General features: G+C 39.6%; 1 protein-coding gene across 3 annotated transcripts; it reads left to right on the forward strand.

Annotated features, from left to right (window-relative positions):
* Positions 1-65,559: 65,559 nt before the first annotated feature.
* PLA2G4A (phospholipase A2 group IVA) lies at positions 65,560-231,466 on the forward strand. Of its 3 annotated transcripts, XM_044267307.1 has the most exons (19): positions 65,560-65,666; positions 65,759-65,838; positions 100,488-100,589; positions 115,583-115,664; positions 136,999-137,147; positions 137,836-137,949; positions 150,559-150,596; positions 155,838-155,979; positions 168,918-169,054; positions 176,907-177,129; positions 177,874-177,988; positions 184,244-184,381; positions 184,468-184,560; positions 188,956-189,027; positions 200,451-200,693; positions 208,577-208,761; positions 220,445-220,640; positions 222,205-222,362; positions 230,876-231,466. In XM_044267307.1, exons 3-19 carry the CDS (start codon positions 100,557-100,559, stop codon positions 231,005-231,007), a joined length of 2,250 nt encoding a protein of 749 aa, XP_044123242.1. In that variant the 5' UTR covers positions 65,560-65,666; positions 65,759-65,838; positions 100,488-100,556; the 3' UTR covers positions 231,008-231,466. The 3 variants fall into 3 exon arrangements, with proteins under 3 accessions (XP_044123242.1, XP_044123243.1, XP_044123244.1); XM_044267308.1 differs by lacking the exons at positions 65,560-65,666; positions 65,759-65,838 and adding an exon at positions 66,261-66,281; XM_044267309.1 differs by lacking the exons at positions 65,560-65,666; positions 65,759-65,838; positions 100,488-100,589 and adding an exon at positions 115,250-115,461.
* Positions 231,467-286,380: the final 54,914 nt, after the last annotated feature.

Genomic DNA, 286,380 nt, shown 5'->3' on the forward strand with positions numbered 1-286,380 from the left:
CCTCACTTTACCTTGAAATATCAGTGTTATGCATTGCCCTTCCATTTTATCAAATCTCTCAAAATCAGTAGAAAGTCCCATGTAAGGCTAAATCTCAGGATAATAACATTAAACATTAACTTTCTTGGTTGGACACTTTTCCTTCCATACTATCTACCAAAAAAAAAAAAAAATCCACATTAAAAATAAAGTTTTTTGGGAAGCCTGGGTGGCTCAGTTGGTTAAGTGTCTGCCTTCAGCTCAGGTCATGATTCCAGGGTCCTAGGGGTGAGTCCTGCATCAGGCTCCGTGCTTTGCAGGGAGCCTGTTTCTCCCTCTTCCTCTGCCGCTCCCCCTGCTTGTGCTCATTCTCTCTGTCTCTCTCTCTGTCTCTGACAAATAAATAAAATCTTTTAAAAAAATTGTTTTATTGTTATTAAATTTGTTTTATTGTTACTAAAGTAACAATAAATATTGTTACTAAATAAATACTAATTTTTTTAAAGATTTTATTTATTTATTTGACAGAGAGAAATCACAAGTAGGCAGAGAGGCAGGCAGAGAGAGAGGGGGAAGCAGGCTCCCTGCTGAGCAGAGAGCCTGATGCGGGACTCGATCCCAGGACCCTGAGATCATGACCCGAGCCAAAGGCAGCAGCCCAACCCACTGAGCCACCCAGGCACCCAATAAATACTAAATTTATTGTTACTAAATTGTTACTAAATTTATTGTTACTAAATCTTATTGTTACTAAAAATGAACTCTGAACTTAAAAGCTGAAATCAAGAGTTGGACACTTGGGGTGTCTGGGTGACTCAGTGGGTTAAGCATCTGCCTTCTGCTCAGATCATGATCCCAGAGACCTGGAACTGAGCCCCACATTGGGCTCTCTGCTCGGCAGGGGGCCTGCTTCCTCCCCCCTCTCTGTCTACTTGTTATCTCTGTCTCTCTCTGTCAAATAAATAAATACAATCTTTATTAAAAAAGAGAGAGAGAGTGTGTGAGTGGAACACTTAACCCATTGAGTCAGCCAGGTGCCCAAGGGACAATACCCTTCAAAGCTGACAGAGGTGATATTAAACATTCCAAGGCAAGAGTGATTCAGGTCCTAGCAGGTGCACAGGGAGAAGCGAGTGCAGCACCGTAGTTTTGGAAATGGAAAAGACAAATAAGACTTATCTTTTCCACCTTTCTTTCTTTCTTTTTGTTTTTTTAATTATTTATTCATTTGACAGAGAGAGACACAGCGAGAGAAGGAACACAAGCAGGAGGAGTGGGAGAAGGGAGAGACAGGCTCCCCACTGAGCAGGGAGCCTGATGGCAGGCTCAATCCCAGGATCCTGGGATCCTGACCTGAGCTGAAAGCAGACACTTAACCACTGAGCCACCCAGGTGTCCCTCTTTTCCATTTTTCAAAAGTAGTGGCAGGATGTTTCATTAGGCTAAGTTCACAACTCTGATTTCATACAATTTCATGAAATTAGTGTCTCCTCCATAAGCTTTCCTTTGATTCTAATTTTTCTATTTGATTAGAATCACCCCATTCATGTTAATGAACACTCCACACCTTCATAAAAAGGAGCTCTGGAAGCATTGCTCTCTTGGAACAACAGGTTGCAACATTGTTGGGGGTAAGGTTTTGTTTTAATAATAGGAAAAGATGCCAAGGCATTGATGCTCCCAACTGAGGCGAGGGACAATCAGTTGCAGAAAGTTCATTGAATTTTCTTCTGCAAGGCACCCTTGACTTCGGGTGCCAAGTTACCTCGCTGCTAAGGGAAGGACTGTGCTAGGCAAGAATTCAAAGTGCTAAGGACACGGAAACTATCACCAGAGGTTTTGGAGAGGTATCAGTACAGGTGTCTTGGTTTTGAAATTTCCTTTTGATGCAGCCCTCTACTGTGTGAGAAGGCGATCACTGATTGATTTCTCTGTCGATTCTCCTGCTTGAACTGCAACAGAATGAGGTTGGCAATTCATGCTCCTTGTGCCCTTCCTGAGTCTCCTGGACACACTCCACTCCATTTTTATCCATATCTGTTCTTTCTACAGCTTCAATAAACTCCGCTTTCCCTTAAAAAGAGAAGAATGAGACGGATCTGAGAACTTCAGATTTCATTTTGACTACTTACTTAAAAGAACTTTACCTATATGAAAGCTTGTTCACTTTTATTTTTTAAGATTTTATTTATTTGTTTGAGAGAGAGAGAGAGAAAGAACAAGTGGAGCAGAGGCAGAGGGAGAAATAGACTCCCTGCGGAGCAGGGAGCCCGATATGGAGCTTCATTCCAAGACCCTGGGATCATAATCTGAGGGGAAGGCTGCCACTTAACTGCCACCCAGGGGCCAAGCTTGTTCACTTTTTTATTTCGTTTGTAAAAACATCTCATTCCCATTCCCAGTGACCATACTCTGGAGTTTGCCACCTTGTAGAACTGCTATCTTAAAGTCTGCAGTTTAGTCATCCTATTTTCTGGCCATGTGGTTACATCCTCACCATCTGTCCTATGAAGTCCTGACAACCTATAATTTCAGGGTCCTTTTCCTTTATCTGCACCTATCAGTTTTTTCAATAACTCACATCGTTCCCCTCCAGCCATGATTCCGTGGTTCACATTCTAATCTCTCCTCTCACCAATCATCTAGATTCTAATCTGTTGCCAACAGTGCCTCATAAAAACCCAAACACAGAAGAATCCAGTGTTTCCAGCACTACAACAACAAAGTAAACTTCTCCCTCATCCTTAAAAAAGCAAAATACTTAGTCTTTAGGGAAAACATAGTTATTAGCTATGTATTAGCCCTCTCCATGTCCGTCTCTCAATCTAAAGATTCACCTGCTTCCAAACTCACTATTCTCTTATTTCTTCTCTATTAAAAGAAGCAGTATTCCTCCCCCTCATCTCTGCCTGGGCTCTCTGCCTTTCTATCTCAGCCACTCTCTCAAGGACTTTGCCTGTTAGTGAGCCTGTCTCCCTCCTGTATTCTCAAAGCCATATTCTTTCTTCTTTTCTCCTTCCCAGCAGCATTAAGCTTCCTTAATCTCTCTTAAGAACAGCAGAAACATCCCTCAACCCCACGTTGGCCTCCATCTACCATCACCTTCCTTTCCCATGAAGGACATCTCTTGAAATGGGTTATCTGCTCTCAGTTCACCATTTCCCAACAGCCCCTCACTCCTCATATTTTTCTGTATGGTTTCTGCCTTTACAAGTCTATTATAATAGACTTGTTCCCACTAATGATTACAGTGATTTCTTAGAGTTAAATCCAATGGATCATTATTAGTCTTTGTTACTGTAGCACTTAACATCATTCTTCTATTCCTTTCTCCCAGAATCTTTCTTTCCTTGGCTTCTGTGACACCACGCTCCTTTGCCTTCTTTTGGTTCGTTCTCTACTTTTCCTTGCTAACCCCTTTCACTCAGATTTTTCTTGCTAGCTTGTTTCTTTTGTCTGTTTCTTCAGTGTTGATGTCTCTATGGGCTTGATTCATTCTCAGCCCTCTTCTCTTTGTTACAGACACTCTTGCCAGTCAATCTCATTAAGTTCCATGGTTCAACTTTCTACCCATAGGCCGTTGACTCCCCAGTGTATATTTCCAATCCAGTTGCTCTTCTGAGTAACAGATTCATTCTCGCAACTCCTCTTGGACTTCCAACAGGTATATGTCTGCTTTAGTCTGCAAGGCTCTTGCAAACTATTTTATAGTTGTTACAGTGGTGGTAGAAAGGAATTGTGGAGATCATGGTGCTGGTGTGGTAATCTGTAATGGAGAACATCTGGTACATTAGAGCTTTCAAGCTAATGTGCCCTAATGTGCTGGGTTGTGAGTTGCAGACATATTTAAATCTTGATCTCCTACCCCTGGGGAGGTTAGGTGTAATCTCAGGCGAATTTCTCTAGACATAACAAAATACTATAAACTGAGTGGTTCAAACTATAGAATTTATGTTCTCTTGGTTGTGGAGGCTAGAAGTAGGGAGGCTAGAGATCAGAGTGCCTGCAGGGATGGGTCCTGGTGAGTCCCTCTTGTTGACTTGCTGACCTTCTGGTCACGTATGTGTCCTCTGCACATACGTGGGCGGGTGGAGAGAGAAAGAGGTTTTTTCTTTTTCTTCCTGTTCCTATGAGGCCACAGTCTATCAGATAGGGCCCTATCCTTTGATCTCATTCAACTTTCAATATCGTCACAAAAGCTCTATTTCCAAAAACAGCCCTGTTGGAGGTTAGAGCTTCAACAGATAAATGATGGGGACATAATTCATCCGAGGTTGCATTCAATCAGCTTCATACTAAAACCTACTCCATTTTCTGTGCTCCCAATTTTAATGAATGGTATGAGATGATATAATGCACCTGAATAGTACTAAAGCACCAGTATAGTGAAGAAAATAAGTGCTAGAGCCAATCTTTTTGGGCTTGATTCCAGGTTCTAATTTCTCAGTAATAATTTGTCCTTAGGCTCCAGCTTTGTCATCTGTAAGTGGGTTTATTATATAGTATCTATCTCATAAGAATGTTGTTAGAATGAAATGAGTCTATACAATTCCTGAGACAGTGGCAGGCACATACATAAAATTATTAAAACAGTGTTTCATAAACATCAGCTATTTCTATTACCATCCACCTAATTGATTAAACCAAATGCCTGCAAGTCATCCTTGACCCTTACCTTTTGTCCTCCTCTGGTCATTTACTTAATTTCCAGGTTCTACAGTTTCTCCATTGCCTTAGCTTTTCCCCCAGGCCAGTAACTATAACTCTGGATTACGACAATATGTTAACTAGTCTCCCTTGCTGCTTGGCTGACTTCCTTCTCATTTATTAATTTATTCTTATTTATTTATTTATTTATTCTCATTTATTAATGGCCTATGAATGCCATTTTGGGCCGGGGGTTTTCTTTTTAACATGGTGCCTAGGGCCAGTTGGTCTGGGATTACACGTAACCCTCTCCCCCACCAAAGGTCGGGAGATCAAGATTCAAATATATTTGTAACTCTTTGAAATCATGGCGACATTACTAGGGCATGTTAGCTTGAAACCTCTGTCTAATATACCAGATGTTCTCTATGACCAGTTACCACACCAGTACTATACTCTCAACCGCCCATTTCTACAGTCACCATAACCTCTACCAAAGCTCCTTTAAAATGCAAACTAATCCTTCACATCCCAGTTTCTCCATCACTTACTCTAGAAGATTTCTTGTAATTACTCTCATGTCCGGGTCAATGTTTTTCTTCTGCGTTCCAAATAGCACCTTGTAACTCTCCTTTTGTAGCTTATATAAAATATGCTCCCAGGGAACATTCTGCATATATTGATAATACAATAATAGATACACACCTAGGATCTAGTGGGAGCATAGACATATCTTCAGAGACCTTATAAGAACCCAGTGTTAACGTAACGTTAACTCTCAATAGTGCCCCAAAATTCTGACCAGTATTGTCATTTCCTGTACATAATTAAATATATTTTTTTAAGATTTTATTTGTTTATTAGAGTGAGACACAGCGAGAAAGGGAATACAAGCAAGAGGAGTGGGTGAGGGAGAAGCAGGCTTCCCGCAGAGCAGGGAGCCCAATGCGGATCTCAATCCCAGGACCCTGGGATCATGACCTGAACCACCCAAGTGCCCCTAATTAGATAGATTCTTCACTGACATACTTAAACAAGCACTTTTTACATAGTAAACCAACTTCCTTTTTAGCTAATGTAGATGCCTACCTTAGGTACCAGTATAAACCAGCAAGATAATTGCTTCCCTTTAATAATATGAAGATGTAGCTTTGGGTATGTGTGACTTTTTGTAGTAGCACCAGAGTAAATCTAATTAAATGATAGATATTTATATACAGGTTCATTTTGGGGGGGAAATCTTTAAATGCCCTCCAGCATCAGAATCTCCACATATAAATTGAAATTCCACTAAACCCTCCAGAAACAATATGTATTAAATGCATGATTAATTTACCCTTTCGGATTCTTGACTCAAGTCTATTTACAACTGTTTCAGTAACTGAGAATTAACTTGACATTTTAATATCTCTATTCCCGGAAATAACAATGGTTCCTCTATTTCCAAAGTGCTTGTTAAAGATAAGCTCAGTTTATTTCACGTTTAACATCTTTGGGACTGATTATACATACACAAACATAAATTAATCCCTGTTCTTTCCTTAAGCTCTTTTATCTGATTTTGAATTACCACATATTTTTAAGTAAAACTTTTACATAAGAACATAATAGATATGAGAAAAGTGATTAGGAGTTTTGGGGTTTTCTACTAATATAAATTAAAACCTTATCATTAACTGACCTACTCACTACATAAATAATGCAAAGGGAAATTTAAGAAAATTAATTAGGTGGGGCGCCTGGGTGGTTCAGTTGTTAAAAGTCTGCCCTTGGCTCAGGTCAAGATTCCAGGGTCCTGGGATCAAGTCCCACATTGTGGTCCCTGCTCTGTGGAAAGCCTGCTTCTCCCTCTCCCACTCTCTCTCTTTTTTTTTTTTTTTTTAAGATTTTATTTATTTATTTAACAGAGAGAGATCACAAGTAGGCAGAGAGGCAGGCAGAGAGAGAGAGAGGAGAGGAGGAAGCAGGCTCCCTGCTGAGCAGAGAGCCCGATGAGGGACTCGATCCCGGGACGCGAGATCACGAGCCGAAGGCAGCGGCTTAACCCACTGAGCCACCCAGGTGCCCCTCTCCCACTCTCCATGTTTGTGTTCCCTCTCCCACTGTGTCTCTCCTTGTCAAATAAGTAAATAAAATATTAAAAAAAAGAAAGAAAATTTATTAGGTAAGAAATTAAAGCCAGCCAACTAATTAACAAAGCAGGTTTGAAACCTAGTATTATTTGGTTGTTATCCTTAAAAAAAGAAGGGATTGACCACATGAGATTTTGAGGTTTTCCCCAAGTTGTATTCTTGCTGTTCATCTCCCTTTAGCAGCCTTTTCCACCCACCTCTTCTTTAGTCCACTGTATTTGCCTCCTTTTTGACATTTTCCCCCTTAGCTGCTAACACACTCATAGAACCCAGTCATCAAGTAAAAACAATATCCCTTGACTCTACTTCCTTCTCTGGCCACCAGCCTCTTTCCTTTTCCTCCTCGGTCAACCTTATTTAAATGCCAACATTTCCTTTCCTTGTATATCTTCTCAACTTCTCTTTCCTCTTCCATATTGTAGTCTGCCTTCTGCTTACCTTTCTGCTGAAACTATGTCAGTGATGTCACTGATTACCTTTGATTAGTGTCTCAGCTCTCCATGTGCTCTCAGCAGTACTTGGTACTACTGACAACATTTCTACTCCTCTGCTCCTTTAAAGAATTTTTAAAAAAATTTATTTGAGAGACAGAGGAAGAGAATGAGCACAAGCAGGAGGGGCAGAGGGAGAAGCAGGAGAAGGGGAAGAGGGAGAAGCAGGGGAAGGGGAAGAGGGAGAAGCAGGCTCCCCGCTGAGCACCACGCCCTACTCACCTTGATCCCAGCATTCTGGGGTTGTGACCTGAGCCAAAGGCCACCGCTTGACCAACTGGGCCACGCAGATGCCCTTCTCCTTCACTCTTTTGCTCATGAAATGGTAAAACCAAGACGGCACAGCTGCTGGCTAGACATCACAGTAGAACGGACCAAGGACTGCAGGGTGGCCCGTGGGCCATGCAGCGGAGCCATCATCCCTCTCTCCAACTGATCTTAAGTTCCCAAAGAGAGCTGAGGAAAAAGAAAGAAGGAGAACTTTCCAGAGGGGAAGGAATTGAGAAAACTGAGCACCTATGTGTGATTTGTGAGGTCATTCTCTGTTCCATTTGCAAGAGGAGCCTATGAGCCGAGGGTTTGCTCCTACATCTATCGAATGCCCCGGAGTGCAGTAGAAGTCCCCATGGTAGCCGACACAAAAGCACAGGAATCATCTAGAAGTTGTTCTGACTACGGCTGAAAACATCTATAATCCTGTGCTTCAGAAGCAGTAATGAAACTTGATCCACGAAGAGCCTGGAAAAGATGTTGAAGGAGTATCAGGACGGCAGCCAGTGGTCAGGTTTCCACAATCGACCTTTATCTTGTTGGCCTCTCTTCAAGAGAAAGGTCTCTTTCCCTCCCCAGTCTACATGGTGTTCCCTATCTTAGTGCTGCAATCGTATATAGTTGCTTTCCCTCCAGTATGATATCATTCATAGATAGCTTGGGCATATAAATATTTTCTTTTATTTTCATTTTAATTCCAGTACAGTTAACAGAAGTGTTACATTACTTTCAGGTGTCCAATATAGTGATTCAGCCCTTCCCGACAGCACCCAACTGCTCCATCAGTGTCCTCCTGAATTCCCATCACCTGTTTCCGCCCCACCCCCGTTCCCCTCCGGTACCATCAGTGTGCTCCCTAGAGTGACATATCTGTGTCTTGGTTTGTCTCTTTCTCTCTCTTTCTTTGCTCATTTGTTTTATTTCTGAAGTTCCCCAAGTGGTAAACCCACGATGCCATTGGAAAGGGGGTATAGAGCCCAGTTCTGGACCCATGACACTAGGGTTCGAAACCCAGCTCAACCTCTTATTGTCTGTGCGTACTTGGGCAGGTTACTCAAATTCTTGGTGCTTCTGTTTCCTCGTCTATTTAAAATGAGGACCTTAGAGGGGTGCCTTGGTGGCTCAGCCGGTTGAGCGTCTGCTCTTAATCTCAGGGTCATGAGGTCAAGCTCTGCATTGGGTATTGTATTCTGGGCATGGAGCCTACTTAAAAATAAATAACTAAAATTAGGACCATTGAATTGTTGTGTAGAATAAATAAGCTAATGCTCAGAGAACACCAGGAGAGATGTTAATTAAAAATTGCTCCCTGTGGGGGCAATTAGGGAGCAATGGGGGACTCTTAAGAGTCTTTCCAGCATAGAATACTTTGCATAGTTAGGCCTGACTAATTTTACTCTAAGCAAAGAGAAGTAGCAGAAGAAAACCACTTATTGATTGAACTAGCGTTGCCTGTGTATCTACTCACCCACTTACTAGGAGGTGAGTCTTTGATTCTAGCAATTTTCCTCTTCTCGACATTTTGGTCTTTGCGGAATTGGATACATGTAGCTTCCCGCTTTCCAGTTCCATTCAAACTGCTCCAGATCTGGTGGTTTTGTTGTTTTACAATCTTCTCCAGTGTGCCAGGTAGGTGAACAGGTCTCTGTTGCCTTGAGGGATTGAAAGATAGATAGATAGATTGATTGATTGATTTTCAGCTCTATTATGGAACTAAGCTATTTATGACTGTTAAATGCACTTCCTCTTCCCCACTAGATTTCCAACCTAAAATAAAAACTTCAATTTTTTTTTAAGATTTTATTTATTTATTTGACAGAGAGAGATCACAAGTAGGCAGAGAGGCAGGCAGAGAGAGAGAGAGGGAAGCAGGCTCCCCTCTGAGCAGAGAGCCCCCAAAAAACTTCAAATTTTTATTTGATCCAATGTTACATTTATCTGGAGTACTGGAATACTGTAGAACATGTCTGTTTGGCACCTGGGTGGCTCAGTGGGTTAAGCCTCTGCCTTCGGCTCAGGTCATAATCTCAGGGTCCTGGGATCGAGCCCTGCATCAGGCTCTCTGCTCCACAGGGAGCCTGCTTCCCCCCCCCCATCTCTCTGCCTGCCTCTCTGCCTACTTGTGAGCTCTCTCTCTGTCAAATAAATAAATAAAATCTTAAAAAAAAAAAAGAACATGTCTGATTATGTATAAATACTACTTTGGGGATAGTAATCTTTATGGATATTTAGGTGAATATAAATTACATATTCAGTGTGTAAATTACTTTTTTTTTTTTAAAAGATTTTATTTAGGGGTGCCTGGTTGGCTCAGTCCATTAAACGTCTGCCTTCAGCTCAGGTGTTCTGGGATTGAGCCCCACAAAGGGGTGGGGGGAAGGGGGGTCCTTGCTCAGCGGGAAGCCTGCTGCTCCCTCTCCCTCTCCCCTGGCTTGTGTTCCCTCTCTTGCTGTCTCTCTTTATGTCAAATACATAAATAAAATCTTTAAAAATAAATAAATAAAGATTTTATCTATTTGAGAAAGAGCGACCTGAGGGGAAGGCGAGAGCCACACAGGTGCTCCTGTAAATTTCTTTTGCTTGTTGTTTTGAGTAAAGTGATAGAAGTTTATTAAGTAAAGATACAGAAAAAGCTCTCAAAAGTGAGAGGGATCCCATCAGGGTTGCCCTGTAAATCACTTTTGAAAGAATATCTCTTCTCTTACTCTTCTTACCTCTTTTTTCCCTCCCTGCTTCTCTCCTTCTCCACTCCAGTCACACTGGCCTCCTTTCTGTTCCTAGAACACACCAGACATGCCCCTTCCATGTGTGCTTGGCTAACTCCCTCAACTCTTCAATCTTCAGATCTTTATAGTTAAGTGGACTTGAGATTACCTTGAAGATTACTTTTTAGGTCATACTCCCCAGCATCACACTCTAGATTCTCTTATCCCTCTCCATTCTATACTTTTTTCCCATAGCAAATTACCTTCTAAAATTTAAATACTAAAAAAATACTAAATTTAAATACTAAGAACATACTAAAAAGAATTTATGTCTGTGATTATTGTGTATATTTCCCCACTCAAATGTCCAAGCTCTACAAGAGCAAGGATCTCGGTCTGTTTTGCCCACTGCTGTCCCAAGCCGTAAGAACAGTGCCTGGCGTGTAGGAAGCACTCAAAATACTTGAGGTATAAATCAGTAGAAAAAAGCACAGAAAGAGCAGGCACCATTCTGTTAGTCTCAGCTCGTGAAATGTCTGTCTGTATGTTCACAAATGAATTAAAGAAGATTACTGCGCTTTCTTGTAAAATATTAAAGTATGTATATGCATCATTCATTTTTTTTTCCTATTCAAAAAGAGGTGTCATTTCATTATCAGGGAAGCTAAAATCTGTTACAATACTGTTGCCTTTTTAAAAAGTAGATACACATGGGGCGCCTGGGTGGCTCAGTGGTTTAAGCCTCTGCCTTCAGCTCAGGTCATGATCTCAGGGTCCTGGGATCGAGCCCCACGTCAGGCTCTCTGCTCAGCAGGAAGCCTGCTTCCCCCTCTCTCTCTGCCTGCCTCTCTGCCTGCTTGTGATCTCTCTCTATCAAATAAATAAATAAAGAATCTATTAAAAAATCATTTAAAAAAAATAAAAAAAAAAGTAGATACACAGAGGAACTTTCATCAAATGTATTACATTCTAAGTTATAAAGATAAAATGGATCCTTTCAAAATTAAAAAATTATAAACCAGGTGAAAGTTTTGTGAGTTTTGTTTTGTTTTTGTTTTTGTTTTAAAGAGTGTTAGAGGCGGAGTCTGGTATTTCTTGTGCCACTTAATTTCTTGGCATCTTGCTCTAACCTTGTATCTCCACTGCAGTCTGGTTTTCGGCTTTCTGGGCCGCTCTCCACAGAGCTGAAACTTGGTTAAACAATGTCATCCTTGCAGGCAGGGAGTGTTAATGAATTGGACCACCCTTCTCCAGCTCAGCAGCAAGTCACCCTTTCCACCGGCTTCCTCTGGCCCCTTGCTGCCCGTGCTAACCTCATGGGCTTCGACATACTTTCTGTGAGCTGGCCCCACTGGATTTCCCAATTCTGACAGCTTCCTGAGTATTGAAATCACTTTGTGGCCAAGAAGCTTCTTTGTTCTTTCCAATTCTCCCTAGACTGGTGCCTTTCGTCTGAATCTGAAAAAATAAATACAGTACATCTGTCTCCCTCCCTGAGCTTCCAGATTGAGTCATCGGTGGATATCCAGCTCTGCCGGATATTGAAATTATAGTCTCTTCTCCCATAAATGACGCCGTAGTCTGTCCTTCTCATGCTTCCCTTTCCGTTGCCTCTGATATTTCTTTTGCCATATATTTCAGTATTATTTTCTGCCTATGTAGGTAGACTTCCTATCTGCTGCCTGCCTCTCTAGGATGTAGGCAGAACTGCAAGTCCTCAGCCGTTCCCGGAACGCTGTATCCCCCTTACAGCTCTCCATACGAGCGCTGGCCACGTTTGTAAGGTAATGAGTCATACCGTATTTAAAAAGTCAGAATACGCTAGACAATTTTCCATCCTTTTCTGCTCAGGGTTTATTATGTGAACGTGTAAAAATCAGCAGCCAAGCATGGCACAGACTTCCTTAATGTAATGCACAGATAGAGGTTTCCAGCAGCCCCTAAGCCAAGTGCAAGCCTGAACCAGGGACACAAATGCCATTGTCCTGATCTGAGTGATACACGAAGTCCAACAGCTTCTGTCTACAAGGTTTCTCTTCTTTGAAAACCCTTTATTGTATTATTCAATATCAGGAGAAACCGTAAGTGTTGGAAAATTATTATTGTAATACATGGAAATTTGAGCTAAACATATCTAGGAGAAACCAAGGACATTGGGCTACACATTGGGAAAAGAGGAAGGAAGTATTTCCTCTCTGAAGAACCAAAGCGATAAAAATGTCTCTGTCTTGGGAGGCGATTCTGCTCCCACAATGTCCATGGCTGATCCCAGCCCTTGGTCTTCTGTGTGGACCTCTTCCTCTGTATGGACGTTGCTGTGGCCGACCCCTGCACATAGGTACAAGCAGAGTTTCTGGGGGTCATCTGGGAGTGCAGTGAAGACCTCGCCTCACCTGGGAGAGCTGTGAATGAGGTGATCCGTTGTCATTTCCACCTTTGATGATCTCATGTAAGGGTTCATCTAAGGCCCATGATGCATGGGTTCTTTAAAGCTTCTGAATGTGTTTTGGAACACAACACTTTAATATATATTTTATAACTGCTTTATGAATCCAAAACTATGTGATTTACATTACAGTCTCACAGGAGAACTGCCACAAAACACATAATCAAAAACAGAATAGAGGCTACGCAATGACATTCCCTTTACATGAAAAAGGGAGTGCTCGCTAGCCAATGACATTCCTCACTCGGAGAGGCAGCCAGAAGTTGGTGCTGAGGGATTTCTTACTGATTACTTCAGGCTGGTTGCAGCCAGAACTCCGACCTGAAGGACTGCATCTTGGCCTGTCTTGCTTTCTGTGGCTATGGAGAAACGTTCTATCCCAAAGACTCTTATAAACCACATAAGGTGCTGGAAAGCAGTCTGAGCCTTCAAGGTAGAAAGCAGACACAGTGAGGTCCTACATTTTAGAGGTAGAAAGGAATCTTATGGGCCCTTTGATTAAAGTTCCCATTTTTTCAGGTATAGATACTGAGATCCAGAGAAGATGAAGAGTAGCCTAGGAAAAGTATGTTGTTAGCTGGGGACTAGAGGCCTGCTTTCTTCCCTGGAAGCTAGAACTTCTCCCTCTTTGCCATTTTTCTTCCCCCATCTTCTTCTTCTTCTTCTTCTTCTTTTTTTTAAGATTTATTTATTTATTTATTTGACAGAGATCACAAGTAGGCAGAGAGGCTTTAACCCACTGAGCCACCCAGGCACCCCTCTTCCGCCGTCTTCTGTAAGGATTCGTTAGCTGGCTTCACAATTCTGGGCGGCTGAGCTCCAGGATCAGCAGTCAGGAAATTCAGATTTGTAGCCAGGCTGGATTAGTATAAACTGCACATGTTCTAGAGTAAAAATCTAGCGCTGCTCCCACGTGAGCTTGGCCAAAGAACTTAATCACTTTGGGTTTAGTGTCATCACATACCAAATATAAACATCAGAGAGCTACTATATTACACCGAGCACGGAATACTAAGTATATCTTTTGGCTCCTTCCCTCCCCTTGTTTTCCAACGAAGGTTCCATGTCTTTGTCACAGCATCTTGAAAGTAGACAGGGAGAGAGAGAGAGAGAGAGAAAGTAAGTCTGTTAAATATTGTGAATACATTAGTTTAAATGGTTACTCTTGGATGTAAATCTCAGGAGCATTACTTAAAAAAATATTTAATAATTAATGCCCATTGCCATTTTAGTCTGGCAGGGCTGAAGGAAAGCATTTCTGCTTTATCTTTTACTCAAGATTATAGTATTAGTAACCCTGAGTCTATTTACAAAAGGCCGCTGGAATGGTGCTATTATTGAGATAAGAAAAAAGATAAAGACTAAGTTGTTGTTGTAGTTTTTTCCTAATTTTCTTAACTAGGGCCTTTCTGTTGGAAGACCCTGTTTCTGTTCTCAGAAAAAAAGCAAAGAGTGAGCAGGTTGAAACTAGTCTTCCCTGCCTCTCACTTGCAAGCACCAAACACTGGTCTTACTATTTCTGGCTTTGAAAGGAACTTCCAGAATGCAACCTTTACCTTTTCCTGCCCAGTTTCTGCTTTTTTTAGAAGCCCAACCCACTACCTGTGCCCTTGAGGCCTTCCTCTGTATTACTCAAAGAACTGACCTTTCTGTTTTCATCTTCCATGTTGTCCTTCACCCATAAACATGTTAATCTTTCTCTTAATCTAAAAATAAAATAAAATTAGACCCTGACTTTTCAGTTACACATCCTTTATACATTATCCTTCTCATGTCCTTCACAGCCAATTAAAACAAATGATTTGTTTTTCCCACTTGAAGTCCATGATATTCTAATTTCAGCTTCAAACCCTCTACTGAAACTATTCTTGTTAAAGATACTGGAGACATTACTACAGGCCAAGTCAGTGATTCTTCCCAGTCCAAAGATAACTTGGTTTATCTTTATGCATTTGGTGCTGTTCCCTTTTCCTTAATATTTTTTAAAAAGCTTAAAAAACAGGGGCGCCTGGGTGGCTCAGTGGGTTAAAGCCTCTGCCTTTGGCTCCGGTCATGATCCTGGGATCGAGCCCCACGTTGGGCTCTCTGCTCAGCAGGGAGCCTGCTTCCTCCTCTCTCTCTGCCTGCCTCTCTGCCTACTTGTGATCTCTGTCAAATAAAATCTTTAAAAAAAAAAAAAAAGCTTAAAAAACAGAAATAGACTCTCATTTTGGAAAATTAGAAACTACAAAGAAGCAAAAGGGTTTGGAGCAAAAGTCACCAACATTCCATTACCTAGGAGGAACTACTTAAAACAGCGGGGTGTGTATCTTCACACTAATAGGTATGCTTGCTGAGAGTGCGTGTGCACACACACCAAGAATATGCTATTTATTATATTTGATATTGTTTATTCATTAATGTAGAGTGAACTTTGTTTCCTTTATTTGAGAGAAAGAAAGAGCACACCAGCAGGAGAGTGGCAGAGGGAGAGGGAGAAGCAGATATCCCCCTGGGCAGAGAGCCCAATGTGGAACTCCATCAGACAACCCTGAGATCATGACCTGAGCCGAAGGCAGCTGCCTAATGGACTAAGCCACCCAGGTGCCCCTCTGAGGAATATTCCTTACCAATCTTTTCTAACCAGTTGAGTATTATGCAAACAACAGACAAAATAAAGCACATATAGCTATATTAACATCACAGTAGGTAAAATGTTAAGCAAAAACATGACTAGAGATTTAAAAACTTCTTTTTTTTTTTTTGAAGATTTTATTTATTTATTTGAGAGAGAGGATGAGAGAGAGAGAATGAGAAGAGGGAGGGTCTGAAGGAGAAGCAGACTCCCCAGCAAGAGGGAGCTAGCTGAATGCGGGACTTGATCCGGGGACTCCAGGATCACCGACTGAGCCACCAAGGCACCTTAAAGAACTTCATCTTATAATGATTACAGTGAATTTCCTGGCTTACTTCACCAGAAAAACTTAACAATTCTTTATCTGACTGCAAGTAAAATTATAGCCTTAAAACAGATGAAGCAAGCAAGCACTGCCAGCTCCTAGGACAGAGACATTTTCATTGCTTCAGTTCTCCAAAGAAAAATATTTCCTTCTTCTTCTCCAAATATGCTCCCCAGAATTTCATGGTTTCTCCTAGATATGTTTAGTTTAAATTTCCATGCATCACAGTAATGATTTCCAACATCTATATTTTCCACTGATAATTGAATAATGTAATTAAGAGTTTTCAAGTCCTTTATTACATCAGCCAAGGTAAATTTCAAAAGCAAGGCTCTTCAACAATCCAGTGTGTGTGTATGATTGCTATTATATTTGTAGAAGTATGTAGAATTTCACCAAAATATGAAATACACGCACACACCCCTCAAATAAAACAGAAACACATTCCTTTTAAAAACATGTGGTAAAACAGGTTTTTTTAAAAATTTTTTTTCAATTTATTTATTTTCAGAAAAACAGTATTCATTATTTTTTTCACCACACCCAGTGCTCCATGCAATCCGTGTCCTCTATAATACCCACCACCTGGTACCCCAACCTCCCACCCCCCCGCCACTTCAAACCCCTCAGATTGTTTTTCAGAGTCCATAGTCTCCCATGATTCACCTCCCCTTCCAATTTACCCCAACTCCCTTCTCCTCTCTAACACCCCTTGTCCTCCATGATATTTGTTATGCTCCACAAATAAGTGAAACCGTATGATAATTGACTCTCTCTGCTTGACTTATTTCACTCAGCATAATCTCTTCCAGTCCCGTCCATGTTTTTTGTTCCTTCTTACAGCTCAAAGACTCATCACCCAGAGCTAAAGTTCTTAGTTGCAGAAGTAGGGGGCTTGGGGCACCTGGATGGCTCAGTGGATTAAAGCCTCTGCCTTAGGCTCAGGTCATAATCCCAGGGTCCTGGGATTGAGCCCCGCTTCAGGCTCCCTGCCTGCTTCCCTTCCGCTCTCTCTGCCTGCCTCTGCCTACTTGTGATCGCTGTCTGTCAAATAAAAATTTGAGGGGCACCTGGGTGGCTCAGCGGGTTAAAGCCTCCGCCTTCGGCTCAGGTCACGGTCCCAGGATCCTGGGATCCAGCCCCGCATCGGGCTCTCTGCTCAGTGCAGAGCCTGCTTCTGTCTCTCTCTGCCTGCCTCTCTGCTACTTGTGTTCTCTGTCAAGTAAATAAATTAAAAGTCTTAAAAAATAATAATAATAAAAAATAAAAATTTGAGAGTTAATATCATTCTTACTAGTAAAATATTGAATTCTCTTCCTCAAAGATAGGGAAAAAGCATGGATTTCCACATTTTTTAAAAGCTTTACTTTTAAGAACAGTTTCAGGGGTAGAGCAGCATTGAGGAAAGTTAAGTTCCCACACATTCCTGACTCTCGGGTACACTGCTTCTTCCTCAGCAACATAAGCTGGTATATTTGCCATAATCCATGAACCTACATGGATGTATCATCATCTCCCAAAGTCCAAAACTGATCTTAGGGTTCAGTCTTTTTTTTTTTTTTTTTAAAGATTTATTTATTTATTTATTTGACAGAGAGAGAGATCACAAGTAGACAGAGAGGCAGGCAGAGAGAGAGAGAGGGAAGCAGGCTCCCTGCTGAGCAGAGAGCCCGATGCGGGACTCTGAGATCATGACCTGAGCCGAAGGCAGCGGCTTAACCCACTGAGCCACCCAGTCTTGGCATTGTACGTTCCATGGGTTATGACAAAAGTGTCATGTAGCCACAACTGTAGCATTGTCCAGAAGAGTTACATTACCTTAAAATCCTTTGTGTTCCACCTATTCTTCCTTTCCTCCTCACAGCTCTGGCGACCACTGGTACTTTTACTGTTCATATATGCTCTTTCCAGAATGTCATGTAGTTGGAATCATAAAGCCTTTTCAGATTGGCCTCTTTCATTTAATAATATGCACTTACAGTTTTTACATGTCTTTTCATGGTTTAATAGCTTATTTCTTTTTGCATTGAATAATATCTGATTGCCTGGAAGTAGTATAGTATATACTACTATATAGTATACTATATAGTATACTAGAGATTTACACTATATATATATAGTTTTACACTATATATATATAGTTATATATAGATTATATATAGTTATATATATAGTTATATATATATATATATATATATAGATTATATATAGATTATATATAGTTATATATAGATTTACACTATATATATATAGATTTACACTATATATATATAGTTATACTATATATACTATACTAATATATATATAGTATATATATATATATACTATATTTCTTTTTGCATTGAATAATATCTGATTGCCTGGAAGTAGTATAGTATATACTACTATATAGTATACTATATAGTATACTAGAGATTTACACTATATATATATAGTTTTACACTATATATATATAGTTATATATAGATTATATATAGTTATATATATAGTTATATATATATATATATATATATATATAGATTATATATAGATTATATATAGTTATATATAGATTTACACTATATATATATAGATTTACACTATATATATATAGTTATACTATATATACTATACTAATATATATATAGTATATATACTATATATATATTAGTATAGTATATATAGTATAACTATATATAGTATATATATATATATTAGTATAGTATATATATATTAGTATAGTATATATAGTACTATATATAGTACTATATATATATTAGTATAGTATATATAGTATTAGTATAGTATAGTATATATAGTATAACTATATACTATATATAGTATATATAGTATAACTATATAACTATACTACTATAACTATATACTACTATATATATATATATATATAGTATATATATATATATATATATACTACTATATATATATATATATACTATATACTACTATAACTATACTACTATATATAGTATAACTATATAAGTATAACTATACTATATATAAGTATAGAACTATACTATAACTATACTACTATATATAGTAGTATATATAGTAAGTATATATATAGTAAGTAACTATATATTATAGTAAGTATAACTATACTACTATATATATACTACTATGATAATATAACTATAACTATACTACTATGTATATATATACACTACTAACTATATATATATAGTATATATACTACTATGTATAGTAGTATAGTTATAGTATAGTTATACTTACGCATCTACCAAAGGATATTTTGGTTGCTTCCAAGTTTTGGGGAAAATGAATAAAGCTGCCATAAACATTCTTGTGCCAATCTTCACATGGACTTAAGTTTTCAGTTATTTTGGTATATACCAAAGAGAGTGATTGCTGGATCGTGTTCTTTTTTTTTTTTTTTTTTAAGATTTTATTTATTTGACAGAGAGAAATCACAAGTAGGCAGAGAGGCAGGCAGAGAGAGAGGAGGAAGCAAGCTCCCTGCTGAGCAGAGAGCCCGACATGGGGCTCGATCCCAGGACCCTGGGATCATGACCTGAGCCGAAGGCAGAGGCTTTAACCCACTGAGCCACCCAGGCACCCCTCATGTTCTTTTTTTAAGAACCTCCCAAACCATCTTCCAAAGTGGTTATACCATTTTGCATTTCCACCAGCAATGAATGAGAGTTCCTCTTATTTCACATTCTCAAAAACATTGGAGTTAACAATATCGTATATTTTGGCCTTTCTTATATGTATGTAGTGACATCGCATTGCAGTTCTCTAATGACATTTGACATTGAACATCTTTTTATATGCTAATTTTCCATCTGTGTATCTTAATTTGGTAAGATATCTGTTTGGGTCTTTTGCCTATTTTTAAATCAGGTTGTTTATTTTCTTATTGAGTTTTAAGAGTTCTTTGCATATTTTGGATAACAGTCCTTTATCAGACATGTCTTCTGCAAATATTTTCTCCCAGTCTGTGGCTTATCTCCTCATTCTCTCGTAGAATGACCACTTTTATAGCTTCTATTCAGAATCGTAGTAGAGATCCTATCTAGCACAATGAAATAGGAAAAAGAAATAAAAGGGGAACCTGGGTGGCTTAGTCAGTTTAAGCATCTGACTCTTGGTTTCAGCTGAGGTCATGGTCCCAGAGTCTTGAGCTCAAGCCCAGCCTCCTCAGGCTCCATGCTTGGGGGGAGTCTGTTGAAGATTCTCTCTCCTCTCTCTGCCCCTCCCCCAACTCAATCACTCTCTCTCTGTCTCAAATATATAAACAAATCTAAAAAAAAAAGATAAAAAAGCAAATAATAATGCTGCCTTTCTTTGCAGATGACATAATTATACTTGTAAAAGTTCCTAAGTAACCAATATAAAATCTACTAGAACTTATAGGTAAATTTAGTCATGTTATAGTATCAAAGCCAATTTGCAAAAATAAATTGCTTTTTTATTTCCCCAAATTCAAATAGGAGAGTAAAAGCATTTATAATAATACCTAAAACATAAAATAGTTAGGAATGGATTTAATAGATTTGTGTTAAAAACTCTACCTTTAAAAATAGTAAATATTATGAGAGAAATTAAGACCTTGAATATGTGGAGAGACATATCATAGTTGTGAATTATAAGACTCAGCATTGTTAAATGTTCAGTTGTCCCCAAATTGGGCTATTGATTCTTTGTAATCATAATCTTAGCAAATGATGTTTTTAAGTAAAATTTTTCCCCAATGAATGGTGCTAGAACAGTTGACATCCATATGGAAAAATAAACAGATCCTGACCTCTACCTCAAGTCATACACAAGTACTAATTTGAGAAGAATTATACACTGAAATGCAAAAGCCAAAACTATGAAATTTCTAGAAGAAAATATAGAAGATTATATTTGCAAGTTTGTGCTGGGCAAATGTTTATTAGAAATAACAGAACTGGGGAGGCCTGGGTGGCTCAGTCAGTTAAGAGTCTGCCTTCAGCTCAGGTCATGATCCCAGAGTCCTGGGATCAAGTCCTGCATTGGGCCCCTTGCTCTGCAAAGAGTCTGCTTCTCCTTCTGCCTCTCCCTGCTACTAGTTCTCTTACTCTCTCTCTCAAATTAAAAAAGAAAGAAAGAAAGAAAGAAAGAAAGAAAGAAAGAAAGAAAGAAAGAAAGAAGTGACACACAAGTAAAGGTAAACTTAATAAATTGAATGTTAAAATTTAAAACCACTCATCAAGAAATATTACTAAGAAAATGAATACACAGCCATAGATGGAGAAAAACCCTTACAACACATAAATTTGAGACTACAAGTGGTATTCAGAATATAGAAACAATTCCTACATTTCAAAAATAAAAAGATAACCAGCCCAGTATGAAAAAAGATAAAAGACTTGGACAGATAATTCACAAAAAAAGATATATGCATGGCCAACAGGCATATGAAACTACTCAATTTTTTTTAAGATTTATATATTTATTTGATAGAGAGAGTGTGCATGCGTGGGAGGGGCAGAAGAGGGGGAGGGAATTTCAAGCAGACTGCACTAAACTCAACGAAGCCCCACATGGGGCTTGATCTCACAACCATGAGGTCACAACCTGAGCGGAAACCAAGAGTTGGATGCTTAAGTGACTGAGCCACCCAGGCACCCCTCAATGCTCTTAATCATCAGAAGAATGCAAATTAAAACTACCACGCAAAATAATTACACAGACCCTAGAAAGGGTGAAATAAAAGCATAATCAAATATTGATGAAGTTGTAATGCACAAAAAACTCTCAAACATTGTTGACGGGTGTGTAAAATCTGCATCTATTTTGGACAACTTGTAATATTTGAAAGATGTAAATGTATTTCTACCCTATGACCCAGAAAGTACAATTTTTCTACCCTATGACCCAGAAAGTACAATTTTAGGTTTTTATTTTATGTATTTCTACCCTATGACCCAGAAAGTACAATTTTAGGTTTTTATTCAAGAGAAATGAAAATATATATAAAAATTACTTTTAGAGGAACATTCACAGGCAGCTTTATTTATAATAGACTGAACATGGAAATAGTCTGGGTGAAAGACTACTTAAAAAATATACAGTGGTCGGGGCGCCTGGGTGGCTCAGGGGGTTAAGCCTCTGCCTTCGGCTCAGGTCATGATCTCAGGGTCCTGGGATTGAGCCCTGCATCAGGCTCTCTGCTCAGTGGGGAGCCTGCTTCCCTCTCTCTCTACCTGCCTCTCTGCCGTCTTGTGATCTCTCTCTCTCTGTGTCAAATAAATAAATAAATATATATATATATATATATATATATACAGTGGAATGACATTCAGCTATAAAATGGAATAAACTACAGATGCATACTATAGATACATACAGATGCACTATACAGAGTAAAAGGATCCTGACATAAAGAAATACGTGCTTATATGAAGTCATAGAACAAGAAAACCTCATTTATGATGGTGATGAAACTCAGAACTAACGCTGGGTGGGAAGAGACTAACTAGAAAGAAGCATAAGGGGCCATAAAAATGAACTATATTTTAATAGAGTATAGGAATATATATTCATTTGTCAAAATTGATGATACTGTACCTTTAAGGTCTATCTATTTTGCTGCAATAAAATAGACTTCAGTAAAATTCTTTTAAATGGCACAAAGCAAATACTGATTGGAAATTAAAAATCACAATACAAGACACTTAATTTTCTTTTCTTTTTTTTTAAATTTATTTTTTATTTTCAGCATAACAGTATTCATCATTTTTGCACCACACCCAGTGCTCCATGCAATCCGTGCCCTCTATAATACCCACCACCTGGTACCCCGACTTCCCACACCCCCCCCCCGCCCCTTCAAAACCCTCAGATTGTTTTTCAGAGTCCATAGTCTCTCATGGTAGATACTCTACCGGGGAGGCAGACTGTGATAAAGGCCTCCTCTTGCCCCTCCCCACCCCTCGCTACCCCTCCCCACCCCTAACACTTTAGGGTCTTGTTTTCCTCTTGTCTCATTCAGCAGATCTGTGTAGAGCAGAAAATGACTGAGATGCACGCTGGAGGTCGAGATACGGTCTACCTTAGTGAGTCAGTGGAAATGTGGGGACCTCCTTCTTTGTGCATGTTCTTTTGGATTCTAATGATCTACCATTACAAGTTAACCTTGACTCTGACTCAGTACACTTCTATTATATTACAAAATATGATTTCCCAATATGATCCAGAGATTGGTCACTTAGTCTGCTAAGATACATTTCTTCCTGGTCCATAGATTACCATTCTTTTCTGGGCACAGTGGTCTTTGATGTGACATTCTTTTCTCCTAGAAATCTTAAGGTCATAAGACTGATGTATAATTTGTGGTGCAGGTTTTGCTACAATTCATCCTGTCGCTTTCTCTTTGATTCCATAGTATACAGGGAGAAATGACTGACGAGCTTTTAGTTTCCTTGGTTACATTAAAAATTCTCCTTTGTATCCTATAGTGTGTTGCAAGCTATTGTTTACTCCTGGGGCAAGCTTGACGAAATAGTACTAATCAGTAACCAGTAGTATCGCAAAAGCTATGCCTGAGGCTAATGGTATATAGAAATTCTGGATGTGCAGTCTAAAACTTTTTTTTTTTTTTAACGCAGATATAGTCTATAAGAGAAAATAAAGAATTTGCAAATTTCTTTTAATAATTTCCGGGTCTATGCATCGATGAAAGAGATTTTTTTTCCTAAGAATATGGTAACAAACTGCTGACAACGATTTCCAGATGTCACTTCCTGTCTTCAGTGTGCTGCTTACTAGTGTTTAGGTTTTGGGTATGTAAGCAAATATTTGGTGACCTGAATTGTTTTGGTTACACAGGGAACAACCAGAGGAGTGATGTGAGTTCTAACGCCTACTCATTCAACATCCGGTGCGAATGAAATGTTTGAGGGGGTTCTTTCTCCTGGCAATTCTTGTACTTAGGAGTCTTTGAAGAGAGAGAGAAATACGTCACGAAATAAACTCAGGTGTAGCCAAACTGCAATCATGACCTCTATGAGCGATCCGGCCGTGTAGACTGGATTTGCCTGAAGCTTAATCTCTTGGGATTTCTGTGCTTGAGTGTTCTGGAACACATTTTCCATTCAAAACTAAATGCAATTATTATTCTTTAATATTTATGTATCTGGGCAGCCTAAGCCTGATGGAACTGACCCCCAGTGTGTTGACAGGGAAGGTTGGGTGAAAGACAAGTAATTCACAGATTTACCATTATCTAGCCTATGAAACCTTCTTTGTTCCATTCCTTTTCCCCAGTCCATGCCCCCCTTATATTTTGTGCATAGTTGCATTACTTGTGCATTATTGATACATTATATTTATTTTTGTAAACAGTTCATCAGGATATAATTCACATACCATAAAAGTTACTCCTTTAATGTGTACATGTGGGTGGTTTTTAATACATTTCCAGAGATGTGCAACCCTTGTTACAATCTAATTTCAGAACATTTTAAACACCCCTGAAAGAAACCTTGTATCCATTAGTAATTAGTCTCCATTTCCCCCCTCACTCCAGCCTTTAGAACGGCTCCGCTAATGTTGGTCTCTATGGATTTGCCTATTCTGGACATTTCTTATAAATGGAACCAAACCATATGTGGTCTTTTGACTTGGCTTCTTTCACATAACTTAGTATTTTTAAGATTTACCCATGCTGTAGCATGTGTCAGCACTGCATTTTAATGATCAAATGATAATCCATTGTATTGCTATACTCCATTTTGTTTACCCATTTATCAGTTGATGGGTTCTTTTAGCTTTTGACTATAATGAATAATAGTGCTACAGATATCTGTGTGCCAGTTTTTATGTGAACATATGTTCACATACGTTTTTATTTCTCTTGGGTAGCTACCTAGGAGCGAAATCACTGAGTAATAGGCTAACTGCATTTAACATTTTGAGGAACTGCCAAGCTGTTCTCCAAAGTCCCTGCATCATTTAAGGTTTCTACCAGCAGCGTAGGAGAGGTGTGGATTTCTGCACATCCTTGCCAGCTGTTGTTGTTGTCTGTTATTTTGATTAGAGTCATCCTATTGTGTATGAAGTAGTCTTTCATTGTCATTTTGATATGCATTTCCCTAAGGACTAAAGATTCTGAGCTTCTTTACATGAACTGATTGTCCATTTGTGTATCCTCTCTGGAGACACGTCTATTCAAATCCTTTGCCTATTTTTAAATTGTTATTTGATTTTTTGTTATTGAATTAAAACTTATACCCTTCCACAAAACCATACCATGGAGGAAAAATAGCACACATACACACACACACACTCCGTCAAAAAAAGAGGATGCCCTCTTAGGAAAGGGAAACAAATTCCATATAGCAAGTGTAACTGTAAATACGCTCTGTGTTATTCACTTCCTATTCTCTATACCATTGCATCAAATGCCATTCTCTCAGGATCTCTCTTCCTGAGAAATGATAAAACTCTACAATAAGTTGGTTTCATGACTTTCGGTATTGGGCATCCGAAGATAGGGATCTTTCAGTCATCCATCCATCGGTTCAGTCATTCACACATTCTTTCTTTCATCCCACAATACATCGAGAACCAAATACTTGCTAATCGCTGGGCTGAATGCTGAAGAAAAGGGCCAGTGAAAACAGACAGGTCCTTGCCTCATAAAGGTCATCATGTGGGAGGTAGACAGTGATCATCTAAGTAGACAAATCAAGAATAGTGATAAGTGGGGAGTGTCTGCGTGGGTTAGGCATCTACCTCTCGATTTTGGCTCAGGTCATGATCTCAGGGTCATGAGATCAAGCCCCGTGACAAGGCTTTATGCTGGGTGGGCATGGAGCCTGCAGGAGATTGTCTTTCTCTCTCCTTCTGCCCCTTCTGTCGTGCTCTGGGTGGGGGGGGGGAGAGAGGTAAGTGCAATGAAAGATATAGGGATTGGATCCAATTTTGTCAAGTCAGAGTAGTTATTTCCTGAGGAAGACATACTGCGATAATTGGAAGGAAAAGCAAAAGTCATTCAGTGAAAGTGCGTGTGAGAGGTGTTTCAGGCAGACAGAACAGTAAGTGGAATGGCCCTGCTGTGAGGGGGAAGGTATATTCAGAATTGGGAAGAAGCCAGGAAGCTTACAGGAAGAGTGAGGAAGAAAGCCGCAGTCAAAGAGGCTGGGGCTGAGGTGATCTGGGATTTGAGCAGCACCATAGGAGACCTTAAAGAGCCTCTTCTTTATCTTAGGAGCACTGTGTTATGTTTGAAGGGTTTAAGAAGAAAGAGAACAGGATGAGACTTATATTTTAGTACAGAGAGCAAGGGTTGTACAGGAAAACCAAATTAAGAAGTTACTGTGAGAGACCTTGTCATTTTATTTTATTTTATTTATTTGACAGAGAGGGGGAATGAGAGAGAGAGAGAGCACAAGCAGGGGGAGGGGCAGAGGGAAAGGGAAAAGCAGGCTCCCTGCTGAGAGGGAGCCCGATGAGGGCCTTGTTCCCAGGACCCTGGGATCATGACCTGAGCCCAGAGCAGATGCTTAATGACTGAGCCACCCAAGCACCCCAGAGACCTTGTTATTTGAATTAGGAGTGGTGACAATGGGGAGAAAGAGAGAGAGAGATGTGCCTAGATTCAAAGGTATTTTAAAGGTGATAACAAATGGATGTAGTGAGGGACCTCTATCCTTAGAAAGGGATAAGATATCAAGGATGACAATGACATGTATATGCTATTCACAGAGGTGACACCAGGAGAGGACTAGGTATGAGACAAAGGTTATGGTTTTAAGTGTTGGTCATGTCAAAACATCTAGGTGAAGATGACAGACAAAGAGAGGGACACATATCTAGAGCTTAGAATTTTAGGTAATTTGAAAAGTTGATGACAGGAAAGTCTTTCGGCCTACTACATCTCATAAAGAGAAAAGAAAATCTGTTTACTATGATCAGTGTCTTATCAACATTAAATACAAGATTAACTATAGTCATTTACATATAGTGAGTTTCCTGGACTTTCCTATAAAAATGCAAGAATAACATGATATCCTGAATTAGTATCCACCTCCTTCACAAAGCCTGGTCAGATCTGTCCCTCTGCTCTGTCCTCTCCCGCACTGCAGCAAACAATTCTCTCAGCTTCTATGCCAAGCCTACTAATCCTTTCCTTTTCTGATCATAAGGCCTTTCTATGATGTACTTCAGAGCTTTAGTTACTCATAAGTTTATACTTGGGTCAGATGTTTTTCCGTGTTTCTGTGTTTTTCTACACTTTTTCCTTATAAACTTTTTATAGAGTAGCAAAGGTTATTGTTATTTACTAAAGAAATTGCATCATCACAAATAGATAACAAACCCCTGAGTAAGAAATTAGAGTTCTTCAAGCAAAGTAAAACAAGCCAAGAAAATCCAATCAGGCATGCATCTCAAAAACCTTAATAGTCACATTACTATCAGTGTGCACTGCTAAATCTGCTTGCTCACTGGGCCGTTTGTTTTCCAGTTTCCAAAACATTAGTAAGTACTTACTTATCTTATTCATCTTTGTTAGGTTGTAAATCCCTTGGGAAGAGGAACATTCCCCTCGAAGCGATTCTTTATCAGTCCAGAGCTCCTGCGGGAGTCTGAACAGGAAAGCGTAACTCATTTTAAATAATGACATTTGGATTTACTGATGGAACTCCTGATGGTGTTCGGCAGTAGGAAGTTTTACAAAGTTAGTCTCAGGAGCCAAAACTTTAATTGAAATAAGAGGTATAAGCATGGTGGTCTGGGAAATTTTGAAATTTGCTATGTTGTCAGGAGCCTTTTACTTTATTAAACATGCTCTACCTCAGTTTCTACAGGGTTTTTTGGTTTTGTTGTCACGGTTAAAAGAACTCGCAGGTGCTATGGGAATGAAGTCATGAATGATCTGGTCTGGATCACACAAATAAGCTGAGACAGAGCTAGAAGTAGATGTCGGGTGTCCTCACTCTAAATCCAAAGCTCTTTGCACAGCACCATGCGGTTAGGTTCGATCATGAGGAAGGATGTGGTAGAAGGACTGGGGCTACGTGGGCATGTGGTAGTTGTCATCTCCGGGCAGTGCATCAGGTGACCCCATTAACTCAGTATCCTCTCTTCCCCTCTTCTCCCTGCTCCCAGACCCTTCCCCAAGTGATGCTGAAATTTCACCATTAGTATCTCAGTTCTTACTATTAAAGCTTGTATTTCTTGATGCAAATTCTTCTAGGAATGGTAATTAATAAAACATAACCCCTCAGATATACCTCAGTGAGGCTCTGTGAATCAGATAATTTCCTAATAGGCACGTCTGACCACTAGATGGTAAAAACGGGTCTATTGGGTTGGTGAGGGAGACCGATCAGAAAAGGCACCAGGAATGAGGTAAAAAGGGAAAAGTGAAAAGAGGCTCTTGGTGACTGGAGACAAGCTTTATAGCAGATACAAGTTTCATATCAAACCAGACTTCCCCTTTCTCATACAGAGCACTCCTCACTGGGTAGCTCAGTTGGTTAGGGTCCTGGGATCAAGTCCCATATCAGGCTCCCTGCTCAGCAGGGAGTCTGATTCTCCCTCTCCCTGCTTGTCTGTCCTCTCTCTCTCTCTCTGTCAAATAAGCAAATAAATAAATAAATCTTAAAACCAAAAAAAAAAAAAAAAAGAGCACTCCTCTCAAGTGTTCTCATCATTTTTTCACTTAGAGATTCCAGTATTCCAGAACCTCTGATTTCAGATAAGTGTCACTGATAAGATTGATCAAACAAATGTAGATACACTCTGTACAAACATTTCTCAGTATGACCTTGCAGATAATTCAGGAAGAAACATGTTGTTCATTTAAAAATACAGGACATTTTGAACAGATTGTTTATTATGAGGGGAAATCACAGTCAGAGAATGCAAGTTCTTACCCTTTGTTCTATTTCAGTAACTGATTTGATAATGGTAGAAATGTCTTTTAAGCTAGTGAGATTTTGTACATTTGCACTATGATTTAGCTCTGCTTCCCTAACATGACAAGCACGTTCAATTGTTAGAGAAGAAGGATGAAATAGAATAGAAAGTGGAATGAATTAAAAATAGTAATCTGGAGTCATTAATTATATTATTTTTAAATAACTAAAATAATGCCAAATGATACCAGTAATTACTGAGCTGGAAAATTCAGGAGTTGCCTAATTCCTTTTAAACTCTCAAAGTTTACCTTAGGCATTGGGTAAATAATACATTTTTGTTTATTCATAGTGTTATAATGTTAATAACATTATAATTTATACTATTATGAAGTAACTGCCCTTTTAAGATGATCTTTATTGTTTCTGAATTGTTCCATTTTTCTTTTCCTTACATGTCTTATCCTTCCCTCTCCTTCTCCTTTCTGCCTCCTGCCTCCCTTTCCTGAACTGATTTACAATCACCATGTAAGTCATTTGTCTACTCATAGACTCTTGTTCAGGTTGTCTGCCCACATTTTCCCTTCCCATATTCAGAAAGTATCATATGTGAAAGATATTAAAATAAAGACAATTTTTTCTTTTTGCATTCCAGCTTTTCCCTTTATTTAAAAAAAAAAAATCACACGGTTCAAGTCATGATCCCAGAGACCTCAGCAGGGAGCCTGCTTTCTCCTCTGCCTGCTCCCCTGCCTACTAAATAAAATCTTTTAAATAAATAAATAAACAAACAAAAAAATAAAGATTCAAAAAAATTTTTTAAATCACAAATAGTCTTTTATTTATTTATTTATTTATTTTCAATGGTTATTTATTTATTTATTTGACAGACAGAAATCCCAAGTAGGCAGAGAGAGAGCAAGGAAGCAGGCTCCCCACTGAGCAGAGAGCCAGCCTTGGGGCTGGATCCCAGAATCCTGGGATCATGACCTAAGCCGAAGGCAGAGGCTTTAACCCACCGAGCCACCCAGGCACTCTTAAAAAAAAAAAAAAAAAAAAAAAAAGGAAAGAAAAAGAGTAGTTTTTTTTTTTAAATTTTTAAAGATTTTATTTATTTATCAGAGAGAAAAAGAGCACAAGCAGGAGGAACAACAAGCAGAGGGAGACGCAGGCTTCCTGCCGAGCAAGGAGCCCAATGTGGGACTGGATCCCAGGACTCTGGGATCATGACCTGAGCGGAAGGCAGATGCTTAACCAACTGAGCTACCCGGGCATCTCCCAAAAGAGCAGATATTTTTATTAGGTGTGTCCTCAAGTTATGATGCAAGTAAGAATACTATCACCTAATGGGCTTATCATCTTTTAGCGTAACCCGTACATTTATATGTATTTTATAAATAGTAGGTGATTGATGAATATATATATTTTTAATGATAGGACTCTTGCGATCACAGTGTTATGTAGTATCGCATGGTACGTAGAGCATAGCAACATACATCATCATGCTAGACAGACCTGCCAACCTTTGTATCAAAGCATGACAAAGGCTGTTTCACTGCAATTGCTACCAGGATTCCCAAGCTACTGCTTTGAGGACAATTAGACTGGAGGAAAAGTGTAGAAATGCATTGTGCATATGAGATGCCATTGTTGTGTTGCCGTAATCCTCATTCATAGTCCCGCAGCCTTCCTTCACTTGGTTTTAGGATTGCAGACATCCACGCTGCTCACTTGTGGACTCACACATTGCCTCCAAATTCATCTGTCTAAACATGTTATCACACTGTGTTCAGTTAAACCATATTTTTTAAAAAGATTTTATTTATTTATTTATTTATTTAACACAGAGAGAGAGCACAGGAACGGTGGGGGGCGGGGTGCTGAGGGAGAGGGAAAAACAGATTCCCTGCTGAGCGGGGAGCCCCACACTGACTGATCCCAGAGATCCCAGAGTCCTGGGATTGAAAGACCCCGCGTATAGACACCCTTCCCCCAGTTGTTAATTATTTAACCGCTCTTTTGCCTTCTTGTAACCGCTTGGCTTTTAATGAGCCCCCTAATCACCCATAAACCATATATTTTTAAAACAATATCTCAAGTTTTTCTTGCACCTGCCAGACAAGAGGTTATTACTCGCTGATGTTTAACTTGTACTTTTTTGGCTGATGGTATTTTGATGTGGGGAATACTTAGGTGCTCAGCTTTAATGTGGCAGACTTACAACAAGATGTTATGTCTTACCTTCCTCCACCTCACAAACCCCCTTCCTCCTCAACTCTGGCTGCAAGCAGACACTGTTTCAGGGGAGAATTAGAATGAATTCCTAAGATTACAGTTGCATTAATTTTGGTCTTTAGAGATTTGGAAGGATATTTCATTTTTGAATTTGTTGTCTGAATACGCCAGACCTTGGAAATTATTGCATTAACTTTATTTAATTATTATTTTAAAATAAGTTATTTTCATAAACTACAAAAGTCACAGATATTTACATATTATAGTATATAAAGGGGTAATATTACACATATATGTAATAAATATATATCAGATACTTGCATCTGAGATAACCAAAGCAAAATGTGGGATAAAAAAATAACCAGTGTTATATTTTAATATAAAAATTAATACACTATAAAACATTAAAATTATTTATTGCAACTTATTCTTTGGTCACCTTTCTGGAGTTTGACCAAGCCCACTGTTGAAGAATGCCATAAAACACAGAAGACAAAACAAGTGAGAAAAATTTTAGCTAATTAATAATTAATGTTCAAAGCTAAAGTTAGATCAGTGACCAGTGAGTTTGGAGCCACACTGTCAATCAATATGTTTTCTTCCTTTTACTGTGCTACTTATATATAAAAAAAAAAATTTGAACGGAGAAGAAGTTATTATAGGCAAAACATGGAGATACTCGCAAGAAGCGCCTAAAATCAAGCAACTTCATGATCTTGATTTCAAAACGCCGAAAGACACTAATGATGTATTTTCTTTAGATTCTTTACTTGGCCTCACAGATCCAAAGAAAGCTTGTGATGTGTTCTAAACTTGCTTTTTAATGCAATATTTGACAAAAGATCAGGAGAGACTCCCATCTCTGCATTGAAACCAAGGGAATTTATTTGCTTTTTTTTTTTTTTTTTTGCTTTTTTAAGATAACAAAATTTTAAGAACACTGAGAAAAAGATAGCAAGCACAAATACTTTTCACCATGGTCTCCTTTATAATTTACTCAAGATAAAATTAAGAATAATTATCAAACATCACTCCCACTGATTGCTTAGCTCTCTGCCTGTGGGGTAGCTTGCTTTGCTGGAAAGGTTCTTTTCCAACCAGTTGTCACCAGTTACAACTCCTCCTTTGGCACTTTGGCAGGCAGGCTTCTGCTTTTCTCTAATAGAAACATTGTAACAACGAGTGGCAATGTGCAATGCTCTTCTTCATATGAAAGTCGAATTGAGAGAGAGAGCAAATGTCCAAGGCCATTGCTAATTATCTCCTAGATGGAGTTTTCTGCTGGTCTTCAGGCATATCTCCCAATTGAGAAATGTGGAGATTAGACATTCCTAAATCCCAATGCTGGGGAATATCTCTTCCATTGGGTTTTAGCCTCTGTTTACATTGCCTCCAGCTGCCCTGGCTGAGAGGGTTTCCAAGCTAACATTTCTATCTCTCTGATTGTCCTCTCTTCACCCTTAGGGAGCAGTTGCTATTCTGAGTGCCTGACAGCAAGGGCTTGGTTTGGGGCAACATTCTTTGGATAAACAGGATCCTACTGTGAAAGGCAGGTGTCCAGGATTGGCCTTTTATTCGTAATTGCTACAGCCTGGTCCAGCTCCTAACAAATTTTCGTGTGGAAAACTGTCATATTCTGTAAATCAGCAAGAATGACTATTCAGTGACCCACAGATCAGGGATGGGAGTGTTCTGAAACAAGGGCACCTTTGGGATTTCTGGAGTCCGAGTTCTCGGTGCAGAGGATAGCAGGGGTGGATAGAGAAGAGCAGGGCGTTGGCCCAGGCAAAACTTCTGGGTAGTCTTGGGCTTTTTTCTTTTTTTTTCTTTAATATTTTATTTTTATTTATTTGACAGAGAGAGAGATCACAAGCAGGCAGAGAGTCAGGCAGAGAGAGAGAGAGAGAGAAGCAGGCTCCCGCCAAGCAAAGAGCCCGATGTGGGGCTCGATCCCAGGACACTGAGATCATGACCTGAGCCAAAGGCAGCGGCTTAATCCACTGAGCCACCCAGGCGCCCCTGTCTTGGGCTTTTTTCAACCCAGTCTTTTGCATTCTGCTTTTTCTTGTCTCCAATTACTTTCAAAGAGCGGGTCGTCTGTGTATTAAACCGGTTACTCTTACAAGTTAAGAGGATGGTGTGAATGAGAGATTGTCTTATTTTCAGGGCTATGTTTGAGTGATGGGAGTGAAAACTGCGGTCCCAGTGGGCCTCAAAAGGAAGAGTGGATGCAGTTGAAGAAGAGAGGATTGCGATGAAGGAGCGGTTGTAGATCCTTACAACCAACATCTTGAGTTTCAAATTTGACAATTTTGCTTATTTTGCTCTTTGCTATTATTTCCTGGAGAAAAGATCAGTTTCTGTCTGATTCTTCTGCAACAATATGGCTTCAAGGAAAGCATGAACTCCAAGTAGCAGAACTCGCTGGTACCTTGGTGCATTACAAAATGTTCCAGAAACTAACAAGCCACATTTTTTTTTTTCAATAGAGTCTATAAATTCAAGGGCTTGTGAAAGCACACCTGAGACCCCACTCGGAACAATGCCACTGCACGCACGGCGATTATTCTGAGTGAGTGAGGCTTTAATATTCAGTATGTGTGTCAGAGGCCTGGGTCTCCATAACAGGATATTGCAATTTGGTAATTCCCTTGGGGAAAGGGAAATAATCACGTTGTTACTCTTTAACCATGGACAAGCTTTGAAATGATTGAATAGGGTATTCAGAAACCTAATGAACTATGCTGTTTCGAGGCAGGACACGGTTATTACGCATTTTCTGAAGGGCATACAAGGTTATTCATACTACTGCCTCTCGACTACCTACTTCCCTTAACCCCCCAATATTGTTTTTAACCAGTTTCCACATCAAGCACACAGAACAGGGGAACTTTCTAGTGCGATATAAATGCTTTAGAGTAACTGTGTTCCAGTGCCGTGGACATCAACGGCTTCCTCTTGGAGCCTTCTCTGACAACACAGAGTGAATCAACTCATTATTGAAATGTCACCAAGCACCTAATATTTAGACATCACTTGTCTTTCAGGTCTTGTTCTCTGTGTTAAACAGGTAGAAAATATATATTACTTATGTAGGCCATAGGCATAGAGGTGAATAATTGGATGCAGAGTTAGGTTAAACATCAGAAACCTCCACTTTTTTCCACATTTAGATTCTATTGACCTTTATTCAAAAGTTTATGAACAGTCCTAATCCGTCCCCTAGATCCAGATTGCCTGATCCACTTGAGTGAAATCACCAAGCTGATGAGAACTAATTGCATGGTCACATACAGGTCAGATCTGTGTGTTTTGTATATTTGTTTTTAAATATCTTATTTGTTTATTTGTCAGAGAGAGAGAGAGCACAGCAGAAAGAGCTGTAGGCAGAGGGAGAAGCAGACTCCCCGCTGAGCAGGGAGCCAGGTGTAGGACAGATCCCAAGATCCTGGGATCATGACCTGAGCCGAAGGCAGATAGGTGCTTTACCAACTGAGCCACCCAGGCGTCCTGGGTCAGAACCTATGTTTATCTGTTAGTGAAGAAAATATTATGTAACTAGTTTACTTTCGACAACCTCCAAAACACACGAGTTGCTAAAGTTGCAATCATCGGGGAGTCGGTAGTAGGTGAGGACACATAGCTAGATCTTAGGTGTGACAACGTAGGATGCTAAGCCCAGCTCCTAGTTTCCGTGGGTATACAAACAGAATGAGAAGAATGTAGGCTTTCCCTCTCTTACTTTCCCTCAAAGAGTGTTTGCTTGTTTGTTTACCTCCACAACAGTAGTCCTCCCTTAATCAGTGGTTTCGCTGTTCAGGTTTCAATCACCTGGGCCAATGGTCTGGAAGCAGGTGATTCTCCTTCAGATGGATAATCAGAAGGTCAATAGTAGCTTAAGGCCACATCACAAAACCTGTCATTTCCCTCACCTCATCCTATCACTTAGGCATTTTATCATCTGATGCCATCATCACAGGAAGGGTGAGTACAGTACAGTATGATAATTTGAGAGAGAACACATTCACATAACTTTTATTACAGTATACTGTTATAATTGCGCTGTTTTATTATTTATGAACAACAGTTCATTTCTTACAGTGCCTAATTTATGAAAGAAATTTTATCAGAGGCATATATGTAAAAGAAAAATAGAGCCTAAAGAGGGTTTAATACTACCCACAGTTTCAGGCATCCACTGGGGGATCTTGGAAAGTATCCCTCATGAATAAGTGGGGACTACTGTAATTTTTTCAGGTTTTAAAAAAACAAAGTGTAGGGACCCCAGGGTGGTTCACTCAGTTAAGTGTCTGCCTTCAGCTCAGGTCGTGATCCCAGGGTCCTGGGATGAAGTCTGGCATCAGCATCAGACTCCTTGCTCAGCCAGGAGCCTGCTTCTCCCTCTGCCTGCTGCTCTCCCTGCTTGAACTTTCTCTCTCTGATGAATAAATAAATAAAATATTAAAAAAAATAAAAATAATAAATAAAAATAATTTTAAAAATTGCTAATTGTTTCATCTTTTATTTGCCTCCAGCTAAGCATTTTCTTTTTTAAGATTTTATTTATTTATTTGAGATAGAGAGAGAGAGAGCACAAGCAGGGAGAGCAGAAGGCAGAGGGAGAGGGAAAAGCAGACTCCCCATGGAGCAGGGAGCCCGATGCCGGACTCAACCTGAGCCAAAGGCAGAAGATTAACCGACCAAGCCACCCAGGGGCCCCCCAGCTAAGCCTTTTGTATTTGTTCTTAATTTTGTTTTACATTTAAAATGAAAAGATTTCCCACAGCCTCAGTTTCTCAGTCTTATCTTGCCACCCATCTGTGGTCTCCACGTACCAGGCTGCCTTGGTATACTGGCCCTGATTATGTGAGCCTTTCCCAGCTTTCCATATGTCATGTCAAGATGCAGCTGTAGAGTATCATTGTACTTCTTAGTGTGTGATTTGAATTTCATTGAGGAAAATGCTGCCTATTTGTTAGTAATATAACCACTTTTCTCGAAATTCTTCTATCATTACATTCTGCAATCCTCCTCATTACACGAGGATTCTACAGTTCTTCCTGAGTTGATTTTTTTTTTGTTTATTTGTATCTTTGGAAAAAGCATAAGAAACTAGGTTCAATCATATTTTTAAAGGAGTTGATTTTTCTGGCAGTGATAAGGACGTGTTTATAAAATATAAGCTAAGAATTTTTAATATATTTATTACAATATTGTGCTTTATAAGAAATATATAGGGGCACCTGGGTGGCTCATTTGGTTAAGTGTCTGCCTTCAGCTCAAGTCATGATCTCAGGGTCCTGGGATCGAGCCCCATATAGGGCTCCCTGCTCAGCAGGGAGTCTGCTTCTCCCTCTCACTCTGCCTCTCCATGTACCCCCATTCTCTCTTTCTCAAATAAATAAAAAAAAATTTTAAAAAGATATAAATATAAACATATAAAATACATATATATAAGTATTTTATGGCTCAGAGCTCCCCAAACTCTTAGAGCGATAAGAGCAGTGGAAGCACCTTTTGTCATAATATTTGGTCTCTTGTCCTCAGTTGCTTCAGAGCCATAAAGCTAAAATGAGGGTCTCATTATTCATAACAAGTCCTTTCTACCAGAACAGTGTTTATGTTAATGAAGGTGACTTTTGCAAAGCACCGAAGCTTGGAGGCTCGTTGCCAAGAGAACCAGCTGGAATTAGAGGTTTGGAACTTCTAGTCCTACCCTCTGATTTCTGGGCGGTGAGGAAGGCTGGAGGTTGAATCAATGGCCAGTGAGTTAATTAGTCATGCCTACCACAATGAAACCTCCATTAAGAACCCAAAGGATGAGGTTGGGATGGGGGGTTTCCATGCTGGGGTACCAGAGTGATTCCACATGCCACCAGGCTGGACTCCAAGCTCCATGAGGGCAGAGGCTCCTTTGTTCTAGACCTCAACTTATCTATCTCTTTATTTGACTGTTGACTTGTATCTTTTAACATCTATTGAAATAAATCAGTAATCTAGTGAGTAAATGGGTTTTCCTGGGTTCTGTAAGCAATTCTAACAAATTAATCAACCCCCGCCCAGGGGTTGTTGGAACCTTCAATTTGTAGCCTCTAGGTCAGAAGGACTGGTAACAAGTTGGTGTGGGGGGTGATGGGTGATCTTGTGGGACTGGGCTCTTTGCGAGTAGCATCTGACTCTGTCTCCAGGTGGATAGTGTCAGAATGAAGTTGAATTCTTGGTCACCCTGCTAGTGTCTAAGAAGTGCTTGTTGGTGTGGGGAAGCCTCCACAAACACATCAGAATTGGGTCCAGGAACCCAATTTATTTATGAGGCAATGTATTCATTTTCTACAGATGTCTAGGAAAGTAGTTCTGAAAATCAAAATATTAAAAAAAATGGAAGGAAATGAAGTAACAGTTACAGCCATCAAGGATGAATTTCATTTGAATGTTTTGTTCATTGAAAGATTTCTTCTGCAACTGCAGGAGTTTACCATTAGAGCAAAAGTCTGGTGGCCTGACACCCCCTGCTGACCTGTGAGAGAATGCTGTGTCCTTACCTTTCAACATTTACCAACAGGACACATTGCCAGGCCTTTTCCCATCAGTCATGATGATAACTAATGACGCATTATATTCCGTCATCCCAGATTACAGTGAAAATTGGTAATCTTAGAAACTGGTTTGAGACAGGACACCTGGGTGGCTCAATCAGTTAAGCCTCTGCCTCAGGTCATGATCTCAGGGTCCTGGGATGGAGCCCAGCATTAGGCTCCTTGCTCAGCAGGGAGCCTGCTTCTCCCTCTCCTTTCCACTCATGCTCTCTCTCTCTCTCTCTCAATTGAATACATACAATCTTAAAAAGAAAAAAAAAAAAAGAAATTGGTTTGAGACCCTTGAACACTCTCATCCTTTACTTTTAGATTTTATGACACCAAAACTGTCTTGTAAATTAACTAGTTCTAGCCATGAACACACTATCTTGGAATTATACCATATTGCTAGCTCTGGATAATCCTAAATTATTAGGCCAATTTTACAGATACAAAAACTAAGTTTAGTAAACAAGAGAGATAAGATGATATAATGCTAAGTCAAGAGAAACTAGTGTTTCATTTCTTGGGTTTTGGTTCATTGGTTAGACCATCTAGATTAGTGTGATTGGTACACATAGATGTCTCCATAGTGTCTAAAAGTTTTTTCTATATTGCAGTGCCTATAACTTGGTACCAAAGGCCCACTTACTGGCCACATCCACAGAGGGAACATCTAACCCAACAGCCCTTCTAAATAACTCTTGGCTTAGAATTTGATCCAACTCTAAGTTTTCTTTTACTGGACACAGGCCTGAGGTCAGTTTGTACACTTTAAAATTCTTCCTTTAGTTCTCTAACTGCCTCCCCCCAAATTATTGGTTTATATTATGTAGCAACACTTAAGAAAAAATAGCAAAGCTGGAATTGGAATTTGATTCTCAACTTGTAAAACTTCTTGAAGGGAGAAATTAGGTCCTCCTAAAATTGCTATACCACTAAGTAGGCGTAATCTCCTCTAGGACTTTTTGTTAATTCCTTGCCAGTTGGAGGAATTAGTGTTAAGAATTGGGGAAATTGGGGTCCTGGGGTGGCTCAGTGGCTAAGTGTCTACCTTTGCCTGAGGTCATGATCTTGGGGTCCTGGGATCGAGCCCCTCCTTGGTCTCTCTGCTCAGAGGGAAGTTTGCTTCTCCTCTCCCTCTGTGCTTTCTCTCTCTCTCATGCAAATAGATAAAATCTTAAAAAAAAAAAAAAAAAGAAGAAGAAGAAGAATTGGGAAAATCTTATTCTATTTACAGTCCCATAAAAATGTTAGCTTTTCATAGTTTACCACTGCATATCATTTGAAATACATACAGTTGGGCTGCCTGGGTGGCTTAGTCATTTAGTGTCTGCCTTCAGCTCAGGTCATGATTCCAGAGTTCTGGAATCAAGCCCTGCATGGGGGAAGCCTGCTTCTCCATCTCCCACTATTCCTGCTTATATTCCTTTTCTCACTGTCTCTCTCTCTGTCTGTCAAATAAATAAATAAAATCTTAAAATGAAATAAAATGAAATAAAACACATACAGTTGACCTTTGTACAACACAGGTTTTCAACTGTGCAGGTCCACTTAATATGTGGATTTTTTTCAGTAAATATAGTCTAATACTGATACTTTCCTATCATTTTCTTAATAACATTTTTTTCTCTACCTCACTTTTTTTGTAAGAATACAGTATGTAATCCATATAACTTACAAAATTGGTGTTAATTGACTATGTTATCAGTAAGGCTTCCAGTCAACAGTAGGCTCTGAAAGGTTAAGTTTTTGGAGAGTCAAAAGTGATACATAGCTCAAGTTAAAAAGTGCCCCATCCAACCTGCCCTGCTCAGCGGGTGTCCCTCCAAAACAGTGTCTGGTGTGCCTCTTTCTGCAACAGTGAATAGCACCACTCCAAAGTTACTCTTGCCCTGTGGAAAGGGCAGATAACCATACAGGTTAGACTACAGCCCCAGAGGTGGGTTGGGGGCAGACATCTAATCTGACTGCTAGCTCCACCCACCATGGAAAAGCTCACAGAGGGCAGCACAGAGAGAGAGCCCTGTAGTTCAGGGTCACTGCAACCCAAAAGACAGACTGAAGACAGACATCTGGTCTGACTGCTAGCCGTACTCATGAAAGCCTCTTAGGAGGCATTGCAGGGTGAGTGCCCTACAGTTTGTGTAACCATAGTTCCATCAGATAGGCTTAAGGCAGGCATCTGGTCTGACCCAACTTCAAACACAAGGTGACTCCACACTGGCTGCTTATCAGCACAGGGATCAAACCCTCCCCACAACAGTCAAAGAGGGCCAGTGTAGCTGATTGGACTAAAGGCATGTATGGCTCAGCCACAACAGTAGGGGCCATACTATACAAATAGGGGGCACCACTGAAGTTCCAGGTTCTAGTAAACAAGGGACATTGCACCACAAGACACTGCAGGACCTCTTCTTCACAAGGCCATTATTTTCAAGATCAAGAGATATAGCTGACTTTCCTAATACAGAGAAACAGAGAGTTAGACAAAATGAGGAGACAGAGGAATATGTCCCAAATGAAAGAGCACAACAAAAATCATAGCAAAAGAGCTAAATGAAACAGATATAACCAATATGCCTGACAGAGAATTCAAAGTAATGGTCATAAAGATACTATACTTGAAATAAGAGTGGAGGATCTCAGTAAGACCTTCAGTAAGAGATAGAAAAAAAAAAAAAACAAAACCCAGAGATGAAGAAATCAGTAGCAAAAATTAAAAATAGTCAAGAGGCTGGGGTGCCTGGATAGCTCAGTTGGTTAAGCCTCTGTCTTTAGCTCTAGTCATGATCCCATGATCCTGGGATTGAGCCCCACATCGGAGCTCCTTGTTCAGTGGGGAGCCTGCTTCTCCCTCACCCTCTGCCCAACCCCCCACCGCCCAGCTCATGCTCTCTTTCTCTTTCTCAAGTAAACAAATAAAATCTTGAAAAGAAAAGAAACTGAGTGGGTAGAGAAACATTTATCATGCAAATGGATGTCAAAACTTTTATCATGCAAATGGATATCATGCAAAATGGAGTGGAAATATTTATATCCAACGAGCTAGACTTTTTTGTTCTTGTATTATTTTTGTCCTGCTTCAGTATCAGGGTAGTACTGGCTTCATGGAATGGTTTTGCATGTGTTCACTCTATTCTATTATTTGTAAGATTTTGATAAAGGTGGTCATCATCATTATTATTATTTCTTTACATTTTTGATAGAATTCACCAATGAAATCATATGGTCTTGGGCTTTTTTGTGCTGGAAGAGTTTTGATTTTTTTTTTTTAAGATTTTATTTATTTATTTTATTTATTTGACAAACATAGATCACAAGTAGGCAGAGAGGCAGGCAGAGACAGAGCAGAAAGCAGGCTCCCTGCTGAGCAGAGAGCCCGATGTGGGACTCAATGCCAGGACCCTGGGATCATGACCTGAGCCAAAGGCAGAGGCTTTAACCCACTGAGCCACTCTGCCCTAAGAGATTTGATTCTCAGTTTAACTTTCATTCTTGTTATTGGTCTAAGAAGGTTTCTTATTTCTTGGATTCAAGATTCTTGATTCAATCTTGGTAAATTGTGCATTTTTAGAAATTATCTGATTTTTTTCTTACATTATCTGATTTGTTAGTATATACTTGTTTATAATAATCTGTTATCACACTATATATTTCTATGGTTATCTGTTGTATTGTTTTCTCTCCTTTTTCTCATTTTGGTCTTTGAGTCTTCTCTCTTTTTTCCCTCAGTTAATGTAGTTAAAGCACTGCCAATTCTGTTTATTTTTTTTGGAAAAGCTGGCCATTACTTTCGATGTTAGATTATTGTTTATGCTGGGCTCTATTTTATTTATTTGTTATTTTTCTTTGTTATTTCCTTCCTCTACCAAATTTTAGCTATGTTTCTTCTTTTTCTAGTTTTTGGTAGGGTAATGTTGAGTTGTTTATTTGAACTTTTTTCTTAATATAAACATAGCTAAATTTCACTCTAACATCTTCTTTTGCTATATCCCTTATGAAATATTGTGTTTTTCTTTTGTTGCGAGGCATATTTTGATTTCCCATTTGGCCCATTGTTTGTTCAGTAGTTTGTTATTTAATATTTTATATTAAGTATTTAATATTTACATTGTAGGTTTCTTCCAGCTTTGTTTTATTATTGATTCATTCTATAAGACCAGCATTGTTCTGATACCACACAAAGTTAAAGACACTACAAAAACAGAGAACTATAGGCCAATATCCCTGATGAACATAGATGCAAAAATTCTCAACAAAATATTAGGAAACCAAATCAAACAGTACATTAAAAAATCATTCACCATGATCAAGTGGGATTTATTACAGGGCTGCAAGTGTGGCACAATACTTGCTAATCAATCAGTGTTGTACATCACATTAAAAAAAAAGCTACACACAGATTTTCAGCTATGTGGGGGGTCAGCACCCCAAACCCTTCATTGTTTAAGGATCAACTATTGACTGTCTGTCTGCCTTTCTTTCTTTTTATTTTATTTATTTATTTAAGAAAGAGAGAGAGAGAGGGAAGGAGAGGGAGAGGCAGACTCCCACTGAGCAGAGATCGATGTAGGCCTTGATCTCAAGACACTGAGACCATGACCTGAGCCAAAGGCAGATGCTTAAACAACTGAGCCATCCAGGTGCCCTCAACTGTACTTTAGATCTCAAGTTACTTAGAGTATCTATTCAATGTGTTCTGTAGAAAAGTACCACAACATTATAGCCTATCTCTTCTTCCACTCTGGGACATTTATATATCTCATTAAAGTAAAAAATATGTTAAATTTGGATTTTCTCTTACTTATTTTTTTATTCTGTTTGGTTAGCCACTGTATAGTGCATCATTAGTTCTTGATGTAGTGTTCAATGATTCATTAGTTCCATATAACACCCAGTTCTCATTACAGCATGCCCTTCTCAATACCCATCACCCGGCTACCCCATCCCATCAGCCTCCCCCCCTCTGAAACCTCAGTTTGTTTCCCAGCGTCCATAGTCTCTCATGGTTCATCTCTCTCTCTGATTTCTCCCCCTTCAGTTTTCCCTCTCTTCCACTATAGTCCGCTGTGCTATTCCTTATGTGCACATATGAGCAAAACCATATGATAATTGTTTATCTCTGCTTGACTTATTTCACTTAGCATAATCCCCTCCAGTTCCATCCATGCCAATGCAAATGGTGAGTATTCATCCTTTCTGGTGGCTGAATAATATTCCATTTTATATATGGACCACATCTTCTTAATCCATTAAAAAATCCACAAAACAGGAAACAACAAATGTTGGTGAAGATGTGGAGAAAGAGGAACCCTCTTACACTGTTGGTGGGAATGTAAGCTGGTACAGCCTCTCTGGAAAACAGTATAAAGGCTTCTCAAGATGTTATAAATAGAGCTACCCTATGACCCAGCAATTGCACTGTTAGCTATTTACTCCAAAGATACAGATGTACACATGCATACCAATGTTCATAGCAATATGAACAATAACCAAACTGTGGAAGGAGCCAAAATGCCCTTCAACACATAAGTTCAAATTTTAAATAAGTCAGTGTTTAGAAGAGGATCTGGCACATAGGAAGAGACTGCAGGCATTAGCTATTATCAGAATGCTCTAGAACAATTGTAGCTGGGATGTGATACATGGATACCCATGGTTCCCTAAAATTCCATCAGCAGGTCAACAAGACAATATACTCTTAATGGTACTTAATAGTAGTACTATTAAGTCATTGTACTCTTCACTATTAGTACTGGCACTGGCACTACTGTCATTGAATATTTTATCACCATGCAATCTGAGTTAAAAAAAAGTCAGTGTCACATAAGAATGGCCTTTATGAAATATTAAAACTTAGTAATTTTATTAACTCTTAACTATTAGGAGTCTGGTTGGCTTAGTGAGTTAAGTGTCTGCCTTTGGCTCAGGTCACGATCCCAAGGTCCTGGGTTTGAGTCCTGCATAAGGCTCCCTGCCCAGTGAGGAGTCTGCTTTTCCCTCTTCCTCTCCTGCTCCCCCTTCAAATAAATAAATAAAGTCTTTTAAAAAATAAGTAAATCTCAACTTTTGAGTATATATCTTTTTATTATTCTGCATGATGCAAAGGGAAGAATACACAAAACACTTCTACACCCTGAAGTATGACAGTGTTGAGAAAAATCACATGTGCAATTTTTTTGAGTTGTGAGTTAAACTACACACATTTTCCATGAAATACGTTTTTAATTGAAAGACCAAATTACAGTCAAGTTTTGGTTATTTAGATTTTAATATTAGACATTCATTTTCTCAAAAATGAGTGGAGTGAGCCTATCACTTCAGGGGAAATCATCAGGTGTTTGTTGCCAATAGTAGTAGCATTTGAAGATTCACATGAAAATTAGAATTTTGGAAAATATATCCAGCACTCCAACCTTGAGAACTTCCAAATACTTAAAGACTTTTCTAATGAGGTTGGTAGTAATAGTAACAAATGTGATATTTTATTTTCTGTAATGAAATATACTGGCATTTTAAAGAGTTGCACAATCTCAATGAACTTAATTTTCTGAATGACAGACATTCCAAAATCCTGCATGGCTAAAAGATCAGGGTAAGAGAGACCAATAGATTTATTTAAAGACAGAAGACTAAGTTTATTGATATTTTGTTTCAGCTTTCACATTTCAACTCACCTTAAAGCAATTAACAGTTGTTATCAATACCATGTATAGTATCAGTGGTAATTTCTGGGAAGACTATTAAAATATCCCTATTTTTCCGGTAGCATATCTGTGTGTGGTTGGATTTTCTACATAGACTTTAGCTGAAATGATATATTTCAATAGACTTAGACATAGAAGCAGTATGAGAATCCGGCTACTTCTCTTCGGCCAGACATTAAAGAAATCTGTAGAAGACTCCAATAATGTCACTCTTCTCCCTAAAATTTTTTAGCTGAGAAGTGTTATTTTTCTTTGGAATATATATTTATGGGATGCCTGGGTGGCTCAGTGGGTTAAGCCTCTGCCTTCAGCTCAGGTCATGATCTCAGGATCCTGGGATCGAGCCCCACATCGGGTTCTCTGCCCAGTGGGGAGCCTGCTTCTCTCTCTCTGCCTGCCTCTCTGCCTACTTGTGATCTCTGTCTGTCAAATAAATAAATAAAATCTTAAAAATAAATAAATAAATAAATATGTTTACATTAATTAATAATGAACTTATTATTATTATTTAATTTTTAAAAACGATTTTATCTATTTATTTTTAGAGAGAGAGAGTGCATGAGTGAGAGGGACAGAAGGAGAGGGAGAGAAAAATCCCAAGCAGACTCTGCCCCTGACATGAGGCTCAATCTCACAACCTTGAGATCACCACATGAGCCAAAACCAAAAGTCAGATGCTTAACCAACTGTGCCACCCAAGAGACTTTATTATTGCTATTTAAAAAGGTTATATAGATAATTGTTCCAAACATTTTCTATTTTGATTTCAAATGCAGTAGATACCAGTAGCTATAAGCCATATAATCAAAAACTTTCTTGGGTCCTCAGTAATTTTTAAGAATGGTAAGTGTTCCTGAGACCAAGAAGTTTAAGAACCACTGATGTAGAATAAATGCCTATTGGGTAGGTCTTTTGCACCATATAGTCCTTTCAGTCTAGGACAGTCTAGGAGACAGAATGAGGACTATAATTCTATACATAAAATAAACTGGAACAAAGGGATAATATGGTAATCAAACATGATTCTAGAAATTGCTTTACAATAAGGAGAAAGGAACACTTTATTTTGACTAAGGGTGTATGATAATTGATGAATGAAATGTTTTTGAGACGTTATTTATGAATTGATTTCAACTGGAAGGTTGTCAAGCAGCTATTTACTCTTCTTGTCAATACAAGGGAAGTTATAATCTTACAAAATGCCCAAGATAATATTCTTAGTATCTGTTGATTTGGGGATATCGACAGAGGGATAATGGATTTCAGTAAGTTTTTTGTTTTATTTTTAAGATTTTATTTGTGAGAGTGAGAGAGAGCTAGAGCACAAGCCGGGAGAGCAGCAGGCAGAGGGAGAAGCAGACTCCCTGATGAGCGAGGAGCCTGATGTGGAACTCGAGCCCAGGACCCTGGGATCATGACTGAGCTGAAGGCAAATGCTTGACTGACTGAGCCACCCAGGCATCCTGATTTCAGTGAGTTTGAACTTTTTTTTTTTTAACATGCTTGAGAACATGCCCAATTCCTGCTAGTTTATCGTTTCTTAGATTTCTTTCTTTACTCTACAAGCCTGAGTTGCTTCACCAGTCTTTCTGTGTTCTTCGCTTGAAGGCTCAATGAGGTCTTTGACTCTTTTTCCTACTTTATTTCTTTTATTTTCTTTTTTTGGTAAAGATTTTATTTATTTATTTGAGAGAGAGAGAGAGAGCATGAAAAGGGGGAGTGTCAGCAGGAGAAGCTGACTCCCTGCCAAGCAGAGAGCCCAATGCTGGACTCAATACTGGGACTCCAGGATCATGACCTGAGCCCAAGGTCGCTTAATCAACCGAGACACCCTACCTTGTTTCTAATCAGCTGCCAAATCGTACGGTCTCTTCTTTTCAGGTTTGTTTTACATTTGTTCCTTTCTTCTCCCTCGCACTGCCCTCCTCTAGTCCAGATGATTGTCACCCAAACCTGGATTGTTAGAGCAGTGTCGTAGCTGATCTCTGTGCCACTAAGTGCATCACATATCTGACTAAAGCAGGGATTTATTTGATCTTGTCACTTTCGAGCATAAAATCCTCCAGAGGCTCACTATTGCCTATGAATGAAATAGTTCCTCAGCCCAGCATTCGGGGGCATGGAATATTACTATTTGTCCCTGACTTTGTATTCAGAAGGTCATTCACTACAGCCCATCAGGTGAGGAAGGTTTCCCAATGTCCTGCATAAGACCTGCCTGTTATTGGAAGTAGAGCATTACTTTTGTAACCCTACAGACAGGAATGTCCCTTTCCCTTTCCAGTTTTAGGTCCCATTGTCCAGAGTCCAAGTCCCAACTTTTCCTTGAAATAGTCTTCCCTTTCTTATAGAGTTTAGAAATAAAAATATTAATAATACAATTAGAGTGCTTCCTCTGTACCTCAAATCCTAATGCTATATGATATGAGTGACTTGAGGCAGAGAATATTGTATTATTTCATCATCAATGGTGTGCATCCACAGTGTGGAAGCAATAATCTTCGGAGTTAGAAGATCTATTTCAAACTCTGGTTACGGTTAAGAAAACTTGGACAAGTCATATCAACTTTTTGTACTTGGTTTTCTCATGAGTAAAATGGGGATGATAATAATATCTATCTTATGGGGTCATTATACGATCAAATAAGAAAATGTCTGTTGAAAATGGCAAAGCTCCATAAGGTTGATTATTGCTAATTACTGCTACTACTACTACTACTATGATTGTTATTACTGCTATTGTTGCCCTTTTTTATGTGTCTATGTATTTTCCTTATTCTTAAAAGGATTTTATTTATTTATTTGAGAGAGAGAGAGAAAGAAAGAGTGGGGAGAAGGACAGAGGAGAAAGGAGAGGGACAAGCAGACACTGGGCTGAGCACAGAACCCCACTTGGGGCTCGATCTCATGATCCTAAGATCATGGCCCGGGCCAAAACCAAGTCAGAGGCTTAACTGAGTGAGCCATCCAGGCACCCCTCATATGTGTATGTATTTTCATGCCCTTAATTAGGACATAAGGTTTTGAAAGGGAAGTGTTGAGTCATTCTTTACTTTTTAATTCCCCCTTGTTAACAAAAAATCTGAATATAAGAATGGATGTTTACAGAAAGAGAAGTTAGAAGGGTTGCGGTAACCCACAAATAAAGTTTTGTTTTGCTAAGAAAAATAATATGGAGGGGAAGATTAGCAATGTGAAGCTTAATTCTGCTTTTATTGAGGAATTGTCTCATAGTGACGAGGATAGTCTTACTACCGAAAAATTTCGAACCACAAGTATTTTTAGAAGATTCCAAGATAAATAGTTTATAGCTCCTCAAGGGAGAATGAGGTTAAAACTCTGTAGGGAAGGACTGAACCAAAAGAGCAGAGACTTAAGGATGAATCAACATGAAAAATAAAACTAAAACAGAAAATAAGATTGGCAAATTCTGGGAAGGTGGTTCAACCTCTTACACAAAATAACTTATCACAGAGATTAAAGCTTAAGTTATCTATATAGTTAATTTTCTGATGTTCAATCAACTGAAGGGTTGGCAGCTTATATGATAAATTATGGTGCTACAAGGAAACCTATGTAAAATAATAAACTTTTGGTGCTTCCAGAATTACAAGAAATGCTATTAAACTTTTAATAACCATATGCTGACTTGAGTTTCTGCATACGGTAAGTAAAGTTAAATCTGAGCGAATGAGAATGTTCCAGGTTAGGAATAGCTGGTAGGAAGAGGACTGTAGCACCACACATGTGCATTTATGAGCAAATAGCCTCATAAACAGAAGGATCAGTGAGTATGATGAAATTAGGGGGCGATGTAAGGGATCACATCCTGCCTGTCTTCTGCTCGCTGCTTTTCTCCAACCTTTATATCTGGATGTACTTGACCCCTACGTGCAGCTTCAGACTCTGGAACCAAATCAAGGGAAGCATAATGAACCCTAGTGAGTAGTTTGCAGGCTCAGCCTCAAATAAAAGATGTTACTAATCCCTCTCTGACTTTGAGCCTTACCTAGTTCTCACCTTCTGCCTCTTACATGATCAAAGAAAGTCCCTCCTTTGTTTTCTTTGTTCCTAAGCCCTGGTTAATTTGGCATCTGTTCAGTACCACACTACTTTTCACCACTTCTCTTTGTCACAAACATCACTTGCTTTTTCTAAGTCAGGCCCTTTTTGCCTTCTACGCGATATAGGAAAATAAACTCTTTTTTTTAAGATTTTATTTATTTAATTGAGAGAGAGAGAGCACAAGTGAGGGCAGGGGTTGGGCAGAGGGAGAAGCAGCCTCCCCACGGAGCAGGGAGTCCAACCTGGAGGTCCATCCCTGGACCACCTGGACCATGGGGCCTAACCAACTGAGCCACCCAGGTGCCCTAAATTTTCAAACCATAAACCAGATACATTGAAGAAGCACCTTAAGTATGATAAATTTAATTTTCTTTCCATTGAGGAAAGAAGGGACTTTCCATAGTAACAAGTAAAAGAAAGTTAAGAGTAAAAGAAGTTAACAAGTAAAAGGTTACGTATTGGTACTGAAGCACAAACCCCATATACACAGGCCATTTGCACTCGATTCATTCAGCAAGGGCAAACTTCATGATGATTTCACAGAAGCCGAAGCAGTAGAGCCAGCATTTCAGGACCATGTTCTGAGCTGTTGGTGGAGAGAAGGATCTGAATGATGCATCACAACAAACTTTAGAAAAAAAAAAAGATCGTGGTGAGAAGATTTGGGATTTGGTGACATTGAACCACTCTGAAGAGTCACTACAAGTAAAATTGTGTAATGTCAGTAATAATTAGGGTACAATTTTATTTGAAATTCCTTACTTTTTATCTCCTGAGGAGAAATCAAGAAACTGTGACGGGAGGCACAGTTTTTTTTTTTTTTTAAAGAGAGATAAATGATAACTAGTTTAAAACACTTGGAGTGGAGCAAGTGAAAAACAAATAGAATGCTCAGTGATATAAAAAATTAAAATCAACACTAAAAATGGCAATATGGTACAGCTTAAATAAACTAACAGTACGTGATTACAGGGAGACCTCATTTGAAGATGATTAGAGAAGACTTTGAAAGCAGAGAGAGAGAATCTCAAGTAGACTCCGTGCTGAGTGCAGAGCCCAACGTAGAGCTCGATCCGAGGAGCCCAAGATCATGACTTATGCTAAAAGTAAGAGTTGGGTGCTTAACTGACTGAGCCACCCAGGCACCACCTTTGAGAGTAGTTTTTAACCAGAACCTGAAGGTAATGATAGAAATTCTTACCCCATAGTTAACTAGGTAATGACTTGTCCCAAGGCCCAAAGACAAACATTAGAAAGTCTGGTTGAAGGAGGACAAGGAAATGTTGGCCAAAGCAGAGGGTTCAAAATGCTAATTAATAGAATATGAGTTAGGGGTTGGGCTGGGAAAGATAATGGGTGACCTTGAATTAGAGACTCATGTGGACATATGTGGTTTCATTTGGATTTGTAAGATCATAAGAGTTTAGAACGAGGAATGTGCTGAAAGCAGAGGAATCTAGTGGTTCTGAGAGTCTGGGGAGCAGGAATTTGATCAACTGGCAAAGCAGAGATATTCATTCATTCATTCATTCATTTACTCATTCATTAATCTAATGTTTACTAACAACTTACTATGTTCCAAGAAATGTTCTAAGCACTTGGATAAGCCCTGAAGCCTTATGAAACTTATATCCTAGAGGAAGAAGTCAGAAACAAACAGATAAACAAATAAACAAATGAAAATATTGCCTGATAATAATTGTAATGCAGACATTAAAGGGAATCATATGGATGAGAAACTGATTGTTCTTTTATATTTGGGGGTGGGGAAGGTCTGGAGATAGGAGAAGGCTCTTTGAAGACGTGACATTTAAACAAAGACCTGAAGTCAAGAAGGAGTCACACGCACATACCCAGGGGTGTGTGGCTGGGATGAGCAGAGTCTGATGGAGCAGTTCCCAGCAGACAGACTAAATCCAAAACCCTGGGAGGCCAATGTGGTCAAGAAGGAGTAGAGAAGAAACAAATGGCTTAAGTAAGCAAGCTGGATAAGGGACAATGAGGATCTTATGAGGAAGGATCTCAGGAACTTAAACCACAATTCTGAGGTATATAGTAGTCGGGAGCTAGATCAAAGAGGAGGGGTCCAAGGGCTGGGTGTAGGCACACATGTGATTCAGTCATGGATAAACTGAGCAATGTTAGAATTCAGTACAGTTGGGGCGCCTGGGTGGCTCAGTCAGTTAAATGTCTGACTCTTGATTTTGGCTCACGTCATGTTCTCAGGGTCCTAGGATGGAGCCCAGCTTGGGGCTCTGTGCTCAACATGGCGTCTGCTTCTCCCTTTCCCTTTGCTCCTCCCCACACTCATGTTCTCTCTCTCTCTCTCTCTCTCTCTCTTAAATAAATAAATAAAATAAAATAAAAAAAGAAACAAAGAAAAGAAACAAAGAATTCAGGACAGTTTGCCATAAGTGAGGAACCAGAAATTAGCTTGGATTAGTGTGTTTTCTGGTATAGGACTTTACAATAATAATAACCACAATAATTTTTCTAGTGATCTAGCACCTACCTGTGACAGTCTTATTTCCTCTTTGCCTTCATAACTTTTACTCATTTTTGCTTGTTGGTTGAAATCAGGTGTCCCATCATCCTTGACTCAACTCCCAAGACTTGGTAGGGTTGAGGAGTCCTTACTCAGGGATCCCTGAACACACTATTGCTGTTGCCATAAGTTACAGTCCTTTATATTTTTATTTTTATAAAATATATATTTTTTATTTCTTTCTTATATTTTTATTTCTGCTACTGTGGGAGGTTTTTTTCAGAGTCAGTAATTGTATCTTATTCTTCTTCATATCCCAAGTTGCTAATATAGGGTCTGGCACCAGAATGTGTTCAAAATACATTTTTTGATTGAGTAAATGAATGAAAGAATGGGTAGATGATAGCTTATTCAAATCCTTTGTGAAATTAGGCAGGGCAAATATATAAAATAAGAGTAAAGTGCATGGGGCACCTGGGTGGCTCAGTGGGTTAAAGCCTCTGCCTTCAGCTCAGGTCATGATCCCAGGGTCCTGGGATGGAGCCCCACATCAGGATCTATGCTCAGCAGGGAGCCTGCTTCCCTTCCTCTTTCTGCCTGCCTCTCTGCCTACTTGTGATCTCTGTCTGTCAAATAAATAAATAAAATCTTAAAAAAAAAAAGAGTAAAGTGCACAGCTATATCTGATATATGCCAGGATCTTTACTTAAACCGTGTCTGTTAATTCTCCCAACAAGTCAATGTGGTAGGGAGTGAAATCATCTATCCTTTAGAGACAAATAAACTGCAGTTCGGAATCCATAAAGATCAGCAACAAGGTGGTAAACCTAGTGATGGGCAAGGCTGGGAAATGATTCTGGGTTCTTTCCAGTTTGCCTAGAATCATAGTATGGATGGTGTTGAACTCAGATATCTATGCAAGAAGGAAAATTTCCTGCCAGGGAGCACACAGCTCCTGATTGCCGTGAACTTCTTTAACTTACTAGGGCGATGGAGAATCATTTAAGCTTCTGAGTGATAGGACAAAATGTATTATGCTATGATGGACATGACCTTCAGGATAATGATTCTCACTGCTTTGGCTACTCTGTACAGGCCGAATTACAGAGAGACATGTTAGGGGTTAATCATAGTCCACCAGCTGTGGAGCTGTGAAGAATTTCAGTTGTGTGTATCCCTGGAACAAGAAAAGAAAGAAAAAAATAATTTAGGGTATATTGAGGAGGAAAGAAGAAGGCAGAACTAAAAAAGTCTCATGGGATGTGAGATAACAAGGAGAGAGTTCATTCAGCTGTAACTAGGGTTTCAAGTTCCTAGATCCTAAGGGCATCCAGGAGTTTGGGATGGCACCTAATTTAAGGCATATGCTAAATGCTGCTTAAAATTCATTACATTTTTTAGATACCCTAATGGTCCAATAAAAAAATCATGGAGTGGGTGAATGCAAATCAGTGTGCCATTCATGTCTCAGTTTCTCATCTAGAAACTAGTGAGAATTTTCTTAGATGATTTTCAGGGTCAACGACTTCAATTGGAGTTTCTTTCCTTTAGATGCCCCTCCCTTTCCTTCCCTCTTCTTATTTCAAAATGATAGCCCTGAAAGTAATCATTATCTAGATGAACAAATATGTTTAAAGCAAGTATATAATTAGAAATCTGTCCCAAGTTTTGTACACACAAAGTGCATTTTTTGGTTTGCCAGTCCTGGAAATGTTTGTGACGGCTTCTTGGCGTTTAGTAAGCATTGCTTAGAACAACCACCTGCTTTCTTTCTTTCCTTTTTTAATTGCTTGGGATTGGGCTGTTTTCTATCATGGATTTTTCCATTTGATAAAGCTTTTCTTCTGTTTACCTTACTTTCAATCATTTCACTGTAGCACACCCCAGAAATGGCTATGAAACCCTGCTGTCATCAGTCTTCTAGTTAAAGTATGTTGCAGAGTCTTAGACTTCATTCTAGAATCTCAATATGGGCAGTAGCGGCATACCAGTTTGTGTTAATCATGCCCTAGAATTCACTGTACCTTACTTAAAAAAAAAAGTTCAACCAGAATTTGAGAAGCATGATTCGGTAGCACAAAGGAGAAACATTGTAGGAAAAACACATTATTATCATCATATATTAAATCCAGAGCAGTGGGGGCCTTGGGAATTGGAATATTGATTTGTAAACTGTCTTTTGAAATAATTGGGATGTGTTGTTGAAACTAATAGCCAGAATAAAAAAAGTAACAAAAGAACTTAGAAGGCAAAGCAGAGGGAATTCATTAATTTGAAAATATTTATCAAGTACCAGTTATTAAGATATGGAAGCATCATGTTAGACATTATGTTATAGGAGAACACAAAACAGATAGTCCCTGCCCTTCCAGAGCTTACAAAATAGAGTACAAAGCTATAGGGAAGGTAGGTATTACATTATTGATTAGAAGTTTTAAAATGGAGAACTGCAAGGGAAACAGAAAGAAAAGGAACTTGACTTTGGACAGAGGAAGGGGAGATATAGTTGGCCTGGTAAGTTCTTTTAGGAAAAAGTAATCTTCAAGTTGAAAATTGAAGGTTATGTAGGTGTTAGTTAGCAAGGCAGAAATGTTGGGGAAAAAATGGGATAGGATAAGTGTGAAGGTAATTAGACAGTTAGGATCTGAGATATTCCTGGAATTGAAAGAAGTCCATTTCTTCTTTCAGGAACAGAGGAGACTTAATCAAGATATTTTGAGGTCAATTCAAAGAGAATGGGTGCATCTCAAAGGAAGAAGTGAGCCATGGAAGGGAAGTGACAAAGAATTGATCATGTAAACCACTGTTGAAAGGGAAAGAGTGAGAGTAGATGAATATGTGTGTACATGTAGCCTCACAGAAAATAATATCTACTTGCCCTAAATCGAGGCAGTAAGGACATGCTATTTGGGAGATTGCATTAACTGAAGAGGGAGCAAGGAGAAGTTTAGGATCATGTTTTGTCACATCATTAGGCAGCCTGGTGAAGTTTTCTTCCTTGATGACAACCCTTGCTATGAGATGACAAACATTTGTACAGCTGGAAGGGCTTCAAGGGCAAGCTTCTCTAACCTTTCTGGAAAATCATGATTCCTAAACTTGAATATCAGGGATCAGGAAATCACTTCACTCTCTCCTTAAAACAAAAACAAAAATAAAATCCCAACAAACCTAATAACTTAAATAAAAATTTGGAATGACATTTTAGCATCATAAATTAAGAAGAATATAATTTCTCGGTAAATGTAAGCTTTCTAATTCCCCATAAGGACCGAAACACTTTTGTGCATGCAGTTTTCCTTATTTTTCTAGTTTGTCCACGAAGCTATAACATTTTGTCGCATCTACAATTCAGTTCCAGAGACTGAATTCTGTAAACCTTAGCTCTACCTATCACAGAGACAGGACAAAAACTGGTACTGTATTTACCCTTGAACTAATTACATCCGAGGTCATTTAAGAGTTGAAATACACTTTAATTCCACAACTGTGCCTTTTAGGATGGACCAGAAGAAGGCTTAAGCTCTCTGACAAAGCATGATTATTTGCTTATTCATTGAAGGTGGACAAATGTTTCTCAGAATATTCCTTCTGCTTGATGGCTACTAGCTTTGTAAATGTACCCCTGGAAGAAAAAACCCAATTCTGATGAGTCATCCTAGTTTCATATAAGGATGCTGAAAAGTAACCTCAGAATAGGAATAGAAACTGAAAACCTATTTTAAGACTTCCCTGATTTAAGGCAATTTTTAAAGGAAGATATACACGAAATAAATTCACTGTATATATACTAATTCAAATTGAAAACATTTAGAAAAGGATGCCTGGGTGGCTCAGTTGCTTAACTGACCTCCTTTGGCTCAGGTCCTGATCCCAGGATCCTAGGAGGGAGCACCACGTCCGGCTCTCTGCTCAGCGGGGAGACTGCTTCTCTCTCTCTGCTCCTCTCTCCACTTGTACTCTCTCTATCAAATAAATAAAATCTTTTTTTTTTTTTTTTAAGATTTTTCTTTTTTTAAAAAGATTTTATTTATTTATTTATTTGGCAGGGGTGGGACACAAATGGGGATTGGGAGAGGGAGAAGCAGGCTCCCTGCTGAGAAGGAAGCCTGATGTGGCGCTCAATCCCAGGACCCTGGGGTCATGACCTGAGTCAAAGGCAGACGCTTAACTGACTGAGCCACCCAGGTGCCCCGCAAATAAATAAATTCTTTGAAAAAAAAGAAAATATTTAGAAAATAAAGATACAGTGAACATCTTTGAAAATGTTTTGTATCATAAACATTATGTTTTTAGTTTTACAATTAGGAGAGTGAAGGGACAGGGCCATGAGAAACCCTGATGAGTAATGACTTCTTTTTCATTTTATTCTGAAGTATAATAGGTCTCAGGGTGGAATAGAGCTTTAGTAACAGGAAAATATAATTTCGATCTCTATAGAGAGCAGACGTGATAGAGTTTGTGAGTATAGTCTTAACCTGGAGAGGACACCTACTAGTAACACCTACTAGCATACCAAGAAGAGTTTTTCCAAAATAAACAAATGGGAATCCGTGCAATTAAAAGCTGTACAACAAAAGAAACAATTAACAAAATGAAAAGACCACTTATGGAATAAGAAATTATTTGCAAATCACATATCTGCTAAGGACTTAATATCCAAAATATATAAAGAATTCATATAACTCAATAGCAAAAAAAAAAAATCTAATTAAAAAATGGACAAGGACCTGAATAGACAAAGAAAGCATGAAAATGACCAATATGTAGATGAAAAGTGATGAGCATTACTAGTCATTAGAGAAATGTAAGTCAAAACGACAATGAGATGTCACCTCACATCTGTTAGAATGACTGTCTTCAGAAAGATAAGCAATAACACATGTTAGCAAGAATGTGGAGGAAAGAGAGCTCTTGTGCACAGTTAGTGTGATTATAAAGTGGTGCAGCCACTATGGAAAAAGTATGGAAGTTCCTGAAAAGAATTAAAATAGAACTATCATATGATCCAGTAAATTCTAATTCTGGGTATTTATCTGAAGGAAACAGAAATACCACATCAAACAGATATCTGCGTTTCCATGTGTGTAGCGACATAATTCACAATAGTCAAGACATAGGAACAGCCTAAGTTGTCTATCAACAGATAAATGGATAAACAAGTTGTGAGTCATATATATACAATGGAATATGGTTCCGTTATAAAAAAGGAGATGCTGTTATTTGTGACAATGTGGATGGAACTTGGGAGCATTATGCTAAGTGAAATAAGTCAGAGAAAGATAAATAATGTATTTTCTCACTTATATGCGAAATAAAAAAAAACCCCAAACTCCCAAACTCAGATAAAAAGAGATCAAATTTGTGCTTATTACAGGTAGGGAGTGGAGGGTGGGAGGAATTGGATGAAAGGGGTGAAAAGGTACAAAATTCCAGCTATAAGATAAATAGTACTGGGCATGGAATGTACAACATGATGACTCTAGTTAACATAGAAAATCTAAATAAAATCTTCCCAAAAACTGAAATAAAATTAGGGACTTTAGTGCCTTCTACATAGTATGTAATACATATTACTATGGAGTAATACATAAGTGATACATGGAGATACATATTAAGTATTTAAGAATACTTATTAAGATTTAACCTTCAAAGTACCATTTATTTCAAGAATTAATACATGAAAAACAAAACCAGTCTTAAAGATTTTATTTATTTATTTATTTATTTATTTATTTATTTATTTTTGCGAGAGAGAGAGAGAGAGAGCAAGAGCAGGGGGAGGGACAGAGGGAGAAGCAGACTCCTTGCTGAGCAGGGAGCCCAATGTGGGACTTGATCCCAGGACCCTAAAGGCAAATGCTTAACCAACTGAGCCACCCAGACATCCAAAATTCCTTAATTTTAAATGGATTTTCTGAACTAGTAATCTTTTTTCCATCCATTTAGTAACTTTTTAAGAAATTGAAGTAAGTTGTCACACAATGTTGCTTTAGTTTCAGGGGTATGACATAGTGATATGAAACTCTGTATATTATGCTGTGCTCACCATGACTGTAACTACCATCTGTCACTATACAACAGTATTACAGGACCACTGACAACATTGCCAGTGCTGTACCTTTTATCCTATAACTTAGTCATTCCATAACTGAAAGCCCATACCTCCCATTCCTTTTCAACCATTTTGCCCATTTCCCCATCACTCTCCCCGCTGGCAATACCAATCTGTTCTCTATATTTATGGTCTGTTTCTAGGTTTTGTTGTTGTTTATTTACTTACTTTGTTTTTCAGATTTCACATATAAATAAAATCATACAGTATTGGTCTTTTTCTGACTACTCTCACTTAGCATAGTGCCCTCTAGGTCCCTCTGTGTTATCAAAAATGTCAAGATCCCATTCTTTTTTGTGGCTGAGTAATATTCCATTGTATAGATTTATCCCATCTTCTTTATCCTTTCATCTATTGATGGACCCTTGGGTTGTTTCCATATAGTATCTATTGTAAATAATGCTGCAATAAACATAGGGGTATATATATATCTTTTTAAGTTAGTGTTTTAATTTTCTTTGGATAAATACCCAGTAACAGAATTACTAGATTGTATGAATTATCAGTCTTATACAAATTATCTTCTACCATATAGTGGGGTATCCATTCTCTGAAAGTCTTGCCACCTGCTCTTCATCTGAGGGATGGGGGTTACCAATACTCTCAAACAGTCTAAAAACAGAGTAAAATTGTAGAGTAAAAATACTCTAAAAACAAATCACCTGGATCCTTTCTACCTTGCCTCCATGTTTGCTTTCTCTCATAATCCCCTATAAGAATCTGGGCTTTTTTTTTTTTTTAAAGATTTTATTTATTTATTTGACAGAGAGAGATCACAAGTAGGCAGAGAGGCAGGCAGAGAGAGAGGAGGAAGCAGGCTCCCTGCTGAGCAGAGAGCCGATGTGGGACTCGATCCCAGGACCCTGAGATCATGACCCCAGGGGCACCTGGGTCACTCAGTCAGTTGAATTTTGACTCTCTGACTCTGAATTTTGAATCACTGACTCTTGATTTTGGCTTGGGCCGTGATCTCAGGATTGTGGGATTGAGCCCTGCATCGGGCTCTGCACTTAGCATGGAGCTCCTCCCCCCATTTCTCTCTCTGTCTCTTAAATAAATTAAGTCTTTAAAAAAAAATCTTAAAATCTTTTTTTTTAAAGATTTTATTTATTTATTTGACAGAGAGAGATCACAAGTAGGCAGAGAGGCAGGCAGAGAGAGAGAGGAGGAAGCAGGCTCCCTGCTGAGCAGAGAGCCCGATGCGGGACTCGATCCCAGGACCCTGAGATCATGACCTGAGCCGAAGGCAGCGGCTTAACCCACTGAGCCACGCAGGTGCCCAAAAAAAATCTTAAAATCTTTAAAAAAAAAAGGAATTCGGTTTTTGCAAATATAATTGGGAGGGGAGATGAAGAGAAGTAAGGAGTTGAGGTTAGTGATCTTCTCCATGCTTTGTACTGGCTGCTTTAGTAGTCCTACAACTTAAAAAATTCTTTGTCAATGTAACACAAAGTCATGATTTGAAATGGAGAAGGAAAAAATACCCACAGCCAGGAGAACTAAATATAGTAAGATGACGTGTGCATTTTCAAAATGTTTAATGATAAGCTTGTTACCCATCTAATATGAATTTTTAAAAAAAAACAATAATTTAGCAGGAAAGAAAAAAAGCATGTGTATATAAAAACTCCAAACTTTCTCATTTCCTATTTACTTGGGAGCTTTTTCTTTGGCTCAATTAATTTATCTGTGAGTAGGCCATGGGAAATGGCTTAAAAATATACACATATTTTGAGGTCAAAGGTTTGGTTTAAACTCTGACCTTGTTCAATCATGGGTAAATCACCCACTCTCTGAGAGTCCATGGTGTTCTATTCTTCCATTGGAATGATAATGAGGTAGGCTGGGGCAATGCTGTTAGGACCCTAGTTCATCCCAGAGGTCACCAACAGCTCCCATAGGCTGGGAAGACTTCCTTAAACACTCATGTGTGCCTCTGTGAGGACTTTTCTAAGTACTACTTAGACAAAAGACATGTTTTGTAATCCCAAATTTCCTTGTTTCCTAAATTGTTGCTCACAACTTTCAGGTGGCAAAACTGATTCCAACTAAGAGAGAGAGAGAGCACGCACCAGCAGGCAGAGTCGGAGAGAGAAGCAGGCTCCCCACCAAGCAAGGAGCCCGATGCAGGACTCGATCCCAGAACCCTGGGATCATGACCTGAGCCAAAGACAGCGGCCCAACCAACTGAGCCACCCAGGCATCCCTAAATTATGGATTTTTAAAAGTATTTTTCAGTATAGATATTTAGAAATCATTGTAAGTGAGTGATAAAATGAATGAATCTTATTACTGGGTGAATGGATGCTATTTATGAAATATATATTATATCCAAAGAGAATGCTGTGTAAGGGTTGGTAGAACATTCCAAAACAATGACCACATATATAACTTAAACCATGAATTTATTACAAATATCAGAATGGGTGGTAAGTAAAATAGAAATATCTAGAGAACCAAATGAAAGGGAAATTGTTTTTTTAGAACTACTATTTAGAGTAAAATAGTTATACCCTTTGCTTTATTCCTATTTTAGTGATAAAATATTATTTGATATTATAGTGTTTTCTTTCATGGTAGCAAATTATAAACAAGAGTGGACACACAGTTGGTTAGGATACTAGTCTTTTTTTTTTTTTAATTCAGTTTTTGGGCTTGTAAAAGTATCTCGGTAGGATATTAATTAAGAAATATTTGGGGCACTTGGGTGACTCAGTTGGTTAAGCTCTGTCTTCAGTTCAGGTCATGATCCTAGAGTCCTGGGATTGAGTCGCATGTCAGTCTCCTTGCTCAGCAGGGAGCCTGCTTCTCCCTCTCCTTCTGCTCTCCCTGCTTGTGCTCTCTCTCTCCTTCTCTCTGTCAAATAAATAAATAAATAAAGCTTTTTTAAAAAAATTAATTTTGTTTGTGTCCGCAATGTTTTTTTAATGGTCCTATCTATATAAATAAAATAATTGGATCATATTGCTAATTTGGAGTGGACTTGATTATGATGAATATTTTTTTCTTTTGTAGCAGTTTTTGGAATTTTGTTATAGTTGTTGTGAATTAACCTAAATTTCGCTCTACCCTCAAAAACAGATTTGAGGTAAACTGAGATTAAAGGCTAGATGACATGTTATGAAGATGTTTAGTCACTGGTTTTATAGACATAAATAATGACATGTCGTTACTATCTTGGTCCTGTTCTGAAAACACTACTGACAGGTATCAGAGCTCAGTTACTTGAAGAACTCTGGACATTCACTTAGCAGTAATTCTTCCTACTCAGGATTACCTTCTAGCAAAGGACACGGGCTTAGATTCTATCATGGGCATCAGCACATTGAAATTCTAAGATACAGATATTTAAAAAATTCTGTCAGGTGCTGGCAAGTTGGTTTATGAGCTGTGTAATTGGACTGGTGCCCATTCTGACAGAATTGCTAAAACTAGACATGCACTTGCTTTACCAAATTTAGAGTGATCTTGGAGAGCAGAAAACAACTTGCTAAATTATTTCCACCATTAGATAAAATGAATTAACACAACACAGCTTTGTCAGAAGTTCCCAAACATGGTTTATCTATAGTCAAAATTTTCTTTTGTATATTAAGTCGTATTAATTGTTGACTGTATGACCCATTCCATTTATACAATATAAATTAACAATTTGTGATAAGATCTGAAGGGATCCTGATTTGATTTTCACTTCTACTTTGTCTACAAAAGAAAAAGAAATATTTTAAGTTATAGGAATATAAGTCGATAGGCAGTGGAGAAAACTGTGTGGTGTGAGTCTGACAATAAAATGGTCTGACTTGTAGGAAACTTTTTCTGGGAATGAAGTCTAGGATACCTTTTTTTTTTAAAGATTTTATTTATTTATTTGATAGAGAGAGAGGGAACACAAGCGGGGAGAGAGTAGGAGTGGGAGAATCAGGCGCCCTGCTGAGCAGGGAGCCCAAAGTGGGGCTCGATCTCAGGATCCTGGGATCATGACCTGAGCCAAAGGCAGATGCTTAATGACTGAGCCACCCAGGTGCCCTTAAAATATAGTTATTATTGTTCATAAATACTCTCTAGATCTGTGCTTTCATCATAACATTTAATTTTTAAATGCATTATAAATATATCTTTTTTAAACGACTTTATTTATTTATTTATTTACTTATTATTTGAGGAGAGAGCGTGTGTGTGAGTGGAGGAGAGGATCAGAGAGAGAGAATCTCAAGCAGATTCCCCACAGAGCATGGAGCCCTACGCCCAGCTCAATCTCATGACTCTGAAATCGTGACCTGAGTCTTAACCACGAATCCAGTGTTCAACCGACTGAGCCACCCAGGTGCCCCGCATTATAAATATATCTTAATTAGAGTTCATTCCACCCCTAATCTCTGATTAACTTCATATTAATTAACAGGAATTTTACCAATGTGGAGATGAAGAGTAAAAGAACTAAACTCTCTCTTTTTTAATAATGATGAAAACAGCAGCTGCAAGTAGAATGTTATCTGGATGTCAGGTTTAAGATATCTCTAAATCTGGGATGCCTGGGTGGCTCAGTTGGTTAAGCGGCTGCCTTCGGCTCAGGTCATGATCCCAGCATCCTAGGATCGAGTCCCGCATCGGGTTGTTTGCTCAGCAGGGAGCCTGCTTCTCTCTCTGCCTCTGCCTGCTTGTGCACTCTTTTTCTTTCTCTCTCTGACAAATAAATAAATAAAATCTTTAAAAAAAAAAAAGATATCTCTGAATCCACCATCATAGATAACAAATGCAACAAACATCCTTGGAGCTCCTAGTTTAATATGGACGTCAGGAGTGGGGGAGAGGGCTGACGAGAATGAAGAAGGCTTGTTTCCCATCATCATAGAACATAAAACATTTTTTTCTTTTACAGCCAAGTATAATACAAATTGATTAGTGCTCATACGAATGTTCTTTCTCAAGTGGAAAGATTATTTATGCTGGAGAACGTAGCGGGTAGAAAAATTTTCCAGACAAAGTGGTAATTGAGTTAAGCCTTTCAGGGTGAAGATTATTTCAGTGGAATTTAAGGGAAAGGTGCGCAAGAAGAATGAGTTTCTGTGTTAAGAGAAAGGTGCAGGTCAGCCAGTGGGGTGCCAAAAAATTTCACAGGCAAAAATAACTTTGATTTGCTTTGATTCGGGTGTCTTACTAATTTGATTTTTATTAATACTTCAAGAGAGGACTGACTGCAGGCACCTGGGTGGCTCAGTCAGTTAAGCGTCCAACTCTTGATTTTGGCTCCGGTTGTGGTCTCAGGGGTTGTGGGATGGGGCCCCACATCAGGCTCCACACTCGGTGCAGAGTCTGCTTCAGAATCCTTCCCTCTCCCTCTGCTCCTTCCCCACTCATGTGCGCATGCTCTCTCTACATAAATTGTGGGAAGCCACGATAAGGCTTGAGACGAGGACCAAACCAGGCCCTGACTTGTGCCTCCTTTAAAGTCCGAATAACCTCACAAAAGGTTTAGGACGGGAAAAGTTGAGTAGCACTAAGAAAGGGTCTGTGCTATGTGTCGTGCGCTCGCCTCTGTGACTTCCCACACGCTTGCTAAACAACTGAGAACAATTCGGTTGGGGTCATAAGTTCATTGCTGGTTCTTGCTGCCCTAGTACAGCCCATAAATTACTTTCAGTTTTGCTGTATCAATACAGAACAATTGTACTGGCATCAGCTATTTGGCGTCACGAGGTCTGCTTATAGTTAAATGTGAAACTTATTATGGGAACTAGTGGTTGTTTAACTAGACACAGGTGTATTGCTTCTCCTATTATCACTATATATGGCCTTAGTGCTTTGAATAAACTTAGCACTGTTGGACATCCTCCTCAGTGCTCCTCCTGCCCCCATCTCTTTGTCTCTTAACTTCTTTTCTTCATCCTCTTACCCTCACGTTCTTGGTCGATTTGTTGTGCTGGCCGTGACAATAAATAAATTATAAATAAAAAATTTATTATTATAAATATAAGATATTATTATAAATTATACTATAATTTATATAATACATAATATATCATAATATAAAATATATACTATATATCATATATCTTATATATTATATTACTATAAATAATAAATAAATCAATAAAATCTTTTAAAAAAGAGAGAACTCACATGAATGATATTCCTATACAGATAAATAGTAAGGATACCAACTTAGTGTTTTACTAGAACTATAGTCACAATATGGACCAGAATACTCAAGCACAGCAGTGCACAAGAGGGGCGTGTTTATTATCAGCAAATCAGTTACTGTTGGACATTTAGATTCTTCTCTGTGTCTGTCTGCAATCTGGATTGGATTTTCCTATTCAACTCTCTTAGTGTTCTAAGAGAGTATCACTTAGCATACCAGTGAATCATTTTCATTGAATGTATGGATTTTACTACAACAGTATCTCATTCCCCGTGCCCAAGCTCACAGCAGGCAAATCACTTTTGTGCATTTACAGTACAGGGTAAGTGAAGTAAAAGTTGTAAAAAGAGAATGGAAAACAACTTCATATAAAGGAAGAAAAATCAATCATAAGAAAATTAAGGTTTTGTTGTTGTTGTTGTTTTTAAGATTTATTTGAGAGAGAGAGAGAGAATGACAAGTAGGGAAAGGGCAGAGGGTGAGGGAAGAGCAGACTCCCTGCTGATCAGGGAGCCCAACAAGGGGCTCAATCCCAGGACCCTGGGATTATAGCCTGAGCCAAAGGCAGACACTTAACAGGCTGAGTCACCCAGGCACCTAACATCAAGTTCTTCTTTTCCATTTTTTGAGCCACACGTTTCGACAAGTAGATACTTCCTTGTTAACGTTTTTCTTTTTTTAAAAGATTTTATTTATTTTTCTGACTGAGAGAGATAGTGAGAGAGGGAGCACAAGCAGGGGGAGTGGGAGAGGAAGAAGTAGACTCCCTGAGTAGGAAGCCCAATGCAGGGCTTCATCCCAGGACCCTGGGATCATGACCCTGGGATCTTGTCCTGAGCTGAGGACACTTAACCACTGAGCCACCCAGGTGCCCCTACTTCCTTGTTAATTAATTCAGCTAGTTTTAGGACTGTTCCATTTGCTTAGTTATCCAATGCTAATTATTATTAGGGCTTATTTGTTTTCAGTCTAAAATGTTAAGATATTGATTAGTAACAAATGGTATGAGACTCAATGACTAGTAATTATGCAAAAGGAGGGACTGGATTTGAAGAGGCTGTTACCATACCACTCAGTTTCAGAGGGATTTCACATGTAATCCTTCTAAACGACCTTCACTGATCACAAGCCCAGGGAAGAGGGGTCTTCAGATCTAATTGGTCCTATAGTCTGAGGCAGGCTATGAATGCAGTGTCTCTCTTACCAAAGGTGCAAGCAGAGGTCCCTGGAGCTAATACTGGATATCATTTTGGAGAAAATATGACAAAGTAAAGATAGCAAATATGAGCTTGCACCATCCATTTAGGGGTCTGTGCGAATAGTGAAATCATAGATCGAGAGCCAAACTGGAGGTAGGCATGGAGGCCACGGAATGAGACAATGGGAGGTGGTCCTAGTCACCCTCTCTGTAACGAGAGGGTGAGACATACTTGCAGAAGCTTTTATTCACTACAAGTATGGAGATAAGTCAGTCTCATTTAGTAAGTGGAAAAAGGCAAACATCTCCCCATGTGTTTTAACCCTAGCCATAGCATAGACTGAATATTTCTTTAAAAGCCTTTAATCAAAACATTTTTCTGTTTTTAACATGTGACATTTTAGAAATCCTTCCTCTCCAAATATTGAAAGCTATTATTTTTCATTATCAAACTGACTCGAACACTAGGAAGCTAATGAAAAGAGTCTTTCTTGCCAGAGTCTTAGGAGGAACATGCCTGTAAAACATATCTTTCACTGGTTGTGTCTGGGGAAGGGGCCAAAAATAGCAGTGTGCTCTTTGCTTCCCTATTGAACACACCCCACCTTGCAAGAAATTCGGGGTCTTCTTTGAAAACCAAAAGATCTGGATCTGATGAGACACTACAGGCCTTTTTTTTTTTTTTTTTTTTTAATTTAGGAAGGAGAGATTTATAATATGCCAGGTTGAATTTACGGGGGGAAAAAAAAGGAGTTGATTCTTGGGCAACAGAAAGCAGACAACCCATCAGACTTAATGATGGAATCTGCAGAAAATACTTCCTTCGACAGTGTTATAAAAGAGCTAGGAGAATACCCCCAGCATCTAATTAAACGCAAAATTCTAAGATTCTATGTTTGAAAACAAGCTATCCTGAACGAATACATCAATCTTGAAAGACACTGATCCATTCCTGTGGCATTTGGATACATTTAGACTGTACACCTTTATTACAGTGATATGGGGTATTTGAATTTGGATTGCCAACTTGTAATTCGATGTGATTTGATGTCTGCTTCACTATCTCAGAATATGCATTACAGCCATTGGTATGCCTTTAATCTTAAATTTACAAACACTGGGTTATCAGGTGTTCTGAGTTTGGGGAGGAAATATTTGAAGAGATTAGATTTTTTTTTAAAGCGCTCTTATATCATTCATCTTCAGAATGTACAGATTTTCTATTTTGGGCTTGTTATAAACTTTGCTTTTTTAAAAGAAGGCAAAAATGCTTTAGGTTATTCATCTTTTCTATTTTGTTCTTGTGGGAGAAGGAAAGAGGAAGAAGCAGTGACAGCTTAAGGACAAGACGTGCTGCCACACATGGACAGCTCCAGGAGTATCCATGTGATTTACACCAGTTAATGCACAGATCATTTTAGGCACGTTTTGTGACTTCAGGCTGATAAGTAAACATTTACATTTAAGATATCCGCTTCTTCCTGAATACTGCTTTCCCTCGCTTCCTCTTTCATTCCACCTTAAAAATAGCAGCAAAGTCTAAAGGAAACCAGCCCACATTTTAGCCCCGCCTAGCAAGGATTAGACTTGAACTTCTCTGTAGTCCCAGCTGAAAAAAGGATCCCGACTGAAAGCTAGAGGCGAACAGGAGCCAGAAGAATCTCATGTAACTCTGGGAACAGTAAGCAATATATTTACTCTTGCCCCACTGCACTTCCCTCCCCCCACCCCCCATCCTCCTGAGCTGTTTTAAGTTTGTATCTTGCTTGGCAGGGAGAAGGGACGGAGGCACACCTGGGATTCTCTGCTTGACCAAGTCTGCGTCTTCTCTGCCTTTTGGGAACGAGACACAGGTCAGGGAATCTAATGTCTTTCTAACAAATGCCAGCTGCTTTCCGTGGTCTGACGGTGCAGGGAAGTGGGATGATCAGGGGTGTCCCTAACTTAGAGCCCCGAAAGAAAGCGAGCGGTGCCCTGAGCTGGTTCGTGAGAGCTCCACGTGATGCCACCCCGTGGTGACCCATCCCAGACTTGAGCGGCGTGTTGTGGGGCAGCCCTTGTGCCTTGTTAGCGGTGGAGTTTGTGGGTTCCGTGACGGTTTAATTAAAAAAAAAAAATAGTGGTTAACGATTACTTTTGCAAAACATTCCTGGGTGTTTCATATGCTGCGGTGCTGGGCGAAAAGAAAGACAATGTTGAAAAGAGACTGGTACAACTCCTGGTGTGCCGATTCGCCTTGCCCTCAGTTATTGGACTGCTGGGAGGACAGAGCTGCTGACTAGATGCTGAGAAAGATGTGAGCCAATAATAAAGTTAAGTTTTGAGTGTGAATGCTATTTTGGTCATTTCGTTTTAGAAAAAGAAGTTTAAAAGGGCATTTGGATTTGGAATAAGAGTGGCTTAACTTATCTGAAGTTCCTACAACTTATAGTCAAGGTAGCGTTAAAAAGAATGATTTTTCATCTCAAAAGCTAGAACAAGACATGCTCTTCACAATGGTTGATGATGTAAGCATTTATTCTGCTAAGGCAGTTGAAGATATACTAGAAGCATCTTATTTGGATGGGTATCAATTCTCATTTACGATATTTGCATATATAACCTTTGAGTTCAAGGAGAGTTTGTATTGTGTTTCATTTCTATTTGTTGCAGAAATTTGGAATTGTAGCCCAAGAGATATTTTCAGGGAATAGTAGTGAAACAAACCCTGTTAAGGATTTTTAAAATTTTACTCCAGAGGTCCCTAAACCTTGACATTGGCAGTTTGATGTTGGCATAAGAAAAAAGTATTTGCTTCTGTCATTGAGCTGAGGAAGAGTTAAATTTTAAATTAAGCAACAATTGTGAAATGCACAGAGAAGTGTGTATTCTGCATTTGTCCAAAGCAGCTTTACAAACTTCCTGAAAGGACAGCACTTTTTATGCGACAAGAAACAAAGAAATCTTTTTAAATAATTTTCCTTTTCTAGTTAACATAAATGCAAAATACTCCTGTAGTGACTAACAGTGTCAAAAAGATGCACACCTTGCAAGTATTTTGCATTTGCATTTAATTAGGAAAAGGAAAATTATTAAATAGATTTCCTAGGACTTGATAAAGTTCATTCCGTAGAGATAATTTGGCCTGTGTTTTTAACCCATCATTATCTTTCCTGGTGTTACTACTTAGAAAGCAAAATTATGAAACTAAATGATTTGCATATTAAAACATGTTCCAGGAATAAAAAAGAGGAAGACAGAGTTAGCTGTGTTTCTTTTTCCTCTCATAAGCCTTTTATTTACCTTCAGTTTGTTTCCCTCCTCTTGCTTGCAGACTTCATAGCTTTAGACCCTTTTATAAATCTTTAGACCCTTCACAAATCTTACGAAAGCTATAGACCCCTTCCCTGAATAATACGCGGATGCTGTCCAATACACGTATCTATCCACAAATTTGGATAGACCAGTAGGAAGATCGCATACCCTCTGAAACAATTCATGTCACATGAACATGTAGTATTTTTTAGAACTTTGGAGTTTTCTGCTAATATCAAATAATTAGCAAATCATGTTGCTTTTAAGAACTGTTGCATGTTGAGTATTGCAGTGCCCGTACTGTCATTTATTTATTAGTGTTCTGGAGCTCTAACCAATTTGGTGTAACAGAAAAAACTATCTGCCTGAGAGCCAAGTGACCTAGATTCTTGACTCAAGGCCTCTAATAACTAACTGCACAATATTAAGCTGCCTTTTCTGTAACATCTGATATTCTTTTTTGCTGAATGCAGTAAGTAAAACAAATAGGAGAATAAGATACAAGTTGTATTTTATTGGATTATGGGATGTCTGTATTTACTGCCTTCATTCCATAATTCCTTATAATATTTCCCAATAGGATTGTTTTAGAATATTCTTGCTTATTACAAAGATAATTCCTGGGGCGCTTGGGTGACTCAGTCAGTTAGGTGTCTGCTTCGGCTCAGGTCATGATCCCAGGGTCCTGGGATGGAGCCCCACATCGGACTCCCTGCTTAGCGGGGAACCTGCTTCTCCTTCTGCTTCTGCTGCTCTGCCTGCTGGTGTGCGTTCTCTCTCTCTCTCTGTCAAATAAATAAAATCTTAAAAAAAAAAAAAAGATAATTCCTGTTCTCTGTTTAGATTTCCTTAGATGTAGAAAATTGCAAAGGAAGAAAGGAAAAAATGACCTATAATCCCCTCAAGGGATAATTCTTGTTATGTCATTCATTGTGTCAATCATCCGTATCAACAAATATTTATTGAGTAACTGTTACGCATCAGTACAGAGACAAAGAGACACAAATTCATGTGTATACATCTGTTTATACTTAAAGGCATTTTTCTATATACATGCACCCACATGTGGATTTTACAAAACTGTGGTATTTGTTAAAAGGTAAACTGAGGCCTATCAAAAATTTTAAGAGTTTATTTGAATAAAACTCGATTGGAATGGGACAGTGGCTTCCCCTGCAGGATCTCCAAGGGGAGATTTTTGTAAAGAAAGTGGAGTCAACCTAACAAAATGATTGATTGTCTATAGTTTAAAGGCTAGTTGGCTGTTTGTGATTGGCTGTCCTTACATTTCAATTTTGGAGGGTCAGTTTTAGACTGGTTTAGAGTTTGGTTTGCCTGTGTAGACCTCCGAGACATTTGAGTCACCTTGTCAAATGGCCTCCTTGTTTCAATAGTTTCACACACCACTCTTTGCCATTTTGTAAAACGCTTACTCTCAGTCATGAAATTTTCTGTTAAAGCGTGATTTTTTATACTCGTGTATAATTTTATATTCATTCATCTCTGAAACAAATATTATTGAGTCGCTACTACATGTCCGGTGCTGTACAAGTAATGGCAGTCCATCCATGAACAAGAGTGGTTCTCACCATGATGTAATTTTTAGCCTGTGGAAATTTTACATTGGCTGATTATAAATTGTTGGATGTTTAGGTGGCTTAGTGTTCTATTGTAAGTAATGTTTCAGCTAAGACCCTTTATATAAATGTATGTACTCATCTTTGTTCTTTCTTTGGATAGATTCTTTTTTTTTTTTTTTTTTTTTTTTAAGATTTTATTTTATTTATTTGAGAGAGAGAGACAGTGAGAGAGAGAATGAGCGAGGAGAAGGTCAGAGAGCGAAGCAGACTCCCCATGGAGCTGGGAGCCTGATGTGGGACTCGATCCCGGGACTCCAGGATCACGCCCTGAGCCTGAGGCAGTCGTTTAACCAACTGCGCCACACAGGCGTCCCCGTGATTCTTAAAAGTGTATGCCCATGTTTTAAAAAAACCTCCACTACTTACATGATGTGAGATCATAAGCCATTTGTTTTTCAAAACATTCTTTTCTCAACTGTAAAATAAGAGCAATAATAATAGTAGAGTATTTGGAGGATTCTCAGAAATATTTAACAGCATGTCATGGAATTATTTTTGCCATTTTGTCCTTGAGAGAAATTGTATCAGTTTATAAGCCATACGGAAGAGGAGAATTTCCCTGCTCTAACACTGTGTGATCACGCGAACAGAACAAACAACAACAGATTCAAAAATGTAGTCAGTTGTTGTATAAGACAGTATCTTGTTTAAATTTATACTTTGTTCAGGGCGCCTGGGTGTCTCAGTGTGTTAAGCCGCTGCCTTCAGCTCAGGTCATGATCCCAGGGTCCTGGGATCGAGTCCCACATCGGGCTCTCTGCTCAGCAGGGAGCCTGCTTCCTCCTCTCTCTGCCTGCCTGCCTCTCTGCCTGCTTGTGATCTCTGTCTGTCAAATAAATAAATAAAATCTTTAAAAAAAAATAAAAATAAAATAAAATAAATTTATACTTTGTTCAGAAATAAGGTTGGGCAATTTTATAATGGCCACTGGTGTGTCTATGTTTATGAATTGCCTTTTTCGATTTTTAAATATTTTTCAGTTTTAATTTCTAATATGGTATATATCAATAGAAATAATTCACCTAATCCAAGTCCCTTTAAGGTCCTCAATAATTTTGAAGTGTTTGCAGTCTTAATAGCAAAGGCTAAATGTTAAACTGGAGGTAGAAATTCTACTACTGCTTTTCTCAATTTTGGAAGATTATTCTTATTTTGCCTGAAACCTGTTCCTTGAAGCTAGGTGAGATGCATAGATAAATTAAAGCAAGTCATTTTTGTTCTCATAGACTGTCATAGTCTGCAAAATCAGCGAAATTGAAGAGGGTTCAGAGAAGAGGCCAAAACCCTAGTAGAAGTTCCCACAGCTCCGGAGACATCCAGACTCTTGACATGTAGAGAAGACGAAGATAGGACTAAGGGTTACATGACTCCTTATAAAGCTTTCATAAGAAAGATACTGCCTAGTCTTGTCAAGAACCGACTCAGAGAAAATGAATTTAATTATCAGCATCTCTTCATCTCCTACTCCTGGACGATTAGGGCAGTGACAGTTGAGAGAACCCAAAGGTTGGTTGGTTCTGGAATCCTTTCCAAAGAAGACAGAAAATAGAGCAAATCCTGTTCTGGATTTGAATACCTTCACCTGCCTGAGAAAAAAAAAGAGATGCGCCAACCTGAGGCTGTGCTTGCTCCCTGAGTCGGTGTTTTGATCTTCTCTGACTCTTAGTTCAGCCTTACAGTTTTCTTTGAAAATACAGTTTATCTCCCCTTTGTACAAATATAAAATAAGCTGAAATAATTCAGGGCTCACCCTAAGCAGATTTGGAAGGCTGCACTACCAGTCTAATTAGTTATTTAATGAATGTAAATGACTTGAGAGAAACTCAGCAAGCTGGTATGTGATGCTTATCCACGTTTGACAGCCACTGGGATAGAGAGGAGAGGCTGCTCCCAGATTTCTTGTTTACTGTCTTCTCAGCGTCAGGTGGAGTGAAGACCTGATCCCATCCTTAATCTTCTTCCCCATTTTCTTGACTTCTGGAGTGTGCAGGGAAATTCAGGCATTTTAGGTAACAGGAGGTTCCGAATTAGAAAGCAAATATCCATCATCTGGGTAATTTCATGATCTTACAATACATAAATTCATGTATATACAGTACTTAGCTTATCTTGCTTAGTTTTGATTTTACTATTTATCTTACAATTTGTTTTTTGATTACTCAGTCAGGAAACATATTAGCAGGTCAACAAAAACTACCTTCCTTCCTTCCTTTCTTTCTTTCCTTCCTTCTTTCCGTCTATCCTCTCTTTCTTTCTTTCTTTCTTCTTTTTTTAGGATTTTATTTATTTATTTATTTGAGAGGGAGAGCAGGAGCAAGGAAAGGGACAGAGGGAGAAGCAGGCTCCCCACTGAGGATGGAGCCCAATTCAGGGCTCCATCTCAGCACTCTGGGATAGTGACCCGAGTCGAAGACAGATGCCTAACCAACTGAGCCACCCAGGTGCTTCCCCCCAAATACCTTTCATTTTCATAGTGTTTTGTGGGTTATAAAGAGGTTGCTTAAGAACTTCATTCCCCCCCCCCCAAAAAAGAACTTCATTCCCACAATAACCATGTATGTTAGCAGAGCAGGTATTTACATTCTACAGATGTTAAAAGAGAGATATTGAAAAGTGAAATGGTTTAATGCCCAAGTCTTACCATTTCCGTTTTCATGCATTTTGTATGCTTCAAGTGATTAATTGATTAAGTTATATTTTCAATTTTGGTGCATGCTATTAAGGCTGTCCACGTATTCTAATTTTTATTAACATCAGAAAAATCATAGGGGAAGAACCAGAAAATACACAACCCAATTCCATATTAACTCAATTGTTCTGCTCTTATAACTGGGCTACTGATTAACATAATAGAGGAAGTTGCACAACCATTTAAAAAATAATTGGAAAAGTAGTGTGACTTAGAATTGCTTGTCTTGGAACTATGTGGCATTTTATATGGATATATGTCACTTCAAGAAAATAAAGAATATGAAGTTTTAGCCAAAAATATAAAATAGACAACATTATGAGTTATGTAAATACTAATTTTAGTGAAGGTTTTTTCCTTTGATTTTACTTTGATTTGATTTGGTAGTAGAACGTTCTCTTAGAATATTCTAAGTATGACCCACAGAGCCTATTGCTCTTTCCCATTCTTATTAATCCTGGAAGTTGGCCTAAAGTGTTTGTCTCAAAGTGGTTACTCTTACCGCAGGTTTAAATAAATCCTTATTATTTTACCTTTCCAAACAATCCAAGAGCTTATGGTAAACCAGGTACTTGTCAGGGTTGAAAGCCAACTTGACTTACAAAATGGCTTCTTGTGCATATGCTTAAGTTGATAGTAACTAACACAGAGCAGGGCAGGTTTGACTGTGGGATGCAGCTGGGCTGCTAGAAACTCGGGTTAGCAAGGAGCTGCATTTCAGTCAGTGAACTGACACTCTTGCCGTTGGCTCCACACTTGAATGGCCACAGCTTTAACAAGGTGAGCTGGTTGAGTGTAGCATCTGGGATGTGAGACCCCTTATGGAAGGAGGTGTTCTTGCTGACTTCTGGGTGGGTCGTTGTAGAAGAGGTTATGTCTGCTTGGGATAGGCTGGAGGCAGACAGACTTATAGTATCTTTAGTTTTCTTTGGTTTCACATTTTTTAATTTATTGAAACAAGAGAGTAACCCATTTTTGTAGACTTTTTATATGTATTTGGTTCAAGTATTGGGAAAAGTAACTTAAAGCAATTCTTAAAGAACTTATAGAAAAGCAATTTGGGGAAAAGTGTCAAAAGGTACATATAGTTATGAGGACCTGCTGTGTAGACACCTGCATCTCTAATGAACATTTCTGGATATCCGTCAGTCCCTTGGTATATATGCCACAAACCTCAAACAGGTATTGAATTCCTTTCCATTCAACTGTCATGAAGAAAAGGCAGATGAATTTAAAATTGATTGAGGTCACTTAGATCTTAAAGAGATAACACTAGAGTATTTCTGTAGTTCATGACACAGTCTTCTAAAGCCCTACTTTTAATATATAATGGGAATTCATGTTCAGGTAATGGCTTCAAAGTATTGTTAGATCCTTGATCCTTAGAAGAAGATGCTAATAACATTTTAGGAAGATTCCACGTAGCAAAAGTTCTAATTTAAAGAGGTTTCTGAGTTAGTTAAAATTTAATTGCACTCTCTTCCATCCAAGTACTAACCAGGCCCGACCCTGCTTAGCTTCTGAGAGACGAGATCAGGCGTGTTCAGGCTGTAGACTAATTGCACTCTCTTAAGATGATTACTTAAAATCTACTATTTGGTAGTTTTGTGGGTTTTTTTAAAAGATTTTTATTTATTTATTTAGAGAGTGAGTGTGTGTGTGAGCAGGGGGAGGGGCAGAGAGCAAGCCCAAGCCCATTCTGTGCAAAGCCAGGTGCAGGGCTCACGCCCCTGACCCTGAGATCATGATCTAAACCAAAATCAAGAGACAAAGTCAGAAGCTTAATTGGCTGAGCCAACCAGTGCCCCTACTTGTACTTCATTTTTTTTTTTTTTTGAGGTGGTGACCACTAAGAATTTATATTTAAAATACATAAAAGTTCACAGTAGTTATATGGGATTTTTTTCCTTCTTATCCTCATCATGAACGATGCTTCTGCTGTCAGTGGAAAGCAAGAAAAGAATCCATTTTGTGAGATTCATTCAGTGTTTGCAAAAATTCTTACTGTTTACTATGTTTTAGATTGACAGATTGGTTTGGTTGAGTAATACCTTGTACACTATCATTAGAGTGAAAAGACCACTCCTAAATTACAGTTTTCCATGAGGAAAAAATAATTTCCAGTTCTTTATTAATATAGGATATAGCATGCCTAGCAAAATAGTGGAAACAATGTATTCTTTTAATACACAGAAAAAGAACAGGTATTATAGGAAGCAGTTTAGAAAATCTGTGCTCTTTAACTTAAGAATTTTACCTGTTAGGTTAAAAAAAAAAAAATCCAGACGCTAATATCAACCAGGAATTGTTGATCACTGGGCTAGGTGCATGTTTATTCCATCACCAATTCAGGAAGTTTTCATTCATACTGATGACTGGCTAGGCACTGTGCAACCTTTGGGGCATACTTGGGTGAATAAAGCAGTGATGGTTCATTCCGCTGTGGAGGAGAGAAGCAATAATGAAGCAAACAGTAAACAGATAATAAAGGAAGCAAACTGGTTTCATCAATTGGGATTAACCGGGGCATCTGGGTAGCTCAGTGGGTTGAGCCTCTGCCTTCAGCTCAGGTCATGATCTCAGGGTCCTGGGATCGAGCCCCGCATCGGGCTCTCTGCTCAACGGGAGGGCCTGCTTCCTCCTCTCTCTCTGCCTGCTTCTCTACCCACTTGTGATCTCTTTCTCTCTCTCTCTCTCTCTCTCTCAAATAAATAAATAAAATCTTTTAAAAACAAACAAACAAACAAACAATTGGGAATAACCTGGGGAGTGGAAGGATGGAAAGGGTTGGCTAAGATGAGCCAGGAGCGGCGCTGGGAGGGATGAGAGCCGTGCCTGGGAGGTGAGTGGTGTGAGCGGGCTGTGGCTCAAACTGGGGGCTCCATGCAGAGCATTTGTATCTGAGCCTATGAGAAAGCAACCAAGGGAGCTGGGTGGTTTAAAACCAGGGACTAGGGTGATGCCATGGGTGCAGAAGAGGGAAAGTGGTTCCAGGCAAATAGTGACTTCATTTGAAAACTCTGAGGTCATCAGTGATCTTGATTCAGAGCCGTTTCAGTGGAGGGCAGGGTACAGGCTGTGAAGGACGTGGAAGGGAGGTGGCAGGTGGATGGGAGGCGAGGATCTGGAGACAGGAGTACTGTGTCAGCAACAGACCCTCTAGAGAGATCTGTCGACTGGGCAGAAACATGAGAAAGGGAGGGAGAGGAATGTGGAGCGGGGGGACTCTGACAGGCTTGCCAGGCAGGTCCTCGAGGAGAAAGTTTGGTGCAGAAAAGAAAGGCATGACTATCCTGTACTTGCAGCAGAGAGAAGGATTTTGTGTCCAGAGAGCCACAGGTGGGGTCAGGTCTGTAACAGGTGGAGAAATTCTGCCTCCGGTGTGACAGGAGGGGAACCCAAAAGTACAGGGCGTTTGCGGATTGGGTGGTGGGAAGATAAGAAACTTCCCTCTGGGGCTGTTTTCTTAGTGAAGGGAGATGAGGTTGCCCCAGAGGAGGAGGGCGATGGGGAGAGATGAGCTCGAGAAGAAAGCCATTTTCTAGAACAGGAATGCAAGTTCACAAAGAAACTGGGAAAGATGCTGTGTCCCATCCAGGGCCTCTCTGAGTGTTGAGAACGTGAACCAAAAATAAAACCGTCTGCCAGGTTATGTGGTGGTTCTCCAGCTAAACTCTAGGAGCAAACTCAGAGAAGCTACAATGGCTGAGTTGTTCCAGGGTGGGGGTTCTGAAAGCAGGCGAGCAAACAAGGAAGCAAATCTGGAAATGCTCAAGAGGAACAACCAATACCCAGTACCCAGAAACACAAAACAGAAGCAAAGCACCTAAAACAAAAATGCATAGAAATTCAGGAGCTTATAGAATGCAGATCCTTTTATCTAAGGTAATTATTAACGAACAGGGAGTGGTTACAAGTTGGCCTGAGTGCCCGAGTGCAGTAGGGAAGGGATTGAGTCTTTCTTTTATGCCTATTGAATTTTTACTGTACCAGTTGCTGGAACCTGCGCCAGGAGACTTCACCGTCACGCTGGGTTTGTTTTTCTTCTTGCCTGGTTGCTAGAATTGTTGTCGCCATTTTAAATTTGGATTGACAGTTAGTGTATCTGCATTTGTGGGGTGCCTAGCTAAGTCCTGTGTCTGCGGTATGTCACCCCCCCTCCTGCTTTCCTCGGCATTTGCTTACTTCTCCAGGCTCCTGGAAGCCGTCAGTCCTCCCTCAAGGTAGTGCTTGATAGAATTTAAACCATTACAGCTCTGTAGTATAAAGATGGTGAAAACATAGAATAGTAATTGACCATCAGAAAGGTTTTTCTTTCACAGCCTTGGTATCGGGATGTTCTTTCTTCAACCTGACATAAACCTTTCATTTTGCAACTAAAAGTCATTTCTTTTTCTTTCTCAATCCTTAGAGATTTGGAGAACAGCTGGTTCCTATAATCAAAATTTTTTTTTCAGGAGTGAAAATAATATTGTAATACTGACTCGTGCATTTCTTCAAAGTTTAAAAGTAAATCTTGTGTTTTTTATTCATTATTTTTCATAAATCCTCTTTTTAAAAAACAAATTTATTTATATGAGAGGGAGAGAGCATGGGAGAGTGCACAAGTAAGGGAGAAGAGGGGCAGAGGGAGTGGGAGAAGCAGACTCCCTGCTGAGCAAGGAGCCCCAGTGCGGGACTCCTGGGATCATGACCTGAGCTGAAGGCAGACGCTTAAATGACTGAGCCACTGAGGCCCCTTGTAAATCCTCTTACCATTAGGGCCACAGGTGCTAGTGAATGAAAGCAATGAAGTCTGTGGGGGTCAAGCGGAGCAGTAAGGTAAGGAGGGGAAGCTCCTAGTGGCAGAAAAGTTTGCTCCTGACTCCAGCCTTTCCAAGATGCACGTGTTCAGAGTTCTTCTCTGTCCTCCTTTCCTCTACCCCAGTGAGACATGCCAGGAATTGGAAGGTCATTCTGTACTTTATTCCTGGTTCTACCCATATCAGTGAGGCTGTGGCTTAAATATAGTTATCTCACTTCTTTCTGTCCAAAATGAAGGACACCTGCAAACGGAAGGGGACAGTCTAGCGCTGTTTTTGTTCACATCGTATTTTTACAAACCCAACTGGGACATCTTATGTCACCAGCAGAAGAGCAACAGAGGCATTCTTGTAGATTTTATTAATGTCTTCTGTACTGTTCTCCCGCATGTTGATCAAAGGTTGAGAAAATGGAAATTTCATATTTTGAAGCCATTGACAGTGTTTCTAATTTAGTCCAACCTGTGTTTATTACATGTAATGTCTAAAAATTCATGTTGGAATTAACATGTTCATTATGGTGCTAGCAGAGGTAGACAGTAGAAAAAAAGAACTTAGATTTGAATCATTTTACCCTTTATGGTGCTGTTAATTCTTCTATCCTCAAAAATTTTACATTGAACTTAAAAAAAAAAATTTTTACATTGAACTTTAAAAGCCAAATAGGTGGACTCCACAGAGGTAGAAGGAGAAAAGTGTGCCTCCGGGCTCTAAAGTATGTATAAATACCGTCCGTATAAGGCTCTACTGGACTGCATGGTACTCTGTGTATTTCAGTATGATTGATTTCCTTCATAATCCAATTTTTTTATTTCACGAATTTCATAATGTCATACGTATCAAGGGGTCCCTTGGCTTTCCCAGGGCATAGAAAAGATTAAGAACTTCTGAGAATATTCTTTTCAAATGCACATTTACTCAGCTCTTAATCCTACAAAAGACAGGATTTCCAGTTCATTTCCAATGTGAGCTACCATTCACAGTTTCTGGAAGCACCTTTCTAAAGTTTCTTACAACCTAAGAAAAGCTCCGTGAATTTGAACTCCTGTTGCAAGTAACACAGTTCAGGGCATGCAGAATCCTCATCTCCAGGTTAGTGGTTTTAACTTCCCGGTAATGCCTGGGCTGGGTGGGTGTACAGCGCCTCTGTCCTCCACAGTCTTGCTGTATTTATTTGTCATCTCTCTCCACTCTAAAATCCTAGTCAACATCCCTGTTTTTCCTGCAGGGTCAACCTCACTAGCTTCCTGAAATGGTTATCGTGTTAGCTGAAAAGTAAAACAAACCCAAAATGTTGATAATTTCATTCAGTAATAAAATAGTTCTCATGAATTATTTAAGTCAGGATGACAGCATTCCTGGGGGTTTCCCCGGGATGGCTTCCTTTAGACGAAAAGATACGGCTTTCCCTCCTGTGGCAATCTTGAGTATGTCATGGAAAAAAGAAGGCAGCAATTAAGGAGGGAGTGGACCCCTCAACAAAACACAGATATTCCCTAGGGGAGCATTTTTGTAAGCTGTCTGGTCTGGAGAAAGAAAGCTGTAGAAGTAAATATGCTTCTCAAAACATTATCTTTTTTTTTTTTTTCCTAGCATTTTGTGTCACACTGTTAGACATATTTGAAAAGTGGTAAGAGTGCCTGGGGGGGGGGCTCAGTCTGTTAAGTGTCTGCCTTTGGTTCAGGTCATGATCCCAGGAGTCTGCATGAGGCTCCCTGCTCAGTGGGGAGGCTGCTTCTGTCTTTCCCTCTCATGCTCTCTCTGACTCTCCTCTCTCAAAGAAGTAAATAAAATCTTAAAGAAAAATAAAATAAAAAGCAGTAACACCAAGTGCAAAATTCTTACCCATTTCTCCTAAGGAAAAGATAGAACATTATTCTACATTTTCAGAAAATGAGCATAATGTACTTAACACTTGTCGGTGTGGTATTACTTCATAAATGCTTGTGTGGGAAGAGGAATTTTTAAAACAGTGCATCTAGTGTTTGCAGGCAATCATCTTATAACTATAATTCAAACCTATAAAAGTATAGAAGATGAAAATGACTCTTTTAAAGTTTTATTTGACCAAATATAAATTCAGTTTTTCATTTCTCTCTAATGTATATCTTCAGTCTACTCTGCATCACCAACTAGTAACTTCAAATTCTGGACGAGCTAAAATTTATATATATGAGTGTCCTTTTAATTTTGACTGTATTTCCTTTTTAGCCTGAGTGTAAGGGGCAGGGAAGAGGGAGAAGTGTGGTAGGGTTAGAGAAGGAGGACCTGGTTGACAGTGAAGGACTGTGTTTAGCTCTTTCTCCTACTGGGTGAACTTGACTTATATAGGAGAGGAAAAATTTTTTTCTACCCTTCAAAGTTCTTCCATCTGGTCTAAGAATTAAATTGACATGAGGCAGATTCACAGGAGAAAAAAATCCCAAAGTTGAACTACGTGTGCATAGAAGCAATACCTAAAGAAATGGCCAAGACAGGGAGTTTTTATACTTTTTAGACAGACAGTAAGTCTGTGAGGAGCTGACAGGACAAGGAAGCTTCTGTTGAGGTACATCAGTGAATAAAGAATCCTAAACTAATTTGGTGCTAAATTCATAGAAGTAACAGGGATTGTTCATACAGCCTTTTCAGCTTTGAATTCCCCATCTTTGGTGATAAGGATGTCTCCTACGTTCTGGTACAGGGAGCATACCTTTCACTTGGGAAATTTATTTCCCGCTTTCTGGAGACAAAGGTGGGGATGAGAGGGTGGGATGTGGGGATCAGAGTGTTCTTTGTGCATTGGCTCTTCCTTACATAACTTTTATTTCAAATAATCAACGTGCCAATTTTGCCAACATGCCAACATTTTTAGGCAGTCCGCTCTTGGCCGCTATACTAGGTCTGTGTACATCTTTGGGTCTCAGCCTATATATTTGTACAAGGAAGTTTTGCCTGTGGGTGGTTGTGACTATTCCTTCCAATTTTGTGAACTTAAAATATGGTGAGAACCGTGGCTTGGTTTTGGCCACCAAGAGGTAAAATGATGGAAAATAGGAGCAAACCAGATAGTCAAGGAAAGAAAACATCGAAAACTGGCTCAGGCATGAGGACACATGCTTGCTTCGTTTGTAATGCAGCGTGTGAAACTGGGCCGGCCAGTTTCCTAGCCCTTAAAATAGGTTCTCCTGGATTAGTACCTCCCAGTTGTGAAGAGGTGGAACAAACTGTTAGGTATTGTGTTTCGTTTATAGAGTGTGTGTGTCTGCATATGCATGCGCGCTTTTTTAAAATAACCAGATGAGGGAAGTTGGCCCATCTGAGAGGTGCTGCGGTCTGTCCTCTTTGTCACGGCCACAGCTCTGTTTAGGTGTATTTGCTATCCCCTCCGAACTCGCTGGCTGGTGGTGTCCCTTCCTCTCAAGCACCACATTTTTCTATTAGCAGTTGTAGGCTGCTTTATTTAACCGCTGTGTTTACGCTATTGGTGTGCTTTATTTATTTATTTTTAAGGTTTTATTTATTTGTGAGAAAGAGCATAAGCCGGGGGAGCAGCAGGCAGAGGGGGAAGCAGGCTCCCCGCTGAATAAGGAGCCCCATGTGGGACTTGATCTCAGGACCTGGGGATCATGACCTGAGCCAAAGGCAGATGCTTAACCAACTGAGCCACCCAGACACCCAATATTATTGGTGTTTTAAATGGAATTGTGCTCCCCTTCCATTGATATACTGAAGCTCGACCCTCCATATCTCAGAATACATCTGCATTCAGAAATAGAGCCATTAAAGAGGCAGGAAAGCTAAAATGATGCCCTTAGGATGGCTCTTCATCCAGTCTGACTGGGTTCTTTTTTTTTTTTTTTTAAGATTTTATTTATTTATTTGTCAGAGAGAGAGAGAGAGGGAGGGAGCACAGGCACACAGAGTGGCAGGCAGAGGCAGAGGGAGAAGCAGGCTCCCTGCCGAACAAGGAGCCCAGTGTGGGACTCAATCCCAGGACGCTGGGATCATGACCTGAGCCGAAGGCAGCTGCTCAACCAACTGAGCCACCCAGCAGTCCCCAGACTGGGTTCTCTTTAAAAAGAAATTTGGACGCACATGGAGACACCAGCGACATGTGGGCCCAGAGGAAAGACTGTGTGAGGTCACAGGGCGAAGGTGGCCATCTGTAAGCCAGTGAGAGACGCCTCAGAAAAAAGCAAGACCCGCGAACACATCCATCTTAGACTTCCAGCTTCTAGAACTGTGAGAAAATAAGTTCCTGTTTGTCTAGGCCCCCTACGCTATGGTATCTCATTACCGGAGCCCTAGCAAACTAATACAGGGCATCCCTTCCATCGTACCGTCTCCCTGCTAAGATTCTGTCATAGGCTGTTGCTGTTGTAAAAAAAATAGCTCTACCTGTCCTTCAGGGTCTTTCATGGAGTGGCAGAATGGCAGAGAAAGAAAGAATTTGATAGGAGGCAGAGTGTCAGGGTTCTAGGGCCAGCTCAGCCCCCATGACTCCAGATGACCTGGGAAAGTTTCTTAATCTTCCCCGGGGACCCGTGTTCTCTTGTAGAGCCTTGTAAGGGAAACTGTCCGCCTCCATTTAGGTTGTCAATTGCGGGGGGCGCCTGGGTGGCTCAGTGGGTTAAGCTGCTGCCTTCGGCTCAGGTCATGATCTCAGGGTCCTGGGATCGAGCCCCGCATCAGGCTCTCTGCTCAGCGGGGAGCCTGCTTCCCTCAGACTTTCTGCCTGCCTCTCTGCCTACTCATGATCTCTGTCTGTCAAATAAATAAATAAAACTTGAAAAAAAAAATAAGTTGTCAATTAGGCAAATCACTTAAGCTTTTTAAAGATTACTGTTTTTTTTTTTTTAATTTCTTAAGTGGTGATATGATCCCTCTCTTGTTATGAAGATGAAAGGAGGTAGTGTATATAAATCAGTCAGCATGGTACCTGACCCCTAGGAAGTATTTCCTGAGTGTGAACTTTTAAAAATTAAGTAAGCAAATTAGCAGTTGCTAAGACATCTTCCAGTTTGTCATTCTACGATCTATAAATAGGCTTTGCTTCCCCTTATTTCTCAACACAAGACCTCATCTGTGGTTTCCTCCCCCCATCCCCCCATACACCATACAAATTCCCAAGTTTGTTCATTCATCATTTCAGTTCATAGTAACTAAGTGATCATCTGGGTTAGACAGGAATACAGGGAGAAGGCGCTGGAACTTACCATATTGCACACAGTGAGGGCCGGCACACGCTGCGTGTGATGGAAATATAATGTACAATAGTGTGGTGAGAGAGATCAAAAAGAAATACAGGGGTCCTAACCTGGTAGATAAAGAGATGGCTTGCTTTAGAGAGTAAGTTTACGGCAGAACCTGGAAGACAGGCCAAGACTGTCCCATAGGGAAGGTGAGGGCAGGGGGCAGCACCTGGGGAGCCTGAGGTGGACAGAGCATTTCCAACGCGGGTGCGGCGCTCTGTTCACGTCCTTTTCCTAGAGGAACTGTTTCTGTTTCCCCCTTCTGTACATCGAAGCTTGATCATGAGTTCAAGTATCAGCTTAGCCAATACCTTTCCCCTCAAGCCTTTTTTCCTCTTTGAAGCCACTGACTTTTTTCCTTCTCTGAAACTCTAGCTGATATTCTCCCTATATACTCGTGTATGTACATAATGAACTTCCAATAATAGAAATTTGAGAGAGAAAGAAGCAGGGTCAGAGACCTAGGAATAAAAACAGCAGAAAAAGCCAATTCAACAGGAATAGCATGGACATTAGCCACAGAAACTGGGTGCCTCTCTGTGGGATATAGAGGCAAGTTCCATACCATTGGGTACCTGGCTTGGGAAACAGATGTAACTCATTATTCTGCATCTTTGTATCTGGTGGCACGCTTTTAGATTTCCTTGGGAATAGGGAAGTTCTCTTAACAGGTTTTCCATACTGAACTGAGAATATGGCTTGAGAGATAATTCTTTTTTTAAAAAAAAATATTTTATTTATTTATTTGACAGACAGAGATCACAAGTAGGCAGAGAGGCAGGCAGAGAGAGGAGTAAGCAGGCCCCCTGCTTAGCAGAGAGCCCAATGTGGGACTCGATCCCAGGACCCTGGGATCATGACCTGAGCCGAAGGCAGAGGCTTTAACCCACTGAGCCACCCAGGCGCCCCAAGAGACATTTCTAATACAAAACAGCTCATTTACCTATCTTAATTCCTGTTGTTTATTTCTCTGTGCCTGTTAATGAAGTAAACTCTTGCTTGGCCCAAGTTTTTAAAAAAATTCTAGCCAAATAATGCAAGAATTTAAAACTTTAGTCATGCCATTGTGACTGTATATCTATACAAGGATGAAGATGGTGGGAACGATAGTGCACTGCTCTTTTTGCCTTTGGAACCTCTTTTGGTCTCCTGCAGAAAAGCAAGTGGCCCGTGTTTTGTTTGTTTTTTTGTTTTTTGTTCTTTTTTAAAAATTTTAACAGATTGGCAACAGGAGTATTTCTTAATCTTTATTAAAACTCATTTTTGAGGAGCACCTGGGTGGCTAAGTTGGGTACATGGCTGCCTTCAGTTTGGGTCATGATCCCAGAGTCCTGGGATCTGGACCCCCGTCAGGTTCCCTGCTCAGTAGGGAGTCTTTTTCTCCCTCTCCCTCTGCCTGCTTTTCTTCTGCTTGTGCTCTCTCTTTCTCCCTGTGAAATAAATAAAATCTTTAAAAATTAAAAAAAAAATACAATTGAAAAATAAAAATCATTATTGAGTGAAAAAGTACGTAAGACATACTTAACAAATTTCCCTACTTGAATTTCTAAGAAATTTCCAACGAGCCGAATAAATCTCAGGAAATTGAAGCAATTTGGGGGAAAAGCGGCAGTTTCATAAGCAACAACAATAATAACAAAATGATAATTTTGTGCAGTTATGACACTGGGTACTGTGCTGAATGACCGACATACAGTCTCTCATTTCATCATCTGACTGCCTCTGTGAGGTGTGGGGGACATTTCCCCCATTTTACCCATAAAGAATCTGAGGATCAGGATCCTACAGTTAGAGAAGGGAGGAGACAAGCTTGAACTTAGATCGGTCTGGCTCCGGCAGGGAAGCCTGCTCCCACTTTTGTGCTGGGCCCCTTATTACCTCCTGGGTTCTGTTACACAATGAAATGACAGGGAAGAGGAGAGGATCCTTTGCTTTTCTATCCTTCTTTCCAACAGATGCCACAAACCTGGTACTATTGCCTTCACCTCCTGTTGTCCTGTCGCTCTATGCAGGAAAGAGTATTGACCAAGCACTCCAGTCTGTCTTTCCGGTTCTTGCTTACTTTCCCCAGAGAAGCCCGTCTTGCCCTGACAACATGACTAAAAGGGTTTTGGACAGACCTCATACTATTAAGCATTCATGGAAAGCCAAAAGTTGCATTGCACAGGCAAGTATGTTAAAAAACGTATCCAAATTTCCCTCTCATTAGTGTTCCAGAAAGTTTTTAATGACAGGGCAGCCAAAAAAAAAAGAAAAAAATTAAAGAAAACATGAGTTTTCTGTCTCTCACTTCAGACTTAAAAGACTGTATACTTACCCTCACCAAGACTGGTCATTCAGCTTAGTTATAAAAAACAAAACACAAAACCCCCGAAACTACTGTTTTATGAGCATTCATGATAATGGTTGTGCAACCTAGTTGCAGTAAGATTTCCAGGACTGAGCCAGTTGTGGGGAAAAAAACATTTTCCCAGTGTTTAATGTGGCTAGCTGGACAGAATGCCTTAATTTCACAAAAACCTAAAATATCTACTACTACTACTACCAGGGGGGAAAAAGGATGAAAGGATGCCTGTTGGTAACTGGAATTGAAAATGCTGTCACTGTCTTAACAATAATGACCAGTAATTTTACCCTGAAGGAAGTAGACTTTAGTCAGTTTTCCCATATGACTGTTTTGTGACTTTTTTAGAAGTTAACTTTGGAATGAAAATTGCACATATAAATTAGATCCATCCACATGTATTAGATTTTTAAATGACATTTTAATTTTGAAATCATTTAAGATAAGAAATTGCAGAAATATCACAGAGTTCCCATATACCCTTTAGCTAGATTTCCCCAGTCTAATATTTTCCATAACTAGAGTCCACTATCAAACTCAGGAAACTGACATCTGCATAAGGCTATTAACTACAAATCTTACTTGAATTCCATTGTTCTTTTGTAAGTATTCGGTTTTATCTAGGATGGCAATCTCTGCCTTTTGATTGGAGTGTTAAATCCATTTGCATTTAATGTTATAGTTATGGTTGTGTTTCCATCTACCATTTGCTTTCAGTTTTCTTTATGTCTCATTTCTTTGTTGTTCCTATATTTCCTCATGTTAAGGAGATAGTTTCCAGTGAACTCTTTCAGTTCCTTTGTTGATGTATTAACTGTATTTTTGAGTGATTTTTGTAGTGCTTTCTCTCTAGGAATTATTTCTAGATGCTCCTTAATTTATTATAATCTACTTTATGTAATAATAACTTAATTCAGGTAAAATATAGAAACTTTGGTGTGCTATAGTTCCAGTCCTCCTTTGTGCAGTTACTATCATATTATCATACCTATTAAGTCTATAAATGTATAAGCCCAATAATACAGTATTATGATTGATTGCTTTATATATTTAGTGTCTTTTAAAGAAGCTTGAGAATTAAAAGAGACAAACTATGTAGAATATTTTATATCAATTATCATCTGGTATTATATCTTTACTCCATTATAATGGCATATCCTCCCTCTTCTTTTGGACTATTATTTGCATATATATGACATCTTTTTTTTTTAATTTTTAAAAAAGATTTTATTTGTCAGAGAGAGACAGAGAGGGCACAAGTGGGTTAGCGGCAGGCAGAGGAAGAGGCAGGCTCCCCGCTGAGCAAGGAGCCTGATGTGGCATTTAATCCCAGAACCCTGGGATCATGACCTGAGCGGACACTCAATGGATGGAGCCACCGAAGCATTTCTGTATATGACATCTTCGAATAAGCCCAACAGTACAATTTTATAATTACTATTTTAATGCAGTTGACTTCAAAATCAGTAAGAGAAGAAAATAGAAAGCTGTATTTCATCATCTTGTAAAATTGTTTGTATGATTTGTAGGCTCTCCGTTTCTTTGATTTTTGACGTACTGTCTGGTGTCACTTCTTTCCAACCGAAGTTTTCCTCACTATTCCCATGAATGCATCTCTCCCAGCAAAAAATTCTTTCAGGCTTTACTAATGTGGGAATGTCTTTATTTCTCTTTATTTTGTTGGATATAGTATCTTGCTTAATAGTTTCGTGCTTTCAGCATTTCGAATATGACCTCACACTGCCTTCAAGCCTCCGTTCTGAGGAGAGTTCAGATTTTCCTCTTATCGTGGTCACCTTATACACGATGAACCTTTTTTTTTCTTGTGACTTCCAAGATTTTGTCTTGAAATCTCAATGGATTGACTATGATGTGTATCGGTTTGAATTCCTTTGTGTTTATCTGACTTGAAATTGGTTGTGCCTTTCGACATGGTTTTATTCACAGTGGGGGAATTTTCAGCTATTATTTCTTCAAATATTTTTTCTTTCCTTTTTTTTCCCCCTCTCTTCTCCACTGAGATGCCATCGGCATGCAAATTAGTACACTTGATGTTGCCCCCAGGCTTTAAGGCTTTGTTCGTTTTCCTTTTTTTTTTTAGATTTTTACTTATTTATTTGACAGAGAGAGATCCCAAGTAGGCAGAGAGGCAGGCAGAGAGAGAGGGGGAAGCAGGCTTCCCGCTGAGCAGAGCCCCTGTGCAGGGCTCAATCCCAGGACCCTGAGACCATGACTGAGCCGAAGGCAGAGGCTTGAACCCACTGAGCCACACAGGCACCCCTTTGTTCATCTTTCTTCTTTCTTTTTTTTTATTTTTCTTTCTATTCTTCAGATTAAATCATCTCTCTTCATGCATCTTTAAGTCCACTGATTTTTCTGAAAGCTTAAGTGTGCTGTTTATCCTCTGTAGTGAATTTTCATTTCAGTTATTTGTTTGTTTTAGAGATTTTTATTTATTTATTTATTTATTAATATATATATTTTTAATTTGGCAGAGAGGGATCACAAGTAGGCAGAGCAGCAGGTAGAGAGAGGTGAGGGGGAAGCAAGCTCCATGCTGAGCAGAGAACCCCATGCGGGGCTCAATCCCAGGACCCTGGGATCATGACCCAAGCCAAAGGCAGAGGCTTTAACCCACTGAGACACCCAGGCGCCCCTATTTATTTATTTGACAGAGAGAGAGACAGTGAGAGAGGGAGAGTAGGAGAGGGAAAGCAGGCTTCCTGCCGAGCAGAAAGCCCTGTGTGGGGCTCGATTCCAGGATACTGGGATCATGACCTGAGCTGAAGGCAGATGTTTAATGACTGAGCCTCCCAGGCGCTCTGCAGTTATATTTTAACACCAGAATTTCCACTTGGTTATTTTTTCTAATGTCTGTACCTCTTTATTGCTATGTTATAATGTCTTACTTTCCTTTCATTCCTTCTGGTTTCCTTTAATTCTGTGAACATATGTGTAACACATGCTGTGACATACGTTAGGTTCATAATCTGGAGTCCCTCCGGGATGGTTATTATTGGTTGCTTTTCTTTCCTGTGTCTGGCTTACATTTTCCTGGGTTGGTTTGTTTCTGTTGTTGAAAACTGAAACTTCTTGGTTAGATACTGTAGCACATAGGGAATCTCACTCTTCCTCTGGGAGGTTTGTTCTGGGAGGTTTGTGTGGCTGGTTTGTTTCAGTGACTTCTTCAGCTCTGTCCATTGAGCCTTCCCCTCCAGTGTTCAGACTCTGAATTCTGATGTGTCAGCTCAGTTTTCACTTTTCATTTGCCTGGTTTCCTAAGCACTGCCCCTGGGCCAGCGTGGTTTTGCTGTCAGCCAGTGATAGCCGAAGGTTTACTTACACATCTTGACCAAGTAAGTCTACCTTTTTCTGTTTAATCATCATGTGGCCTGGAGAATACTTTCAGAATACAGGGAAATTACGAGTTCTCCCTGTTTTTTGCTTTCTGCATTTGCAAGTTGTCACTTTTGGGGAGTATTTCCCTGAGCCCTCTTAGCTTTCTTCATAGGAGGTGCAGCCTTGCATATACACACAGCCTTCCAGACTAGGAGTAAGTGGCCTTTTCCAGGTGCTCTTTCTTTTATCTCCTCCTCCAAATCTTGTTCTGAAATTTCTGAATGGTCTGCAGTTCTGTTGCTTGCCCAGCCGGTATGGCCTGATGCTAGCATTAAACTTCCCACGTTGTTTACTACTGTATCTCTGTGGGTTTTGACAACAGCTCTGGTCATGGAACTTTCCATGCTTTGTTCGAAATACAGTTACCGCCTCTCTCCCCCAAAGAGAAAGGCAACAGAGCTATGAATCTCAGGACTGTCCTATCTTCCCAGCTAGAACTTCTATGCTGGGGAACTGTAGGATGGTAGGAGCAACTTCTTGGTAAAATGTCACAGATTCTCATTGCTTTTACTGAGACTTCTTTTTTTGTAAATGGAAGTGTGGTTGATATACAATGTTACATTAGTTTCAAGTGTATGATATAGTGATTCAGCAAGTCTGAGTGTTATGCTGTGCTCACCACAAGTGCGGCTACCAGCTGTCACCAATATAATGCTATTACCATACCATTGACTAGAGATTTCGTAGGTTTTTAAAAAATAAGTGCTTTTAACTTCTCCAGTTAGTTTCCAGAGTTGTTTATAACTGACCAGTTCTATCTGCTTTTTAGAAAGAGGATTTCCCAAGTTCCTCATTCTGCCATTTTGGAAGTTGGCACACCTACTACGTATTACACTTTAAGGTGAAACTTTAAAGTGGAAGTTTTGTTCAAGATTCTAAGGTATAAGACCTAGAATATCAAATACTAAAATAGGTTGTGATACAGCCTATCCTTTTACACTTTGAAAAAAAGCATGTGGACATGAACAGTATTTAACTTTAAAATAACATACTAACTTACTACCTACTTCACAGGTATTAAAGCTTAGAATGGTAGAGGTGTGAGGAGGACTTTGAGAGAGTTCTGTGGTGTGTTTGTTTGTTTGTTGTGGAGAGAACTGCTTGGAATAGAATTCTTTAGAATCCTTCCTTTGCTGAAGAGATCTAGGAGGAATATACCTCCTAACCCCCAGTCAAGAGAGGGGCCTTTGAAAAGACTCCTCAGAAAGTTTTTCAGAGACTTTAACATGTGTCTGTCTCCTCTGTAGGCTGGTGTCTAGTTAGACTTAAGAAACATGAAGGGTCACAGGCAATGGGATATGGAGTTTCATCTGGGAAGCAGTTGCATTCTCAGTCTGTTAAAGAAAGGAAGCAGTTATGATTATTCTCTGTGGACTGTAGAGAACCGTGGAAAAGGATCTTAAATCCTACACAGGGGTTTTGCCTGGTAGAGTGAGTGAATCTCAGAAGAAGACCTGTGGACATAGACCACAGGATGCGTGGGGACTTCGAAGAAAGCACAAGCCCCCAGCTACAACAGAGATGCATTGCCACATGCCAGCAAATACAAGGAAGAAATCTTGAAAGTAGAGTATCTCAGAAGAATTCACAAAAGCATGTATTTATGAGACAAGGAGTCAGCTTTAATATATGCCAGGCCCAGAGATCACAAAGCCTGCTTATGAGAGTAGACTGAAGTAGTAAGTTTTTTGCTCCTGTATCTTTTCCAGCCTTCTCCAGCCATGAGGGGTTAAAAACCTGTGTTTATGAGTTAGAAGGGTTAGACTGTAGACAGAAGTGGAGAGAAGCCAATGGCCTTAGCTCTAGTTTAAGGAGGAGAAAAACTTCAACTCTAAATCAAGTATAGTTTTGGATGAATACGTGGGCCTAGCATTTTAATTTCTAAATATATATATTTAGAAATTATAAATATCATGTATAAGATGCATATTATATATAAAGCTGATATATATTGACCTATCAATATATATCACATATATATGATATATAAAAACTGATATATATATAATCATATATAAAACTGATATATATATGTATTTTAAAGATTTTATTTATTTGTTTATTTGACAGAGAGAGAGAGAGAGAGAGAGAGTAGGCAGGCAGAGAGGGGGAAGCAGGCTCCCTGCTGAGCAGAGGGCCCGATGTGGGGCTCAATCCCAGGATCCTGAGATCGTGACCTGAGCCAAAGGCAGAGGCTTAACCCACTGAGCCCCCGCCCTGGTGCCCCTGTATATAAGTTTTTAACAGAAATATCCCGAGACTGACTGAGGTTTCACCAAGATTGGAGAAGACATAGCCCTGAATAGATTTAAAGTGCAAAAGCCTGTTGCTCTAGGATTAACTGCCATGAGTTATGTTTGTTTACTATCTATTTACCTTTTAATTTCTAACCTAATAGACATGGACAGTTAGCTGTCATAAACCTATTTCTTGCTTTTGGCTTTATTTTTTTTATTTTTTTTTATTTTAAGATTTTATTTATTTATTTGACAGAGAGAGATCACAAGCAGGCAGAGAGGCAGGCAGAGAGAGAGAGAGAGGGAAGCAGGCTCCCTGCTGAGCAGAGAGCCCGATGCGGGACTCGATCCCAGGACCCTGAGATCATGACCTGAGCCGAAAGCAGCGGCTTAACCCACTGAGCCACCCAGGCACCCCTTGCTTTTGGCTTTAATGTTGGGGGTGCCTCTCTCCAGATCTTGCTGCTGGATACAGTAGTAACAGTGGTGGTGAATAGCTAGGAGTTAGGTGGTAAGCCCAGTGATCATGAATGGAGTTGCTAGACATGAGAAAAGGAAATAGAGTTGCTGACTCCAAACTTTGGGCGCCACCAACACATTTCCTCTAAATATTTTGAGTACAAGTCTCTTCTCTTCTGAGGTATCAGTTCTGCTTTCTGTTTCAAACAAATAATAAAAAATAAAAAAAGATGGGAGAGAGGGAGTCATTTCACTTTTGCTTCTCCAGACATTGGAATAGTGCTTGACACACAGAATTATGTCTTAAATATTTGTTGGATAAATGGATAGGGAGAAGTGGTAAGTTACAGCCCTGAGTGGACAAGAGTATGACACCATTGAAGACACCATTGAAGAAAGGAAAGAAAACAGTGTGGCCATAGGATAGAAAGAAAAGGGGAGGGTTGGGGGGCAAGACAGAGGAAGTTGATAGAAACCATCTTGAAGTCATTAGACCACTAATTTCAAACTTCCATGAATGGGTCGTGATATCAATTTGGTGAGCTGCTATCAGATTTAAACACATGATCTTAATCAATAAAACTTAGAATATAAAGAATAAAACTTAAGATTTGTAGTTCTTTGTAAAACTGTCAAATCAAATTTGCCTCCATATTTTATTGATATATGTGTGTATATACAGTTGTGTGTTGTGCTATCAAAAGGTTTTCCCACTTTGGTTTGCCATAAATAGGTATGAAAGCCACATAATAGGTATAGAAGAGATAGAAAGGTTTCTAACTTTAGAATAAAGGAATAGGAAACCACTGGAAATATTTTTTTAGAGGAGTGAATTTCAAGAGTCCTTTCCAACTCTAGACATTAATTATAGAGAGGGGTGTAGCTTTTGCAACATGTGAGCATGAAGTACCAGGCCAGGCTGTAGTTACTGCCATCCCTGCATTACCTTATGCTTACTGTAGGCAGAAGTCATGCCTTATTCACCCTTGCATTCTCAAGCCTAGCGTAGACTAGGCAGATGATCTCTTGTGTAAAGCTACTGTTTGTGAATTGAAAGGCTATACAACTTTCTGTAGAGAAGATACTCTTCGCCATGTCACTGTCATTCATACTGCTTCCAACATGCAGATTTTGGTGAGAATAATTACTATGGTCCTGATGACCTTTCAGCATTCCACGGTGGGTAATGTAATGTAAGAAGTCTAGAGCACAAATGGTCTGTCTCACTACTTGCTTCCTAGGACAGAGTGTTTTATAGGTATATGGTAGGTACTTGTTTGTTGCTTGTTGAACAATGACTCCATCAACATGTTTTAATTTTCAACAATAATTACAAGCAAACAGTACGTCTTTCAAAGCAAAGGTATAGTTATTAGTGGTTGGTCTATGTAATCTTGATTTTATAAAGGGAACGTGCAACACAAAAGCAGTACAAATGAGTATTTCTGTAGAAAGTTCAATGAACTCACAAAAAAAGGATAGAAAATGTAATATATACCTAAAATGTGGGGATGGGAGGGAAAAAGAATGAGTTTAAACTTAAATGACCATCAACTTAATATAGACTGCTATATGCAAAAGAGGTTACATACAAACCTAATGGTAACTATGTATCAAAACCACGAATAAACATGCAAAGAATAAAGAGAAAGAAACCCAATATATCAGTAAAGAAAATCAGCAAAAATCAAAGAGAGAAAGAATCAGAGAATGTCTTCAGAAACAGCTGCAAAACCAATAATAAAATGGCAATAAATACATATCTGTCAGTAATTACTCTGAATGTAAATTGACTAAACACTCCAATTCAAGGGTATAAGTTGACAGAATGGATTAAAAAACAAGGCTTATCTATGTGTTGCCTATAAGAGACTCATTTTAGACCTAAAGACACCTGCAGATTGAAAGTAAAGGCATGGCGGGGCGCCTGGGTGGCTCAGTGGGTTAAGCCTCTGCCTTCGGCTCAGGTCATGATCTCAGGGTCCTGGGATTGAGCCCCTCTTTGGGCTCTCTGCTCAGCGGGGAGCCTGCTTCCTCCTCTCTCTCTGCCTGCCTCTCTGCCTATTTGTGATCTCTCTGTCTCTCTGTTCAATAAATAAATAAAATCTAAAAAAAAAAAAAAAAAAGTAAGGAGATGGAGAAACCTCTATCATGCACGTGGATGTCAAAAGAAACCCAGAGTAGCAATATTTGTTTTGGACACAATAGACTTTAAAACAAAGACTATAATAAGAGACAAAGAAAAACACTATATAATAACAAAGGGGGCAATCCAACAAGAAGATAAAATAACTGTAAATATTTATGCACCCAGCATAGAAGTACTCAAACACATAAAACAGTTAATAACAAACCTAAGGGAACTAATCAGTAATAATACAGTAGTAATAGGGGACTTTAATACCCTACTTACCTCAATAGACAGCTCATCTAAATGGAAAATCAAGAAGGAAACAGTGGCTTTGAATGACACACTGGACCAGATGTATTTCACAGATATTTTCAGAACATTCTGTCCAAAACCAGCAGAACACACATTTTCAAGTTCACATGGAATATTCTCCAGAATAGATCACATATTAGCCCCCAAAATCTGCCTCAACAAATTCAATAAGGTCAGAGTCCTACATACATCTTCTCTGACCACAACACAATAAAACTAGAAAACAACCACAAGAAAAAAAATCTGAAAAGACCACAGAGACATGGAGGTTAAATAACATGCTACAAACAATGAATGGGTCGACCTGGAAATAAAAGAGGAAATTTAAGGGGTGCCTGGGTGGCTCAGTGGGTTAAGCCTCTGCCTTCGGCTCAGGTCATGATCCCAGGGTCCTGGGATCAAGCCTTGCATCGGGCTCCTTGCTCAGCGGGGAGTCTGCTTCCTCCTCTCTCTGCCTGCCTCTCTGCCTACTGGTGATCTCTGTTTGTCAAATAAATAAATAAAGTCTTTAAAAAAAATAAAATAAAGTTCCTAAATGAAGCTCCCCCAAGTTACCCTGATGTAAGCAGGGTGCACAACCACTGTTAGCCCCTTTGATGTCTTGGAAATGAGAATAATTAAAAAAAAAAACCTTTAAGTTTCACATTATATTCTGGAGAAACATTTAAAAAACCAAAAAAGAGGAAATTTAAAAAGTACGTGGAAACAAATGAAAATGAAAACACAATGGTACAAAACCTTTGGGAGGCCGCAAAGGTGGTTGTAAGGCCTGCCTCAGGAAGCAAGAAAAATCTCAAACAACCTAACCTTGCACCTAGAGGATCTAGAGGAAGAACAATGAACAAAACCTAAAACCAACAGAAGGAAGGACATAATAAAGATTAGAGCAGAAATAAATGATATAGAAACTAAAAAAACAATAGAACAGATCAAGGAAACCAGGAGCTGGTTCTCTGAAAAAAATCAATAAAATTGATAACTCTCTAGCCAGACTTCCCAAGGAAAAAAGAAAAAGGAGTCAAGTAAATAAAATCACAAGAGAAGAGAAATAGCCAACACCACAGAAATATAAACAACTGTAAGGGAATATTATGAAAAACTATGCCAAAAATTGGACAACCTAGAAGAAATGGTAAATTCCTAGAAATGTATAAATTACCAAAACTTCATGAAACAGGAAGAAATAGAAAGTTTGAAAAGACTGATAACAAGCAAGGAAACTTAATCAGTAATCAAAAAATTCCCAATGGACAGAAGTCCAGAATCAGATGGTTTCACAGGCAAATTTTACCAAACTTTTATTTTTTAAAATTAATTAATTAATTTTAAAATTTAACATATAATGTATTTTTAGCCCCAGGGGTACAGGTCTGTGAATCGCCAGGTTTACACACTTCACAGCACTCACCATAGCACATACCCTCCCCAGTGTCCATAATCCCACCACCCCTCTCCTTACCCCCTCCCCCCAGCAATCCTCAATTTGTTTTGTGAGATTGAGAGTCTCTTGTGGTTTGTCTCCCTCCTGATCCCATCTTATTTCATGTATTCTTTTCGTACCCCCCAGACCCCTAATGTTGCATCTCCACTTCCTCATATCAGGGAGATCATATGGTAGTTGTCTTTCTCTGATTGACTTATTTCGCTAAGCATAATACCCTCTAGTTCCATCCAGGTCATCGCAAATGGCAAGATTTCATTTCTTTTGATGGCTGCATAGTATTCCATTGTTTATATATAACACATCTTCTTTATCCATTCATCTGTTGATGGGCATCTAGGTTCTTTCCATAGTTTGACTATTGTGGACATTGCTGCTATAAACATTCGGGTGCACATGCCCCTTTGGATCACTGTGTTTGTATCTTTATGGTAAACACCCAGTAGTGCAATTGCTGGCTCATAGGGAAGCTCTATTTTCAACTTTTTGAGGATCCTCCATGCTTTATTCCAGAGTGGTTGCACCAGCTTGCATTCCCACCTACAATGTAGGAGGGTTCCCCTTTCTCTGCATCCTTGCCAGCATCTGTCATTTCCTGACTCGTTAATTTTAGCCATTCTGACTGGTGTGAGGTTTTACCAAACTTTTAAAGAAGAATTAATACCTGCTGTCCTCAAACTATTCCAGAAAATAGAAGAGGAATGAAAATTTTCAGATTTCTTCTACAAGGCTAATATTATCCTGATACCCAAACCGATAGCTACCACTTTTTAAATCCATGGCAGTAACCCTGATGAGCATAAATGCGAAAATCCTCAACAAAATACTAACAAACTAATCCAGCAATACATTAAAAAAATCATTATTTAACACATCAAGTGGGATTCATTCCTGGGTTGCAAGGTGGTTCAATATTCTCAAATCAGTCAGTGATTGATCACGTTAATAAGAGAAAGGATAAGAACCGTATGATCATTTCAATAGACAAAGATATGTACTTGTCAAAGTACAACGTCTATTCATGATAAAAACGCTCAACAAAGTAAGTTTAGAGGGAGCATAGTTCAGCATATATGAAGAACCCACAGCTGGCATCATCTTTAATGGGGAAAAACTGAGCTTTTTTTTTTTTTTTTTTTTTTAAGAGCTTTTCCCCTAAGGTCAGGAACAACATGGGGATGTCTGCTCTCACCACTTTTATTCAACATAGCACTGGAAGTCCTAGCCACATCAACCAGACTATAAAAAGAAATGCATCCAGATTAGCAAGGAAGAAGTCAAACTTCACTATTTGCAGATGGCATGATGCTTTATATAGAAAACCCAAAGACTCACCAAAAAACTGTTAGAACTGATAAATGAATTCAGTAAAGTTGCAGGATACAAAATCAATGTGTAGAAATCTCTTGCATTTTTATACACCAAAAATGAAGCAGCAGAAAGAGAAGCCTCTTGATTTATTAAACCAGTCCCATCTCCAATTGCACCAAAACCCATAAGATAGCTAGGAATAAACCTATCCAAAGAGTTGAAAGACCTGTACTCTAAAAACTGTAAAACACCGATGAAAGAAATTGAAAACAATGCAAAGAAATATAAAGGTATTCAGTGTTCATCAATTAGAACAATTATTGTTAAAATGTGTATACTGCCCAAAGCAATCTACACATTTGATGCAATCCTTATCAAAATACCAATAGCTTTTTTCACAGAACTAGAACAAACAATTCTAAAATGTATGTGGAACTACAAAGACCCTGAATAGTTAAAGCAACCTTGAAAAAGAAAAGAGCTGAAGGCATCACAATTCTAAACTTCAAGCTATAGTACAAAGCTGTAGTGACCCAAACAGTATGGTACTGGCAGAAGAACAGACACACAGACCAATAGAACAGAATAGAAAACCCATAACTGTATGGTCAATTAATCCTTGACAAAACAGAAAAGAATATCCCATGGGAAAAGGATAGTCTTTTGAACAAATGGTGTTGGGAAAACTGGACAGCAACATACAGAAGAATGAAACTGGACCCCTTTCTTACACCATACACAGAAATAAATTCAAAATGGATTAATGGGAGACCTAAAACCATAAAAACCATAATCCATAAAAATCCTAGAGAGAAGAACACAAGCAGTAACCTCTTTGATCTCAGCTATAACAACTTCTTTCTAGATTTGTCTCCTGAGGCAAGGGAAACCAAAGCAAAAATAAACTGTTGGGACTACATCAAAATAAAAAGCTTCTGCACCGCTGAGCAACAACCCATAAGTTAAAAGGCACAGAATGGGAAAAGATATTTGCAAATGATATACCCTATAAAGCTCAGTTAGTATCCATAATAAAAAAAGAACTTCTCACGGTGCCTGGGAGGCTCACTCAGTGAAGCATCTGACTCTTGATTTTGGCTAAAGTCATAATCTCAGTGTTAGAAGATGGAGCCCCACTTTGGGCTCTGCTCTGGGCATGGAGCCTGCTTAAGATTCTCTTTCTGTCCCTTTGCTCCCTCCCCTTCCCCTGCTCCTGCTGCTGTTCCCTCTCCCTCTTTCTCTCTCTAACAAAAACAAACAAAAACGAACTTCTAAAAATCAACACCCGAAAAACAAATAATCCAAATTATTTGTTTGGAAGACATTAACAGGCATTTCTCCAAAGAAGACATCCAGATGACCAACAGACTCATGAAAAGATACTCTTGATCACTTGCCATCAGGGAAATGCAAATCAAAACTACAATGAGTTCTGTCACCTCACACCTGTCAAAATGGCTAAGATCAACACCATAAGAAACAACAGGTTCTGGCAAAAATGTAGAGAAAAAGCAACCCTCTTGCACTGTTCGTGGGAATGCATGCTGTGCAGCCACTGTGGAAGACAGTATGGGGTTTCCTCAAAAAGTTAAAAATAGAACTACCCTATGATCCAGCAATGGCACTACAAGGTATTTACCCAAAAGATACGAAAACAGCAATTCAGAAGGATGTATGCACCCCTATGTTTATTGCAACATTATTTACAATAGCCAAGATATGGAAGCCCCCCAAGTATCCATTGATTGAAGAATAGATAAAGAAGGTGTGGGGGTGTGTGTATGTGTACAGATATAGTGTATACATATATACGTGTATATATAGTATACGTGTATTCATACATACAATACACGTATACACAATGAAGTAATATTCAGCCATAAAAAAAGAATTAACTCTTGCCATTTGCAACAACATGGATGAAACTAGGGGGTATGATGCTGAGCAAAATAAGGCTGTTAGAGAAAGAAAAGTACCATATGATTTCAGTCATATGTGGAATTTAAGAAACAAAACAAATGAGTCAAGGGGAGAAAGAGAGCCGCGCACACCAAGAAACAGACTCTTAACTGTAGAGAACAAACTGATGGTCACCAGAGGGGAGGTGCGGTGAGGGAGAAGGGGGAGGGCAAAATAGGTGCTGGGGTTTAAGGAGGGCGCTTGTCCTGAGGAGGACGAGACGATGTATGGAATTGTTGAATCACTGTACTGTAAACCTGAAACTAACGTGACACTACATGTTAACTAATTGGAATTGAAATGAAACTTAAAATAATGTTTTTAGAAATGGAAGCTGGCATGCATTTACATATGGCTCGTAGTTCCTATGGGGCCGGCACCTTTCACTATAATCAGGTCATCAGTCCTCACTACAACACTGAAGGTAGTACTGTTCCACTTACGGTGGAATACACGGAGTCTTAAAATGTGAAACTGGAGTTTAAATCAAGGTCTTTCTGATCCTTAATCCAATGTTTTTTTTGTTTGTTTGTTTGTTCATTTTTGTTTGTTTTTGTTTTTTTAACCAAATTATGCTACTTCAATAAAGAAAAGAATCTGATTTTCCCTCAGGCATGGAATCCCCAATAGTAATACCCTGGCATTGCTGTACAACCATATGGACTTTTCTGTTTCTAGAAAGGGAACATGTGCTTCTCAGGGATTACCACTGCTGCAGCAACATAAAGGCTTGTGCTCTTGGCCCCAGGGGCTTCACATGGCCTGTCATGTACTTGAAAGAAGAATTCTCTTAAGAAATTGCTTCACTGGGATGATTGTTTCATCTTGATGAAAATGTACTATGAGAAGATAGAAATCAACTTTAGGAACTTACCAAGTGACTACAATAAACAAATGTCTTATTTAAAAATTTTTTTTCTTGGAACACCTGGGTGGCTCTGTCTTCAGCTCGGGTCATGATCCCAGGGTCCTGGGGTCAAGTCCCACATCAGGCTCCTTGCTCCGCCGGGGAGCCTGCTTCTTCCTCTGCCTGCTGCTCTCCCTGCTTGTGCTCTGTCTCCTCCCAACAAATATATAAATAAATTTAAAAAATTTTTTTTTCTCCAGTAAAAATAATGACTTGATGAACCAGAACAAAGAAGAAGGGAGAATTTCATTTTATATAATTTTTAAATAGGGGACTGTGAGTGATTTTTATCTTTCCTACAATATTGGTTCATATTTTTCATATTAAAAAATAATGAAGCCAGGCTGGCAGAAAATATTTGCAAAAGACACATCCAATAAAGGACCATTATCCCAGTTATACAAAGAACTCCTAAAGCTTAAGAATTAAAAAAAAAACCAACAACAACCTGACTTTTTAAAATGGACAAAAGACCTTAATAGATACTTCACCAAAGAGGATATACAGGTGACAAACAAACATGAAGAGACGCTCGCATCATATGTCATTATCAGGGAAATGCAAATGAAATCAGTGAGGTAACACTGTACTCCTAGTAGAATGGCCAAAACCTAGAACACTGCCAATATCCAGTGTGGGTGAATGCGTGAGCCACGGAAGTATTAAATCTTGATAGTGGGAATGCAAAATGGTACAGATACTTTGAAAGATAGTTTGGTGGTTTCTTATCATACTATACCTATTTTTACTGTGTGATCCAGCATCCATGCCCCTTGATCTTTACCCAAAGGAAATGAAATTGTAAGTCCACACACAAAGCTGTACATGGATGTTTATAGCAGCTTCATTCACGGTTGCTAAAATCTGGGAGCATCCGGGACATCCTTCAGTAGGTGAACGGATAAATGAACTATGGTGCATCCAGACCATGTAAAATTATGTAGGTCTAAAACGAAATGAGTTTTCAAGCCATAAAAGGACACAGAAAAAAACTTCCTAAATGCAGCTTACTGAGTGAAAGAAGCCATTCTGAAAATGGTACATACCATATGATTTCCAATGATGTAACATTCTGGAACAGGCAGAACTATGGAGATAGTAGAAAGTTAGATCATTGCCAGTGGTTGGGAGACAGGGAGGGATGAATAGGCAAAAACAAAGAGAATTTTTAAGGTGTGAAAGTAGTCTTATTATACCCTGATAAAGGGGATAAAGGGCACAGGTCATTATACATTTGTCAAAACCCACAGAATGTAGAAAATGAAGAGTGAACCCTGAGGTAAACTATGGTCTCTGGGTGATGATGATGTGTTGATGTAGGTTTATCAGGTCTAACAAATGTCCCATTGTGGTAGGGGATGGGGGTCAGGGAGAGGCAGAATGCATGTGTGGGGCAGAGAATATGTGGGGGAGATCTCTGTACTTCTCAATTTTGCTATGAACTTAAAACTCCTCTAAAAAAATAAAGTCTTTAAAAATACATACATACATACTGTTCTTTTTGCTGAAAAAATTATGAAGGAAATGGGTTTAGTAATTCAAGGATATTTCATGAGATCCCATTTGTGTAAAAACATTCAAATAAAAATTATTTATATAAGTAATAAAGGTATTTGAGAAGTTCCAAATTAGATGTGACATATAGAATACTGACCTAGAAGTATATGTTGTTTTATAGTCTCAAGGGAAAAAAAAAAATCTATGAAGAAGGATTTGATTTTTTTACTTGATTTTAAATAACATGGAGTCATTATAGAGTAAAGCAAAATATAGAAAGTATTTTTTCCCATTTTTTATTTATTTTTATTTAACTGGTTCTAAATTCAGCTGGTATTTTAGAATGAATAAACTTTTTTGTTTTTAATATCCACACCAAAGTTGAAATTTAACATGAATGTATCTTTAAAGGTTTTAACAAAGAGCTAAGGTAAAAATGTTCCTTTCTTATCACGGATTTGTGTAACACTAGCCCAGTCGAGAAAATGAACAATGGCGTATGGCTGTTTCATTATAAACAGTACAGCATAATCTTAATTTTTCGTAAGTTCAGTGACCTTCTCATAAGATACTTGGCAAATGCAAAAAAAAAAAATGGGGTTTCCTAATAATTACTGACAGAATAAATTTGAACAAATAAATGTGGAAATTAAACAGTACTATCAAACTATGTTTACCCTTTCCCTAAGTTCTATGTGTACACTAGGACCTATAAACAATTGGAAACTTAATCTCTCTGGTCCCCTTGGGTGGACTCTGACTTCCAAAGGTTCATGTTCATCATGATTTAAATCTTGGAACTGCATCCAAGAGGAAGCTTAACAATAGTGATTGTTTATTTTGTAGGTTTTAAAGAAGCTTGAGTGCCGAGAAGACCTTTGAAGTGTGAAGAGATTTCCTGTAATTGAAATCAAGATGTCATTTATAGATCCGTATCAGCACATCATAGTAAGTCATTTACTGTTTATATATCCTTGCTGGGAGGGAGGCCGATATACATCTGTGCATGAGCTTTGCTGGCATTGGCTAATAAAGTACAACTCTAAAGGACAAATCCACAACAGAGGTACTTGGAAGGGGAAAAAAAAGTACCAAAACATGCGTAACAGTACAGAACTTTCACAGAACAGTAAGAAATGTAGTTAACCACTTAGCAGTTACCTGTCTGGGTAAGTTCTACCCTTCACAGGCATTGGTGGAGAGGAGACAAAAGAATTCTTGAATTGAAGGCTATTATTTGGGTCTGCATTGGCAGGGTAAAGCATTCTGTAACTTTCCCTTCTGTGTGCTTAAACCAATTCTTTATAGGCGCTTAGTTTAGTAAAGAGTAATTTCAAATTTTAGTATGTATTCTTCCAAACTCAGTTGGAAGCATACACCCTCTCTTCTGATCCAAAAAGTACCCCAGGGATCTCTTTGCTAAATTCAACACTTGAGATCCGGTTAGGTTTATATGGACTAGAAATAGCTTTTATGGGACATGAAGGAATAATCCAGAGCCTTATTGTTACTTTGAATGAAGCACTTGTTCTCTTACCTTACATCCTTCTCTAGCTACCATCCTCTGTCTTTTCCTGCCTGGAGAGCAAGGATTAACGTATTACAAGTGTTTTCTAGTGCCTTCTTCCCCTCTGTTCATAGCTCGAATCATTAAAAACTAGACTCAGCTTTCCCACTTCACAAAAAGCCTCATCAAGGGCCTCTTTTGGTGCTGAATTCAGGGGACTCTTCAATAGCCTCATCCCCTAACACCCTACCCTGCCCTCAACCACCCCCACTGGTCATTCTTTTCTTAAAACTCTTCTTAATGGGGCGCCTAGGTGGCTCAGTGGATTAAGCATCTGCCTTTGGCTCAGGTCATGATCCCAGAGTCCTGGGATCAAGTTCCCACAACAGGCTCCTTGATCAGCAGGGTGCCCAATTCTCCTTCTCCCCCCTACCCCCACTCATGTGCTCTCTCTCTCTCAAATAAATAAATAAAGTCTTAAACAAAAAAAACTCTTCTCGTTTTTTCTGTGGTTCTATTTCAGATTTTCTTGCAATTGGTTCCTTCTCAGTTTTCTTTGCAAGCTGCTCTTCCTGTTGGATTGTTGAGTGTTTGTTTTTTTAATCAACATACACCATATATAAAGTGCATAAATCTTAATTGTTTAACTTGATGGATATTAACCTATGTATTCCTCTCATCATCATCCAAATAAAAACACACAGCATTAAAAGTAACACAGAAGAGTTGCTCATGTTTTTTCCAGTCAATAAACTCCACAAAGGTAACCAATATTTGACTTCTATGACTGTAGATAAGTGTTGCCTGCTTTTGACCTTCTTATAGATATCTGCATTCCACATTTCATCTGTGCGATTCATTCATGTTGTAAAGCAGCAGAATTCCACACTTTTACATTGCCCTATAGTATTACCTGAGTATACTACAAACTCTGATGCCCTGGTAACCGCCATCTCCTCACTGAATGGCAGAGGCCCCTCTACTGTAAATGAAGCCCCATCTGTGTGTGGCTTGATCTCTGTGCTGTTTTATTGGTCCGTTAGACTTTATTAAATAATGCCCATTGTACAAATATCTATCTTAATTTCTCTCTCTCTTTTTTAAATGATTTTATTTATTTATTTGTCAGGGGGAGAGTGAGTGAGAGCCCAAGCAGGGGGAGGGGCAGGCAGAAGGATGAAGCAGGCTCCCCGCTGAGCAAGGAGCCCGACGTAGGACTCTACCCCCGGACCCTGCGATCACGACCTGAGCCAAAGGCAGACACTTAACTGACTGAGCCACCTAGGCGTCTCATCTTAATTTCTGTAGCTTTGAAATATATCATATATGGTAGTGTAAAATCTTCCAGCTTTTTCTTCTTCAAGATTGTCTTGGCTATTTTCAGTCCCTCTGCATTTCCCTGTAAGTTTTGCAACCCGTTTGTCACTTTGCTACACACACACATAGACCAAAAACTGCTGAAATTTTTATTGACCCTTAATGATTTTATAGACCAGTGAAGGGAGAGATGCTATGATTATGATATTGAATCTTTTCACCCATTAATAACCCATGAATCTAATCCAAAACTAATGTTATTTAGATTATCTTTAATTCTCTCAGGAGTGTGTTGTAGATTTCAGTAAGAAATGTTTTATAGGATTCCCCCCTTACCTGTGGTTTCAGTGGTCTGTGGTCAGACTTTATACAGAAGCAGATGATCCTCCTTCTGACATAGTATCAGAAGGTCAGTAGTAACCTAACACTATGTCACTTTCATTTCATCTCGTCACCTAGGCATTTTATCGTCTCATATCATCACAAGGAGGAAAGTGAGTATAATACAAGATATTTTGAGAGAGAGACCACAATCACATAACTTTTATTACAGCATATTATTTTAGTTCTCTTTTATTATTAGTTATTGTTGTTAATCACTTTCTCTGTCAAACCTGATTTTTGTTTTTTGTAAGATGTTTATATATAATTAAACTTCATCATAGGTATGTATGTACAGGAAAAAACAGTATACGGGGAGTTTGTACTATCCATGGTTTCAGGAACCCATAGTGGCGGGTCCAAGGTTGCTTGGAATGTATCCCCTGTGGCGAAAGAGGGATTACTAAATATCTTTTTTTAGATGTATTTCTTGATAGTTGATGTTTTAGTGTCATTATTTACAAATTTTATTTTCCAGGTAGTTTTTGCATTTATATCAAGATACAACTGATTTTTGTTGATCTAGTAAACTTACTGAATTTCTTTATTAATTCTGATAGCTTGTAGGCTCTTTTGGATTTTTGACTTACACATTCCTGGTATCTGTGAATAATGCCAATTTTACTTCTTTATAAATTTTAAATGTTTATCTCTTGAGCTTTATTAATTGTACACCATCTACTTTAGGTATAGCACATAGGTTTGGGAATGTCACATTTTCATAATTGCTTAATGAAAAATATGTTCTAACTTTTCCTAACTCAGTCCCTGAATTGAGCTTTGACTCATGGAGTACTGAGACATGTGTATATTCATTTTCAAACTTTTGTCTTTGAACTTCATTTCTAATTTAATTCCACTGTGTTCAGAGAACATACTCTTGGATGATTTTTGTTTTTTGTAAGATGTTTATATATAATTATAGTCTTGCTTATTATCTATTTTGGCAAGTGTTCCATATATAAGAACATGTTTCCATTTGCAACTTTTGCTTTATGAATTTTGAAGATATGTTATTAGTGCATATAACTTCTGGATGTATATATTTCTCTGATGCTTTATCATTGTAAGTCCTTTTTTATCTCTTTGTTCTAAATTTTACTTTGTCTTTTATTAATTTGACCTCTTCCAGTTTCTTTAATGTATGCATCCTTTTATGTTCAATTTGTATTTTTCCCTATATTTAAAGTATGGTTTTGGGAAAAACATATAATCAGGGGCTTTCGGGCGGCTCAGTTGGTTAAGTGTCTGCCTTCAGATCAGGTCATGATCCCAGGGTGCTGGGATCGAGCCCTGCCTAGTCTGCTTCTCCTTTTGCCCTTCCCCCTGCTCATACCTGTGCTCTCTCTCTCTCTCAAATAATTTTTAAAAACCTTAAAAAAAATCAGGGTTTAAAATGAGATATCTTTGTTTTCAGAAACAGTATCGTACTTTCCACAATTATGGTTTTCTACAATGAAATTGTAGAATAGCTTAAGCAATGAAATAATTATTTTTCATATTAACAAAGTTTCTATATATTATGTACAGATTAGTTCTTTTTCATCCCACCAGTAATTCCTATAACTCTCAGAGAATTGAATCAAAGTGTTCATTCTTAAACTTCAACCTGAAATTTAGGAAGATAAAGTTAAGATCTATAACCCTGGGCTTAAGACAAAGAAACCAACAATAATTATGAATATTAGCATTTGGACTTTCAATTCATTACCTCTAAATCTATTTCATTTATTTATTTTTTTTTCTGAGCACTTACTGTTATTTATTGAATGACCATTGTGTACCACTCCCAGTGAGTTTTCGATAGGCATGGGGATGCAAAAGTGATTCAGACTAAGTCCCTGAGCTGACCTTATGCCTAGCAGAAAAACCATTTATTTACACACTAACCATAAAGTTCAAAAAGGGCTCTGATAAGAGACAATGAGGATTACTTTGGGAATATACAACATGAATAATGAATGATAGGAATCCTGACATTCCTACAGGGACTGACTTGTAAGCCTGGACCTGAAGGTTTAGCGCAAGGGAAGGGAAGAAGGAGAAAAATTACTTTTTGGATTAGAGAAAAGTAAATATGAGGTATTCTGGCGATGAGAAAGTTCCTATAAGGAAATGAAAGAAGTTCAGGGTGGTTGGAGTGTAATACATTTCAAAGAACATGATTATTTCAAATGCCCTTCCCTCTCCTTAAATCTGAGCAGGCATTCTTACTGACCACTGTGTAGTCCCCACCTGTCTCCTTCAGATGACCTTGTGAGCTGCCCTTTTAGTTTCTTCTCTTAACATGGCAGAGTATATTTAAAAATCAGACTGCACTCTGGATATTTTAAAACTCATTCCTGTCACCTTTCCTTGCAAATTTTAACTACAGCTAAATATGAAGGACATAGTGATTACCTATGTGGCATCTTAATATGATGAAGCCCGCAAACCACATATCTGTATCATGGTTTTCATTACTGTTCCCCAGCATCAGAGTGGGACATTTATTCATATTCCGATTTATAGCACTTTTAAGTGAGGATTCCTGTGAGCTTTATAGTTTTGTTCTTCTTGTTCTTTCTGTGTATGTGTGGAAAAGACTGCATGTGTACGTCTATGTAAATTATTTTAACAGCCAAATGTGCTAACTGACTGCACTACAGAGACTTTATGTAAATTATTTTAGTGACAAAATTCCCTGCTCTAGTTTTCATAGAAAGATACTTTTCAAAATATTTAAGTGAGCATACTCAACACAGCGCAATTTTAGTAAAAAGGAAAGATGGGGAAGGCTAAGTCAGCTAACTTGTAATGAGTGGTGCCAGATGGGCCAACACCGTTTTGGCTGCCTCGAGGCACAGAAGATTGGCCTTATTTTCCGCACACCGGTGATGCAGTGACATGTTGGGGAATCCCGTGGGCTGATACAGCAGTTCACAGCCAGCAAGTTCTCTTGCTTTCCACAGGGCTGGCTTGTAAGACCTGGTAGAAAATGGAGCAATATGCATATGGCAGAATTCGGCATCCGTGTTTAGAGTCCTCATGAGATACTTTCTAACCTGAAGGATGTTTGTGTCTCCAGAATCTACTGAAATTCTTTTGGACCAATTTTATAAGGATAGGTCAAAAATAAATTATTTATAAAAATTTCCATCTTTTTACTCTGAAAATGAGTCACTTTCCTGGAGTAAAAAAGAATCCACACCTCTTCTCACTGCCTGTTAGCAGGGGAGGGCCCCTGTCTCACATCCACAGAACCCAAGGTTGTCTTCACATTAGGCTCAGTCAACCGCATGGGTAAGCCAGCGTGACTCTCTGCTAAAACACAGGATCTTTGAAAACCGTCATTGGGGAGTGACTGGAAATTTTTCCAGGAAAGTAGAAAGCTATTATTCTAGATTATTATGGTAACATGGTGGCAGGGGGTGGGGGGGGGACGGGGCAACACAGGGTAAGGAATCAAAGAGCTAGTTTTCTAGTGGTAGTTCCCGTCTTCACTTACGTGCTCCTGAGCACGGAAACTGAGTTTTAGCTGCTTCGTGTGGAAAAACAGGGCATGAATGGTACCTGCTGTGTCTGCTTCCCAAGGCTTTTATAAATAATAAATTGCTGTGTGTATAAAAGTATTCTCTAGATACAGTCAGGAAAGATACTTCCAGCCAAGGGACATCAGAAGGTGAGACGCTGCTACTAGAAATTAAAAAAAAAAAAAAAGAAGAGAAATAAAAAAAATATCAAGGTGGCAAAACGCCACCTGGCAAAGCTGAGCGCTGTGTAAAACTGACAAGGAGTTTTATGGCAAATAGCACATTTGTTGTTGCTGTTATTCTAGACAAGTGAAAAAGAGGGTGGTTAGTGATCTTCTAATCTTTCCCAGATACCAGTCATTCCTTAGGGTTCAGTCTGTGAAAATTTTAACTTAAAACAGGGATGGTTTATGAGAGTACTAACCCTTAGAGGGCTCACATTCTCAAGGCTGCTCATTCTCAGCCTCCTCCTCTCTTAACCAGCACAAACGCTGCTTACCACTCTAGTTTTTGGTGAACTCTTTGATTTTCGATCTCTTTCCTGGTAGTTAAGGCCTTTCTATCCTGTTAGTTCTTGGTTACTCTGTTAGTCTGTGTTCTCCAGAGAAACAGAATCAATAGGCAATAGAGAGGTAGGCACGTAGATAGATAGAGTCTTAATTTAGCTTATAAATAACCAGAAATTTATAGCTCAGCGTCCTGGAGGCTGGAAAGTCCAAGGTAAAGGCAACAGCATGGCTGCTTATGGCAAAGGCCTGTTCCCTGGTTTGTAGCCATTCTGTCCTCATGAGGTAGAAGAGGCAAGGACCCTGTCTAGATTCTCTTCTATAAAGGCACGAATCCATTCGTGGGGGTTCCTTACACTTCCCAAAGGTCTCATTTCATAATCTTTGAGGGATTAGGATTCCAACATATGAATTTGGTGGAGGGGGGAGGGAGGGAGACACAAACACTCAGACCATAGCAGTTAGATCTAGACACAGAGACTTACTTTGAAGAATTGTCTCATGTGGTTCTGGAGGCTGTGAAGTCGTACATTCTGCCCTCTGCAGGATGGAGAGCCACGGAAGACAAGGTATGATTCAGTCCACTTCTGGTGGCTTAGGAACCCAGGGAGCTAATGGTATAAATAGCAATCCAAGGTCAGGAGAAGATGACATGAGGGGTTTCAGCTCAAGCAGTAAGACTGGAAGAAAAGAGGCAAATTCTTCCTTTTGTTCTATTCAGGCCCTCAACAGATTGGGTGATGCCAGTCCACACTGGGGAAGGCAATCTACTTTCCTGAGTCCCTGATTCAAATGATAATCTCATTTGGAAAGACCCTCACATATACACCCAGGAGTAGTGTTTAATCTGAGCACCCTGGGGTCAGTCACAGTTAATCTTTCAAAAATCTTTACTTATTTTGCAAAACCTTATTCAGTTTATAGTTATTTTCTGTGAGAAGTATATGTGGGAAGTGTCATACAGTTGTTTAACCTACCATTTCTACAGGTGGAGTTCCCCCATTGTGTTTACTCTAGATCAGTAATGCCTCTAGATAATCCCCAGAAGATTGATTTTAAAAAGTCTCATCTTGAAAGATTTCCACAGATGGTAAAATTATCCCCCAGACTTAGTTGACATTCAATATTGATCTGTGTGAAATTCTAATGTTGGAGTCTGGGTTGGTTTCAGGGGACCCTTGACAAATCCCGTGTCACTGGTGATATAATTACCATTTTACAGATGTGGAAACCAAGGTAGAAAAAGTGAGTTGAAATATCAGGCAATCTGTTATAAGTATCCTTCTGACTTATGTCCATGTCTTTTAGTTACGAAGCTTTCACTTACTTCTTAATAGCAAAGATGAAGAGAAGGTTTTGAAGAAGTCCCTTAAAATAAGTGTAAATTACCCAAAAGGACATCTGTAAATATGTCTTTATTTTCAAGTCTGTTGGATCTACTAGACTTAACATATACATCTGAGGGGGCACCTGGGTGGCTCAGTGGGTTAAAGCCTCTGCCTTAGGCTCAGGTCATGATCCCAGCATCTTGGGATTGAGCCCTGCATTGGGCTTCAGGGAACCTGCTCCCCCCACCCCTGCCTGCCTCTCTGCCTACTTGTGATCTCTGTCTGTCAAATAAATAAGTAAAATAAAATATATAAATATATATTTATAAAAAAATACACATCTGAAAATCATCATTGCGAAGATACTCTTAGATTTAAACAAACATGGCAAACATGACATAGGTCTGTAATTCTAACCTAAATAAATTTTTCACAAAGATTTTATTTATTTATTTGTGAGATCGAGAGAGAGAAAGAGGGAGAGAACATGAGAAGGGAGAACAGAGGGAGAAGCAGACTTCCCATATACCTGGGAGCCCGATGCGGGACTCAATCCTGTAACTCCAGAATAATGATCTGAGCCAAAGGTGGTCGCTTAACCAACTGAACCACCTAAGCGCCCTAAATAAATTAAAAAAAAAAAAGATTTTATCTACTTATTTGACAGAGAGAGACAGCTAGAGAGGAAACATGAACAGGGGGAGGAGCAAAGGGAGAGGGAGAAGCGGGGTTCCCCCTGAGGAGGGAGCCCGATGTGGGACTCTATCACAGGGACCAGGGATCATGACCTGAGCAGAAGCCAGACGCTTAATGACTGAGCCACCCAGATGTCCCCAAATAAATATTTCTGCCATCAAAAGCATCGTTAAGAATGCGTGGGGAAAATGTTCAGGTCTGCCTGGTGCTTTATATGTTCTGATGAGGACTTCCAGGAGAATGAAGTACATCTCTACATCATGGTCCTTAACTGAGCCATAGTTACTCCAAGGAGAGTATAGATTTCTTCAAGGGTATTGAGTAGAGAAAAAGCTGATGTTCAAAAAAAATTTGTGTGTGTGTGGTACTATGGCTACTCAATTACCATTGGATTAGAATCTACATCTCAGTTAAAATTTAAAAGCTAAAAATTTGGGTGACTTGAATTTTAGGTATCTTGATGAAGTTATAGTTACTATAAATTTATGGTGAATATGCAATGAGTATTTTAGACTCAGGCTGGCACCATCAAATTTCTTTTTTGTACTGCTTTTCAGCAATCTCAGTAATCCTAATTAAAATAGGACTTAAAATCTTTTAACTTCACTGAAAATGAACTCTATATTTAATTTTAAAGATATGTACATATTTATTATGATATATATGATTACTGTATTAGATATATATTGTATAAGTGGGGAAAACTTCTTGTTCATGAGAGAGAAGAAACTCAAGTCAGATTTCTGATTATGATTTTCTTTTAATGAAGAAAAATCTATCTCTGCTAGAGCTAACAAATTCTGTTGACAAATTAGGTGTTTGGGACATTAAGATAATTTATGTATATGGCATTCCATGACTGAGAATTCTTTTTTTTTTTTTTTATTAACATATAGTGTATTATTTGTTTTGGGGTACAGGTCTATGAATCATCAGTCTTACACAATTAATAGCACATACTTTCCCCAGTGTCCGTCACCCAGCCACCCCATCCTTCCTACCCACTCCCCTCTAGCAACCCTCAGTTTGTTTCCTGAGATTAAGAGTCTCTTATGGTTTATCTCCCTGTCTGGTTTCATCTTGTTTCATTTTTCCCTCCCTTCCCCTATGATCCTTTGTCTTGTTTCTCAAATTTCTCATATCAGTGAGATCATATGATAATTGTCCTTTTCTGATTGCCTTATTTCGCTTAACATAATACCTTCTAGTTCCCTCCATGTCATTGCAAATGGCAAGATTTTGGGTTTTTTTATGGCTGCATAATATTCCATTGTAGATATGTACCACATCTTCTTTATCCATTCATCTGTCAATGGACAGCTAGGCTCTTTCCATAGTTTGGTTATTGTGGACATTGCTGCTATAAACATTGGGGTGCACGTGCCCCTTTGGATCACTGCATTTATGACTGGGAATTCTTAAATCAAATTTAGGTAGCATTATAGATTATAAATAGATAAGCTGGCTGCTCATAAAAAATGTGAGAGAATAATAAAACAGTGCCTGTGCCTCTCAAAGTATTAGAATGAAACTCCACACCAGGAAGTGAAACTAAAAACAGGTATCTTATCTAAAAAACTATCCTAAATCCTAGATGACATCATTGAAGAAATTCTTTTAAAACATTTTCTGAGATCTGTTTGAAATCGCCTGTTGCTGATTGTGATGATCGCAATCTCTGGGTTCAGTAGTGAGATTCTCCAATCTTTATCACACGAACAGCCTATGGTTTTAGTTTGAATTAAAATTAGGCAATGGCTGTTAGAGAAAGAAAGATATTTGCATGTAGAATCTACCTTCTCTCACATCAGATTTGTTTTATGATCCTTTTTTTTTTTTTTTTGGTTCTTCCCTGTAGCAGCAGAACTTTCAGCAGATTAGAACAATCTCCAGATTGATTCTGTACAAGCCGACTAGTTTTTTTTCCAATGCCCAGTCATTTCAGTTACAGATGGTAATGTAATTTTTCAGAATGAATTTAATACAGTAACAATGGTAATGTAATTTTTCAGAATGAATTTAATACAGTAACAATTTTCCCAATGACTGGGAAATTGTAATTGCAGGAAAAAAAAAAAAAAAGCTTGTGATTTTTACTGTGGAAAAGATTAGGGGTGAATAAAGTAAAGTAATCCAATACCTGTAGGCAAAGCTTAAACCTGTGGCTGAGTCAGTATATTGAGCTTATATTTGACATCTCAATTGAAATATGGCATCTCTTTTTGCCAGCTACCAACAGGGATTGTGCTGAGTCATTAGTTTTCTCCAGAGAATACTGGCTGTGGATTCGTAATGTCATTTCTTCTGGTACCACCTGGAGATATAACCAAAGGTCTCCCATGCAAGTCGGAAGTTAGCCTAGTCCATCCTAGTTTGAAGTTTACATGTGATACTGACCCCCCAAAACAAAAGAATTATCAGAAGATATTTGGATAGTTACTGATGGACACTAAACATTTTTCTCCAAGAATTTATACTTACTTTATAGGTGCTATAATCTTTATAGCGCTAAGAAAGAAATGGGCATGTCCTGAAAATAATTTATAGGTAATCTGAATATTGGCGATGGTTCCAAAGTTAACTTATAAAAACCAAGTAAGTGGTTGATTTGCCCCTTATTTCCTGTGAAGAGTATGCAAGTATTTCATTCATTATAATCAAGACAGAGTTGAGGCTAAGGGAAATAAAAGCAGATTAAAACAGCTGAGTGGGACACCTGGGTGGCTCAGTTGGTTAAGCCACTGCCTTCAGCTCAGGTCATGATCCCAGGGTCCTGGGATTGGGTGCCTTGCTCAGCAGGGAACCTGCTTCTCTCGCTGCCTCTGCCTGCGTCTCTGCCTGCTTGTGTGTACTCTCTCTCTATCTCTGGCAAATAAATAAAATCTTAAAAAAAACAAACAAACAGAGATGAATGATACAGGAAATAACGCAGTTAACAGAGGAACTTCAGATCAATAAGCGATATAATGGACCAGATAATAACTATACCACTTGAATAAATGGAAACAGCCTTTTTCACTATTAACTACCAACTACCACTATTGGTAGTTGGTATTATTCTCTGTGTAACTAAAGGAATGTACAGAGAGTGAAGACTTTGAGGGCAGCAATAATAGATTCTAATTCAGATTTAACTTTTACTCTCTATGAGACAGTGGGAAATTATTTAAGCTCTCAGAATCTCACTTTAGTCACATATAAATTATACCTATTTTATAGATTGTTGCAAAAATTAAATGAGAATTCGCATCTAGAAGAATGTGTAACATATGGTTCATACTCAATGAATCCTTATAACATTATCATCTCTCTATATGTGTTTTTTTTTTAATAATGTAGAGCTATTTTTTCTTAAGAGTTTATTTTAGCTACTCTCTACACCCAAAGTGGGGTTTGAACTCACAACCCCCAAGATGGAGTGAGATTCTGAGAGGTTATATAAGGCTGGCATACCTAGGGTAAATCCTACTTGGCTGTAATTTTAATTCCTTTTATATATTATTGGATTCTATTTGCTATAATTTGTTGAGAATTTCTTCATCTATGCTTATGATAGATATTGGTCTATAGTGTTCTTTATTTTTATTTTTTTTCCTTATAAGGTCTCTCTCTGCTTTTTGTTATCAGGGTAATGCTGGCTTCATAAAATGAGCTAGGTACTGTTTCTTCTGCTTCTCTCTTCTGGAAGAGATTGGATAGTATTGGTATAATTTCTTCCTTAAGGGTTTGGTAGAATTTATCAAGGAATCCATCCGGGCCTGGTACTTTCTGTTTTGGAAGGTTAAGTATCGATTCAGTTTCTTTATTCAGATTGTCTGTTTCTACTTGTGTCAGTTTTGGCAGATTATGTCTTTTAAGGAATTGGTCCATTTCATCTAGATTATTAAATTGGGGGCCTAGAGTTGTTCATAGTATTCCTTTATTATTTTTTTGATGTGAACAGAATCTAGAGGGAACACCCCTCATTTATTTATATTTGTAACTTGTGCTATCTTTTTTTCTTGTTTAGCCTAGCTAGAGGCTTATCGATTTTGTTGCCCCTTTTCAAAGAAACAATTTTTAGTGTCATCTATTTTCTCTATTGATTTTTCATTTTCAGTTTTACTCATTCCTGCTCTACTCTTTACCATTTTTCTTCTGCTTACTTTGGATTTAACTTGCTTCTCTTTTTCTGGTAGACTCTTAGATGATTGATTTTAGATCTTTCTTCTTTTCATATATGCATATCATGAAATAATACATGAAATATATGTATGTATGAAATAATATGTATGTCAATATACATATTATTTAATTTCCTTGTAAGCATTACTTTCGCTGCATTCCCCCTAATTTTGCTAAGCTGTAGTTTCATTTTCATTTAGTTCTAGATATTTAAAAGTTTCTCTTGAGCCTCCTTCATTGATATGTGTGTTATTTAATCTCCAAGTACTTGTGATTTTCCAGCCATCATCCTGTTTGGTTTCTGGTTTAATTCTGTTGTGGTCAGAGAGGACATGTTGTATGATTGTTCTATGTGATCTTAAGAAGAACATGCATTCTAGTGCAAAAACAATGAATTCTGCTACGCTGAAAACAAATTTTAAAAAAAGAAGAATGTGCATTCTGCTCTTGAACAAAGTAGTCCATAGATGTCAATTTTATCTAGTTGACTAATGGTGCCGTTGAGTTCAGTTCTTACTAATTGTATGCCTGATAGATTTGTTTATTTATTTATTTATTTCTAAGACTTTATTTATTTATCAGAGAGAGAGAGAACATAAGCAGGAGAAAGTGGCAGGCAGAGGGAGAAGCAGGCTCCCCACTGAGCAAGGAGCCTGATGTGGGACTCGATCCCAGGACTCTGGGATCATGACCTGAGCCAGAGGTAGACACTTAACTGACTGAACCACCTAGGCATCCCAGGTCTATCTATTTCTGATAGAGGGGTGTTGAAGCCTCCAACTATGATAGCGAATTTTTTTTTTTTTTTTTGGTGGGGACAATGTGTGTGTGATTTTTGGTTGTATAAAACTGAGTATAGGACAGGTGGGTCTAGGTAGGGAGAGAAAGATGGGGGTGCTATGTGATCAAGCTTACAGAAATTACAAAAATATAGAGATGTGGGGAAACCAGAGATAAGGGAACAAACCAGACCACCCTGCCCTAGGCGTGTGGGGTGGGTGTCCTTCTTATGATAATCACCTGTGACCAGCAAAGCCTAACGAGACCCTAGGTGGAAAGTAGGCCATTGGAGGTATTATGACTAGTCCTTGCTCAATGCTGATACCATTAGAGATGTTAAATGGATTTAAGGTCCCTGCTTAGCTTTCTATAAAAGACCAACCCTAAGGGCCCTCAGTGGCAACCCTATGGGGACCCTTCTCACTCTTGAGAGCTTTTTCTGTATCTTCACTTAACACACATCCATCACGTGACTCACTCTCTTTGGTCCACGAGATTCATTCTTAGGCTCAGTGAGAGGAGAACCTAGCTTGGCCACTTCCATGCAACATGCTTTTTTTGTGAGCATTCGTTTCATTTATAATTGATAATTTTACTTATATGGAGCTACTCAGAACACCTCTAGACATAGAAGGTATTTCTCTTCAATAATAAACTCAAATAAGAGTTATCTTAAAACATTTCACGGGCTTCTCTGTCTTTTTAAACAAAGTATGCTTGTCATTAAAGTCTTCACCACTTCCCGATGCTGTGTTATAAATCTGAACATAAATTATTATAATGATAGAGTGATACCTTCAGAAACTGTGGAGTGCTGTTGATGGTCTGTCTCACTACTGCTGGTGCATATGAATCTATGTTTTTAGAATTTCTTTTTCCAGCTTCCTTGATTTTAGACCGTCATTACTCCTTTATCAGTATTGCCAGTATCTTAGCTTTTTAAAATCAATTATGGACTTCTTAATCAGTGAAACAAGTCTGCTCAAGTTAGGAAAGATAGGAATGGCTAATAAATGTGGGCCTCTTCTAAGATTAGACAGGCTTCAGCTTTAGATAAGGACTTCGCAATTTTCAGTTGCTCAGAGAACTTTGTGAGTTCCTGCTTCCTTATTCAGCTTCAGTTGATAGCATTGTTGGCTACTTTCTAGTGAGGTGAAGTATTTACTTAAGTCTTCCAGAAAAACTTTTAGCGTTGCTGCATATGGTTTGTAACAAATGCATTAAAATTAATATCAGTAGTTCTCTGGTTATGGCCTTAGGTCCAAAGGATTTTGAATACTGCTGTGGAAATGTCTTGCCAAAAAAAAAAAAAACAAAAAACAAAAAAAAAAACCAACAAAACAACCTTTCACTGAACAGTAACAATAAAAACAAACAATGCAAACATCTTGCTCAGACTTTGCCTCTCTAAGCCCAGGCTTCCTTGTCATTCCGGTACAAAGCCTGATTGTCTTCCTAGAAGGCCTGTGGTCCTCATTTACATTTTCCCTCAAGCTTGGGAAACCTGACGGGGAAAACTTCCAGTAGTCCAATTGTAGTGAAGCATGGTCTAAACTTCTCAATAATTCTGTGGTAGGAGAAAGGAGAGACTCAAATAAGTAACAACCCTGGGATCAAAGGATGTTTCTGGTATGAATGTTACTTCCCTTCAACCTGAATCTTTTTAACTAGTCTCGAGGAAACAGTGAGGACAGTTTGCTTGGGTTCTATGTTTGAAGCTTGTTTTTAATTTACTACTATTTATTTCCAGGTGGAGCACCAGTATTCCCACAAATTCACGGTGGTGGTGTTACGGGCCACCAAAGTGACCAAGGGGGCCTTCGGTGACATGCGTAAGTGTCCTTATTTGCTTTTCTGCTTAAAATGAGTAATTGTGGTTGACTCTTTAGTTGCACTAGTTCTCTGATAAGCAGGGGCTGGGGGGCTGTCCCTCTTTCAAGTGTGGTTATCTTTGTCTAGATCTTTAAATGATAACATTTTGCTAAGTTCTCTGGTGCTCTGGTCTCTATGTGGATCGTATTTCACTTTTTTTTTTTTTAACATTTTTACATTTTACTTTACATTAATTGAGAGTACTTGGAGTCCGACGTAATGACTGTCTCAGGACAAACGGATTTTTGGAACTAAATGCTATTTATTTTGGAAATAAATGCTATTTATTTTGGAAGACTCAAGACTTCACACAAGCTGCCTCTGAGGCAGGGTACCTACAGGATTAAAAAAAAATGCAGTTTCTCTAGTTCTTACGCCTTTGAGTGTGTTTATTATGTGTGGAAATAGCCATAGAAACTGTTGGTAGCACAGATGGAAGCGACCTGAGCCACACAGCCTGAGGAGGATCGTGTTGAATGAGCTCGCCGGCAGTGTCCTTCTCCTGGCTTTCAAAGCAGTTTTCCTGGTTTATCTCCCTACTCAAATGGTGGTGGTGGGGGGTGCTTACCAAGGGGGAAGGGGATCCAAGGAAAGATAAGGATGATGATGATGAATCTGGCAAAGTTTTAAATTATTGTTAAAATGTGGGAATGGGCAGTTAACCCCTCAGAAGAGGTTTTGGAGAAAGAAGGGGGGTTGCAGTTAATGGATCTGGGAAATAGGGACGTCTGCTCTACAGGTGCTCAGAGGAAGGGAATCTTGGCGGTGAGTGAGAAGTCCCAGGCAGAGCAAACAGCATGTTCAAAAGTGAGAGAACAGAGAGCTTGTGAGGACCTCCAGTGTTAACAGAGAACAGAGAGCAAAGGGAAAGGGGACGAGAACTAATAGAACAAAGTCCAAGATTGCAATTTCATCAGAAATGCGATGGAGAAATATTTGATGATATTTGACTCACAACTCACATGATTGGATCTTCATTTTATTAAAAAAAATGTTTATTCTGGCCATTTTATGTTAAATAGGTTGGGAGCAAATGCGGAATATGCTTTTTAAGAATACAAATAATACTATAAGAATAAAAATAATAGTGAATATAAGAATAAAAATGAACTTGTTAAAATCATGCTGAAAATGGGCTAATGAAGAAGGGTTAAATACTAAGGAGAAAAATGGAAGATCGGTGCTCATGCCTTTGATGAGTGAGAAAGAACGTCTGGGGTGTGGGTAAAAGAAGTAAAATGGGAAACAGGACATAGAATCTTTGGCTGAGAGAGGTTTTCATGAGAGGTGAGGGAACAAGGACAGTTTCTTCAACTTTAATCTGGACCAGTGGTTTATATTCTAAATTTTATCTCCTACTTCAGTCCAACCCAATCACTCTTTCGTCAGTGTTCTTCTGAGTTGATTCTTATTTTGCTTTTTATAATTTTTTGCACTTTGATTATTTTATTTTAATTTTTTTAAAGATTTTATTTATTTGACACACAGAGAGAGATCACAAGTAGGCAGAGAGGCAGGCAGAGAGAGAGGGGGAGGCAGGCTCCCTGCTGAGCAGAGAGCCCGATGCAGGGCTTGATCCCAGGACCCTGACATCATGACTTGAGCCGAAGGCAGAGGCTTAACCCACTGAGCCACCCAGGTACCCCCTGCATTTTCATTATTTTAATGAGAGTTCACCAGAAGAAAGAGAAGTCACATCAAAAGCCATATTTAAAAACTGATATATCCCTTATGACCTGGGGAAAAGGCACAGGCTTTATAATTCAAGAGGCTGACTGTTAGAAAAGCTGTTCTTAATTCACTGAAGCCTGTGTCAGGAACTCGCCACACATGCAAGTTACTGACCTAATTTGACTTTAAAAAAGATATAGTTAGGTTCTTATACAAAGCAGCAACGTACACAGTGGAAGATTCCCATAGTGCAGGACTCTGTCGAGCAGACAGTGGGTTTTGCCGTGTTTTAAGATGAGCCCAACAGCAGTTAAAACTCTCTGCTCTCTGAATTGCCTTCAACTGGTATGGATCTGTTTTCCTAGCAGCTCCCCCCATCGGTACAGGCACTTGGCCTGTGGTTTGTAGAATTAAGGCAGAGGAGACAGTGGTACAGGAAGTGCCCTTTTAAACATAGATGAGTGACATTGATAATAATACTTACAAATTAACATGAGATGTTAATTCATCTCATGAAACGCGGAACAGATACATTTGACTTTATTTCACTGAGTTATTACATAATTTTTTTTTGGAGTGGGGAAGGGAAATGTTGCCAGCCTTTTATGTCACCTTAGTGAGTTTATAGAAAGTCAGGAGGAGATAAGAAGAAAGAAAAAGTCTCAGAGAAATGAATTCATGGAGAAGGGTAGCATGAAAAAGTAAAAGGATGATATACAGTGCCAAGCACTTTATTTTTGAGAAGTTGTAGGATATTACAGTGAGACAAGGTATTGGCATTAACTGTCACTTATACAAATTACCAAGTAAACTGGATTTGGGATCTTGTATATAGAAGTTCCTTTAGTATGGACAAGGATTAAGCTATAGGAATTGTACTAAAGTCTGTGAAGACCACGAAAACAGAAACTCTGCTGTTGATACAAAGTGTCTGCATTTATTTAGAAAGGCAAGTTTCAATAAAGTTTTACATGTTGGTAAAGAAGAATGACAGCTTGCTATTGGGTTTTTTTGGTTTCGTCTGTGTATGTGGGGGCCTTCTCAAGGGTTCCACACATATCAAGTGGTTGATTGACAGTAAAATACTTATATCCACCTTTTTCCTTTTTTGAGATAATATTAAGATTATATCAATTTTTTTATTTTGTCCCTTGATAAATCATCCTATTCTAATTATCTCCACTTAAAAATACTGTATTAAATTGCTAAAACATCATAATAAAATTAGCAGCACTCCATGAACTGTCTTTTGAGGGGTCAGAGCTGACATTTGAATCGTGACACTTGACTCATGTCTTTGTTTTTACCCGAGGGCCCCAGGCCAGCCAAGAAAAGGACAACCCCTTCCCGGTCCTGGTTGCTAATTTCAGCGTGTGCCCAACTATTTCATTCAGACCAGTATCCCAGGGGCAGCCCTTCCTTGCCTTCTTATGCTCCTGTCCCATGAAGAGGTAGTTTGAAGTTCATTTTTGCGCCTGACTCACCATAGTCTTATTTCTAAAACAAGTACTTTGCATTAATTTGGCAGTATTAACATAACTCTCCCTTTTAAAGGTAGAGGAAGTTGTAGTTAGATCTGACATGTAGCCAGGGGCATGTTAACATTGCACCAGGCGCAGGTGTTGGATGGATGTGTATAAACTTTGTATTATTTTGTTCCTTTCCTCTTCTAGCAGAAGTTACCTATTTGCAGAATGACTACAGAGACCATAAAATTTCAGTTGGTGATAGTTTCCTTTGCACGTATGTGAAACAAAAAACACATAACCCTGGCCACAAACCCAATTTTAAAACAGAATGAAATAGCTAGCAAAAATAAAAAAATAAAAAAAAATGTTTTAACTACCTCACTGAGTTTCTGCTCCTTTTAAAAAGTGTTGGCGAAAACGTGGATCATATATGATAATGGAGGCTAGTCTCTGAATTCAGAACTAGAATTAGAGTCATGTTTCATTCCCTAAGATGAAATCAGAAAATGGATAACATAGTGTTTTTGTTTATGTGCTTTTTAAAGATTTATTTATTTATTTGAGAGAGAGAGAGAGTAAGCCAGCAGGACAGTGGTGGGTAGAGGGAGGAGGAGGGAGAATCCTCTGAAGCAGACTCCATCCTGAGCCCGATGCAGGGCTCGATCTCACCACCCTGAGATCATGACCTGAGCCAAAATCAGGAGTCAGATGCTCAACCGACTGAGCCACCCAGCTGCCCCACCAGTGTTAGATATTTTTAATAATCCGAATTAAGTACATATGTTAAGAATTCTTGGCTGGTCTTAATGGACACTGAATTCTTTGACTTTACAGAATTATCATCATCAACATTAGGATCTTCAAGGACAGTTGTGGGACAGTAGATGGATTTTCTTTCCTTAAGTATTCAGGAGAACACAAAGCTTAATTCCAACATTTAAACTTTAAGAAAAAATACATACATTTGACGGAATTATGAACTGTTTGTACTGAAGCCAATTTTTATAAGATTGTATTGCTTAATAACTTAAGGTACTCTTTTTTCTTAAGAACCTCAAGCTTTTATTTTTCATAATGTCTCTGTCTGTGGGTAAGTAATGTTTTATTGCAGGTAAATTCATAGCAAGATCTAGACCAAGTTCCTAACTTTTAAGTAGCTATGCCATTTGCAGTTCCAAGGCTAACCTCATCTCCCCAAGTAGTACTTTTCAAACATTAATGTCCATATGAATCTCCAGGGGTTCTTGGTCAAAGTGCATATTCTGATTGAGTAGGTCTAGGAAAGGTCTTCCTCTTTCCTCCAGTCTTCTCTCCCAAGCAGTAGCCTCGATCCCCTCACCTCTAGGAACACCAAGAGGATTTAGCCTCTTTAAGGGACATGACTCTCAACACATAGTGTTACTGATCCCCTGTGAAAGGAGTTTAGAACTCAACCTTCCAAATTGTAAACATTTGCCTGAGAGGCAGGGTGTTGGGTGTGTATGACCAGAAACATTGTCTATTTAATTTTTTAAGAATCTTCTTCAGCAGTAAGAACAATGTAGAAATGACTGAAAATGTATTAATTATCACTCTCTGGTAGACATTCTTGGGTATCGCAGTGATCACATCTCTAGGGAGGAGGCAGAGTATATTTATGAACGAACGTGGTCTCCAGAGGCAAAACACAACTACTCCCTAGTCCCTAGTTCTCTGTCTTCTTTTTTCACCATAGAGATGTTAGGAGAATTCAAGGAGTTGGCTAATGTGAAGTATTCTCATGCCTGAACCATGGTACACACTCAATAACTATTACCTACTATGGTTAAAATTATTTCAGATACCAAAATCAGAAGACATTTATTTCTTAAATATAATCTTTGTGTGAGCTAAAGAATATTCTTTGGGGATAGTCTGGCATTGGGATAATTTTCACTTTTTCATCTTGGGAGACAGGAAATGTCCATGGCGAATGTGTTGAGCAAATTGCTGGATCCTTCTTTTTTCAGCTTGGAAGAAAGAAATGGAATGGAATGGCATTCCATCGTGGAATGGCACTTCCGTTGTCTTTTCTGATACCCTTGGGCACAGTTCACTCCTGTACTTCTCTGACATCGGTCTGGACTTCTGTTTAACACTTTGTCACCTGGACATCTTAATGAAGCATTTGTAAAACCTGTGTCTTACTCACTTTTTAGAAAATTGGTGCTTAGCCTTGAGTCTGGCCTAGTAGTTAGATCTCAGAGGATTTTGGATGAATGAACAGGATACACAAATGTGTGTGATTATACCTTTCGTCTCGGATATTGCTTTCTTTGGGCCTCCTAAAGAGAGAATTTTTTTTAAAAGATTTTATTTATTTATTTGACAGAGATCACAAGTAGGCAGAGAGGCAGGCAGAGAGAGAGAGAGGGAAGCAGTCTCCCCGCCAAGCAGAGAGCCCGATATGGGGCTCAATCCCAGGACTCTGAGATCATGACCTGAGGTGAGGGCAGAGGCTTTAACCCATTGAGCCACCTAGGTGCCCTAAAGAGAGAATTTTAAAAATAATTTCTGGGGTGCCTGGGTGGCTTAGTCGGTTGAGCGTCTGACTTTTGATTTGGGTGCAGGTTTTTATTTCATTTTGGTGAGATCAAGCCCCTTGTTGATTCTCCCTCCCTCTGCCACTTCCTCCACTTGCCTCTCTTAAATGATAATTAAAATAAAATAATATAAAATAAAATATGCATATATATTCCATCTTTTAAAAAAGATTTTATTTATTTGTTTGTTGGAGAGAGAGAGAGAGCACACAAGCAGGGAGAGCTGCAGGCAGAGGGAGAAGCAGACCCTTGCTGATCTCCGAGGAGCCTTATGTGGGACTTGATCCCAGGGTCCTGGGATCGTGACCTGAGCCGAAGGCAGAGGCTTAACCAACTGAGCAACCCAGGCTGCTGTTATTTCTATTCATAGCTATCTAGAATCTTCCTGGGTTTCAATGTACAGAAACTTTATAACACCTTTGGATTAATAGAATCAATCTTTTCTTAGATTAATATATATATTTTTTATAAATGGCACTGCTGTTGGCCTGTGGCCACCTGCTACCCTTAAGTATATTTTTCTGAAATCAGACATTTCCCTAGCATTAGCCCTTAAGTTAATGATGAACACGAGTTTTGGTTTACTAATATTTTTGGAATGTTTTTGAGAATCCACCCAAGGTTTTAAAAATTCTATGTATAATGAAACTGTTTCCCAGTGGGACTTTTTTATGGTAGATAATTTCAAGATGAATAAAATGTTCCAGAACATGCCTGTCTCAGATCCCTTATCTTGTATTTTCTGTAAAGTTGAGAAATAGCTTGGGTTAGGAGGGCACTACTGTTCTTCTTTCATTTTGAATGTCATGTAGTCTAGTAAATGGCCAAATGTTTTATGAGTCCAGTTAGTCCTTTTTATCTTTATTTAAATAAATTTCTTATTTATTTAAATAAGTTTCTTAAATTTCCGCACAAAAGTATGCTCTTAAATGTTTTATGTCAAAGAGAATACGTCTGCTGCTCTAAAAGTTTAAACATTTATGTGAAAACACTTATATGTTCTTTTAGTATATTTCCATATTTTAAAATTTTTCTTAAAAATATAAAGTTTATATGGGGTGCCTGGGTGGCTCAGTGGGTTAAGCCTCTGCCTTCAGCTCAGGTCATAATCTCAGGATCCTGGGATCGAGCCCCACATTGGGCTCTCTGCTCAGCGGGGAGCCTAATTCCCCCTTCTCTCTCTGCCTACTTGTGATCTCTCTCTGTCAAATAAATAAATAAAATCTTTTTTAAAAAATAGAAAGTATATAATGTAGAGATTGAAATGACTAGGGAAGGAAATGACTAATGAAACTTAGCCAATGGATAGTCTGGGGATTTTGTAGATGTTACTGACTCCTTAGAAGTATTATTCCATTCTTACTCCTCCTAATGCATCAATATATTTTTTATGAAATATTTTAGATAACATTCTAGACAGAATTATTTTAAGTTGTGTACAAGGTTAATTGAAATCTGCAGGTGCAAAATGAAATAACAGCTTTGAACTTTTAACTTTGCTTAAGAAATGTTAAAGAAATATGTAATGCATTATTAATGTCCATTATTAACGTCCTCATCAATAAATGCTGAGCTTCTGTTATTTATACCTCCTGCTCACTCAGTGCCTTGAGAAATATAAAAGAAATAAACATAATAGGTGTGGTAGGTAATGATTGAAGGCCTGTCCCATACTCAAGAGGAAGCATGGCTTAGAGATTGGAGTTCATGGCTTAGAGATCCGGATTCCAATCTCCCTTCTATTTATTAACCCCATGATTTTGGGTAAGTTACTTAACTTTTCTAGGCCTCAGTTTCCTTAGGGGTTAAATGGGGCTAATAGTTACGCCTTCCTCATAGGTTTTTTAATGAGGATTAAATACAATTCTAAAGTGTTTAGAAAGGTGTTTGATAAAGAGTGTATACAATACATGTTAAATAAATAAATAAAATGCTAAGGAGAGTTCTTAGAACTTAACATTATACTTCATTTATTCAGTTTAGTAACACTAACAGAAGATATGTGCTGTTTTTATTTTAATTTTATAGGTACAAACATTTTTTTAAAAAGACATTAAGTAAATAATCTAAAATCACACGGCTGTTAGGTTTTATGGCTACAACTTAAACCTATCTCATTCCGATGCTTACTTGTACAATGGCTTTGCCTTTGAGCTATTTGTGGTCTAGATGAGAAGATGAAATAGGTATAAATAACTCTGGGAAACCAACCCAAGAAGATATGCACTCAGGAATTGGGTATCTAGGCTATGTTGTTGCTGATTCTGAAAAGTGTTGGCAGTAAGCTTCCCAGAGGACTTCACAGCTTGAATGGAGATTGAGATAGGTTTTAAAACTAAGTAGAATTTTATTATGTTATTATCAAATAGTTTTGACATTTTGATTTAGAAAAAAATCATAAAAAGTTTTAAACATGGGACAGAGTATGTATACTATACATTATTAGGGAATCTGGTCGTTTTTTAATGGTTTATGCTAGAGAATAAACATCAAGTTCCAAGGATAATACCTTGTTTGAGTATAGTGGTTCTTCTAAACAGGGGTGGGGGTTGATTTTGCTGCACAGTGTACATTGGGCTATAAATCTAGAGACATTTTTAACTGTCACAGTTGGGATCCTACTGGCACCTGGCGTGAGGAGGTCAGGAAGCATTGCAGAGAAAAGAATTATCTGACGCAAGGGGTGCCTGGGTGGCTCAGTGGGTTAAGCCTCTGCCTTTGACTTAGGTCATGATCTCAGGGTCCTGGGATTGAGTCCCACATTGGGCTCTCTGCTCAGCAGGAAGCCTGCTTCACTCCCACCCCACCCCACACTCTCTCCTGCCTCTCTGCCTATTTGTGGTCTTTCTCTCTGTCAAATAAATAGATAAAATCTTTTAAAAAAATTTAAAAAATAAAATAAAAATTTTAAAAAAAGGAATTATCTGACCCAAAATGTCTGTAGTATCAAGGTTGAGAACTCCTTTGTTAATAAAAAATAAGAATCATTCTTTTGTAGTGTAGACTGTGTATCTATGGCTAAATCCGTATAGCTAACTTTAACAATATAAATAATTAATATGTTTTCTAATACTACGTAAGAATTTTTGGAGAACAGGTCCTTCCTCTCCAACATAAACAGATGCCAAGAAACATTCCTAGATTCTAAACTTATAAAAACATCCAGACATAGACACTGATAACGCAGGTATTTTTGTTTCCTTCCAAGAAGCTATCACAGAGATTGAAGCTAAAAGGCAGGGCAGGTAGCAAGCGAAATTTCAGTTCTGTTCTAGATTGACATTTGCTGGCTTTGGGTTGTTTTGAATTGATCTTTCTGTGTTTTCTCGTGAATATCAACATTCTTCACAGTAATTTTGTTGTTTCTGCTGCTGTCTGTTATACCATATGCCGGATGGTAACCGATGTCCTCAGTGTACCGAGTCCGCAGTTGGTTCCCAGCAGTACCAAGTCATTTGTGTGTAGATGCCACTGGGCTTGCTTCCTGGCATCCGTTTGGCTGATGCTACATTCTGATGGTTTCATGTCCCTTTACAGAAGGAAACATGTGACCTGAGAAACCGCTGTTATAGATCTGAGGCTGTGAGAAAAAGAAAGATGAAAAAATAGGGAGAGTTCAAATTGGAGACTGCCTGATCAAGGGATTCAAAAATAGTGTTAACACAACCGCTTTGTAATTTCAATTAGCAATAATTGTGCCTCAGATAAACTTCATTGGCTATAAAAACAAAAGACAAAAACAAAACAAAACAAAAAAACCGCCTCACTGGCTACAGTCCAGCTACTGTGGCAAAGTGCTTTGCAATTTCAGATGAGGGAAAGGTATTCTATGATGTTTTGGGTTGCTAGACGATGCTGCTCTTATTGTAAGGGCTTTGCTCCCCTCTCTCTAGTGTATCCAGAATCACGGCTGAAAGTTCTGTTTTACGAAACCACTTTGAATTCGCTAACTTTTCTAGTTCCTGCATTTCTAGCAATTTGCAGGGACTCTCCTTCAGCATCTGTCCTTATGACAATTCCAACTCTAAGCCTTTTTTGGAGGAAGCAGGGACTCCTGTCTGCAAACAAATCCCTTGACACTCCACCTGTTCCTTGGAGTTATTAAGGAAGGCAAGATGGGATTCAAAGGTTTATTATTATATTTGCATTTAGAGCTTAGAAATAAAGGTTAAATGCAAATTCATTTGGAAGAAATGACTGGCATTGACTTACATTAAAATACAAATGAATGGGGTGGGACAGAGCTCCAGGAAGGCTGAGACACACTAGCCACGAGTAGAGAGAAGTTAGAGGGAAGGTTGGTGTACCTAAAGTAAAGATCACCTTTTCTGCAGTATTGCTCGGAGCTACTCCATTGCCCATTACTTCAACAATATTTATATGTTCCCGTAATGTCTCAGAGTTTATGCTAGACTCTAGTAGTGAATGGGAAAGGTGTGGTTCCTGCTATCGCAGAGCTTACGGGTTAATAGAGGCAAAAGAGGTAAGAGTTATTAGTGTTGGTGTATTTGAAAGAGCAAGGAATTTGGCTTCAGAAAGACTAGGCTAAAATCCGGTCTCCGAATGACCTTGCTCAATTTACTAAAGGCCTCCAAGTCTCAGCTTCCTCACCTACATCATGGGAATAATAATTCCTAAATCAGCAAGTTGAAGCTTGATGTAGAATTATTTTTATTTTGGGGCACCTGGGTGGCTCAGTGAGTTAAAGCCTCTGCTTTCGGCTCGGGTCATGGTCCCAGGGTCCCGGGATCGAGTCCCGCATCGGGTTCTCTGCTCAGCAGGGAGCCTGCTTCCCTTCCTCTCTCTGCCTGCCTCTCTGCCTACTTGTGATCTATCTGTCAAATAAATAAATAAAATCTTTAAAAAAAAAAAAAGAATAGATGTGGCCTTTAGGGAATATGATCTGTAGTGGACAATCTTAACCTGATAAGAAAACAGAACAACTAGTCAACTTGGGATGTGTGAACTGGTTAAGGGAAAAATAGAACATCTCATTCCACTCATCCTTTTATGTGTATAGTATTTGGACCCTTGAAAATTCTTAGGACAAGGACACAACTTAATAATGTTTAGTTATCAGCTAAAATGTCAGAAGAAAGCATGAGGAGGGCACCTGGGTGGCTCAGTTGGTTTAAACGACTGCCTTCGCCTCAGATCATGATCTGAGAGTCCCAGGATCGAGTCCCGCATCATGCTTCCTGCTTGGCAAGGAGTCTGCTTCTCCCACTGATCTCTCTCTCTTTCTCTCTCTCTCTCTCTCAAATAAATAAAATCTTAAAAAAAGAAAAGAAAGCATAAGGATATGCACAAGTAGAAGAGAATCCATGTTTTCTTACTCAGAACCAATGCTTCTGCCATCAGTGTGACTGTATGGAGTGTTCGAAATGTGTGGATTCCAGAGATGCCTCATGGCTTAAGTGTTAACTCCCGAGAGTGATGCTGCTGTGGAGGAGGGTCACTGACTGGAAGGAGAGCCTGGGGTCCAGGGAGGCGGGCTCTGTAAGCCCTTTCTTTTCTTTTTTCTGTTTTTAAAGATTTTATTTATTTATTTATTTGACAGACAGAGGTCACAAGTAGGCAGAGAGGCAGGCAGAGAGAGAGGGGGAAGCAGGTCTCCCGCCGAGCAGAGAGCCCGACACGGGGCCTCGATCCCAGGACCTGAGACTATGACCCAAGCTGAAGGGAGAGGCTCAACCCACTGAACCACTCAGGCACCCTTCTGGAAGCCCTTTCTCACCACGCTTAGGCCTGCCCTCCCAGTCCTAGTCTGTGAAGGACAATAGTGTGTTTCACGAAGAGGACTGTGGCTTGACGGTGGAGGCATTACAAAGAGTGGTTTGAATGTGGGGAAGAGAAGCAACTGCGAGATTGTGTAATGGGTCCCGGTGAGAGGTATTGCTTAGTTGAACTGGGCGGTGATGTTTTGAGTGGGCTTGAGGAAGCCGAGGTGACAGCCATGTGAGAGGTAGAATCCGTGAGACAGACTGGGTACAGGAGCTGTGAGGAAAAGAGGAGTCTCATGTTTCCAGCTCGGATGGCTGGGAGTGAGGGGCTCCATGAAGGAAAATAGGAAAGTCAGGAAAAATAACAAGTTTTTACTTTTAGGGTTTTATTTTATTTTTCTTTGATTTTCTTTTTCCTTGAAGGTAAGGAAAGAAAGAGGGAAAGGAAATAAATTTGTCTCGTACGTGTTGATTTGAGGTATTTTCAAGGTGTTCAAGAACAGACTCAAAATCTCAGAAGACAGAGGGGCTCAGAGTTGTAGATTAGGGAGCGTGTCCTATTTATGCGTAAATTAGAGTCAAGAGAGGATGAGAGGACTTCCAGAATTGATTCAGAATGGTTAAAAAAAGATGGACGCCTTTAAAAATGTATTACTCAGCAACGGGATTTATATGGACATGTGATCAAGAATCTCATGTTTGTTGTACTTAGACCACCTCCTTCTTGCAGCCGTGAGGGAGTGAATGAATGCATTATGACTGCACTTTAAACCTTGACGACTATCAGTTTTAAAGGATCTGCGATTAATCAAACTGCAGGATTCATGTGTGTCACGTGATCTGAGGGGTACTTTTAGAGTGTGTTTTTTTAGACTGTAAATAATGGGGTTATCCCTTTACAAGTTGGTTTTGACTACATGAGCATTCATTTTTTTTAAGGGGTTCACTTCATCTCGAAGGGCTCATTTGAGGGGTTTCTAAGCAATGTGACACGAAAGCCCGCAAGTTAGTGTGAACTGAGGGGGAAAATGGTAGAGAACGGTATGCTACGGGAACATTTATAGAACTAGGCAGGAAATCACAAATAGTGATATCTTTTATTTGCACAAAGGCTATTGCATTGAGAAAAAGCTCATTGAGTTCTATATTGAAGCTACAATAGGGGCGCAATGGTTGCTGGGAACTTGGGTAGTGGGAGGCGGGTATAGAGAGATGTCCGTCAAAGGATATAAGATGGATAAGTTCTGGGAATCTAATTACAACATGGTGAATATAGTTAACAATACTGTTAACGTATCGTTAACATAGTTAACATATGTTAACATGTATAACATAATCAACCATATGTTAACAATAAAATACTGTGAACAGTACTTAACAATAACAATAACATAGTTAACAATACATACTTATCATAGTTAACAATTGCTAATGACAATATTAGCAGTATTTGGAGTAATAGAGTATGTGGAATATTAGCAATTTGGAAGTTGCTAAGAAAGTAGATCTTCAAGGGTTTCATCACAAAAAGAAATGGCATTTGTGGGAGATGATAGAGTTGCTAACCAGCCCTACTGTGACAATCCCTTGGCAGTATGTGTATCAAATAATCATGTTGTACATCTCATATCTCAATAAAGCCAAGAAAAAAGTTACAGTAGGGACAGTAACTGATTAAGTAATAGAACGAGTTGGAGCACAATGCGTCAGAATTTTACAAGATGATGGGGTTAGGAAACAGTATAGACTACATTTTCTTTTAAAGATTTTATTTATTTATTTGACAAAGAGAGAGATCACAAGAAGTCAGAGAGGCAGGCAGGGGAAGTGGGGAAGCAGACTCCCCGCTGAGCAGAGAGCCCTATGCGGGGCTCGATCCCGGGACCCTGGGATCACGACCCGAGTCGAAGGCAGAGGCTTTAACCCACTGAGCCACCCAGGCGCCCCTAGACTACATTTTAAAAAAAGATTTATTTATTTGACAGAGAGAGAATGAGAGCATAGCGGGAGGGGGAGAGGGAGAGGGGGAGAGAGAATTTCAAGCAGATTCTTTCTGCTGAGCACGAAGCCTGATGCAGGGCTTGATCTCAGATCTTGAGATCATGATCTGAGCTGAAACCAAGAGTCGGACGGTTACCTGACTGCACCACCCAGCTGCCCCAGTATAGACTACATTTATTTTTCCTGACTCTTTGCTGAGGGTAGGAAGGATCTTGAAAAATTGGCAAAAATTAATGAAATTTTGTTTATCTTGTTATTGATCTGTATGTGTTTATAGGTTGAGAAGATGTGGCCAGGGCAAAGCAAATAATTACAGATTCAATTTGGGGCTAGGGATAAATGAGAAATAGAAGAGGTAGAGAATACTATGAAATTGAAAGAAGAGGGTATAGAGCCTATTTCTTCTATGACCTGAAGGTCTTAGTATGAATCATTTTAAATAGATCATTAAGTATGAATAAATACATTTTCTAATTATAAATATTGCTTTATGGTTGTGAGGTATGTGGAAGGGAAATTGAATGAGTACATCTAATCCTCTCCTTTTGTTTTCCCAGAGAAGGATGAGTCTGAGTTGTGTCCTTGGGTAAGGAGGAGTGGGTAGGGAACTTGAGAAGTGCAGTAAACTTCTGGACGGTCATGTGAGGAGTGAAGGAGGAGTGAAGGAGTGAAGATAAAAGGAATAAGGGATTAGTATATGTTGGGTCAGGTTGGTGACTCAGTGGTCATTGGAATGGGCTGAAGTAACGAGGAGCAGAGCATTCATTTTCCTTAAGTGTGATTTAGAAGCCACAGATTAAATTAATTTTAAAAATGTCTGAAGGGTTGAAAAGCCACTGTCAACTGGAATCTGAAGGACCAATATCCCAGAGAAAAGAAGTTACCAAAGTAGGCCCAGGGTTCTGGCAAGCCGATTCCCCCCTCAATCCACTACCGGATCTAGGTGGGTTTGGCAGGTAACAGGGACACAGGGATGAGGGAAGTAGCTAGGCAGTGAAGAGGCAGAGAATCCAACAGAGCTTTGGCAATCTCGAAGGACTTGGGAGCACAAAAACTGCATTTCAGTTCAGAAGGCAGGGTAGTAGTAGTCACCTTTCTGGAGCGAGTTGAGGGAGGCTTCTGGAATGCTGGTAATGTTACGTATCTTGACCTGAAAACTCAACAGACTACAGTTATGATCTGCTAACTCTTAAGCCTGTATATTATCCTTCAACAAAAACTGTACGTTAAAAAAAGAACTAAACTGCTATTGATAATCATACATTTATTATGAGGCTAATAATCCCGTTCCTGGCCAGCCACTTGGCCAGTGTGGTACAGGAAAAGCGAAAACATTGGCCATCACAAACCCTTTAAGTTTTTAAACCTTTAAGTCAAAAAGATTTAAATTTTCCACATAATTAGCATTGTCATGAAATCATAAATATTTCATTTGAGGACAATTCAGATTCATTTATTTCAACAAATTGTTATTTAATTTTTGGTCTTGACTGTGGTATTCCTATTTTGGTGGTGACAGAAGCAGAATGCTTGAATATCAGCCGGTCACCTTCCAATAGATTGCCAACTAACACACCCCACGTACCTTATTCTTGGATTTGTTTTCATGTGACCACTTGGAAATGTCTTTAATGGCTGGAAAGAAATGGAAGTGAGTTACTGGATTGTGCTTAATATGGCCTATGGGCAGAATAACTCCATGACAGAAGGTCAGTAAGCCTGCTGACTTCTCAGTGCTGAAGTGTTTCTGCTTTTCTGTGGCTGTTAACTCATATCAATGTTGTTTAGTCTATTCTAATAATATGTACTTTATTTTTTTAAGATTATTTATTTATTTGACTGAGAGAGAGAGAGAGAGAGAGAGAGAGAGAGAACACAAGCAGGGGGAGTGGAAAGGGAGAAGCAGGCTTCCTGCTGAGCAGAGAGCCCAGATGCAGGGCTCGATCCCAGGACCCTGAGATCATGTCCTGAGCCGAAGGTAGACGCCTAATGACTGAGCCACCCAGCTGCCCCTAATAATATATACTTTAAACCATGTTTTTCAAACTTGTGTATAGAAACTTGTGTAAAGAATCACCTGGGTAAGTTACTGAAGATGTCAAGCATTTTCGACACTCCAGATGATTCTGTGAAGGTGCTTTAGAGGAACGCATGTCGAGAAACCCACTTTAGGCCCACCATCAGCGGTAAGAGCTATTTGGAAAGTGATATTCTGACTGTGAATTTGGGAGAACTACCCCTTGGGGGATTTTTTTTTCCTGATTATTACAATAATTATGACAGGTTGTAGGTCATCGTTATTTAAAGCAGAGGGTTTAAGTTGCTGAACAAAGTGGGTATGAGAAAGCAAACAGAGGACATTTAAAATAGAACTTAAGAGAGTGCAGAAGCCTCCATCAGCCCCTGTCGTGAATCACATAGTATTTTGCTCAGACAAAGCTGAAATGACAGATGGACCTGTTATTAATGTAGCTAGGCACTCCTTAAACTACGATCATAACTGCTTTAGGAGAGGTTTTACAACCCAGGAATTCTGAAGCTATTTCTGGTACATGTAGTTTCATGTCATCTCACAGGAGCAAACGAAGATCTGTATCCCACACTTGCAACATTTTTGTTTGTCAGGATTTAAATAAAAGGATGAGAGTAAGAACTTCTTTGCCCACACCTTCTTTGGGTTACCACCTGTTGGCCTGGAACGAATCAAGGTGAAGTCGAATCGGTGACTCAACACCCAGTTACCCTATAGGCCTTAATTCACAAAAATGAAGTAAGTGTACAGGACCAAAAAAAAAAAAAAAAAACAACGAACATTTCTTTTCCTGCATTTGCCTTTTTCTTCTCCCCTTAATGGATATATCTAAAGCCCTGGGCTTAGCTTTGTTGTCAAAATGGTCGGCTTTCCCTTTCCAAAGCTTCCCTGAAGCTTTCTCTTTCCAAAGCCAATGGAGATTATAGATGATATGAAGAAAGTCAGCTCCGTGATGATGGTAATCCGATGTTAAACTTCGGGTCCTAAAACTCCTTTTCACCCTGCAGCGTCCGCCACTGCTGGCCATGTCTCTCCCAGCTTGCAAAGATCAGCTGTGGTGCCGATGGCGGGATCGGAGTGTGCAGCTGGCTGTGGTTTTTGACTGCCCAGCACCCTTTGACAACTTCACATCAAGGGCTCTTGCTAATGAAGCAAGGGGAGAAACTCATGAAACTACCCCTCTTGACCAGAGTTGGGGAATATTGACTGTATTTAAAAGTGAAAAGCGAAATCCAGAGTAACAATTGACCTGGATTTTAATTTGCTTTTAAAAAAGGTCTGTCTTGGGGCACCTGGGTGGCTCAGTGGGTTAAGCCGCTGCCTTCGGCTCTGGTCATGATCTCAGGGTCCTGGGATCGAGTCCCGCATCGGGCTCTCTGCTCAGCGGGGAGCCTGCTTCCTCCTCTCTCTCTCTGCCTGCCTCTCTGCCTACTTGGGATCTCTCTCTGTCAAATAAATAAATAAAATCTTAAAAAAACAATAAAATAAAAATAAAAAAGGTCTGTCTTGGGGCATCTGGGTGGCTCACTGGGTTGATCCTCTGCCTTCGGCTCAGGTCATGGTCTCAGGTCCTAGGATTGAGCCCTGCATCGGGCTCTTTGCTCAGCTGGGAGCCTGCTTCCCCCCCTCTTTTCTCTCTTCCTGGTCTCTCTGCCTACTTGTAATCTATCAAATAAATAAATAAAATATTTTAAAAAATAAAAATAAAAAAGATTTGTCTGATCAAGATATCCACTGATGTGTTTGACAAAATTGGTAATTGGGGATCTTAGTTAAGGGATGGGATCATGATTTGGGGCCCCATACATGTTTTATGTTCATCCTTTTGCATTTGCTGATGTATGAACCATTTGCTTCCCATCAGGACCCCCGTGGAGCCATCCCGCGGGCCCCTGGAGCCACCCCTGGATAGATTCTAACTGCCATACAGCCCACCTCCCCCATTTTAGCAGGAAGCAGCCAGAGCCATCATCGTCCCGTTCCCTAAAGGCAGTTAGGATTACTGTTCCAGGGACAGGAACGAGTAAGGGACAGGCGGCTAGGTAGGGACAGATAGAGAGGTGGCTAGGTGATCAGGCTCACAGAAATCCCAAAAATGTGGAGCTGTGGGGAAAACAGAGATAAGGGAACAAACCAGATCACCCTGCCCTAGGCGTGTGGGTTGGGTGTCTTTTTATGAGAATCACCTGTGACCAGCAAAGAATAACCAGACCCTAAAAAGGAAGGAAGTCGGGGCGCCTGGGTGGCTCGGTGGGTTAAAGCCTTTGCCTTTGGCTCAGGTCATGATCTCAGGGTCGTGGGATTGAGCCCCGCATCAGGCTCTCTGCTTGGCAGGGAGCCTGCTTCCCTCTCTCTCTTTCCCTGCCTGCCTCTCTGCCTGCTTGTGATCTCTCTCTCTCTCTGTGTCAAATAAATAAAATCTTAAAAAAAAAAAAAAAAGGGAAGTAAGCCACTGAAGGTGTTACAACTAGTCCTTGCTCGATGGTGATACCAGCAGAGATGGTAGAAAGATTTAGGTCCCTGGTTAGCATTCTATGAAAGACCAGCCCCAAAGGCCTTCAGGGCCAACCTTGCGGGGACCCCTCTCACTCTTGAGAGCTTTTTCTGTCTGTTCAGTTAAAATGCTTCTATCCCTTTACCTCCCCACTCCCCCAAAAAAAGGTCTGTCTGTGGATGTTTTGATACCAAGCCTAGTGTTGGCGTCTTGTATGCTTTTTTCTTTATCATTTGGTCAAAGTTAGAATTTGCCGAAGTATAGGATCTGCACGGAATGTCCAGAATGCTTGGACGCTGCTTCCCTCCCTGACGGACTTACGCTTCCTCATTTTGCCACATTCTTTTCCAACATGCTTTCTCCCAAGGAGCGTACCTTTCCGCTCTCTCCTTCTCGTTTGGCCCAAGAAAACCTCCCCCTCCTCTCCTCAGATTCAAATGAAGACCAAGCCTCAAAGGCAATTTCTCCGCCTACGGTTTGACTTTATTTGTGGGTAATAACCCGGTGACTGAGTTACTAGTCACTGGCGTAGTGTATCTGCTTGCCTCGCATTTACTCTTGCCTCTAAAATTAGGCTGTTAGCGTTTGACTCACTCCCGTCGTCCAAATCTGCAGTTTCTTGTTGGGCCGATTGACAGCAGGTTCCTGGCATAAAGTCGGCATTCAGATGCTTGTTGAATGAATGAGTGATGTTTACCAACAGCAGGTTCCTGGCATAAAGTCGGCATTCAGATGCTTGTTGAATGAATGAGTGATGTTTACCGTTTGCGTGCCTCGTTTTCCCAGACACTTTTTGTTTTCCAGATTTTTTTTGTTGGCTTGGTTTTGGGTTTTCTCGTGTTTTGGGGAAACAGAAAAGAGCATTAGCCCCATGAGAAAGAACCTGCCCTGTGGGATGAAGAAGAGCTACAGTTTTATACGTTTAACGTGAAGTCCCAATTGAGTCTTCTCCTTGAATCATGTGCTGACTTCTACTCAAAAGGGGAAAGATGTTTTTCTTGATGATCTTTCACTGCCTGCTGTTCTAAATAGGTCGTTTTATTTCTGATTTGCAATCTTGAGCTCTGACACCATGGCAGAAATATGGCTGAGGCAAAGAAACGTCTCCTCGTTGGTTGAGGAGGTGGGAAGGGTCCCCTTGTCACATGCCCTTCTCTTCTTGGGCCCATTTCCTCTCACCTTCTTCCCTATTCAGTCTTCTTGTTTTCTATTTTGTCTTCCATGATCCTCTTGAGAGAGAGAAGCGTTGAGTTAGAGATTGCCATATGTGTCTCAGACCAACAAGTCAGATGCCTTCCACTCACGCAATATTACATGCCAGTTATACCTCTGTGAAAATAAATGATAAATAAGTAAATTCCCCAAAATGCCTATTTCCTTTTCTCTTAAAACAGGATATCAAAAGTATGAACAGGAGGTGATCTGCATCAGTGCCAGCTACAATATTTGTTTAAAATGCAGATTCCTAGGCCCTCTGCAGCTCTGCCGATCATAGGTCTTAGGGGATGAGGGTCAAGAGTCTACATTTTTAACCAACCCTAGGCATTTATATTGTACTCTTTTGAGGTTCAGCTGCCCTTGACCAACGGTGCATTAAGTCCAAGTGAAAAAATTAAATAAAGGACAATTCCAAATGCATATACCTCGTTGGTAGATCATTCCACTTTACAATAAAAAGCCATACTTAAAAAATGTGATCGCCACATAGAACTATGAACAGTGCTTAAAAATTAAGTGAAGGGCATTGGTTAAATTGTTTGATGACCATAACTATGGTTGAAAGACAAAATATATTTTCTAAAAAATTTTTCTTTGAAGAGCAATAATTTGAGAACTATTATTTTTGCTTTTCCTTTGTTTTCAATTTTTATCTTTCTGTGTGGACCTCTGCACCACCTTTTCTCTCACTTTCTCTCCCTCTCCCTTCCCCTCCCCACCTCACTGCATATATTCCTTCCTCTCTCCCTCTCTCTCCCTCCTCCCTTGTACCTTCCACCCTCTACCCTCCCCCCCCTTTTCCATAACTAAGTTCAGCTCCTCTTTTGACACCAATGCCTACCTTACGATCTCATCTTTAGCACTTAGGAGCATGCTGTCATTAAGAGAATAATTGTTGCAGCTGGATCTTCCTCTGAGACTTACTAGCTGGATGATATTAGACAGATTGCTTAACATCTCTCAGTTCCTGTGGCCTCAACACTAAAACAGAGCACTTACTGTACCACCTTTGGGAGATTTGAACCAAACTAGTGTGTATAAAGGGCTTAACAGAGATCCTAGCAGTCGTTACTCAACTGTTGGTTTTTATAGTTATGAATTGCAATGATTACATGGGAAAGGATGTGTTAAAGAGAAAAGTCGAGTCCTTAAGTTAGGAGGTTTTTGAGTATTGTGATAGTTGTTAGGTTCTGAAGAGATAAAAATGAGTAAGACTTGATCACTGTCCTCAAGTTGTTGAGTCTTGTAGGAAAAGACAGATACATGTATAATTACATCCATAAAATATAGTGTGTGCAATGTTGTAAGATGGCGGAGGATTCAGTGGAACCACTAAGGAGGGAGTGATGAGTGTTTCTACTGCTACGTGTCAGTTGCCTTGTTGCTATCTGAATATATAATGGGAAGAATTTAAATAGTTCCTTTATTTGCCATTGTTTTCTTCTGTTTAAAATGGTGCCCACACCATGCCCTGACTCCAGCAGGTCTTTATGTACAAGAGAGAAGCTGTCACTTCCTTGAGATACCCACTTCCATCTGACTGAATACTTCTATAATAAATATAGAAATACCTGTTGATCACTAATATAAATGCCAGCCCACTAAGAGTGTTCAGTGTACAACCTGTACAGCTATAAAAGGCAACCCTATAACTACAAGCAATATTTATCTCACACTGACTTTCATTGTTTTGTTTGGCAAATAAAGTAATTAGGATGATTTTTCTAATGTAGACAAGCACCGTGATCCTGAACCCATGGTCTTGTCACCATCATTGTCCAGGGTAAAGGTTCTACTGTAGTTAGCTGGGTGAGACTGTTCTCATCATTTAGCAGTTCCCCTGAGGTGTTGATTGAACATATCCTTTAGGTGAATAGAGGAATTCTGAGTCAATCACCTCATAAATGATTCCTTCTCCCAGGACTATTATGATGGGCAGGGACATAACACATAAGAAGTAGCTAAACTATGGTGTTCTTCCCTTGTAGAGTATGTCGTCTCAGCTATTTTAAATATGTTCCTACAGATTCACTAAAAATAATCTGACAACACATACTAATAAAAACAAATTAGGCATTATGAGTCACATTTTTGCATCCTTCTCACTTGTGTTTACTGTCTACAGTTGACACTCCAGATCCGTATGTGGAACTTTTCATCTCCTCCACCCCTGACAGCAGGAAGAGAACAAGACACTTCAATAATGACATAAACCCTGTGTGGAATGAGACCTTCGAGTTTATTTTGGATCCTAACCAGGAAAATGTTTTGGAGGTCAGTGAATCATATGCAGACCATTCGATGGTCATCATTCATGTTGAAGCTGGTGTTTGAGCTTGTCCCTTTCGTGCCCTCTTTTCCCTCGGGCAGGTGTAGGTGGGGGTCCGGCTGTGCAGCCCGGAACACTGGGCTGTGGATGGTCTATGTGAAGTGATGTGAGTGTCCAGTGGGAAGCACAAGAGTTAGGTAGGGTTGGGAAGAATCTTTTATCCTCCTCGTGTGCTTTGGAGAAAACATATTTTCTGTTATATTGAGGAGGGTCCAAGTACAACAGAATAACAATATCATCAGTGGATTCCAACTTTAAAATAAGTTAGCTTTGTTAATCTAAAGTTTCTAACTGAAAATAAGTAACCTGAAAATAAGTTAAGATAGATCTTTCCCAAAATGGTTGTGTGGATTTTCTACATTAATTTATTTCTCATACTCCAAAATGGCAAGTTTCCATTTTTGAAAACACGAAATGAATAAGTCAATCAGGAAAATGAAAAAGTTTATGATTGTTTTAGTGTCAGAAAGAAAAGACAAAGCATTATAGCCAGTTGAATATTGAGGGCCTCGATTGGCTATTAAATATCATTTGAGAACTCTCATTTTGTTAAGTGTGGTAGAAATTTTAGATACAATTTCCACAGATCGAAGAGAAATTGTATTCCTGTACTCTACCTTTTAATCTCTACAGGTCACACTAATGGATGCCAATTATGTCATGGATGAAACTTTAGGGACAGCAACGTTCCCCATTTCCTCTATGAAAGTGGGAGAGAAGAAAGAGGTTCCTTTTATTTTCAACCAAGTAAGTGACGCAACAGGATTATTTTTCAACCTTACGTCAGATAAAACTCTATTCTGGAATCTTTTTTATTTATTTGTTTGAATGTGTGCTTTTAAATTTCATGTTCCCTTTTACTTCCTGTCCAAATTTTTTTATTGTTCTGATATTTATAAGCTTTGATTGAAGTATTCCACTAAATAATATAGAGACATTAATCTCTGTTATTGCTCTAAGTGAGGCAATGGCTTTGGACTCCCCTCTCCCCTCACCCCAGGAGGTCTACAAAAACTTTTGAGAGGATAAAGGAAGATATAAAATCTGAGAGGAATGGCAGAGAGAGAGAGAGAACTCAAAAAGAAAACTTTTGGGGGGCACCTGAGTGGCTCAGTCAGTTAAGTGTCCGACTTGATTTCAGGGCTCCCGTCATGTTCTCAGGGGCATTGGATCAAGACCCACATCAGGCTTCTTGCTCAGCGGAGAGTCAGATTGGGATTCCCTATCTCCTACTCCCTCTACCTCTCCCCCTCATTCACGTTCTCTCTCAAATAAATTAAATTAAAAAAAATTTTTTTTAAAGAAAACTGTTGGAACATCCAAACTATTCCAAAATTACATGTTTAGCAGTAAATTAAGCCTCAATGGGGGAATATTTCTGTCTCAAATAATCCTCAAATCATTAGGGCTACAGTAATTAAAAGTTAGCAGGAATAGTCAGAAGGAATAGGTTTTTTTTTTTTTTTAACATTTCTAGGTTTGCTGTGTTTCTGCAATTTCAATAATTTAGGAATCACAAAGCCCTAAAGGGATTATTAATACAGAGCAAACATTAGATTTTGAATTTCATAAGGAACTATTTTCAAAGTTTACAGTGACAAATGTAAACTACTGACAGACCAGGATCCAGAAAGCCAGTTAATGTATTAATTTCTTGTTGGAAGAGGCGCCCTGTTTTTGCTCATCCTTGGAGTGACTTCAAATTGCTGTCTTCATGCAAACCTGACTGTTCCTTAACTCTCACCTCCTTTCTGTTGCTATCCTAAGTGACCTCCTCCTTCTCTGAAGCCCTAAGATAATTATGTATGGTATTCATTGGGACTGAGTCATTTAAATTGTTCAATTTCTTATCTCCTCCCTCTCACCCTAAACCAAAATCTTGCAGGTCACAGAGGTAATAAAATCTAAAGTTTGTATTTACCAGATGAATGTATGCCTGTTTAGAAACCAACTTAAGCCCAAAGGGCTATCTCACCAGTTCATGCAAGCGGGGCAGCCCAGCCATCTTGGGGACACTCCAGTCCCACACGCCTTGCTGACTCCTTCAGCTGCTCCAGGAAGTGTTTTCTAGAGGTCTTAATCCAGTGCTAAGAGATACACTGTCCATAGTTCTGTTGCCTTTTTTTTTTTTTTTAAGTTCTGGTGTTCATTCCTCTAGCAAATGTTTCTTGAAGTCTGCTGTGTACCAGCCACTGTGCTTGGTGCAAGGAAAATTTTTAAAGAATAAGACACAGGAACCTCTTCCCTCAGTTACCTCTCTGAGGGGGTGGAGGTGAGGTGGGGGTTGGGACAGGAAGTGGGCAGAGGAGATAGAAACATGTGAGAAATGAAACCACCGTACAATGAAACCACCGTACGGAGAGAGAAGCCATCAATCAGGAATGTGTGGCTGGGAGACGGAATAAAGATAGACTGTTGTCAGAGGAAGCCAGTGACCGCAGCGTACGAGTAGATGATTTTGAATAGGTTGAACAGGGAACATAGTGGTTAATGCCGTGGCATTGGAAGCTAGGTTGGTGTTTAAATGCCTGCTCTGTCCCTTACTATCGGTTTCATCCTGGTGAAGTCATTTAGCTCTTCCATGTCTTGATTTACTCATCTGTAGAATGGAGCTAATATCTCGTAAGAGAGTTTATGATAATTCATTTATGATTAAATGACTTAATTTTACTTATATATAATATATCCATATAAACATATAGAATAATTATATTACATATGCATGTATTTTAAATACATTCAGATGTAATTTTTAATTGTACTTTTTATAGCATATTACATAAGATATAGATTATATATTACTTAGTTTATATATTTATTAAGTATAAAATTTATTACATATGAAATATATAGGGGGGGGCACATGGGTGGCTCAGTCGGGTAAGCGTCTGCCTTCAGACGGGGTCCTGGGATTGAGCCCCGCACTGGGCTCCCTGCTTAGTGGGGAGTCTGCTTCTCCCTGTGCCTCTGTCTCTGCTCATGCTCTCTCTCTCTTTCTCTCTCTCAAATAAATAAAATCCTTAAAAAAAGAAATATATAATAATGCTTGGTTATAGAATTACATATCAATACTGTATGCACAGTCAGTCTCTGCACAGAGTCTGCTAAGGTTTCTCTCTCGCTCTCCCTCTGCCCCTCCCCACTCTCTCTCTCTCTAAAATAAATAAGTAAATCTTAAAAAATTATTGCATGCACGTGGATGTATCTATACATAACTATACTTTTATGTAGTTTTTTACATAAGATCCAATGTGGTGCTTAGTTTATGTATTTATTAAGTATAGAATTTATTACATATTAAGTATATAATGATGCTTGGTTATAGAAATATATATCACTTCTGTATGCACATAGATGTATCCATGCATACATAGAGTGCTTAGAACATATTAAGTACTATGTAAATGCAAAGGCATGGAGTCTTGAAAGCAAGTCGGGGCCTGGCAAGTTACAAGGCTTTGCAGGCACATGTCGATGTGTGGTGGGGTAAGGTTTAGAGGTGGCCACAGGCTAACATCCCCCAACCTTCCTAAAGCGAGTTGCTAGGACTGGTTCTCAATAAATGTTTGTTGAGAGCTTTGTAAGCATGGATTGGCCTCTCCAAAGTATGTTTTCCCCCCTCTTCAGTCTGATCATGGGAGAAGATATTGGAGGGAAACATGCATTTCCTCTTCTCCTGTCATTTCCTATGGTTAGCTGCGTAACCTCCGGGCTCTAAAAAAGACTTTCTACATTCCTGCATTTAAAGTAGCTTACATAATTAGTTTCTTTAGTGAGCCTGAGAAAACAGTTGACCAAACAGCTTTTCTAGATCACTCTTTTCTTAAGAGTCCTTTGAAGCATATGGCTGGGTGGAGAGCCCCCCCTGCCCCCGCAGCATTACCCTTTGCATGCTCTCTAGCCCCCCCTCACCTCTACATCCCATCTTTCAGAGGAGCACAGGCTTCTTTCCACAGTGTTCACAGAGGTGAGACAGAACAGACTGTGAGGGAATAATGTGAGAAAAAGAAGTTTTTAAACAATTCTTGAATTTGATTATAGCAGTCTGAAACAGTAAAAAAAAACAAAACAAAACAAAACAAAAAAAAACAAAACCTCTTGGATTTGACCAAGAGAGAAGAGAGAACACAGGTTTCCTGCCAAGACATTATTAACAAAAACTTCTTCAAAATTTTGTCATCCAGTCAATACTGAGTCAACAGAGAGTGATTTCTGTGGCCAGCAGCCAGCTAGAGAAAGAACGGGAGTCTCCAGAGGGAGATTGCCAGATTCCCACGGGCTTGTACTATCCACTCAGGGAACTGGGAGATCCATTTTCTCATTTTGTCTTGGTCACTAGTCTCCCTCTACAATGTTTGATTTGTCACTCTTTCTTTCCGCCTTATTTTCTTCATCTCTAAACTAGAATTTTTGATTAATTGATTTGTAAGAGCCTTTCTAATTTATAAAGTTCTATGATCAAGAAAGAATACCTTTTTTTATATGACCATTTTCATTCAAGAATTTTTAATTCTTTATATTTTACAGATATGGAAACAAAACAATAATAATGCAATAATTAAAATTTTTCATCTTGTGCCCACCCAGGGATGCCCAAAAAATTTTATTATATGATTTTAAAATACTGACCTATCAGTAGATTATTTTTTTAAAAGATTTTATTTATTTCAGAGAGAGAGAGAGCAAGAGAGAGAGAGCATGAGCAGCAGTAAGGAGTAGCAGAGAGGAGGAGGAGGAGTAGTAGTAGTAGTAGAGAGGGAGAAGCAGACTCCCCACTGAACAAGGAGCCCAATGCAGAGTTCCATCCCAGAACCCTGGGATCATGACCTGAGCCAAAGACAGACACTTAACCAACTGAGCCCCCCAGCCCCCCAGTAGACTATTTTTTAATATGAGAATTTGAGCAGCTAAAATTTTGTAGCTAATACTTTGCTAAATGTTAAGAAAGCTACAACAAGTTCATCTTCAAGAAACTAGTAATCTGTATGGAAAGGAGTAAAACAGTCATGTGTAAACTGGCAAGTAATACAATAAGTACTATCATGAAGCATCTGTTCATTAATTTACTTACTTAGGAGTTACTAAACAGTTGTATTCTAAGCAGTATTCTAGGTGATGGGCAAACAGTAGAGGACGTGACAGATGATGTTCGGGTTCCCAGAGAGCTTGCATTCTAATGGGGGAGGTATACAGAAACAGAAAGCAAAGGACAGTCAGTACAATATCCTCTAGAGAGAAATACTGTGAAGAAAATAGAACAGAGGGATATGATGAGGAATAGTTGGTGGGCAACTGAAGTTTATATAGTCAGGGAAGGGCTTTCTAAAGTGTTATATTTTTCTCCAAATTTTATTATAAAAATTTTTAAGCATGGAAAAAAGTTGAAAGATTTATATAACTGACACATAGACTCTACAATTCTTGTTTTACTATGTTTACTTTTCCACGTATCTGTCCTTCTACTCATCCATCAAACCATCTTACTTTTTAAATACCATTTGTTTATTTTAAAGGCGGGGGAGAGAGCGGGTGGGGTGGGAAGGGACAGAGGGAGAAGGAGAGAGAGTCTTAAGCAGTCTCCTCACTGAGCACAGAGCCCTACCTGGGGCTCAATCTCACAAACCTGAGATCACGACCTGAGCTGAAACCAAGATTTGGCTCCTTAACCAACTGTGCCATCCCGTGCTTCAGACCATCTTACTTTTTTGATGCATTTAAGGACAAATTGGAGAGGCTGCCTGAATGGCTCAGTCCAGTGGGCATCTGACTCTTGGTTTCTGCTCAGGCTGTGGTGCTGAGGTCAGGGGATCCAGCCCTGTGTTGGGCTCTGCCTCAGCAGGGAGTCTGCTTGAGCTTCTGTCTCTCTGTCTCCCTCTGCCCCCCCACTCATGCACTTTATAAATAAATAAGCAAACAAACAAATTGCAGATAACACCGTCCTTCACCCCTAAACATTTAGCATATCATTAAGTAGAGTTTAGTATTTACATCGTATAATTTTAAGGCCAAATAGATAGTGTAGATAATATACACAGTGAGAGTTATAAGATGGAATTATTCATTCATTTCACAAACAACTATTAAACACCTACTGTATGTCAGACAGTCTTTAGATACTACCTATTCGGCAGTGAGCAAAACACTAAGAATCCCTCCCCTTGCGGAACTTCTATTCTACTTAGTAAAGGAGACAAGAAGCAAGATAAATAAACAAAAGTTCCTTACATTAGGTAGTGATAGCAATAAGTGCTAAATAAACCAGGAAAGGAGGAAAGAAGAGTTTATGTATGTAAAGGGAGTTGCAAGTGCAGTTCCAAAAATGTGGCTAAGAGCATCTCTGATGATACTGGGAGGTGGGGGTTGTGGCAGAAGTTGCTCCAAGAAGAGTCCGGCAATGGAAGTTTGCCTGGCATGTTGAGTAACAGCGCTGAAGAGAATATGCTGGAACATACTGAGAAAGAGTAGTAGGGATTGTGGTAGGAGATGAGAACGGGGAGGAGAAGGAGGGTGGGATTTTCAGTGAGTTACAGTGGATATCAGTAGTTTAGGCTTGTCCTTAAAGGAGGGATGTGGTTGGATCATGAACGGGGTGGAAGACCCTTCTGGTAGAAAGAATAGCCTGGGCCTTTGCTCATAGTCATGGGACTCGGAAGGACATGCATGTTCAGGAAACAATGTCTAGACCAGTGTGATAGGGGCAGAGCATTCGTGCATAAAGGAAGAAGGGTACACAGGGGTCAAGCTACAGCAGAGCTCAAATTTGAGATGTTAGAATTTGGACGTTTTCTTACCGACAGCAGTGAATTATGGAAGGTTTTTGACCTGGTAATGGGGAATTTCGAGAAACAGGATTTGGCTTCTTCCTCAGATGTATTAGGAAGCAGCAGGTTAGGAGGCAAAGAGACAGGGTACGTTTCCTAGTGGAAACAAAAAGGTTGAATCCGCTGTTAGCAGACTTCTGTGGCCAGGGACGAGTATGAGGAGTGCGACAGCAGCTTTCTCGGGTCTGCAGGAGCTGAGTGGAATGATTGCTCAGGACAGTGAGACCAGCTGGACCTGCAGAGTGGGAATTTACACGGGATCCATCTGGCTCTTCCCAAGACTGATTTATCACTCGATTTTTGAACTTTTTTGGTTGTTTATTATTTTTTTGTTGTTTTTAGGAAAAAGCCAGTCTTAGGGCTGGGTCCACATTTGTTTTGTTTTGTTTTGTTTTGTTTTCTCCCTGGCCTTTAGCGTTAGGTTGTGTTTATTGGAGTCACAAAGTGAGAGAGCATCACAGTTGTCATTTGAAAGAAATTGGCAGGACCTGATGTTTTGGACCCCAAGCTCAGAGTCAGTCAGTCACTGCCTGGGTTGGAATCATGATCCTGCTACTTAATGGCCCATGTGATGTTAAACAAGTTTTTTTTTTTTCTTTCTTTCTCTTTTCCGTGCATCATCATCAGTGAAACAGGGTTATACATAGTACTTACCTCTTAAGGTTGTGGTTATGGCTAAATTAATTAATACATGGAAAATTTTTGAACAGTGCCTGGCCCAGTATGCACTTAATAAATACTAGATATTCTCATGGTAACTGGCCAGGTTTAACTATCTGTCATGTGCTTACTTATTTGTTTGAACTTAACAAAATGAATATGTACACACACACACACACACACACGCACATATGTATATAGTTTAGTGATTTCTTCAGTGATCATTTAACATAGTTCAAAAATGCTCTAGTCACCCATTACTGAATATATCAAGTGTGACAGTGGGTTACAGAATCCCATTTTAAAATGGAAAGATATAACATCTTCAGACTTTGCTGTGTTTGGTGTAAACAAAGTAGCCCCTTCCAGAGAATCTTAAAAATGCTGAGGTTCTGAGGGACAGTAGAGAAAGATTATACTTGTTTATAAAGCTTAAATTAGTTTGTTTAGGCCAGTACTTTGAGGAAGATAGCCCCTCAGGTTGACGTGGTGTGGTGGTGTTATTTGCTGTCTTTATTTAGATATTAGTGGTATTGTTTAAAAATAGCCACGTCTCCTGGCTCCAGTGGCATCTGCTTCTGACTGATTGCTTTCTTTGATTGTTGCCTGTTCATGATTACAAGCTGGAAGATGAATGGGGTCGTTCTATAGAAGAGAGAGTGGCAAAGCTCTAAAAATTTGGTAGTTTTGATGCGGAGTTCAGAATGTAAAGTTAGTGTCAGGATGATTTCTTTGGAAAACTACGTATTCATGTGTGAAGACTAAGATTACAGTTTAGCTAAGGGAATGAGACAATGCAGAGTTTGGAGGGGAAGCAAGAGGACTATATTCTTTTATGAGAAGTCTGGGGGATCTTTGGCTAGGAGGTGAATGCCATCAGATGGTACAGGTCAGAGTTCAAACACAGGTCAAACAACTCCTGGCTTTAGGAGAGAACATGTTTTCATTTGAGGATGCTAGCAATGGAAACGTAAGTGAGTCTTTTTTGACACTTTCACAATTTACAACTTTTAAATTATAGGGCATTTTAGGAATGTTCTTGTTTCCTTGGGTCCTCTACTGGCCTGAAATTCCATCAAGGAGTAGAATACATTCATCTTGATTATTATTGCATACCTATCCTGATACACAATAGATGCTTGAGTCACTTTTGGATGAAAGGATAAATGAATGCACTTACGAGAAATACAGAAAATCTGGGAAGTACTCAGACAGGAATCATGAAAATAAATTAAGTTTAAAAGGAGAAACTAGAGTCTGAGACATTCCCATTTGGAGAAAAAAAGGTAGCATTTTGGTTTGGTAATATTGCTCTAGGAAATCTGGTTTAGAATTTCCAGTCTCTACATAAGGGAAAGGGGGCTTAAATCAAGGAAAGAGGGATGATCCTCAAATGTAGGGAGGAACCCTGCATGATAGAGGAGAACATGACTGTAGGAGAAATGGTGTATTTTTTAATCATTCAAATCTTTTAAGACCATTTGTGATATTGGGGGTGGGGAAGCAATTATCCTGAATTCTTAGGTGAATGGATTAAGATGATTCCTGGTAGTAAATGCAAATATTACTTTATTAAGAAGTTGTATATTTAACTAGACAGTACATGGTGGTAATCATTTTGCAATATATAAAAATGTTAAATTATTGTGTTATGTGCCTGAAACTAATATAATGTTAAATGTTACTTACATCTCAATTTAAAAAAAATAAACATCATATATATTTTAAAAAGTGACTTTAGCAGTATCTCGTTCAATTTTAAACTTGCAAAATTTACCTAGATATGATCTGGCTTGTATTGGTGGAATTGCTAATTTCTGCTCTGCCCTTGAATTGCCTCTTGTGAGATCCACATCTACTTCCTTCTTCACTGGATAGGATTACAGCATATGGAAACATGATTTTTAGTAAAAATGGCCCTTAATTCTCTGTTCAGCAGGGGAGCCTGCTTCCTCCTCTCTCTCTGCCTGCCTCTCTGCCTACTTGTGACCTCTGTCTGTCAAATAAATAATAAAATAAATCTTAAAAAAAAAAAAATCTATAAAAAAAAATGGCCCTTATTTTTTAAACATAATTTTATTTTATCTTGTATGGGTCAGGTATATACAGATAAAACAGAAAATATGCTGTTATTCTCTCAAAAGATGTAAATGATTATTAAATCTGCCTGGGGATCAGCTACTGTTTTATTTTTCTGAGGGTCGGTGGGGAAGAGTACATAGACTCAGGAGGGATCAGAATTCAAAGTAATGTTTTTTTGAAAGTGAAGGTTGTAAATGCTGGACTGTATTAATAATCAAAGGCATAGCATATTTGAAGAGCTCTTTACTAATGGGATGGATTCTCAAGCTTCAAATCATTTGTGTGTGTCTTTTCATAATAATCATTTTTTTAAGGATTTTATTTTATTTATTTGACAGAGATCACAAGAAGGCAGAGAGGCAGGCAGAGAGGAGAGGAGAAAGTAGGCTCCCTGCTGAGCAGAGATCCCAATGCGGCGCAGGACCCTGGGATCATGACCTGAGCAGAAGGCAGAGGCTTTAACCCACTGAGCCACCCAAGCGCCCTCATGATAATTTTAAACAACCTCTTAATGCCAGGCAGTCACTATGCTTGTTGCTTTAGCTTTATCACTTCAAAATGATATTGGAAAGTTTGCAAGTAAATTAGTGGGTTAGGTACTTTATTATTTTTTTTTTAAGTTTTTTTTATTATTTATTTGACAGACAGAGCTCACAAGTAGGCAGAGAGGCAGGTCGGGGGGGTGGGGTGAAGCAGGCTCCCTGCCCAGCAGAAGAGCCCGACGTGGGGCTCGATCCCAGGACCCTGGGATCATGACCTGAGCGGAAGGCAGAGGCTTTAACCCACTGAGCCACCCAGGTGCCCCAGTTAGGTACTTTAAATAATTATTTTTAAGAGAAGCCTGGGTGGGTTAAGCCTCTGCCTTGGGCTCAGGTCATGATCTCGGGGTCCTGGGATCCAGTCCAGCATTGGGCGCTCTGCTCACCAGAGAGTCTGCTTCTCCCTTTCCCCCATGTGTTTTCTCTCTTGCTCTCTCTCTCTCAAATAAATAAATAAAATCTTTTAAAAAGTAAATTATTTTAAAATCTGAAATGGCTTCTTGATATAGTTTCTTTCCTCTAGATCCTTACCTTCTCCCCATCTCCCTACCCGCCAGGTGAACATCTCCCATTGTAAGCATCTACAGTTTGCTTGACTCTGTGGAATTCAAAGATGAGATTATTGTTTTCCACAAGAACGTACCCTGAGTACAGTCTGCTTCTTACTTTTATAAATCCTAGAAGAGGTGGAGCTCTTCTCATTTGTCTGGTTTCTAGCTAGGCAGTTACGGGGTTGGGGAGAGCCAGAGAAAGGTGAAAGGTCACCTTTCCTTCAGATTGCTGTGAGACTTCGAGCAGTGTGGAAGACCGTGATGTGGTGGGTGGGAAGGAATTTACAAGACTTGTTTCATGCCTCACAGGAAGTACATGTTTTTGTGGCTATCGCATCTGAATGACATGTTTCAGGTTAAAAGGTGTGGCCAGATTGTAAATGTCAGTTTTCATAGCATGGGTGTGTCTGAGCATGGCACATCAGGTGGGAGAGTTTAAAATTTCCTCCAGATCGTAGGTGATCCACCTGGGCAACACATGGAAATGAGGATCCCATCCATGTGACAAGTCCCACTACAACACATTCTGTATTACCCTGCATGGCGGGAAAATCCTGGGTCTTCCCTTCTCCCCTCCTGCCTTCATTTAGGAAGTCTTACCTGTCAGTCTAGGATTAGGGATGTCTTAGCCAAGAAGCATTGTGGGTGGTTATAGAAGGGACATTCTGTGGCAAAGACAAATGGGACTATGAACATAGCGTAGTTGATTTTCCTTTTATTTATTAAGTTGTTGGGACAAGGAGGCATTAGGTATAACCAGGCATTGATTATCTTAACACCTGAATTGCTTAGGGACCTGCCTGTTGGGGAGCCATCTTTTTTCTCAAGTCTGTCATCGCAAGGCACATTGGACTAGGAAGCCCATTCCAGCTTCGAATCTTTCCATTTGTTAGAAAACTTCACAAAGAGTCGTAATGTTCTTTGAGCTTCCATTCTCCTGTGGTGATTTTGCCCTCTGGTGACAAAAACAGTAAATCTGGTCTCATTTTAATACCAGCTTTCATGTTTTTTTCGGGGGGGACAAAACAGACCATGTTTTACCCACATCTTGTTTTTCTCACTAAATGTCCAAAGCGGCCTCATTCACTATAACATTTTCTAAGCTCTCTTTGGGAAAGACTCCATTTGAAATTTAGAAATAGGGTACTGACAAGATGTACTGGGGTGTGGTTTGAGCAGGGCTACCATTGGTAGAACGGACAGCAGTTACATTAATTTAGAAGCCAGTCACCTATTTTACTTATAAACTGAACTCTGATTCATCTGGGCATGTATAATTCCATTTGTACTGGGGTTCTTGATTGTTTTGTTAACTTCAAAGTAATGTGATATGCTGCCTTGATGAAAAAAGGTCATGGGATTTCAGAGGAACTGCTGTGTGTGTTAGACCAACCCATGATTGTATATTTAGAAGCGATGAAATGTTTCTTGATAAGGAAAGACCACCTTGTGCGATCCCTCACACACACATGCACAGTAATTCGACAGGTATGTATCGATTATGTGTTGAATACCAAAGACTGTGCAATGAGCTAGTAATAGAGATCTATATAAGATAAACTCACAGTCTAGTGGGAGAGGCAAATTCTTGTACAGATGAGTTCAGTACCTTTTTCTTACTCATAAAATGTAGTCCTGAGAGTTAGCCATGAACTTATTTTAACCTTTTGGAAAGCTCCTCCTAGCTTGTCTTTTTCCATCCTCTGAAACCAAAGAGAAAACAAAGCCAATAATCTATAGCATTTTGTGTTGCTTCCAAAAATATCCTCGAGGCATATCTGAATTCTGTTCTATTCAAAGGTATTAAGCAGGTTCACTCTAACTATATTCTAGGGTAACTGATATAAAAAAAAAAAAGGCACCATTTTATAGTTACGCAGCAACCTGCAAAACATTTTCTCATTTGGTTCTCCTAATAGTCTAAAATTACATTATTCATAAGTAGTGGCAGGGGATAGTACAGAGAAGGTCTTTCCATACAACAGATGTATAGTCTTCGGAAAGACACCTTTAATACCTCTTCTTCTCTGTAGATATTCATCACTCTCTTTTCCATTAAGGCGCAATTGGCCCATTGACAGGACAGAGTCCTCTGATATATTTGGTTGGCTCACAGTGTTGAAAAAATGAAAACCTGAGCCCCACCAACTCATACAATCCCACCAACTCAAACATCTACAGAAACATCTGTAGATGTTTCCTGAGCTGACCATAGTTGGCCGGCCCCTGGTCCTACTGCCATCTTGGATAGGTGCTCTGTCTCCAGTTTATTCCAGCCCACAGTTTTCACAAATGCACCTGTGTACATTTTTACCCAGGTTTTCTTGGCCCAGGGATAGTTCCTGAGTAATAGGCACACCTTCAGAGGCAATTTTTAGATTTCATGCATAATGTTTATAGAACTCAACTACTTCATTTTAGTGGAAGAAGAAAACAACTGTATAGAGGCAATTCTTACATTCACTAAAATGACTAATTAAATAGGCTTTATCACGATGAATAGCAAAATTATATATATATATATATATATATATATAAAATACACCCATAATTTAGGGTCTTCATGATGCTATATTACTTTTATTTTTAGAATTCTTTTAGGTTAAAAATTATCTGGCACTCCAAAATTGTTTTGGCCTTGTTTGCCTTATATGTAACACACATCCATTTTATGGCCTAATCTGATTAATACATCTGTTCTAGGTCACTGAAATGTTTCTGGAAATGTCTCTTGAAGTTTGGTAAGTACATTTATTTCATTGGGTGGAAAATATTGTGAGTGATCCACTGACTTATTTTAATTTTTCAAGGGTAAACTTTAAAAATATAAAATAATTCTGACACTTGTATAAAAAATGTATTAGACTTTTCTTTAGCTCTTCCCTGTTAGCTACTGCATTAAAAAATAATAGTAAATGTAATATCTTTGCATAATTTTCCTGTAGTTTGGTCTTTAAGTAATAGAGTTTAGGGCTTGTAAAGTCAACAATAAGAGCTTTTAGAGAGTTCTCCCTGAGGTTCATTTCCCACAGAAATGAACAAATACGGTTATTTAAGTCTCTTTTTCATCGTTGATTCAGATAGATATTCAAAAACATGAAAGTAAACAGAAACAGGAAACTATAAAAAAGAAAAAATGAAGATTGAGACTGTTTTTGTACATGGAGCTCAGCAGGACGGCAAGTAGTAAAGTTCCAAGAAGCATGTTGCTCTTTCGAAGTTGTCTCCAAAAACATGTTGGGAAATTCTTTATTTCCAAATGGTACATCTTAGAGGAGTCAGGCCTACCTGGAGAATGAGCCAGATCTAACGCTGAGTTCACTACATCCCACTTCCCTCAAACTCTCTGTGTCTCCTTGAACTTTCCTGTGAAAATGGGTTTTACCAAAGTCACTAGTACACCACATGTTTCAGTGTAATGTTCTCCTGTTGTGTGATTTGCCAAATGAGTGAGGATGGATATGTTAACATTGGGTTAGGTATTTCTTTCTCTTATTTTGGTTCCCATAACATGTTGATTGAGCTTAGTAAATTACTACATAAATTACCACTGTCCCTGAAGCTATGTCAGGAAGTATCAAAGGGCAGTCCAAGTAACTGAGTTGTGTTACTCTGCATTGTGTTGATTCTTGCTTCAAAGTAGTATATTTTATAGCATGAGATTAGAAAAATTTTTATTATTTGACAAGGAGGTCATGCTATTTGTCTTAATGGGAAATGGTCTTCAGTGCTGTAATTAGGCCACTAGCATGTAAAAGAAATTCACTGTAGCAAACCATAATTATCAAAAAATGTAGGAAAAAACTCAGCTAATTAAGATACATTGTCGAGACGCAACTTACTATATGTTTATAATGACTTTTAATCAAACTCTGTTTTTACGTGTTCATTTGTTTTGTCTTTGAAATGGAAATGTTCTTTAAAGAAAAAGTCAACTTTCCATGGAATGTCTTCCATTGGATATAAAGTAAAATCAAGAAAGAAAATTAGAGTTAAAGATAATACACGAGGGGCTCCTGGGTGGCTCAGTCAGTTAAGTATCTGCCTTTGGCTCAAGTCTTGATCCCAGGATCCTAGGATTGAGCCCTGCATTGAGCTCCCTGCTTGGCTGGGAGCCTGCTTTTTCCTCTTTCTGCCACTCCCCTACTTGTGGTCTCTCACTCTCTCTCTGTCAAAAAAAAAAAAAAAAATCTTTGAAAAAAAAAAAAAAGATAATACATGAAAGAGGAAATAAATGAACCAAACTTCTCTTACTATATTTATAAAATTACTCAATATGTTGAATTTTCTTTTACAGTTTATACTAATATCTTCTAAACATCTGTATTTATTGCTCAAAAAAAATCATACTCTTGGGCGCCTGGGTGGCTCAGTGGGTTAAGACTGCCTTCACCTCAGGTCATGATCTCAGGGTCCTGGGATCTTGCCCTGCGTCAGGCTATCTGCTTGGCAGGGAGCCTGCTTCGTCTCTCTGCCTGCCTCTCTGCCTACTTGTGATCTCTCTCTCTCTGTTAAATAAATAAATAAAATCTTTTTAAAAAAATTAAACTCCTTGTGCTTAATGTAAGATAGTGATCAGCATTGTATATTATAAGGAACATGAGTTCCAGAATGAGAAGTCCTAGTTTTAAATCTGCCTCTTGCTAATTATGTGAACAGCTGAAAGATTTTTAATCACTTTTTTATTCATTTGTAAAATAAGAAAGTGCATTATAAGCATATTATTTAATGAGATGTCCTTTAGAAAAAGCATATATTGTTTTATATAAATATGATATAAGAAAAATTTTCCACATGTGCACCACATGTTCATAGTAAAATTGTTTGTAATAGTTTAGAGAAATTAGAAGTAATCCCAATATTCATAGATAAATAAATTATATTCTAATCATGGAAATACTCCATAATAGTAAAAATGTTTGAATTATTTCTAATTATATATCTATTTATGTGAATCTCAAAAACAAAATGTTTCATGGAGAAGAAATTACAGAATACATACAGTTGATACCATTAAAAAAACCCTAAAAAACTGTAAAATGACTCTATAATTTAGAGATATAAATATATACTGTAAAATTATAAATTAATACCTTGGAATACTAAAGAGCAAGTCTAAGGTAGTCGTTCTCTTAGGAGCAGAAAAGGAAACACAATTGAGATGAGTTCACAGAGACAATTGTGTAGGTGAGATTTTTATTAAAAAGGTTAGAAGGTACCCAACCTAATATGTTATAATAAAAAATAACAGAGAGTTTATCCTAAGGCTTAACTTAAAAAACACTCATTCACTCTGATCTCTTTCTTCCTTGCTGCCTAAGCCTCATAATAGTCAAATTTAATAACTGTGTGATCCATGCTTTAATATACTATACTGATCATTTTTATATTGGATAATGTGGTTAAATGATCTTTTCAAAACTTACAGTTACTTTTCTTTTTTTTTTTTTAAGATTTTATTTATTTACTTGAGAGAGATCACAGATAGGCAGCTAGGCAGTTGGGGGGGTAGGGTGGGGGGAAATGGCTCCCTGCCAAGCAGACAGTCCAATGCGGGGCTCTATCCCAGGACCCTGAGATCACGACCCGAGCTGAACGCAGAGGCCCAACCCACTGAGCCACCCAGGAGCCCCTACAGTTACTTTTCTTAAAATAGATGACCAAAAATAGAATTGCTCAAAGGGAATACACATTTTAATTACTTTTGGTGCTCATCACTGAACAACTTTCAAAAGTATTGTGCAAATTTTTATTCCCAAAATGAATATATGACAACAGTGTTACTTTGCCTTTCCCAGGAACTAGAAAATAAATACTTCAAATGTTTCTTAAAAATTATTAATAATAGTGGGGCACCTGGGTGGCTCAGCGGGTTCATCCTCTGCCTTCAGCTCAGGTCATGATCCCAGGGTCCTGGGACTGAGCCCCGCATCCTGCATCGGGCTCTCTTCTCAGCAGGGAGCCTGCTTCCCTCTCTCTCTGCCTGCCTCTCTGCCTACTTGTGATCTCTCTCTGTCAAATAAATAAATAAAATAAAGTTTTAAAAATAATAGCAATATTTTAAAAATTTGCTAGTGAAACTAAATATTTTTCTGTTCTTTATTTTTAATCATATATGCTTTTTTTTTTAGTTACCCATATTTGTCCTTTGGGAAGTAGTAATTAAAGTATTTGCAGTGATCAAATATCATTAGAGTACATAGCCCAGAGACTACTGAGTGTCTTCTTTTGGTCTATACACCAAAAGAAGAAAGAAATACACTGGAAGAAATACATTGGAAGAAATACACTGAATTAGGGGTGCCTGGGGGACTCAATGGGTTAACCATCTGCCTTCGGCTCAAGTCATGATCCCAGGGTTCCCAGATCGAGCCCCATGTCAGGCTCCCTACTCAGCGAGGAGCCTACTTCTTCCCTCCTGTTTGGGCTTTCTCTCTTTCTCTCTCTCTCAGACAAATAAATAAATAAAATATTTTTTTTAATATTTTATTTATTTATTTGTCAGAGAGAGAGAGAGAGAGAGAGAGAGAGAAAGAGAGCATGCAAGCACAGGCAGACAGAGTGGTAGGCAGAGGCAGAGGCAGAGGGAGAAGCAGGCTCCCCGCCGAGCAAGGAGCCTGATGTGGGACTCGATCCCAGGACGCTAGGATCATGACCTGAGCCGAAGGCAGCCGCTTAACCAACTGAGCCACCCAGGCGTCCCGAGATAAATAAATAAATAAAATCTTAAAAAAAAAAAAAGAAATACACTGAATTAACAGAAATGATACTTAATTCATTCTAAAGGGAAGGACTCACTTTTATGAATAGTAAAGAGATAATATTTGATTAGGAAACTTCTTGCTTTGTACATTTGGATTTCTTCACATCGCAACATGGATTTCTAGGGTTTTTTTTGTTCTTTTTTTTTTTTTTTTTTAATTTCAGTAGCTGGTTTCAGAATTCAGTGTTGGACCTCATTTGCGAGGCATTGTTGCATTGTGGAAAATACATCACATGTTTGCTCTGTGATCCTAACCTTTCAGAGCTTCAGTGGTTTTGATCTGTGATATAGAGTTATAAAAATAACACATTGTATAGTAATGTGTAAGATTTACTCCCATTATTTCAACAGTGATACATATCTACACATCTAGTGTGGTTTCTGAACTAGTACAGGGATCTGAGAAGTTGCTGCTGCCATTATTAGAAAGGAAGGCTGTACAACATAAGGATCCGCAAATCCTCCAGCTCTTTTGCGGTTGTCTAAAGTCCTACCATTAGAAGTTCCTTTTTTGGTCACAGGGGGACATCTCTTAGACAAGGCATTTTATTAAAGATGGTATTTCTAGGGGCACCTGGGTGGCTCAGTGGTTAAGTGTCTGCCTTTGGCTCAGGTCATGATCCCGGGGTTCTGGGATGGAGTCCCGCATCGGGCTCTCTACTCCATGGGAAGCCTGCTTCTCCCTCACCCACTCCCCCTGCTGTGTTCCGTCTCTCACTGTGTCTCTCTCTGTCGAATAACTAAATAAAAAAAATCTTTAAAATTAAAAAAAAAAAAAAAGATGGTATTTCTACAGGTGTGCTCCTCAGAACACAGACTCTTGGGAATGTTAGTGTTGCATCATGGAGAAGCGGGGGATGGCAAGCCAGGGGAAGGCTTTCCTCATCACGTCAACATCGGAAATACTGTGCCAAACAGATCTAAACAGGTTTATTCTCTGAAGCACTTCCCAAAATCTTGGCTATGATAAAATGAACTTATCAGGGGCTGTTTGTTTGCTTGTTTTTGTTTTTGTTTTTTAAAAAACATCTCCTCCTATTTTCTGGAAACATGCCTTGGAACCTGCAGCTTTAAGCCAGCCATCATTTGTTTCACGTCCCTTTCTAGGAAATGGCTTGAGGGGAGCAATAAGCATACATCAGCGAAGGTGCTGGGAACTGGGTGATTTATAACAAGACTGCCGGGGACATTGGCTCATGACTTTCTGTTTCATATACAGTTCATCCCCAGACCTCCGATTCAGTATGGCTCTGTGTGATCAGGAGAAAACTTTCAGACAACAGAGAAAAGAAAACATAAAGGAAAACATGAAGAAACTCCTGGGTCCAGAGAATAGTGAAGGTTTATATTCTACACGCGATGTGAGTTGGAAATGTTTCAAATGTTACTGCAATTTAATAGTCACTGTCTCCCAAAGTGCGCCCAAATATGGAAATACTGAGATTGATTGAGCGTTGTATCTTCAGCTTTTTAAGATAAGGTGTTTCGTAAATACAAATTCTTTGAGGAAGTTCTGCCCATATTTAGTAATACTGATCAGATATAGTTTTAAAAAGATGACGCATAGGCATACTTATGCACAAACAAGATGGTTATTAGTAAGAAAAGTTTAGGATTGGATGTAAAAGGATCATTGAAATTTATTTTATTTTTATTGTTTTGTAATTGAAGTATAGCTGACATACAAGGTTACGTTTAGTTCATCAAGTGTGGCTGTTACGTGTTACCTTACAATATGGTTACTGTACCTCTGACTATTTGATACTCCTCCTGCTGTACCTGTACCTTTCATTTCCCTGATTTATTCATTCCATAGCTGGAAACCTATACCTCCCACCCCCTTCACCCCTTTTGCCCTTCCCTCAAACCCCCTCCCCCATAGGATCATTGAATGAACTTTTTCTTTTTTTTAAAGATTTTATTTATTTGAGATAGAGAGAGAGAGCATAAACAGGGGGAGGAAAAGGCAGAGGGAGAAGCAGACTCCCGATGAGCAAGGAGCCCAATGCAGGACTCAATCCCAGGAGCCTGGGGTCATGACGTGAGCCAGCCACAGATGGCTTAACTGCCTGAGCCACCCAGGGGTCCCTGTAACTGTTTCTTTCGTATTTATTTTTTTAGAAAGGTTCCTATGTCACATAAAACTTACCTTAAATAAATATGTATGCTTTTTTCCTGTTAATTTCTCTTGTCAGTTTAATTTTCAGACCCAGCCAGAGACCTTAAGAGGGTCGAGGAAAACCTTTCCCTCCCTGTAATGGGCAGGTCCTCCTGGAATTGAAGACTGTTAGTCAGGCCTGGAGGAAGGAATGGGTTTGTTAGAAAAAGAAAAAAGCAAGAAATGGATACCTCTGTTAATTCCTGGCCATCAGTTTCATTTGCCAGATGCTCTTTTTTTTTTTAAAGATTTTATTTATTTATTTGACAGAGAAAGATCACAAGCAGGCAGAGAGAGAGAGAGGAAAGCAGGCTCCCCGCTGAGCGGAAAGCCCGATGCGGGGCCCGATCCCAGGACCCTGAGATCATGACCCGAGCCGAAGGCAGCGGCCCAACCCACTGAGCCACCCAGGCACCCCAGATGCTCTTTTGCGATCTGTCCCCGCCCACGCCTCCCCCCTCACCACCCCCCCCCCCGCCTCACTGCTTTCCACTCATTTGCAACTATTATTTCTTTCACTCCCAGCGCTGATACCCTTTGTTGTCCTCACAGCTGAGACACCTGCCTCCTAATCAAAGAGAGGTCAACAGGCATCAGATGACAAAGCCTTCCTTTCTTGCCAGAGGATTGCTCTATTCCCTAAATTACGCTATCCTTTGCTGCTTCCCTCTCGAATTCCCTGGAGGAAACAGCTCCTTCTCTTCCAAGTGAAGTCCAACAGCAGATACAGATTGCCAGCCCCGGCCAGGAGCCCCAGTATAGCAACTGTCTCTATTGTCCAGTCCTCCAAAGACCACTCCCTGCCTCCCGACTTGTCTGCCTCTACCTCTTTATGAGTTTTTGCTATAGAAATATCAACTTGGATAGGAAGGGGAGAAGAGGAACAACCACAAAATCTGCCTGGAATGAACCTTCTCTCCTCCTGTCTCTCCACTTCTCTCCTTGTGTTCCCAGACTTCTCCACGTTCCCGACACCTTCTCGTCCTCTTTCTTCACTTTCTCAGGCTTCTGACTTCAGGATTCTACTGCAGCTGCTTCACCAGTCACCCGTACTAATAAGTGCAAAAGATCCTGCCCTGTCTCCCTGGACCCTGTTGGAGCAAATGACCGTGCCTCCTAACCTTGTGAAACATTCTCTGCCGTTCACCGACTGCCTCCTCTTCCCGTTTTCATCCTGCCTTTTCGGGGCCCGGTAGCAGATCCTCCCCTGTACATTCTTTAAATAGAAGTGTTCTTTGCCTTAGACCCTCTGTCTCCTCTCCTCACTCTGCATTCTTCTTAAGAATTTTCTCTCCTGGGACACCTGGGTGGCTCAGTCGGTTAAACTTCTGCTTTTGACTTCGCTCATGATCCCAGGGTCCTGGGATCGAGTCTTGCATCGGGCTCCTTGCTCATCGGGGAGTCTGCTTCTTCCTCTCCCTCTGCTGCTCCCCCTGCTTGGGTTCTCTCTCTCACTCTCTCTCTCTCTCTGTTAAATAAATCAGTAAAATCTTTTTTTTTTTTTTAAAGAATTTTCTCTCCTTCCATGATGTCACCCAGCACCTATGTCCAAAGAACTCCCCATGTAGATCATGGACTTAAAACCTCCCTTCTGAGCCTCAGAGCTGAACATTCACGCACCTGCTTGATTTCTTAACTGATCCCTCCCATCTAAAGGGAACTAAAAAGGAACACAACACCTCTGTTTTCTGTAGTTCCACCTCTGCCTGTCCTCCCTCTCCCCACCTTCTGTTTGCTCCCAAACCAGAGCTGAAAATCCTTCCACCATTCTCAGGATTAGCTTCCCAGCGTCTCTCCAACTCCCGTTTTTTCCAGTTCACACCACGCTCCTTCGCTGGGTGCTGCCTCTTAGCTCCATGTCTCCTCAGAACCCTTCCCCAGCTGGTGCCTTTCTAGACACCGTTCCTTCTCCCTGTAGCGTGCTTCCTCTGTACCTGCCCTCTCCCCACCTCACCTGCTTTTCAGGTAGCTAGCACCCTCCCTTCCGTTCTTTAAGCAGTAGATACGTAGCTTCTTCTGAGACTGTCTCCTTCACCACCTCCCCCCCATGTCCCTTAGGTCTCCGTTATATTCTCTGTGGCACAAATAGGCGCGTTATCTTCTCAGCATCGACGACACTCAGACTTAAAACATACTTATTCAGATACTCATTTAGTGTCTGTTTTCTCCAGTGGAATATAAGCTTTATGAAGACCAGGACAGTGTCTGTGTTATTTACGCTCACATTCCCAGCACCTGGCCTGGCTCCTAGCACATGTGGACGCTCAGTAAATCTTGTGTTGTGTGGGTCAGGGGACAGGTTCGGGCAGTTGCTTGGTGCTGCACCCCGGGGATTCCTTAGCTAGGGAGAGGGATCAGGGACTCAGAACTGGGGAACCCAGTGTCGGGTTGTTAGGGAGAAGACACAGGATGAGGAGGTTTGGATGAAAAGATCCCAGTTGGAACTGTTCTGTGAGAAATGTATGTGGGACACATTGATCCAGATGCCCTGTTGGCCTTTGTCCTTAGGTTTTGCTTTTGCAAAGGGCAAGTTGCTGCTGCAACCCCCCCTGGTGCACTCCTTGTTCTGTGGAAAAAAGGAGTCTTTCTGGGAAGATGAAACTTGGCCCAATATTCATACAAGTTGGCTTCTCTGCAATGGGTAGAGAATGAAGTAACTATGTTTCTGTCTGGAATATTCTTCAAAAAATATTAAATTCATATTTTTGGAAGTCATTCTTAGAATTCAAGCTTTTACTGTAGTTGGTTTTTTTTTTCTGTCTAGAGTTTTTTCTCTTGTCCAAAATAATTACTTTAAATATATTCAGAACCACTCATTCCCACAAAACATGTGATAGTTTCCTATTTTTATGTTACTCCTCAGTCAGGGATCTCTTAAGCTCCCAGCTCCCTTGCTCTCGGATGAGACTTCACTTTCTAGTCAGTTCTGGCTAATCGTCCTTATGATACGAGGCACAGGCTGTCATGGCGGTTTGACGAAGAAAGAACAGTCCTGCTTAATTCTCGGTGCAGAGACTCTGCTTGTCCTGTTCCCAGTGTTCAACAAACAGACAACATCCAGCTTGGGACTTCAGTGTCAAATTTAAATGTTGAATAAATTTGGGTAGTATAAACCTGGACACATTCGTTCCCTTCTATGCTTCACTTGTAAAATGGAGACTGTGTCTCTTATTAAGTAAAAGGATAAGTACTAGCTTATAAGCTTCCAGCACAATCTGTAAGGGCACATAGTAGTTGCTCAATAAAATAATGTACTACTTGAGTGTTTCTGTTCTGCTGCATAACGCCCAAGAGCAGTCATTGTCTAATTTAATAAAATCTTAGCTTTTCTGTCTGATATAATGAATTAGTCAAATAGTTAAGGTGCCTCATAGCCCAAGAGTTTATTCTTTGAAGTACTAAGACTTTTAAAAAATGTGTTCTCGGGACATCTGGGTGGTTCATTCGGTTAAGGATCTGCTTTTGGCTCAGGTCATGATTCAAGGGTCCAGGGACCGAGTCCCACATCAGGCTCCTTGCTCAGTGGGGAGCCTGCTTCTCCCTTTTCCTTTGCCTCTCCCCACCACCTGCTCGTGCTTTCTCTCTCACTCTCTCTCTCAAATAAATAAGTAAAATCTTTTTAAAACTTTTTTTATCATCGAGAATATATATATTTTTTAATTTATAGATTTGAATCATTTGAAGAGAAGTCTTTCTAAAATATGTTACTCCTTGTCCAGATTGAGCGGATCTGCATGTTCTCGTGTCTGTTTCATTTGCAATCAACTGCCATTTCTCCATACTTTATGTGTTTCCCTGAAGTAATTTCTTCAAACCACTCCTTTCTTTTTCAGCTTTAATTGTTGTGGAATTCAAATCTGATAAGCAAGCTTGTTGTTAGAACAGTGTCTCTGATTAGTGTAATTTCTCTATGAATAGAGGCCTGGAATCTTTTCTGAGTAAGATCTGTAAGACTATGTACATGGGAATTTTTGGCATAGTTGGATTGTTTAGAGGCCATTCTTATAAATTTTCTTGTCTGAAAATAGCTTTTGGTCAGATGAAGTTTCTAGATTACAGTCTGATGCGAAGGGAAATGCTAATCTATCATTTCTGTTCCCTAGTAACTGACCGTAACAAAGCCAGGCTGGTTGGGGGACTAAAATCTGGAAGTGGAATAGAGGGGAAGCAAGAGAAGGGAATTCTACTTAAAACCTTCATCAGAGAATATAAGAGAAACATGTTTCAAGGCAGACTATATGAAATAACTTCAGTTTAAACAGATAGAAGCCTTAGGGTGAAGTATAAAGTGGACCTTAAATAATATACTTTATGAGTGCTAATCTGTATTTGTTTGTTATATAAATTAAGTAAATAATATATTAAGTTATATAAATTAAGTGAATAAATTAAGTGAAATTATAAATGATATAAATTAAGTGAAATTTAAGTTATATAAATTATGTTATATAAATTAAGTTTGTTATATAAATTAAGTGAAAATTCTAAAGAGAGCCCGTCTGGTGACAGAGGAGGAGGCAGAGCAGAACAGTTCCTGAAGGAGGTAATAGAAGTCGGGCTTGAGTGGTCCATGAGAATGTGTATTCCTTGTGTATGTTGTTTCCGTCTTCCAGAATATTCTCCCTCTTGCTTCTTACCTTCGTTGGGATGACAGAACTTTATACTATCAATTATTTCTTTTTAATATTTTGTTTGACAGAGAGAGAGAGGAGGAGCAGGGGGAGGGGCAGAAGGAGAGGGAGAACGCCCCCCATCCCCCAACGCTGAGCAGGGAGCCTGATGCGGGCTCGATCCCACCTCCCTGGGATCATGACGGAAGCCAAAGAAAGACACTTAACCAACTGACCCACCCAGGCGCCCGTTACTGTCAATACTTATTCCCCTCTTAGATTGCAAATATTGCAGGGCAGACAGTGTAGAATTCCTAATAGCGGAGGATAGGGAGGTGTGCTGAGCTGTGGGCTTCCAAGGGTCAAGTTTCAGGACTCATGAGGTGGACTTCGAGGTTTTCTCATCTGAGGTGGTGGTAGGATGTGAAGAGCAAGGAGTAAGAGAGCTGGAGTTGCGGGCGCCTGGGTGGCTCAGTGGGTTAAGCCAGTGCCTTCGGCTCAGGTCATGATCTCAGGGTCCTGGGATCGAGTCCCGCATCGGGGTCTCTGCTCAGCAGGGGCCTGCTTCCCTTCCCCTCTCTCTGCCTGCCTCTCTGCCTACTGTGATCTCTCTCTGTCAAATAAATAAATAAAATCTTTAAAAAAAAAAAAAAAAGAGAGAGAGAGAGCTGGAGTTGGTCTACAAAGTAGACGTCCAGGAGGCCCAGACTCCACTCAGTAGCGCTGTTCACTATAAGGCACATTACTGCTGAAGACTACTGAGCTCCCAGAGAAACAGGCTCGGGGGAGGCATGCAGAAACACACGTGTCCAAGCAGGGAGGGAGGCGGCAGATGGGGACAAGCACTGGATTTGCTGCAGGTTTAAATTTGTTTTATAAAGCAAATGGGCATTAGGTGAGGGATCTTACTGGGTTGAAAGGGCGGGGGACCAGATGAAAACTAAATGCTACTAACAATAATGCATTTTAATTTCATGTAAACTCACTTCTTAAATTTTGCATATGAAATGATGGCTGTGCTGGAAAAAATTGTAAATAGATTGAAACGAGATAATATATACTACTTTTTATACATTTCCTGAAGCAAACCAAGTTAGTGAGTTCCCTCCCTTTGTGTACAAAGGTGTTGCTTATGTACCTGACCAGAAATGGACCAGACAGCACCTTGAGAGGGCGGGTGCTGGGCACAGGATGGTGGGGAGGCAAACCCCGCTGCGGGGATTACCATTTGCCCAGTCCAGGCAGCCATGACTGCTCCTACCATTGCGGATACTGTGGAGATACACGGGCAGATCAGACTCCGTAACTGTCATCTTTGCTTCCATCTTCTAATCCAAAAAAATAATAATCATAAATAATGATAATAATTATGAGTAAAAACCTAGGATGCACAAGCAAGCAGTCTAAAGCCTATAAACAGTTTTAATACTGGGATGATCACTGTGATGTGATCATTTAATCTTCTAAAAAGAAAAGAATCCGTGCTCCTTATTTGGTTCTCCTTTATACTTATAGGGTTGGCTCTCTCATTTTCAATAGTTTCTCTGACCCCTTTTATAAATTGGTGGGGAATAATCAGTTGAGGGTTGCAAAACTAGGTCTTGGCTACCTCCTTCAGTATATCTTCAGGTGTTTTGACTCATGCTTTGGGGAGCTGAGGGCTGGCAGTTGCTTGGCACTTTGGAAAATTGACTTTCAGTAAAAACAGAGGAAAATTGACTTTTAGTAAATAGAGGAAGAAAGAGTTCTGATTCGACATTTGTACCATATTTTTCTCCAAACTGGCAAAAATAGAGATGATTTGGAGCAAAGTAAAGGGCATTGATATCAATTTCAATAATGTGGAGCTTATGGCATCTTCATCCTTTATTTGCCTGATTTTATATACAAAAAGAGAAAAAGGAATAATTTGTAAGTGATACTGCTAACAAAACCCAAACCCAAACATGTAACAATTCAAATGACTATAACCATCTATTATGATACTAGTGAGGAACTGGTGTAGGAAATTCTAATACTTAACTTTTTTGACTTGTAGTCCTCCCTCCTACAGTCAAGAAAATGATAAACTCTCTTAGAAATTAAAAAATGTTTTTAATCAACTGTACTAGGTGCTTTAAAAATGTACTACAAGTAAAGTATTTTAAGTCAGTATCGTACTAAATACTTAATAATGAAGTGAACTTCCATATCATATCACTAGAGTTATATATTAAAAGGACCTTTTCCCAATTGAGTGAAAAGTATTTGTTAAATGAATAATTTCCCAAGAAAAAAAATTTTCTCTTTGTATTTTTCATAATTTCGAGTATCGTTTTTAAGACTAGATAGTTTTGGCACTGAGATACTACATCCTTTTCTCTTGCCTCTTTAAAACATGAAATGGGGTGATTTTAGGTGAGATTAACATTCAGATCAGTAAATTACAATCCATAATGTGGGTTGGCCCTGTTTAATCACTTGAAGGCCTGAATAGAACAAGAAGATCAGCCTTTCTGAGCATGAGGGAGTTCTCCAACAGACTCCATTTCTCTTCATCTGCACCATTGGCTCTCCTGGGTCTCCAACTGCTGGCCTTCAGACTAGAAACACATTATTGACTCTCCTGGTTTTGGAGCCTGCTGGCCCATTCTGCAGATTTGGACTTGCCATTCATCCTAAATTCACGAGCCAATTCTATAAAATAAATCTCTTTCTAGACAGGTTCGTAGCTAGATACATCTTGTTGATCCTGTGTCTCTGGAGAGCCCTGACTAGTACAGGAGCCAAGGAGGCAAAAATCTTTATATAATTTTCAGACCTTAAAAGCCTATGAAAATGTAAAAAAAAAAAAAAAAAAAGAAAAAAGAAACCAAACAAACAAACAAAAAAAAACAAAACCCTTAAGCACTTGAGAATTTTCTTTTGCAAGGGAGGAAATTAATAACATCCATAAGCCCATGTATCAATTAATTTAATCAAAACCACAGGATTTTTGGTAAATGAAAATTCATTTCCTGTTATCATATGAGAGAAATATGAGAGATATTCATTGATATCATTTATGCACAAATACTAATGCTCTTAGGCCTAAATATAAGCTAAACCCTGTCAACAGCACATTGCTTTGATTCTTTTAGACTTTGAGCCAGCACTAACAGCTGCTTCTTATAACTCCTCAGTTACTTCTTTGAAAGTTATTTCAGAATGACCAAGGTTATTAAAACATCCAAATTTAGCCTTCATTTATTACGTAAAATTGGGCTGATACCATCCAAAGTAACAGATGAATCTGAAATATAAATTAGCTAAATATCAAATGGTTTCTTTCAGCAAAGAGTACTCTTTCTTTCTCAACAGTGAGTAAAAGGAAAGAGTGAATTACGGTGTCGGTGACACTTTAGTTCACGTTGTGGTTCTATGAACAATTAGCTGCGTCTGTATGTGGACAAGGTATTCGTGTGGATTAAATACGTCATCGTCTGAAAAATGGAAATGATCTCCTTTTGAGGGCTGGGAAAATTAGATGAAATAAATTGAATGAAAGTGCCCATGCTTGTGCCAGAGAGACATATTTTCTTGATAAGTCAAATCTCCCTTTTTTAATGTTAATAAAAATTATATACTTATATCGTTTTATAACTCATATTCTGTATGAGTTATAGAATCGAGTGTTACTAGTAGCTAAAGACCTCAAGGTTGCTAATGCTACCCAGTGCTTCTGCATGTAAGGAAACAGTCCAAAGAGGATTTTCTGTGCCCCAGGTCACAAAGTTAGTTAGAGGGAAAGCTTTCAGAGATCATGGAGCAGAGGGAATTAAAAGCTTTGGAGGCTAACAGATCCAGCTTTGAGTCCACAGGACATTACTTTCTAGCTTTGTGATAAGAAAAGTTAACTTCCTTATGTCTCAATTATTTTATCTTTAAAATGTCACTGTGAAAATTAAAGGATATACATAAAACAGATTAATTCATGTGTAGCAAATGCAGATGAGAATTGTAATCTACATAGTCATTCAAGTATTTGATTATTCTGTTTTTATATACAAGTATCTGATATTTCTTTCACCTGCTAGCAGCTCAGATACCTGACTTCAAAATCTTACCTGAAAATTCTAAGAATTTACTGTAAAGCAATAATGAAAACAACGGGTTATATAAGTAACAAATTCCAGTTTCGTAAGTGGCTATTTCCAGAAAATTCCTAACAATATAAATATTATAAGTATGTGTTGGACTAGTGGCTTATGAAGAAGGACATCTGGAGAGCTGTTTTCTCAGGATTAGAGAAAGTCTTAATTTCAGTCTTCCAACTTTTCTTATTAAATCTGACTGAACAACAGTGCAGTTCTGTGTTGCGTGTTTAACAGTGAGATGAGTTACTAAGAATTTTCTTACTCTAAACTATCAGATTTGTATGGGATTTAATGTTATTTTCAATAATGCAGCATTACAAGTAACCAAATCACCAGGCTCAAATGCTCCTACATGTTTTTTAATATAAACAGTCTTCCTCCTTCTATAGTATCAACCGAAATACTTTTTTTCCCCCATGAAGCTCTTCTTAATCCTATTTCTCCTGACTCCCTAGAGGACTGTTGCAATGTCACATGTCCTTTTCAGCTTGTGAGTGTCTTGGCTTGAATTTAGGCTCAGTGCTTGACAACAGGAAATGTTCACTGTTCTTACTACACTGTCCATAAATTCAAGTCTTCCTTCAAGGCCTAATTCAGATGCTTCCTCCTTCTAACTTCCTATCTGGCTTGCTTAACAGCTCCTCTGACAGCTATTACTGTAGTGTGCTCTGTTCACCTGCTTTATAATCCACTTCTGTTTCCTATCCTAGCTTTCTTTCCCCTCCAGACAGGTTTTTAAGAACTTAGGTGTTTTATGTTATTTGCAATTTAAACATGTATGATTGAAAGCATTCTGTACATCTAAACATGTACAGGTTCAAAGCCATTTAACTTGCTCCATTATACCGAATGCTGGAATGTGTTTTCATGAACAAACTTTCCAACCTGCATCTAATTAGGACGCCTAGGCTCCTTCAGTTCGGGGCCACTCAGTAGTAGAGAACTGCACTCCAGTCAGAACATCCCTACTCGCTTCAGCTTCTGCTTTTCCACCACTGCGGATTTCTTTCTTCACTTTGTTTCTTATAAATCTTTGAACTGCTTCGTGATTTAGTACCTTTGCTCCATCTTTGCTCAGTCTTCAATCTCTAACATTCTTTTGCTAATAATTGTTATTGGGAAACAGCATCAAACAAAAGACACTCTTTCTCCCCAGCAGTCTGACTTTTCTTTCACATCAGCCTCTATCCAGTAAATATTTCCATCCATCCACTCCCTATTCCCTTGTCTGTCTCCACCCCCACCCTCCCACTCTTCCACCTTTCCTGGAAGATATTGGATTGTACTCACCACATGCCTGATAATTCTGGAGCAGTGGTTATTAAGCTTTTCGGTCTGAGAAATCTATTATACTTAAAAAAATATAAAGAACTTCTAAGAGAGGGACACCTGGATGGCTCAGTGGGTTAAGCCTCTGCCTTCGGCTCAGATCATGATCTCAGGGTCCTGGGATTGAGCCCTGCAGTGGGCTCTCTGCTCAGCGGGGAGCCTGCTTCCCCCCACCCCTCTGCCTACTTGTGATCTCTCTGTCAAATAAATAAATAAAACCTTTAAAAAAAAAAAAAAAGAACTCCTAAGAGGTTTTATTTATATGGGTTATATCTATGAATATCTACCATATGAAAAATGAAAGCTGAGAAAACTTATCAAAATACATACTTATTTTACATAAATCATTGTCATATTAATATCAATGACATTTTATGAATATAACCATATTTTCAAGAACATAAAAAGGGTGAGAAGGGCAGCATTGCTTTACATTTTTATAAGTATCTCTGTTGTTTGACTTAACAGACAGCAGCTGGATTTTTGTTATCCACTTTTGAATTCAATCTCTTGCTGTATCACACATCCTATAATTTCTAGAAAGCTCCATCATAGACTCATGAAGTAATGAGAATGAACAAAGACAAATAACATCTTATTGTTTTCATGAAAATAGTTTTGACCTTGTGGACACCCAGACGGCTGTGTACAATTTGAGAACTAGGCCCTGGGGTATAGAGAAACCACACGCTCTCTTGAGCAATAATGGTTCAGGACCACAGAGAAAATGACAATCTCTTCCTCTACAAACAAACACTTGTATTCTAGTCATGTTGCAGACAGCCTTTGCTTCTCTCCTGAAAAAACTCTTGGTTGACTCATGTTGCTTCCATTTCCAGAACAGCCTCCTTCCCTGCCCTCGTCCGTCCCTGTTGAATAACTGTGCATCTTTAAAATTAAGCTCAGGTTTCTTTTTAATTTATGAAGCTTTCTCCACCACTTCAGTTTCTCTGATTGGAATTGACCACATCTTCTGGACCTCATGTACTCCTAGCCTATAGCCCTTTATTTTAGGAAGACATATTAGCATGAGCCTGGATATAAGAGGTTGCGGTTTGATCCCTGACTGCTGTTTACTGATTGTGTGACCCTGAGCGAGTCTTCAAGGTGTTTCTTCCAAGTGCCTTGGTCCCTCATCTCTTAAAATAGACACTTCATAGAGATTTTGTGAAGATTAAATGAAACAATTTCTGGGGCGCCTGGGTGGCTCAGTCGGTTAACCATCTGTCTTCAGCTCAGGTCATGATCCCAGGGTCCTGGGATTGAGCCCCACATCAGCCTCTCTGCTCAGCAGGGAGCCTGCTTCCTCCTATCTCTCTGCCTGCTGCTCTGCCTACTTGTGATCTCTGTCTGTCAAATAAATAAATAAAATCTTTAAAAAAAATTATTATTACATTTCTGCCTCACTTAAACTATATTCCCTGGATCTACTTGTGATGCTTGAAAGATAGAGACCACTCAATCAGATATATTTAATAGATTAAAGAATAAATAGATTCTGTAGCTCCTGTCATTTTTAATAGTGTATATTTTTAAATGAGTCAGTATAAAGGAGCAATTAAGAATTCTGGACCAAGGCCATATAAAGGAAAGGCAATAAAATAAAGCTTTATTATCCTTTAAAAAAAAATAAAAAAGAATTCTGGACCAAGAGGGCATAGTGCTTACTTAACTCCAGATTATCAGCAAATAGATTTTACATAGGTAATATCAGCATTTTAGAAATTCCATCTACAAAATGAACAAAGACATTTTTGCTCACTTTACAGGATTTTTGAGAGAATCCCCCCCAAAAAATTGCACCCAAAAGCAAGCCAAAAACTGCAAAGGGTTAAGCTAATACAGAGTTATGGTTGTTATTTCTAAATAGAGTTAGTTGGTATTTTAGTCACATCTGCTTTCTAATAGACATTAATTCTTAATTTTCTTATATGAAACATATTCTTTTAAAAAATAGATATATTATCAAGGTATGAGTGAACTACAATTCTTTATTACCAAATGTGGAGCACATAACATGAAAATTGAAACTAAAAGGGAATATATTTTATGCCTTTACAAATGATCTCTGCGTTTCATCACTCTAGGTGCCTGTGGTCGCCATATTGGGCTCAGGTGGAGGCTTCCGAGCCATGGTCGGATTCTCCGGTGTGATCAAGGCCCTGTATGAAGCAGGAATTTTAGATTGTGCTACCTACATCGCTGGCCTTTCTGGCTCCACATGGTTAGTATGCATTTTAAATCTTAGTTATATCATGCTAAAAGTTTGGGGTTTATCTACCTCAAACCTTTGAAAAGAAAGGAGGATTTAGAAAACTGAACCTTAATTTAAAATTATTGAAGTGTTCCAGTTTGATGCTTAAAAATGTTTCTTAAAAATGAGGGATGCTTGGGTGGCTCAGTTGGTTGGACGACTGCTTTCAACTCAGGTCATGATCCCGGAGTCCCGGAATCAAGTCCCGCATCGGGCTCCCAGCTCCACGGGGAGTCTGCTTCTCCCTCTGACCTTCTCACTCATGCTCTCTCTCAAATAAATAAATAAAATATTTTTTAAAAAAATCTTTCTTAAAAATGTGTTTCAAGGCAAATTCATACCTAATGATGCCCCTTATCATAAATTTACTCCTTTTAAGCTGATTTGTAACTTAAAATGTAATTAAACATAAAATTTTAAAAATAGATCAATAGAAATTCTATATAAATATCACAGAGGTGAAATAACATGCTCCACCCATAATTAATTTAATCTTCCTATAATTTGCTGATTTGTAATCTTTCAGCAATCGTTTCTAAGTCTACATGATTCACTAGGTATTCATTTTCTTCTCTAGGGCAAATAGAAAGAGATGCAAGATACCTCAGTATACAGAAGAGGAAAAACAACTTTTGAATGTAGAAATGGAATGTTTCACTGATTCACATCTGATTATCAAATTAATCCTTTATATGCACTTAAGCTCAGCTAAATTTGGAGAGACACGTAAAACATGTGTACATAAAATATTTGTACACCATAGCTTTGTCGTTTCACAAACATTAATGAAACATGTTCAAAGAATCTACCTTGTACTTTTTAGTTTGCCTGACCCACAGAAGCACATTGAAAATCAAATATTACGAAAAAAAAGAAAATAAAATATTAGTTCTTCCTCAAATGTCTCAACTGTGTCACCTTATTACAAAATGCCTGACTTTGACTTACAAGTCTTTTTAATCATTCAGCCATAGTAAAGTTCATCTGTCATAATGCTATATTATATATGTATATATTTGAATATTTCTGTACCTTCTCTTCGTATGAGATGGATCTGAGTTTTTTCATCTTCAGCTAAAGAAAATTTGACTCGGAAGCCAAAGGATTTGTCCAAGATCACTAGCAGAACCAGCACGTGAAGTCAGGCTTTTGATCCTCTAGTCTAGGATTCTTGGAACTAAATCATAACCTTTTCTTGCACAGCTGTATGTTCTACACAGAAATTCACATATAAAGAATGTATAGTTCTTAAATATTTAAGAAACTTAAATATCTTAAATCTTAAATATCAGATTCTTTAAGAAACAAAAACTTAGAATGATGGTTGCTACCTTCTTTCTATATACCCTCAAAATGATTTATCTCTTTTGAAAGAAGGGTGTAGCCTATTACTATTCTTTCCCTTGAAGGAAAGAGCAGGCACCTGCCTGTTTAATGAGTAATATGACAGAAAAACTTGGACCCTAAGATTAATTTGCCTACTCGAGCATTCTGTTATTACTCTTCGAGTGGTTTTCCTTCTCTGAATTCACTATTTGTTGGATTCCTGTGGTCCATCACTGACTAATACATTGCAAGAAGCTTATTTTCTTAAACTCACCTAATAAAGACAGAACAGGTATGATTTTGGGTGCTGACTTGAGGGTATAATAGTGTGTGTTTATTAGGCTGCAGTCATTGCTTTATGGATTTGGGGCAGCATCTTAGATTCTTCTGTCAAGGTTCTAAAAACAAGTCCTGCAAAGTGTAATTAAGAGAATTTTAGATGTTACAGGCTAATCATTTAAATACCACAGGCCACACATTTATACGTACATAAACTTCTGCTATCCTTCGTTGCCTAATTTCTCCAAGAATAGCCTTCCCTTATTTATTCCATTTCCTTTTCTTCAAGGCCACTCATTCCTAAAAGCCTTAACAATAGATTTTCACCTGGCAACCACCTAATTTCCAAATATAATCATGTCTTTTGAAGTTCTTTTCCTCCTTGACTCTTTGGTGGAGTCCAGGAGGATAAATTTCAGGGTTGAGACATTTCACACAGTAACTATCCCTCTTTCAGTTCCCTTCTCTTCTGCCTTTTGGATTTTATTTCATCCTCTCTGACTGCTCTGCCCTCCGTAATGTCTTTACAATTATCACTGCTTTACTCCTTAATGTGAGCTTTCCTCCAAGACCTCTCTTCTGTTCTATCTACACACCACTCCCTTGGCAATTTCACCAGCTTCTACCACCTCAGTCATTACCATCAATAATTTAGTTCATGGAACTCTAGAACATCCCGAAAGCTAATGGACCAAAAAAGGAAAGATAATACAAAGTAGCTGTTGGAGAAGACAATCAAGTAAAAGATGACCCAGAGGTCAGGGGTGGAGAGTACTTCAAGAAGTAGTGGGACTTTTAATAGAATGAAACATCTGTGAATAGCTTAGCTTAGAACTGGGCTTGGAAGTCCTTACTGGTTTTAACAAGAATCACTGAAGTAAATAAAGAGCACTTTTGATCATGAAATTGCAAATAAGAAGTAAAGAGAAGATGAAAGAAAGAGTGTGGGGTGGTTGGTAAACCTACTAGGAAATGTCTGTTCTTTCAAGAAAGGGAATGTAGGACTCAGGAAAGTATCTTGGTGTGGTTTTGTTTCCAGAATTTAGAAATTTGTGTAGAAGTCTGAGGTAAAGGAAACAGTGTAGACGGATAAACGAAAGATAAAGAAATAGATGCTTCGTGGATAGAAAAAGATTCAGACTGAGACAGGACAGGACAAGATTGAAAAGTACAAGTGAAAGCTGTTCATCATGGAGAGGAGAGATACTTCCTGAGACAGAAGAAAAGGTGGTCGGATGATTCATATTAATTTTCTCTTGAAAAGTATAGGTGAGAAGGTAAAAAAGTTCAAAGGAAGGAATTCAGAAAGACTTGGATAAACAAATTACACTCTTGTGTTGAGTAAGTTTTTATGTTCTGTTGACACATGACCATTACTTGGCACAAATGAGGTAATACGGAAATATTTGGAGAAGCCCTGGACCTCCCAATAAGTTTTCTGTGATCACAAAAGAGAATTTTATGTAGGACAAAGCCTTCCCTTGTAACTGTTACTAACTTTAGGACAATTATTTCTGAAATTATTTTTGTATGATACTTATTATTCATTGCTTGTATTAGCCAACCGGTCAGCACAACTCTCTTTCCCAGTACAGCTTCATTTGTAGAATCCTGAGGGGTTAAACTGTCTTGACTTTCCTGTTTGTATGGCATTATCATCTAAAGAGAATTGAGAGCAGCTCTACATCTGTAACCATGGGGTTCAATTCATTAAACTGACTAAAATGGAATTCAAAAATGAGAACTTTCAGTTGGACAGTCTGAAGAATTCCTGCCACACTGAAAAAATGAAACAATTTTAGGAGTCGTTGCCTCATAAGAGGTGACAGACTAAAAGATCAAGATGGAAGTTAGATAGTTGTTTGGCGTGGGGGGTGGGGGGTGGTGGAACTGTGCTTGTCTTGTTCTTTAGTGGGTCTCTCCAACTTATCACATATTTAGTAACCATTTTGAGGGGGAAATTAATCTAAAGATTTCTTTCGAGTTTTAGGCTGTTTACAAATGTCAAGTCTCAAAAAATGCTTTTGAGACTTGGCTTTTGACACTTACTAGGCATAGAAGTTCTGTATGTTTAACCCTGATGATGCTGACTTGGCAGGTCCTTAGAGGCCTGGTACTGGTCTTTTAAAGCATTGGCTGTGGGATGTGGAAGAAAGGATTGTACTGAGAATTCCTTGTGGGATTTTTTTTTAAGATTTTATTTATTTATTTGAGAGAGCATACGCGCATGTGAGGGAGCACATGTTTGGGCAGGTGTGGGGAGGGGAAGGGGAGATGGAGAGGGACAAGCAGACTGCACTGAGCATAGAGCCCACATGGGCTCAGTCTCACAACCCTGAGATCATAAGCTGAGGCAAACTCAAGAGTGGGACAGTTGTTTAACTGCCTGAGCCACCCAGGAACACTTCCTTGTGCACTTTTGACATGATTTAGCTATTAACATTTCACACTTAGCCTAGAATGCATTCATATGGAGAGAATGATGTGTCCCATCGTATAAATGTGTCAAAAAAATTAGAGGCAGATATTTTCAGATTTATAGAGAAATAAATTGAGGATCATTTCATTCATTATTTAACTATTTATAGAGGCCCTGCTGTGTCTAAGACACTTAGTTGTGGAAACTTGATTGGTATAATTAGGAGTCATGTATTAGTAAAGAGATGAAAATTAAGGCTGAACTATGGACTTCAGTATTGGAGGATTGATGTCTATGTGCTTTAGATGGTAGCATGTTCACAGAAGCTAGTAATAGCCGAATCTTGCCTTGGTCTCACCAAGGAAACAAAGAAAGCTATTTAAAGAAAATTGGCCATTGCCTCTATCACCCAACTTTATCTTCACCAAAGCAAAAACTCAGGTCTTAGATGTCCCCACAATGATGCCATGATATGTCTGTCCAACTCACGCTTGCAAATTCTAAGGAATATGGTGTCATAAATGCTGAACAAGTGGAGAACATTAACCTGGTGCCAGTGGTTGAGGTATTCTAGGTCTCTGACTGGGGCTTGTATCCTCAAGCCAATTGCTTCATGATAGGAAAAGAATGAGAGAGGGAAAAGGGGAGAGAAAGATTCATTCAAGTGAATGACTTCACTTCAAACTTTAGAGGGCAGAAATGGACTACAACCATTTTACATGGAACAAAAAGAGAGGATTGGGCTGGTATCCATATACATTTTGACCACTTAAAAAAAATCAACCTCTGAAGCTGTGATACAAGTCCTAGCTTTTGAGCAGTCCCTCAACCCCAGAGGGAAGAACTTCTTGATCTAAAGCCAATGGGAAGAAAGGAAGAGAAGACAAGGGCCTTCAGATCTTGCTGGAGGCAATTCATGGGGGCAGAGGTACTTACTAGAATCATAATTTGGTTCATTTAAAGACCAGCTAAATATAGATGAGAAGGGACATCTTAAATAATGTCATGAGTTTTGAGTAATTAAATTATTCTGCTGAACATTTGGAAAGGACAATCTCCAGTAGCAGAATGATTCTATTATTTCCTTTTTATCTACATTTTTAAAAAAATCATTCTGCAGCTAAGTTGATTTTGACTGACATTAAGTGTTTGGTTCTTCTCCCTATGTTTACCCAGCTTCATTAAGGAAAGGATTTAATACACGTTTTTATAAAGTAGAACTGGATTACATTCAATAAAGATAGAAGTGAAAAAATGTAAGTAAATATGTAACTAGAAATTCAATTAAAAATTCATGCTATACAGGGCACCTGGGTGGCTCAGTGGGTTAAAGCCTCTGCCTTCGGCTCAGGTAATGGTCCTGGGGTCCTGAGATCGAGCCCCGCATCAGGCTCTCTGCTCTGCAGGGAGCCTGCTTCCCCCTCTCTCTCTTCTTGCCTCTCTGCCTACTTGTGATCTCTATCAAATAAATAAATAACCTTAAAAAAATTCATGCTATAACCTATAGCTCTGAGAAGCATGAAACACAGGGTTGGGTTTAAGCTTTCTAAAATCCAAGGCAAAATCCAAACTATGTACAGTGACATAATATAATTTTTAATAAGTTAGGGGAAAGCCAGTGGCCCATGGAGGTAGAAATTATTCTTGTTAATGAGAACAGTAAATAACTTCTTCTTAGAGTTAGAGAATGAAGTATATCATGAATAGTTCCAGAACCAACTACTCAGAGGCTCAAAAAGATGTTTTATTTTCCTATTTTTTTATGTTCTTAAGTGTAAACCAATACATACCATCAATGTGTGCAATTATTGAAAAGAATGATAAGGTCCAGAAGTCAGGTCTTCGCTGGTCTGAATGAATCATGTGGTAGACCTTGGAATAACTACAGGAATGGATAGACCCTATATCTCTCAAACAGTCTAAGCTGTATTTTTCTAGATATTTGGTGATTATACCAGGCTCAAGTTCAGAGTAAATCTTTTTGATTATCTTTCTCACAAGTTTTTGGGAAATATTAGGATAAAGATCTTTTAAGAATTTTTATTTAACCCACTGAGCCACCCAGGCGCCCCAAGAATTTTTATTTAAAAAACATGTTTTTCAGAGCATGTGTTCCATGTTAGGTCTCTAATCAGTCTCCATTTGTTGACTTAAAATGATTCTCAGTTTGTCTCCAAAGAACTCTGAATCCAATAAAAAATTCTAATTTAATGTAAAGTAGAAGTAGTTTGGTTTCTAAGAACTGAAATCTTATTTAAGAGATTAAGAAAAAACAACAAAACCTATTGGGGGAGAGGACACATTTTATTTTTTATTTATTTATTTATTTATTTTTTAAAAGATTTTATTTATTTATTTGAGAGAGACAGTGAGAGAGAGCATGAGTGAGGAGAAGGTCAGAGAGCGAAGCAGACTCCCCATGGAGCTGGGAGCCTGATGTGGGACTCGATCCCGGGACTCCAGGATCACGCCCTGAGCCGAAGGCAGTCGTCCAACCAACTGCGCCACCCAGGCATGAGAGGACACATTTTAAATTCTAGTTCTTTTATTAACTGGGGAATTGTGAACATTGGTTTAAATGCATCAATCCTCTCTTAGAGAACTGGAAGCTGTTGTGGGTCTTTAAGGCAACAGCTTATGCCCAGTTAGCCAGCACAGGCCTAGGGCATGGCAGGGGCCCATTAAGGGTTAGTTTTTTCCTCTCTCTAAAGGAAAGATAAATCATTATAACAGGTATTTTGATTTGAATGTCAAGGAAACAGGAAATTAAACTGTGTGCTATTTTATATACTCTTTGGTTAGATGACGTGGTGGTGATTTCTTTCTCTCATTATTTTGTATTCTCTGTTCAGTAGTTCAAAAAACCACGCTTTCCACATGCCAGGCATTTGCTAGTCATTGAGACTAGAGAAGTTGAATAAGCAGTTTTCCCTGGGGGATGTCATAATTTAGTAAGGGAGACAGATACACAGTCATACTTCATATTCAGTGTGGAGAACTACAATACTAGAGATATTGGTGCACGGGAAGGAGGGTGGTCTCACATATGAGACCATATTTATGGTCTAAATATCAAACACCAGGGTAGTGTCTGTTGATTTCCAGTTTCATGAGAAGTGGTCAAATGGCTGGTGGCCAAGAATCTCCACAAGAAAGCATTTACCTCAAAGACTTCTTTCTCTCCAGGATTTCACCATCAGATTTGGATGCGCAGAAATTCTGAGACCTATAATTCTCAAGACTTAGGGTTCTGCCCAGTTTGCAGTGGACGAAACAAACAAACAAAGAAACGCCACGTTTGTCAGGAAAATTAGGCATTCAGAATAGGTTAGACAGCAGCACATTTCCTACCTGTAGATAATCATTATGGAAAGTCCAACCATCAGATTACGTACGTGACTACTATTACATCCAGACAGATTAGCTTGTTTACATGACTCAAACATGTTGTTTTTATTGGTTTCTGATAGTCTAATAGGGTTTACCCATTTCTAGAGGATAGACAGTACACGGTGTAAGCCTGGCATGGCGTCCTCCTCTCTGGGTTGGGCCTGGGAAATCCAGTGTTTCCTCTGAGACCTCTCTTTTACTTGGCTTCCATTGTAGACCAGCTTCTTTATGACTGATACATTCTTTTCTTAAATGGATTGATATTTTCAGTCAGATAATTAAGTTAATCAACTTAATTTCTAACATTCTTTTTTTTTTTTAATTTTTATGACAAAGAGTACCTGCCTTCTTTGGAGACTACCATGCAATGCCCTTTCTCTTTGCTAATCATCTTTTGTTTCTCTACAGGTACATGTCAACGCTATATTCTCACCCTGATTTTCCACAGAAAGGACCAGAGGAGATTAATGAAGAGCTAATGAAGAACGTTAGCCACAACCCCCTCTTACTTCTCACACCACAGAAAGTTAAAAGATACGTTGAGTCTCTATGGAAGAAGAAAAGCTCTGGACAGCCTGTCACATTTACCGATATCTTCGGGATGTTAATAGGAGAAACACTAATTCACAATGTAAGCTATGACTCAATCTATGGCCTTTTTAATACAAGTAGACCCTGTATGTCATAATGCTTTAATAAAACAAAATGATGTATTTTGTAAACGTCACTTGACTCAACTGACCCAATCAACAATGTGTCCTGAGCACATACCCCCATGTCAGACATAACACTTGTACATTTCTGGCTAGTGCTTACTCATTCTGTGTAACAGTTTTGATGTATAGTGAAGTACTTTTTGTCTTCTTTTTCTTTGGAAAAAAAAAATACACATTTTAACCCTTAACTGGCCACTCAATGGCAGTCTTTAAGATGAATACAAGTAATATTGTAATGGTAGAGGCAAATGGAGGTTGCCTAAAAGAGAGTCAGAAAAGGGAGTGAGTCACATGGAAAAAGCCCATTTGACACATGACTACAGTGTGACTTTCCATGGGAAAATAAAGCGGGGGAGATAGAGTCAGTTCCAGGGAATCCAGGGTCCAGATTATTTTTTCATGGTTTTGTAGCTACCAAGTTCTTCAGCTCAAACATAGATGTAGCCTTTAAAGTTGTGGGGGTTTTTTAGAATGAAGATAATTACCTCCCTAGAGCTTAATTTTGTTGTTTATTAAAACCCAGAGATTTCTAGAAAACATAAGACTTATTTTTATTATAAGCATTTTAAGTGTCTTGATTGGAAGTCCTACTTTAAGTAGCTTTCTATCTGTGTTTGCTTCTGTATTTAAAATCATGTCTTTATTTCTTCTGTGGACAGAGAATGAACACTACTTTGAGTAGCTTGAAGGAAAAAGTCAATTCTGGTCAATGCCCTTTACCTCTCTTCACTTGTCTCCATGTCAAACCCGATGTTTCAGAGCTAATGTTTGCAGGTATGTAATTTCCTCTTTCAAAACATTTCCTTGAACCTTGAACTGTGGTTATAAGCAATTTTAGTTGTTCGTTTTCATATATTTTCTCTAACATGAAAACATTGGAAGATATAAGAAAATATTAAGCTAGATTATTTTCTCGTTATGGAATATATTCCATGAAGTTAGTAACTTATATTTCTTCATTTAAATTAGTGAAATAAAAACTATAAAAAGTCATGATTGCAATCTCAATTTTCCATTTCTCAGGGACTTTTAACAAGATAGTGTGCCTAGTGCTTCTAGGCAATGCATATTATTTGCTTCCTGCAGCTGTTTTCATTAAATAGGATAATATGATGTATGTTTATCATTCAAAACCCTGTTGTAATTTTTATAATACAGTACTTAAAAAGTACTAGTCTGTACTTGGGGCAGCTGGTGAACAAAATGCCTCATTTTGTTAAATCTCAAATGTAAATATTTGTTTCTTCTGTGGCTTTGCTTCTTATTGGGTGCTCTCAAAGCCCATGAACTCATGCTTCTGGGGGCCTTTGGCAGTCTTAATCTGCAGTGTAGAAGCACTTCTCACTATAGCTGGTAGGGTTCATCATATTTTTAGGAAAAGGACCTCAGTGAAATCAGTCACACCATAAGCTTGAAAGAAAAGAATTGTGCATGGTGTAATTAACAGATTTACATCCCGAATCCTTTTCCAATTTTACAAAGCCTTACTTTTTTCAACTGACCACTCTTAAGCAAGAAGAACTTTGCAAATTATTATTTTATTTTTTAAGATTTTATTTATTTATTTGACAGAGAGAAAGACAGCGAGAGTGGGAACACAAGCCAGGGGAGAGGGAGAACCAGGCTTCCTGCTGAGCAGGGAGCCTGATAGTGAACTCGATCCCAGGACTCAGGAGTCATGACTTGAGCTGAAGGCAGGCACTTAGCAACTGAGCCACCCAAGCTCTCCTTGAAAATTATTTATAAAAAGCAGTGCAGCTGGAATGCATCTATTCAACTATTTACCAGTTATATTGACTAAAAACCATCATGTTGATGGTTCAGAAATCACTTAACATATTGATTATTTTATTTAACTTTTGCTACTGCTCAGGAAGTGAGGTATTTTTAGCTCTGTTCAATAGGCAGAAAAGAACAAAACCTCAGAAAGATTAAATGATTTGCACATTGCCACACAGAAAGTAAATAGCAGATCTGAGATTTATTCTCGAAAATCCTTTGTTTTATGAAAATACTGGCTTCTCTGGTTACTGACTGTGTAGAACGTAGTAAGCCAGGTGCTAAGCATGAACTCCCCTGCCCACCACAGTATATTGCCCCCATTCTATCAGGACTTATAATCTGAAAGATTTACAATAATTAATAAAGAAGTGAAGGCCCAAGAAAGAAGGTACTCTGTATTGTTTCTTGACCAAGATACATGATATTTTTTAGTTGGCTTCTACATCTCTTAAATAAGGATGAGCCTATCAACATGTTTATATTTAAAAAAAATTATATAAAGTATGTATAGTACATAAACGGTGGCAGATTCAACTTAAGTTTAAGTAAATCTTAAAAATTTAGTGCTCTATGAAAGCTGTATAAGAAATCAGAGGTCTGGATCTTAGCTATAAACAGATTTTATATATGAAAGGTAAATTTAATTATTGCATGGGGGTTGAGCATGCATTAGGAGTCTGGGGTAACTGTAGCATGCCCAGCAATAAATAAGGAGCAAGATCTTGATTGTCATGAAGTTCATAGGGAGAACTGAAATTCATTCATATAAGAAAAGTTTAAGCGCCATGATGAAATTGGTTTGGTTTGGTTTTTGCTTTCCCATCGCTGGTGTTTTGTGAGGTCTTGGAATGTTTGCAAATAGGTTGATAAATCCTACTAGAATGCTAGTCAAGTCTGTACATAGCCAAATAAGCCATTTTACCCCAAAAGCATTATGATGTGGCCAAATAAGCACTAGACTGATTTGTAAGCCCTGCCTTATTTCTAAGCTGAAATACCTTAGGTGGGTCATTTAATCTTTCTGATTCTTGTTTTCCTCCTTATTTAAAAAAAAAGGATATTAATAAACATCAGGTTTATCTTACAGAGCTATTAAGACAATCACTTGAGGTAGGCAGAAGATGGAACATCAAGAAGAGACATATAGTGTCATTACTAGTGTTATGATTGTTATGTCATTTTCATAGTCACCTTTTTAAAATTCTGAACTTGAGGCAGTAGCCATTCTCATTGGAAAATCTAACCACGATCATTAAAGAACAAAGGACTGTTTTGGATTCAACTAGAGTGGGAAAGGTTGTTTTATGTACCTTTTGAGCTCGAAGTATCTGATTTGGGCCATCTGCCTCACTGTGATATTATTACAGAGATGGGAGATTCTTAACTAACCTTCATTGCTAAACTTTTAAAATAAGGGGGTGCCTGGGTAGCTCAGTCGTTACACGTCTGCCTTCAGCTCAGGTCATGATCCCAGGGTCCTGGGATCAAGCCCTGCTTCTCCCTCTCTCACCCCCTGCTTGTGCTCCCTCTCTCTCTGCCTCTCCCTCTGTCAAATAAATAAAATCTTTAAACTTTTACGATAAGGAGGTTCAAAGCTGTTTCTTCCAACAGAGTTGGACAAAGCCATCAAGCATGAGTTATGTAGATCTTGTACTCAGATAAGAGAGTCAAAGGTGTTATGTTATGAAACTTCAAGTAGCTTGGGTTATTGGGGGGGTGGGGGAAGAGAGATGTCTATATTACTTTAAAGTTTGCTTAGATTAAAAATGGATATTTGGGGGAAAAAAGTTGAAATATTATCTGAATAATACTTTTAAAAGTCAAAGAACCAGATTATCTTAACTTACAGAAGTTTTTATCAACTTTATTTCCATAATATCAGAGAATGTTTTTCTTCCCTGTAGAAGAGTTTTAAACATTTTCCTCTTTTGAAGATCTTAAACAAATAAACATTAGTTGTTTAAACTGTTAAATATTTTTTGACTCCTTCACTTTACTACAGTGCTTTCATTTTTACATTTCCATTGGTCAATAAATTGTGTTTATTGAGCACAATTTATAAGCTCAACATCATGTTAAATTCTTTGACAGATACTATAAGAGTAAATACTTAGTATTTATTATTCTTTGGGAAAATTACAGTCCCATTAACAAGACAAAAATAAAACATGGAAAATAAATGAGCCATACACATAGAACATTATGATCTCTTAAAGTGTGTAGAACTGACCTACGAGTAAGATATCATAGAGATTTAATGCTGTCATAAGAAAGACTTCATGTGGGTGAAGGAACTCAGTTTTCAGTTGAACATAGAAAGGTCTATCAAGGGAGATGAATAGTCCTCTTTGTGCGAAATAGCATGAGAAAATGCTCAGAAGGGGAACGAAAGTAGGTTTTGGAGAGCAGTAAAAAGAAACTAGCCTTAGTATGAGTTGGTGAAGGTGGGTGGTACATTTGTGCCAAGTTACAGAAAGATTTGAATTCCAGACAGAAATATTTTTTTTCAGTTATGATAATGGGAAATATTTGGTGTTTGGGGGCAGGGCAATTAAATTGTTCAGTGTGTTTGGGAAAAAAAAGTATTTTCGTGATTCATGTGGGTAGATTAGCAAGGAAAGAAACAGGAAGCAGCGCTACCACGGTGTTCTCGTAATAATGTTCTAGAGCCAGGGAGATCCCGAAAAGAAGAGATGAAGATGGATGTGAAAAGCCCAGAGGTTACCTGTGAGAAGTGGTAATGAATGGGTTTGGTTGTTAGTGAGTAAAAGAGGGGTTTCAGTTTAAAAAACTTCCTTTTGGGGGCTATGATAATGTGGTTTATGGAAGCAGGTAAGCTAGACTGGGAGGAAGGATGATGAGTTCCTTTCCAGGTAAGCACAGTGGGATGTAATGATGGTATGTCTAATGATGGTATGTCTATGTAGATGCTCAGGAGGAAGTTGGAAATGAGTACATGGAGGTACGAGAGAGAGAGGTTCAAGTTTGAAATGTGTGAGTCAACAGCAAAAAGAAGAATAGTTATATACTACTCTAGTGAGTCCTTCAGTAAGGACTTACCTTACCTTGAGAGCAAGCTTACCTTGAGAATGTCTGTAGTTACTGTCTGCGCACACACAGCATTAATAAAGAAGACATTACTTGAGAAATCATTGTGTTTCAATACTCAAGATAAGGGGATGAAATTTGGAGATGGGAAATTACTTGTAGAGAGAACAGAATTTTCCTAGCAACCTCTGAGTCATTGCTAGTCATGTCTCACTAACTCCATGTAAATCTTTATAAAGCACACCACTTTCTGGTGAAAGGTATATGTGCCATTCGGCTTTGATTTCCAATGAATTATAATGTGTTCTCATCTCAAGTGTGATTTCATAACTTCCTTGAAGAAAGGTAGAATGTTACAATCTGCCACTGAGTAAAAAATAAATACACATCCACAATCCCTTTTCTAAAACTTTGGGGATAGATGTTTTGGGGTTCAGAATATTTTAGATTTTAAAGTTAAAAAAAAAACATCGTTTATTACATAATACTGCCCTGAGATCTCATCATCAAATAGAGTGATTTCTCTAATAGAGTGTGTCAGTATTCTTATTTAGTGAGATAAATAAAAATTCAGCCTCATATCAAGACTTTTTCTCTGCTGAATGAATTCAGTCAGATTTTACCACCAAATGAATAGCAGAAAAATTTGTGGATTTTTGAGTTACTTGGATTTTGGATTGTTTGGATAGGCATGTAATGATTTTAGAAGAGGGGAATAAAGGAGTGCAGAGGGTTTTGGGTTAGGCAAGGGTAGATGGTTGTGGGACTTTACAGAGGGTGGCCAGAGAAATTGGACCTTGAACTAAAGGTTGAGAAGGAGCAAGCCTTGTAATTGCATAAGGTAAAAGGAAGCATAAAGGCACTGAGGTGTCATGGAGCTTTCTCTTTGAGGAACATTAAGAAGATTTGTGTGGCTAGAGTAGAAGGAGCAAGACCAACATAATGGGAGACTGGTTAGGACATGAGGTCAGGGAGCAGTGGCAAGACTGCCGCAAAGACTTGTTGACTCCATTTTTATGTTCAGTATAATGGGGAGCCATTGGAAAGTTTTCAGCTGGCATTAGTGTGCTGTGATTTCTATTTTTAAAAATTCATTCTTGCCACAAGTATCAAAAAGATATCAGGAGAATAGAGGAGAGCTGTTCTAGAAGACTATTGTGGAGATCTAGGGAGAGGGTCTGGCAGCTTCTACCAGTAGGGTACAAATGGATGGTGGTCCATGGTGGACAAATGGATAAGCAGGCCTATGTGTAACCATAGCTGGTAATGAGCCTCCAGAGCTTGAAGTTTTATATATAAGATATAAAGGGAAAAGAGCTGTCAAGGATCAAGTATAAATAGTGGTATGAATATCTGAAAAGTAGCCCTGTTTAACAGGAAGGGGGTGCGGAGAGTAGCAAGCGTGGGAATTAGGAATCAGAAACAAGGAATTCATTTTTGATACATAATTAAACACAGTGATAGTCAAGGATATACATGGAATCTAATAGTGGCTACCATTTATAGAGTGATTAAAATGTGCTATGCCCTCATCTAAGTTCTTTACATTTCTATACCCATCAGATTTTCACAACAATTTTGCAATCCTCTGATATTACTCACATTCTATAGGGACCTAAACACAAAGAACACAAGTGATCTACCAAAGCTTGCATAATTGGTAAGCAGCAAAATGGATTTGAACCCAGGGCTCCATAGCCTTTATTAGAAAGTATGCTTTCTTGACCCTATTAATGTGTTTCTTAAGACATTCAGCATTAAAAACTTTGCATTATAATCTTGAGTCAGAAGAATGATTAATAAGCAAAACTAAAGAAAGAAGAAGAAAAGGCAAATGTTAGAAAATACTTTCTTCCATTTCATAGTCTGCTTGCATTATCAGAGTTTAGTTTCTTCTGTCTACTTTGTAGATTTGACATCTGAGCTAACAGTTTTCTGTTTTACATTCTTTACAGTTAAGATGGACTTTGTAAAGTGGCTTCCAAAAAGATGTCTGAGCTTTTTTTTTTTTTTAAGATGTCTGAGCTTTTAAATGCAAAAGATACTCAGTTTGAGCATTATACACAATAGGCATTTGATTAATTTTTAAAATATTTTAAATAATTGAAAATAAGGCATTGTTAGAAGCGATCTTCAACTGTGCACATTTCTGTAGTATTTCCCTATTAATGGATTATATTTTTTTTTAAATGCTTTCAGATTGGGTTGAATTTAGCCCGTATGAGATTGGTATGGCTAAATACGGTACTTTTATGGCTCCTGACTTATTTGGAAGCAAATTTTTTATGGGAACGGTTGTGAAGAAATATGAAGAAAACCCCTTGCATTTCCTAATGGGTAAGTGATCAAAATACTATTTGTTTGCGTGACTGTTTTAAATCTTGGTGCATTCTAAGTTACTCTCCATTTTTGCTTTATTTTAGGTGTCTGGGGCAGTGCCTTTTCTATATTGTTCAACAGAGTCTTGGGAGTTTCTGGCTCACAAAATAAAGGTTCCACAATGGAGGAAGAATTAGGTATTATTAAAAACATGTTTCTATTTGACCATATTGTGCTAAACTGATAAATTTTAACATGAATGTATAGAAAATTAAATCACCATTAAGATTGTTGTTGTTCTAAAGTTACCAGTAACTTGGTTAAATCAAGTATTTTCTTAAGAATCATCTGTATATTACTTAAGTATTATTCCAACACTGAGGTTTTACAATTTGTAAGAAGAGTTGATTCCTAAGAATAATTTTTAACTGGAGCATCTTCATTCCTCTTTGTCATCATGTATCTAAATGTACTACTTGCATTAGAGAATACTCCTTTTATCAAACAGAGGTCTCTTTTAAAAGATTAGATTCGTCAGCAGTTGAACACAGTGTGATGCCTAAGTTCATACTTGCAACTCATTTACCTCTTAAATACTAACTCACTCACTAACTCACTAACTTCCTATAGCCGAGTCATACCAAAAAGGAGGAAAAAATATTTCACATTACATCCAGTAAATTAACACTAATGCTTTTCTTTAAATTTAACTCATTGGCCCATCCATCACAAATTAAAAAGTAATATTTACAAAACTTGAAAAAGTAGACAGACCCAACTGAGGACCAGAGGTTTTCCATTCATTAAAAGATTAATGACAGGAAGATCGCTTTTCATCGATGAGTAAATTTGACTCAAAGCAAACAGAATGAAACATACATTCAGTGTCTCCCAAGTACCTTGCCAGCTGTTTCCTTATGGTTGTTGCTACGGGAAGGAGCAGTGCGTGCTAAATCTGAAGGATGGGGCCAGCCCAGCAGAAGGCTGTGGTGCAGGGTCCTGTGTATTCTCAGCACACTACCTCCTACCTCTTCTCTGTCTGTGAAGTATCAAGTATGTGAGGATAGAGTTCACAGAATAACATGAAGGACTTTTTCAACAATCAATTCATTTGAAAAATACATCTAAAACACTTAATGTAGGATTTGTTTTTTGTTTTTGTTTTTGGCAAGCTGCCCTTAGTTTTTCCAGACAGTGACAGTTGATTTAATTAAGCTTTATATGTAAAAAAACACAAAGCAAAACAAAACAAAACAAACCCCAAAAAACAAAACAAAAACCCCACAATTGTAACATTGATAAATACACTACAAATCGGCTTCTAAGGAGTGTTATCATTCCTCCTGCAAAATTGATTTTAGCTGTTTGATGTTGATAGTAACTCCACAGAAATTTTCCACCATCCTTAATACTTTCTTCAGTGGTATCACTTGTATTTTGGGGTCGTTCTTCATAAGTAATGGAGAAGTGAGACATGATCTTACGATTGCACTAGAGCCAACGATTTTAAAATAAAAATAAAAACAATAAGGAAAGCACTGTGCACTTGAACTTGCTCCTGTCCTCTGAGCAGCACTCACTTAACAAGAGGCCAACGTAGCTGGAACTTTTGAGCCTGCTCCAGCCTTAACGACAGAGCCCCATTCTCTCTAAGAGGCCAAGAGTCTATTGCTAAAATGCTCTGACTTGACTTTTTTTTTTTTTTAAGATTTTATTTATTTATTTGTGAGAGAGAGAGAAAGAGCGAGTGAGCACAAGCAGGGAGAGCATCAGGCAGAGAGAGAAGCAGGCTTCCTGCACAGCGAGGAGCCGGATGTAGGACTCGATCCCAGGACCCTGGGATCATGACCTGAGCAGAAGGTAGACACTTAACCGACTGAGCCACCCAGGCGTCCCTGACTTGACTTTTTTTAATGAACATTATACCCGAAATGGATAAATAGCCTGTTTATGACTCTCATTTTATGGAAATAACTAACTCTTCTCAAAATCATGTGAAGATTTCAGAAGCAAAGAGAGAAGGGACAGATGGACCACATGAGGCTCGCTTCTCTGTGCTTCCTCTAGGTTGAATAATCCAGATAAACCTTGGGCTTGTTATTTTTTTTCCTCCTATGGCAGGAAGAGAATAGGACTGAAATAACAGATCTGAGGTGGGTGAGACAATGGCTGGAGGCCAAGGAAAAGGAGAGTGTTTATACTAAATAGTCTTCAGAATATTCTTTGTTGGGAGACGTTTCCTTTGGGGCCAGTGGTTTGGCAGCCTGTGTGTCAGACTGAGAGGGAATATTGTGTACTTGAGATCCACCGGCCAGCAGGATGCGTGTTACCTCAGATTAAGTAAGGGTTTCCAGAAATGAGACCAGAGAGGTGACTGAGGGGAATCCAAAGACTCCTGGTGACGCTTTTGTCCAACAGTTGCCCAAAGTCTACCTCTTAAAGGGGTCTTCACATGTGGTTTCTGTTTTTGCTTCCTCCCTTCTGAAGAAAGACATCATGATAAATTGGACCATAATCTGACAGCTCTGAATGAAATTCTTTACATGCTCAAGGAGCTTGGAATGTGTGCATTCTGTGCTTTTGGACAGATGAAGCTATATGTTCTACTATAGTGATGGAAAATAGATATACTCAGATATTTAGATATTCATCTCTTAAAAATATCTTTACAAAAGAGCAGTGAAATCTTTTTTTATTTTTTTTGTGAACCATTTTCTTAAATGAGAGTATCAAATAAGACCAAAGAAAAAAATGCATACGGGAAGAAAATTTTGTTCTGCTCGATTACATAAAGGACCGGAAACACGCCTAATGTATAGGATACCTAGAGCGGATCATTTCTTAATACCATCCCTCTTCTATACAACAAAACTACTTTGTGTAATAATCACAAAATGAAATGACATGATCTTTTATTGAATTCCTTATGTGTAATCATGCCAGTAAAGTTAAATCTAAAAATTGAAGTCAGGCTAATACCTCAATCTTTTAAATGTTTTTTTTTTAAAGATTTTATTTATTTATTTGACAGAGAGAAATCACAAGTAGATGGAGAGGCAGGCAGAGAGAGATAGAGAGGGAAGCAGACTCCCTGCTGAGCAGAGAGCCCGATGTGGGACTCGATCCCAGGACCCTGAGATCATGACCTGAGCCGAAGGCAGCGGCTTAACACACTGAGCCACCCAGTCGCCCCTACCTCAATCTTTTAAAACCCTTCCATTATATACCTTGTCAATCATGTATATGACATTTATGTAGGTATAGTAAACATATGCAGAATAATATGGGGAAACAAAATGTTACACACAGATTTCTCCAAGTTTTTGAAGTCCCCAAATGATTCTGTCACTGAAAATTATAAATTTAGAGTTCATTTCTCTGAGTTTAAAACCTTAAAACGATTCTGTCAGTGAAAATTACACATTGAGTCATATTTTTTAAAATAAAAAAATCCTACTGACTGATAGAAGAAAAAAGCCACTATACAGAAAGTGGTTTCATGTAAATGTCCAAAAAAAGTTTGATTTTTCTATAAATGCTGATGATAAGAATGGTCTGTGTACTCCATAGTTTAGGTAATTTTTACTTGAAAAAAAACTAGTTATTATCTGGATTTTACTCTTGTCTTTATGTGTGAAGAATTTATGGTTTCTATTTTAGTTTTTATAACTGCCCTCATTTTTAAAAAATTTTATTTATTTGACAGACAGAGATCACAAGTAGGCAGAGAGGAAGGTACAGAGAGAGAGAGAAGTAGGCTCCCTGCTGAACAGGGCATATGATGCAGGACTTGATCCCAGGACCCTGAGATCAGGGCCTAAGCTGAGGGTAGAGGCTTAACCCACTGACCCACCCATGCGCCCCTATAACTGCCCTCTTGATATGTTCTGAGGAAGCGTAAATTCTTGACACTAAAAGGCACATTTCAATGAACAATTTTCAGTATTATTGAAAATCAAAAGATACCTTATATTAGTAGCTTTCATTCATTTTGAAGGAATTTTTCTGTGGACCCTCTGTGTATTTTTTTTTAAGATTTTATTCATTTATTTGACACACAGAGAGAAATCACAAGTAGGCAGAGAGGCAGGCAGAGAGAGAGGGGGAAGCAGGCTCTACACCGAGCAGAGAGCCTGATGCGGAACTCGATCCCAGGACCCCGAGACCATGACCTGAGCCGAAGGCAGAGGCTTAACCCACTGAGCCACCCAGGCACCCCCCCTCTGTGTATTTTGCTTTTATCCTGCATTTCCCGTCATAAACACCACTTAAACATATTTAATTGAAGAAAAATACACCTTTTGGTACAACAAAGAGCTTCCTATAACCAAATTCTTCTTTCTGTCAGCATTAAGACAAACAAGAGTAAGTAGTTTTAAACTAATTTTTCCCATCTTAAGAGGTTTTCTTGTCCAGTGAGAAATTTGAAAATACTAGTTAAACTAATAAATTTAAGTACTAAAGTGATCTAAATTACACAAGTCAACTTGGTAGATTTCACTTTGGTGGTTTTCCTGAGATTAATTCTGTGCAGTAAATTTTTAAGTCTTGACACCTGAGATCCTTCAACTGTTTTGGTTTTTTCCCCACAGAAAATATTACAGCAGAGCATATTGTGAGTAATGACAGCTCAGATAGCGACGATGAATCACAAGAACCCAAAGGTAAGAGAATCTTCCCTGGCAGAGGTCCATCAGGAAAGGAACTCCATGTTGTGTCTGAGTGTGTCCCTCACGATGCTAATGATAGTCTCTGCTTAAGCTCCTGAGTGATAGAGAATTGTCATTTTTGGTTCACAGAGAGAATTGATGCTGTGTGTATAAAAAAATATGCCAACATAAATATCCTGTATGCTTTTTTTAATACCTCAAAATATTATCCATGAAACTAATGAAGAATAAACTGGAATGGTAGAAATACCGAATTCTAAGTCCGATGAGAACACTAGGCTTCTTGGCTTGAAAATTGTGATATGGGAACATTCTCCCAGGGCTTTAAAAATTAAAATTTCGGTCACTTGGGGGGAGGAGTCAAGATGGCGGAGAAGTAGCAGGCTGAGACTACTTCAGCTAGCAGGAGATCAGCTAGAGAGCTTATCTAAAGATTGCAAACAACTGCAAATCCATCGGCAGATCGAAGAGAAGAACAGCAGCAATTCTGGAAACAGAAAAACAACCACTTTCTGAAAGGTAGGACTGGCGGAGAAGTGAATCCAAAGCGACGGGAAGATAGACCCCGGGGGGAGGGGCTGCTCCCGGCAAGCGGCGGAGCAACGGAGCACAAAATCAGGCCTTTTAAAAGTCTGTTCCGCTGAGGGACATTGCTCCAGAGGCTAAACCGGGGCGAAATCCATGTGGGGTCAGCGTGGCCTCAGGTCCCGCAAGGTCACAGAAGGATCGTGGGTGTCTGAGTGTCGCAGAGTTTGTGGGTATTGGAACGGGAAAGCCGGCTGCAGAGACAGAACCGACAGTGAGCTCGCAGCTCGGTGTTGCCTTGAACCGGCCGCAGGCTCGGTGAGCTCGGAGCGCGGCCACAGGTCAGGCAGATGGAGGTCAGGCAGACGGGAGTTACTAGGAGTTGTTCTCTGAGGGCGCACTGAGGAGTGGGGCCCCGGGCTCTCGGCTCCTCCAGGCCAGAGACCAGGAGGCCGCCATTTGTATTCCCGTCCTCCGGAACTCTACGGAAAGCGCTCAGGGAACAAAAGCTCCTGAAAGCAAAGCCCAGCAGATTACTCAGCCGGGCCCCTGGTAAGAGCGGTGCAATTCCACCTGGGGCAAAGACACTTGAGAATCACTACACCAGGCCCCTCCCCCAGAAGATCAACAAGAAATCCAGCCAAGACCAAGTTCACCTACCAAGGAGTGCAGTTTCAATACCAAGGAGAGCAGCAGAATTCCAGAGGAGGAGAAAGCAAAGCACGGACTCATGGCTTTCTCCCTGTGATTTTTTCAGTCTTGCAGTTAATTTAATTTTTTTCTTTTTCATTTTTTTTTCTCTTCTTGTGCTAAATTTTTTTTAAACTTTTACCCTTTTCTTTTTTAACGTTTTTTAACTAGTTTATCTAATATATATATTTTTTCTTTTTTATATTTTTCTTTATTCGTTTTCTTTTTTTAAATTCTTTTCTTTTCTTTTCTTTTCTTTCTTTCTTTTTGAACCTCTTTTTATCCCCTTTCTCCCCCCTCACGATTTGGGATCTCTTCTGTTTTGGTTAAAGCATATTTTCTTGGGGTTGTTGCCACCCTTTTAGTATTTTATTTGCTCCTTCATATACTCTTATCTGGACAAAATGACAAGGTGGAAAATTTCACCACAAAAAAAAAGAACAAGAGGCAGTACCGAAGGCTAGGGAACTAATCAATACGGACATTGGTAATATGTCAGATCTAGAGTTCAGAATGACAATTCTCAAGATTCTAGCCGGGCTTGAAAAAGGCATGCAAGATATTAGAGAAACCCTCTCGGGAGATATAAAAGCCCTTTCTGGAGAAATAAAAGAACTAAAATCTAACCCAAGTTGAAATCAAAAAAGCTATTAATGAGGTGCAATCAAAAATGGAGGCTCTCACTGCTAGGATAAATGAGGCAGAAGAAAGAATTAGCGATATAGAAGACCAAATGACAGAGAATAAAGAAGCTGAGCAAAAGAGGGACAAACGGCTACTGGACCACGAGGGGAGAATTCGAGAGCTAAGTGACACCATAAGACGAAACAACATTAGAATAATTGGGATTCCAGAAGAAGAAGAAAGAGAGAGGGGAGCAGAAGGTATACTGGAGAGAATTATTAGGGAGAATTTCCCCAATATGGCAAAGGGAATGAGCATCAAAATTCAAGAGGTTCAGAGAACGCCCCTCAAAATCATTAAGAATAGGCCCACACCACGTCACCGAATAGTAAAATTTACAAGCCTTAGTGACAAAGAGAAAATCCTGAAAGCAGCCCGGGAAAAGAAGTCTGTAACATACAATGGTAAAAATATTAGATTGGCAGCTGACTTATCCACAGAGACCTGGCAGGCCAGAAAGAGCTGGCATGATGTTTTCAGAGCACTAAACGAGAAAAACATGCAGCCAAGAATATTATATCCAGCTAGGTTATCATTGAAAATAGAAGGAGAGATTAAAAGCTTCCAGGACAGGGGCGCCTGGGTGGCTCAGTGGGTTAAGCCGCTGCCTTCAGCTCAGGTCATGATCTCAGGGTCCTGGGATCGAGTCCCACATTGGGCTCTCTGCTCAGCGGGGAGCCTGCTTCCCTCTCTCTCTCTGCCTGCCTCTCCATCTACTTGTGATTTCTCTCTGTCAAATAAATAAATAAAATCTTAAAAAAAAAAAAAAAAAGCTTCCAGGACAAACAAAAACTGAAAGAATTTGCAAACACCAAACCAGTTCTATAGGAAATATTGAAAGGGGTCCTCTAAGCAAAGAGAGAGCCTACAAGTGGTAGATCAGTAAGGAACAGAGACAATATACAGTAACAGTCACCTTACAGGCAATACAATGGCACTAAATTCATATCTCTCAATAGTTACCCTGAATGTTAACGGGCTAAATGCCCCAATCACAAGACACAGGGTATCAGAATGGATAAAAAAACAAAACCCATCTATATGTTGCCTCTAAGAAACTCATTTTAAGCCTGAAGACACCTCCAGATTTAAAGTGAGGGGGTGGAAAAGAATTTACCATGCTAATGGACATCAGAAGAAAGCAGGGGTGGCAATCCTTATATCAGATCAATTAGATTTTAAGCCAAAGACTATAATAAGAGATGAGGAAGGACACTATATCATACTCAAAGGGTCTGTCCAACAAGAAGATCTAACAATTTTAAATATCTGTGCCCCCAACGTGGGAGCAGCCAACTATATAAACCAATTAATAACAAAATCAAAGAAACACATCAACAATAATATAATAATAGTAGGGGACTTTAACACTCCCCTCACTAAAATGGACAGATCATCTAAGCAAAAGATCAGCAAGGAAATAAAGGCCTTAAATGACACACTGGACCAGATGGACATCACAGATATATTTAGAACATTTCATCCCAAAGCAACAGAATACACATTCTTCTCTAGTGCACATGGAACATTCTCCAGAATAGATCACATCCTCGGTCCTAAATCAGGACTCAATGTGAGAAAGGAATCCATCAAAATCCTTGAGGAGAACACAGGCAGCAACCTCTTCGACCTCAGCCACAGCAACATCTTCCTAGGAACATCGCCAAAGGCAAGGGAAGCAAAGGCAAAAATGAACTATTGGGATTTCATCAAGATCAAAAGCTTTTGCACAGCAAAGGAAACAGTTAACAAAATCAAAAGACAACTGACAGAATGGGAGAAGATACTTGCAAACGACATATCAGATAAAGGACTAGTGTCCAAAATCTATAAAGAACTTAGCAAATCAACACCCAAAGAACAAATAATCCAATCAAGAAATGGGCAGAGGACATGAACAGACATTTCTGCAAAGAAGACATCCAGATGGCCAACAGACACATGAAAAAGTGCTCCATATCACTCGGCATCAGGGAAATACAAATCAAAACCACAATGAGATATCACCACACACCAGTCAGAATGGCTAAAATCCACAGGTCAGGAAATGACAGATGCTGGCGAGGATGCGGAGAAAAGGGAACCCTCCTACACTGTTGGTGGGAATGCAAGCTGGTGCAACCACTCTGGAAAACAGCATGGAGGTTCCTCAAAATGCTGAAAATAGAACTGCCTTATGACCCAGCAATTGCACTACTGGGTATTTACCCTAAAGATACAAACGTAGTGATCCAAAGGGGCACGTGCACCCGAATGTTTATAGCAGCAATGTCCACAATAGCCAAACTATGGAAAGAACCTAGATGTCCATCAACAGATGAATGGATCAAGAAGATGTGGTATATATACACAATGGAATACTATGCAGCCATCAAAAGAAATGAAATCTTGCCATTTGCGACAACATGGATGGAACTAGAGCGTATCATGCTTAGCGAAATAAGTCAAGCAGAGAAAGACAACTACCATATGATCTCCCTGATATGAGGAAGTGGTGATGCAACATGGGGGCTTAAGTGGGTAGGAGAAGAATAAATGAAACAAGATGGGACTGGGAGGGAGACAAACCATAAGTGACTCTTAATCTCACAAAACAATGTGGTTTGCTGGGGGGAGGGGGGTAGGGAGAAGGGGGGTGGGATTATGGACATTAGGGAGGGTATGTGCTTTGGTGAGTGCTGTGAAGTGTGTAAACCTGGTGATTCACAGACCTGTACCCCTGGGGATAAAAATATATGTTTATAAAAAATAAAAAATTTAAAAAAAAATTAAAATTTCACCTGTAAAAATTTTATTATTGATACAGTGTCATGTAAAAAATTATTCTCAGTCCATCCCTGAGCCTTATCCCATTTTCAGCAATCCATCTCTTAGGAAGACGTCAGCGACGATGAAGTGGGATGAAATTACCAAGAAATTTTTTTTTAATAAAGATTAAGAAATTTTTATCGTAGACATTATTTGTAAGTGTGAGTTCTTTCACATTTTGACAAGGCAGTTTTCAGCTTGGTTGGATCAGGACCAGTGAAGTCGGGTCAGGGATAAGGTGAGGTTCAGGAATATTTGTTGCAAATGTTATATGGTAAAATGGAATGATTTTTCGTTATATAACAACTGGGTAAACATCCTATGACCCTGTGAATATAAGCATCTAGATTTTAGAAGATGTGAAAGGTTTTCTTGCTCCAAATTCATTATTTCCCCCCACCACAGTGTGGATATTGGAAGAGCCTGTTTTATCCTTGCTGAACCAAACATTAAAATGAAAATGAGTTTGTATAAACTAGAGGAAAGGCACCTTCTCTGGGAAATAGCTACACAAGCCCACAGCTTGGCCAGCCTGTAGTTTCTTGTTAAAAAAAAAAAAAAAATTCTTAAAAATTAACCCTGTCCTAGGCAGACAAAACTTTCAACCAGGCACAAGGTTTGGCCCCTGCTCCCAGTCTCCCCTTCGGTCCCTGTTTGCCCACTGCCTGCTGCTTCACACAGCCCATGATTGGCCTAATTCCATTTATTAGGCAGGAATCTTGAAGGATCTCTGCCCTGGAAAGAACTCTGTCCTCATTCTAGCTCCTTCATACATTTAACTTTAATTTTTTTTAGTTGTTTAGGTCTTTTTTTTAAAAAAAATTTGAATTTCCTTTTAATGAAGGGTACTAGTGATACAAATGAGATAAACAGTGTATGCCTAACATTTCTAGAATTAATGTGCATTGATAGAGGGACTGTCAGGTAGGTGTAATAATGGCTTGTTAATTATTAAGAAAATTGCTGTAGATCGTCAGTACATTTGATCACCCCTGCTTATCTTAAGGTTGAGAAATTCAAAAGCCCTTTGAACATGCCTACTTTGGTTTTAGTACCAGCCTAGATTAGAGAATTAGATTCAGGATGTTCTTAGGGATTCATTAGTTCTTAGTATTCATTTTTTTTCCTTTTTAAAATTAACATATAATATATTATTTGTTTCGGGGTACAGGTCTGTGAATCATCAGTCTTACACAATTCATAGCACTCACTATAGCACATACTCTCCCCAGTACCCGTCACCCAGCCACCCCTCCTTCCCACCCACCTTCACTCCAGCGACCCTCAGTTTGTTTCCTGAGATTAGGAGTCTTTTATGGTTTGTCTGCCTCTCTGGTTTTGTCTTGTTTCATTTTTCCCTTCCTTCCCCTATGATACTCTGTCTTGTTTTTCAAATTCCTCATATCAGTAAGATCATATAATAATTTTTTTGGGCGCCTGGGTGGCTCAGTGGGTTAAGCCGCTGCCTTTGGCTCAGGTCATGATCTCAGGGTCCTGGGATCGAGTCCCACATCAGGCTCTCTGCTCAGCAGGGAGCCTGCTTCCTCCTCTCTCTCTGCCTGCCTCTCTGCCTACTTGTGCTCTCTCTGTCAAATAAATAAATAAAATCTTTAAAAAAAAAAGATCATATAATAATTTTCTTTCTCTGACTGCTGAACTATTTCACTTAGCATAATACCCTCTAGTTCCATCTATATCATTGCAAATGGCAAGATTCTGGGTTTTTTGATGGCTGCATAGTATTCTACTGTGTGTGTGTTTGTACACACCACATCTACTTTATCCATTCATCTGTTGATGGACATCTAGGTTCTTAACAGAGTTTGGCTATTGTGGGCATTGCTGCTATAAACATTGTGGTGCACGTGCCCCTTTGGATTACTACATTTGTTATCTTTGGGGTAAATACCCAGTAGTGCAATTGCTGGGTTGTAGGATAGCCCTATTTTCAACTTCTTTGGAGTAGTTTTAGATTTACAACAAAATTGAGCAAAAAGAACAGAGTTCCCATATATTTCTTATACCTATACACGGAGAGCCTCCCCCACTGTCAACATCCTATATCAGAGTGTTACATTTATTACAATCTATGAAACTACATTGACACATCCTTGTCACCCAAAGTTCAAACTTTAGGGTTTACTCTTGCTATCATTCATTCTGTAGGTTTTCACAAATGTAGAATGACACGTATCTAGCATTATAGCTTCATAAGAGCAGTTCCACTGCCCAAAGTTTCTCTGTGGTCTGTTTATTTATTCCTCTACCTCCCCACCTAATGTCAGGCAACAATTGATCTTTTTACTCTCTCCACAGTTTTGCCTTTTCCAGAACTCAGATTGTTAGAATCATACAGTATATAGCCTCTTCAGATCAGCTTCTTTTTCACTTAGGAATATGCATTCGAGTTTCCTCCATGACTTTTCATGGCTCCTTTTTTTAAATCACCAAATAACACTCCGTGGTCTGAATGGACCAGCTTATTTATCCATTCACCTATTGAAGAACATCTTATTTGCTTCCAAGTTTTGGCAATTATAAAGCTGCTATAAACATCCATGTTCAGATTTTTGTGTGGATGTGTTTTCATCTCCTTTGGGTAAAAACCAAGAAACATGAATGCTGGATAAAGTGTCTGTCCTGTTTGGCATTCCCACGAGCATGCGTGAGTGTTCCTGTTGCTTCACATCCTCACCAGCATTCTGTGATGTCAGTATTTAGGATTTTGGTGTTTCTAATAGAGGTGTGGTGTTATCTCATTGATGTTCTAATTTGTATTTCCCTGGTGACATATGACATGGAGCATCTTTTCATATGCTTACTTGCCATTTATGTGTCCTCTTTGGTGGGATGTCTGTTAAGTTCTTTGGCCATTTTTTAGTCGGGATGTTTGTTTTCTTATTGTTGAATTCTGAGGGTTCTTTGTGTATTTTGGATGACAGTCCTTTATCAGATGTGTCTTTTGCAAATATTTTCTCCCAGTCTGTGGCTTGTCTCCTCCTTCTCTTGAGATATCTTCGTTTTTCATCATACGATTTTGAGCAAGGTCTTTAAGAATTTTAAACTTTAGTTTCTTTAAATCTATACTGGCATCATTTTACCGGCTCTCATAGGATTGTTATTATTATCAGATTTCAAATGCATACAAAGAGCTTTAAGTAAAAGGCTATGCAAAGAATAGTTAACTTGGTACTATAACTAAAAAGCAGTGAGATCATTTATCTGTTGACTGCTGGGCTTGTCCCACAAATGATGCCATTTCCAAATATCTCATAAGGAAAGTAGATCTTCTTCTGGTAGAGAAGTGAGGCTTATTTAATAATAATAACAATGATGATACTTATGATGGTGAAGAAGAAGGAAAAGGGAAGAAGAGGAGAGGAAGGAGGAGGAGTAGGAGGAAGCTCCAAATATTTGGAAAATAATTGGTATCTTCTTTGTATCCTATGTAACCAGAAAATATAAGTCACTCACTATATTTTTTTAAAAAGATTTATTTATCTGAGAGAGAGAGGGTGCATGCACGTGTGTGCTCAGAGGGAGAGGGAGAAAGAGTCCCAAGCAGACTGAGTTAAGCACGAAACCTGATGCAGGTCTCGATGTCATGACCCTGAGACGGCAACCTGAGCTGAACCAAGGGTCAGTCGCGTGACTGACTGAGCCACCCAGGCACCCCTGAATCATTCACTTTAAAGCCCAATTTGTTCTTGTGAAAGATTTTCTTTGTCATATTTTGCTTTAGATAAGTGTGGGAGTAGAAGAATACATATATTTTTTTTTGTGAGTATGTAGTCCTCTGAATCAGGTCTGTTCATTTACTCAGCTCAGTTAAGCCAATCTTTGGATTTTTTTTAGATTAAAAAAAGTCAGTATGTCTTACGATTTTATGTATGTCTAGTTAACACGGATTAGAAATTATGAAATTTGAACATAGACTTTCTTTTTTCTCAAATACACACAGATGCAGTTTTATATATGTGTGTCTATTTGTACAGAGTTCCCAGAAATCTGAATAGAGGGATGCTGGCAGGTGAAATTATCCTCCACCACCCAGCGTTCCTCAGCTTGGATTATGAATGAGTAATACTGATGCCAATGAGGCCGCTGCTGCCGGTGCCACCAGTATCTCTACTATTAGCCCATGTTTCTAACGAATCGGTGACAGGCCAGGCATTTTCCTAAGAGAGGTACATGAGTGGACTGTCTCAGTTCATCCTCGCACCAGTACGGCGAGGTGTCCTGATGAGGAAATGAAGGCAGAGAAGAGTTACCGAAACTGGTAGGCGGTGCAGAGAGGATTGAAATCCAGACTGTCTGACTCTGAAACCAATGTTCTAAACAACGACACAGGGCGGCTTCCCAGCAGGGGTGATATGGGCACAGGTTTTAAGGGAAAAGCCATTCAAAACTGCCCCTTCTGGAAGATTGCTGAATTTTAAGACATGTTGAAAGCATGTGTTTAAATTACATGGTTTTAAATTCCTGACTTTATAAGCAAGGATGAAATAAATGACTGTTCACAGAGTGTTTACTGAGCAGCAGATACGTGTGTTGAATCCTTCAGTTGTCTCCGTTTGCGTGATTTCTGCATGTTTACTAAACAGGATAGGGGAGGAAACTGAGTAATGGAGAGGAGAGGATTAGCTCCATGGAATTTTCCTGTGTGTGTGTGTGTGTTGTGTGTGTGTAGGCAGAGAAAAGGAAGGAAAGGACTAGAGGACAGAAAGGGAAAAGTAGAAGTTTGCCTGGAAATGTAAGAATAGACCAAGTAACACATCAAGAACACAACCTATAGACTGACTATAGGTGAAGAGTAAATTAGGAACATCTTAAGAACAAAAATGATTAACTGAAATATTTGCTGTACTAATTTAGACAAATAAATGTTTGTTGAATCAAAAGCCATAGAGCTTCACTATTAATCTTAACATTCAGTTGCCAAAGATTTTTTTTAATGTTTATTTAAATTCAATTTAGTTAACATCCAGTATATTATTAATTTCAGGGATAGAATTTAGTGATTCATCTGTTGCCGGTAACACTCAGTGCTCATTGCGTCACGTGCCTGTTAGGGTACGGAGTCGTCCACCCCTCAATTAGACAGAGGACATTCTCGATAATGCAAGTCACACCGTGAGGTTTATTTCCAGCTAGCTGGGGTCCAAGTATCTGCCCGGCGCAGCGGGTTTCAACAAGGACCCCGAGCACTCAAAGCCAAGGGTTTATATAGCATTTTCAAGGCACTTCTTCATGGCTACATACATATCTTGCGCCCCACTTTGACAGTTTAACTTTGTTTAACCTCTTGCCACCCCATCATCATCCCTGGAGCCATCCTAGTGGTTAAATGAGATTCAGGTTTAGAAGAAATTTAACTTTATTTACATTTCCTTCTGCCTCAGCCTCCTTCAGTTTTATGGTGGGGAGGGCGACCTTAGGCCTTGAGGAACTGAGCCATTTGTCTCTGGAAATTGGACCATTGAAGAGGTATCCTTTTTGTTGTAAATCACCAGGACACTTGCAAACCAAGGGAGACTCCTGTCTTGCAGGATTGTGATCTCTGCAAGTTAACTATTTGTTTTTCTTTAACATCTGGTCTCTGTGGCGCCATCGCCTAACCGCCCTGGTGGTATATGATTAAGTTGTTTCTTAGATTTTAGCTACTTTCTCTTATCTCAAGTTACGTGTGCCCTGTGGGCTGGTTAGGGACGCTCAGTAAAATGACTTCCCGGCCTTCAGGATGGCCATTCTTATGCTAACCCACTCTTACAGTGCAAAGTGCCAACTTTTGCCTTGCCAAGATGGCGGTACTTCTGTCAGGGCTAGACTCGAGGTGGGTACAGTCTTGTTTTTCTTGGCCTCCACACCTGGAGCTCGTTTCTGGGACTTGTTTTTAAGTCCCCTGGGGGAAGGGGAGCAGGGATAGTAAAATAGGTCCCTACAGTGTCGTCCTTAATGTCCATCACCCAGTTACCCCATACCCCCACCCACCACTCCTCCATCAACCCTTAGTTTGTTTGCTATAGTTAAGAGTCTCTTATGGTTTGTCTCTCTCTCTGATTTTGTCTTATTTTTCCTTCCCTTCCCCTATGTTCATCTTTCTGTTTCTAAAGTTCCACATATGAGTGAAATCATATGGTATTTGTCTTTCTCTGACTTATTTCACTTAGCATAATGCACTGTAGTTTCAACCATGCCATTACAGATGGTAAGATTTCATTCTTTCTGATGGCTGAGTAGCATTCCATTCTATACATATGTGTACCACATCTTCTTTATCCATTTATCTGTCGATAGACATCTGGCCTTTTTCCATAGTTTGGCTATTGTAGACATTGATGCTATAAACATTGGGGTGCCTGTGCCCTTCAAATGGCTAACAGATGCATGAAAAAAATACTCAACATCACTCGGCATCAGGGAAATACAAATCAAAACATGATGGTCAGAATTAACCAGTCAGGAAATGACAGATGTTGGTGAGGATGTGGAGAAAGGGGACCCTCCTGCACTATTGGTGGGAATGCAAACTGGTGCAGCCACTCTGGAAAACAGTATCGAGATTCCTCAAAAAGTTAAAAATAGAACTACCCTATGCCCCACAATTATACTACTGGGTATTTATTCAAAGTTTTTTGTTTTATGATTTTTGTTTTTTGTTTTTAAATGGACTTGGGAATTTGTATAATGTTCTGGCTTTTTTTCCTTAGGCACTGAAAATGAAGATGCTAAAAGGGAGTACCACAATGATAATCAAGCAAGTTGGGTCCATCGTATGATAATGGCTTTGGTGAGTGATTCAACTTTATTCAACACCAGAGAAGGACGTGCTGGGAAAGTGCACAACTTCATGTTGGGCTTGAATCTCAACACATCCTATCCAATGTCTCCTCTGAAAGACTTCATGACACAGGAATCCTTGGATGAAGATGAATTGGATACAGCTGTAGCAGGTAAGCACACAAAACATAATCCATGGAAGCTAATTGAGGAGCTCTTTATTCCTTTCTAGGGAGAAGCCTTTTGATTATTGTCAGTATCTCTCCATTTGTATTCGCTTACAGCAACATCTGTTTAATTCAAAATTACTCCAAAGTACTGTTCTATTTTGGAAGAAAAACATTCATTGGACAGGAAATGGCATGGTTATGTCAGCATAGAAAATTTGCACTGACACACTGAGGAGGGACCTTAGATCCTCTCTGTATTGGACAAGGTTCACTCACAAAACAGGAAGCCGTCTCCCTTGTTTAACTGAGAGGGGTTTAAAGTAGAGAATTAGGTGTTTACAAAGTTGTTCCAAGGCTTGGAAGAGCAAGCTCCAGGCTGAGCTTCCAGGAATGATTCAAAAAACACTTCAGAATCACCCCCACAGACGCCCCCACAACCATGCTTGGCAGTGGAAATGGCAGAAATGTAGTCTCTGTCTCATTTCCTCTTTTGAATCTCCTGTGGGTGTTTTTCCTTGGCAAAGGGCAGGTCTCAGCAGAACTGGCATGTATGGGATTCTGGTTCATGTGGTCCTTAGCCCAGCTGTGTGCCACAGCTGGAGAATGCCTGCTACGCAGGGTTTCAAGTGGAGTTTTTACTTCACCAGTCTCTGTCCATGAAGCTCCTGGGCCTGTCCCTCTGGTTCTCAGAAATGTTAGGTAACTTCCTTAAGGCCAGATGGTAAGAACCTCACTGTCGTGTTTGTTACTTTGTCAGATTCCAAGGAATATTCCCTTTATTCTTCAAGTTCCATGAATGTTTCGGATTAAAAGTTTCATTTGCCTTTGTGACTAATCAATACATAATAATCCTTCTTATAATGATCCTGTCATCTAAAATCTTCCTACTTCATCAAACCAGCATTTTTCTGTTAACTGCCTAGTTGTTGTTTCTCCGTCATTTCTGCTTAAGGGCGTCAACAGGATGCTTTGGAAACGTTAAGTGGGATTTTTCCAAAACCCTTTCTTCTGCTCTTTGGTTAAGCATGCCTATAAAATATTTGTGGAAATTAGGATGTGGCTTTAGGTTTGGTGGTGTTTCTGGTAGTGCTGTTTCCATTCGTTGCTTGAGCTTAAGGGACATTGCAAAAAGCAAAGGTTTCCCGTGTTGTTTAAACAAGAGGAATAGAAACTCACTACACTTTGCATGACGTTCATGGCATCCAAGTCTAGGATGTAAGGTATGGTATGATTATATACCTGCAATCTACACCCTTTCGTATTAACAGTGATAGAAGTCTATTCATGATAGAGTCAATATCCATTTTAAAATTCATCCAAAATTAAAAAAAAAAAACCAACACCCTTGCCCATTCATCATTGACCTCATTTGTCTTAAGGCTCACGATTATGCTTATTGCCATTATGATACCCATTAAATGTGTCTTCCTTAGAAACTCGGGCTTTGTGGATGAATGATGGTGGCCATTAAAAAAATCATCTCAGAGGTCATTTAGAACTAGCAAGAATCTTTATAGTCATTTTACTCTAAAGAAAAGAGAGATCAAAGAAAGTCATTCTCATTGCCTACAGTTCTCCGCTGAGCTAGAATGGGGTCACAGACCTCAGTGTTGCTCAGAAGCTTTTCCTTTCTGCTGAGCTCCCTTCCCCACAGCCCCGTGTTTGTTAGTCATTGTTTTGCTGATGTCAAATGGAAGTTTTCTTTCTGTGTACTATATTACATCTGTTTTATGTTAGGACTTTGATAGAGTTACCCAGAATAGCTCCTGTGGTTTGTACCCCTTTGCTCCTGCACTCCGCATTTTAACAACTCCTTGGTGGTTTTGCAATATTTTATGCAGACTGAGAGGTGTTTGGGTTGCTGGATCAAATACAGCAGGCCTACTTAAATTTGAATTCCAAACCATATATATATGTGTATGTATGTAGTGTAACTGTGGCCCTTGCAACATTTGGGACCTACTTGTACTAAACCGTTATTTGTTATGTGTCTGAAATTCCAATTTAATAGCATCTTGTATTTGTAGTGGATTAATTTGGCAACCTTAAGGAATGTCTTTTCATTATTTCCACCTATTTTCAAAGTGTACTTCATTTTCATCTTCCTTCTTTTGTCTGTTCGTACATTCACGGAGTGTTTGCAGAGGACTTGCCATGCATTTGGTATGAAGGATTCAGTCGTCCACAGTACACATGTAATCCTAGCTCTCATAAAAATTGAAATCAGCTCTTGACCTTTCCTTGAAGTTTTGATTCTTGGAAGGATTTATATATTTTAGTTAAGAATAATGGAAACGTAGAATAAAACTGACACCCAACAACCCCGATTCTGATGGAACTGTGGATCAGTGGGGACATGTTCCTCACTTCTCCTCTCCATGATATTTGGAGAATATAGTTCCATGTCACCTGGTCTGACTCCTTTCTTTATTGGGTACCCTTTGAAAGAAGCCTCATGGACAGTTATCATAAGTAAAAGGAGGAAGTAGAAAATTTTATCTCGGAATACGATATTACATTGAAAGAATGTTTATTCTTTTGTTGACTTATTTTGGAATGTGTTAACCTAATATTGTTTTCAATTAAAAATAAAATAAAATTTAATTTCTTAATGTTGTATCTCATAGAAATTCTATTTCACTCACTCTGTATATATTCAATTGGGAAAAAATGTGTATGGCATATAGATGCTAATCAAGAGTCTAGTCAGGTCAATCATGAGTTCATTCAAATTTATAATTTACTGACTAACATTGTTTGAAATGACTGTATCTTAGACTGGATTTACTAAATTGATTAGTGCTCTCTCAGGCAGGTCCTCATGAAGTAGACCCTGTCTATTTCCTGATCATTTCTAAGTTTTAGACTAACCCTGTGTGTGGAGCTAAAAGTTAAAAAATGTATCATAATATTTAATCATCTTGGTTCATAAAGTCTTCATTAAAACTTCTGTTTATTATACAGGGGCACCTGGGTGACTCAGGCAGTTGAGCCAGGTTGTGATCTCAAGGCTATGGGGTCGAGCCCTGCATCAGGTTCTGTGATCAGTGGGGAGTCTGCTTCTCTGCCTCTCCTCCTACCGCTCCCCCCACTCATACTCTCTCTCTCTCTCTCTCAAATAAATAAATAATCGTTTTTAAAAACTCTGTTTATTATATAGTTAAAAATACTATAGTTCAATTAGAACATTAAGGTTATTTTGCTCATTTTTGTACTCCCATCACACAACAAAGAAATAGAGATTTTTATCTTATCCAGATATTATATTAGGAAAATCTTACATTTTAGTTTACCCTATGATGATTTTGGTTGTACAGATTAAAATTTCAGTACCTTAGAATTAAAACAATCTCTCCACCTAAGATGAGAAAAAAGTGGTGCCATTATTGTGTCTATTACTTCACCTTGTAGACAATCTTTTGAAAATAAGAGAAATAATAAGATGAGGGAATTCTCTCATTTGTTTACTTCAGAATTGTTGTATACCTTTCAGAACTTAATTTCAGAGAAGCTGTGCATTATTTATGTGGCTTCTTTCCTGTTTACTTTTGTGTTTATGTTACTTGCTGTGACAGATACCATCTGGAATAAAAAATCGAGGCATGTGTTAATTTGGGCCAGAGTTCAATACACAAGCATCCAAACGTTTTTGTACATTGTAAATTGAATCTATGTGAGGTATTTATAAAATGACCATTGCAGGGGCGCCTGGGTGGCTCAGTCAGTTAAGCCTCTGCCTCTGGCTGTCGTGATCCCAGGGTCCCAGGTTGAGCCCCACATCAGACTCCCTGCTGAGCAGGTAGTCTGTTCTCCCTCTCCTGCTCCCTCTGCTTGTGCTCTCTCTCTCTCTTTCAAATAAATAAATATCTTTTTTTTTTAAAATGACCATTGCAAATATCCAAAGGCGAACTGCTTTTAAGGAAATGGTACATAATTATAAAACACAGCATGTTTCCATCCCTAACAAAGAACCTGATTAATTCATTTACAGGTTTAGAAACCATGTATGCTTTAAACTGTGGGAGGATATTCCCATAGTGGGATTTATCAGACTCTCTCGGACATTCTAGTAGACGTCATACAATAAATCAGGGTCAAGTTCAAATAAATTTGGAAGAACTAACTCCACCCCCTTCTTCACAATGCAGTGGGATACTCTAATGAATTTAAGCAGCCCTGCTCACGGTGCCTCAAGATAGTACTTGAAAAGCAGCCTGGCATTCTTTTGAATCCTGGCTGGGACATTTATTAGCAGGACAGTCTTGAGCAGTTACTTAGCATAAACCTGAGTTAACAATGATAGAAAAGTAGAGCCAAACTAAAAACCAAGGCCCCTGGTCCCGATGGAACCTGGAACCGTTGGACAGAGAGGTTGCAACAGTCCTCGCTATTTACTCCAAGTTTCCTTACAAAATAGAAATAATAGAAATAACCTATCTTAGAGACTTCTGGTGAAGATTAAAGCAGCATTTTTTTTTTTTAAGAAGCATCTACGTTAGAAAGAGGAGTTAGCCCAAAGCATAGTGAGACTAGGAAACACACAATATCACTGAGTATTACTTTAAGCTATTGATCATCTACTTCTCAAACCTATTCATGATGCTCTTATTTTGTGTACAGAACATCTGTTAATATCTTGCAAAACTGTTGTTTGCAACACAGTGAAGAAACACTACTTCCTGTCAGTTTATTTAGAAGGGTGGAACCATGGTGTTTAGCTACCAGCCGGAGCTGGGAATTGGCGACATCATGATTTGTCTCTTAGATATTATCTTGGATATATGACTGTTTTTTTGTTTTTTTTTTTATCTTGGATATAAAAGAGGAGAAAAGGAGCCGACCAGTTTCATGATGAGAAGGAGCATAACAAACAGAATATGAGAGAAATGGTCTATTTTGGCAAATCTTTTAGCTAAAATTCAAAAAAAGCACCCACTGTTGGAAGCCAAAGAAAAATATTTGTGAACTGTCATTATAGTTTATTATATTAGGGAAAATCACTGCATTGTAAAAAAAAATAGTGTCACTAATGTGTTTTTAATACGTTTGTGTTTACTTGTGATTAAAGACCCATATTAATGTGGTTTTAATGATTGACAACTGCATGTGTTTAGCTTCTCTACACTGTAATCGCTGCTTCTTAAGTTATCCATTTTAAGCCTTTTCAGTTCTATGGCCCCAGCAGTTACTAAAATAACCGCCTGACACACGGTCCAGACATTTTAGACCTGGGCCTGGCTTCGAATCCTGACTCTCACTGTGCAAAAATGGACCTCTTGGGTCTTAGCTTCCTTATCCTTCAAACAACACTAATCATACCTCTTTTGTAAGAGTCTTAGAAGGATACTAAATCTCATCTATGAAATTTCTAATACATGAGAGACACTCAAAATAAATAATCTACTTTTAGGAGAAATTAAAGTACCCAAGTAATTAATATCCAGCTTCTTAGTCAAATATTTAAAATTAATAAAAGACAAAGACCCACAATTGCTCACCTTTAAAAAGTTTACATATGTAATGTTGTATTTTTAAAATTTTTTACATATGTAATTTTTAAAAGATTTTATTTATTTATTTGAAAGGCACCGCCATATGTAATTTTTAAACAATAAACATTTCAGAGGAGTAAATACTAAAATCATGTTTGAGAATATATATATTTTTTCAGTGTTACAGTTCTTAGGTTCAGGTTTTTGTGATGAATAGAAATTTAGACTTTCAGCTGGTAGCAAAGTACTTTCTCATTACAATCCACACATACTTAATAAGAAAGGAGAATTAACCTGGAGATATTTATTTACCGAACAATTTCTCTTTTCTCTCCTTGTTGGCCTACTCATTCACCTTGGATATAGCAAGACTTTTTTTTTTTAACCTGGTCTTTCCATTCAGCCATACATTCAAATGTATGACCTTATTCTTGTCTAAACCACTCCCCCATACTTTTTTTTTTTTTTTAAGCATATTTGTTTTTTTAAGACCATTCATTCACACCTTTTCTCATTTACCAGCTCTGGGTAGTACAAATCACCTCAGCTGTAAACTTTTTTCCTCTTCATTCTTAAACACACTGGTATATGTTTATAATATTCACTTGTTATTCAGTATTCCAAGGGTGAGAAATTTTAATAAACCAAAGAGAAAAAAACACACATGCTTCCCTGTTAACTGTAAAATTTAAAGGGTAATAACATTTTCCTAAGTAACTAAACCTAGATTGAATTTAGAACTGTTTCAATTCACACTGAATAAACATCAAGTCTAATTATTCCATTGGTGTGTTTCATATTTTAATGATGAGAAGGATTGTGGGTTTAATGGGACAGGAAGAATTTAAAGATTTGCCTTTCTTTGGGATCCCTTGCTCTTAAACATAATAAAATTCACTATGAGAGAATTATAGTCAGACTCTTGCTACCAGCCAAGAGTCTAAATTTCTATCCGTCACAGAAACTTTAACCTAAGAACTATAACACTAAACTCTGAGTTATTTAGATTTAGAAATCTAAGTAAGATTTCTAAATTTCTTATTTAGAAATTTATGGAGGAAACTAACACACAGTGGATTCCCACCTAGTGCTGACCATTTTCCTGGAAAATAGGTGTTGACTACCTTGTATAGGGAATTTTATAAACACAGTTCAGTCCTCTAATTTTTACTAGTGCCTCTGTGAAAAGGCTTACCAAATGGAAATGGCGAGCTTTCTCAGAGATTGTAACACATGTCTAGTATGAACATCTTCACTCTGTTCTTGAACTTTCCAGCCTTCTTCTTAATGGAACATGTATGAGAGTTGCATGTCATTTCATTCAGCTCAATCAGTTCAGTTCTGGTCACATCTCTTCTTCCTGGGAAGTGAATGAGGAGCTCCACACATAAATGTGAAGAGAAGCACGCTGCCATTTTCTATTAAAACAAATGAATTCTAGACCCTGATTTCTTCCAGATCCCATTGTCACCTTATTCTACTCTCCTCCAATACTGTAGCCACACTGGGCTTCTTGCTGTTCCTCAGACATACCAAGTCTGATTCTTCCTCAGGGCCTTTGCTTTGACTCTTTCCCCTTCTTAGAAAAAAATATCCCCCTGTATCTTTGGTTGGCCGGTTCTGTATTACTAATCTTATGGTCTCAGTTCAAGGTCTTCTTCTCAAAGAGGTCTCTACTGATTATCCAACTGAAGTTACTCCTTGTATATGACCCTCTGTCATTTTCTGCAATGTATTTAATACTGTCTGAACTGGCTATTTGTCACTGATTCATGTGCTCTGTCAGAGTGGAGTTTGCATCTTGTTCGGCATCTAGAATAGAGCCCACGTCATAGCAGAAAATACATGTCTGCTGAATGTGTTGACTGGATTATTTCCTTGGACTCCTGTCACTTTGGGAGATGCAGTGAGGGATCCATTCAGACTTCGCCACTCCCCTGTTCTGTCACAATAGAGATGAATTTATTTCATCCTTCATTAATAGATATCATCTACCTCACATGTGTGTTATGACTTAAAACAAGATCATGTCTGAGGGAATGTTTTTAAGCCAGTGAAGATCTAGGTAAAGTGAAGTAACAGTGTTAAAGGAATCATGATCACAGCTTAGAGTTAATGCCAGGGTCTGACTAAGTACTTTCTATGCATTATCCCACTTCATCCTCACAGCACCCTTATTTGATCTTTATTCTGAAAGTGGAAACTCTGAGTTAAAGACAATGATTCATTTACAGTTGCTGAAGCAGGAAGGACGCATGCCCAGTTCTGTCTGACTCCCCTGAGGGCCTAACCATATGAAATTATGCTCACAAATTGACATTAAAAATATCTTTATGCTCTAAATGATGTTAAATGGTCACTTAATTCATTCTTTTGTTTCTTTCCTTTTTAAAGATCCTGATGAATTTGAGCAAATATATGAGCCTCTGGATGTCAAAAGTAAAAAGATTCATGTCGTGGACAGTGGCCTCACGTTTAACCTGCCATACCCCTTGATCCTGAGACCTCAGAGGGGAGTTGATCTTATTATCTCCTTCGACTTTTCTGCACGACCAAGTGACTCTAGTCCTCCGTTCAAGGTAAGGAGAATTTATATAGCATTCCATTATCTAGCATGCTCTTTTGAATGCCTTGTAGATACTTTGGTCCTCTTTCCTCCAATTTCTTATCCCTTGAGCCTGTTTTTCTACATTACTGTGAATCATTTTTTAAAAACACAGATGTGATTCAATCACTTCCCTTCTTAAAGAAACTTGTAAAAAGAAAAGGAGGAAAAAAAGAAAAAGAGAAAACTTGTAAATGATTTCCCATGGACCACATTAAAGTTCACAGTCTTAAGCAGAACAGGAATTATGCAACGTATCTGAAGTTCAAGGAAATTGGGCTGAGATTTGGATGTTAGCACGTAAAAGATAATTAAAACCATGCATGGGGAGTTGTACTTGGAGAAGATGACATAAAATACTATTTTGAAGATTCGACAGCAATTCTCAGGGAAAATAATGAAAATCAAGGAAGTGTTCAGTGTTGTGAGGATCAGCTGAAGACATTTAACAAGGAAATCTTCAGTGAACTGGAAAAAGGCAGTTTCAATAACATTGGAAGGGCGGAAATGGTACTGCAATGACTTGAAGGAGAGTGGAAGAAAAGAAAATGGAGATAATCCTGTAGACTGTTCAGGGAAGAAGGTGATGTGCTGTATGTGCAAGAGATGGGGAACAGGAAAACTGTGTATATGGAGAGGTGGGTTGTTAATGGAAGAGACTTGATTAAATGCTAATGGCAGGGAGGCCTTAATGAAGATGTTGGAAAATGGAAAGATGGCATATATCGTAGGGTCACAGCCCTTGGAAGGCTACATGGGTGAGGAGTGCAAAGGAGATACAAAAATACAGGCGGAGAGTAATATAGAAACAATGGTATTGGGGCAAGAGGGGAAGAGGAAGATGATGGTTGTGATGGAAGGTCACTGTTAGGCATGGAGAGGGGAAATTAAGAAAGGACTCATCTGATGACTTCTCAGTCTTGTAGAAACTAGAATTCATTGTTATCTTTTGAGAGTGAGAGGGTGGAAGTGGTGGAGTCCGGATCCTGGGGAGAATGAAAGTCTGCCTCTGAAGAAATGAGAAAAAATTCTGAACTGGCAACATAAGTTCCTTAGCAGCACTATGGCCTCTCTCAAGTGAGACCACGAATGTTACTGTTTTCTCCACTTGGAAACCTCAGACTTTCTTTAGACATCTCTCAAACGTTATCTTTCTTGACCTTTGCAGATAGAGTTTCAGTACGAAGGACTTAGTAGATTCTTCTAAATATGGCAGTTTTCATGGTGTATCTGTATTTGTTATATATATAAAATACATATATATATAGTGAACTCCTTGGGAACTGGAACACTGTTTTGAATGTATGTTTTGTTTTAATCATTTGGCCAAATGTGTGGCCAAAGTGTGAATGGGTCATTTTTTTGTGAGTGAATGAATGAAATGCTGTGAGAGTGATGGAGTTATTATCTCCCAACTAGGAGGAGTCAGTGATAACCTAGGTCATCCAGAAAGAGTCAGTGATAACCAGGTCAACCAGGAAGTCAGTGATAACCCAGGTCAACCAGGAAGGGCCAGTGATAACCCAGGTCAACCAGAAAGTCAGTGATAACCCCGGTCCTCTGACATCTGCTTTCCTTCCCATTATACTATGATGAAACTGCTCTCAACTGCTCTCAAGACTAATAGTAGCTATCATATATACATAGCTATCATATATAGCTCTTTAATATATACATCTCATTTTTAAAAAATACTTTCACATTTGATATTTTTTTAAAAAATAAAATATTTTTATAATAATATTTTATAATATTAAATATTTTATAATATTGTTTTCTTTCTGAGAAGAAAACAAGGGTTGGTGAGATGAGAAATTTCATCATATGAACAAATTAAATAAGATAATGGGTGAACAGGACATAGCCCAGGACCTACCTAGGAAAGTGCTAGTTAAGAAGTGGGCAAGCTGGACCAGACTTCCAGAGCTCCAGAAGGACAATCTAATGATCTCTCCCCTTTACAAACTGCCTCCTTTGAATACATTGTACATGTATTTTTTTTTCTGTGCTGTGCACTGTGTAGCAGTTAATGATAAACCATGGTTCTTGATGGCCAGAACATTTTCGGTTTCTTGGGGGAAAGACTTATACACGAGAATCACTTGGAAGGAAAATGAGCAATTTACTGTTAAATAGTTACTTGGTTGTATATAAGCATGTGTGTTATGGGAGATCCATATAAGAATAGATTGGTGTGTCTGGGAGTAGAGGAGCAGGGAAATAAATAGAACAGAACAAAAATGGCAAAGGGATGGTAGTGACCACATCTGGGGAGATGGAGTGATCTGATCAGAAGTGATAAATATTAAGCTCCCATTAGGAGGGCTTTAGGGCTGGATGATGGGAAATAGACAATCAGTAAAGAGTTTGCAGCTGACAAACAACTTCATGAAATTGGAATTATAGGATGATTAATCCCACAGTGGAAAGCAGGACGAATTGGAGAATGGAGAGCAAAAGATTAAAATTAAGAGGGATTTATTACAGGGCACCTGGGTGGCTCAGTTAAGCATCTGACTCTTGATCTCAGCTCAGATTCTGATTTCTGGGTCATGAGTTCAAGTCCTGAATTTTAAGAAAATTTTTAAAACATTTTTAAAAAGAGGGATTTATTATAATCCAGATATAGAATAATGAATTACTGTACAGCACAGGCAACTAAGAAAGCCAAGAGCTGGATTTGATGACCCATGAACAGCAGTGGGGAGGTGAGTCCCAACGGATGACTCTAAGATGATAGCTTAGAAGCTAGTTCTGGAGGTGGAAGACACTGTATTATTCATTTCACCAATGGGAGTGTAAAATGTCAAAGCCATCATTCTATACATGAATCACAGCTCTACTACCTCATGAGTTAATATTGGAAAGGTTTGAGGATATCACTTTGTACCTCTAAAAAGAAGCATTGCACTTTTCTGTAGTTTTAAAATGGACTTTGATTATTTCTAATTAAAAAGAATATGTAATTACTGTAAAAAATTTGGAAATTTGGACTATATATCATTTCTGTTATTCATAAACAATAGCTGCTGTTTTATCATTTTCCTTCAGTCTTTCTTCTGTGTGTGTGTGTGTGTGTATCAGGATCATATTCCTTTGCAATCTGCTTCTTTCTTCTTAAAATTATATTGTGAGAGTTTTCCTATGTTACATAATTTTTTAAAGATTTTATTTATTTATTTATTTATTTATTTTGACAGAGAAAGAGAGAGAGACACACACACACACAGCGAGAGAGGGAACACAAGCAGGGGGAGGGGCAGAGGGAGAAGCAAGCTTCCCGCTAAGGAGGGAGCCCAATGTGGGGCTCGATCCCAGAACCCTGGGATCATGACCCAGGCCAAAAGCAGATGCCCAACGACTGAGCCACCCCGGCACCCCATTAAATATTTTTTAAACATAATTATAAACATAGCGTGATATCTCTATATGTGAATATGGAAGAATTTTTTACAATGTTCTGTTTTCAACTTTCAGATTATTGCTATCTTGTCACTTTTTCTCTAATGATAATCCTTGCACGTGAATTTTAATCACACTTTTTAAAAATTTTATTTGATTTTTTTAGTGTTCCAAGATTCATTGTTTATGTACCACACACAGTGCTCCATGCAATACGTACCCTCCTTAATACCCAACACCAGACTCACCCATCCCCCCACCTTGCTCCCCTCCAAAACCCTCAGTTTGTTTCTCAGAGTCCACGGTCTCTTGTGCTTCGTCTCCCCCTCTGATTTCCCCCAATTCACTTTTCCTGTCCTTCGCCTAATGTTCTCCATGTTATTCCTTATGCTCTACAAGTAAATGAAACCATATGTTAATTGACTTTCTCTGCTTGACTTATTTCACTCAGCATAATCTCCTCCAGTCCTGTCCATGTTGATACAAACATTTCTCCAAAGAAAACATACAAATGGCTAACAGACACATGAAAAAATGTTCATCATCATTAGCCATCAAGGAGATTGAAGTCAAAACCACATTGAGATACCCCTTACACCAGTTAGAATGGACAAAATTAACAAGACAGTAAACAACGTATGTTGGAGAGGATGTGGAGAAAGGGGAACAACTCTCACACTGTTGGTGGGAATGCAAGTTGGTGCAGCCACTTTTATCAACAGTGTGGAGATTCCTTAAGAAATTAAAAATAGCTACCGTATGACCCTGCAGTTGCACACATTTTATTAATTGCTTAGGTTGGAGTGGGTGGCTCAGTCATTTAAACATCTGTCTGCCTTTGGCTCAGATCATGACTCCAGGGTCCTGTGATCGAGCCCCATGTCAAAGCAGGGAGCCTCCTTCTCCCTCTCCTTCTGCCCCCCCTCCTGACTTGTATGCTCTCTCTCTCAAATAAATAAATAAAATATTTTTTTAAAAAAGTTAAAATATTCACAATATGACGAAAGAGAACAACATTTTGCTTCAGTTTTTTCCCTTTGCTTGTGATAGTAAATAGTTTGTCATGGTTATCGTATATTCATGTTTTTAAACTTTTTAATTGGATTATGTGTATTGCTGCTGTTCATGAAGAAGTATTACTTTATATCTTCAGGATGTTAAAGTTTGTCTTATTTTTGCAGATATGATCTAATGAGTCATTTGTATCGCGATTTTTATTTCTGATAATTTTAACATTTTCAGTATTTATGTAGTCACTTCTTTCACTAGGTTTACTCTTGAAATTCCTATTTAACAAGATCAGTCCCATACAGATTGATACTTTTCTTTTTATGATATTTTAAAATATTCTAATTCAATGTTTTTCAATACATTAGGTGTATAATAATACAGTCCCTCAAAGACTTTTTAAGCATTATTTGTGATGCTTCTTTTATTGCATTACTATGTTATTAGCGTAGAAGCCTGGATGTGTTTTGTGTTTAATCTGCTGTATTCCATTGGCTCATCTGACGATCTGACAATTCTTTTCTCAATACCACACTGTATTTTAATAACTATAACTTTATTATGTTTTTAGCATCTTAGAGTCTGCAGTCACTCCATATATAGAGAGTTATAAATTCTGTAGACATTTCCAGCTGTGCAGTCTCATAGATGTGCTTTACAATTATTTAGTCAGTTCCTTACATCTCACCCTTCTCCCCCATATGTATATATTTCCTTTTATTACTGGTTTAGTATCACATAAAACTCATTACTCTGGTGTAGTGAATTGTATTTTCATAGACTTGATATAAAGGAAACTGCAATATATTATATATCACCCCCCCCAAAAAATGAACCTCAGAAGGTTCAAAGTGAACAGAATGAATTTTTCAGGCTCAGTTGGAATATTGAAAATGATTTTTTAACTAATGAGTTTATGACTGTCATTATAAAATATGTATTTCTTTATGGATCTGAAAGATTACCCAAATATAATTTTTTTAGAGAGAGGAAGGGGTGAGGGGCAGAGGGAAAGGGAAAGAGAGAGAGAGATTTTTAAGCAGGTTCCACGCCCAGCACAGACCTGACATGGGGCTCAATGTCCGACTCTGAAATCAAGAGTCGGACACTTAACTGACTGAGCTGCCCAGTGCCCCCCAAATATAATTTTTGAATAGATAAAGACACTACATTATTAATGCTGAAGTAGGACACATTTTATTTTTTATTGTTTTTAGGATACTTGTTTTAGATAAAACGTTTAAAAGTTGATGAGGAATCTATAGGAAGGTTTTTGAGAGGAGGGAGCAAAGCTCCAGTGTAATAACAGGATTTTATTAAGTTGATTAAATAGTGAATAATTTTCTGTTTTTGAGAAATATGAATGCCATTTGTATTAAAAAGAGCAGGGCAAAAATGCTGGACCAAAAATTAAAGCCATCTGCTTTATTTCACAATTACTGATAAAAGCATTTCATAAGAATATTAAGTCTCAGATTTTGTCAGGGAGATATGAATGATAGATATCGTGGCTTTTGACAGCAGCAATCACAGTTTTTAATATATCTGTTGTAACAGGCCTTGGAAATTGATGACATCACTATCAGTAATACTGGAGGAGGGCTTTCGTTTTGTTTGGTTTTTGTTTTTTTTTAGATTTGTGAGCACATCTGGCTATAAAGAACCTCATGATTCTAAATAATATTATTAGTAATCAATTTAAGAAGAACAGCTCTATGTTTCATTTTGTCAAGTTCCTTTTTGTTAACCCTTTGATACCTTAGATATATGCCATGCAAATTTATTTCACCTTTAGGGTCCATCCATGGAGAATTCTAATAGCATTTATCTTTAATGTTGGTCATGAAAATAAGCAGGGTCTTCCTGTTCAAGTCTGCAAAAGAAACAGACTGTGATTTTAGAAAAAATAAAACAAAAAACATTTTTAAGAAAGCTTTGGCTCTGGTGAGGAACTAGCAAGTAGTATAGGAATTTTCAGAGTTTACCACTAGAGTTTTTTTCTTTTTTTGGGGGGGGGACTTTACTAAATTTTATGGAGGGTACTAGATTAGAATTATTATGCCATAGTAATGTTATTTTATATTAGGTTGCCATGTATTGAACATAAATCTAACTCAGTTTTTCAGTGCTCAAAGGCTTAATGAGCAGAACAATGGGTTCATTGGGTGGCTCAGTGGGTTAAGCCGCTGCCTTCGGCTCGGGTCATGATCTCAGGGTCCTGGGATCGAGTCCCGCGTCGGGCTCTCTGCTCAGCAGGGAGCCTGCTTCCCTCTCTCTCTCTCTCTCTGCCTGCCTCTCTGTCTACTTGTGATCTCTGTCTGTCAAATAAACAAATAAAAATCTTTAAAAAAAAAATGAAAGAAGGAAAGAGAAAAGAAGAGAAGGAGGCAATGAGGGAAGGAAAAGAGGAGGAGGGAAGGAAGGAACAATTGGAGATGCGCTGTCTTCACAAATGATGGAAGTAATGTACCTAAATTGACTTCATCTTTCTGTTTTTCACTTAAGGCCAAAATTCCATCAAACTCACTCTCTCTCTCTTTCTCTTTCTCTCTCTCTCTCTCTCTCTCTCTCTCTCTCTCTCACACACACACACACACACACACATACACAAAACAGAAAAAGAATTGTATTTTCCCACATGAACCCGACTGATTTGTGAACATTATGGCATGATGCTTGTGTTAGAGCCTCTGCAATACAATTTACTTCTGACTTGTGTTTCCCCATCTTGGCGGAAAGGTCCAAGTGTTAGCTTTCCGGGCATTGATCCACCATGGCTGATAAAGGGAACTGCCTGTTCGCTCAATGTAGCATTTACAGATTTACTTCAAATACGAGGTTCTGAGGGCTGCCATCACAAATGACCACAAACGGGGGGAGCTTAAAACAACAGAACGTATTCTCTCACAGTTCAGGAGGCCAGAAATTGAAATCAAGGTTTCCTCTGGGCCGCCCTCCCTGCAAAGGCTCTGCAGGAGAATTTGTCCTTACCTTTTCCAGCATCTGGCAGATCCAGGCTTTCCTTGGTTTATGGCTGCATAACTCCAGTGTCAGCCTGGACACTGTTCCATATGGCCTCTCCTCTGTGTGTGTCTTCTTGTGAGGGTATTTGTCATCAGGTTTATGACCCACTCATATTACCCATGATGATCTCATCCTCAGACCCTCAGCTTAATTACATTTGCAAACCCCTCTTCCAAATAAGGTCACATTCATAAGTCCTGGGGCTGGGTAGGGGGGTAAGAACATGGACTTCTCTTTTGGAAGGCCCCCACTGAAACCACTACACCTGTATTGGACATTAAGGATAAGATGCCTTGTGATGAGTAGATATACCCAAGATTACATTCTCTACATACTTTTGTGAAGGTATAGTAACATCTTAGTGAAGAAGTAACAAGAACTATAAAGTGCCATGTAAATTCCATTATTATTATTAAATATGCAAAATTATTTTCACACCTGTCGCATTATAAAGTTCTTAGATCCTAATACCAGCGTACTTTTTATTGGAAGTGATGATGACCATACCCACAAAATACTGAATTCTAAATTGTAGTTTCTGTCCCATTGTATCTTCTATTACTTGCTTCATTTTTTTGACACACTTTTTTTTAAAAAAGATTTTATTTATTTGACCGACAGAGAGCACAAGTAGGCAGAGAGGCAGGCAGAGAGAGAGAGAGGGAAGCACGCTCCCTGCTGAGCAAAGAGCCCGATGTGGGGCTTGTTCCCAGAACCCTAGAATCATGACCTGAGCCGAGGGCAGAGGCTTAACCCACTGAGCCACCCAGGCGAACCTTGCTTCATTTTTTTAAGATTCGATTTACTTACATATTCACATGCATATTTATACTTTTACCTCTTCCCAATCCAAAAATAGGCTGTAAATATTGAGAAACATCATAGAAAGCACATACCCTAGGTGTGTGCAGAGAAAAAGCTCATTTCCTCTTGAGAAAATCTAATGTATTATATACAACTATATATTATATAAATATTTATATATTTTTAAAAATACATATATATGTTTATTCATATGTAAAAATAAATAAAATGGCATATATATGATCATGCTATAGTTTGAATATATTTCTGTCATTTAGACTGCTTTTCTTATCCTTCACAGTGTCTTAGTACTCAAAAATGAATACATCTTATAAATTATCACTGTGAAGGGTACTATCAAATTTTTATCTCCACAGAAAATCATTTTAGTACTGTATAAATTTACCATGAATTAGTTTTTGGAAGTCTGAAGTGTCTGAGGTGTCCAGCAACCAAAATGGACGCTTACGCCAGGCATATCGCCATAACTTACAAAACAGCCATGTTCTTGCTCATGGCATTCTTCCAAAATACCCCTTTCAAACTCGTCTGCTCTAGTCATAGTCTGGGTCATTGTTTCTCAGTCTTTACAAACAGAAACGAGACATTAGGAAGGAGGTAGTTTTTCCATCCCGTAATCACCGTCTCTACAGTCATCAGTTTTTAACCTTTTCCACAGAAGGATCATATCAGGAAAGGGAAAGTTTCTATCGCTTCCTGATTCCAGCCTGAGCTATCTATCTAAAAATAGCTTGGTCTTTTACCTCATGAAGTTCCCTTTTCCTCTTTCCCCACACATCCACACATGGTTAGTCATCCTGAGTCATGTTTGTAAACACTAGAAAGCTCTTTTTTTCTTGTCTCATTCTCACGCAATTGATCCACAGTATGAACTTTTGGTTTTATTTTGGTGTTGAATAATGTTGATTGAAAAATTGTGAAAGTACCAGACAAGAAATAAGCTGAATAATTCAACTGAACAGGAAGGAGCTAGTGATAAAAGAATAAAAAAGGAGCTAGTGATAAAATTTCCTTAAATTTCCTCATGTTTCAAACTAGACTATATATAAATATAATACTATATAATAAAATATATTATTTTTTAGTAAAATATATTTTTCCTACTAGTTTATGTAACAACTGCTTTAATATACATTATATCCTTTGTTCTCCAAGATTTTTATTTTAAATGGTTCTAAGAGTTGATCAATGTAAAATTTACAACATTCCAGAAGCATCAAGAACAGTGAAAGTTCAATGTATATTTTTCTATAAATTTAAGGTGTTGTTTAAATATAAATATTTAAAATATAAATAATATTGTTAAATATAAATTACTGAGTTTTAAAAAAACACATTACCTCGTTTAATCCTCATAGCAATCCTGAGGAAGATAATGGTATTAACTTTACATGCAGTGATAGAAAATGAGTTGCTGAGAAATAAGAAACAGGTGGAATGTAGGTGAAATGGGTTTGGGAGCATAACTATTTCAGGGATAGTGAACAGCCTGGTCCCTGTTTGGTTGATTGGTTGGTTCTTATGATTCCCATGATGCCATTAGGAGATTATCACTACATACACACTACAAAATAATTTCTTCCCTGTTGACTTGTGGTGGCTATACAGTGTGTCTCAGACCACCCAGCTAGTAAATCAAAGTGTCTGTGTTTTGAGTTGGACCTTTCAGACTCCACAGCCCAGGCATGAAGCCATCCCTCGCATCCTCTGCCTCTGTCATATTGTAGGATGAAATCTATTATTTATCTTTCCCACTGATTTATGATTGTCCGGGATTCAAAGACAGCCAAGTTATGCCTAGAACATAGCAGGTGTTCAGTTAATAATTGTAGAATGAATTAATGTACACTTGGAGGAAACAGTCCACATATACTGCAAATCTCATGGTGAATACTTTATTCATAGCATTTACTACGGTTTTAAGCAAAGGAGTTAATTGATTATTATCTCTCACTCACCAGGCTTATAAGTCCCATAATGACAAGAGTTTCACTCGTGGTGATGTCCCCACCTCTTAGCATCGGAGCTTTGATTTGCAGCTAATGGCTATCAATGAATAAATAGATTTGATGACAAAGAGTAGTTAAAATAACTTAAGATCGTAATGATCATTTCCCTAAAACCTCATCGCTATGGGAATTTCTCTGTACCTGTCTCTCTTTCTTTTTCCTTTTCTTTCCTTACTTTTCCCTTTCCACCTCTTTTCCTCTCTTCATTGACATTTATTTATCAAACTTCTGTATAGGAGTGATAGGTGTCCAGCACCATTCTAAATATTGCACGGACATTATTTTACTCTAATGGCAATCATGAGATATACATTATTATTATCATATTCATTTTATAGTTGAGGCTATTGAGTGTGGAGGCATTAAGAAACATTCCCATAGTCCCACAGCTTGCATTTGAACTCCAGCAATCAGGCCCCCCGAGTCTGCCCTTTTACCACTGAGAGTCTGCTTCTTGTTTTTCCTACTACCCCTTAAGCTGTACATAAATATAAATGAGCTGTATTTATGGCATATCTCCATATTGATTTATGCTTTCTTGTTTAAATCTAATACTGTATGTGTATGCTTACCCACAACATTTGTCAGCCTTGATGCAGAAATAAACATAAAATCTCAGTGACCATCAACAAACATGTATGTTTCTTGGTCATGTTTCATGTCAGCAGCTACAGATGAGCTGCTGTCACTCTGTCTAGGTGTCCTCTTATTCTGGTGGGGATGTAAAATACTCATACTGGGAAGGAAGCTAATAGGTGAAAACCATCACACCATCTGCCACGCCCATTAGCTAAACTCTTGGTTTTCCCATCTGGCCCCTTCTTGGTCACTACACATAGAACATTCTGAGTCTAAGAGGCTAAATTCTTTTCATAAAAAGAAGCAAAAAAAAAAAAAGCTGATTCAGAGTAATTCAAATTATTTGTATACATAAAATTTACTACTTTTAATGGGTTGTGTTGAGAAGGTACAGATGAAAATTCAGTACCAGGGTGTTCCTCATTTTGTTTCATCATTCTTTGACTCTGAAGGGTTAAAAAATGTTCACGTGGCTTATAAAATAGCCAGAGCCCTAAAGTTTTTTCTTTTCTATAACAATTACATCACTATAATTTCATTCAGTTCAATTCATCAGTAAATTTTCATATGCCTTCTATGGAGTGAGCTCTATGCCAAGAACTAACATAATAATGAGTTTGTTTATAGAGTGCTTCTATGATTTTTTTTTTCAGATTAATGAGCTTCTTGAGAACAGGGCCATTATTCATTTTAGCAAGGAGCACATTGCTAGCACACAGTTAACACCTGATGAATATGGTATGATGGCTAGGCCAAATGAATAAATGAAAACTGAAAATTCCCAAATGCATCTTTACCTCTCCTCCACAGGAACTTCTGCTTGCAGAAAAGTGGGCCAGAATGAACAAGCTCCCCTTTCCAAAGATTGATCCTCAAGTGTTTGATCGAGAAGGTCTGAAAGAATGCTATGTCTTTAAACCCAAGAATCCTGATATGGAGAAAGATTGCCCAACTATCATCCACTTTGTTCTGGCCAACATCAACTTCAGAAAGTACAAAGCTCCAGGTACGTGGGGAATAAATTATATTCTGTAAAGTACAGATCTGGTAAAGGAGCAAGAGTCCTATTAAGTAGGTTTATAATGGCACTTGCTGTACTAGCTACTACAATTCTGAATGCTTCCCTTACCTTGATAAATAGCTACTATCCTAAGACCTCAAGTACTTTCCCTCTTTCTCACTCCCAAGATTCCCTGCATTCTTCATAATTCAGAAACTGATTCGTCAACAACTGGCTCAATAAAAATCTCTAGGGCTTTACTCAAAACCTGGGCTGATGTTACTTCTGATTAATTGGCACCCTTGACTTAGGGATTATTAAATATTTTGAAAATTACCCTCGCAAGGAAGCCCTTATTTCAGAACAAATCATGCAGAAACTCTGGGAACTTTAAGTGACCACAGGATTAATATAATCCAACAATACAACATAGATAGTCATTTCAGATTGTTTCATTATATTTCACAGAAAAAGAGAATCAGGTTCAAGGCACGGTTGTCCTGCTTTATTACATCCAGTCTATAGATTCTTCTATATCCTGGAAAATACTTATTTACAAAAGGAGATCTAGAAATTGATGGGCAGGATACTCAAGGCCTAAAAATCATATTATCCTTGGACCAGAAAGTGCAGTTATGACAGGAAAGATATGAAAGATAGTTATGGTAGATTTGACATGGGACGATGGAGAAGAAAGGGATCTTCCAGATGGTGATGGAAGACAGAGAAGGGAGGTTATTACAAGTCATACTTTAAAACAAGAGAAGGAAGAATTGGTTGGCATTTTTAGTTACTACTGAACAGTAGAGTACTTGAAACCTAGAGAATTTCCTATCAATTTTCTGAGCCGAAGGCAGAGGCTTTAACCCACTGAGCCACCCTTTCCTATCAATTTTCTATCTAATTTTCTATTAATTCTCAAGGAGAGACTGCATAGGGGGTTCCTGTGGCATGAACACAGTTAGATAATGTTTTGGTTTGGATTCCCCCAGAAGCAGATTCCAGGAAAAGAATTCAAGTGCAGACTGTTTATTTGAGTGGACCTAGGGAATGTTACTGAGAATGTAGGGAAGTAATAAAGGAAGGTAGACAACAAAAGATGTGTCAGTGAGCCAACTACCATGAGGTGCATTTGATCCTGTTGAAAAAGCCTAGGAAATGGAATGGAAAATATGTTCTAGAATCATCCTTCCTATTCATACCACAAAAGGCAAAGGAACTGGGGTATTTATATCCTAACTTCCTAGAGTCTTTGGTTGACTGCTGCCTGGGGGACAGTGTATTTATCAGAATTTTCATCCTGCTGCTGACAAAACAGCCCCCCACCCCCATTGCAAGATGGGGTAGAAAGATGCAGATGCGGGCCATTGAAGTTTCCCAGGTAGAACAGTTGGATATCCCAACCCAGGCAATATGGCTGGGAGCATAACGGTCTTTATTACAGATCCCATGACCCCAGTGGGGCCTCTCTATGTTATGTTTACAGCTATTTGTATGTTTTCTTCCTTAGGTTTTAGAGATACTTTGCTGTTTTCAAAATCACACCATTTGAGACTCTTTTAATATTTAGGTGTTCCAAGAGAAACCAAAGAAGAAAAAGAAATAGCGGATTTTGACATTTTTGATGACCCTGAATCACCATTTTCCACCTTCAACTTTCAATATCCAAATGAAGCATTCAAAAGGCTGCATGATCTCATGCACTTCAATACCCTGAACAACATTGATGTAAGTATCTCCTGTGATCATTGACAATGTCACATACTTCCATATCACATGAACATAGCAATATCTTTTTAATTCATTAAAAATGAAAATAAGATTTATGATCGATACCACCCAAATCATACCATTTTATTTTTGTACATTATTTTATTACTCTCCAGAAGAACACTGTAAAATTCACAAATAAGAAAAAGTAATCTCCCTAAATTGACAGAGCCCATATTTTGTATGATTATTTGATTGAAGGATTGGTTAATACTCAGCTTCTTTCCCAAGATATCTGATGTATTCATATCTGATAAAAATAAGTTATGAGTAGGAAGAGAAGTGATAAAAAGGAAATATAAGAGTAGGAAATTGAGTATAACCAGAAGTGTAGTTAAGCTGCTAAAATATCACAAGTTTTCATAGATACACTCATGCTTTTAAATGCCTTTATTTTTATAGGTCTTGGGAATGTTGCCCAAAGTAGCAGCCTTCCCATTTTTAGCCCATGAGATAACACGTACACTTTGTATTAGGAACTTCAGAAACAAGTCATCTCTTCACTTAGGTCACCCTAACCCCACTATATCTGCTACTAAGATTCCATGACTGTGTGAAATTCTGTAATCTCTAACTCACCATTTAAGAACACTGTTGTGTATGTAACAGGAATCATGTTGGCTTGTAATTCCAAATCGCAGTGTCTGACAAATTATTATCCATTGTGAAAGCCCAGGTTCATTAGCCTAGCTGGATTTTGCACATTTAAAAAAAAAAGAGTCAAAAAAAGAAATTAATTGGAAAAGGAAACATGCTGTATCTGATTTGCCAGTCTTTTGCTACTTTACAAATGGGGCCAAAGAAAGTGTAATACATGGATGAGGGGTCTGTGTATATGGGATTAGTTTTCTAAATATATTTTTTCTTTTTTCTTTTATCTTCAATCAGTGGTCATCTGGAATCCATATGCTATGCTGAAAATTTAAAGACTATTAAGAGAAAATCAGTATTTTAATCTATGATTTATAGGAAGTGAATAGACATTCTCAAGATAGAGATTTGTGTTTTATAAAAGCCCATGTTGTCAAAAGAGAAATAAGGGGTAATATCAGAAAAATCTTATTTCTAGTATGAAACTAACAGACTCAAAACAATGTATTCCTTGGGATGAAATATAGTAAACTTGATCAGTTGTCCTCAAATGGAAAAAAAAAGAAAATAGACTGTAGGGATATATAAATATCCTCTTGGACTTGAAAAAATAAGAGGACACATACATATATATATATACATATATATATCTGTATATGTACATATCTGTGTATATTATAGATGAGTGTGAGTGGGCAGATATCTATATCTGTAACTTAAACAACTACCTTTTTCTCGTTATTTTTTCAGTTCTGGTTTATATAAAGCCTGCTAAGCTGCTTGCTATAAAGAATGATACAATTCTATTTATATATTCTTCAAAGTAGTTTGTTTGACACATAGAGGAAAAAGTAAAAGCTCAAGCAAAAACAGACTGAATTCCAAAATTCACTCACCAAACATTAATTAATAAAGCAAGATTTGATTTCATCCAAGAAATTCTCTGGCATAGTGTGTAGAAGCAAGGTCAGGTCATGGGCTTTATATCTCATTTATATATCAGATGGACCATGTGTGTGACTTGAAATAAGCTATTTAGACTCTCTGGGCCTCAGTTGCCTCATCTCTGAGACAGGTGTAACAGCACCTGTCAAGACAGAAGAATGAATCATCAGGTGACGTACGAACAGTCAGAAGCACATAGAGGAAAAAGTAAAAGCTCAAGCAAAAACAGACTGAATTCCAAAATTCACTCACCAAACATTAATTAATAAAGCAAGATTTGATTGCATCCAAGAAATTCTCTGGCATAGTGTGTAGAAGCAAGGTCAGGTCATGGGCTTTATATCTCATTTATATATCAGATGGACCACGTGTGTGACTTGGAATAAGCTATTTAGACTCTCTGGGCCTCAGTTGCCTCATCTCTGAGACAGGTCTAACAGCACCTGTCAAGACAGAAGAATGAATCATCAGGTGACGTATGAACAGTCAGAAGCCGCTCAATGCATGGGAAACTTACCTATGTGTGTCTGTTCCCTATACCAGGATGGATACACCCCAAGACCTTTGCAAATGCCCAGAATTAATAATATAGACAAATCTGTACAGGTAATAACAGCTGAGGCAGTAAATTTTGGGGGCTGGAGGTGGCATGAATGAATGTAAGCTTGCTCTTAGATTATATGACCATTGAGACTTGTGTTCAAGTGATTCGTGTGTATGTGTGTGTGTCTGCATGAGTGTACATTTCATACCCAGGTAGGAATTCCCAGTGTTCACTGACATTTTGTCTCTTTTTTGATGACCCGACCCAAACCCTCACTTTTAACCAAGAAAACATAACTTATCAGAATCAAAAGCTTCTTGATAAATGATAAAAGAGCAACAAAACTGCCAGGGTAAAATGCTGAAGAGCTCCTTAGGCTCAGTCATTAACTATATCACTCATTCCCACACCATTTGAATAGAGTAGATTACTAATTCACACCTCAGCAAGGCTGCTAATGTAATCACTTGCCACAGGCTTGTAGACTGTGAACCCGGGAATATAAATTCTTCTAATGCAGATCCCCACCACCAACTCCAGAGAAGACGGTTTTCACATTTGTGGCTTAAAGCAAATTTTCATCTTCAATTAACATTTTGGCTCAATGTTTTATTCTGAAAAGGCCACCCTGTCTCCCACAGCTGTGTACTTCTGTGGCTTGATTTTCCCCAGAGATCCTAGCTGGCCTGCTTGGCTGACCCAAAATTCTCATTCATTTTAGAGAACGTTCACTCTGTTTCTGCTCCCTTCCTGACAGCAGCCTGGGTTTCTCGGCAGCATCGGGTGTCCGTACTTACTCAGTCCTCCCAAATTCCTTCTCACTGACCATTGCCTCAGTCCTTTACAATGGCGGTATTTAATGGCGTGGGGGAGGGGCAGAGGGGAGAGTGATGCTGGTTTGCATATGAATGTTTTAAAAAACTTAACGTAGAAACATAGAGTGACTTACACCAATAGACATGTGGTATGCGGGAAATGCAGAAGCTTTGGAGTCAGACCAAATTGGGTGTTCAAATCCTTGCTTCCTCCCTCTGGCTGAGTAACCGTGGACACTTTGGCTAACTTTTCCAAATTTTCCTTTCCTCTTTTGTAAGGGGAAACAGTGATGGCATATCTTACAAGACCAGGGTGAGGATTAAGTAAAAATAATATAATTTAAGGGCTTGGCATGGAAGACATACTCAACAAATTAAAGCAGCTAATACAATAAGGGTAACAATTATTATCAGTGTTCATATTGTCTTCTGCTTTGAATGATAAATTTGAAACCCTTTAAAAACAATAACTGGCCTTATTTACGTCTTGTATCCTCCAGAGACCCTCATCACAATACCTGGCCCCTAAAAGAAATGTGCAATAAAATTTTCGTGAATGATTTTTAAAATGCCATTGACTTGTTGGCTGAAATTGTTGAAGGGTTCGAGGTGATAGGGAGAAGGGGTAGCAAGGATGCAGGTCTGTGAGTTGGAGGCAGGATTTCTGACCACAGAGACTCTACACCGTGTATGCCTGGGCACGGAGTGTGGCTACGTGCTCTCCTCCTAAATCACCAGCTTGCTCTGGAGAGAACGTGGCTCTGAGAGCTCCTTTCCCAGGACCTTGTTGATGCAACGCTCACAGGAAAATGTCCTGTTAGGCAATCCCACTCATTCAATTTATTAAATCAGTAGGCACATTCTAAGAACAGGTTATGTGTCGGTTTATTCAATATATGCCAATGGTACATAATAATGAGCTTTTAAAATTCCTTCTCAAATACTTTATATAAAGTGTTAAATACTAGATGCTAATTAAAATAAGGAAAAGTGGGGTGCCTGGGTGTCTCAGTCAGTTAAGGATCCAACTCTTGATTTTGGTTCAGGTCGTGATCTCAGGGTCGTGAGATAGAGCCCCACGGTGAGCTCCCGGTAAACCCCGTGCTGGGCATGGAGCCTGCTTACGTTCTCTCTCTCCCTCTCCCTCAGCCCTTCCCCCATCCCTGCTTGCATTCTCTCTCCCTCTCAAAAAATAAATAAATTAATAAATAAATGAGGAAAAGTATATATCCAGAAGTACTGGTACTTAATTCTTAATTTATTGATATTTCATCTCATAATCGCATTTAGGTACAAGTTAAAGTTTTTATCTTTTAAAAGTCATTTAGAAGCTTATTCTATATCATGACCTGGTATGTGAGGCCCCAATTCATCTGTCTTTAATGTTGCCTATAATCCCTTTCCATCTAACTTATTCACTAATTCGACACATAGGTATTGAGTATCTCCTGTGTCAGGCACTCTTTTAGTAACTAAGGACACACTCATGCAAAAAAGAAAAAGAACAACAAAAAAAAAGTTTTGAGCGTTTAACCTAAGCTAGATATTTTCTCCTCAACTGTTCAACACTCAAAACTAGCCTCTGAGGTAGGCATCTTTATTTATAGGTGAAGAAACTGAGTCAAGGGTAATGGAGGTCCTCACACAGCCATGTGGGGACCCAAGATGGGATTGCTGGTTTTTCCCTCACTTTTGAGCCATCTGCTTCTCAGGCAGTCTTATTTCCTACTATTTTCCAAACACAGTCACCTTTCCAGCCAGATCAGTTCCCAGATGCTTCCTACACATGCCACGATCTCCCATCTTCAGGCTTTTTACAGGATCGTCTTTCTCCTGAGAGTGCTGAGATCAAAACTGACAAGACTAATAAGGCTCCTTTCATGACGCTTCAGTTATTTTGGTGGGGTTAGTTTTTTTTTTTTTTTTTGAAGAGTTTTAAAATTTTATTCATTTGACAGAGATCACAGCACAGGTAGGCAGAGAGGCAGGTAGAGAGGAAGAAGTAGGCTCCCTGCTGAGCAGAGAGCCCAGTGCGGGACTCAATCCCTGGACCCTGAGATCATGACCTGAGCTGAAGGCAGAGGTTTAACACTTAGCCACCCAGGCGCCCCAACACTTCTGTTTTGTTTTGTTTTTTTAATTTTTTTATTTCTTTTCAGCGTAACAGTATTCATTGTTTTTTGCACCACGCCCAGTGCTCCATGCAATCCGTGCCCTCTCTAATATCCACCACCTGGTTCCCCCAACCTCCCACCTCCCGCCCCTTCAAAACCCTCAGATTATGGACTCTGAAAAACACTTATGTTTTTATGGGAAAGGCAGACATTTGCTGGCAGATTCTTGGCAATTTAGACTAGAATATCTTCTTGTATTCTTCTGTATCTGTAATTTTTATTTCTCTTTCAAAATATGTGATAACTTCCTCTTTGAGGTCATTTTTAATTTTCTGTTATGGGAATTCAGTATTTGCTTGTGGGCTGCTTCTAATCAATCTCATGTCTCTAAATTTGTTCCTTTTGGGAGACGATCACATTTTGCATCTTTCCTTTTCTTTTTCTCTACCTTTCTCACCATAGATTGAAAGAGCCTGGACCAACAGTTAGGAGGCTATGGAAGGGCACCCGTGAAGGATGACGTGGGGGGCGGGGGGCAGGAGGGTTGGAGACGTTTGAGAGAGGAGGGCTGTTGTAGGATACCGCAGAAGGGAAGGATTTAGAATCTCAATGAATTTCAGGGGGGGAATGAAAGAGGAAATTAGATATAAACACTATTGAAGATTACACCTAATATTATTTTAAAAATAGGAAGATTCAAAGACGGAATATTGCTTCTTTGGATACATGGAACTGTACCATGTATCATGCCGGGAGGTTTGGTTTTAGCACTGATGTGGGACTCGGGGTAGCCTCTTCTGTTCATATTATAGAATTAATAAATCACAACCAATGGCTATGTTCTGCAACAATTCAAAAAATCGGGGCAAAGTTTTCACAGTCTTAATGTGCCACCTAGTGGTTCAACTTGAGCATTCTAATTGCATATGATTTGCGTTTTGGGTTTTTTTCAGTTAATAAATACAAATGTTTTATTTCCTTCATAATAATGGCATGTTTACTAGAAACACCTACCAAGGTCCACTTATGAGAAAACTATTAGTTCATGGTATTGATATGGCTGAGGTTTTTTGTGCTTATTAATTCATCATAAAGAAATCGGTAGCAGTCATTATTAATATAATTCCCCCATGTATGTGTGTTTATATATTTTAAAGCTTTTTAGATATTTAGAAAGTGAAGAGTTGATTTTTATTTGACTTGAGTATTTCTCTGCAATGAGGGTTCTTGTGTCTTGTGTTGGTATGGTGAAGGAGAAACTAACTGAAAACTTGCTGACACAGTATCTAGGGAGATTATTAAAAGAAGATGCAGTGGGGTTGAGGGCACCTCTGTGACTCAGTAGGTTAAGCATCTGCCTTTAACTCAGGTCATGATCCCAGAGTCCTGGGATCAAGCCCTGCTCACTAGCTCACTCACATTCTCTCTCAAATAAATAGATCAAATCTTCAAAACAAAACAAAACCTGTACGCCTGGGGCAAATAATACATTATATGTTAATCAAAATAATTTTTAAAACAACTTAAAAAATCTTTTAAAAAAGTGTAGTAGGACACATTTAATAGCAGGATTGATTTCCTGACTTTTACCATGTAAATCCATAATTGGATATACATTGTGTGCTTATTTCTAGTAAACTTTATAGCCTCATATTCATAGTAAAGCTCCTGCATTTTCATACATATGGTCAGTTTGAAAATAACAACAATAAATAGATGCTAGTTGTGGAACGTTTCCTAAGTGCTGGGTGTTGTACAAAGTACTTCATATAAAGGGTCTCCAATCCCCACAAAAAACAATACTAGTATTGTTATTCCCACTTTAAAGAAGACAAAACAAGTTCAAGGATTTCAGCTAATTCCCCTTGATCTCACATAGCCAAGAAGTAATTATGCCTGGAGATTCTTGGTTAAGGTGTCCTTTGTAGATCTGAAGCCTCTTCTGTCACCATAGAATTCGTTATGTTTCCCTTACTCATGGGAGAAAGGGGCTCACCATACACCTGCGTTACTTAAAAGACTCCCTAACATTTGAGCCCATAAGACAGTTATAAATACATACATATATGATACTATGTTTTATTATATTTATTCTCTATGTATAATTTTAAAATCATAAAGCAAAGAGGTGTCACATTTCTGTGATAAATCCCTCTTTCCAGAATATAACTGTTTGTTGTTTCAAGTTACCATTAGGGAAATAGATGGGCCTGCCCATCAGGTCCAGCATAAAGCCACAGAATATTAGTTGCATGTCAGCACCACCCAGGTCACGAAGCTCTCTCCTCCTGGCATTGAACCTGGCTTGCCTGGTGACACCAGATGTGGACGGGGAAAACCACTCTACACATCCCCCGGGCCAAGTGATCCACTCTAGATCTGGATGTGAGGGTGCCTTGGGTCATAAGCTGCTCAGGTTTTCCAAGTATGGCAGAGGGCTGAAACACATGTGGATAATACTTTAATGTCATTTAACAATCCCTGGGGTAGAGAATAAAGGGAATTATAAAATAGTCCCTGTGATTTTCTTCTGTGCTCTCAAACTTCTAGCTTATTGATTAAGAAGAAATCCTATAGTCGTGTCCTAGGGAATGGAGACTTCGTGATTTTGAAAGCATTCCAAATAAGCAACAGAGCCAAGATTAATATACAGGCCTCTCTTCCAAAGCTCTTTCCATCATTTTGCAACAACTGCTTCAACCAAATTCCAAATCTTGCCTTCTTTCCAGAAGTTCTTAACTAGGTTGACATCACACCAGAAGAGGATATGATTGGAATAGCAATTTTTAGAGTTTGTAGTCACCATTAATTTGAGTATATATGAAAATTAGTCTGAATAAGAAAGTCATCATCAATAAAATCACAAAGTGTGGTATTTTCTAAATAGAGAACATCCATGTTATATAACTGTGTTTGTTTAGCTGAGAATTAGTTATTAGTTACTTAATTCTTCCCTCTTATCACCTCCCCCTGGTAAATATACACAAAATTTATTTCCAATTTTATCAGCACAAAATCCAGAACATTCCCAGAATAGTTCTTTCTCTGGCTGGAGAAGAAAGACCGTCTGGATAGGAGCTTAACAAGAGTATAATGGTGGGATGTTGGATTTACCTATACACACGCATGACTTAGAGATTTCTCTATTTCAAAAAGAAAACTATAATAAAAAGATCAATTAGGGGCACCTGGGTGGTTCAGTGGGTTAAAGCCGCTGCCTTCAGCTCAGGTCATGATCCCAGGGTCCTGGGATCGAGCCCCACATTAGGCTCTCTGCTCAGCAGGGAGCCTGCTTCCTCCTCTCTCCTCTCTCTCTGCCTGCCTCTCTGCCTACTTGTGATCTCTGTCTGTCAAATAAATAAATAAAATCTTTTTTAAAAAGTCAATTAGATTTTGTTTTGACCAAATAAATGTGTATATTTGTTTAGAGCAATGCTAATTATACATCTGTTCTATTTGCAGGTGATAAAGAACGCCATAGTTGAAAGCATTGAATACAGAAGACAGAATCCGTCTCGCTGCTCTGTTTCCCTTAGTAATGTGGAAGCAAGACGATTCTTCAACAAAGAGTTTCTAAGCAAACCTGCAGCATAGTTTGTGCAATGGGAAGTGCAGCAATTTCTGATGCGGAGGCGGTTTGAAATTCCATTACAACTGGATTTAAAAAGCATAATACAGATCACAAGAGACTGGCTGGTACTCAAAGTTGCAGTTATTTAGCTGCATGAGATAGTATGTTACAAATTTGTTAGGTTGAGAGATGAGATAATTCTGTAAAAACATACTCCGCTACATTTTCTGTCGGTATAGATTTCCTGATGCAAATGTAGGGACATATACTGTAATTTTAGATATTCCTTATCAACTATGTGTCCTCTTTTAAAAAATATTTTCTTTTTAGAATATTTAACAGTTCAGTCTCAATAAGTATGACTTTGCATTGTGTAAAATGTTATTCACTGCCTGGATTTATTCAACCCATGAGACAACACTATTTTTTATTTATATACACATATATACATGTAAGAAATAAATACATCCATATGCAATTAGCATGAGATAATTGAGTTTATTTTTAATGGAGTATTGCATTGTAGCTACAAAAGATTCTCAGACTCATGGCTTTCAAACACAAAAATTGTTAATCCTAAATGGTAATGTGAAGCTTAACATTTTAAATCATGGTTATTTTTCTCAAAGGAGAAAGCATGTATCATTTTTTTTTAAAGATTTTGCTTATTTTTTGACAGAGAGACAGTGAGAGGGAACACAAGCAGGGAGAAGGAGGGAGATGCAGAGAGATGCTCCAAGATCCCCTGGAGCAGGGAGCCTGATGCTGGGCTCAATCCCAGGACCCTGGAGTCATGACCTGAGTCAAAGGCAGACACTTAACAACGAGCCACACATGGATCATTTCTTGAACAAATGCTTTATCTCTATTCAGCAAGTAGAGAAAACAAAAAAGGTACCTCTTCTAGTTTAACATTTTACTTTGAGATTATGTTGGACTGTTTGTCCACCAGAGAGCAGTTGACATCAGAGAAAAATCCAGAAGAGTAGCAAGGGCTGTATCCACAAGACATGTCTTAGGGACAGTCTATTCTGTATGACTGGTTTCAATTACCATTGAACAGCAAAGGTTCAGGGTTGGCATAAACATAAGGAGAAACTAACATAGTAAGGAAATGTACTCATCCTGTTTATTGTTGGTCGCCTCCACTGAAATGTAAGGTCCTTGAGGGCAGGTCTTTTTGTCACTCTGCTACATTCCCAGATCCTGCAGCATTTCTGATGGCCTGTGGTGGGCACTAATTTGTTGAATGCATAAATCAGCCAAGGAAAGAATGAGCTTTCAGGTGATCCCTTCTTTAGTGTTGTCTGTTGTCTTTCCTCATAGGTGTAAATGTGAATAAAAGGTGAGAGGAAAAAAGACAAATGAATAGAGAGGTTAAAGAAAGGTAACTTAAAGAAAGAAGAATGACTATCCAATCATCTGAGCACCATTTATTCAAGAGACTGTCTTTTCTCCTTTGAGTATTCTTGGCCTTGTGAAATATTAGGTGACGGTATATATTTGGGTTTATTTCTGGGCTCTCAATTCTGTTCCATTGGTCTATTTGTCAGTTTTTATACCAGTACTATACTGTATTGACGACTATAGCTTTATAGTATAGCTTGAGCTCAGGAAGCGTGATGCCTCCTGCTTTGTTCTTTGCATTTCTTTGGCTATTTGGAGTCTTTTGTGGTTCCAAATAAATTTGAGGAGTGTGTTTTCTACTTCTGGAGTCTTGATAGGGATTGCGCTGAATCTACTTATGGTAGATTTGGGTAGTATTGACAGGATACCTTTCTATTTATTTCTCTTTTATTTTTTTCATCAGTATCTTGTAGTTTTCAGAGTGTTGGTTTCTCGCCTCAGTTTAATTTATTTCTAAGTATTTTATTGTTTTTGATACTACTGTAAATGGGATCAATTTCTTTTTTTTTCAGAAAATTTGTTGTTAATGTATAGAAACACTACTGATTTCTGTATCTGTTTTGTATTCTGAAACTTTATTTTGTATCAGCAGTGGAATTCATTGATTAGAGCTCTTCGTCTTCTTCTTCTTCTTTATTTCTTTATTTATTTTTTGGTTGTGTCTTCAGGATTTTCGGTTTATAAAATCATGTCATCTGCAAAGAGAGACAGTTTTACTTTTTCCTTTCCAGTTCTGATACCTTTTATTTCTTTTCCTTGCCTGATTGCTCTAGCTAAAACTTCTAGTAGTATGTTGAATAACAGTGGTAAGAGTAGACACATTTGTCTTGTTCCTGATCTTAGAGGAACAGCTTTCAACCTTTTACCATTGAGTATGTTAGCTGTGGGTTTGGCATACATAGCCTTTATTATGTTGATAAATGTTCCTCCTATGCCTAATTTGTTAGGAGTTTTTATCATGAATGGGCATTCAGTTTGTTAAATGCTTTCTGCATCTATTGAGACGATCATACGATTCTTTTCTCTCCTTCTGTTGATGTGACATATCACATTGATTGATGTGCTTCCTGTGGATAAATGCCACTTGATCATGGTGAACGATCCTTTGCACGGGATGCTAAGTGCAGCTTGCTAGTATTTTATTGAGAATTTTTGCATTTATATTCTTCAGGATATTGGCCTGCAGTTCTCTTTTCTAGTAGTGTTAGTGTTCTTTTCTGGTTTGGTATCAAGATAGAGCTGGCCTTGGTGATCATAGTGATGTTTCAGTGTTCATATCCTGGTTTTGATTGTTGTATTGTGATTCTTAGAAGATTATCATTATTTCTAGTAAATACACATTAAAATATTCAGGGAAATAAGACATTATGTTGGCAACATACTTTGAAATGGCTCACAAAAAAAAAAAAAATCTCTTCAACTTCTACCTGCAGCTTTTCTGTAATCTTGGCACTGTTTCAAACAGTTAAAATTACCTGAAGCTTTGGCAATAGGATCTCAGAAGATCGCAAATCATTAAAGAGTTTACATAGTGGGGCGCCTGGGTGGCTCAGTTAAGCATCTGCTTTAGGCTTGGGTCATGATTCCAGGATCCTGGGATGGAGCCCCGCATCCAGCGCTCTGAGCTTCTTCCTCTCCCTCTGCCCCTCCCCCCACCCCAGCTCCTGCTCTTTCTCTCACTCACCTTCTCTCAAATAAATTCTTTAAAAAAAAAGAAAAAGAGGTCTACATGAGTGGCTACCTTTTCATATCCACATTTTCTTCTTTTAACTCTTCTTACAGATGATGAAAGCAAATTCGACTTCTCTATATTGAATAAAGGCCAAAGAAGTAAATCATAGGCTAAGAATTCTATAAAATTGTTTTCACTGAATATTTTAAGGAATAGAGTTTTATGATGTCCTAATAATTTTTTTTATTCCTTCCATTACATTAATACCACATGACAAATCCAATCAGGCCATCATTGGCTGAGAAAACAGAAGAGCTAAATAAGCAGTTACCAATAAAAAAAGTTTTGTTGACTAGAAAAGTCGTTCTTTTGGTTGAATACTTCGAACAGTGCAGATCGATCAACATTTATTGTGTCCCAGTATGTGTAAGATGCCATGCTTGGCTCTGCAGAGAAACTGACCACTGTGGTCACTGTTGGTGGTGGCCCAGATCCCCTTTGCCTGTTCGGGGCCCCCAAGCCCCCAGTGGCTGTGAGTATTGGCTCCTAAAAGCCCATAGCTTGCAGCCTCCTCAGGATTGCCTTCAGCCGAGGGGATGCGCTTGTGCTGTTAGGACTTCTGCCTGGAGAAAGGCTGCAACCAATTGACTGACTAACGTAGAGCTACAAAAGGCTGCCTCGCCTCAGGATGGGCTGATTCTCTGACTGTTTTCCTGCCTGAAGTTCTTCTCAGGATCAGGCTGAGGTAAGACTATAGTTAACCCCCCTTTTGTGATTTAGTTTCTCTGCTGTTCATCCAAGAGTACTCCTGCAACGTATTACTTACACAAGAACCTTCCTCTCAGTCTCTTTCTAGAGAACCTGACCTAAGGTAGATACCAAAATGCATTAAGACTGGATTGCTTTTACACGTTTACAAACTATTAAGAAAGAAAATAACACCTGTAAATTGTCAAAAATTATGTATATACAAATTGCTGTGAGGATGATTCGTTAGAAGTGGGATAATGGGGTAATTGAGGAAAATTTCAAGAATTGGCATGTAGATGGATTCTTAAAAGATAAGTTGAATTTCAAAAAGGATTTAGGAGACAAGTGATTTCTCTACTGGAGTAAGTTTAATACCTCTTTGTGGACTCTGTATCCCTCAATACATTTTTTTTTTTAAGATTTATTTATTTATGGGGCACCTGGGTGGCTGAGTCGGTTAAGGACTGCCGTCAGCTCGGGTTGTGGTCTTGGGGTCCTGGGATTGAGCCTGCTCAGTGGGGAGCCTGCTTCTCCCTCGGCCATTTCCCCTGCTTGCACTGTCTCCCTCTCTTGTGTGCTCTCTCTCAAATAAAATATTTCTTAAAAAAAAATTTATTTGAGAGAGAGAGACAGCGCACGAATGTGCAAGGTACAGGGGCAGAGGGAGAGGGGAGAAAGAATCCCAAGCAGACTCCATGCTAAGCGCAGAGCCCAATGCAGGGTTTGATCCCAGGGCCCTGAGATCCTGATTTGAGCTGAAACCAGCGGTCAGCGGCTTAACTGATTACACTACCCAGGCGCTTCTCCCTTTTTAATTTTAATACCACTTTAGGGTTTGTTTTGACATCAATCCCCTGACTTGTATTAAGTTTATGAAACCCGAAATCCTTAGATTATTTTGACAAGTAAACTTTTTTATACATTGCAGCAACTTTAATCAGATGAAATTTAATGGAAATGGAAAACCCCATGCTGAAATCCAATAAACCAATCGCACAGTAGAAAAGGAGAAATACAACATCAAGGTTTTAGGGTAGACAGTATCTAGAATATTCAAGGATGACATCAGAGGGAGGGGGTAGTTAGAAACCATGTCCTGAACCCACTGATAAGACATTTTTCTATATTCATATTTTTCTATATTCTAGGTGTTTATTTAGGAACCCCTTAACACAGGTGGCAGAGCTCTTTAAAGCTATTGGCTTCCAGTAATTCCGTTTGGAACAAAAATATAAAGTCCTGTACGTTGTCCCTCTCCCTTCAAGAATACCTAACAGGCATAGCCATTGAACCATCCTTCTTCCTGATGAATCTGGAGGAAGTTTGAGATTCCTGCTGGGTACTGTCCCAGATCAGTCATACCCAGCTGTTAAGAATTGGTGTAGGAGTTGAAAACCACCATGGGGTTTCTTGTGGGAGAGAAATTTAATGCTGTGCAGCTGCAAAGAGGAAAGAGTTTCTGTCGATTCTATCTTTCAAAAAAATGGAATAAAATTACTGATGTGAATAAATCACACCTTCTCAGCAGTTACCTATTCACAGCACACGAATTCAAGAGTTTTACTTGCTAGGTGTGTAGTGGGGGACAGTCTTGTTGGTGCTTTCCAATGCAGAGTATATAATTCTGTAGCTTGTTTGCCTTTTAATTAGGATGCTTATTCATCTGTGAAAGGAAATCTAGATGCTGAAATTTTAGGCCAGGTAACTGGCCGGAGAGAGATTTTGGCGGAGTTCTAACCACTACCATGTGCTGAAACCCATAATGTACATTATTGTCTATACTTCTAATATAGCAACTTTAATAACAATCCATTTCTCTAATGTTTTAGCCTGAGCTCATTTCCTCTATTCCTCCCCATTATGCTGAGTGAAGATAGAATGCAGATGGTAAATGTAACGACTTGATATTTAAAATACTATTGAAAAAGAACCTAAAGGTAGCATCCTTTAGGCTCTTCACATCCACAGCCATACAAACTTTTAGCCTGGTTTCCCTCCGCTCCCTCCCCCATCACCTCCCACCCCGTTCTAGCTGACCTTCAGAGGTGCTTTCTCACGTTCTGATCATGAATTGCATTTTTCTCATTAACGATTCCTTTGGGCAACTTTTTTCTTCTGGATTTTTCTCCTAGACCCAGTGGAAATCTTGTTTTCAGTGAAGCCTCTCCCCTTTGCTCTTAGGCACCACCCTCTCTGCTCCCACCACTGTGCCCCTAGCACAGTATTATGTTCTATGTTTCTGCCAAAGAGACCGCAAACCCATCTCGGGCCAAGTTTCTGATTTTCATCAGCTAAGCATTTGCTTAATTTGTGGTTTAGGTATACATGTATGTTATGCCTAGACAAAGTGCAATGCTAAACACTGTAAAGCATCAAGGAAAATAGTGGTAACATTAATCAGTCCAAGAAATCCTAGTAGAATAAGGTTAATAATAATAATCATATACTTATGGTAAATAAAAGCACCCCTAGAAAAATAAAAGGAAAAGTCTACATTAGAATGCTCTTGGATGACTAGAGCACAGGAGGCCAGATTCTCCACATCCTCACAAGTCTCACAAGCCAGTTTCATCATCCCCCAATCCAGCCCTCCTACTAATTTCAGATCCTCCTTTAAAATGCAAATGTGATTGTCTTTCTCCCACTGAAAATTGTTCAGTGCTTCCTCATGCAACGCAGAACGCAGTCAAAACACTAAAAAGACACCTAGAGCTTGGGGCTGTCTGGTTTCTACCTACATATTTAGCCTTACTTCCCCCTCTCCTCTCCTATCACACTCCTATCCTTCCTGCAATCTACATTCAGTCTCCCAGTCTGCATTATTCTAGTTCACAACTCCCTGCCTTTCTATTTACTGGTCACTCCATCAGCAAGGCCTTCCTCATGCCTGTCCTATTGACTATAAAACAACCCTTCCTTGGGAGTCCTAGAAAGCTCACCTGCTCTGTTATGTACCTTCCTCACTTCTTGAGTCTGAGGAGTTCATTCATCATCGTTTGCATTACATCATAATTCTAGCTTTGATTGCAATATACTCCCTATGCTCCTAGAAACGGACCTGGCACACGATTGGTAATAATTCTTTCTGAGTAAAGTTTGAAAGAGTGTTTTAAGTTAGTGACATGACTTGGGCAGAAAAATAGGGGATTCTAGCTTCCATGTGTTCCCCTAGTATCATCTCAGTATGTGGAGGGTATGAATAGTCTTTGTCAGGATCATGACTCTTGGGGGAGGTGGGGGAGGGGGGAAGAACCAGCATCTCTGTGCCTGAGCTACACCTACACAAAAGACCTTATCATTCTGAACACACACATATCGGCATTTAAACCTCATTTGGTGGGACAAGGGGGGAAACGGCAGTGAGAGACACCTGGGAGCCCTGGTTCCTGGAAGAAACCTAGTACCCATAAGGCAGCAAGTCCAAATGGAGCCTCCTGTCCCCCAGTCCGAGGCGCTGCCTCAGAGTAATCTTCCCGCTGTGAGCTCCCTCAACACTAGGTGCACTGTGGGTGCACTTGCTACCCAAGGCACCTAAAGAGGTATGGACTGCACTTAGGCATAGCCAGAGATCTGGAACGGGGCCTAGGTCTGCAGAGAGCAGTTCAGAGGAGCAGCTTTTAGGGGACAAGCCCTAACCTACTAAATAGGGGCTATTCCCCCCGAAGGCAGAGCTCCAGTTGACTCTGCCTGGCCAGGGGGGAGCTGGAAAGGATGGGCTAAAAGCTCTAATAAGAGACACCTGGGAGTGCTAGTTGGCAGCCAATCCTGGGACCCCTTCAGGCAGCAACTCCGTATGGGGACTCTCTGCCCCAGTATGCAGCTGCATCCTCATAGAGCTTCTTTGGTGGTGGTGGGGGGGGGGATCTCTCCACCTTCCAGATTCTGCAGGGAGTTGAGACCTGGCACAGGACATCCCAGACCTGGGAGAGGGATCCATGCTGCCCATGTATAGGCGGAGCTGTCCAGGGTTGCCAGGGACTTGGGGCAAGGAGGCCAGACTGTATTGGTCACAGGAAGGAGCAGGACTGTATGCCCAATTCTGAGCCCTAATCTACACACATGCCCATGTTGCTTGATGGCAGGGCTCGAGAATGCCAGATGGCTTGGCGAGGGGGTAGCCAGGCAGACTGGGCAGGACAGCCTCTAATAAAGGCTCTCTGGAGGCCATGGTAGCTGCAGAGCCAGGACCCTGTCAGGCAAGTCGGGAAGGCTGCAACAGCAGCCACAGTGAGAAGCTGGGGCACGGGCATGGGAGCGGGCTGCTGAAGCACCTGCCTCTGCCTCCTTCCCAGCCCCAAACGACACCAGTATGCTTATCTCCCCCGAAGCATAGATGGACGAACCCGCCAGGCCCGACGCTGGCATAAGCTTCAATGAGACGAACCTTAGAGCTTCAATCGCTGGAGAAGTTGGGGACCCATCGGGCAGCCAGTCCATGTGTGCACTGATTACCCTCCATGTAAAGCTGCCCCCACAGCAAGAATTCTAGGGTGCGCTCCCTTCGCCCAGGAGGCTACAGAGATGGTTCGGGACTACCCAGCTCCCTTGGCTGGCTGATGAGGTCTGTGCTTTGCACCTCCAGCCGCGCAGGTCATTGTCGCCAGGGACCTAAAATAGGGCAAGTGTCTAAAGAGAGTGGGTTCCCGGGAGCCCAGGAATACAAGGTGTCTGCCCAGTTCCAAGCCCCAACCTGTACAAACGCGTGTATTCTTCCCAAGAGAGATCTGCAGGAGTCTGCACCGCCTGGCCCGGGCGGGGCCTGATGGGCGGACAAGGTATCCTTCACTGAGACACGTGGGAGACTTGATTACCGGTAAGCCCAGAAGCCCATTGGGCAGTCTGTCTGGGTAGGGACGGACAATCTTGTTCAAAATTGTTCTCCGGTGTGAGTTCCCTCCTTGATTACTTTCAGGAGGTTGAGTGTCTGTCCCAGCTACGCGAGCCTGGAGTGCCCCCTACAGGCCAAAGCTGACAGACGACGTGAGGAATGCGCATGTGCAAGACGCGGGGGCCAGGATGGCGGGGATCTCTGGAAGACCCAGGTAGGGAGAGGCCTGCTCGCTTCATTCTAAAAAAATGCACATATCACATATTACCTCTGAAGGCAGAGTCAGAGAAAAGCACCCTGCCCTGCTATCGTTTGGCCCAGCAGACTGGCTGGGGTATCTCCCCCCCACCCCCAATAAGACTGTCGTAGGAGCCTGGATCTCTGTAGAAGCAAGAGACCCCATCATTAAGCCAGCCCACATTTGGACTATTTTAAAGCTACTTTTTCAGCAAGATTTTCAAGGGTGGGCTCTATAAACCCAAAAGTCTATGTAGGTGTTTGGGGCCGGGAATATTAACTCCACAGGCCCCACCCAAGGCTGGGGGCCCGGTGCCTGCTTACGCATGCGGATGCTGCACAGGTCGGGTGAGCTAGGGACCCTTTGCAGGTGAGGTGTCTGGAGAAGCCTGGTACTAGGAGCAGGCTGACAAGGGGGTGTAAGGCATCTGCCTAGCTCTAGCCCTAATCCGCACAAATGCGTCTCTTCCCCCTGAAGGTGACGCTGGAGGTGTACGGCCTGCCTGGCCAAGGCAAGACCACCAGGCTGCTGGGATATCCCACACTGAGATATCTGGGAGCCTAGATTGCTGTTAAGTCTGGGACACCACCACCCACCCCACCCCCCGCCTTGTGCAGCTGCTCCAAATAGGGACTGGATTGCTGCCAGTTTAAAGCATCCACCACGCAAAGATTTGGGGTGGAGGCTGGGGGCTCTGTTTGCTGGAGGCTATGCGGGTGACTGGGACTGACACCAAGCCCAAGACCCAGAGGGCCCTGGCTGCTCTTGAAGGGGTACAACCTGGGCATGTGCCCGCTGTGCGAGTCAGAGGACCCTGGGGCTGGGAGAGGGCAGAAGAGGGGCTGGGAGAGGGCTGGGTCACAGAAGCAAGCCAGCTGGGGTTTCTGGCTTCTGCCTTCTCATACACAAATGTTTGTCTTATCCCCTGAAGGAAGCAGCCCAGCAGACTGGCCAGAGTAGCCGAAATAAGACACACCTGAGGGCCTTCTATAGAAGCCAAGAGCCCCTCAGGCCGCCAGTGTTAAATGTGTGCTATCACCTGTTTAAAGCTGCCTCCTTAGAAGCATTTTTGGTGGGGGGCGCCACGTGCCCAGAAAGCTATGCAGGTGACTGGGGACAGGCCCACGTTCCTCAGGCCTGGAGGGCTCTGGCTGCCCGAGGCTAGCTGATGGGTGCCCTTTGGGCACGCATGTGCCACACATGTCAGCAAAGCTGGGGACCTGTGACAGGGAAAGAGTCAGGAGAAGCCTGGTCACAACAGTGAGCTGTTGGGGGCGCAAGGCATCTGCCTAACCCTAACCCTCGCGAAAGCTCATACTCCCCCTGAAGACAGAGCTAGGGCAATCTGGACTGCCTTGCCTGGGGGCGGAGGGGACCTACAGGCGACACCCTCCAATAGGAGACACTTGGAAGCCTTTATTGCTGGAGGAGCCCAGGATACCACTGGACTATCCAACCAGAGACCTAAAATCCCAGTTTGAAATCAAGGCTCCAGGATATTTCCAGGGTATGGACTCCAAATCCCGAGGCCATTCAGAGGGTTGGGGTCCTGCCAGAGCTTCACAGGCCTTGGGTGCCCCTTCCTGCCCGAGGCCTGGGAGGAGGTGGGGACTGCAGGTGCGGGGATGGGACAGAGCAGGGAATCCCGAGTCCTACAACAGGTCAGTGTCCGACAAGGCAGGTTCACGGGAGAGGGCTATTTCTCTGAATTCCAAGCTTTCAGAGCTGGAAGAGTCTGGACTGCCTTACCAGGGTGGGGCAGGTCGGGATGGTCTGGGTAGTCTCCAGTAAGAGATGCCACCTTGGAAAGATTTTCCAGGAGTGGGATTCCCCCAACTCAAGAGGCTCTACAAGTGATAGGAAACAGGCAAGAACTCCATAAGCCTGGAGGGCCCAGGCCACTTTCCAAGGGCCGACAGGCTGCGTACTCTGTGCTTGCAAGACACACAGATCAGAACAGCGGGGACCTGGAACCGGGCAAGTGTCTGGAGACTCTGTGTCCCGGGAGCAGCGCATCTGGGATACAAAAGCATCTGCCTGGTTTCAAGCCCTAAGCTGCTACACAAATGCACGTGTTCTACCGAAGGCAGATCTGGAGGACTCCAGACTGCCTTGCTAGGGCTGGGAAACTTGGGATAGTTAGGAGACTGTCCCATAGAGACACCTATGAGCCTTGATTGCTGGAAAATTGGGAAGGCCCATCAGGCAGCCACAAAGGAGACTGAAAGTTGTCAGTTGAAGGCAGAGCCATAGTCTGATTTTTGAAGGGTAGATGCTCTCTACCCTGGAGGCTAGCAGATGATCTGGGAATGGCCTGAGCTCAGCAAACCTGGGGGGCCTGGGCAGGCCAGGGGTGAGCTGTCAGGAAGCGGACTCCAGGTATGTGGGTCGCACAAGTCAGGGTAGTCACGGACCTGGAATAGGGCAAGGCTGGGTCATAGGAGGGGGCTGTGGGGATACAAGGCGTAAGCCCAGTGGATAATACCTCCTGTTTGCTATAGAATATGTCCCACCAAGGGCAGAGCTGGAAGATTTTTAAGTTGCCTTCCTGGGAGGGGCTGGTTTTGTAGAACAGGGTATCCTTCACTTGGGGACACCAGGGAGTTCTGGTTCCTGGAGAATCCCAGTAGTCCACATAAACATGGACAGTCACCCACTCGCAGCTGTTGGCTCAGACCTATATTCAGAAGGTGTGATCCCTCCACGCCTGAGACTGTGCAGGTGTTTGGGGCCTGGCCAGAATGTCACAGGGAGCCTTGATCACTGCTGAAGTCTGGGACCCCAGCAGACAAGAGATACTGTCACCAACTAAAGCTGATGCCTCATTGATTTGGGGGGAGGGGGCAGTGGAGCAAGGTGAGGCAAGTTGGTACTATTTTGGCCCCAGCTCCCCAGGCCTGTAGGGCTCTGGCTGTCAAGGGCAACTGGCAGAATACATATGGCTTATGCAGACTGCCCAGGGCAGGCCAGCCGGGTCCCGAAACAGGGCAAGTGCCACCAGAGGCTGGTTCTTAGGAGGGAATTCTCGGGGGTACACAGCACCAGCCAGGTTGCAAGGCCAAACTACTCATTGTGGAATATTCCCCCCTAAAGAGAGAGCTGGAGGCTTTTCACTTGCCTTGCCAGGGAGGGGCCAAGTGGGCAGGAAAGGGTATCCTCCATGAGGAGACACCTGGGAGCCCTGCTTCCTGGAGAATCCCCAAACCCCAAACCCAGCAAGTCCACATGGGGAGTGCTGCCCATTTGTAGCTGCTGCTTCAGAGGAGTTTAGGATTCGGGCTTTCTCTCCGCTGGAGTTTATGCAGGTGGTTGGGGCTGGTGGTCAAACCCTTTAAGCGTAGCAGGGCCCATCTTCTCAAGGACGGCGTGCAGGTTCTCCCTGCACATGCGTGAGCCTCACAGGTCCAGGAAGCCCGGCACCTGTAACAGGACAATGTCATGCTAGGATGGGTCACGGGAAGGGACTCTTGGGAGTACCTGTCATCTGCGTAATTCCAAACATTGGTCTCTACAAATATGCATCCTCCCCCTGAAGGCAGAGCTAGAGATGGCTGGACTGTGTTGCCAGGGCTGGATCCAGGGAGCTGGTCCGCATATTTGTTGCTAATAGACCTCGGGGAGCCTTGATTACTGGTAAATTCAGGACCCTGGCAAGCAGCCCGTCCGAACGGGAACGGATTGTTGCAAGTTTAGAGTGTTACTTCACAATGGTTTGGGGAGAAGGGGGATTGGGCTCTCTGTCTGCACTGGAGTCTATGCGTTTTGTTGGGGTTTTCTCTGAGCTCCATAGCACCCGAGTATGGAGGCAACCATGGGTGGGTGATGGGGTGCACACTGCCCACGTGTGAGCCCTAGCAGGTCTGGAAAATCAGGGACCTGAACTGGGTCAAGTCTGGAGAATCTAGGTCTCCCGAGTCATTTCTTGGGGGACTGGGGCATCTGCTTTTTTCTAAGCCCTAACCTGTGCAAACCTGCATGTAGGGACCAGGAGTAGGATGCCCCAAATTATGCCACTTTGGCATACTTATTATTTTGAATTAAGGTTACGTAAGGAACAGCCAGTGCAAAAATGTCACCCAGATTTCTCTTTGCCTCCTGAAAGCAGGAAACAAATCACCCCCGTCAATGGTACCCTTCTCGAAGCCTGGAAGTAAAGAGACATCTTTATCATCAGAGAGAGTGTTGGCTTGTAGCCCTCCTGAGAACTCCCCAGGTATAATTTTGAAACCAGCACCCATACACAGAGTATAGGGAGAGACCAAAGAAAGAGGCAGCCCACTCCAGGTAGGTAGGTGGCAGTTTTAATAAGCAAAGAACTCTTACATACGAGACTTATCTTGGGTAGCCACAAGAGGAAAAGATCCTGACACTTGCCCACCAAATCTTAAAAGCTTATAAAGAGGACTTAATTGAGTTAAGTCACATATACAGTGCTGGTGTGTACTCAACACATTACTATCTCAGGGCTCTGTTCTTGGAGCAGCCTCTGGGAATGGGAAAGGCAAGTGGAACCAATCATTCCAAGAACATTCCAAGGAGGTAAGAAGCCTCCAAGAGCCCAGTTCAGCTCATAGATCAATCAGTGGTCCTGTCTTTTTTTTTTTTTTTAAGATTTTATTTATTTATTTGTCAAGGAGATAGAGTGAGAGAGTGCAAGCTTGTTCAGGGGGAGTGACAGACAGATGGAGAAGCAGGCTCCCTGCTGAGCTGGGAGCCTGATGTGGGACTTGATCCCAGAACCCTGGGACCACAACTTGAGTTGAAGACAGACACTTAACTGAGATACCCAGGCATCCCAGCAGTCCTTCTTTTTGATGACATTCCTCAGCAGACAAGTAATTCAAGGCAAAAGAAGTTTATATGTGTGTGTATAAACATACATACATATTATAGATATATAATATGTATATGGACCTTGTTACTTTTTTTTTAATATTTATTTGAGAAAGAGTGGGGGGAGGGGCTGAGGGAGAGAGAGAATCTCAAGCAGACTCTTCACTGAATGCTTGCCTGATGCAAGGTTTGATCTCACAACCCTGAGATCATGACCTGAGATAAAATCAAGAGCTGGATGCTTAACTGACTGAGCCACCCAATCACCCCCAAAAACCTTGTAAGTCTTACTAATTTACTAACGCAGCCCAAATTCTGTGTAGAATTCCATACTGGTTAAAGCTCCCAAACATTAGTTTTCTTACTGCCTTCCTGCTGTTAACTCTACTTTGTGTCTTCAGTCAATTCTTCACAGATTTCTTATTTCTTGTTCTAAAAAGTATAGAAGCTGCTTATTTTTGTCATTTCTTTGGCTTTCAGTTTTAATAGTGGGCCTCTGGCCCCAGTTATTTGAACTTTGTTTTTTCTTCTGTTAATGTGTCTCATCGATTTAATTCTTAGGCCAGCTGGAAGAACCTTGAAATGTAGGGAAATATTTTTCTCTCCAAAAGTTGCTGTAGTTGGCAAGGTAAGCTTCCCTGGCTGGACACTGCTGCAGCTGAGAGACCCTGAGACATCTGACAAAAGCCAGCAGAAGGTAGGAATCCTTATTATGTCAGCAAACACCCCCACTCCTACCCGCGGCAGCTCCCTGCCTGTAGAAGCTAATGGAGCAAGTGTGGGAAGAGTCCTTTTTCTCTCTCCAAATTTAGGTCATCGGGAGAAAAATATCCATGGAACTAGTTCCTTGGGCTTGCCAACTTTTGTAAATTTGGTAAAGTACTCTTACTTTGAATGATTCATTTCTTCCCAGAGGTGGTCACTGTTTGTCTTTTGTGTCACTTGTCATAAAAAGGAATTACCGTGGGGAAAGAACACAGACATAGACCTCATTATCCCGCTGTTCCAGCCAGCCTCACAGACTGCTGAGTTCAAGGTTCTCCTCAGAGTAGCCTCTGTTTAAACAAACTTTGCCTGGGGTCCTCTATGTAAAATCTGGATGAGGTTTTCCTTTAATTTTGTTCTATGTCCTAGGAGTTTGGCTTTATTACCAGGAAGAATATTCTCTGGCCTTCACAACCAACAGGGTAAACTTACCAGCATGCAACTTGGGCAGATAGACTGGGGTTGCAAGATGTGCCCTTACTAGTTGCAAGATGTGCCCTTACTGTCTGCCCAGACATCCCAGCTCCCAAGGGGTTTGTTATAAGAGGTCCCAGTGCATAAGGGACCTTAGTCGTCTTAACCTCCATTGCTTGTTAGTGCTAGAAAAGTCTCACTGCAGGAGTGCCTGCCTGGTGTCACAGATTAGCATGTCTGTGACTAGAAGCATCTCATATTTTCATGGGCAACTAGAAATACTGTTCTCCCCACCTTACCACCTGGGTGATGAAGATCTTTTCCTTAACAAGATTGCATTTGCCAATGGCTAAATGATGGATGCTTTAAATTGGCCAAATTTGAAACAAAAAGGAAATTCTTCAGAGAGTGTATTCAATTGTCTTATTAATGGAAAGGCTACTAAATGAGGAAAGTAAAATTTCATCTGGTTTTTACATATGAAACCCATAGCAAAGTTTGTCTAAACAGATGCCGGTTTGGCAAGAATCATGTCGCAGACACCAGCGTGGGAGGCTGGCTTGAACCACAGGCTGATAGGGCCTCTGCCTGCATTCTTTCCCCGTAACAATTCCTTTACTGGTAGAAATGCTACACTTAGGGACTCCCATGACAGCATGAAAGAACAGAAATTAGATAGAAGACAAAAATTAATGTCTACCTCCAGTGTAAAATCCCCTTCTCCCAGTCTGGCACCGTTTGCTGATTTTACTTCCCTTTTCCTACATGATTTACAGAGTAAACTTGAATTCTTTCTCTTTCCCTTAATTTTATAAATTTTACCATGTCTTTGAACTATTAACACAGCCCACAGTCAACCTGAGACCGAAGGGAAAAAAAAGAGAGAACTTTTTAAAAAACAAACTGCTGAAAGGCCTCTTGTGCCCAAACTGTAGCACAGCCTCCTTAAGATTATTTCTAGGGACAGATACAAATCTTAGAAGTCTTCTCCATAGATAGTAAAAGACTTTAGCCATCTGAGCAAGTAAACTTAATTTATTCTGTTAATTATAAACTAGTGAGTTTTATATTGGTTTAAAACAGGAAGCTATAAGATGTCTGTGTTTGTCTCTATGTATTTGCATGCCTGTGTATTAGAGATATGGTATTTTTCTACCTCCAGATGGTCTTGCCAGAATTAATTTGTAAAAGAGCTCTATTTAATTGGCTTAAAGAAAATTAAGTGCATGTATAAATCTGGTATTCATAGAAATTCTCCAAAATAAAATAGAAACTTAATCCAAATGAAATTCAGATTTATATGATCTGGAAAATAATTGGTATTAAGGCTAATTTAAGGTTATTTGTTTAATTGAAATAAACACATCTTTAGAGTTATCAGCGTTAAATATAATACTTTTATCCTACCCAGGCTTACTAATCAAATTACTTCATGTTATCCCTGTTACAGAAGTTGTCAGCAAAAGCAACAGAATGATAACTGATTTGTTTAATCTGTTACCTTGTTCTGAAGTTTTCACGGGTGATCTAAATGTAACTGATGGGAGCAAATGTTTTATTTATTTACTTATTTATACCACTATTGAAAAATTTATTTTTAATTTATTTAAATTCAGTTAATTAACATGTAGCATATTATTAGTTTCAGAGATGGAGTTCAGTGACTCATCAGTCTTACAGAACGCCCAGTGCTTAGTACATCCCGTGCCGTCCTTAATGTCCATCACCCCATTACCCCATCCCCCAACCACTCTCCTCCAGCAACGCTCAGTCTGTTTCCTTCTTACAGTTTGTCTCCTATTTTTTTTCTTGTTTTTTTTTTTCTCTCCCTTCCCCTATGATCCTCTGTATTGTTTCTAAAATTCCACATATGAGTGAAATCATGATAATTGTCTTTCTCTGATTGAGTTATTTCACTTGGGATAATACCATCTAGTTGTTCCACATCCCTGCCAATGGCAAGATTTCATTTTTGATGGCTGAGTAATATTCCAGTGTATATATATACAAATATATATGTATTACATATATGTTACATATACATAAATATATATATAATGTATACATATACATACACACACACTTACACACCACATCTTTTTTTATAGAAATACTTTATTTTTTTAACATATATTATTAGCCTCAGGGGTACAGGTCTGTGAATCACCAGGTTTACACACTTCAGAGCACTCACCACATAGCACATACCCTCCCCAATGTCCATAACCCCACCACCCTCACCCTACCCCCTCCCCCTGGCAACCCTCAGTTTGTTTTGTGAGATTAAGAGTCTCTTATGGTTTGTGTCCCTCCTGATCCCATCTTGTTTAATTTATTCTTTTCCTACCCCTCAACCCCCCCACCCACGTTGCATCTCCACTTTCTCGTATCAGGGAGATCATATGATAATTGTCTTTCTCTGACTGACTTATTTCGCTAAGCATAATACCCTCTAGTTCCATTCATGTTGTCGCAAATGGCAAGATTTCGTTTCTTTTGATGGCTGCATAGTATTCCATTGTATATATATACCACATCTTCTTTATCCATTCATCTGCAGATGGACATCTGTGTTCTTCCTGTAGTTTGGCTATTGTGGACATGGGAACAAATGTTTTAGATAGATGTAAGTGGAATAAGAGTTTGTAGATAATCATTTTAGCAACAACTATATTTTATAGTATGTATACTTAAGAATAGGTGCAAAATCATTTTTAATAACCTGAAACTTTAAAGTTTTGCTAAGTGATGACTTAAGTTAAATTCATTGAATATATAGATACTTTTCAAATAAAATAATGAAACATTAATTATTGAATATAGATTTATCTACTTTTGGTTTTCCTACTACAGAGAAACTAAAGCTAAAATGTGGGTCTGTTGAAACATGTTTTATTAAAAGATTATACTCTAAAGACAAATAATTCTAGAAATTATAACATGTATTCATAAATTTACCAATCAAAAAAAAATGCTGGCATAACAGTTCACAATTACTTACTACTTAGATTTCACTAAAAATCAGTTTCTACCAGTTAAGAATCTCAATTATTTTTTTAAAGATTTTATTTATTTTTGCAAGAGAGAGCGAGAGAGAGAGAGCACATAAGCATGTGCATGCATGAGAGGGGAGGAGGGGCAGAAGGAGAAGCAGAATCCCCCACTGAGCAGGAAGCCCAATGCAGGGCTCCATCCCAGGACCCTGGGATCATGACATGAGCCAAAGCAGTTGCTTAAGCAACTGAGCCACCCCACGCACCCAAGAATTCCAGTTAATATGTGTTGTTAAAGCTACTAGAAATAAGGAAAACACTTACATATGCAAGGAAAGTAGGATATATATTTTCAGTAAAAGAAGGTATGGGGAACAGAAAAACATTTTTATTGAGGGGAAAACAAAGAGAGGTTAGAAAAGAGGGAAAATATAAGACAAATCTAGGTTTAAAAAGGAAAGTTGTAAAAGATTTACAGAAAAGGAATCTTAGCAAAGGAATTGTATGGGTGATCAGGACTGACAAAGATCGGAATAAATCTAAGTGAATGAGTTTTATTTTTATTTTTATTTAAGGTCTTATTAGAGAGAGAGCAAAAGAGGAGCAGAGGGAGAAGGACAAGCAGACTCTGCGCTGAGTATGGAACCTGCCACAGGGCTCAATCTCACGACCCTGAGATCATGATCTAAACTTTAATCAAGAGTTCAATGCTGGGCGCCTGGGTGGCTCAGTGGGTTAAGCCGCTGCCTTCGGCTCAGGTCATGATCTCAGGGTCCTGGGATCGAGGCCCACATCGGGCTCTCTGCTCAGCAGGGAGCCTGCTTCCTCCTCTCTCTCTGCCTGCCTCTCTGCCTGCTTGTGATCTCTCTCTGTCAAATAAATAAATAAAATCTTTAAAAAAAAAAAAAAAAGAGTTCAATGCTTAACCTACTAAGCCACCCAGGTGCCCCAGTAAATGAGTTTTTTTTTTTTTTAAGATTTTATGTATTTATTTGACAGAGAGAAATCACAAATAGATGGAGAGGCAGGCAGAGAGAGAGAGGGAAGCAGCTCCCTGCCGAGCAGAGAGCCCGACGCGGGACTCGATCCCAGGACCCTGAGACCATGACCTGAGCCAAAGGCAGCGGCTTAACCCACTGAGCCACCCAGGTGCCCAGTAAATGAGTTTTAATATCAAAAGCACACTGGTACAAAGTTAAAACTGGGTTTACTCTTTGTTGAAAGAGTAATCTTGTTAAATTATTGGTCTGCTCTTGATAAAGGATTGTAAAAGGTTTCTTTTGTATTGTTTCTTTACTTTTTTAAATTATCTGCCCAGGAAACAGAAATTTTTTGTTTTATCAAAATGATAAATGATAGCATGTGTTTCATGCTGTCCTTACTATCCTTACTATCAGGTCTTTGATTACTTAAGAAAACTAACCCTCATAATATTACAAGACCTGAGTTTTGCTCACAACTGTGTAAACTTCTGCACTTGCCTTTGAAATCTTTTGTTGTCACTTTGGTTAAATAAGTAATGTTTTGTAATCTGTGGAATGATTTAATCAAGTGTCCAAACCTTTTGATATTTTTTGACAAACTTCCCTAAATCAAATTCCAAAATGAAGTTTTTTTGACAATAAACTGAATTTGAGGCTTTCTAAAGGGTCCCTGTAACAACTGAAAGAATTTGTTCTCCATGTAAAAGAACGATATAAAACTAATTAGGTTTGTTGTGTATGTTAAATTACATGGGAAGCATTGTCAAATAAGTGATGCTAAACCTTCTTTGATTGTTTTTGTGTAAATATATCTTGTTGAAATATGAATTCTGAAAAGTGTATAAAACTCCTAAGAATCTGGTATATCCTGGTGCATTATTTGGGGGTATATATACATACATATATATATGTGTGTGTGTGTCTGTGTGTGTGTGTGCATGCACGTGTGCTGGAGTTATACATATATATGTGTGTGTGTACATATATATGTATATATTTTTTTATTTTTATTTTTTCTTTCATATATATTTTTATTTAAATTCAATGCATTAAAATATAGTAAATTATTAGTTTCAGAAGTAAGTTTAGTGATTCACCAGTGTCCTAACACCCAGTGCTCACTACATCAAGTGCCCTCCTTAATGCCCATCACCCAGTTACCCCATCCCCCCACCCACTTCCCCTCCAGCAACCCTCAGTTTGTTTCCTCTGGTTAAGAGTTTCTTATGGCTTGTCTCCCTCTCTGATTTTGCCTTATTTTGTTTTTTTCTTCCCTTTCCCTGTGATCCTGTTTTGTTTCTTAAATTCCACGTATGAGTCCTGGTGTATTACTTCCTGTAATTCTAATTACCAAATTATCTTCTGTTTGTGTAACAGAAATAACTGAATTTCCTTGTCAAATGCACTGTAATGAACTTGAATCAGATCTTTAACCATGGCTGTTACTAAGTGTTTTATCATTTATAGACAGTTAGATTTTACTTGGATGCTTTTACAAATGTATTCTTGCAGAAATGCCTCATCTTCAAAAAGATTCATGAAAAAGACTCAAGAATACAGGTTTGTCATAACTTGAAGGTCACAAAACTGAAGTGGGTAAAAATTTCCAGAATTAACAGAACAGGATCAAACAAAACAAGAATTACTTGGGATGAAATAAACTGAAGAGGATGATTCTAATTCTTAAGACCTTTTTGTGTGAAACATTATTGATTTTTTAAAATGGTTTATTTTTCCAGATTTAAGAAAACTCTTTTTTTTTTCAGCTAACTAATTTACAGTAGTTTGGTAAATTACCCCTTTGTAAGCAGAATTGAAACCTCTTTTTCTCCCTACCTGATCCCTCCAGAATTTAGAAACACTAAGCAAGTATTCTAAAATTTCCACGGCCATATATTTATTTGCATACATTCAATAAGAATCTGTTCTCCTTACAGCAGGACACAGTTGGAAACACTGGTTATATTACCAAGACTTTGACTGGAATGTCATATTTAAGAGAAACATGGATGGACCCAGATATGACCAGAATGCTAAGACTGAATGTATGGAGTTAAATAAAGCCCCTGGAAAAACAGCCTAATATCTTGCTTGCAGGGATTCCAGAAGCCTTACAAGGTAAGTAAAGAAAGCCATTTCCTGGCAGGTATAAGATACCTTGCTTGTCAGGATATCTTGGGGACCATGAAGAGAGGAAGTAACCCAAATCTATAGTTATTTCAGGTAAAGACTGATGACGGGTATTTGGTATCTTAGTCTAGAAAGGTTGTTGAAAGTTTAATCTGAACTTTCCTTATGAAAAGTTCCAGCAAAGATTTTAAAAAGCATGTATGATCAGTTGCTATTCTTGCTGCATTTTTATAAATAATCACATCAAGTTTGCTAAATCTAAACTTATTTTACAAATGAGTCTTTATCTGGCTAACTCTGAAAATAGGGTGACTTTGGAGAGAAAAATTATGTCTCAGTAACACAGCTTTGTGAGTATTACATTATGGTTCTTTTGTCCCTGATGTTTTGTTTCCTACCTGTAAACTAGACTAAGTTCCAAATTCTAGTTTCCACCATAGTCTGGTTACAGGTCTTCAAAATAACCTTTCTAATTTTCTCCCGTCCTTTTGACTTGGAATCACTGAAAACCTAAAACTTCCTTTTTTCCTGAAGTTCTGCGAACTGAATATGAATGACTTCATGTAAACTTCAAGAAACTTCAGCTGGTATATAGACTGCCTTCATGCCTTCTGGTCTATAGGCCACTCCAGAAGATCACCAGAGACAGTCAAACTATAAACAAGAAAAATCTGTCCAAGTGTCTGCTCTCTCTCTCTGAAGATGCTTTGGGCCTGACATCTATGCTGGTGTTTTTCTACCAGCCTGGAGGGTGACGGCTGCCATGGCTGCAAACTAGGTGGGTACTGAGTGTGCATAGCCAGATAGGCCAGGCTAGGTAGAGACCTAAAACAGAGCAAGTATTGGGAGATGCTTGGTCATGGGAATGGGCTCTTGGGGAGTTCATGGCATCTGCTTAATTCCAAGCCCTAACCTACACAAATGTACATATTCCCTCTAAAGATAATGCTGGAGGATTCCGGACGGCCTTGTGAGGGCTTGGCCATGCAGGCTGGCTGGGGTATCCCCCATTAACTGTGAGGGCCTCAGTTGCAGCAGAAACTTGGGACCTCATCAGGTAGTCATTCTAGATGGGGCTGAACTGTTGCTCCTTCAGCTGATGACTCAGAGCCATTTTGGGGGTTGGGTTCCCTCTGTCCTTGAGGCAGTGCAGGTTTGGGGATGGGCCCTATCTCCACAGGTTAGAGAGCCCCAGCTGTGCAAGAGCAGCTGAATGGGTGATCTGTGTGATATATGTGTGACATGTGTGACATATATGTGAGCCATGCAAGTGCGGTAGTTAGGGACCTAGAACAGGGCAAATATCAGGAGAGGGAGGGGCACAGGAGTGGGCTCTTCTGTGTATAAATCATCAGCCTAATGGCAAGGCCTTCTCACCCTTTGTGGACTATTCCCCCTGAAGGAAGAAGTGGTATAGGTTTACAATTGCTTTTCCAAGGAAAAGCAAACAAGACAGAGTGTCCTCCGTAAGGAAATGCCTGAGTCCTGTTTCCTGAAGTCCTGGACCCACCAGATAGCAAGTTTACATATGGAGCCACTATTGTCTGTTTGGAGCTGTCCGCTCAGACTGATTGTTGGAAGGTGACGTCCCTCCATGCTGGAGGCTTTACAGGTAGTTTGTGTCTGGTTGGAGCTCCATGGGCTTGGAGCACCAGGTCTGCACAAGGCTGGCTTCTGGGTGGTCGGTACTGCCCATGTGCAGGCCGTGCAGAGCAGGGTCGGCAGGAAACTGGAACAGAACAAGCATCGGAGGCAGAGTCCTAGAAGTGCTCTGTCGAGGTTACCAGGCATCTGCCTAATCTGAAGTCTTACTCCACACAAAATGGGCATATTCCCCCTGACGGCAAACTAGGAGTAACTGGACTGTCTTGCCAGGGTGGGGCAAGGTGCGATGGCCAGGGGACCCTTTGGGAACAAACACATGGGAACCTTGATTGCTAGTGAAATTCTCGACCTCATCAGGCAGCCACTACAAATGGGGACAGTTTGTCAACAGTTAAAAAGCTGCTGCCTAAACAAGATGTTCAGGGAGAAAAAGCTTTCTCCATTCTAAGAATTTTCAGGATGGGTGTGGGCTGAGTGGCACAGGCCCGTCAATGCTCTCTGCCGATGGCTGGCTGACAAGGTGCAAACAGCACCTGCATGGGAGGTGCAGGTCAGGACAGTCCGGGACCTGGAACGGGCCAGTGTCCTGCAAGGCTGGAGATGGACCCAAGATCCACAGGCCTGGAGGGCCCCCCCTGGCCAAGGGCAGTTGGCAGGATGCTGACTGCTCGCGCCCACCAGGAGAGGTCAGGGGATCCAGGGACCTGGAACACGGCAATGGCAGGCAAGGACACAGGCTGGGTGGGGGCCGGTGGGGGTACTGGGGGTACCTGGCATCTGCCTTCTTCCAAGTCTTAACCTAAACAAATGCCTGTATTTCTCCCGAAGGAAGAGCCACAGGAATCCAAGCTGCTTTCCCATGGCTGGATTGGGTACGCTGGCCGAGGCATGCCCCCAAAGGGACACTGAGGAGCTTGAGTCCTGCAGAAGCCCAGGCTCCTCCCAAACAGTAAGTGCCGGTGGGGACTATCACTCATTGCAGTGGTCCCCTCAGAACGATTCTGGAAGAGCGGGCTTCCTCCACCGTTGAGGCAATGCAGGCGCTTAGAGAGGGACCCTAGATTCACAGGCCTGGACGGCCCCAGCAGGCCAAGAGCAGTTGGTAGGGTTCTAGCATCGGAGGTCAGGGTAGCCAGGGACCTGGAACAGGGCAATGGCAGACAAGACCAGGACACAGGAGCAGGCTGGTGGCAGTAACTGGCAACCTAATTCCAGGTCCTGTGGTCAACGCAAGAGTACGAGTCTCCCGTTGCTAGAGCACATTGCTAAGGACTGACAGTGCCGGTGTAGACAGACAAGATGACTGTCGTCAAGGGGTGACTGTGTAGCTCTTGCCACCGCAGGTGAAGGAGTTGCCTTTACCAGGCAGGAGCTAATTACTCCCTGGCCTTCAGAGACCTATTTCAGACGGGAGAAGTGTAGCCTTGCGCGGACTGAGCACGCTCTCCGCATCCTCGGAAACCCTTATTTACAGCCTGATGGTGCCTTGCACGGGTGCTGCTTCATAGGTTTTTGTTTGTTTGTTTTATTAACAAGCCCTCAGCAGGGCCCCTCCTGAGCTGAGCTACAGAGTTCTTAGGGGTGAGAACAGATGAGGACAGCCAACACACCTTACTTCATTCTTGTGTCAGAACAACTTTAACCCACTTTTTGTCTTTGCCACAAACAAGCGGATTTGAAATCCTATTAAACCAATCCATAATATCCACCCTGCGATTTTCAGATCTTCCCCACTAAGGGCTTAACGCCCAATACAGTTCACAAAAATCTTCCACCTTGTGGTTCTACATCACTTACAATCTTAATCACAAACATTTTGTTAAACATCCTCTTTAACTTTCTTGACAAACATGTTTCTAAATCAAGATCACTTTTATAAAGCTTCAGGGGGTGCAAGCTAGCATAAAACCCTATCAAGTGCGTGCCAGCTGCCGTAACATGAGAATTCAAGGCAATCTTATTTTAGGGAATGTGTGTTTCTGTTCTCTTTTCAATTCCTGACAAGTCACTTTGACTTTATTAGTCTCATCTTTCAAGTATGCCTTAAGTTTTCTAATATAGAATTTGCATTTATTAGATTTTAGGAGGTTCAGTGTGAAATATTTCTCTGGTTATTTTCATAGTTCCTTTATCTTCCATTGACCACAACCAACTTGTTTTATCATCTATGGTCAGAGTCACTACCTTGTTTTACACATTGCATCATGTTGTGTTCTTTGATTTGCCTTGATTCCAGTAGCTTAGGCTGAAAGCAAATATTCTAATCCAGCTTCTTCCTGGTTGAGGAGGCATCAGGGCTATAGTCATGGGTACCTGTACCACAGTCTAGTGGGAATAAAAGTATTTTGGTTCTGTTCAACAACACATCCTTAAGAACAGGCTTTCCTTCTATCATAAGGGGACTTTCTGTGGCCTTAACTCTCCCTTTTGATATTACAGAACCTCAAAAGTTTGGTAACGCATGTCCTATCTCTTCCTTTAAGTGCCAATATTCATGGTGCAGCTGCCCGAGGAATCACAGTCATTAGGATGTGTGGGCCTTAACTCTCCCTTTTGATATTACAGAACCTCAAAAGTTTGGTAACGCATGTCCTATTTCCTCCTTTAAGTGCCAATATTCATGTTGCAGCTGCCCGAGGAATCACAGTCATTAGGATGTGTGGTATCTGGTTGTGTGTTATCTCAGATGACCAGTGTTGCCCTCAGATTATAGCTGTTCTAAGAGTATTCCCCACATCAACCAAATATTAACTGCAACATTAACAACCTGCTGTTTTAGGGAAACATCTTTAAAATCCTTTCTTACTATTTCATTATTTTTAGTGATTTATGTGACTGCTTTATGTCAGATTTCTACTGCTCTATTTCCTGCAGAGTGAAATTCATTTACATTGCCTATTATGTCCACCAATATACCCAATGATGACAGAGCTGTTACTGCATGTGTGTTAAACTGAAGCTGTTTGGTTTTAATTTTTTTTAATTTATTAGGTCAATTTGGAATTCCAAAAAAGTGGCTGCCACTGTTCCTCCAATGGAACTCCTATCAGGGTAATATGAACAGTAAGGTTTTTCCTTCCTTTTGGTATACGTTTGGTTTAAGTTATAAATTGGGCACAGATGAAGGTGGATAAAACTAAGCACAGATTGGAGATCTATATCTGAATTGAAGGTCATGTACACTAAATGTCAAGGTATTGGCTACTATTGCAGGTTCCAGTATAACCAGGAAAAGTTTTACTAACAAAGGTTCCCATATTCTTAAGGTAGGAATCTGTGGTATGAGCTAGGAGTCTGATGTATTCTGAGTCCTCTTTACCTCTTACAAGGTGTCCCTGTTCTGTTAAGATCTGGGCATACAGTCCATGGATCTATTCATTTCCTAATAGGTCACTATGGATAGTGTAAGTCGGAAGTATAGTAAAGAATCATATTTTGCCTATATAAAGATATAATCGCCCATTCTGGGTATTCAGCTTTTTTGTTTTAAACAAAATGTTCGATTACAAAGTAAATCAGAAATTAGTCACATGTCCAGTGCTATACTCAATTCAGTAAGATAGCAGGGAAAAAGCCAGTACCGAGTTGTCTTGATATGTACGCTGGGCTCTACTGCCAAGAGCCATTTCATAGTACAGACCAGTCATCACCTCCCAAGTCAGTGTCTGTTGGGCATGGTGCTCGGGATCCACGTTACGTCTTGCAGAGATTGAAGTGGAGGTTTCCACTTCAGCTTCCCTCCATGCTTGGCTTCTCCATTGATTGAAGGCTTCCCAGGGAAAAGATGGTGCACATAGTGAAGAGTGGGGCGAGAGTTGGGCTAGGACACTAGTGATGTTGACAATGCTGTTGAGTCCTCAGGTGCAAGAAGGTGACCGGGATGGAGGAAGTAGAGGATGTCACAGACAGTGGAGTTATACCTGGATCAGACGGTGGCATCCCACTTTGGAAGGACGGCACAGCTGCTGTGGCTGAAGCTGTCACCAGTACCCATGGCTGCAAAGAATATGGTATCCAATAGTGAACAACAGCCAGGCCAAAATAGCCAGCAGGCAACGTACTGGACTGACCAGTTTACTAATCTTGGCAGGGTCAAATATGCATAGCAGGTTCATGCCTGCAAAACAAAGATAGTGTCCTATAAATATTTCTTTCTTGTTCTTTCTATTCTACGATATCTTTAGTTATTGTGGACATTGACAATATTTCCCCAAGTGTAATAGCCCTAAATAGAGCTAGACTAAATATTAGACATCTAGTGTTGATACAATGAAAGTTGGAGTTCATGCCTGAAATTTTTATAAACGCATCTATTTTAACTGAATGTCATATGCTTTTTCCTTCAGTTACCCAGTAAGTTCTATTAGTGACAGGTGCTATAATTTCCCCAAACTGTATGTATCATTATTTTTTAAGTTAATGCCTTTCCTTTTAACATCTATTCTGGGCTGCTGTTAGTGCTAATGCTTATTTCTGTGGGGGCCTGAAATGTGAATGCAATAGGAGTTTTTCCAGTTTTTCCATAGCTAGGGTTTAGATATTTTGATGTAATCCAAGCTTTGATATCTAGATTATTAGTAAGCAACCTAAGCTTTTGCTTGAGCAAGCATTAGACCTTTCAATGAACCCGAAGCAGTTGGGTTCTAGGGTAAATAGAAGTTCCACATTATCCCTTTTTCCTTAGCACATTTTTCATGTTACCTTTCATTTGAACTGGGTACCCTGATCTAATTTTATAATGGTCAGTATACCATAGCCAGCAATCTAGGTGTCTAATGCTCTGATGGTGGACTTTTGATCATTTTTCTTGCAAGGATTGGGTAGTCCTATGCCTGACCCTGTACCTACAGTTGTGTGGGCACATAGTTTATTCTCTGAGGTAGGTAAGGGTTTTATCTAATCAACTTGCATAATTTGGAAGAGTCCGATTTTCTAATTTATTATTTTTTAATTTTTTATTTTATTTATTTTTATTATTTTAATATACTCTTTATTAGAGTATATTCATTTGTGACCTACAAGCTTTAAACATTTGGCAGTTCTTACATTTCTTAATCCGAAATTGGAGATGTTTGGTAGGCATATACATACATGTTTTTCTTCTCTAGCTGAGTTCTGCAGCCATGTGTGCAGCAAGACCTGCTTGGTGATGTGCCCATGCAGTGATCCTATCTACTGGCATGTCTGTGGGTTCAATGTATATGTTGCATTGCCCCTCTTGTATAGGTGTGGTTCTATTTTGCGCTGGTTCCCTCCTTAGCAATGAATCACTCCCCCTTTAAATTTTAGGAATCTTTGCCTCTTTAGTTTTCATTAGTGAATTTGTCTACCTGGTTACTAAATTGGGGTACTTCAGCATTGTCCTTTTGATGTGTGGAGACTTGTGTGATGAACACAGAGATGTCAGCCTGTGCCATGCATTCTGCCATATGTCCTTCCCCCATATATTCTTCTCATTTTCCAGTCATTTCCTCAACATGTTCCTGACCAAAACTGTTCTATGAGCTACTGCTCATTTGTCTGAGAAAGAATAGACCACATTCTGATTTTCATTAACAGATCATTCAATGCTTTGTCAGGATGCTCTGTTTAGCCTATAGTGCTGATTCTCTGAGCTTGATTTTGTCAGGATTAGACTGTCATTAGTCCTCAAGGCCACAACTGCCAACATAATTCACATGGTGTTATGGAGGTGATCTATTTATAGACCTGCGTTGTTGAGCCATAAGTCAGGGTGCTTCTGATTTCCCAACTTCTTGAGCTTGGATGGGCTCACCCCTTGAAAATTCTGGCACCACTACTGGCTTCACTCATGAAGGATTGAGGTTACTTCAATCCATGCAGTAGGTTGATCCTCCATTCACTTGTTCCACCGAGAAATAGACCATTTCCATGTTAAGACTCTATGGTCAGGAATAGTTTCCCTCTGCCAGGAGCATTTTACCCATTCCAGAATAAGGTATCAATGTTTAATTGGTTTATTTTCTGTTAGTGGCTCTGTATTCTGTAGGGCCTCCTAGATCACCCAGGGAGCCTTTCAATTGACTGGTAAGCAATCTATGCTCTTTATGACTGTGTCTGATATTTTCCAATCATGCCTATAAATTTTTACTGTACTATGGGGTCCTTGGACATTGGATTAATGACCATCCTTAGGGGGATGGAATTCAGTTAACTATTTTGACCCTTTCTGTTCTTCCATATAAGGATGTCATTCACATGGGAAATGCTGGTTTATGTGTGTTGTGTTTTCATTGAAGGCCTGAATGTCTCGTTAGGTGGTTCTGGGCTATCACTGAGCTATTAAAGTATCATTGTGGTGTACTAGTAAACCTTTATTGTTGGCCTTCCCATGTGAATGCACTCATGGGTTGGCTCTCCTTCTCAATTACAATAGTAAAGAACATGTCAGGTAAATCTATCACCAGGTAATCAGTTCCAGATCCAGTGGTGATATCATTTATGATAGCACCTATATTTGAGAGTGCTACCTCAATTTGGGGAGAGGGTTTGTTTAAATGCATATCCTCTATTGTAAATTGATATGATCTGTCTTTTTAACAGGCCAGATTGGGTTAATATAATAGAAAACTCTTACCAGTTTGATAATTGACTCTCTCTGCTTGACTTATTTCATTCAGCATAATCTCTTCCAGTCCCGTTCATGTTGCTACAAAAGTTGGGTATTCGTCCTTTCTGATGGAGGCATAATACTCCATAGTGTATATGGACAAATAGCATGGAGGACATGGGGAGATAGAGAAGAGAAGGGAGTTGGGGGAAATTGGAAGGGGAGGTGAACCATGAGAGACTATGGACTCTGAAAAACAATCTGAGGGTTTTGAAGGGGCAGGGGGGATGGGAGGTCGGGGTACCAGGTGGTGGGTATTATAGAGGGCACAGATTGCATGGAGCACTGGGTGTGGTACAAAAACAATGAATACTGTTATGCTGAAAATAAAAATAAAATTAAAAAAAAACTGTTACCAGTTTAAGAGTGTGGGGTCCCTTTGCCCTTTTTTACCCTTTTCCCTCCAGGCTATGTAGGTGGTTGGGAACTGGCCTCAGTTCCACAGGCCGGGAGGGCCCTAGCTACCCTTCGTGGACGAATGGTCTGCATACCAGCCAGCACCAGCCATGCAGGTCAGAGTAGCCAGGAACCTGAAACTGGGTAATGTTGGGAGAGCTCAGATCTCAAGAGTGGGCTCTTGGGGATCCATGACATCTGCCTAATTCTAAGCCCTAACCTACACAAATGTTCATATTCCCCCTAAAGGCATCATTGAAAGAAAGGAGACTGACCTTCCAGAACAAACTCAGTAATGAAAACTCCTAGGGGTGTCTCTTTTTGGAGGATACCACAACAGTCATCCAGTCCACACCTTGCCAAGGCAGTTCAGTTTCCTCCAGTTCCAACTTCAAGAGGAAAACACACATTCAGGTAGGTTAGAGCTTGCGATTAAGCGGATGCCTGCTACCATCCTACAGCCCATTCCTGTGACCCAGCTTCTCCTGATAGATGCTTGCCTTTAAACAGGTCCCTGGCTACCCTAAGCTCTGTGGTCCATACTTGTGCAGTGCAAGCCTTGGGCAGCCTACAGCGTTCAGGGATGTGTAGCACTGGTCATCCCAGACTATCTATATGTCCTTCAGAGCACAGGGAGCCCTCCCTCTAAAAATTTTTCAGAGACGGCCACATTAAATTGGCAATAGTCTCCATTTGGTATGGCTACCTGCTGGAGTCCCAAGGTTTATCAGTGTAGGGACTCAGAGGAGGCCACCCAAAACATTTCCACAGTAGCATATTATTTTGAATTAAAGTTACCTAAAAAATGGCCAGTGAACTTCCTTCATTTCTTGAAAACCGTGAATAAATCTCCCATGTGAAAGGTACCCTCCCTGCACCAGGAAGAAGAGATACATCCTAATCCTCAAAAACAGGTAATTTAGGGCTAAAAAAAGCCTGCATAAACAAACCATTTTACTAATTTATTACCCCAGCCCAAATCTTGTTTAGAATTCTTTACTAATTGAAGCTCTTGAACATAACTTTCGTCTGTCCTGTCCAATCCTCAGATTTATATTTGTGTCTAAAACATTTTTAAAAAACTGCCTGCCTTAGTCATTTCTTTGGGTCTTAATTTTAATATTGGGGCTCTATGCACACATAATTTGACTTTTTTTTCTGCTGTGAATCTTGTCATGTCTCTCTCAATGTCAATCGAACTCTTCAGCCCCCTAGAAGAGTCTTTAAAGATAGAGAAAAAAATTTACCTCCCCAACAGTTGGCATAGGGGCAGGATAATTTTCCAGGCTGGACACTGTTTATTTTGAGGCTGCAGTAGCTGAGACATCCCAGCTCATCTGACAGACAACTAGCAGAAGGTAAGAATCTACCCCATCAGCCTCCTGGCTCTCTGCCTACAGCATCTAATGGAGCAAGAATGGGGGGAGGGTGCTTTTTCTCTTTCTAAATTTAGATCAGCAGAAGAAAATATTTGTGTAACTAGTTCCTTGGGCTTAGCCACTTTTGTAAATTTGATGGACTACTCTTGGTTTGAATAATGCATCTCCTCCTAAAGATGGAATAACTCTTTTTGTTTGTTTCATAAAAAGGAATTACCATACAGAAAGAATGCAGGTATAGGCCTTATAAGTCTGCTGTTTGAGTCAGCCTTACAGGCTGGGGAATTCATAGTTCTCATCACATTAGTATCTGTTTAGACAAACTTTGCTGTGGGTCCTCTATGGGAAAAAAAAAAATCTGTGAAGATTTTCCTTTTGTCTTGTGTTCTAGCATTGAGAGCTTGGCTTTGTGACTAGTGGGAATACTCTCTGGTTTCCACCAGCCAGAGAATGCACTTAAGTGTACCTTGTGTACACTTAATGCACCAAGTGTACCTTGGTGGCCAAATAGGTTGAGGTTTGAAGACACGCAATTACAAGAAGCATTCTTTTTCTGGTCATTCCAGCTCTCAGCAGAGTTTCCCTGTAAAGCACATCTTTCATCTCACCTTTTGTTGATATTTATGTTAATGCTGGAATGTACCCTTCTAGTGGTGCCTGTTCAGGATCATAGACTAGCATGTCTGTGACTGGAGAGGTCTCATATTTTCACAGGAGACCAGAGACACTATCTTGACTACATCATTTTTACTGCTTGTGCAGTGAAGGCACAAGCTTTCTTATACTATTTTGGGGAATAAAATTTTTAATAATGTGGGTCAGGGTCTAAGACTGGAAAGTTGCCTCAGTCTTTCCATTAAAAAAGTGTTTATGGGTTTGAATCACTATTAAGATTAATAAGATCCTAGTCCTCAATGGCCAGATGATGGATGCTTTAAAGAAAAAAAGAAAACTTTTGTGGAATGGCTGGCCTTAAGGACTCCTTTAATAAGTCTAATGTCTGTGTTTTTTTTTTTTGGTCTTAATATCTACAGTGAATGTAAATTTTCCTATTTTAAAAAATCTGGCATCCAACTGCCTTTTCCTATAAGATTTACAGAGAGCACTCTGGTCTAATCTTGATGCCAAGGTATACGGGTTACTCAGGTAAATGCTGAAAGTCAGAAAGTGAATTTAACAGAAGCTGGTCCTCAGGTGCCTCAGCGCAGTAGGCAGCGCGTCAGTCTCATAACAGAAGCTGGTCCTCAAAACTCCTCCTACTTTTCAGGGCTCTGTAATCAGGTTCTGCCAGCTTTAGGCATTCCTATGCAATGTCCTTTGCAGATAAATCCTAGACGCCCCCCTAAAAAGAAATTCATGTCCCCTGGAAAGCAGATCTTTTACTGCACTTTCAGAAGATCCTACAAAATTTAGAGAAAAATCAGAAAGATTTGTGACCATTCACAACACCCCTCTAACAGAGAAAGAGTTGACCAAAATTCCTCCTAGGCCCTCCTACAAATGATCAGCCAAAAGCCAATATCTGGAGGCTGATAGAAGCCAAGGCTGAATTGTGTACTTAAAATGCTCTAAATAGACTTTACAAAGGCATAAATCTTATATATCCTTGATATAAAGAAGTTAGAAAGGTGGGATAGTCCCTTGAGGGGTTGTAATCCAGATTTTTTTGCCTTGCAAATCCCTACAAAACTGGAAATGCAGATCTAGGAGAAAGGTAAAAACCCAGCTATCTTTACCAATCCCTAAATGTGACCCATTCCTCTCAAAATGCATATAGATATTATAAAAGATCAGGATTTTGAAACAAAATTGACGTGTACTTAAAGGAATACTTTAACACTCACCTTAAAACAATTAAGAAAACACAGATTCCTTCCTTCTCCATTGTAGAAATTTGATTGCATCTTTGAGGCGTGAACACAGCCCAGAACCACCTGAAAGAGCGGGTGGGGGTTGGGGTGGGTAGGGAGTGCGGGGAGCAGCCTTGTTAAAAATATAAAGTACAAAGACAACTGACAGAATGGGAGAAGATATTTGCAAACGACATATCAGATAAAGGACTAGTGTCCAAAATCTATAAAGAACTTAACAAACTCAACACCCAAAGAACAAATAATCCAATCAAGAAATGGGCAGAGGACATGAACAGACGTTTCTGCAAAGAAGACATCCAGATGGCCAACAGACACATGAAAAAGTGCTCCATATCACTCGGCATCAGGGAAATACAAATCAAAACCACAATGAGATATCACCTCACACCAGTCAGAATGGCTAAAATCAACAAGTCAGGAAATGACAGATGCTGGCGAGGATGCGGAGAAAGGGGAACCCTCCTACACTGTTGGTGGGAATGCAAGCTGGTGCAACCACTCTGGAAAACAGCATGGAGGTTCCTCAAAATGTTGAAAATAGAACTGCCCTATGACCCAGCAATTGCACTACTGGGAATTTACCCTAAAGATACAAACGTAGTGATCCAAAGGGGCACGTGCACCCGAATGTTTATAGCAGCAATGTCCACAATAGCCAAACTATGGAAAGAACCTAGATGTCCATCAACAGATGAATGGATCAAGAAGATGTGGTATATATACACAATGGAATACTATGCAGCCATCAAAAGAAACGAAATCTTGCCATTTGCGACAACATGGATGGAACTAGAGCGTATCATGCTTAGCGAAATAAGTCAAGCGGAGAAAGACAACTATCATATGATCTCCCTGATATGAGGGAGTGGTGATGCAACATGGGGGCTTAAGTGGGTAGGAGAAGAATCCATGAAACAAGATGGGATAGGGAGGGAGAGAAACCATAAGTGACTCTTAATCTCACGAAACAAACTGTGGGTTGCTGGGGGGAGGGGGGTTGGGAGAAGGGGGGTAGGGTTATGGACATTGGGGAGGGTATGTGCTTTTGGGTAAATTGGAAGGGGAGATGAACCATGAGAGACTATGGACTCTGAAAAACAATGTGAGGGGTTTGAAGTGGCGGGGGGGGGTGGGAGGTTGGGGTACCAGGTGGTGGGTATTATAGAGGGCACAGCTTGCATGGAGCACTGGGTGTGGTGACAAAATAATGAATACTGTTTTTCTGAAAATAAATAAATTGGAAAAAAAAAATATAAAGTACATAGTGTCTTGTACATAGTGTCTAACTCTAGACCACAGTTTCCTTAAGATTACTTCCAGGGACAAACACAAATCTTAACAGTCCTCCAAAAATAGCGAAAGACTTGAATCATCTGAGTAAACTTAACTTATTCCAACGACTGTTCACAAACTAGTGAGTTTTATATTGTTTTAAAACCGAAGCTATGAGATGTTTGGCTAGATGTATATGTGTGTATGTCATTTATAGATATATTTTTATTGCCGAAATCTGTAAAAGAGTTCTGTTTAATTGGCATAAAGAAAATTCAAGCATTTATATAAATTTAGTATTCATAACTCTCAAAACTAAAATACAAACTTAATTTAGAATGGCTAAAATTAACAAGTCAGGTTCATGATCTGGGAAAACATATGGTATTAAAAGTAATTTAAGGTTTTTGATTTAAAGTAAACATGTCTTATAGTTATCAGATTTAAAATGAAAACCTCTCTGCTTAGTTACTAAAATTTAAATTCTTATTATAAAAACAATAGCTTAGGAGAATGGCTGATTTTGTCTGGTAGCTCATGATGTTTTTGTGGATGATCTAAATATAATTGTTAAGAACAAGTAAATTGAATTAGGTATAAATAAGTTAAAAAGCTTTTAGGTTTCAATAGTTTCCCAATGTTCCTGGTAAGCTGAAACTGTAAGGTTTTTTATTTAAGAATTAATTCATTGAATATCTAGATCATTTCTAAATAAGATAAAATATTAATTACTGAATAAAAGTTTACCTAGTTTTGGCTTCCTTATTAGAGATTAAAGATTAATTTAGATCTGTTATGAAATACTTTTTATGCTTTATTGAAAGATTGTATTAAGAAGCACATGTTTCTGCACCACACCCAGTGCTCCATGCAATGGTGCATAAACAATGAATTCTGTTATGCTGAAAAAAATAATAAAAAAAATTTTTAAAAAGGATAAAAAAAGCATATGTTTCTAGAAAATATATTCATAAATTTGTCAATCTAAAGATAGCTGGCATAAGAGATTCACAATTGCTTGCTATCTGGATTTTGCCAGAAGTTAAATTTCTAAGGGTTTAACATTTGATTAATATATGTGGTTAAACCTAAAAAATAATAAGGGAAACATATCCATATGTAAGAAAAGTAAAATGTGTGCTTTTGGTAGAAGAAGGTATGAGGAATGGGAATGTATTTTTGGTTGGAGAAAAAAACTAATCTTGTCCTAACATGAGGCTGGTTATTTAAAAAGGAAAAAACTTAGGACAAATCTGAACACAAAACAGGAAAGTTACAAAAAATTTGTGAAAAGGAAATCTTAATTTTAACATGTAGCCAAGCTAGTTAAGATTAAAATGAATTTATTTAAAAATGAATTTAATATCAAAAGCAACCTGGGACAGGCTCTGGTTTAAGAATGCTGATATAAGATGACCCTGAACTCACCTCCTCCATAGACACACCAAATTTACACCTATTTATAGATTGGTTCTTCCTACATCCAGATGGCCAACAGACACATGAAAAAGTGCTCCACATCACTCGGCATCAGGGAAATACAAATCAAAATCACAATAAGATACCACCTCACACCAGTCAGAATGGCTAAAATTAACAAGTCAGGAAATGACAGATGCTGGCGAGGATGCAGAGAAAGGGAAACCCCCCTACACTGTTGGTGGGAATGCAAGCCGGTGCAACCACTCTGGAAAACAGCATGGAGATTTCTCAAAAATTTGAAAATAGAGCTACCCTATGACCCAGCAATTGCACTGCTGGGTATTTACCCTAAAGATACAAATATAGTGATCCCAAGGGGCACGTGTACCCGAATGTTTATAGCAGCAATGTCCACAATAGCCAAACTATGTAAAGAGTCCAGATGTTCACCAGCAGATGAATGGATAAAGAAGATGGGGTGTGTGTGTATGTATATATATATATATATATATATATATATATATATATATAAACGGAATACTATGCAGCCATCAAAAGAAATGAAATCTTGCATTTGCGATGACGTGGATGGAACTAGAGGGTATTATGCTGAGTGAAATAAGTCAATCAGAGAAAGACAACTATCATCATCTCCCTGATATGAGGAAGTGGAGATGCAACATGGGAGGTATGGGGGGTAGGAAAAGAATAAATGAAACAAGATGGGATCAGGAGAGAGACAAAACATAAGAGAATCTTAATCTCCCCTTAATCTCTGCTGCGGGTAGGGGGGTCGGGAGAGGGTAGTGGGGTTATGGACATTGGGGAAGGTATGTGCTATGGTGAGTGCCATGAAGTGTGTAAACCTGGTGATTCACAGACCTGCACCCCTGGGGCTAATAATACATTATATGTTTATAAAAAAATTTAAAAATTATTAAAAAAGATTAGTTCTTCCTGAAGAACTGAGGGCTGACTCAACAGCTAGATTGAAAGAATGGCAGACACCACATGAAATGTAGTCCCACCTTGATACTAGAAATTGGAGCAGGGGAGAATAATACCAAGGGACTAGGAGCAGATCTCTTTGCCCTGGGGCATGGTGGGGGGACCTCAGTTTAAAAGATCAACTACAATATAAAGGAACAAGCCCTGGAACCCTGCCAAATGGTGAGGGATCTGCTGGAACTCTCTGGGGTGACAGGCTGTCAAGCACCATGATATATATTCCCACATCTACTTTGATAATGCTGATGGAAGCAGGGTCCAGGGCCATAGCTGGCCTGCTGCTTCAGTGAGCCCTGGATCCCCTGGAGTACTGGCAAAAAGCTGTGATTTAAAAAAACAACTAGAATATAGAAGATCTAGTCTTAGAACTCAGCCAAATGGAAAGAGAGCTGCTAGAAGTCTGGGCCAGAGGGGCTGTCAAGTACCACACTTTATGTTCCTCTTCCACCTTGACAGCATAGAGGAAAACAAGGGTCTCCTTAGCTGGAGAGGCCAGCTAAGACAAAGCAGCTGACAAGGGCAGGCATACCTGGCCTGCCACATCAGCCCAAGGTACCCTGGAACATAGAAAAAAAACCTACATTTAGAAGAGCAACTAGAATACAAAGAAACTAGTCCTAGAACCCTACTAAATGGTTGGAGAGCTGCTGGAACTCTCCCTGGGTCAGAGGGGCTGCCAAGCCATAGTGTATGTTCCCCCTCCACCTTGACAACAAGGATGGGAGTACAGGGTCCAGGTGCCCTGGCTGGCCTACCACCTCACTGAGCCTTCAGCCTTGAGCCCACACCAGCCTCAGTCATCTCACTAAGGGACCCCAGTGTCACACACACCCCTGGTAGTGTTTACTACAGTTCTACCCATTGCACCAAGGTGGCACAGATGCAAAGCATTCCAGAGCACTCCAAGACCATACCACTTTGGCTCCAGTTGGCTTAAAGGGCTCCCCTCGTGCCCAGCATTCTGGGACCTCCCAGCTTATGCTTGCTTGTGCTCCACCTGCCCCATCAGGGCACCCTCTTCACAGAGAACCCCAGGACCACCAAGCCCATACCCACTTCAGCTGTGGCCATCCCACCAAGGCAGGCTCAGAATGGTGTTCTGGGACCCACCTGCCATAGTTCCAGCCAAAGTCACCAGGCACACAGTCTACATAGAAGTTGACCATACATAACACCACTTTCTCAAGTTTAAGAGATGTACCTGTTCCATCTAATTCACAGAAGCAAAACAGAAAGTGAGGCAAAATGAAGAGAGAAAGGAATGTGCTCCAAATGAAAGAATAAGACAAAACCTCAGAAATAAAACTAAATGAAATGGAGAAAATCAACATGCCTATAAGGCATTAAAGTAAAGATCCAAAGATGCCCACTGGACTGGAGAAACGAATGGAAGAACTGAGCAAGAGCTTCAACAAAAAGATGGAAAATATAAAAGAATTAATCAGAGTTGAAGAATACAGTAACTGAAATAAAAATATTCAAATGGGAATCAACAACACTTTAGCAGATGCAGAAGAATGGATTAGTGATCTGAAGACAGGGTAATGAAAACTCCTAAGCTGAACAGTGAAAAGAAAATAGAATTTTTTAGGGCACCTGGGTGGCTCAGTGTGTTAAGCCTCTGCCTTTGACATAGGTCATGATCTCAGAGTCCTGAGATCGAGCCCCATGGCAGACTTTTTGATCAGCAGGGGGCCTGCTTCCCCCCCCCCCAACCTTCACTCCCCCTGCCTGCTTCTCTGCCTACTTGTGATCTCTGTCTGTCAAATAAATAAATAAAATCTTTTTTAAAAATAGAATTTTTAAATGAGGATAGGTAAGGAATCTCTTGGACAGCATCAAGTGAACAAATATTTGCATTATAATGGTCCCAGACAAAGAGGGGGAAAAAAGAGGCAGAAAATGTATTTGAAGAAATAATAGCTGAAAACGTCCCCAATTTGAAGAAGGAAACACATCCAGGTTGAGCAAGAATAGAGATCCAAACAAGATAAACCCAAAAGGGCCCACGCCAAGACACATAATAATTAAAATGTCAATGGTTAGGCTATCTTGCATCCTCATGTGTGCACCTAATCTCAGCTGGTCTACCTGAAACCCCTGAGCACCAATCCTACCTAGTCCCCCGAGGGACCTGGTTTCCACCCCAAGATGGAAGAAACTTGGGGAAACTTGAAGAAACAAGAAACTTGCCAAATTGCAAGCACACATGCACATTGATGGGAGGGGGTAAAAACTCACTGAGAGAAGGTAGTTCATAGACTGGCTACAGCAGATGATAAAAAATTTCAGTTCTCCTTAAAGAAGTTGGGGCAAACAATATTTCTGGTATTGAAAAGGTGAATATGTTCACAACCCAAAGACAGTGATCCACTTTAACAACCCTGAAGTTCAGGCATCCCGGCAGCAAACATGCGAAGACAAAGCAGCTGACAGAAATGCTAACCAGCATCTTAAACCAACTTGGTGCAGACAGTCTAACTCCTTGAAGACTGGCTGAAGCTCTGCCCACACAATCTGTGCATGGAAAAGTATCACTTACTCCCAGGAAGGATGATGATGATGAAATTCCAGACCTTACAGAGATTTTTGATGAAGTTTCCAAGAATAAAGCAAATTGAACTGAGTCAACTTCTGAAGAAGGTAAAACTTGAAGGTACTGGGAGCTGCTATTTTATATTATGACTGCTTTTTAAATGTTTGTTCATGGATCAGATACAGTCTAGATCTCTAATATTTTTAAAGTCCAAACTCCTTGGATACTATAGCTCTTTTCAATTTTTGCTTCAGTTTTTGCTTATACACAAGTCATTGTGGAGATTCCTTAAGAAATTCAAAATAGAACTACCCTATGACCCTGTAATTGCACTAGTGGGTATTTACCCCCAAAGATACAGACATAGTGCAAAGAAGGGCCATATACATCCCAATGTTCATAGCAGCAATGGCCATAGTCACCAAACTGTGGAAAGAGCCAAGATGGCCTTCAACAGACGAACGCATAAAGAAGATATGGTCCGTATATATAATGGAGTATTATGCCTCCATCAGAAAGGATGAATATCCAACTTTTATATCAACATGGACGGGACTGGAGGAGATTATGCTGAGTGAAATAAGTCAAGCATAGAGAGTCAATTATCATATGGTTTCATTTACTTGTGGAACATAAGGAATAACACAAAGGACACTGGGAGAAGGAGAGAAGTGAGTTGGGGGAAATCAGAGGGGGAGATAAACCATGAGAGATTGTGGACTCTGAGAAACAAACTGAGGGTTTTGGAGGGGAGGGGGATGGGGGTTTGGGAGAACCTGGTGCTGGGTATTAAGGAGGGCATGTATTGCATGGAACACCGGGTATGGTGCATAAACAATGAATCTTGGAACACTGAAAAAATAAAATTCAATTTTAAAAAAATGTGTTCACAAAGGAAACTGAAAAAAATTTCAGCTCAGTGTTCTCCCTTGTCTAGCTCCACTGATATCAAACTGTTTGCAACAATAAAGTCTTTTAAAATCCTGAAAAGAAAAAAGACACAATTAAGAAATAACTAAGAAGAATAGGGAAATTAGATGAACAGATTCAAAAGGCAGCCTATTTGAAAAAACGCTATCAGGACTTCTTAAAATATTGGCATCAGTTAATGAAGACTTCAGATATAGAGTGCCTGTACTCATATAGTCACTGTGGACTAAACCACCACAGGACCCAAAGTGTTACCCAACTGCATTTTGGACTAAGAAGTTCCCGTGGTCCGAGAACATATACCAACAAATTGAAATACACACTTAGGCCCTTTATGAGGCCCTACAAAATACAGAGCCACTCACAGAAAATACACCAGTTAACTTAAATTTCAACAACCTATCCTGGGATGGGTTTGACCCCTGACAAACAGAGTAACTATTACTGACCATAAGCCCTTCTGAGGGTTTACTTCTGAGCAAGACATATGGATGGGGGGGGGGGGTCAGCCCTCAGCATGAACTGAGGTTATCTCAGCAAAGCCAATGATGGTGCCAGAATTTTGAAGGGGTGAGCCCATCCAAGTTTAAGCAGTTGGGCAGTCAGGAGCACCCTGGCCTGTGGTACTCAACAACACATGGTTTATAAATAGATCACCTCCGTGACACCATCTGAATGATCTGGCAGTTTGTGGCCTTGATAACTAATGATGATCTAAACCTGGTAGAATCAGGCTCAGAAAAATCATCACAATCTGTTGACCAAATAGTCATAAAATAAGTAACTGAAGGTTAATGAAAATCTGGTAACGAAAACCAGAATGAGGTATTATCTTTTCTCAGACTAATGGGCAGTAGCTAATGGAATAGTTCTTTGGTCAGGAACATGTTGGAGAAATGACTAGAAAATGGGAAATAAGAACATAGAAGGGAAGGACATATGGCAGAATACAGCACTGGCTGACATTGCCATAGTCATCACACATGTCTCTGCACACCAAAAGGACAATGCTGAAGTAACCAGGTAGACACTAGGAAAACTAAGGACGCAAAAATTCCTAAAATTTAAATGCAGAATGATTCATTGCTAAGGAGGAAATCAACACAAAATGTAACCATATATATACAAGAAAGGCAATGCAACATACGACTTCAACCCACAGACATACCAGTTGATAGGATCACTGCATGGGCACATCACCATGCAGGTCATGCTGCACACATGGCTGCAGAACATGGTTAGAGGGGGAAAAAAAAAACCTACCAAAACCCTCCAAATTCAAATTAAATGTGGGAATTGCAAAAAGTTCAAAGCTTGTAGGTCATGAGTGAATAGTCCAGATAAAGTCAAAGACCCTCCCAAATTATACAAATTGATTATGTAGGACACTTGCATATATCTGAGAATAAACTATATATGTACACCATTGTAGGGACATGGTCAGAAATTAGAGTACCCTATCCTTGCAGCAAAGAGAATTATAAAAGTATCCACCACCAGAAAATTAGAAACCTGGATACTGACTAGGCTACCCCAACCATCATAAAAATCAGTTCAGGGCACACACATCACAGGAAAGCAAATATAATAAAGTACTAAGAAACAAGGAATAATTTGGAATTTCCACTTAACCTATAACCCAGCTGCCCCTGGATTCACAGAAAAGTGTAATAGCTTGCTCAACAAAAACATAGGTTGCTTACTAATAATCTAGATATCAAAGCTTGGAATAAAGCTATCTGGGAGGCCATAAGATCTCTACACCATAACTATAGAAAGGATGGGAAAACTATTGAATTCAAATTGCAGATGCCACAGAGATAAGCATTAGCCCTACCAACAACCCGGAATCTAAATTAAAAGTGTTAATAAATATGATGTATGTATATATATATTAAAAATCTTGGGGAAACTATAGCACCTGCCACTAATAAAACCTACTGGGTATCTGAAGGAAAAGACTTTTTGCCTCAAGTCACAGAAAATAACATTATGTCTCTATAAAAATCTCAGGCACAAAGAACATCATCTTTTACTGTATCAAATGTTTAGCTAAGATACCAAATGTTTAGCTAAGCATGATGTAAGGTGATCATGCTTGGGGAAAGATTACCAATAATGGCCACTATGACTGCAGATTTCCTTGACTGGCAAGAAAAGGAAGAATTAAAAATTTACAGGATACTATCTCTAATTTACAGTCATGAATCCAGTATGTGTCTTAATCCTCTAAAAATTATTAAATGGTTAGGGCAGCACGCTGCCTTTGGCCATATTTTTTTGCCGATTGCTCACTATTAGATACAATACTCGTTGCAGCTATGGATACCACTTTCACAGCTCTAGCATTAGCAGTTGTGCCACTGTTCCAAGTTAGATTGCTACTCTCTTGTCCAATACAATATCACTGTCTGTGACATCCTCTACCCCCTCCATGGGCCACCATCCTGTTCACCTTCTTGCAGATGAAGACTCATCAGCATCACCAACACTGCCAGCATCACCTAAACCCAACCTTTCCACTCCACTCTTTCTATCTGCACTATCTAAACCCTGGGAAATGTTCAACCAAGGGAGAAACCAAATACTTAGTAAAGCTAAAAAAGTAGAAACCTCCACTTCAATCTTCTCAAGAATCAATGAGGACCCTGAGCAACATCGTCAATGGACTTAGAGGATAAAGATTGGCCTGAACTACTAATTTGCTGTTGATATTATAATCCAGCATATATAACAAGACAACCATATCATATCTTACTGAATTGAGTGAAGCATTGGACATTTAGCAGACTATTGAAATAAGTTCAATTCAATTCCTGATTTACTTTGTGATTTAGTGATTTATAAAAGAGGAGCTGCTGAATATACAGATTATATCTTTAAATATAAATAAATATAAATAGGTCAAAATTGGTTATTTACTGTACTCCCAATTTACACTGTTTAATGAACACCTATTAGAAAATGAACAGATCCATGGACACCTTATCCAGACTTTAGAAGAACATGGATGGACACTTTGTAAGGTTTATAAGGGACACATAGGAAACTTAACACATAACATATAACTTAACATATAACATTATCCTTCAGGTACATTAAGGCTTCTATCACACCACAGACTTCTACCCCAAGTATAAGGAAACCTGTTAACAAAATCAAAAATAAAATATTGAGAGTATAACAAAATAAAAAGCTTTTGTGAAGGACACCATTAACAAAATGAAAGCCATCAACTGAATGGGAGAAGATATTTGCAAATTATACATCCAGAAAAAGTTTAATATCAAAAATATATAACAAACTTATGTACTTCAACACCAAAAAAAACCAATTAAATTAAAAATGGGCAGTAGACACAAACATATATTTTCCAAAGAGATACAGATGGCCAACAGATACAGGAAAAGTTGCTCAATATTACTTGTCATCAGAGAAATGTAAATCAAAACCACAATGAGATATCACCTCATACCTGTCATGATGGCAAAATAAAAAATACAAGAAACAAGTGTTGGCAAGGATATGGAGGAAAAGGAACCCTCATGCATGGTTAGTGGGAATGCAAACTGATGTAGCCGTTATGGAAAAACAGTATGGAGGTTCCTCAAAAAATTAAAAATAGAATCATATTATCCAGCTATTCCACTACTGTATATTTACCCAAAGAACATTAAAACACTAATCCTAAAAAAATACATGCATCTGTATGTTTATTGCAGCATTATATACAATAACCAAACTATGGAAGCAACCCAAGTGTCCAGTGATAGATGAATGGATAAGGAAGGTGTGGGGTATGTGTCTGTGTCCATGCACATGTGTGTATAAATGGAATATTACTCAGCCATAAAAAAGAATGAACTCTTGCCATTTGGAACAACATCGATGGATCTAGAAAGTATAATGCTAAGTGAAATAAGTCGATCAGAGAAATACAAATGTCATATGATTTCACCCATATATGGAATTTAAGAAACAAAACAAACTAAGAAAGGAGACAAACCAAAAATAGACTCTCAAGTATAGAGTGGGGAGGTGGGGAGGTGAACTAATTGAAAGGCATTAAGAGTACACTCATCATGATGGGCACTGAGTAATGTATAGAATTGCTGAATCACTAAATTGTATACCTGAAACTAAGATAACACTATATGGTATCTATACTGGAATCAAAATAAAAAAAAATAAAAGGATTGGTTGATATGTGGAATACACTTAGTGCAGTTATAATGTTATGCAATACTGACTTCTGGAGATAACAGACAACCCAAGCAAAAGTAAGTATGTGCCACATCCTAATGGCTGTGATTTCTGGTCAGTGGAATTAGACCACTGGCATTTAAAGGAGGGAACATGACATTGGGTCGCTACACTTTTATGGCTCCCTAGTGTCAGCAGGGAGAGCAGAGCCTACAGAAGATAGAAAACCAACTTATGATAGAAGGAAAGCATATTTCTATGGATATTTGTTGGAATGAAACCAAAATACCTTTATTACTACTAGACTTTGGCTATACCTATGGTACAAATCTATGACTATGGTTTTGATACTTCCTCAACCAGTTATACGTAACATGGGAAACTGGATAAGGATAGTATGTTCTAAGCCAAACCTTGCCCTAAACTACTAGAGTCAAGGGGAAAATAAGGAACATAAAACATGATGAGATGTTTACAAGAACAGGCAATAAATATAAAAAGAGAAGGAAAACAAGGTTGTCATGGTCAGTAGAAGAGAAAGGAACTATTAAAACAATCAGAGAAATAATACACATTGAGCATCAGAGAAATAATTCACATTGAGCATCCTAAAAGTAATCCAGTAAATGGAAATCATACATTAGAAAAGACAAGTAATGGCATATTTGGAAGAGGAGACTAATAAAGTCAAAATAACTGTGCAGGAATTGAAAAGAGAACAAAAACGTGCATCCCTAAAACAATGACAGGCTTGAATCCTGATGTTCTGGCAACTGATAGTTCTGTGCAGGTCTGGGTCCCCTGGAGCTTTGTAGAAATGATCTCTACTTAAAATATATTTGTGAAGGAAGTTAAGCTGAGTGGTCTAAGAAAGATTTTTAGTTATTTGGCAATTGGATATGGTATCATGGTAGAGAGTACTTTAGGTTTATGTTGATAATATTAGGAATATGGTTGCTGAAACTGGTCATTAAACTATGGCCTAAAAGAATGTGTGTTGAGCAAAAAACACTCCCCAAAGATGAATGAGTGTGATGAAGACAGGAAGTGATGTAGAATCACAGGCTGGATTGATATTTTTGTGAACTTGATAGACTCGTACTGGTCATTAGACCTTTCATATTAATTACTGTAGACATGATGAGAGATCACCAGGTGGATGTTGTGAGTTGGTCTGATAGGATTTCAGACCCACTTGTTTATGCCAAAGACCAGAAACATTTGGTTAAAGCTGTTCTGATACAAGAATGAAGTAAGTTGTGTCAGGATGTCCTCTCATGTGCCCTCAGCCCTCAGAACTCCGTGGCTCAGCTTATGGGTGTCCTGCTGGGAGATTATTAATAAAAACCTATGAAGAAGAAATTGTGCAAGGGGCCATCAGGCTGCAAATAAGAGTTCCTGAGGGTGAGGGGAGCCCACTCCATCTGCACGAGGCTACATTTCTCCCACCTAAAATAGCTCTCTGAAGGCCTGGGGGTGATTAGCTCCTGCCTGGTAAAGATAACTCCTTCACCTACAGTGGCAAGAGCTACGCAGTCACCCCTTGAAGACGGTCATTTTGTCTGTCTACACCAGCAGCGTCACCCCTTAGCAACGTGCTCTAGCAACAGGATTCTAGCACTGGCAGCAGGACATCAGCTCTCCCTTGGCTCAGCCCGGATCCCCAGTGCCAACTTCTATAACCATACCTACCCACCAAGACTCATTCCTTTCATTTCCCCTTGCTTGGAACAAGAGCGTGATTAATCAACACTGTTTTTGGAGTATGTCATTTCTTTAATGGCTAATTAGAAGAAACTGTTCTGTAAGCTGTTGATTCACAAAATTCTCACAGTGAGGGCGCCTGGGTGGCTCAGTGGGTTAAAGCCTCTGCCTTCAGCTCAGGTCATGATTCCAGGGTCCTTGGATCGAGCTCCACCTCCGGCTCAGTGGGGAGCCTGCTTCCTCCTCTCTGCCTGCCTCTCTGCCTACTTGTGATCTCTGTTTGTTAAATAAATAAATAAACTTAAAAAAAAATTGTACAATGAACCAGTGCAATGACATTGCTGGCAAAGTCACGGGGTGCCTGGCTGGCTCGGTCAGGGAAGCAGGTGACTCTTGACCCCACGGCTGTAGGTTTGAACCCCATTATGGATGTAAAGATTACTTAAAAATAAAAATTAAAGGGGTGCCTGGGTGACTCAGTCGTTAAGCCTCTGTCTTCAGCTCAGGTCATGATTCCAGAGTCCTGGGATCAAACCTTGCATTGGGCTCCCTGCCAGGCAGAAGCCAGCTTCTCCCTCTCCTACTCCCCCTGTTTGTATTCCCTCTCTGACTTTCTCTGTCAAATGAATAAAATTAAAAAATATTTTTAAAAATTTAATTAATTTAAATTTAAAATCTTTATAAAAAACAAACAAACAAAAAAGACATTGGAGTCCCTGAGCATCATTTGCCTCCCTATATCCATAGGGGGAATCTGCAATTGTATAGCTATGGTTCAGAATTGGCAGGGCCAGGCACCAACAACAGCCTGCTCCTGTGACCTAGTCTTACCTTCCATCGCCCTAGCTCAAGTCTCTGGCTACCCTCCACTACACACTAGGCATGATCTGTCCTCACTCTGTCAGCCACCTTGACCAACTTGAGCCCATCCCCAGCAAAATGCACTGCCTCAAAGGCGGAGGGAGCCTACCTTCCAAAAATTCAGCCCATACTTCTTCAGCCAGTCTTTGGCTACAGGGGTCCTTCAGGTCTGTGGAGCTCAGGCTCTTCCCAACCACCCACTTACCCTCTAGGGTAGAGAGTGCCAGCCCCCCCCCCAAATCTTTTTGAGGCTAAAGCTTTAAAATGGTGACTGTATGATTCCATTTGGACTGGCTGCCTGATTGGGTCCAGCCCCCCCTGGCAGTGGAGGCACCTAGGCGTCTATTATGCCTAAGAACAAGGACCCCCAGACTTCTACAAATGGAGAGCGTCCCGTCCTGCCAAGGCAGCCTCTACCCTGAGCCACACGGGCCCACACATGTGCAGTCCACAACCTGTCATCCAGCCAAACACTAACCACCCGAGCCCGCCCACTCCTCCCGAAAACCTTTGATAGTACAACTTACACTGGCAACTGTCAGTCCCCTTCTGGACTGGCTGCCTACTGGGGTCCCAGGCCTCTCCAGGAATCAAGGCACCCAGGTGTCTTCCATTGAGGGTACTCCCGCCATCCCACCTGCCCCTGCTGGCAAGGCAGTCCAGGTTCCTCCAGGTCTGCCTTCCCAGAAAAATCTATGCATTTGTGGAGGTTAAGTCCTGGAATTAGCTACTCCTGGTAGCTCCCTCCTGTGACCTGAACTTCACCCCTAACTGCCCTGTTTAAGGTCTCTGTCAACCTTGACCTGCATGGCTCATACATGTGCAGTCCTTACCCTGTCACCTGACCCTGGGCTGGAGGGGGTGCTCTGGACCCCAACTACCCAAATGACCTCAGGGTGGAGGGTCCTCACTTTCCAAACATCTTCTGAGGCAGCAGCTGAAATTGAGTATAGTTTGCCCCCATCTGTACTGGCTGCCTGATGAGGTCCCAGATTTCCCCAGGAATCAGGGCTCCAGGTGTCTCTTATTAAAGGACATACCACTGGCAAGCCTTCCAGATCCAACCCTGGCAAGGCAGCCCAAACTCCTCCAGCTCTGCCTCCCCATGAGCCACTCCACCCTGAAAATTATTCTGATGCAGCCACTGCAGTGGGCGATGGGTGGTCCCTGTGTAGACTTACTGTGTGCTGTTGTCCCAGGCTTTAGCAACAACCAAGTTTCCCAGATGTCTCTTACTGGAAGATTCCCAGGCTAGGGCTTCCTGATCCATCCCTGGAAAGCCAGTTCAGATCACTCCAGTTCTGCCTTCCGTGAAAATATGCTCATGTGTGAGCTAACCTTCCCCATTCCCTAGATACTGTGAACTTCGCAGCCTGTGTGTGCAGTCCACACCCTATCAGCCCGTTCCAGCCCTTGTCAGTATGGGCTCCGCAGGCCTGCAGGGCTCAAGCAGACCTCCAAGCCTCTGCTAGTCTCCGTGGAGAAAGCGCACCACCTGAACATCTTTCTGAGGCTTCAGCTTAAACTGATATCAATCAGTCTCTGTTAGGTCTACCTATTAGGGCCTCGGGCTCCTCCAGTAATCAAGGCTCCCACGTGTTCATGCTGGAGGAACTCCAGCCATCCAATCCAACCTTGGCCAAGCAAGGCAGTCCAGAGTCCTTCAGCTCTGCTTTCAGTGGGAATATGCATGTTTGTACACGTTACTCCTTGAAAACTGAAATATACCAAGCCCCCCAAGAGCTCCTTCCTGTGACTTGGTCTTGCCCAACCAGCCCTGTTCCAGGTGGCTGGGCAGCCCTGACCTGGGAGGCCCGCACATGCGCAGTCAGCACCCTATCCACCAGCACTTAGCTGTTTCCCCCACCCCCCTACCTGTGGAATTTAAGCCGGTCTCCAAACACCTGTAGCTAGCCGGGTAGCTAGCCGGGTAGCGCGGGCCCAACCACCTCCCCCGAAAATACTTGAGGCTCCATCTTAAACTGTCCTCAATTGGTCTGGCTGCCTCATGGGGTCCTGGGCTTCACTAGTAAACAAAGCTCCCAAGTGTCTCTTACCGGGTAGTAGCCCGGCCATTCCACCCAGCTTGCTCTAAGAAGTCAGTCCAAGTTTCTCCAGACCTTGGGGGGAAATGTGAGCATTTATATAGGTTAAGGCTTGGAATTAGGCAGATACCAGCTATTTCTAATAGCTGCTCTTGTGACTTGGCCTCCCACGATCCTTACTCCTCCAAAGCCCTGGCTCCCCTGACCCGTCAGCCACTGTCAGGAGCTACAGCCCTCTAGGCCAGGGGAGCTAGGGTCTGTGCTCAACCATCATATAGCCTCAAAGGTGGAAAGTGCCAAGCATCCCCTAATCACTGAGACACCCACTGAGAGGGGCCATCGTTAGCCCCCATGTAGGACTTCATGCTGGCTGAGGTCCTGAGTTTCTGCAGCTGCCAAGACCCCAGGTGTCTCTTTCTAGAGTATTCCCAGACTAGCCCACCGCATCCAGCCCTAGCAGGGCAGTCCAGGTTATTCTAGGTCGGCCTTCCGCAGAGGTAAGTACACTTGTGTAGGGTAGGGTTTGATATTAGACAGAGGCCTTGTAACCCCAAGAGCCTGCTCCCAAGACCCGGCCCCACCCAGACATCTGCCCTGGTCTGGATCCCTGGTTATCCTGACCCGGGAGGCCCGTTCTTGCACAGTATATACCCCCCAAAACAAGCCTGGGGCAGACTGGGCCTCCACGCCTGTGAAACTCTGGTCAGACTTCCAGGTCTCTCCAAATGGAGGGATACGCTGCCTTGCTGGGATACCCCATTTCGTAGCAAGGCAGCGGACAATTCTCCAGCTCTGCCTTGGCGGGGGAGTGGGGCAGAGGATATGTGAATTTGTGAAGGTTAAGTTTGGGATTAGGCAGAAGCCAGGCATCCCAGTATCCCCTTCCTCTGACTGGGAGTCTCCTGACACTTGGACTTTCCACGACTCTGGCTGTTCTGACCTGCACAGCCTACAAGTGCACAGTTTTGAAAGCCCCCGGGCGGGTGTCTTTGACCACCACCTCCACACCCGCAGGCCTGTGCCATTTCAGCCAGTCCTCAACCACCTGCATGAAGTGTGGAGGGAGGCCACCCTCTGAGAACTGCTCTGAGACAGCCACAAAAATGGGCGAGAATTGGGCCCCACGTACTTACCATTGGCTATTATCTGGGGCTTTTGCAGCAATCAAGGCTCCCAGATGTCAGATATTGGAGGCTCCCCTGGCCAGCCTAGTGAATTCAGCCCTGGCAAGGTAGCCCCAATTCCTCCAGCTCTGTCTTCAAAGGAAATGTGCACATTTGTGTTGGATAGGGCTTGAAACCAGGCAGATGCCTTGTAATGCGAAAAGCCCACCTCCATGAGCTGGCACCGTGTTCCAGAACTTTGGCTACGCCCACCTGGAAGACCCACGCATGCGCCGTATGTACCAGTAAGCCACGCTGGGCAGACTAGGCCCTCCACCTGGGAGACTCTGACCAGATCCCAACCACCTGAATATTGTTATAAACTAAGAGCTGCAAATGGGCCACAAGATTTACAGTCTACTGGCATCCCGCACTCCCGTAGGAACCAGGACTCCCACTTGTCTCCAAATGGAGGATTGCTGCTTCCAGTGGGCACCAGGAGAAGAATTAGGCACAAACAAGTCAGGGGTAAGAGACTGGGAGCAGGGGACAACAGTCCAAAAGACTGCTGCCATGAGCAACTCCACAGTCTCACTTTTATTGGATAGAAAACAATAGCCAACAGAAGGACCGATGAAAGTCAAACGTTAGTCACACGTCTTGCAGACGAGCAAGGAGGAAGATAAAGTTAATAGTTAACCAAGCACATTCAAAGGACTCAACTAAAAAACAACGGGCGCTTCTGGGAAGAGAAAGAAGCGATAATGGAAAAGGGAAGCAAGCTGTATTTCGTTTCACCCAGAGCTGACCTGGCGTTCCGGGTACTCGGCTTCCCTGAAGCAGGCGGCCTTTTGCCCTGAGTGAGCCAGGCATTCCCAGCTGCCCAGCTTCATGGTCATATATCGTCCTTCTCCCCATAGATCTGTTGCTAGTATATGTTTTTCTTAAGGCCATATCTAAATGAGCTTAGCAACTAGTAAAATCCTCCAGGGGTTATAGTTTAAGTTACAAATTGTTCCGAGGGGCAGTAGCAGAGGATAGACTGCTCTTGTGACCTGACAGCTGGGCCCTTCCTTGGCAGGTTAGTTGAAAAACCTCCAGTTCTGCCTTCAGAGGGAATATTCCATAATGGGTAGGTAGGCTTTGCATATCAGACCAACTCCTTTGCCCCCTGATAGCTCTCTCCGGTGACCCAGCCTCACCCAACATTGCCTTGTTCCAGGTCGCTAGGTGCCCTGACCTATGGAGCCCACACATGGGCAGTCATGTCCCATTGCCCAGACTTAGGCTACAAGGGACATTTCAGGCTTCTTCAGGGGTGGGTGGTGGCATCTTTCTGCCCTGTAGGCTGCATGTATTTGGGACCAGCAAGAACTCCACAGGCATGGAGGGCTCCAGCTGCCTTAAGTTCTGCTGATGGGGTACCTACTATTCATAGGCAGGCTCCAGAGCTCAGGGATCCAGAACTGGTCAAATGTTGGGAGAGGCCAAGTCTCAAGAGCGGGCCCCTGGAGGTCCATGACATCTGCCTGATCCCAAGCCCTGACCTACACAAGTGCACATATTCCTCCTCAAAGCAGAGGTGTAGATAATGTTCTGCTTCGACAGGGCAAGCTGGGTAGGCTGGCCGAGGGATCCTTCAGTGAGAGACACCTGGGAGCCTTGATTACTGGAGGATTCTAGGACCCCATTAGGCAGCCAGTCCAAATGGGGACTGACTATTCCCAGTTTAAAGCTGCCACCTCACAAAGACTTTTATGAGTGGTCTCCTTTGCTCTGGACCATAATAGCTGGTTGGGGAATGGTGCAAACTCCACAGGCCTGGAGAGACCCAGCTGCCCAAGGCCTGTGGACGGGATGCACGCTTGGGTCCAAGTATGCACACTTGGGTCCCAGAGGTAGGGAAGCCAGGGACTGGGAACTTAAGCATCAGGAGATACCAAGTCTCAACAACAGGTTCTTGGGTGGGGGGGGTGGTGGAGGGTGGTTGACGTTTGTATAATTCCAAGCTCTAGTCCCCAGAAATGTTCATATGCTCCCCGAAGACAGACCTAAAGAACCTGACTCCCTGGCCAGGGCAGGTCTGGGCAAATTGGTGAAAATATCCTCCACTGAAAGGTCCCTGGAGCCTGGGGCACTGAAAAGCTCAAACCCCATCAGGCAGCTGCTCCAAACGGAGACTGAACTGACTCTTGGTAAGATCAAGTCGCCATCTCACAAAGATGGTTGGGGTGGGCTCCCTTCACACTGGAGGCAATGTGAGTGGTTGGGAACGAATGTTCCACATGTCTGGAGGCCTCCCCAGATGCCTCTGGCTGACTGGAAGGGTGCAAATTGTGCAAGCATGAGCCACCCAGGTCAGGAGAGCCAGGGAACTGGAACAGGGTACGGGTCTTGAAAGGCTGGCTCATGGGAGTGTTCCATCTGGGGCACAAGGCATCTGTGTAATTCCAAGCCTTAAGAGATATAAACCTGCATAAAACCTCTGAATATGAGAGATTCTGAGAGGCCAAGTCACAGACCTGGGTCTTGAGGGAACACCAGATCTGCCTCATTGCATGTCCTCACCCACCCTAGGCTCCCATTCCTCCTGAAGAGATGATGGCAGGAACTGGATTGCCTTGCAGTGGAGAATGTTCTAGGAGGAAACCCTGGGTCCCCATCAGGCAGCAAGTCCAAGTGGGGTCACTGTCAGCTTTGCTGCGACTGTCTCAGGAAATTTGCAAAGGGGTGGGCTCCCTCCATCTGAAGGGTATGTTCTTTGTTATCTGTAATAGTAAAACTGAGAATGGTCTGAGTGAGATACATTCTAAAATGAAAATAGCAAGGGACAGATAAATGCGTAACAATCTGAGGGTTTTGAAGGGGCGGGGGGTGAAGTTGGGCCAGCCTGGTGCTGGGTATTGTGGAGGGCATGTATTCCATGGAGCACTGTGTGTGGTGCATAAACAATGAATTCCAGTACACTGACACGTAATGAAAAAAATAATTTTTTTTCTTTAAAAAGAGAGATTAGGGGCGCCAGGGTGGCTTAGTCAGTTACGTGACTGATTCTTGATTTCAGTTCAGGTCATGATCTAAGCATTGTGAGACAGAACCCTGCATTGGGTCCCACGATGAGCATGGATCCTGCTTAAGAGTCTCTCTCTCTCTGTCTCTCTCTCTGCTCCTCACCCCCCACCTATTTATGGGATCTCTCTGCCTCACTAAAAAAAGAAAAAGAGAGAGAGAGAGATTAATGGACACTGGAAGGATGTCATAAATTAATAAAATTATAACCTTATTCAGTGAGGGAAGAGGTATGACAGAAGGAAGACTACTCAGCATGAAGACCCTTCTCACAGTAGTCTGCCTTCTAAAACACGTAGATGTTTTCCTTTTTTTTAAAGTTAGATTAGAAAAATAAGCAACAAAATCTAAAATTGAAAAAAAATGAATGCAAATAAATGTAAAACTTAATCTGTTAAGAGAGTCAATCAGATAATAATCACTTTAAGTTCCTTTTTAAGAAAGTACTCACACTCAGAGTCAAGCATCCTGGGACAAAATAAACACATGACATTTTAACCTTCATTTGCTAGTTTAGCTGGTAATAGTAATGTTTGCATGACACTTTTTACTTTCATGGATATTGAAATACAAGAATATATACATAAAGAGGAAAAGGGAAAATGTGTTAAAAAGAATTTTCTTAACCCTATATTATCATACTTGAATTGGAAAATCCAATAAGAACTAATGAATTTGAAAATTCATTTCTATTTCAAATTTCTGACAACCAGAAGACCCTGAAAGTAAAGAAACTTCCATGGTATTGAACACTTCCAACTAGTATGAATAGTACAACTTGGATTCTAAACACTGTGATCCCATAAAAGGAATCAGAACTTCTTGGAAAGATGTATGGTTATGGGTGTTGTGTAGGGAAGTAGAAAGTGAGCCTGGAATGTCATGTTGTGCTAAAAAGAAGAGAAATACTCAGACTGAGGAGATATAACAAAGCAATCAGGAGCCAGTTGCAAGATACTCACTAACCAAATTTGAGATTATTTATGCTTCAAAGAATAATGATTACAATTGATTGCAACAAATTGAGTAAATAAAAATTCACAAATCCAGGCTGATACCATGCTTAAAAAGTCTTTAAAGCAATCACAGAAGGTCACTATTACATCAAGTCCTTACTCCAAAAATTGAAAATAAATAGAAAAAATAAAGATTTACTAGATCACATTAGGTGAAAGTTTAAACAGAGTTGATAAATTAGCACTCACCTTTACACAAGAATGGCAGAAAGTGCAAAAAAATGATACAACTGATCTTAAAAATCACTATTTTGAAATAACTGATTTTATACAAGTAGATTTTACAAACATTGGGTGAGAGGTTTTGGAGAATAGTATATATACACAAGTGCAACATTAACAGCAAAGATAACTTGCCAATTCTAACAGTGTTTCCTTATTTGTGAGCAAACTGGCTGTCACCAATGATTCACATTTAGATAAATTGACTCCACTGGTGACAGGTTTCTCATTCGAAGCAGGAATGCACTTGGTTTGATGCAATGCAAAGTTATAAGATATCACCTTAAAATATTTTTATCTTAATTATGTATATCTTTATTTTCACCTTCAAGTTGTGTTTTTGTAGAAATTTAAAATGATTTTAGTCAACTGATACTAATTATGTTGTTTGAAATGTATGAACATAAAAATCGTATTTCAGACTCTTGTCATTGACTGTCTCCAAAGCCCTCCATACCAGCAAAATCATGAAAACGTTTTTAGATCTAAGGATAATCACCAGAGGCCTTTATAGTTCACAATGTATATTGTCTTACTTTTTATATATCTTTATTTTAAAATTAGGTATCCTATGGTTCAAAGGTGATATATATTAAAGATAGAAAAATTGGAGAATACAGGTAAGCATAAAGGAGTTAAACAGCCCCTCTTCCCTCTATTATCTCTAAATTCAATTACAGTTATAAATTTTTGTGCTTTCTGCCAGCCTTTATTCCTTTATTCTATAAACATTTATTCAGTATTCAAAGCATTGTGTGTGTGTGTGTGTGTGTGTGTCTATACTTGATATTGGACTTTTGAAGTCACTTTTAATGTAGTTATAGTTATACCCCTAATTAGATTTGAATTCCTCTTTATGATTTGTTTGAATTATTATGCTTGCTAGATATACATAAGAGATCATGCATTTCATCACTTTTTGGCATATCGATCTACTGAGAGATAAGCAAACTAAATAACTTCTTACATCTTATAAATAACATAGGTATGACACAGTTCGGTTTCTATGTGTTGTGAAGTGAAATGACTTTGAAGATGAGTGCGAGCATTTCCCCCCCATTTTCTCTGAAATAGAGAGCTTCAGGAAGCCTCAGGAGTTATGCAGAA

Source organism: Neovison vison, chromosome 10 (assembly GCF_020171115.1).
Source record: "Neovison vison isolate M4711 chromosome 10, ASM_NN_V1, whole genome shotgun sequence".
Taxonomy (NCBI): domain Eukaryota; kingdom Metazoa; phylum Chordata; class Mammalia; order Carnivora; family Mustelidae; genus Neogale; species Neogale vison.

Excerpts from the sequence above, each read along its gene's own strand:
- PLA2G4A (XM_044267307.1), top strand. The coding sequence starts at position 100,557 with ATGTCATTTATAGATCCGTATCAGCACATCATA. Across the intron at positions 137,148-137,835 it reads ACCAGGAAAATGTTTTGGAG|GTCACACTAATGGATGCCAA; the intron begins GTCAGTGAATCA and ends TAATCTCTACAG. Across the intron at positions 189,028-200,450 it reads TGAATCACAAGAACCCAAAG|GCACTGAAAATGAAGATGCT; the intron begins GTAAGAGAATCT and ends TTTTTTCCTTAG.